We start from the raw sequence: 254,160 nt of genomic DNA on the forward strand, positions 1-254,160 counted from the left end.
CATAACTTAATACAATTTAATTAAGTGTCCCCTTAGCCTTCACTGTTCTAAAACAAAACAACCTTGAAGTAGCCTTTTGTCATAGCTAGTTGGGCTGAATTACATTTTCCACTTTTCTACTCACCTGACCGTTTATATTTTCCTGCGGTCTGGACAGTAAGCTATTGTATTTGTACAAGTTGTACAAGTTTATTAATCCTGAACCATACATTTACAAATCTAACCTCGTTCTAATTATTTGCATTCTGACCTTTGAATTACATCTGTTTTTTTTTGAGATAAGTCACATACTGCTGTATCTTGGACACCTTAAAGCAAGATTTATATTCACTACTATATTTATGCAGTCATTAATTTTCTTATCCACTTTCACACATCCACCTTTGGTGTCCTTGTTGCCATTAAATCTTTTATACCCTTCCATTCTCGTTGTCTGGTATATTCTAATCTTTGCTCTCTCAAATCCAAGGAGCAGAGACTTAACCATATCAACTCTCAAATAGATAGATGCCATCAAATATGTCTTGACCACATCAAGTACTATCGCACTCTTTCACCTCTACCAATTTGTTCACCTTCTTGGAAGCCAAAATAACCTTGAGCTTATTTTCTCTGATCATCTCCATAAACTTCTGTCTCTTTTGACATCCACCCTCTCTTCCAATAACAAATTCTGCCCATTGACCACATATTCTCCATCCTTGAAGCTGGACTTCTGTCTCCAGCTCACTGTTTTGTCATGGTTTGTAGTCTGATATCCAGCTGGGAAGAGCCACAATTTGTTCCATTTAAACTTTGAAGATTGATGCTATCTCCTTGTCTCTCATGTCCATCACAATCTTATAACATTGTGACTGATTCCTTCCCTTTTCCAGGACATTGAGACATTGTCTCAGGCTCGACCTCTTTATACTGTTTGATCCCAGAGCTCCGCTTCCAGCCTGATCTTCTCTCCATAACAAAGATCAGTCTTGTCCATCTCCAGAACATGGCCCACCTGCTCCAGCCCATCTCCCACTCGAAACCCGTGTTGCTCCCAGTCTCAAATGTTAGTATGCCCTGCAGGCTGGTCTCCTATTCACCACCTTCCATACCCATGATTAGTGGCTCTTGAGCCGCATTTTCCAGACTGATCCCCTCTACATTTTTTGAGCTATCCCATATGTACTCTGTTTGCATTCTGCTTCTGACCAAAACTTTTGACTCATAGTAGGTTCTGATTTATGGAACCGACCCTAACCAAGATCTGGTTATTGGATTCAGAAGTAAAAGTCCCTCAGCTCCATATAATCCAGTTATTTTTAGCACTGCAGAAAATGGCAGTTTGGAAGATTTTCAGACACTGTCAGGATGAACAATGCTGTCTCCATACTTGAGCGCCAGATGCTATGCAGGATCCATTCTCTGATGTTAACAAAGGTGCTCATCAAAATCAGGCAAAAAGTGCCATTTAACACTACACAGATGGTGAGCTGGAGACAAGTAAAATGATGTCATCTGGCCCAGTTTAGGATTTTTTCTTAATGGTGACGTGATCTTCTCAACTGCAAACATAAATGTTTATACTATCATACAGAGCTTACTTTTCAGAACAAGAGGGACTCACAATTTTTTGGATTTTCTCAGGGAAGAAATAAACTCAATAACGCCTTGTGCTTTTGAGACGTTTAAATCTGATCAAAAACCACAGTATTTTAAAAAAATCTGGCATATTATAACTTGGAATAAATATGAAACTTACTTTTTTTGGTATTTCAAAGAAACACAGCAAATGTATTTGTAATAAGTGAAAAACTGCATTTTAAAATCTTCTTATAAAGAAATTGCTATGTGTATGTTTATTGAGCAAAGTCCAGTGGGTATAATTTAATAAAGACCAGTAGAGGGAGTACTGCATCATTATGAAGCCAGTGAAAAATAGGCTGTAAAACTGAGCTGTGTAACCCCTTTTCCTTTTGGAGTCATATGCCAATTTCTTGGTGAATTGTAAGTGCAACTTGTACTATTCACCAAATCGATTAACATGCCAGGAATATGCGGAATTAGTGGTTGGTGAGCACGTGGAACTGACATGTGATTCTGAAAGGACTGAAATGACCAGGACAACTCTAATGAATCAAGACAGTGGTTCACCATCACCTTCTCAAGGGCAGTTAGGGATGGGCAATAAATGCTGGCAGATGATCCTAATTTCTTAGCCATGGTCTCTTAAGCAATGTGTTTATAAGCTATCCACTACTGTATGTTATCAGTGGAAAAATGGAAACCTGGTTTATGCCAGGAAATTAAATAATATACATAAGTTACGTTTGTTCAACTGTTTTCAGTCAGCTTAAATTTAATTTCCTTTAGGTTCAGAGCAAATAACAAATAGTGTATCTGTAAGCTTTTTATACACATCCTACATACAACCAGGATTCAGTTCTGGCACTATTAAAATAATTTCTGAAAGGATAGTCGGAAGGCGATTGGTTATTACTTTCATTGCACAATCAGAACACAATTCACTGTTGGTTGATGTGCTTAAGCTCAACTGTTTCTACCAGTACAAATTTAAATTGAATAAAATATGTGCATCCCATTAATTAAAAGTACTCATGAAATGTGTGATCATTTTATTTGAGGTCATCTTCAATATTTGCTGGGCAAGTTTATGGATGTCATCTGTTTCCGACAGAAACTATCAAGATATCAATGATTACGATGTGTGCAAGACCACCTTAAATAATACCAAATGAAGTAATTTGCACACTCAGTTTGATATGATCTGTGTAGATGGCAGCTATATGTGGTACATGGAACAGAAGACATTGTCTAAGTGTGAATTATTATGTATTATTCATATTGACAAACATCGTGGCACCTGGCATCAGGGTAAGTCAGAATATTGTGCTTGGATCTTGGGGGGTTGGGTGAGGTGGGGAACGGAAATTGAATAAAGTAGACCTGTAAGAACAGAAAGACTCAGTACTTGACTGAAGTTGGACCTCCTGTCTCATTCCAATTTGGAAATGAGCTGATGATCTGTGCCTTCAGGAAACTCGTTGGTGAAGATTGATTGTAGGAATTGTGTAGATACTGGAAGGATATCTACATGAAGGTTGATGACTGGGGACTAATAATGCTCTTTAAGATTGTTGCAGAGCCAGAAGGGTCCAAATTGAGCTGTTCCTCTTGATAGCACTCCCTTCAAATAATATTTCCTGTAAGGACCATTGACTGGATTATTGCTTTCCTAAATGCAGTAAGCTTGATGCTAACTACATTCAGGCTAGTCCAATTTTGGCATGGCTTCCTATATCCATATGAAAAGTTCCAAATAGCTCTTTCACGCACAGTCCCTGGACCTGAGTGATGAAGCCTTTGACAACATGGTGGGTGCCCACATTTCTGGTGCTGAACATGTGCACACATGTACCCTGCCACATCGCTTGTAAATTTTTGCAAAAAAGTGATGTCTGTAAAAAAGATGTTGGACCACTGTATTTTCAAGTCCAGTGGGTTTACCCTAAACTGTAGGTGGATAACTTTATGTCAGCTGCAGCAATGAATCTTCTGCTGAGCCGCATTAGGCTTCATGGTGCAGGCAGTGATCACACTGGAGGAAATTAGGCTGTTCTCAGAAAATGTGTTAGGGTCACATATTTTACTATGGAGATTGTGGGGAGCAGGGGTGTCACATATATTCAATGCAACTACATTTAGGAAAACTCTGGATCATTTAGTCAATGAAAGCTTTTGGACTGGCTGAAAGGGTGATTGAAAGAGATCAAGAACCGATACTGGGCTCAATATATAACATGTAAAACTATTACAGAGCAGTGATGCTAATGGCAGGCTATAAATATAGCCAGTATTGTTATTGATACAGTTCCTTCCTGCAGATCAATTAGCACCTGGAATGATTTCTTTGTGTCATCCTGGAGTAAAACCCTTGAAGTCACTGAAGAGAAATATGATGAGGAGACTTGGGTTTCTATCAAAGGATGAGCCAAATTGGATGCAATACACAAAAAGTGCTGAAGGAACACAGCAGGTCAGACAGCAACCATGGAGGGAAATAAACAGTCAGGCCAAGACCCTTCATCAGGACTGGAAAGGAAGAGGGCAGAAGCCAGAATAAGAAGGTGGGGGAGGGGAAGGAGCACACGCAGGCAGGGGAGAGGTGAGTCCAGGTGATAGGCGAGGCCAGGTGACAGGGGGAAGGTAGGTGGGTGGGGGAGGGGGACAAGATGTAATAAGCTGAGAGGTGATAGATAGAAGAGGCAAAGGTGCTGAAGAAGAAAAAATCCGGTAGGAGAAGGCAGTGGACCATGGAATAAAGGAAGTGGGAGGGGAGGAGAGGAGATGGGCAGGTCATCAAGGTGGGGGGACGGAGCCATAAGAATAAGGGAAGAAAAAGGAGTGGGGGGGGGAAGAAAAATAAGGGGAGGGGATACCGGAAGTTCAAGAAATTGATGTTGAGACCATCAGGTTGGATACTTCCAAGGCAGAATATGAGGTGTTGTTACTCTCACCTGCGTCTGGCCTCAACGTGGCAGTAGAGGAGGCTGTGGATAGACATGTCAGTATGGGAGTGGGATGTGGAATTGAAGTGGGTGTCTACCGGGAGGCCCTGGCTGTTGTGAGGAATGGAGTGAAGGTGCTCGACGAAGCAGTCACCCAATCTGCGTTGGGTCTCACCGATGTACAGGAGGCCACACCAGGAGCACCGGATGCAATAAATGACACCATCGGACTCACAGGTGAAGCGCTGCCTCACCTAGAAGGATTGTCTGGGACCCTGAATGGTGGTGAGGGAGGAGGTGTCGGGACAGGTGTAGCACTTGGTGTGGTTGCAGGCATAAGTGCCGGGGGTGGGGGTGGTGTTTATCAGTGGGGAGGGACGAGTGAATTGCAGAGAGAGAGGTCCCTTCAGAAAGCAGAGAGAGGGGGTTAGGGGAAGATGTGCCTGGTGGTAGGATCCTGTTGGAAGTGGCAGAAGTTGTGGAAAATGATGTGTTGGATACGGAGGCTCATAGGGTAGTAGGTGAGGACAAGGGGAACCCTGTCCCTGTTATGTCGGCGGGAGGAGTGGGTGAGGGCAGATGTGCGGGAAGTGGAGGAGATACGGGTAAGGGCAGCATTGATGGTGATGGAAAGGAAACTCCGGTCACTGAAAGAGGAGGACATCTCTGATGTCCTAGAATGGAAAGTCTCACCATGGGAACAGATGTGGCGGAGGCAGAGGAACTGGGAAAAGGGGATGGTGTCGTTAGAAGTGACAGGGTGGGAAGAGGTGTAGTCAAGGTAACTGTGAGAGTCAGTGGGTTTGCGGAAGATGTCTGTGGTTAATCTGTCTCCGGAGATGGAGACAGAGAGATCCAGAAATGGGAGAGAGGTGTCAGAGATGGACCGAATGAATCTGAGGGCAGGGTGGAAGTTGGAGGCAAAGTTGATGAAATTGACGAGCCCAGCACGGGTGCAGGAAGCAACCCCAATGCAGTCATCAATGTAGCGGAGAAAGAGTTGGGGGGGCGTTACCAGTGTAGGCTTGGAACCTGGACTGTTCCACATAGCCGACAAAGAGGCAGGCACAGCTGGGGCCCATGCGAGTGCCCATGGCTACACCTTTGGTTTGGAGAAAGTAGGAGGAGCTGAATGAGTTGTTGAGGGTGAGTACCGGTTCTGGCAGATGGAGGAGGGTGGTGGTGGAGGGGAACTGGTTGTGTCTGTCGTCGAGAAAAAAACGGAGAGCCTTATGACCTTCCTGATGGGGGAGGGAAGTGTACAGAGATTCAACGTCCATGATGAAAATGAGTTGGTCAGGGCCAGGGAACTGGAAGTCGTTAAAGTGATGGAGAGCATGCGAAGTGTCACGGACATAGGTAGGAAGGGACTGAACCAAGGGGGCAAAGCCTACACTGGTAACACCCCCCAACTCTTTCTCCGCTACATTGACGACTGCATTGGGGCTGCTTCCTGCACCCGTGCTGGGCTCATCAATTTCATCAACTTTGCCTCCAACTTCCACCCTGCCCTCAGATTCACTTGGTCCATCTCCGACACCGCTCTCCCCTTTCTGGATTTCTCTGTCTCCATCTCCGGAGACAGATTAACCACTGACATCTTCCACAAACCCACTGACTCCCACAGTTACCTTGACTACACCTCTTCCCACCCTGTCACTTGTAAGGATGCCATCTCCTTCTCCCAGTTGCTCTGCCTCTGCCGCATCTGTTCCTATAATGAGGCTTTCCATTCTAGGACATCAGAGATGTCCTCCTTTTTCAGTGACTGGGGTTTCCCTTCCATCACCATCAATGCTGCCCTTACCCGTATCTCCGCCACTTCCCGCATGTCAGCCCTCACCCCCTCTCCCACCAGCATAACAGAGACAGGGTTCCCCTTGTCCTCACCTACCACCCCAAGAGCCTCCATATCCAACACATCATTCTTCGTGACTTCTGCCACCTCCAATGTGATCCTATCACCAGGCACATCTTACCCTCACCCCCTCTCTCCGCTTTCCAGAAGGACCTCTTTCTCCACTACTCCCTTGTCCACATGTCCCTCCCCACTGATAAACCCCCTGGCACTTATGCCTGCAACCGCACCAAGTGCTACACCTGTTCCTACACCTCCTCCCTCACCACCATTCAGGGTCCCAGACAATCCTTCCAGGTGAGGCAGTGCTTCACCTTTGGGTCTGAGGGTGTCATTTATTACATCCAGTGCTCCCGGTGCGGCCTCCTGTACATCAGTGAGACCCGACGCAGATTGGGTAACTGCTTCGTCGAGCACCTTCGCTCCATTCCCCACAACAGGCAGGAGATCCAGGTGGCCACCCACTTCAATTCCACATCCTACTCCCATACTGACAGGTCTATCCACGGCCTTCTCTACTGCCACGTTGAGGTCAGGTGCAGGTTAGAGGAAAAACACCTCATCTTCTGCCTTGGGAGTCTCCAACCTGATGGTCTCAACATCAATTTCTTGAACTTCCGGTAACCCCTCCCCTTATTTTTCTTCTCCCCCCCCACTCCTTTGTCTTCCCTTATTCCTATGACACCCTTCCCCCACCTTGATGACCTGCCCATCTCCTCTCCTCCCCTCCTCCATCCTTTATTTCATGGTCCACTGCCCTCTCCTACCAGATTCCTTCTTCTTCAGCAACTTTGCCTCTTCTACCTATCACCTCTCAGCTTATTACATCTTCTACCTTTCCCCACCCACCTACCTTCCCCCTCTCACCTGGACTCACCTATCACCTGAACTCACCTATCCCCTGCCTGCGAGTGCTCCTCCCTCTTCCCCCACCTTCTTATTCTGGCTTCTGCCCTCTTCCTTTCCAGTCCTGATGAAGGGTCTCATCCTGAAACGTCGACTGTTTATTTCCCTCCATGGATGCTGCCTGACCTGCTGAGTTCCTCCAGCAGTTTTTGTGTATTGCTCCAGATTCCAGCATCTGCAGAATCTCTTGTGTCTCAGCTAAATTGGCTGAATGTTGTCCCTCATCATTTGTAATATTTGTTAATAACTATGATGAGGTTATAGCTATTTATTTTCCTATTATAGCATAAAAATGTACATAGCTTTCAGTTAATAATTCCAATTTTATTGAGAATTTTTACTGATTGAACACAACTAAATAAATAAGCCACATTTTTTCCTGGAACTGTATTATTAAACAGCTTTAGAAAGATTCTAGGCTTTAATCATGATACATGCTTTCTTCCAGTGGTGGATTATACCATTATGGATAAGACTGAAGAAGCTGAATGCTGCCATGAATACATTAGTATTGTCTGTTGGGACCTCAGATATCATGGCAGGAAGTTGACTCATCATGAATGTTATGGGGGTGTTGCACAGCTTTGTTTCAGCTACCTTTGGGGCAGAGATAAATTTTCTAAATAGTTAAAGAGATTGGACTCCAGGAGTAGCCTTTCCTCCTGTTTTAATTTTATGTTCTTATATCCATTAAATTTATTGATATTAGTTTATTACATTTAAAGAGGAGGAAATTGTTGTAACCCTAAGTGTCAGGCACTCTTCAGATAGAGCAAACCTACCCCTTAATTACAGCAGGAGCATGTGCAAAATATTAAATATGCAGATTTTTGGAGGGGTGTGCACACTCATCCCTAATGATATATTGGATGAGCGTGTGTGTGTGTGTGTGTGTGTGTGTGTGTGTGTGTGTGTGTGTGTGTCCATACCTTATGAGATAATAGGGGGAGCTTGTGCCTCTTCTTGACCTTCCACACATGCCCCTAGATTCCAGTGGGCTTCAAATGCAATCACAAAAGACTTCTATTTATTGCAGATGTGGCCGTGGCCAACTGCACCATTGTTGGTGAAATACTATCTAATAGTGATGATTCAAAGCACATATTGTTTGATGGATTTCAGTCTAACTCCCAAAGAAATATCAGGAGTTTACCATCATTGCACTCCTCATCTTAGTTTAGACTCTGGCGAAGGCATTGAACAAACAGCTGGATATGAAGAAGTTACCCACTTTCCATGCAAATTAACAAATGCCAACCAAACAGGTAAGGGGGCAGACATTTCACGCATATATATGTAAGATATAAACCTGATCTTTTCTGGAAGCAAGTGTAAGGAAGACGTGAGTGGATTTGTTGAATTGTTAGTAAGTCATCACAAACTTGCTTAATGAACACGGAGAGGATCATTGTTCTGATCTCTCAGTGGTTTTGACCTTTGTTATCTTACTGCCCATGTTGCACTTTCAAAGCACATTGTTTGTTGCTCTGATCCTTATAGTATCCACTGGTCAAAACTGCCAACCCAATAAAGATCCACTTACTCCCAAACTTTGCTATCTGTCCAATAACCAGTTCTCAACCCATGTCAATATGTTACTCCCAATTCGGTGTGCTCTAACCTTCTTGACCAAGCTTCTGTGTCTCTTCTTTCAGACAATCCCTTGGGATTGATGATGATTTGCTTCCACTCTGATCTTGCGTGTTCTGAGACCAAAATGGAAACCACAGACACTTCCACACTTGGTATAGGAGATGGCTGACAGGGTGGGCAAGGGGGCAGTTTGTGAGCTGGTTTGCTCCTTCTTCCACTTACACAGGACTTCTGTGTGCTCTGATTGCATGGCCATCTATCTCCACTATTACACCTGGCGATGCATTTGGACACTAACCACTCGTTGTGTAAAAAAAATCCTTTAAATACCTCAGGATACACAAGAGACTGCAGATACTGGAATCTGGAGCAACACACAAAACACTGGAGGAACTCAATGGGTCAGGCAACATGCATGGAGGGAAATGGACAGTCAACATTTTGGGTCGAGACTCTTCATCTGGACTTCACCTGGAGCATTTATTTCATCTGCCACCTATCCAGTCCTTCCTTCACCATGTTTATTTCTCCTTGAAGTCTCATAGCATCCTCCCCAATGGTTCACTTCACCTGCTAATCTGTGTCATCTGCAAATTTAACAAATGTACACTGTACACGAGTCCAAGTCATCAAGAAAAGCAGAAGTCCTAATGCTGACCACTGGGGAACTCAACTGTACACTTTCCTCTAATATGAAGAACAACCTTTCCTGCTACTTGCCTAATTTTCTAACTGCTGTTGCTGCTCTTTTTATTCCTTCATCAGCATCATATTCAATGCCTTGTAGGAGTCCATATATACATTAACCCAATTTCCCTCATCGACTCTGTCTCTTATATCATCAAAAAGCCCTATCTAGTTAGTTAGGCACAATTTGCCCTTAATAAATCTATGCTGCCTTCCTCTAATCAATATTTATTTTCCAAGTGGCTGCGAATTCTTTCTGACTATTATTTATAGAGCAGAAAAAGTTGAGAGCTGATACAACAGGAAAAGTAAATAAGAGCTATTTCCATTGCCAAAGCTGTCAGTAACCAGGGAAGAAAGATGTAAAGTAATCCACAAAAAAAAAGAGGAAAAACTTCTATACAGTGAGTTTCTATGTTCTTGGTTAATGCTGTCTGAACAACTGCTGAAAGAAGATTTAATAGAATTTTCTGAAGGGAATTGGAGAAATCATTGAAGATGGAAAATGGTAGAATAGGGGGGAAAGAGAGGAATGGTGAACTATTTGAATGACTCTTTCAATCAATGCACAAATGGTCTCCTGTTCTTTAGGATTCTATAATTATACTATTTTCTGTGGCCCTTCCATGCAAATGACCATAAAGCAATTTTTTAGAGACCTGCTACTTTGAGCTTCCATCCTTTTACAATGAAACTTTCAGGACTTACAAGACAGGGCGCTCTGGCCAGGGTAGTCCTGGCGATGAGTCAGGAGGAGTTGTTTTCTCTTATTTTCCTGCAGTTTCACCAAAATGGAAAGATGACCATTTTAATGTACACATGAAGAAACTACCGTTAATCCTGGTGTCTGTGACTGCTTTGGTGTGTAAGATAGGAAGAAGCCAGGCAACAAAATAAGGGAAGCTTTTTTTTCTAGATTTTTCTTCTTTTTTCTTCTAGTTAGTCAACACACTTGGGCTGGGAGGTTAATGTACATTATACAATCAGTGGTCAAATGCATGCGTGCTACCAAATCATTTCGCAAGATCAATTCAATTGGGTGGCAGTATAACATTCTAACATCACTTTAATTGGCTGTTGGCATTGCAGTCAATACCAGCAACCAATTAATCAGAGGCATACATTCTTGGAGGCACATCATTGTCCCATTGTGAAGATGGAATCTCATTTAAGGGACACTGCAATCAAAATATGTCTGGTGATGTTTGTTATGCTAACTTCGTGGACTATCTGTTCAGCAGAGTAGATGTTAGCACATCTTTCAGATTTGAGAGTAAAATCTGACTTCACACTTTCATATCTGTATATTTCATATTAAAAGCCAGTAATCTGTAATATTAGAAATAGTCACTGGGATAATGAAGGCAATCGTTGTGTGATATGACAAGATATGAATGTGGCAAGCTGACAGCAACGTGCAATGGTGCTCCATAACAGATTTTTATATATTAAATGTGAAAACAGTGCTCAGACGATAAAGCCCAGAACATAATTTTTGAATAATTTTATTCACCTTTGAGTTATTAATAAAATTTATCATAAATGTTATGTATCTACTTGAATGGGATATTCTCATCAGTGCATGGGTTTTGACTAAAAATACCACATAGACTCTTACATTTTGTACATACCCTTAATTTACTTTTGGAACAGTATGCAGTGGGGAACATTGCTTTAAAATCCTCTGACGCTTTGACATAGTTTATCAGACAAGAACAGTATTGTGGTTCCACACAGATATCACAGTTCCATACCACTACATGCATACGAAGACATTGATTTTCACAGAAACAGTTATTAAATCATAAAACACAACAATTAAAAGACTTATGTAATAAAATTTACAACCAAAGTAAAACTTTAGGAGATACAAGTAACAGTGTCTGATTCAGAAATTATCTCATCATTCAACCCTGAATAGGACAGCAACTATTACCCAATGTGGTAGTATACCCACTGTGTGTTTAATGAAATACAAGAATGCAATGTTGAGACAACCACTGACCTCTGCTGAAAATGACATCCCTCCATAGTTTTGGAATGTTATAATAATAGTCAAACCTAAATGTTTGATAGTGAAACAAATAGAATGACAAAGGTTGTTTTGATTGAATAATTACCAATGCATTTGAATGGGTGATTTACCACCCAGATAAATGAATAATTCATGCAATTCTGTTTAAACTGGTGTCAGGAGATCTGATCTCAGTGTCCATGTGTACCAAATGATAAAGTAGACAGAACAAATTGGATTCATTCACTGAGAAAAATATTTTTGTGGCATTTGTGTATAGAAACATAACCAGCAGAACAGTCATTTTTTTCCTCATGGATACTGAAGAACTACTGACAATATCAACAAGGACAGAATAACCTTATAACACTATGACAGATAGTTTTTTATATATAGATTGAAACTCAACATCTAGACTGATGTGTTAGTGAAAAAGATGAAGAAACTCTCTCCTGCTTAAAACTGCAGAATTGCATATAACCATAGATACCAAGTGCCCCCAAAATAGTAGTATTGCTAGTTTGTAAATTTGAAACCTTTTTGATTTTCAAATGACTTCAGGACAGATTAGTGTTTCAGAACCGTTGCATTGAAAATTGTCTAATCATTTAAATAAAACACACTTTTTAACAGTTTAACTCAATCTCACTCTCATCCTGCCTGCTTTGCCATCTATGTAATTGAGTGCTGGAACTGTTATGTGTGGATTACCCACACTCATTAGAGAGCTTTAAAATAAATACAGGAATAGCATGTGAAACAAGTTTTCTCATACTCCCTCAAATTGGGTAGCATTGGTACAGGTTCAGACTAGCATTTAATGATAATACAGCTATAACCACAGGTGACAGCTGAGAGGCCAATGATTTGATTGCAATTAATAAATAAAATTGAAGTTAAAACTTGCCTTCTGCTCATTGCTATGTTCTGTTTGTGGTGACTTAGCATGGATTGTGAGCTGTTGGACAAATGCAAGGAATCTTTAAAGGAAAACTTGATTCACTTCAAAGCACTTGAGAGCTGCTGTGAACATAAATTTTGGTGCCACAGATCAAGTGATCAATAATGTCATTTTTAAAATGCATATTTAATTGTTGCGAGTATTCGCCATATATTTTCTCATTGAAAATCAGCAGATTTGTGAAAAAAAGGAGCTTGGTATTTATGGAAGTATGCTATGCAGTGCAGCTCAAGGGATCCTGTATATTTCAGCCATTAAACTTGCTATCTTTAGACATCTTCATTTTCATGCCTTGCAGTCTTTTTGCTAGCATGCTGGCAGAAGAGCTGTTTTGTGTTTCGTTTACTCCTGCCGCATCCATAGAAACCAGGTTATTTTGTATTAACATTAATTACATGACATCAAATAGATTTGGTGACCTTTAGCAGACAGGCAGTCAGCTGTGAAAGTCAATTAACAATCCTCTCTGAAACAGTATTCTCAGAAATTAAGTTACTTACATAATTTAACAAAATTGTTTTTTTGCTTCTAACTCAGCAATTCATGATACAAAACATAATTTTGTTTTACTTAATTGCCCTTATACAAATTTTGCTAAAATACAGATTATGTGTATTTGAACAGAAAAATAGACTATTCTGCAACACATGCAGGTCATGTGACCACTCCATATGTGATATTCATAGAGCCAAGAAGATGGCAAATGAAAAATAATACAGATGTAATCAAATCATCTGCACTTAAAAAGTAAAATACTTAATTACTCTTTCTTGCAATGTGTCCAACTGCCTTGGTTGTGAGCTATAATGCAAGCTGTGTCAATTTATGACAATTATCCTGGAAAATCACAGCTATGTGATAGCATTTTAACAAACTAAGGACTTGTTGCTGGGAATATGACTTACGAATTATGATATGTCAGGTTTGAACATACAGATTAAACTAGCAAAAGTTACTTTGAATGCATTGAGAACTCAATCCATCTGTATGCATTAAGATGTAGCCTGTATTACATGTATTCCTTACACTTGGAACAAGAATTCTTTCAGAATCTTGTTCTACCTTCACCTGAGCCAGTGCATATTTGATCTGGAGCTTCCGTATTTAAATCAAATTGATAGAAGAGGTTTTATTATGTACAAGTGGCTTCCAAGACAAGGCACAGAGAGACCAACTAAGTCTTAAAGTCATCATTTTGGATATATTTTCCAGTAATGACAATCTTTCAGAGGACTTATTCATTTCTAGCTGCATGCTATCCATCAGTTCCATACTAGTATTTGTCTTCAATTGTGCTTTCACACAGGAATTCATGGAAGCATAACAAACATTTTAAAAAATGTGAGTAATAGGAAGTTCAGTGCATGCTTTCTAGCTCCTTGATACTGTTGGGTCTTTGAATTAGATCAAGGCTGATCTGTACCTTCCTGTCATCTACCCATCTTGGCTCTGCATATCTAACTAAAATCTATTGTTTTTTAGCTTTCAAATGTTTCTGTTGCACAATAGGTGAAGTGATTTAACTGGAAGTATATTTCAGGGGTTTGCTTAGCATTGAGTAACATCTTATAATCATTCCGTCTTTTGAATTACACGTTTCAAATGGTCGACTTCACACAGAGTACTTGGACCTGTCTTTTAGTTATTTTCATTGTTCTCTTGGTAAGTACATTTTTTAGTCAACTGCATTTGAGTAAATGAATGGTTGAACATGTTGAATTCCTGCCAAAAGTTGGTGAATTGTAGAATTTGATTAAATAGATAGGAATGAATTATTTGTATGGGCATAAGGCATACATTTTTTTGTTCTCTGCATTGTGTTCACTTCCATTAAATGAAGAAAATAGTTTGGCTGTTACAGGTATAACAATTTTTAAAACGTTTTTGTCAGCAATAGGTTTTGGTAATAGTAGAATATAAATTGTTTTGTTATAAGGTTAATGTATAAAATACAAAATAAATTTATTGGAAGAAAGGAAGTTGATTTTGTGCCAGAGTAGATAAATCCAACTGTGCAATCTTAAGCAAAGAAAATTGCAGCAAGAGCAGTTTTCCAAGTGAGTGTTTGGCATGAAAATGTCATTTTCATTGCTGTGGGCGGCAGTGAACTGCCTGTGGACTCAAGGGCGAGTTGCACCAGTAGGACCCATGATCCGCATAATTTGGATCTTTTGACAATTTGCACGGGAATATGCCATTCATAACTCCCACATATAGTTCTATGTTTCCTTAGCTGCAACCTTACACCTGTCTCTTACATTTAGATACTATCTGTCTGCAGAATTGTTATTGGTACAACTGATATCTGATGCCCATGTCTAAATTCCATGTGTGGAATAGCGAGGCAAAGATTTAGGGTGAATGATCTGACTGAATCTCAGCAATGATGACCTGTTGGCTGATAAGATAAACTATTTCATATTGATATGCTGGTAACTTAAAAACAAATAGTGAAAAATTGAGAAATAACATTACCCAAAACAAGTTTAAATTTACTATTAACTTTCTAAAACAGTTTCTATAAATAATTACATACCACAGTGCAAAACAGGAGTTTTATACAATGCGTAAACAGTCACTTGTGTGTTTATATAGCATATGTGTGTGTGAATATAACATGTCTCTTCTATGCACACAGACATATTTGGGAAAGGGAAATCAGAAATGTATATATGTTTTGGTTTCCATACTGATTTTGCCTTTTATCGGGGATTCACAGAACTAGCATATACATAATCTAGCTTGACGTCCTCAGAAACCAACATTAAATGTCACATGAGTTTAGACTGAAGATACATGGTTTTGTTACAGAGGTGCCTTTCATACCATTACATTCAAAGGACACTTCAGTTCTATCATTCTTACTGATAGAACTGAAGACAGTATTTATAACAAGATTACTATACCAAAAATAAAACTTTAACATTTTCAAAGTGCTAGTTTTTAATCATTTAGATCTATACCTTCTTGACAGCCTGAATGAAAAAATAAGCATTATTCCATTGTTAAAAATAAATCTATTATTTAGAACTGTAAACGTCAAATCTGGTAAACACACTGAGCTTGGTTTGATAATGCATTCTGAAAATAAAATCTGCGAGCATACTCTTCACCATGGAATTTTTAAAGAAATTTTATGTGATATTTTTCTTTTTCAAAAAGGAACGCTGGCCTTGTTTACAATAAAGTTATGTCAAAGCTGTGGAGGAATTTCTACATGGATTTATATGCTTAGATATTTAGAACAAAAAAATGTTTTGTTTCCACTCTAGAAAATCACCTAGCAGCAATATTAACATTAACAGAAATGGTGAAGTTAAATTTTGAAGTCTTAACACAGGTAGTTAGAGTTTTCATATCAATTTCCTTTTTCATTTGCTAAATACATTCACCTTTTCTTTGTATGAAGACAGTTCTAACCACTGTACTAAATATAGGCCTAAAGTAATAGTGAAGCTTCACAATGATAAAGGCGGTTTTATATTTGTCATTTAACTGGTGCAACTCACCCCTCCCCCCCCATTTCTTTTTTATTTGTCTAACCAAGAATTCAGGGCCCAAGTTCAGATCAGTGAATGTTGAAAGAAATTTCCAGCTTCAAAAATACATCTTTTTTTTCTTTACATGACATCTACAATATTTACTTCGCAGTTTTTTTAAAAGAGTTATCTAGAAATCATGATTAAACAAATACACAGAACCAAAGAATATTTCTTGATATTCACTATTTTTGGAATAAACTACAATTAAAAAAATCTTATTACATTTTTAATTTTGGTGCAGAAATGTTAATGCATTCCTCGAAGGTTTAATTAAGGAAGTTGAGCAAATACTGCAATTCTACAAACAAAAGAGCCTAATCTGAACTAAAATAAGCAAATCCTCAGGGCAAGCATTTTCTTTCTTTGCTGCAAGGATTATTTGTATCCACTAGACAAATCACATGATACATTAATGGGATCCAATGTGGTTCAATTATGTAACCAGAGTCCGTAAGTGAAATCCGGGCAGCACCCTTCAAATGACATATTTATGTTCCAAAATATTTTAAAACATTGTCTTTCTGGCTTTTTGGGAACAAATACTTCCTGCATTTCTCTGAGAGCACACCATGATTTCTACATTCAGACTGTATTCCACTGTCATCACTGGATTGGCAGAAGGGGCTTAGTACTGAAAAATAATTGTGATAAAATTTTAATGGTATGAGTTAGCAGAAGTTTGCAGAAAGTTTGGTATAATTTTCCCTTCTTCAGTGCTAATATTCCATGGTCAGGACCTTCACATTTTGATCAATGTTCTCAGGTTCCCTTCCATTAAACACTCCTTTATATTGTAAAGGTAACACTGGCTTGCTTGAAATAGTTTTTCATGCCATGCAAAATACAAAGCTCTGTTCTTTTGAGGATATGTACTTTAATTTCACAATTCCAGCTCAGATAGTAGCCTGGTAGACCTTAAAGTCAGATGTCATCATCATATGCTGTGGAACAGCCACTTTCCCCTGATGTCACGTGAATCTCTGGAGAGATATGGTTGTCCAACTTGATTCCTTCTTGGTTGCCACTTTTCTTAACTCTACCGGTTACACTTTCCATATTGTACAAGCAATTTTGTCCAAAGTGCTTTGCTGAAGAAGCTACAGCATATTCTTCTAAATAATTCCCATCTTTCCGGTAGACACCTTCCTTCTGACCTGGATAGTCACTATTTGTGATGCGGTATTTGAGACTTGTTGGTCCAGAAGGGTTCCTTCCACTTGGAGGCTGTTCTTCCTCATCGCTGTCTGCATCAATATACTTCTTTACTCCGTCATCATGGAAAGTAAAAACATCTGGCGTAATGTCTTCTGGAGATTTTGTTCCAGAGGATGAGCATGTTATTGATGCCTCTATGCTAGCGAGATGTCTCTCTGTATGCAATGGACCATCGAGGGGACTTGTGATGCTTTTAGAGCCAATCACGTTGGGGTCCACAATTGATGAGAGTGCTGTTATGCTTGTGTTTTGAACAGTATTGATATCACCTTCCATGAAGTTTACTTTGAGCGGTCTAGATTTTATGGGGTTTCCTTGTCTGCTTGAGCCTTCAGGATTTTCAGAGAAGTTGGGGCCATGCTTGTCCACTGCACAGATAAAAGCTGCATTATTAGTGTTGATGCCCAAGAGACTCTTATAATAGCTGCCATCTAGTGTCGTGGCAGCTGGCCTGCTCGGTGCATTATTGGATGGCAAGACTGGTGAATCTTGATCCTGAATTTTTTCAAGACCGGGGTTCACAGAAGCCTTATTGAGCACAGATACTGCAGGACTGTGAGTGAATTTCCCTGCATCAGGAAAATCTGTAGCACAGCTGATGAAACTGTCTATGCTCGACAGGCTTCTCATATCCACAATTCCATCTGGTGTGCTTAATAGTGGGTCAGAGGGTACAGAAATTTTCTCCATCTCTATTTGATTTTGTTTCTTAACCTTAAATGTCTGATCCATTTGACTTACATTCATGTTGGGCTGAGATTGTGTTTTTGCCATTTTGCTGTACATCTCCTCTAATTTCTGTACATTTAGATGTTGTGGGCTAGCATTTGGGTTGCGCACATTTTCTGGAGAGTTTTGTTCTTGGTATTTAGTTTCAAAAGATTTATTGGAACTGGTCTCAGATGCAGTACGCTTTCCCCACTTCCACTTGCTGGGAGAAAGACTATTATCTCGCAATTTTTCATTTTTGTCCATATTTTCTCCATTTTTTTCAACAACGATATCCATAAGTTCCATACTGCGAGCAAAAGCATCTTTCATGTTCATTGAGACAATGCTTCCATTTCTCTTAGCTCTCTCAAGTGCTTCTCTTCTTTTTATTGCTTTCTCCTGCCTCTTTTGCTCCTTGTAGAACTCTGAGAAGTTATTCACAATAATTGGTATAGGAAGAGCAATCACCAGCACCCCTGCGATACAGCACAGTCCACCAACAATCTTACCCAAAAGGGTTTTAGGATAGATGTCACCATATCCAACAGTAGTCATAGTGATGGTGGCCCACCAGAAGGAGGCAGGAATGCTTTTGAACTTTGTGTCATCTTCATCCTTTTCAGCAAAGAACACCAAACTTGAAAATATCATTATGCCCATGGCCAGGAACAAAATCAACAATCCAAGTTCATTATAACTTCGTCTGAGTGTGAAACCCAGAGATTGCAAGCCTGTAGAATGTCTGGCCAATTTGAGAATTCGTAGAATCCTCATTATACGGAAAATCTGGACCACTCGCCTGACGTTCTGGAACTGAAGCACACTTTTGTTGGATTCCGTGAGAAAAATTGTGACATAATATGGCAAAATGGCTAACAAATCAATGACATTCAGTGGACCTTTGAAGAACTTCCATTTGTTTGGTGATGACAAGAATCGCAGCAGATATTCCATGGTAAACCAAGCAATGCACACAGCTTCCACGTGAGCCAACTGTGGGTTGTCTGTGACCTGTCCAAATTCATCCATGTCTTGTAGTTCAGGAAGTGTGTTGAGTGACAAGGCAATTGTTGATAATACTATGAAAAGGATAGATATTATTGCCAAAATCTGCAAAAAAAAGAGAAAATATTTTCCCATTAGTGAGTTCAGAATAAATCATTTCCAGTTACTTCTTTCCTTCTTAATTACAATATACTTGAAAACAACTGATATTTCTTGTCAATTTGTACTGAATATCATTTGCTCCTCCAGCTTATCATTAACACTTAAGGTACTTGTTGTCAGATTTAAGATTTTCTGCTATGAATGGCAGATATAAAAAAGAGAAGGGCCTGCATTTTGCAGTTGTTACAAGTGCAAAACTATTAGTGCTTGCAGTAACTGGGACACTTCTGTACAATCATAGTTTTAGAGAGAAATCTCAAAGTTGCTGTTCATGATTCAATGCTCCTGCAAGGCAACATTACTTTTTCCTTCACCACAGTCAAGGGTAATCAGTAAAATATTCAGGTATTTATGAACTAGTGCCATTGTAAAATACCCTGAAGAAGTTATGGTTTGTTGCATGAGGACTGTGAAATTTTAATAGTGCACTAATCCACAATTACTGCTTGGAAACTGGTGCTAAAAAATATACAGTACATGAATTGTAGGACTCTAATTCCCACACTTAAATATTTTAAAACATAATTGGATTAAATTTGTCTTTGATTACTGAATGTGTGTTGGAATATCTGCTCCTGGTTGTACTCAGCTCTACAAATTGATTCTGTTGTGATGAGGTGGCTGCAATCAATGGTTAATTCTTTGATTGAGCTACCTTCTACACTTGCAGTTCAAAGAGGCTGCTCACTACACCTCATCGAAAGCTCTTGTCATGACCTTGGGTTGACATTTAATATGTTACATTGAAAAGAGATATGTAAATAGTATAGTGCTAATATTGCAACAAAACTCCATTAAGCACTGCAGACTTTGACTTCCCTTGGACTTTAACTGACAGTAGTAGCAATTTTAGTAATTATTGTAATTAGTCATTTGATGTATGTTACATTATTTTCTTACCTATGACAGCTCTTTTATCTTTTTTATCTGAATTGCTTGCTACTTTCTCCAAACAACTTAAAATCTACCTCCCAAGTTAAGTGCATATTTTCCTTTGAGACACTTCAGTTGACTTTCCATCTCCAGCCTTGTGAGACAATGAATTCTGCATTCCCATGATGCTTTACGTGAACATTTATTTCTCTGTTCTCTTTTAACAAACTTAGCTCAAAATAAGAAAGACTCAATTGTCCACTGATTTTAAAATTTAGCAGCGCTGTATGTGGATTCTTTTAATATGCCGTAATTTTGCTGGAAACTCTAGAGCTACTTTCCTACTTTACTTCCAATGTTTTTGATATCTAAATCTGAATTGTTTTAAGATGGGTTACTGCTGTTGTTTCAGTGACATAAAATTGAACTACATGGAATCTTTTCTCACTTTTTCGAGTCACAAAAATTCTGGAGTTATTATGGATTTTAGAATCTTTGCAGCTAATTGTTATCATTAAGAACTAATTTGGAAATTTTGCAGCATGAAGGATACTTTGAAAGGGAAAATATATGGACAGACCAGCCTCTTTCGCAAAATATCAGTTTGGTATAATTTTCCCTTCTTCAGTTTCATTCAGTAAGATCTTATGGACACTAAGATGACCTCCAAATACAGGGGAAGAAACTATTATGGCAAAACTGGGGCAAAGTCTTGCTTCCTGATGGTGCTAAGAGGCTTATTTTTTAAAAGATGTTAAATGCCTCTATTATTCAAAACAATTAAAATACTACAGGTTATTAACATGCGTAAATAATAAAAGTAACTAAATCGTTAAAACATAAATAAATGATATATCTATAACTCTCAGGCACCAGGCTGGGAATCCCCATTCAAATGAATGGGAACTCCAATCTAACACCAGAACTGATTGGCATAGAATAGAATCTTAATGTTGGTGCATCCCAGCAAGACAAAGCTCCACTGTTAGACTCCACATGAGTCTTGTGATTTAGTAGAGAGACAGATGTGCAGGCATCTGTCACTCAGCACGTACCCGACAGTGCATAATTCCAGAACTTGCTTACCTGACAACAGCTGAAGACAAGCAATTCTCTTCAGAACTTCCAGTCACATCTAGTATGCTTCCACACATGACTCCTGAGAGGATCCTGCACCACCCATTGCTGCTTATGGGGTTATCACCTCAGCACAAGTCTCAGTTTTATGAGCAGCTAGCCTGCACTGCTTAATGACAGCCTGGACCTCCTTAAAATACATGATTTTCACGGTAGTGTAGCGGTTAGTGTAACACTATTACAGCGCCAGCGACCTGGGTTCAATTTCCACCACTGACTATAAGGAGTTTGTATGTTATCCCCGTGTCTGCGTGGGTTTCCTCAGGGTTCTCCGATTTCCTCCCACATTCCAAAATGAGGTACAGGTTAGGAGCTGTGGGCATGCTATGTTGGTGCCGGAAGAGTGGCGACACTTGCGGGCTGCCCCCAGCACATTCTCGGTAACACAGAAAGATGCATTTCATTGTGTGTTTCGATGTACATGTAACTAATAAATAACTATCTTAATATTTTATTTGTGACCATAGTAGTAGGTGGAAGGTATTCTGGGAATTATTTTCACTTTGGAGATATTCAAAAGGGAAAGGGCGCCGTGGTTTTCAAACTGCATGGTAGGCCTTGATGGAGAAGGTTCAGTGTTGGTTACCATGTTATAGGAAAGGTGTCAATAAGCTGGAAAAAATGCAAAGAAGATTTATGAGAATGTCACCAGAACTTGAGGGAGAGGTTGAGCAGGCTAGGACTTTATTCCTTAGAACATAGGAGATTGAGGAGTGACCTTACAGAGTATATAAAATGATGAGGGGCAGTGATAGGGAAAGGGAATCAAGAATTAGAGGGCAAGGTTTAAAGTGAGAGGGGAAAGATTTAAAAGGGACCTAAGAGGCAACTTCTTCACGTAGAGGATCATGTGTATATGGAATGAGCTGCCAGAGGAAATGTTTGAGGCAGGTAGAATAACAACACTTAAAAGACACTTGGTCAGGTTCATGGATAGGAAAGGTTTAGAGGGATATGGGCCAAATGCGGGTAAATGGGACAAGGTTAGATGGGTATCTTGGCCGACATGGACAAATTGGGCTGAAGGGCCTGTTTCCCTGCTGTATTACTCTCTGACTTTATGACTCCAATGGTGAGGGAAAGGAAGAGATGCAGGAGGGTTTTCTGACTATGATGAGATGAATAGCATGGAATGAGATGAGTGTAGTCCCACCCAGCTGGGTGACAGTGGAGAGATGTTTGAGGAGAGTGGTGTGGCTATCCATGTCGAAAGGGACAGAAAAATTGAAGCAAATGAGGAAGGATAGGTAACTACATTCCAATCTCATTGGATGTCATTTGTGAATTTGATGAGTATGAGGCAGTGCCAGAAGGAGCATTTTCTTAAGTAATTAGACTAGGTTCTGAGATCAATACTTTAGGCGCTCTTTTGTCTGTCCCTCTTTGGTCCTTCTCTTCAATGCTGCTCCATTGCTGTCACTCAGGCAAACATCCTTTTACTTCTACATTTTTAACTTCTTTGATCCTTTTAATTCTTATCTCAATCAATGTGAATTGGTCCTGAATATGTCCAAAGCTATCATCTATCTCTCTCTTGCTATTCTCGGAAGGGTTTCTCAGCACATCCATCGTGGGCAAGGATCCCAAATGTCTTATTCTCTTCCCTTGCTAAACTTCCCATCCGCACTGGTGGAAGAAAATCTTTTAACAACATTCCTCATCTCCTATTCCTTTCCAACCAAAGCTCTTCCTGTAGCTATTTCCAGGATAACGAATCCTCCAAGACATTTAAAATATCACTTTCAAACTCCAAGTTTGCTAGACTCTGGTGTTCTATTCATCCACTTACACAACTATTGATTAGCTCAACAGTTCCCTCATTTCAACCTTTAACATTTGTTACTGTGGCTTCAAGAGTTATAAATAACTATTTATCATGAATGACTTGCTGCCATACATACAAAACACAAATCATGTAGCCAATGTCCACTTGAAAATAGCTCAGCCACTTCTCCAACTTTTGGAGAGACCTGAAGCTTTTGTACTGAATTAAACTTGGGGCAAGATTTTGCCTACAGGTGGCTTATACTTGTGTAATGTGACTGTATTTAAACAGAGAGTCACAAAGTCAAAACTAGAGGGGACATTGCCTTCACATAGTATGTAATAATCTGGTCATTAATGTCATGTAATCAGTGAATCTATATCATAGTAACAAAGGAGCTGTAACTGTATTTATGTTGTAATAGGGTGACAATGTCAAAAATTTCCCTCCAACTCCCTGCCTATTCCTCAGCAACACTGTGGTAGATTTAATGAGGTGTAAGTAACATGGAGTCCAGTCCCATGAGCAAAGTACAAAACTTGGGATTTTGGTGAAGTGGAGGAAAGAGATGTTGTGTTTGTATTTTAAAGAAACATTGGGGTCAAGTTAATTAGAAGTACCTGCAGTCACTCAAAACAAGTGTTTGAGAAATAGGAGAAAACAATCCAATTGTGACTTTGTAGGAAGGCAGGGAAATAATTGGCTGGTGAATCTTCCAGTTTTTTCCTTCTTTATATTTTAAAGACATTTAAACTAAGGTTTAATCCAGCACTACATCCAATTCAAACTGGTATCTTACAACTAGCTAATTAATGAGGCTAATTAAAAATTATACGTAGCCATTTGAAAAATTTATTTACCAATTAAGTTGAGGACATGATGGGGCAGGTGTTCTGTTTGGTGTCTGCAGCATCTGGATGCTGCTGGAGACCACTGTGATCCATAATGGCCACATCTGCAGTAAGCTCGAGAAACTTTAGCTCAGAGTTGATGAGTTTCAGGAGTCCGAGCTTCAAACACTATGATGTGTGAGGGAGATACAAAATTACATTGACACTTTGTTCCAGGAAGCAGTCACGTCTCTTACATTAAGTATTGTGGATTCAGTCAGTGGACAGGGTTAGGAGGGCAGGCCTATGAATGATAAAGGTATAGGGATTCAGAAAGTAGCCTTGGAGGAGCCACCATCCTTGCAATTGTTCCACAGGTATGATGTTCTTGCAACCTTTGTGAACAGGGTAGAGGTTGCAGGAAGGATGAGCAAACAGACTCAAGCAGTATGGTGCAGTTGGAATTAAAGTTGAAGAAGTGAAAAAAATGTGCTTGTGTTTAGTTAGGGAACAGATATAGTTCTCTGCAGCCTTGAATGTAAGTCCCAAATGCTTCTTTGCCTGGTACCAAGGTCAAGCACACGTCCTCGAGGCTGGAGAGGAACTTAGATTGGAAAGGGAATGTGAAAGGTGATGCATTTCTTCCATAATTTACACTGGACTTGCTCCTGACGGAAGGACTCAAGGTTCCCGGTGTCATCTAAAATGTTTCTTTTCGAGTGGTCACGTGAAAACACTGTGAGATCTTTATTAGTCACATGTACGTCGAAACACACAGTGAAATGCATCTTTTTGCGTAGAATGTTCTGGGGCAGCCCGCAAGTCTCGCCATGCTTCTGGCACCGACATAGCATTCCCACAACTTCCTAACCCGTACGCCTTTGGAATGTGGGAGGAAACCCACACAGACACAGGGAGAATGTACAAACTCCTTACAGACAGCGGCCGGAATTCCAATGAGACAGTGGGGAGGTTACACTTTAAAAACATTATTTCCTCCTTCCTCCAGTAATTTCTTGCCATGATAGTGCTTGGAATGGGGTGCCTGTTTCATGAGTCTTTGCTGGGCAAGCACAGGGTATTGCCTGTGCATTGGAGCTGGATGACTGTAATTAAAGCGAAGTTGCTGGGGATGATGACCTGCAAGAGAACACTGACATTGCTTTGTGGCTTTGAACAATTTTGTGGACAGTGTTGGTGGTACCTCTCTCGTGCCTTGAGGTGTTTGTTATATGTAGTTCATGTGTCAGAAGCAGTTAGGAGGGCAGGGATTATTGCTGGCTAGTAGACAATGAGGTTTTTGCCATGTCTGAGGTCTTGATCTTCAAACACTCTTTTCCTCAGAGACCAAAGATGCAGTGGAGGTGGTAGTTAATTTTACCATCAAATGATTAGTCCCAGAACTTGATGGAAGCTGTAATCCTGACTATTGTCAAGAATGAAGACAACCCCAGTCATGGTAGCAACAGAGGAACCTCCCTGTTGTGTTCTACAGGGAAAGGATCCTCCTCAACAGTCACCCCCACCTCCCCATCAGCCGAAAAGCTGCTCCCTGACACATAGAGTGGATTCCATCTATCTAGAGGGACAATTGACATGATCTTAATTGTGTGACAACTCCAAGAGAGCTGCACAGAGCAACATCAGATCTCATATGTGGCTAATTTTAATCACAAAAAAATGTTGGCCCTTCCAAAGTTGGAAGTCTGTGAAGAATCCTTCTCAAATTTGGCTAAGTTCACCTTTACTTATGTCTGCTTTGAGAGCATGAATGACATGATTCTAACCAATGGGTACGCAATAGTCTGAATCACAGCATAGACTGGGGTCAAGCAAGTTTAGAATATCACCTCCCCACTTTGCTCAATCTTTCTACAAGTACATAAAAAGGAACAACAGCAAACATAAATGTTGATCTCATTGAGGATGAGACTGGGGCATTAATAGTGGTAAATAAGGAAATGATGGAGATTTGGAAGACATTCTAATGATGGTAGAAAATCCAAAGGAGAAGGGAACTTAAGACAATCACTATCATTACTTAGGAGGTACTAGGCAAATTGATAGAAGTGAAGGCTGGAAAATCTCCTGGAATTCATGATCCACATCTGAGGATCTTTAAAGGTGGTTGCAGAGATGCATCCAAAGTTTCCTGGATTCTGGAAAGATCTCAACATACAGAAATATTGCAAGTTCATCATTCTTTTTCAAGAAAGGATGTTGACAGAAAGAGAAAACCATGGGCCAATTAGACTGACTCTTTGGGAACATGCTGGATTTCATTAGGAAGGAGGTAGCAGCAGGATATTTATGAAAGTATACCACAATGATGCAGAGTCAATATGGTTTTATGTAAGGCAAATGTATTAGAGTTCTTTGAGGATGTAATGAGTAGGGTAGATGAAGAGAAAGTTGTAGATGTAGTGTATTTGGATTTCCAGGAGATAATTGATAAGGTGCCACTTAAAAAATTGTGGCACAAGGTATTAATTTGTGTCATTGAGGGTAACCATTAGCATAGATAAAGAATTGGCTAATTAAATGTCAGGAAAAATTGGTCCTTTTCAGGTTGGCAAGCTGTAATTAGTGGCATGCCACAGAAACTCAACTATGGACAATCGATATGAATGATTTAGATGAAAGGACTGAACGTATCATAGCCACATTTGATGATAATACAAAGATAGAAGGGAAAGCAAGTTGTGAGGAGGACAGAAAGGGACGTAGGTAGGCTTAGCAAGTGGGCAAATACTTGACAGGCAAAGTATAATGTGGGGAAATGTAAAGTTATCTACCTTGGTAGGAAGAGTAGATAAGCAGAATTTTGTTTAACTAGAGAGGGTTGAGACTTTATATTTTTAATTGGCTGTTGGTATGAGATAAGATCAATGGTCCATGACAATCTGGGTGAAAGGCACCCTAGAATCTATGCACCAACTATGTGCAAGGCTCCAGTCTAATATAGATGTGCGGCTCCTCTTAATATTATCACCAGTATGAGGAAATAAACATTACAATTCAGGTCTATTATCCTGGTCCTTTTAATTGGTCTCTCACTAGGGGCTCTTATGCATAAAATCCATGAGGCATAGGTGTCAACCTTAACCACATAATTTACTTGATCATCTCCCAAGCAACCTAAGATCGCAGTGGTATTTTGTATACAACCTAAAGGAAAATCATAATTTGCAATATGAATGCATGAATGGTTTTGCCATTCTTGTGAGGTTCCTCAGTTTGCTGGATTAATGGAGGAATTAACCAGCTAACAGCTTCAGTAAAATAGCTTGCAGTGTAACATCATGACAAACATGGTGAGAATTCACATGAAAACTGGAAAGAGCATTTTCTGGGCTAAGGAAATGGAAATAATGCCAGAGTGTGAGAAAGAGATGGACTCCTTCCTTCCTGAGTTGGACGAGTGCAGAGTTGGAGAGTTAATATATTGCTTTTACAAAAAAGATGATGAAGCTGTTTATTGCTATTTTATTAATTCCATTCTGAATCTACTTTGCTCAGTGCTGCCAACAAAGGATTGTATTAATTTATGGTTCACTTGACAGGCCACAAAGGTTTAATGGTTCTTCATAACAGTTCACAAATGGGAAATCATTTGGCAGGATCTCATTTATAGTTCAAATGCTTTACAATCTAAAGATTGTGTTCCCACTTGAGCAGAATATTTCAATGTGGCCAGAAAGAGACAGAAATGTTATTATGTATGATGTTGCAAGAGAAACATTCAGTTTTTATGAATACGTTGCCTCCAACTCGTTTGGGTGTGTTGATCCTTTCAGTACAATTCCACTGAAGAGAAAGGCAGTCTTTCTAACTATGGTTTCCCCAAGGACATTCAGTAGTGGAAAATTTTAGGCTGTGGTTCGACTACATTTGCTGGTCAATGACAGAAACATGATACTGCTAACTATTCCTGTAGGTTCACTGACCTAGGTAAGATATGTTACAATCTTGCTCACTTTTGGCCTGTTCACTCTGATTGCATACATTCTTGACAACACATGACCTTCACTTGCAACTGTCTTGCCCCTGCACTCTTGCAATTGGTTGACCATCTTGTACACATTAGAGAGGCACTACCTTCCCACTACAATCGGACAACAAATGAACTCCAATGATCTTTTTAAACATTTATTCATGCACAGATCATTGGAGTTTATTTATTGATACTGACTTTTTATTCCAAATTTACTTAATTATTAATATTTAAATTCCCGAAACTGTTATAGTGGGATCTGAGCTCTTGTTTCCAGATCAATAATAGTCACTTCAGGATACCAGTCCAGTAACGTAACCACGAGGTTGCTGTATTCCTTCTTCAGCATCATTAAGCATGATTTTCTGTCAGCCTCCACCCCAAACCAAGAAAATTCAAAACAAAACAATAATACAACTCAATTCTTTGAACTTTTGTTTTATCATTCTGGGCTGCTCAGAGCTGTGTCCTGGAAATTATTCTTTCATTCTTGAGTCTTTAAAGCGATCCTGAAATATTCCAATCCAAGCTTGGGTGTATTTGCAGATCACATTCGCCAGATTACTAAATGGAATCAGCTGGATTCATTTATCTTCAGTGGCCATTGAAATAAAATAAAGTAATTTGAACAGCTATCTTCAGTGGCCATTTTTTTGCAGAGGGTGACTAATCCCATTCAGCACTGATGTGTGGAGAGAGGAGCCGAATGTGGTTAGTCACCCTGTGCAAAAAATGGCCACTGAAGATAAGTGTTCAAATTACTTAATTTTATTTCAATGTTTTTATTTTTTAGAGTTTTATGGTGTTTTAATCAATTAGTAATTTTTAATTTTTATTAATATTATTTATGTCAATTTAATACATGACATGACTGATTTCCCTTTGCAAACCTCTAATGCAAAGCCCATCAGTTTGACTGAATCCATGCAGATCTCTACATTGCTTTTTTATGCATACACAGATTTGGGTGTCATTGCTGAGGTTAACCATTATTGCCCATCCTTATAGATGGCACTTAGTTGCCTTCCTGAATCTCCTAGTGAAGGCGTTCTTGAGTATTATCAGAGTGTTCGGGAGTTTTGACCCATCAATGATGAAGGCATGACAAAATATTTCATCCCTAATTTTTAAACATTAGGTACATTCCACCATTAAGAAGAAACCACAAGCCACCCATTAATGATGGATACTTGGGTGTTTAGACCTTTAAAGTGAAAATGTAAATTTGATTTATTCAACATCTAGTAAGAGCCAACCATCAACAAACTGTCATTAGATGGTATTCTAGAAGGTAAAGAATAGATAAAGGAAGGTCTCAGGAAAATAAACTCTCACATAACAAGGAATGACTTCAGTAATATTTCTCAGTGAATGAATTTTCATTTGTTTTTTCTCCCTTATCTGGATAGTTATGATGGAATAGATTAAATGAATAAGTTTCTTCAATTATTGTGCTGAAGCTGTGACAGGAGAATCCCTGCAGAAAATTACTCCATCGAGTCAATACACCCAAGCAAACTGGCAAAAGCTAATGACACATACATCTTCAACAATATAGTCAGATAATCATACTTACAGCATAACAACACCTTCCCTAATCCATTTAACATTGGTACTTTCTCTTCTCATCACTCCTTGGTTATACTCCCACATTGTCCCTGATTCCTCCCAAAGCAACCATTTCAGAATTTGCTTCTTCCCACTTGCTTTCTTACCATATAGTCCTCTCTTCCCGTTATTGCCACTATTTGCTTACCCCTCACAATCAACCATTTTTCTCTTCTGTTCATTTTTCGATCAACTGTAATTCTTTCCCCCCTTGAATTGCCTTCTGCTCCATAGCTCACTTAGTCCCATCTACCATTTCACCAGTCCATGATTTTATTGCCTTTCAGCACCACTGCTGGTGCTTTGGATTCCAGCTACTCCATGCTTTTTAGATTATAGTGATGGCTTTTTCTGCAAGAACTCCTGAACATGATGTACAAGAGCTGCAGTTCCTGCTTAAAAGTGAACTGAGAGCCTCAGTCCAGTTCACTGGTAGCCAGAACAGGATGGTAATGCATCTGGATTTGCACATTCTACCTGTGGTGACAAAGGATTTCCTACGGGTGTTCTGCTTTTCCTCCAATGTCCCAAAGGAGTGTGAGTTGATAGGTTAATTGCCTCTAGCATGTAGGTGAATGGTAGAATGTGAAGGGAGTTGATGGGAATGTGAATAAAATGGAATTAATGTTAACAGGAATACCTTTCCTCTCCAAACATTGTCCATACGATTGATGTTGATGCAAACATATGGTGTCCTGGGGGTCTGGCTATTGTTTATCAACAAACGCAAAGGATGTTTGATGGTTGGAACAGATTTAATGGGCTAAAGGGCCTGTTTTCCTGCTGTATGAATTTATGACTCTAAATGTGTGTTATGTTTGACTGTGATCCTTGAGATACCATAGTGTTCTGTGGTTTGTAAAACTGTGTTCTTCACTGGCAACATGATTCTTTGGTTTAGTTTTGTTCTGTTCTAAACATCCTTTACTTTCTATTTTACCTTCACGTTTTACCTGTATTGAGGGTAAATTTCCATTTTCAGTTGGACAATTGTTATAAAGATGAAGATACACCAGTCATTAGAAGTTTGGTGCAAAATATGTGTATTTCATATCTGTAATAGCACTGACATACACAAAAAAACAATTCCAATTACTTAGAGCAATGCAAGGCAATGTTTATTTAAATGCAGTGAAGCTTTAACAACTATTTATTGGTAGAATATTCCATCATTTCATATGAATAGATCAGAATAAAACTGAACTGTTTTTTGATTGCTTTGGAAGCAATGTCTCTGGGACATCAGGAAGGAAATGTCCTTAGACTGGCATTGAAATGAATGTCACAGAAGGAAGCCAAAAAAAAAAGTTTTTGAGCAAACAGAGCTGGGGAGCTGTAATTAAATAGTGAATCAATAAAATTATTTTTAATTTTGTGTCTGGGTCCATTTTGCTTTACATTGAAAATGGAAAAAAAACAATAATGAAATCCCAAAAGAAATTTCTCAATCATAAAAATATGAAAGCTGCAGGAAACATGTTTAATACAAATCTGAGTAATGATAATAAAACATATGCTGTTGCTAAGTTGCATCATTCAATTCAAGTTGCAGAGAACAACAGATAAACTGTTGCTTGGCATCGTACTGTAGATTGCTGTTGTTTTCAATGGATGCTATTTCATGGTTCATCAGCTGAGCTATTAACATAGACTATATCAGAGCTGTATGGCTTTCAGTCATGATCCATACTCCTGACAGATCTATTCAAACTAGTATCATCCACATTGTCTGAAAAAGGTATGTTCTATCTTTCACAAAGGTTAGAGAGAAAGAATTAATTACGTTAATGTAATTCTCTTTCTTTATCCTCATATTTCTGGTTGTCCATTTTAAATGTTCTCTTGATTGGAAGAAATATTGAATGCAGGGATATCTCAACTGTCAAGTAGGTGATGAATGCATCCTCAAACAATTGGTGTGCACACATGCATGAAGTTGCAGTGATCAGTGTAGCGTCAGGGGATTGCAATCTTCTAAAACAAAGGTTTGCATTTATGGAGCACTTGCACAACTTCAGTATGTCATAAAGTTCTTTCCAGCTAGTGAGGTACTTCTGAGATTGTTGTGATGTAGAAAACAATGCCAGTTTATGCATTGCAAAGTCCCATGAATAGCACTTGGATCATAACATATTTATTTTTAACTAGAGCAACAAACGATCTGTTGGAAGAACTCAGCAGGTCGAACAGTATCTATTGGGAGGAAAGGAATTGTCGATGTTTTGGATCAAAATCCAGTATCAAGACCCTGCATCAGGTATTTTTAATGATAGTGCCTGACCACCAGGGGGACCTCTCTTGCTCTTTGTCAGAATAACAATATGGAATCTTTTATGTTCACCTGAGCTAAGGTCAAGAACAGAATGAATGCTGTACAGAATCTGACGAGCATCACCTGGGAAAACAGAGCCGGGACTTTACACACTGTTTCACTTGCCCTGGTTTACTCAATAGCAGAATACTGCTGCTTAACCTGCTTCAGGAGCCCTCACAAAAACATGAGAGATATGTCTCTGTGGGAATCCTGAGAATCAATGCTGGAGCACAGAGACCAACAGAGCTCAAGTGGCTTCCTGTGCCAGCCTGAATTAAACATAACGCAGCAGAGTGGTGTGACTGGTGAAGCTGCGGCCTCACAGCTCCAGAGATCCAGGTCTAATCCTGATATCCAGTGCTGTCTGTGTGCAATTTGCTCTTTCTCCCTGTAACCACGTGGGTTTCCTCTGGGTGCTTCCTGCCACCTTCCAAAATCATGTGACTGGTAGATTAATTGGCCCTCTGTAAATGCTCCAAATATGTTGCCAAGTGATAGAATCTACAGAGTGGGGGTGGGGGGAGTTGGGGGGGGAGTGAATAAGAATGTGAGGAGAATAAAATGGATTAGGGTAGCATTAGTGAAAAAATGGGTGGTTGTTGATCAGCATGGACGGTGGGCCGAAGGGCCTGTTTCTGTCCTGTTTCTCTCTATCTTAATGTCTGTAGAGAAAATGTCCTTAAAGAAAAAACAACCAGCTGACATCCACCAAAGTACTTGCACTGTAAAAGAACCCTTGAACCCTTCTGTGCACCTGCTTGAAATTGAAAGCTCTTTCTGGAACACACTCCAAATCCAACATACTAATTAAAGACCCAGCTCCTGATGGCACATCTTTTGGCTGACTATAGAAATTATCAAGCACAACCTGGTAAATGACCCGATGAGGCTACAGCTGCCCAGGGAAAACTTCGGCAACCATGAAGTACTGGAGTACAGCCCAGGGAAAATGTGGTCACATGCACCACAAATGAAACACAAGGAACAACCTGGATTGTGATCATGGCCACCCAAGTTAGACCACTGCTCACACACCTGAAAGGTCCATTTCTGGTGGTGTCACAGTCATTCACACTGCCTCATCTGAATTTGTATAGATTACTAACCTTGAAATTAAACAATGACTGCTTCCACAGCCATATATATATATGAAAGGCAGCACTGTGACTGAGTAATGATCCTCAATATTGCACAAGACGTTATGTGCCCTATTCTCTGGAGACAATTATGAGAGCAATGTTGATATAAAGATAGTTACTGGTTGGCTCATGAAGTAAAGTTAGTCAACAATATTGATTTTAATCACTCACATGTGATATAAGGGAACATTATTTAGTTTGTTAGGAAAAGCTTGAAATGGATGGTATCATTTTTCCCTGAATTATATTGACCTGAGGCAAATAAGTTGCACCACCATTCTTTGTGTTGCCAGTTACAATCTTTTCATGGGATCCTGTACCCGAACTCCCAGTAATTAGAGAACTAAACCAATGCAGCATATTCCACAGGGGCTCTGGGGTCTGTCTGAACAGGAATGGCAACTTGGTGTTCATTTAACTAATGAGAGTTATGTATTATTAATGCACAGTATGGAATCAGAAGTTTTAATTAAATTTCAGACTCTGGTCAGAAAGCAAAACAAAATGAGACAAAGATCTAATTAAGTAAGAGTAATAGAAAAAGGTTTTTTTTAAATGTTTCATTTGATACTAAAATATGACAAATGAGAATCTGGATCATATACATCATATTTTAGTATCAAATAGGTTGCTTGTAATTAAGACCAAGTATCTTGTGTGTTTACGCTGGAATGGTGAAGTCCTACCATGAATATATGTACACCAGACCTATCTTATAAATATTCTAAATGCCCTCTTTCAATGCTGCACCTCTTGGTGGAATAATATCATTGTGTAGCTTGTGGTGGAGAAGGACAAACTGAACAATAGCCTTTGAATTTCTGCATTTAACTGTATTTGGAATTTGCTATCTGACATACACTTTTATGATAGTGAATGCCATTAGCTTCAATACATAATTTCTCTGCAAATTCTCTTGATTTTTCATGTTATAAAAGGAATTTTCACTTTCTCATGCTTTCAGCCATACTGATGTGTTTGAAACTTGCTGCTGCTTCAGCCGCTTTATGCTGACATAGACCATTAACAATAATCTTCTATTCATATAGTTCTTTAATGTACTAAAACATTTCAAACCCTATTTAAATCTGACACTGGCTAATTAGTTTGATATAACCAGGTACTTCACAACATCGGTGTCATACTTACCCCAAGGTGATCATCTGACTTCATATTCATGTCATCTTATGGACTGCCTATTCGCATCCCTGTAACACTGTTCATTTCTATCCCTCTCTCAACTCATCCGGTAGTGAAACCCCTATCTATGTCATTGTTACCTCAGATGACCATTTGTATACACTTCTGCCTGGCCGCCATAGTCTTGAGATCATCCAAGACTTTGCTGCCTGTATCTGAACTTGCACCAGACCCTTTTCACCTTTCACCCCTATGCTCACTGACCTGCACTGGTCCTGATTAAATGAAATTTCCATTTTAAAATTCCCATTATTGTTTCCAAATTTTTGCATAGTCTTGCATCTTAATCCACCAACCGTCAGTGATAGATACACCTCACCAATTTCACCCTCTTGAATATCATTGATTTGAATTGGACCACCATTGGTAGCCAGGCCTTCAGCTTCCAAGACCCTAACCTTTGGGGTCCTCTCTGTAAACTTCTCCATTGCACTCCCTCTGTTTAAACCTGCTTCTCTTTGGTTATTTGTCCTAACATCAACTTATGTGAATGTCAAATTTATGAATGTTCATATAGTTTAGGACATTTTTACTATGTTCAATGCATTATAAAAATCCAACTTCTTGTTGCGGAGGGTATGAAGTCAATAAGGTTCTCTTCTCCAAGGAGTTGTGTGGTTATACTTAGAGTATAAATGTAGCTAAAAGATTAATGTAGCTAAACAAAGTTCATACTTATTTTTGATTCTCAGTTAGATACACCATATATCATTTCAGATACACAATATGTCAATTGCTTTTTGCTTCGATAAAGAAATAGGGCTTCAAGTGAAGTGATAATTGATGTGAAAGAAAGGATGTTCACCTCACAAGGTAAGGTAATTTTATAAATTACATGAAAATATGGGTGGCTAAAAATCATGCTTAAACCACAGTCTTGGAGCGTTTCCTGTTTAATCATGTGATTGCTCACATGATACTATTTTGCATAAGTTGTTAAAAGTAATTTTTGGTTACATGAAGAATATTTTATTTGTCTATTTGAGTTGCTCTCTAGCATTTATGTTTCAATCACAAATTTTAAGAATTTCATTGAGGAAAGTAGGTGTTGAATTAACTTTAATTATCTTGGTCTTTAATTATGCAAGTTACTTTATCTTTTTAGTACTTTTGAACTTTACAGCTCCATAATTTTCCTATCAGTACTTTCGGCTTTAATTTAGGATAGGATATTCTGTAAAGGATATTTCCTTTCCTAAAAATAATCACCTGCAGGTTGTAGGAATTACTGCCCATCTCTAATTTCCCTTGAGAAAGTGGCACTGAGCTGTGGCCTTGAACCATTGCAGTCCTTATGGTGAAGGTACTTGCACAAAATACAACAGTTTTGATACATTAGGATAGCTTGCAAGACTACTTCAATGGCACTTAATTACATTACCCTGGGAATGGAGTCACATTTGGGCCAAACTGTATAAGGAGGATAGATTTCATTCCCTAAAAGGTATAGATGATCTGGATTACACAAATCTGGAAATATTACGTTCACTATTACTAATTTTAGCTTTTTATTTTAAATCATTTTATGACCTGAAATAAATAAATAAATAAATATCTTAATTTGTTTTCAAAAGTATCTTTTTACATTGGTATAGAATAGGAGAATGGAACTAATCAGATATATCAACAGAAGACTGGAAGAACACTTGAAGAGGCAAAGAGTCCTTGCTGCAAGTATTGTGTCCTGAGTTTCTGAATAATTTTTGCCCCAAAATTCAATTGCAAAGTGCTGTACTTTTTGTTCAGCATTTCAAAATCCATTTATTGCAGGGTAAATTACATTGCGACTGTCTTCAGATCAAATTGCAACAATTGTGGAATTTGACCGCACTCCCTTGGGTCCCTGATGTGATTTTTCTGTCAGGCATGCAGTACTTGTTCTGGAATACTTGGTCCGGGATGTTTCAGATCGTGTCCAAGATATCCTGAAGGGGGAGGGAGAACAGCCAGAGGTCGTGGTACATATTGGTACCAATGACATAGGTAGGGAAAGGAATGAGGTCCTGAAAAAAGACTATAGAGAATTAGGAAGGAAGTTGAGAAGCAGGATCTCAAAGGTAGTAATTTCCAGATTACTGCCTGTGCTAACTGACAGTGGGTATAAGAACAGAATGAGGAGGAGGTTAAATGCGTGGCTGAGGGATTGGAGTAAGGAGCAGGGATTCAGATTTCTAGATCATTGGGGCCTCTTTTGGGGCAGGTATGACCTGTTCAAAGAGGACGGGTTGCACTTGAGTCCCGGGGGACCAATATCCTGGTGGGGAGGTTTGCTAAAGCTACTGGGGAGAGCTTAAACTAGAATTGTTGGGGGGCGGGATCCGAACTGGAGAGACTGGGGAAGAGGTGTTTGGCTCCCAAATAGAGAAAGCTAGTAGTAGGTATGACAGGCAGGCGATAGAGAAGGGACATGCTCAGACAGGTTTGAGATGTGTCTATTTTAATGCAAGAAGTACAGTGAACAAGGCGGATGAGCTTAGAGCTTGGATCAATACTTGGAGCTATGATGTGGTGGCCATTACGGAGACTTGGGTGGCTCAGGGACTGGAATGGTTGCTTCAAGTGCCGGGTTTTAGATGTTTCAGAAAGGACAAGGAGGGAGGCAAAAGAGGTGGGGGAGTGGCACTGTTGATCAGAGATAGTGTCACGGCTGCGGAAAAGGTGGACGTCGTGGAGGGTCTGTCTATGGAGTCTCTGTGGGTGGAGGTTAGGAACAGGAAGGGGTCAATAACTTTACTGGGTGTTTTTTATTGGCCACCCAATAGTAACAGGGATATTGAGGAGCAGATAGGGAAGCAGGTCCTAGGAAAGTGTGAAAATAACAGATTTGTTGTGATGGGGGATTTTCATTTCCCAAACATCGATTGGCATCTCCAGACAGTGAAGGGTTTAGATGGGGAGGAGTTTGTTAAGTGTGTTCAGGAAGGATTCTTGACACAATAGGCCTACAAGAGGAGAGGCTGTGCTTGATTTGGCATTGCGAAATGAACCTGGTCAGGTGTCAGATCTCTCAGTGGGTGAACATTTTGGTGACAGTGATCATAATTCTATCTCCTTTACGTTAGCACTGGAGAGAGATAGGAACAGACAGACTAGAAAGGCGTTTACTTGGAGTAAAGGGAATTATGAGGCTCTCAGGCAGGAAATTGGAAGATTAAATTGGGAACAGATGTTCTCAGGGAAAAGTACGGAAGAAATGTGGCAGATATTCAGGGGATATTTGTGGAGTTCTGCATAGGCATGTTCCACTGAGACAGGGGAGTCATGAGAGGATATAGGAACCGTGGTGTACAAAGGCTATAATAAATCTAGTCAAAAGGAAAAGAAAAGCTTACAAAAGGTACAAAGAGCTAGGTAATGTTAGAGATCTGGAAGAGTATAAGGCTAATAGGAAGGAGCTTAAGAAGGAGATTAGGAGAGCCAGAAGGGGGCATGAGAAGGCCTTGGTGGGCAGGATTAAGGAAAACCCCAAGGCTTTCTACAAGTATGTGAAGAGAAAGAGGATAAGATGCAAAAGAATAGGGCCTATCAAGTGAAGCAGTGGGAATGTATGTATGGATCTGGAAGAAATAGCAGAGGAACTTAATGAATACTTTACATCAGTATTCACTATGGAAAAAGATCTGGGGGATTGTAGTGGGGACTTGCAGTGGGCTGAAAAGCTTGAGCATGTAGATATTAGGAAAGAGGAGATGCTGAAACTTTTGGAAAGCATCAAGTTGGATAAGTCGCTGGGACCAGATGAGATGTACCCCAGGCTGCTGTGGGAGGTGAGGGAAGAGATTGCGGAGTCTCTGACGATGTGCTTTGATCCAGAAGATTGGAGGGTTGCGGATGTTGTTCCCTTATGCAAGATAGGGATAGCCCAGGGAATTATAGACCAGTGAGTCTTACCTCAGAGGTTGGTAAGCTAATGGAGAAGATCCTGAAGAGGGAGGATTTATGAACATTTGGAGAGGTGTAGTATGATTAGGAATAGTCAGCATGGCTTTGTCAAGGGCAGGTCCTGCCTTACGAGCCTGATTGAATTTTTTGAGGATGTGACTAAACACATCGAAGAAGGGAGAGCACTAGATGTAGTGTATATGGATTTCAGCAAAGCGTTTGATAAGGTACCCCATGCAAGGCTTATTGAGAAAGTAAGGAGGCATGGGATCCAAGGGGACATTGCAGTGTGGATCCAGAACTGGCTGGACCACAGAAGGCAAAGAGTGGTTGTTGAAGGGTCATATTCTGCGTGGAGGTCGGTGACCAGTGGTGTACCTCAGGGATCTGTACTGGGACCCTTACTATTTGTGATTTTTATAAATGACCTGGATGAGGAAGTGGAGGGGTGGGTTAGTAAGTTTGCGGATGACACAAAGGTTGGGGGTGCTGTGGATAGTTTGGAGGGCTGTCAGAGGTTACAGAGGGACATAGATAGGATGCAAAGTTGGGCTGAGAAGTGGCAGATGCAGTTCAACCCAGGTAAGTGTGAAGTGGTTCATTTTGGTAGGTCAAATATGATGGCAGAATATAGTCTTAATGGTAGGACTCTTGGCAGTGTGGAGGATCAGAGGGATCTGGGGGTCTGAGTCCATAGGACGCTCAAAGCGGATGCGCGGGTTGAATCTATGGTGTATTGTCTTCATCAATTGGGGAGTTGAATTTAGCAGCCGAGAGGTATTGTTGCAGCTATATAGGTCCCTGGTCAGACCCCACCTGGAGTACTGTGCTCAGTTCTGGTCAGCTCACTACAGGAAGGATGTGGAAGCCATAGAAAGGGTGCAGAGGAGATTTACTAGGATACTGCCTGGAATGCGGAGCATGCCTTATGAAAGCAGGTTGAGGGAACTCGGCCTTTTCTCCTTGGAGTGACGGAGGATGAGGGGGGACCTGATAGAGGTATATAAGATGATGAGAGGTATTGATTGGGTAGATAGTCAGAGGCTTTTCCTCAGGGCTGAAATGGTGGCCACAAGAGGACACAGGTTTAAGGTGCTGGGGAGTAGGTATAGAGGAGATGTCAAGGGTAAGTTTTTTACTCAGAGAGTGGTGAGTGCGTGGAATGGGCTGCTGGCAAAGGTGGTGGAGGCAGATACAATAGGGCCTCTTAAGAGACTGTTGGATAGGTACATGGAGCTGAGAAAAATAGAGGGCTATGGGTAAGCCTAGTAATTTCTAGGGTAGGGACGTGTTCGGCACAGCTTTGAGGGCTGAAGGGCCTGAATTGTGCTGTAGTTTTTCTAGGTTTCTATGTTTCTAATATTGCAGGGAAATTTGGACCACACTGTCCCTGGGGTTCCCATTGTCCAGAGATCCCAGGAGAACATGATTTTAATCTGGCAGCACCGATCTAGCTGGGCTAAATGAAATATTTACCTGAATTATCAGTAACCATGTTCCTCCCTCCTCTTCCCCCCCCCCCCCCAACCCCAACAAACACCCTCAATCATCTACTCTCCCCCAGTGTCTAGATGTCAACTTCCCCAGTTCTTTCCTCTTGTTGGTTGGTCTGCAGGGGTGGACCAACAATGTATGATTTTGTTTAGTTCATGTGATAATAAGGCTTTCAAGGATTCAGGCATGTCCTCTGATGGGCCCACAGTGGAAACCAATTTAATATGCCAGTTGGTGCACTTTCACTATGGAATGAGTGGCTGCAGTATTTTCCCACTAGATTTTGGCAAAGCATGCAAGAGGGTAGAACTGAACTAGGTTTACTGGCTGGGAACTGCTAAAACAGAATCTGAATTATCTGCCGGGAAAGCTATTTTGATTCTATCCTTGTGTATTTTTGCTGATGAATCTAAGGATATGGAGACACAGGACAGTGCAGATGCTGGAATCTGGAACATAAAGCAAATTGCTGGAGGAACTCAGTGAGTCAAGCAGCATTTGTGGAGGCAAAGGGATGGACGATGCTTTGGGTGGCGACCCTGCATCAGGACGGAGAGTGTAGAAGGAAGATAGCCAGAATAGAGAAGGAAGGGTGAGAGAGATGATAGGTGGAATCAACCGAGGTGGGGGATGATGACAGACGGAACCAAATGGGGCGAGTGGAGGGGGCCGTTTAGAGACAGAGGCTGATGGGTGGAAAGAGGTAAGGAAAAAAAGAGACAGATGGTGCCAGGTGGGGTGGGTTGGAGAGGGATGGTAAAGATAGAGATTTGAAGGTGTTAAATGGAACTGGATAAGGGAGGGATGATTGGCAGGTGGAACCATATGGGGGAGGGGATAGGAAGGGTCAGACATAGGAGAAGGAACCCAGGTAGATGGGTGTGTAGATGATGGGCTGATGTAAATGGGAACGGTGAACAAAGAGAGAGAGAACCGAGGTGGAGTGGTAGGAGTGGGATGGAACATGTGGGGTGTGGGTTACCTGAAATTAGAAAATTCAATCTTCATACCGTTGGGTTGTAGGCTACTCAAGCAGAATATGAGGTGTCGTTCTTTGAGTTTGTGTTTGGCCTCACCCTGGTAGTGGAGAAGGTTGAGGACAGACAGGTCGGTATGGGAATGGGAAAGGGAGTTGGTGTGACATGCAGCCAGAAGCTCAAGATGGCCATTGCGGACAGAGCACAGGGGCTCTGCAAAATGGTGCCTGTTCTAGGCTTGGTTTTGAAAATGTAGAAGAGGCCACATCGTAAGCACCAAATGTAATAGACCAAGCTTGAGGAGGTGCACGTGAAGCTCTGCCTCACCAGGAAGGGCTGTTTAGGTCCCTGGATGGTGGTGACAGAGGTGGTGTAGGGACAAGTGTTGCACCTCGTATGGTTGCAGGGGAAGGTGCCGGGAATGGGGGACGGTTGGATGAGGAGGGATGAGCAGACCAGAGAATAATGGTGAGTGTGGTCCCTGAGGAAAGGGAGGGGGTGGGGAAGATGTCATTGCATGTGGGATCCTTATGCAGCAGGTGGAAATGGCAAAGGATGATATGCTGCATCTGAAGGCTAGTAGGGTGAAAGGTGAGGGAATTCTATCTGTGTTCTGTGTTGGGGGGAAGGTGGCGTGAGAGCAGACATCTGGGAAATGCAAGTGAGGACTGCATCAACTATAGCAGAAGGGAAGCCACGTTTCCTGAAAAAGAAGAACATTACAGAAGTCCTGGAGTGGAAAGTCTCACCTTGAGAACAGATGCGGTGGTGACAGAGAAACTGAGAGAAAGGGATGGCATCTTTATAAGAGATGGGGGGGGGGGTGGGGTGGAAGAGGAGGTGTACTCAAGGTAGCTGTAGGAGTCAGTGGGCTTATATTGGTGGACAGTTTGTCTCCTGAGATGGTGACAGGAAGATTTAGAAAAGGGATAGAAATGTCAGAAATGGCCCAAGTGAATTTGAGGGCAGGGTGGAAGTCAGTAGCAAAGGTGATAAAATTGATGAGTTCCTCATAGGTAACCATATTTGGAAGTAACCACTATCTAAGGTACAAGGACTTAAAGTAAACAGAGATACTCATGTTAAATGTGTGTAAATGTTAGTCTATTTTCTTGCAGCATGAATCTTGGATTTATGAACTTTGTATTTATGTCCCTGCCACCTCATCAGCTTGATGGCTGCTAATGTTTTATTCTGCTTGCACTAATTTATTTATCATTAATAGAAAATATGCAAGGCATCAGTTGTTCAATTACAGAATAGGATTTAATTTTTCTGCAGAAACATTGTTAAATGATGAGAATCTTTGGAAATTTAGTGTTTTAAGGAAATAATTAGACGAACTTTAGGAAATTGGAAAGACCACCCTCCTAGTGACACATCCTCATCTGTGACTTTATGCCTGATGGATTTCCATTCAGATAGACTTTTACTTATATATTTTTCTCTCACCAAGCATTTATCCACACATATACATTCTTGGCCCATCTGGAACATTGCTATGCATCACAAAATTAAGTAGTAATGCTGCATGACAAAGGCTTTATCTTCAGACTTGAAATTCCTTTTAAATGACCATTCTATGTTCCACCATAACACCTGCTAAGTTATCACAAGATCACAAGACAAGGGAGCAGAAGTAGGCCATTCGGCCGATATTCCTATCCAGCCTCAATTTCCAGCCTTTTCCCCATATCCCTTGATACCTTGACTAATTAGATACCTGTCAATCTCCTCCTTAAACACCCCCAATGATCAGGCCTCCACAGCTGTATGTGGCAAAGAATTCCATAAATCCACGACCCTCTGGCTAAAGAAATTTCTCCTCATTTCTGTTCTAAACGGGAACCCTCTAATTCTAAGACTGTGCCCTCTAGTCCTGGATTCACCCATCAAGGAAAACAGCTTAGCCACATCTACTCTGTCCAGTCCTTTCAACATTTGGAATGTTTCTATGAGGTCCCCTCTCGTTCTCTTTACTCCAGTGAGTACAGTCCAAGAGCCGACAAATGCTCATTATATGTAAGCCCTTTCATTCCAGGAATCATCCTTGTAAATCTTCTCTCCAACATCAGTACATCCTTCCGAAGATAAGGAGCCCAAAACTGCACACAGTATTCCAAATGAGGTCTCACCAGTGCCCCATGGAGCCTCATCGACACTTCCTTACTTTTATACGTTATACCTCTTGAAATGAATGCCAACATAGCATTCGCTTTTTTTTAATGCCGATCCAACCTGGTGGTTAACCTTTAGGGTATCCTGCATGAGGACCCCCAAGTGCCTTTGCACTTGTGTACTTTGAATTTTCTCCCCATCTAGATAATAATCTGCCCATTTATTTCTTCTACCAAAGTGTACAACTGCACATTTCTCAACATTGAATCTCATCTGCCATTTCTTTGCCCATGCTCCTAAACTATCTAAGTCTCTCTGTAACCTTCCTGTTTCTTCAATACTCCCTACTCCTCCACCTATCTTGGTGTCGTCTGCAAACTTAGCCACAAAACCATTTACTCCATAGTCTAAATCATCGATATACAATGTGCTGTTGTTTTACTTTGAAACAATGTTCTCAATTTAAGTTACAATGTATAGGATCTGATTAGAGAATCTGACTGAAGTGGGTTTTTAATATGAAAGCATGAACATGTGTTGAGAAGGCTAAGTGTTTATCACTAACAGTAACAGCAATAATTTCTAAGCTTAAATAGCTGGGCTGGATAGGATATACCCTTGAATCTTCAAGAGAATTAGATGAGGTCTTGTTAACATTTTTATGATCTCTATAAAGGGGCTGAATGATGGGTAATAAAACCACAACCTTTAAAGTATGTGAGACAAGAATTGTAGATCAATTAGTTTAACATCAATAGTGAGGAAAAGTGCTCACTAGAATTATACTGGGATGCTGTTAGTCTCCTCTGACCAGATAGGGCATGGCTGATCAGCAATATTTTACAATAGCTCAGATCTTATGAAACTGTTGTTTATTTTTATGAAGCAATTAAGTTATTTGCACAGGAATGAGCAAAGGAAAGAATGTACTTAAGATTGTCAGAAGATTTACAGATATTTGGGACAGGGATCAATCTAGTAAATCTGAGCTGCATTGAGTTTAAGTGTTTCTTTATACAGATACAGAAAGCAAAACCACTTGCTTCAGGATGGGGTCTTACAAAGCACTGTCCAATTTCAGCTCGACTTCCTCAGTTTTGTACTCACTGCCCCTCCCCGTGCAATAAAAGTCATCACTTTCATTTGCTTTCCTGATTGTGAGCTGTATCTAGCAGTTTTCTTTGTATGCCTTATGAACCAGCACATCAAGATTCTCCTGCACAGCAAGAATAATAAGATAAGATTTCTTTATTAGTCACATGCACATCGAAACACAGTGAAATGCAACTTTTGAGTAGAATGTTCTGGGGGCAGCCCACAAGTGTCACCACGCTTCCAGTACCAACATAGCATGCCCGCAACTTCCTAACCTGTACGTCTTTGAAATGTGGGAGGAAACTGGAGCACCCAGAGGAAACCCACGCAGTCACGGGCAGAACGTACAAACTCCTTACCATCAGCTGCCGGAATTGTACCCTGGTCACTGGCGTTGTAACAGTGTTATGCTAACCGCTACACTACTCTACTCTTCACTACCATTCACAAAATATTCTTCAGTTAGTGCTACTTAACCTCAAATTTTCTGACATTATATTCCACTTGTGACCTTCTCGTACACTTGCTAACCTGTCTCGATCCCTCTTGTAGACTCTTTGTGTCCTGATGTTTCACTTCCCTACCTAGCTTTGGATGATCAGAAAAGCTGGAAATGATACCCTCTGTCTTTTCATCTTAATAATTATTATAATTCATGAATAGCTGAGAGCATAGGTCTTTTCCCAGGAGTTTCCTTCTAATAACACAATGCTAGCCTGGAAGTGGCCTGTTTACCCTCAGCTATCTGTCCTTTAGCCTGTCATTCTAAGATATTACCCTATCTGGGCAAAGCCCTTATTTGATGAACTTTTCTACATCAAGATAATCTAATAAGAACAAGAGGAAGCATTTGGCCCTTTGAGGCTGCTACCCCCAATCATTAAGATCAAGGCTGATCTTCTACCTCAGTGTTATTTTCCTGCACTATCCCTTATCCCTTGATTCCCTAAATGTCCAAAAATCTATTAATCTGTTTTTTAATCAAATGCCAAATAAACTTCATTCAATCCACACCCCACCCCTCTTCTTGTTACAGCCTCAAACCAGGATGTAAGCATGATGATAGAAAATAGAGATCAATAATTATTGTTCAATGGGAGTTAAAATGGCTGCAGTTGCTGTCCTCTCACTGCCTGCCGCATTCAAACTCATGCCTAGGGATAATTAAAGCAATTGCAATGTTGCAGCACCACTCAGACTCGGATTGACGAGCCCAGCACATGCCTGCAATTGCAATCATCATCTAGGTCAATACCTACCTCTATAACAGTGTGTACAAGTTTGTTGCAAAGATGGCTAGATTTATCACAAAACGTTTCTGAGGGCCACACAGGAAAAGCACATTTTATTTTGACTGTACATAAGCAGATACTGAAAAGTTTAGTCAGACTTCAACACATAAATATCATAGTTCTTGTTGCTACATTTACTGCCTCCTCATTACTTGCTTACTGTTTCCTCACTGTTCTACACACTGGTGACCATTTGCCTCCTTGTACCTTCATGACTGCCTTTCCCCTGCTGCCTTAGTGCCTCTGTGTTGTTGCTCTGTTGCCTCCTCATATCATCCATTTTACCTCAATACAATGTGATTGAGTTTTTTTTGGCAAAACCATTCAGTCCATTCTCTCATCCTTTCACTTTGAGGAATAAAGTATTAACAGATGTGCATTTATTAAAAAGGCTATTATAAATTCTGGCTTTATCTCAGATTCTGGGAGATCATTCCTTGTGTAGGTGATCTATGTAAAACTAAATTCACTGAGCCCCACAATCTTCTTTCTTTAGATGGTGGCAAAACAATGCGTCAGTTTCTTTCCTAAACTTCTTCACCTCCTACTGATCAAATCAAGAATGACACTGTTGATGAGCATGATAAATGTTTTCATTTTCAGTATATATTTTTTATTTGAAATTCAGAGTTTCTAGTTCATTTAAATTGGAGTACGATAAGCAAAAACAAAAATCCTTTCTGAATGTTCTTAGTGTTCAGAATGTGATAAAAACTACCAGGGATAGTCAGGAGACACAAACAATAGAGCAATGTATTTTTAACAACCATGGATGCTTTCCCAGTGGTTGGCTGTGCTCATTAGTGGGTGGTTCAAGACCAAAGTGGAAGTTAAAAGGGCAATGTGATGAGAGTGTTTTTTTTTAATGAAAGATGTAGTGATGATCTGGAACTTACTTCCATGTAGGGATGGTGAAAAGAAAATCAATGATAGGCACTTGTGAGAGAGTAATTTGCAGGGTCATGAAGAAATACTAGGGGAAAACTACTTACAGGATTGCACTAATGGGAGGCAGCATTAACTCGATGGGCCAAATGATTTTCTTCTGTGCTATAATAATTTTGTGCTTCCAAGTTTTTTGATTCTGAAGGAAGCTACATGTCCTTTATGCTGAGAAACCTTTGTCTGATGTTAGCATCGCAGGCTGTGCAATTTGTGAGGAGCCTGTTGGGAATCTACTCGATTCGAGCAGTTAAATTTAGGCCTCAGGAAGTCCTGAGATTTGTTCAGACTGTGAGATTAATCGTATTAGATGACTGATCAATTTACTTCAGCAGTTTGAAAGCAATACCAACAGGTACTGCACAAGAGCCATTTGGCCAACCCCTTCCTGCCGACTCTTCACTAGATAAAAAATTATGAACAGAGCCTGTTAGGAGCTCAACAGTTATGACATCATTCAAAATGATGAGCTAACTGCCTTAGAATGCAGCTGCCTGCAAATTCTTTAATGCTGTTAAGAACACATTAGTTTCAGAGGCCTGTCAAGCCGTGTTATCTAATAAATGCTCTTGACTTCTCCTGTAGGGCAAAGTCTTAAATCCCAGCGGGAAATTGTCTACAGAGCAGGAAGGCCAGGATAAAAATAGTAGAAATATAATCTACGGGATCCCTGCAGCTGTAAGATGGATGATTCTGATGCCTAATATAGCTGCTCCACAAGGTGAAACATTATGGGACAAAGGGAGAATGATGGAAATAAATAGCATTTAAAATGTTCAGAGTAGGTTATTAACTGATGTGGACTGAGTGGGGAATGAATAACCCCATGAACAGTTTAGAAGTATGTATATTATAGCCTGTAAGTATAAAAATAATAAAAGTGTAATAAGTAATATTACAAAGGGTTTAAAATAATACTTAAAAGTCTTATTTTATCCTCATTTTGCACAAAAGAGAGATAAAATCTGAACTCCTTTAGGATCAAATTTTATGTTATGCAAATATGCTGTGAACAAGTTCCCTTTTCGTTTACTGGTTATTACCCCATTCCAGAACCTTCCTCCCAACCACTACCCCCCCCCCCCCATTTATTTCTTCTACTTCAGTTAAATAAAATTTTAAAAATATGCTAGAAATACTTAACAGGTAAGTCAGCAGCACTGGAGAAAGGAACAGAGATGATGGGGGTATAAGGATTCTGGGTGTAGGGCAGGAATGAGTAAAGGACAAAAGGCTTGATGTGAGCCAGGTCAAGGAAGGTGGGAAAGTGAATGACAAAATAAGAACAGAAAATACTGGAAACACTCAGCAGGTCACACAGTATCTGTGGAGAGGGAAACAGAATTGATCTTTCAGGTTGATGAATGATGAATAATTAAAGGCAGATCTCAAGATGTAAATGGGAGATGACGACTATATGAGTGTTTGGTCCCCTCTTTGGTAGCCTGGATCATTCACCAAACAAGTGTGGGCAAATAACTCGATCTGAGGAAATGACCTACATTAGTGGGTTGTCAGTAACAAGTCACCAGTTTTACAAAATTCCCTTTAGAAATTTTAACCTTTCCTTGGTGGTTCTCCCATTGTGGTTCTTCTCTTGATAAAATGCTTGGAGCAAGCAAGGCCAAGCATAAAACATCATGGCGACATCCTTGAACCAAGCACTGGCATGTGTCTGATGATAGTAAAGTATTTCCTGAGTAGCTGGTTGTGATTTTCAAGAACTAAATGTTGCTGAACTGACTATTTTGTTTTCATCTGCAATAAATGTTAGTGCATCCCGCATTGTTCTTTGCATATTCACCCCTTTTCAAGGGCTGTTAGAAACAGACATTAAATTCTGGTCATGTCAATTTCATGTTCCTTATGGGAGATTTTCAATAAAGTGCTCACTACAAGCTTACCTAAAGTAAGCATTAGAAAATGTATTCAAAAATCTCTCAAGTAAGGCAATATTGTATAATTAATGACCAGAAGCCAGGGGCAACATTTTAATTAGTCGTTAACAAATAACAACGGACCTGGATCGGCTGACTACTAATATATTAATTGGATGTACTTTGTAAACAATCTTTTTGATAAACTAACTTAATAACTGTGGTAATCAATACATTAACATGATGAAACATTCCAGCTGCTGAAATGTCACACCGGATCTATGGCCTCCAAAGCTAATCAACTGGAAAACCTCTCCCATGAATATCACATAATTTATTAATTTTAAAAAATATTCCAGTCTGCATATATGACAACAGAAGCACAAGCAATGTTAAAATGCTGGAAATTTTGGAATTTGACTTGTAAGTCAATAGAACCTTACAGCATGGAAATAGTCCATTCAGTCCACAGTACTTGTGCTGGCCCTTTCAAAGGGATTTCTGACACTGGCATCCTTCAGCACTCATTCATTGTAATGCTCTTGGTCATCCTTGTCTGAACACTCACATTTATGTACCCCTTGCACTTTAAAAGGTCATCTGCTCAGGCTACACTCTGCTCTGCTGGGAACCAGGTGGAAGCCCTTGCCCTCTCTGCTATTGCACGTAGTGTTGTAGGAAGCTGTGTGCTGAGAATCTGGTGCAAGCCCCTGTCCTCTGCTGACACTCCTGCAGCAACGAATTGCCCAGCACTTCGTGTGGAAAGTCTTCCTGTAGGGACATGTGTTGGGCAGCCCTAGGACATCACTGCAGGAGTTCCTCAGGGCAGAGTCTTAGGCCCGTCTACCTTCAGTTGCAACATCAATGTCTTTCCTTCCATCATAAATCCAGAACTGAGGATGTTTGCTGATGATTGCAAATGTTCAATTCCATTTGCAACTCCTCAGCAAATGAAGCAAGACCTAAACAACATTCAGGCATGGATTGATAATAGGAAATAACATGTGCCCCACAAAAGCACAAGGCAATGACCATCAGAAAGAATTTAACCACCTACTCTCGATATGTCCCATACCATCCTGGGGATCACCGTTGCCCAGAAACTCAACTGGACTAGTCACATAAATACCATGGCAACAAATGCAGGTCAGAGCCTGGGTATCCTGCAGTAAGCGACTTGCCACCCAACACCTCAAGGTTTTCCCACCATCTACAAGGTAAAAATCAGCAGTGCAATGGACAACTCTTCACCTGTCTGGATGAGTTCAATGCCAACAATTGTTAAGGATTTTGATACTATTCAGGACAAAAAAATGGCCTGCATAAATGGCACCCTATCAACCATCGTAAACAGTTAATTCCTGCACCAATGACACACAGTGGCATCAATGTGTACCTTTTTGAAAATGCACTGCAGTTCCTCACCGGGGCTACTCTGACAGCATCTTCAAAACAGGTGGCCTTTACCAACAAGAAGGACAAGGACAGTAAGTGCATTTGAGCACCATGACCTGCAAGTTTCCCTCCAGGCTGTGCACAAGCTTGAGTTGGAAATATATCACGGATCCAGGGTTGGACCTAAATCTTAGAAGTCCCCACCTGACAGCACAGTGGGAGTACCTTCAGCAATTGAAGAAGTTTGCACATCACCACCTTCTCAAGGGTAATTAGGGAGATCAATAAATATTGGCCTTGACAGTGACACCTACTTCCCAAGAGTGAATATATAAAAAAGGCTGTCTGGATCCTGTCATGCCTCTCATTGCCTCTACTTGGATATGATGGAAGCTGCTATCTGTATCTCACTTTGTTTGGCTGGACATTTCCCAGGAGAGACTGGATAGACTGGTACTATTTTCCCTGAAGTGAAGGAGGCTGAGAGTTGACCTTATAGAGGTTTATAACGTCATAAATGGCATAGATAAGATGGTTAGTCACAGTTTTGTCTCAGGGTAGTGGAGTCTAAAGCTAGAGGGCATAGGTTTAAGGTGAGCGGGGAAAGATTTAAAGGAGTTCTGAGAAGAAAGTTTTTCACACAGAGGGTGTTGGGTATATGGGATGAGCTGCCAGAGGAAATGGTTGAGGCAGGTACAATTACAACATTTAAAAGACATTTGGACAGCTACATGGATAGGAAAGATTTAGAGGGATATGGGCTAAAAGCAGGAAAATGGGACTAGCTCAGGAAGACACCTTGGTGTGCATGGATGAGTTAGGCTGAAGGGCCGGTATTCATGCTGTATAACTCTATAACTCTATAGGGCAAGGGTTCCCAGTATTGAAGCACCTTGTCTTTCTCTCTCTCTGATACGCTATAATGGTCCCATTAGGGCAACCTTTCCTGGGAACACTTGCTGAGTGCTAAGTGAGGTACCATTGCATTCCTTTGCTCTTTGCCCAAAGCCCTGCAATTTTTTCCCCTCCTTGAAGTACTTATCCAATTTTATTTTCAAAATTAGTCTGTATCTGCTTTCAAACAGCACCTTCCAGATCATAACAGCTTGTTGCATAGAAAATGTCCTCCTCACTTTGCCATCCTGCCAGTAGAAAAGACTTTATCCTATTTTGTCAAAGTTCCTTGCAACTTTGAACACATCCATTAAGTCTTTTGTATGATGGATTAAAGTGAGATCTTGTTTGCTCTCTTAGTTGGACTCAGAAGATTCCAAGATGCTATTTGTAAGAAGAGCAGATAAGGCACCACATTATCATCAATTTATCCCTCAAAACAGATTATCTAGTTTCAACACACATATTGTTTGTAGGAACTTTCTGTGTGCAAATAGGTTGCTAGGTTTCTTAAACTACACCAGTGGCTACATTTCAAAAAGTACTTGAGCAGCTGGAAGGCTCTTTGGGAAGCTCTGAATTAATGAAAGCCAAATTAAATGCAATTCTTTCTCTGTTAGCTTTTTGGGACAAAGGTTTCTGTGATTGTGGGAGGTCTCAGGAGGAAGGTAAAATAAATCATCAGTTCAGCAGCATTTATGTCCTTGTCTCAAACATTTGCTTGCTGGACTCTGCCATCATGCAGATGTTTTTGTAGCCCCTGCTCTTGTTGGAAGTTTAACTGCCCATCACCATTCACAACTGGATATAGCAGGGCTGCAGTATCATAGAATCATACGGCATGTAAACAGGCCCTTTGGCCCAAATGGTCCATATCGTCTAAGACGCCCATCTAAGCAAGTCCCGCCTGCCTGCGCTTGCCCCATATTCCTTTAAGCCTTTCCTATCCATGTATCTGTTCAAGTGCCTTTTAAATGTTGTGAATGTACCTGCTTCAACCATTTCCTCTGGCAGCTCATTCCATATAAGGACTGCCATCTGAGTGAAAACGTTGCCCCTCAGGTTCCTGTCAGATCTCTCTCCTCTCACCTTTAAACCTGTGCTCTCTAGTCTTGATTCCCCAGCCCTGGGAAAAAGACTATGTGCTTTGATCTGATCCATTGGCTGTGGGATAGCTCTGTCCATGGAATTCTATTTTTGCTGTTTAGCACACATATTGTCCTGTATTTCAGCTTCAATACATTTTGTTTTGGTGTGCCTGGTGCTATTTCTAGAATGTCTTTTGCACTTTACATTGAACCAGAGTTGATCTCCCGTTTGACTGTAATGGTAGAGTCAGGGATATGCCAGGCCATTAGGTCACATACTGAGGTGTTGTACACTTTTGCTGCTGCTGATGGTCCATAATGCCTCATGTATGCCCAGTTTTGAACTGCAGATCTATTCTGGGTCTATCCCATTTAACGTGACTTTACCATGGCACATCAGGATAGAGGATGTCTTCCGTGTGAAGAATGGGACTTTACCTCCATACAGACTGTGCAATGGTCACTTTTACAAATCTACAACAGATAGAGTGGTGAGTTTGAGTTTGAGTCATTTTATTCTTCATGTTGGTTTGCTCCCTACCTGCTAATAGTCAGTTTAGCAGCTATGTCCACCAGTATTTAGCCGATTCAGTCAGTGGTGGTACAAAGACACCATTGGTGAAATATATGGAAATCTTTCATGTGGAGTACATTCTGTGTAAGTACTTACCTCTTCTAATAGCAACTAATTGCATGCACAACCTTCAAATCCCTCCCTCTCACTGTCCTTGCCCTCATTATAACAAATGTTAATGAGGTCATTTGGACCCAGGTGGCCAGATTGCAAGAAGGATAAAAAAATTATGAAAGAATGCTTTTATGAATGGAACCTCTTCCACCATAAGGTATCTATTTCTAATAAATATTTTAAGAGGAATATTTCTCTTGTAGTAATTTTAATTGTTAACTGATGTTTGTAATATATTAGCAACATTATTAATGACCTTCATAATGTTTGAACTGGATAATTCTGAATGTTAAAGTGCATCACAATCTGTGTGTTCATGTTGTCACTTTCTGCAGTTAAAGTATTCAAACTGTATGATTCAGATAGTTGCTTTTCAATGGTAAGCAGAAATCTGAAACACATTTTATTTTGAAACAATCATGTTCTAATTCTAAGGCATTTACATTAATGAATCCAGTTTCTTTTGATGTGTGTTATGCTTCTAAAGGCTTTGGCAAATAAATCATCAATTTATCATGGATTATACGTCTTATTCTTTTATCAATTTAGCCTGCGACTCTCACAAAGTTGCAACTATCAAAATTTCAAATTTCACTACTGACTTAAACTGAAAATTAGATGATTCATTTTAGAGTTGCTGTATTCCTGAGGAAGATTCTGTCTGAGGAAATAAAAAAAGATAACAGGTTTCTATTAATTGGATGAGCATTGTTCCTAAAATTCCACAGTTCAACATGAATTTAACCCTCGAGGTATTCCTATACCACAGGTGATTTAGCCTAAATTGAAGGCAGCTTGATATAATTGAACACATTCTTGGCTCAATTTATTTCTTGTCAGAGTGAATTAAATTAATTAAATTCTTTTCCAAGTAAATGACTGACATTTCATAGAGTTTGAGCAGACTTAAACTGGGACTGACTTTTTAAACTTACTTTTTAGGGGGAATCCTGAGTCATATTTAAATCTGCAGTTTGGGGAATACCCACCATTTTAAATGCACTGCAAATCACATGCATCAGTATTTAATAGGGGATTGTGCAGGGTGGTGAAGATCCTTTTGCTTAATCTGGTAGTTCCAACTGTGCAATATTGGATTCACAATCAGAAAGTTGAAAACTTAAATACTAATTTCAATTTCAATTAACAATTGAATTAGTTTGTTTGCATTAAGTGACTCCTGTTGGTTTATGCCATGGTTGTTTTGTAGACTGTGATGACAAACTGAACAATGTTCCTCTTTTTTTTGTATGCGAGGGGTCTGGGAGAACAGAGTCGAATTTTCATCACATAATAGAATCTGTCTCACTGCGTAATATTACAAGTATTTGTAGATTAATTTTCTATCACCTGACTGAATGGCAAAATAGAGCAAAAGTATAAATAACATGCAAATAAAAGGACATAACTGAAGAATAAACAGGAAGGAACATAAAGCTCTTGTGACAGTTCTGCATATGCTCACTACAGTTGGGCTCATTTGTGTACCTTTCCTTTTTTAAATGGATTCAGAATCCTCCGGATAAAGAGGAATTTTATCTGTAAAACTGTGTTACTGGTCAATAAAAACCTTAGAAAATGGCTTCATCAAATTTATGTAAAATAATTTTTATTTTGTGCTTAAGGATCCTATGATCTAAGTAAATATTTAGACTGTTGGAAACCTCCCGGCTTGTCTTCAAATCTAAGGGAACCTGCAATCTGCAGTTGCTTTACAGCAGACAGATGTGAAATACTAACCTTCACTACAGGGTGATGGGAATCATTGTTGAGTATACGCCTCCGCATTGAATAGAAAATGAAGTATAAGAGCAGCAGCTCACAGGCACTGCCACATCCGATGGATACAGTAATGTTGACCTCAAGCATTCAAAGCTGTTTCTATGGTACCCAAAGCAGACCTGACTAAACTAGGTCACGTTCTTTTTTGACTCAGCAAATGATGTATGTTTGAATGACAACAATCATTTATTTAAAAAGGAAATTAAAAACAGAATGTTTAAAAATAGAAAAAAGACCCCAATTTTCTTCCAGGTTAGTGAAATTGATAATTAGCAGATTGCTAACTGCAGGTCAGAGCCAATTCTCCCCCGAGAGATGGTGCAATCCACAACAAGGTCAAACAAAAGCCACACTGACAGTTCATTTATACAGCGGATTATGCTCTGTCGACAATTGTGTAGAATTAGCTGTAATTAAAGCTGTCAGATACTTTAAAGATATACTAGTCAATGAAGACAAAGCATCTTGTCTAGCCTCCTAATGTCACAAAATCGAGGGCTTTATAACAATTACTGATGGGAGTAATGCAGACGAATGAAATGGAAGCAAAGAAAGGGCCCCCTTTGATAAATAAGTAGATGAATGTTGCTTTATAGTTCCATATGAAACTTTTCAACCAAAGTAACAAAACAAACACTCCACTCGGTTGTTACTTGATATTGTTTACTTCTATGTATTAATGTTTAAACTGTATAGAACAGAGAAATACACTCAGAGATATCTATGAACATTCTTATTTGGTATAGTTACAGTACATGTATATATTCACTGTACAAAATTGCATTGCCTCAACTGTGCTGCACAGCTGTTTATCTTCTGTAGTCCCATTCCAGTCATTTTGTTTTGGCAAATGACCAGGCTGTTCTTTATCGTTTCAAGCATATTCATAAATTGCCAAGTGGTATATTGTCTCATTTTCTTTTTCTCTGCACTTCAAAATGACATCTGATGCACAGCCTATCGTCAAGCTGATATTTCATTTAAGTTACCAGAATAACACCAGACTCGCACTCAAGCTTCTCCACTCATGGACTCTAAATCGGGACACCAAAACAAATTGGCACATTTCTTAATTTAGTTAATAAATTCTGAATTCTTCGGGCTTTCCTGAGTGATCCAGTGTGTGCACGTGTGATATTTCCTACAAGTGAAAAGCTGGCATTAGGTCTTTTAGAAGTTGTACCGATTTCCTGTGCTGTTTTGACTGGTGGCAGGGGCTGAGGACAGGTGGATGTGATGGGGTGGGTGATTTGGATCAGTACCTAGCTGTATTTTTTATTTTGAGTGGCGATCTGGCAAATCTCAATCATGTTCAAGCAGTTCTTGGGCTTCCAGAGAAGGTAAATGAAGGAATAATTTCCAAGATTTGGGCAGACTGTAAATTTACCACCAGGGGTCTCCACACTTTCTCACACAAGAATTACAAAGGCACAAACTGTTGCCCTGCCAAAGAAAAATGACATAAATTTGTTTTTGATCAATAAATTAAAAATTTTGCAGACTGTACTATAAATCAGGAACATAAATTAAAACAACACTTGAATGTAAAAGGTTTGAAAAAGAATAGAAATGGCTTAAAATCCTGAGCAAGCGCAAAGGGAGAAGGAGAGAGAGAGAGTGTGGAGGGAGGGAATTGGTGGTGGTGGGGTGTGTAATTTTCACCCTGGAGAATGGGTGGAGTTGGGGTGAGTGGGTAGCAAAAGGTAGCTGAGTGACTGATTTTTCCTTTTAACTGATGTCAGTTAGGTTTCTTAGGGTTCAGGAATCCCAGCAGGTAAAAGGAGCTGAAGGGCCAAATCCATTGAAAAAGTTCATTTACTGTACTGCTTGTGGAAGCAGGAATGCACCTCCCAGATCCCACGTGCATTTGGAATCCTATATCTCTCCACTCACTCAATCCAGTCTTCCCCGCCACTGTCCTCTATGACACCCACAGATCTTCATGACCTCTCATGTTTTCCCTCAATTGCCACAATCTCCCCTATCTCCTCTCTATAACATCCTCTCCCAGACACAATGTTTCCCTTGACCTCCACAATCTGTTTCCAGCCTCCATTTCCTTCTTTGGCAGTGCCATTTTGTTTGAGGTTTTACCTTCTGACAGGCAGCTGTAGTGTGGGAGACTATCAATTTCAGCAAAATGCTTGCCCAGAAATCCTCCTGTAACCTGGACCTCTGTCCATCATTGCACCAAGTATATACTGGGGTCATCAAGCTGGAAATATTCAGGTGGATTTATACAACACCTAAATAAAAGGAGTTAATTATTTTTATTTATAATCTGATTGAAGCATATGTTGTGCAAGTGCTTCAAATTTTGACTCAGACAACGAAATTATATTTTCCAACTCTTTTAAATTAACACATTTTCAAGACAGAATGTTTGATAAGTGCCTTTTTGCAACAGAAGCAGATCCATTTGCACCTTTGTCATAAAATGTTGGAGCACAGAAACCTGTCTTTTGACCCATTAAATCTATGCCACTCTTATCTTCCCATCAGATTCCAAGTCTAAACTCATTTTTCTGCTTTGCCCCTTATCCTAATTTTCAAGTAACAATATGACTTAATTTTAAAAGAATTAATGCACTTTGGTTGAACAGTGGACACAAAATTCCAATTTCTCATCAATCCCTTGTTTTCTGGTTGCACCTGAGATCATTTTTTTATATAAATCATATTAATACTCTTTTCATTTGTGTTTACTCAAACAGTTGAACTAAACTACTGCTTTCACAGATTTTATACTCTTGAAGGTGACTGATGTCATCTCAGCTATTGTGAGAAATGTTCCTAACATTTTGTCTCCCTTCATAAATGTTGGCGCTGATTCTAATCAATCTGTGCGGTATATTTCCTATTGCCTCCTATGTGATTCCTTTTCAATGAAAAATCAGTTGTGGGTTAAACTCAGGGATTTATTAGAAGTTGCATGATGTTCTCGATTTACCTCCTGGATCCTCTGTGTGTCTGATAGGATAGTACATGGAGGCAACTTGTTCCTGGATGCCACATCCAGGAATTTGGATCATGCATCCATGTCTGCTGAAGCGGAAGCAGACCATCATATATCATAGAATAAGAGAATAGTTACAGCATGAAAGTTGGCCATTCAGTCCATTATATCCATATGGGTGCTACGTAAGAACAATCTATCTGGTCCCACTCTCCACCCTTTCTTGAAAGCCCTGTAAAATTCTATTCTTTCAGATACACTTGCTAGCTACAATTAAATTTGTCCCCACTGCTATTCCAGACCTTAAACACTCGCTGCATCAGAAAGTTTTTCCTCATATTGTCTTACTTTTACCAATAACCTTCATCCTATGTCCTGTAGTTCTTGACTCTTCTGCCAATAGGTATAGTTTCTCTCTATCCACTTAAAGTATTACCTAAAAGAAGCTGCATGAGCAGGCTGTGCATTGCTTCATAGGAAACCTGTCTAGTAATATACTGACCCATTGTGATAACTCTTTTTTTTGAGCTCTTTAATCTTACCCTCCTTTACCCTGTTGTGACCATGTGATCATACCACTCCCACAAATGATACAAGCTGCGTGTCTCCAACTTCCATTTGGCTTTTCTTCCATTAAAACATCTTTAAAAATGGATTGTATAGCAAATTATGCAATTTAATTTCTTGGCGTTTGGCTTAAACTTTTATTAATCATTTCTTTTTTAAATTTAAGACTCTCTCAAAGGACCAGAGAAGAACCAGAATATAGAACATTTTGTTACTTTGATGAAAACAATGTGATGCTACCATAGAACAATATATCTCCTTATCTCCAAAATGTTTGCATGTAATGTGAAGATAATATTTCCAGATAACATCACTGCATCTGCACAAAATGGTATTCTGTGTCAGTGAAAGCAATTAAATTTCACCACTCCTGACCACACGACTTTACACTTATCAAATCTTGCATAAATAAAGATATGATAAATTGGGAACAGCCTTTGATTGTAATTTGAGCCTGAGCATTACACTGTGACTACCCTATTTTGTAGTACACTTAATATCTTCTTGTAGTTTAATTTGACAAAAGGTTTTAAGAAGTCTGCTTCAAATTAGATTTGTTTATGAAATTAACACTTTCAAACAAGAATTCCATTGTCCAATTAGAAATCTGATTCTTACGAGAGAGGTTCTCTTCATCAGACCAAACATTTGCAGTGAACTCTTGCTTTATCTGTTGGTGCTGCACTTTGGTTTTAGTTACCGGCTGGGTGAAACTGGAATTTGTGCAAAGTTCAGGTAGGTTTGTGAGGCATTTCATCCTATGTATTTAATTCCAAATATCATCTCAGTAGCAATTCCTACTTGTATTTAATTAAATTCAATTCCAGTGATTGATCCACTGAGAGTGTTAACAATTGGGTTAATTTGGATGTTAAAATTACATTGCACTCTGTTTTCCCAAACTGTATAGTGTACCATCAAAAAAAATTTATGTACTGACTGCATAAATTCTTCCACAACTCAATTAGTCTAAGTTCTGGGTAGGTTATCATACACAAAATAAGATATCAAATAAGAATTCCCTCCAGCCACTGTGAGCTTTGTGACGATATCATTACTATTACAGTAGCATGGTGCTTGTCCAATAAGAATACAGGGAAGAATGATTTCATATGCTTTCACAACAGCATTCTTTAAATATTTTATCATGGTATTTTTCTAACCACACCATCAGCAGGTCTCGCACAAGCTCTGCACGTGGGAATGAACTGCACCTAAACTTTGCCAATGCTTCTCTACTTGGACTCAGGAAGTGCAAGATACTACTTCAGGGATAAGTTTTTCTCTTTGTTTCCTTTTAGCTTTCCCACCCCTCACCCCCCAGGTCCCCCAAAGGAGAGCCATTTATCCTCTGCATCACCAAGGATAAAATCTGTGTTGCCTCATATTTTAGGCTTAGTAATGTATATTTTATGTGTTGCATCAGGCTACTGTCTTCAACATTTTGCACTCAATATCCAATCAAGGTTGGAACAAAATTTCAAACTTGCCAATTAAATCTCCTCGCTTGAGCTGAATTTCTAATGCACTTTAGCTCACTTCAGTTGATTCAAGGATCTATTTATTAAGAATAACTATTTGAATATTCATTATGCAAATCTTCTGCTCCATTCGCATTCATCTTGGTCCCTGTATAAAGATTTTTCAATCATGCCAATAATTCCTTCATCGCTCTGTATGTCAACAGTAGCTGTCAGCCTTTTTGTACATTATTAATCATGCATTTCAAAATCTTTAAAACCGCTTTGCATTACTGACTTCTCATTGGCTTCCCATGTGACCAAATCCCATCGAGTCTTCCAAAGTTGACTTACTCAATCTTGTTCAAAATGAGCTTTGTTGGCCAAATGAGAACACTTACTAACAATATCCTACTAATAATAGTCTCCCTTTTGTTCTCTGTCTGACTCTCTATCTGTCTCTCTCCTTTCTCCTTATTACTGTGGGTAATACTATCACATCACTACTGCATTGTAATCAATGAGTAGTTCATATTGTATCTGCACAGGCTGTTCACATTTGCTTCAAAAGTGGGACTTAACCTTCCGAAGACTTCACAGGATCACTTATTGTCCTTACTTTTCTGCATTGCTGATGCTATGAATATTCTCATCTTGTTACAACAAACACAGAACAAGGTATTTCTTGTTGCACAACATGACAAAAATTGAATGGGTTCTTCTATAAGTCAAATCAGATCATTGCCAGTCAGTGAAACAGAAAACTAACCATACCATTTAATTAACCATGAGTAGGGTGCATACATTCATAATTTCTTTTATAGGTATTCAAACTTTAATTTCTTGTGGCAAAACTGAACTTTACAACATACATAGCTAATTTCAATCAATTTAATTCTAGCTAATTGGGTTGCCAGTCAATTGAAATAATGATGCCAAAGTTTCTTGATCATGACTTCATGAAATCACCTGATTTTCTTCTCACTTCTCTTCAGATTATTTCATCACATCAGTACATTGAAGCAGTACAAGGGAAAACAATAACAGAATGGAAAATAAAGTGTTACAGTTGCAGAGAAAGTGCAGTGCAGGAAGACAATAAGGTGCAAGGCCATAACAAGGTAGACTGTGATGTCAAGAGTCCATCTTATTGGACTAGGGGGCTGTTTCATAGTCTTATAATAGCAGGATAGAAGCTGTCCTTGAGCCTGGTAGTATGGGCTTTCAGGCTTTTGTATCTTCTGCCCAATGGGAGGGGGTAGAAGAGAGAATATCCAGGGAGGGTGGAGTCTTTGATTATTTTGGCTGCATTACCAAGTCAGCGAGAAGTGTAGACAGAGTCCATGGAGGGGAAGCTGGTTTCTGTGATGTGCTGAACTGTATCCTCAACTCTCTGCAGTTTCTTGTGGTCCTGGGCAGAGCAGTTGCCACATCAATCTGTGATGCATCTGGATAGGATGCTTTCTACGGTGAATCTATAAAAATTGGTGAGGGTCAAAGGGGACATACCAAATTTCTTTAGCCTCCTGATGAAGAAGAGACGCTGGTGCGTTTTCTTGGCCGTGGCATCTACATGGTTGGACCAGGACAGTCTATTGGTGATGTTCACTCCTAGGAACTTGACATATTTTCAATGTCTTCCAATACCTTGCACTTTTTTCCAACCATCAACCCAAAATCCTTGATTCCCAAAATGCATATCCCAAACACTCACTGGAAAAAAACTGTCCATATGTTTACTTCTCAACTAATACCCTTTTCTGCAACCTGCTTGACAACCTACCCTTTCCTTGCAATGGGAAATCACTGTTATTAATTACTCCTCAAAATCTTTAATAATTTTCTTACTAATATGTAGGGAATTTTGTTGGAACTCATATGGCCAACCCACTAAATTCTTCTCTCTTATAGTATTGAGACATTGACATGGTACATTTCTATGCTGTGAATCAATGAGTTTAATCGAAAGACATAAGGAAGCTTATAGGGCTAGTTGTCTTGAGGATTGATTGCTCTAACTAAAATATTCAATATATTTCTTTACGATTTTGTTACATCATCTTGAAATTATCAGAAGAGATTGTGAAGGAATGTGATATGAAAGTCCCATGTGATCCCAGTTCAGTTAAACCCTGTAGAGTGTGATCTCTTATCCCTCTAGTGACATCAAGACCAAAATTGTCCTGCAGAATCATGTATATCCCTTGTGATGGTTTCATATAACTTGGGTGGTGCTTTCCTGCTTGACTTTTTGAAGGCCCATGTAATCTTCTGCTCAGGTGGACATGCCTCTACCAACTGTCTCACCCATAAAATAGAAGACAGTTTCTTTGTTTTGGTTGTTACCAAATGGAGCATAGCTTCTGTGCTCTGGCCAATGGGGTTTAAAAAATTCCTAAGGATTCGCATGGATCACCTAAGCCCTTTCTAAGTCAACCTGCTTAGAACTTAAAACTCCATCCTCTTGCAGCGGAGTCTCTTGTGTGAGACTAACCACATTTTGCCATGTAATTCAGAGTGCTGCTCAGCAGGAGCCTTGTAATATAAACAGGGAACTGCTGGTCATAATTGGTCTGAGTCTAGAATGTGTTGTTTAAATGCACCTTAAAATAATCTTTCGATCTATATTTAGCACATAGTACATCTCTATTTGTGGTATCTCATAAAGAAGAATGTAATATAGCAAAGATATTTCAACCAAGTATCTTGACCCAAATCATAAAGCTTAACTTGAAATTTTATTCAATTTGCAAATTGATTCTTTTTGTTGCATGTGTTCAGAGAAAACTGGGAGTGTCATTTACATCATGCAGTTTAAATGACGTACTTTTCTTGAAGAGAAGCCCCATTAGGACTTCCTGACTTATGCAGCTTAGTTTAGAAAGTAAAGCCTATTACAGTTATCTTTTGTTGTCCTCCTAAGAGCACAGCACATCTCCACAAGCAGCTCAACCGACATCTTGCGTAAGATTTTGTTCTACGTAGGCTCATATTTGCCATATTACTCGACACATCACACTGGATACAGTCTTCTGATGCTTTTTTCACCTTAGGAATTATCATCAAAAACTAAATGATGAAAGATTCTTCAGTTTTAAACTATATATATTCAATGTGTTTTTTTGTTTTTGGCCTATGGAGATTTCCTGTGCTTGAATCCATTCTGGTTGGTGATCAATAATACATTTGCACTAGATGTACATCTAAATGACTAAAGGTCACTTTTCTCTTGGTCTGTCTTCTGCTTCACAGACATCTGAAACAGTGGCTTCCATTTTCCTTCACTTCAAGTCTAATTTTCCTCCATTTACACAACAGCAGATTGGGAATGTTGGAACTCAAATTAAACTTCCAATGTATATAGGGATATATTACTTCACTGGAAAGTATCCAGCAGGAGTCTCAAGATGCAATTTATTTTCCATCATATGTTGCTATGAATGTCATCCTTCAACAAACCTGCCAACTGGTAGGGAAGCTTTAGCTGTGAATGGTGGGTGAGGGCCAAAATAATTCACTCAGCCCAGCTCTGCTTTTAGGATTGTGTAAGTTCCTAATTGGCCAGTAATAAGTTCAGGAGCTGTTGGGAGACAACATAACCCAGTACTAGCCAGTATGTTACTAACTTAATTTTTATGTCTCTCAATGATTCTTTCTCTATTTTTGTTGTTCCTTTCATCTTTCATTCTCTCATTTGCATGTCATTATCTCTCTTTTTGTTAAGAACTCAGATAACTATTTACATGTCTCCTGTATGCATTAACGTATCTATTACAGTACTGGCAGTTCTGAGATTTATATTGAAACCTAATACATCAGGGTTTTATTAATGCAAATCATCCTCTTTCTACATCTTTATCACTGCATGAATTGGTCGTTCTGCTGGAAAATGACTGGAATCCTGTTACATAAACGGTGCTCTTACACTCACAACATCGACCTTACCCTTCTTGGTTATCAAAGGTTGAATATCATTTTAATTGATGCTGCCAACCATTAGGAAGGACAGTTCCCTTTCAATCCTGAATTTCCTCCTCTCCTCCAAAATGTCTCTGTTTAAAAACAAATGAGATTTGGGAATCCCAAAAGTTTCTAATTTCACTAGCATACATTATACGACCAGGATTACCCAGTTTTGTGTTCATGTAAAACAGGCATCACAAAGATCAAAAATGGCTCATGCATTGAGCTTTAGACTATAGGAATGCTGGGTGATATGAAAGTTGGGCAAAAGGCCTAAACAACTGACCAGACTGTTGAAATTGGTTAACAATTAAATTTATGAGTATTACAAATGCAGATAATCTTCTGGGAAGAGAGGTGTCCACGATTCATCAGATCAAAGGTCCAGCCAATGTTTATATGTCCATTGCTTCAGGCTAAAATACAGAGGTCAATCATATTGGTAGAATTACCATTTATCTTAGGTGCAGGTTGACCTTCTCAGTTTTTTTGAAAGTAGATTTCATTAATGAAATTTGTGTAAAATCTTTGGTAAACTAGAGCTCCTGCTGTATAGGTTGCAACCAACATTGACTTTTTTTTCTTGAACGTTTGCATGCTTTTATGTTACTGTTCTGCTGAATGACATAAAAGAGTTACTATTTTTCCTATTGCTTTGGGTAATGGGCACCATTATCCAAAAATGTCTTTGTGAATAAAAACTGCATTTGTGTCACTTGGCACTTAGCCTGATTTTAAAGAATTGGAAAATTGCTGTTAAACCTTTATGTGGTCTCAGCTTTCATTTTTGACAAATGTAAATCTTTGTTTGCAATATGAATAGAGTTCAAGACTGTATTTTCTTCTATGACATCCATGTCTTCAGAGTCAATAGGTAACTGACAATTACTTCTTTCCCCTTGACAGGTTAATACAATTATTTCATGTCTTCCATGAAAATTACAACGCAGAAACAAGCCATTCACATTAACATTAGGAAATGGAGTAGTAAAGGAAATAAGAACAGAGAATGCTAGAAGTACACAGCAGGTCAGTCACCATCTGTGAAGAGTGAAACAGCTAATGGCTCAAGTCAATGATCTTTTATCAGAAAGGTCAATGTTTTATGGAAAAGTTCATTCCATTCCTCTCTCCACAGATGCTGCTGACCTGCCAAGGATTTCCAGAATTCTTTGGTTATTTTTAGTTTCAGACTTCCAGAATTTTTTTTTGCTTTTTGAACTTACTGCGTGGTGTTCCATATTCCTCAATTTCCTTAGCAACCAAAAATCTTCCAGTCTGGAAAATACTCATTCATTAACTGAGCATCTGGGTAGAGAGTTCCTAAGATTCAGATCCCTCTCTTGTCCTGAAATTATAGACCATAATTTTATACCTTCCAGCCAGAAAAGTAATCTCTCGGTATTTACATTGTCAAGGCTGCTAAGAACTTTATTCATGTCAAAGATCTCATCCATCAAATTTCTTAATCAGACAAACATGGGCGTATTCTCTTCTCCCACAGTGACATACCCCTTATCCAAGAAATACTGTAACATCACTATAAAGCAAGCAGATATCTTGTTAGGTAAGAAGACAAAACTATTTATCATACTCCAAGTATGACCCAATTAAAGTTCAATATAATTGCATTAAAACTTCCTTACTCTTGTACTCCAAACTCTTTCCAACAAAGGATAACAAAGTGAAAAATGCAGCAAATTCTGAAAATCTGAATGAAAAAAAGAGAAAATGTTTGAAATACTCAGCAGTCAGGCAGTATCTGAGGAGAAAGGATTAAAGTTTCAGGACAACAACATTCCACCTCTGTTTTTCTCTCCTAAGGTCTTGCCTGACCTGCTGTGAATGCCCAACGATTTCTGTTTCATTTAAGAACAGCTTAGCACTTGACTTAATTACGTGGGACCTGCATGTTAACTTCCTATAATTCTTGTACTATACCCTAAGGGCCCTCTGAATACCAACATTGTCTAGTCTGTTGCCTTCAGGCCAACAGGTTACACCTGCTTATGGCTCCTCCTACTTGACTTCATATTTCTCTATCAGTGGATCTTCTATTCTCTTCTCTCTCTTGTAGTTTTCTTGCCTTGCCTTAAGTTGATCCATAGTGTTTACCTCAATCTTTCTGTGTACTGTGCACTCCATGTTCATCATACCACTCACTAGGTAAAGAAGATTTTTCTGACTACATTTATTGCATTTATCAATGACCATTTTATTTGAAGGAGCCTCAGTTTTTGATTCCTCTGTATGTAAACACCTTTTCTCCACATCTACCTTACTGAAATGCTTCATAATTTGGAAAGCACTCATCAGATAATCTTTCAAACTTTTTTTTAGAGAAAAGAGGCCCAGACTGTTTAGTAATTTTTGATAGTTGTACTCCGTCACTTCTGATATTATATATAGCTTTTACTTTGCAATTTCTTCTATGCTTTTATATCTCTTTCACCCAATGGAGACAGAACTGCATACAGTATCTCAGGCATGTTCTAATAAAGATTCTTTTAAACTTAAAGAAATTTCCCTGCTTTTAATTCTATTTCATGATAGAATTAACCCATGTGATTTATTTAAACATGTTCAGGCTATTTAAGCTGCATTGGTGGTTTTAATAATTTTATATTCTTTATGCATCTACATAATTCAGACTCTTAGTTTCCAAGGAGTAGTCTTATTTCTCCTACAAAAACAATTTTTTTACAGAAATTCATTCTCTGTTGTATGCGCCGATCATTCACTGAATTAAGATATGCACGCTGAGATTCATTTCTAAAATCTGGGTGTCATTGGTTTCAATGGAATTCAATTTTAGGAGCAGAGTTCAATGCATATCCATTACTGAACTGTGCTTCCCATTTACATCCATGTATGAATTTCTACCTCAACATCCTTGTCTACAATTAAATATATTTGTCATTTATACATCCATTAGTTAATACTTCCTTGTATTTTGTTAAGGATATCATTATTGACTAGACCCTTATGCATCTGTGATGAATTCTTGAGAATAAAGGAGAAAATGAATGCACTGGACATAAAAAACTTAGGTGCACTAAATTTTAAGCACTATCAACATAATTTCAAGATGGTGGATGCTAAAATTTTATTTGGTAATTTGTTGAATTGAGATTGAACTATGTATGGAAAGTACCGTATGGACACCAATTTGAAGCAGATTAAGCAGTCAAAATTAGATGAGTGCAGATATGTTGGAGTGCTGTAGGGCTGAAGGAGATTATAGAAACAGGAATGGACAAAGTCTTCGAGGGATTTGGAAAAAAGAACAATCCTCTATTGGAATTAAATTTACAGAAATCTAGCGGAGGAAATATTAAAATGGAACACATTCAGGCCTTTCTGGAAGAATTGTCATTCCACCAGATTTTCAATACTACTTTGGGTCAATTTTCTGATCTCGTCATTGAAGAGATTTTTTTATCCAATGTCAATACACAGGACTGATTTCTGGAAACTTCCCAAAGCTGGGTGTTATTTAAGTTGCATTCTCCTGATACAGATTGAGTGTGCTGGTGGGAGTTCTCAGTAGGGACAGGAGATACCATACAGTTCTTAAGAATAGCAGTTGCTGTTTAAAAGGGCTGTGTGATTTATTGCTGTGAGGAAAACTCAATACTATCTCCATCAGATGCTGCATTGTAGACGTGTAATCAGTGGGCATGTGCAAGAGAGAATAAGTTGCAAAGGTACAGTGAAAAAAGGGAGAGGGGAATGGGACAAATAGAATTGCTGCCTGGGAGCTGGCATGGACCACCTAATGGGCTGAATGGCTTCTTTTTGTGCTGATGTAAGTATAAGGAAAGTGCAGCAGATAAACAGCTCTACTTTTCTGGATGACTCAATGCAGCCTATTCATAGAGGAATAAGATACTTTGCCTGGCAGGAGATGGCAGACACAGGCAATACTATGTGAAGGAGCAAAAGATATGTGTGCAGATGTAAAGAAAGATCAATGGCCTCAGGAAATCTGAAAAAAACATCAGACTTGTCTGTCTATTAAGCTGAGGGGTAAATTATGCATGCTACAAAAAAAACATGCTATACTATGACTAAGGATGATATTTAGAATTTTAAAAAAAGTTTTTTTTCAGGTCTTACTTTTATTTCCACTGTGCAGCACTTACTGTTGTTCTTCAAACTAGATTAGTTGCTGCACTACTGCTTGGAAAGTTGTGCCTATATAGAAAACTACTTTCCTATTTCCAAAAGGCTTTTGACCAATGCCACATAAGAGGCTGGTGCATAAATTAAGAACCCAAGTATCGGAGTAAGTGTGTTAGCATGGATTGAAAACAGGCTGTCACATAGAAAACAAAGGGTTGGAAATAACCAGGTCCTCTTCAGCCTCAAGGATGTAACTAGTGGAGTACTCCAGTAATTGGTTCTTAGCACTGAATTGTGCTTACCTTATCACAAAATTGGAACAATTTTCTTTTAAATGCAAACAGAAACAAGCCGTCATTCAGAGCACATACTTCTTTTCAAAATGTTTGCAAAGTATCTTGAAAAATCTTCAAAACCACCAGGGTGCTTCACTTGCCTTCACCAGGATTTCACCATGTTAAATCACATGGATCTACTTAATGTCAGATCCAGGAGCAGAGAAACATAAATAATTGTGTCAATGGGTGAAGGTGCTATAAGTGTTTTAAATGGTGGGCTTCCTTATGTAGTGCCATTGTAACTGGTGCCCATGGTAATGGCAAACGGGTAATGGCAAATTTTTCTGATATAAGTGACAGTCCTGGATGACAGGGACTGTGCAGCAATATCATACCTATTTTTCAAACATTTCAAGATGCTATTTTAAGTTATTAATAATAATTGGGAATTAACACTTCACTGCATTTAAGAAGAGTGGATTTTTTTGACAGATTAATGCTATTTTTAACTTTATTCTACACAGTGCTGCTTGGGGTTTCCTTTGCAATAGCTGATGTTTCCCTGTTTCGTGTCAAATTATAAAGTTCTCTCTCTATGCAAACACTTCATTGGCAGAATTCCTCCAAGTGATTTACAATGATCTTTTTTCTCTTGTTGCAGTCAGAATTTCAAATACATTAGATTTACTGATCTAATTGAAGAAACAAATGTTGGTAAAAGGGAAACAAGGCAAATTTGTAACTTCATTATATTTAGTATATCTGATTTATGTTCTGATGGTCTATATTTCGTTCAGTTGAATTTAACAGTCCATCACCTTCTTCCTGTTGCCATGTTTGAGTTTTAAAAAAGTGTATTTTAATCCTTAAGAAATACTTCACTGCTCTGCTGTTAGGATCTTTAAACTTTGGCTCTGTGAAATTAGTTTATTTGAGAAAACAGCAGCTCTCATATCCCCAAAGCAAAATCTTGCTGTGCAGTCAGAAAAGAATGTACATTTTAATTCTGAGTAGAGGAATAAATGAATGCCTAGAAATTAGATCACAGAGCCCCAAGTAACCAATTATTATTCCAGGTACCTTTGTTGTGCAGTGAATATTTGATGAGCCTCAGCAGGTGCCTAAGCAATCCGAGGTAGTATAATTTACGGAAAAAGAATGAATCAATGTTTTGGCAATTTTACAAAGAAATTAAAAACAGTGGGATAATTTTAGTGAGGGTGCTGATATGAAACATAACTAAAGCAAAGATAAGATTGGAGAGGAGGTTACATCATTACCACATCAATTTCTTACCTAGCACACCCCACATCATTATCATTTATCCTGGGAGAGATTGCCTCTGGTAAATGTTAATTATAAGGGCCATGAGCTAAGTCAGGACCAATATGCCTATTTGTTTGTTATATCCTTCCATTTAGTGCCTTCAGTACCTGAATCCAACAGAAATTTACCCATGAGGAAGTCTAAAATGACAATTACTTAAAAGTAAGTTTTATCTGTTTTTTTTTAGATTTTATTGTGATTTACCTAAACACACATTTTAATTGTATTATAATGCCAAATGTCGCCATTATGTCCACAGTATTCTTTGAAATGTAAACAAAATATGTCCACTGGGGAAAAAAAACAAGGCATTTTATTGTCAGGAGAAAAAAAATGACAGTGATATAAAATTGGTGTAAATGTCCTTGCACAGTGACTGAGAAATTGATCTTCGATTCCTATTTGACTAAAATAGACTCTTTTTCCCTATTGAACAGTTCTTGTTATTTTGGGCTCTGCCAGGAATGATAATCTGGAAATCTGCTGCTGAATTAAACAAAGAATTGTGTAGATTCTTCCCATCTGTTTGGTCACTGTGCATTTCGAAGCATGCTTACCCTGGGACATGGTAGCATGGTGGTTAATCTATTGGACCAGCAATCTTGAAGCCTGGACTGATGATCTGGAATCATGAGAACAAATTCCACAGGGGAAGCTGGAGTATTAAAACTAATTTATGGAATAAAAATCTGATATCAGGAATCTTCACACCAAGAAACTAGTGAATTGTAAAAAACCCATGGTTCACAAATATCCAATTAGGGGATGAAAGATGAAGCAACAAACAACAAGCTGGAGGATCTCAGTGGGTCAGGTAGGCACGGTAGTGTAGTGGTTAGCGTAATGCTATTACAGCGCCAGCAACCCACGTTCAATTCCAGCCGCTGTCTGTAAGGAGTTTGTACGTTCTCCCTGTGTCTGCATGAGTTTCCTCCGGGTGCTCCGGTTTCCTCCCACATTCCAAAGATGTATGGGTTAGGAAGCATGGTGACACATGCTGGCTGCCCTCAGAATATTCTATGCAAAAAATGCATTTTACTGTGTATTTTGATGTACATGTGACTAATAAAGATATCTAATAATCTAATAAAGATCTGTGGAGGGAAATGTACAGTCGGTGTTGCAGGTCGAGACCCTTCATCTGGGTTGCTTCAGCTTCTTGTTTGTTGCTGAGTTCCTTCAGCTTCTTGTTTGTTCTAGAATAGACGAAGGGTCTCGACCCACAACGTCGATTTTTCATTTCCCTCCACAGATGCTGCCTGACCCACTGAGTTCCTCCAGCTTCTTGTTTGTTGTTCCAGATTCCAGCATCTACAGTCCCTTGTGTCTCCAGGGGATGAAAGATGTTGTCCTTTCTCAGTCTGGACAAATGTGACTCCTGAGCTACAGCAAAGTGGGTGCCTCTTAACTGCTTTCTGAAGTTGCCTAGCAAGCCACTCAATGGTAATTAGGGACAGGACACATAAAATGTTGGCCTTCTGAGTGATGCCCACATCCTGTGAAGGAATAAAAGAAAATCAAGGTGTGTGATTATTTAGCATTTCAGTGCTGTCATACATGTGGCCTTTGATATTCTGACTTGCACTGATGTTCTTTAATAGATCATATTGCACAAGAAAAACAGCTTTCTCCTGCTGTGTCATAGAGTGTTATGATGTGTGTTCAGGTCCATGAGTCAGCAGATGTTTTAGTTTCTGATCTCATTTGTGCTATTAAGAGGGGTTCTGAGAGGATCTCACAGGTAATACCCCAAAAGCACACTGTTTGCTTGGCTGAGTAATGACCAGGGAAACAATATAGCCAACGTTCAATAAGGAGAAAAATTAACAAAGATATTTTGTCACTGAATAGGCAAAATAACAAGAGATCAGTTTTAGAATATGAAAACATTCTGGTTCTGTCTCAATACTTCAACAGCTTTGATACTGCACCATTTTTTGTCTCTTAGAGATGGGTTAATGAAATGTGACTGTACAATCTTTACATAAGAACGTACTTTGCAAGGTACTGGTGGTGATAGATTAATAACAGGACTTAGTTTTCCTTCTGACGCTCAGTAGTAAGAGCAAATTTGCATATTGGAAAGTTGACAAAAATTAATTTTGTCCCTTATTTGTTTGTAATTGTAATTGTTTTGTTCAGTATTTGCATAAAGCCAAATTTATTGTCCATTCCTAGTTACCCTGACCTTTGCACTTAGCAACTTTCTCAATCTATTCAGAGGGTGTCAATGCTGAGAACTTCCCAAGGGACTCTCCTGCCCTGTTACTATAGTTTGGCAGATACCCCATTTAAGTGTTTAAAGGGATATTTCAAAAGACCCTCTGCTAGGCTGCAGCAGAAGAGGAGTTCCTCAGAAATCCTGTGTGTAGGATCCAATCAAATAGTGTGCACTTGGAGTCACACTGGAGTAGGAGGTGGGATAACATTAATTAATCAATTGGGATCTGCAATAATCCACTTGCTTTCCTGAACCTTGTTTATCGGGAGTGCTTCTGTTTGGAAATGGCCAAATTTATGTAGTTCACTTTTATGGTTTGGCATAGTAGATTTGAATTCCCTTGGGTAATTCTGACTTTGAATGAAAGTATAAATTTTATGATAGCCCAAGGCCCATTCAATATTGGGTCTTTGACCTCATTTACCTGAGACCAACAAGCTGTGTACAGTACTGACAAAGAGAGTTACAGCTGTTACCATCAAGTCCTGGGAAGAAAAGACCAGAACCAGTGGTATTCAATTTTTCTGAGTGGCTGCACAATTGACATTAAGCCTCTCCTATGTGAATGACTTGAGTCAATACTCATCCCCAATAAGGGATGCCATAAAAATGTGTCCTGCAGGCCCACTTTAGGTATGGGATGTTGTTTCATGGAAATAGCCTGAACTGAGACTACCTTAAATCTACTAAATGGGAGTGGGGTCCAGCTTCAATCTCTGGATATATCTGCTAAAGTTTTTAATTGAATTAACTTTAGCATTTTAATGCAAGAGATTAACACCTCTGAATTCAGCATTCCCCTTCAGCCAAAGACATAGGTGAATCAATTAGGGAGCAGCAAACTGCTGTATCAGATACAATTTCTCTTTGCTAACAATGAAAAATTAAAATATACAAGAATGAAAAATATTTTCTTTCATTTTTAAAGAAAGTAAGGAGAGTACAACGTACTGCAGTCATTTTTGCTTTTTTGAAATATCTTGCTTCATACTTTGTGATGATGCAAAGCTCCTGGTATTTTTGGTAAGTTTATTTATATATTAGGAGTGCCTGGACTCAAGTATATGAGGAAAATAACAAAATATGTGACTTCATCATGGTGCCTTTGGGATAAACTGCCAACAAACGTTGCTGTTCTATTAGCCAGCTACCAAGTTGAAGATAAAGGTGTGCTTTGTCTCCATAGTAACCATATGTGCCCTGAATTTAATTGATTCCCAACTGCGTTGCTGAAGGGGTATTCTCTTCTTCCAAGAGAGTGAATGACAGGCATGGATCCAACCAAATATGCAGATCCTAACAATGGAACCATAAAAAGCTAAACATAAACATTGGAGCAAATAAAAGATCTAACTGTTTTCTCTTAACTCCCTGTCTCTGCTTTCCTGGATTACACTCGTATGTGTGAAGCAAATTACTTCATAAAGAAGATTGAGAGACATAACAGAATAAATTGGTCCTGGCTGTTTGCTGCTCAGAGGTAGCAGAACTGAAGTGCTGTTGGCTCTGAGCAGAATCAGAGTCGTTTAGCTGTTTAAATGGCAGTCAGTTTAGGATTTCCACATTGTGGTGTAAAACAGGGAAGTCCTGGACTTAATAACAGGTTCAGAATGGCAAACTAAACACTTTAGTTTATTGTTTTTAATTATTTATGTTTTTGGAGTTTTTTTGTTCAATTCATTTCATTTATTTTTTTAATTAGTTATTTCAATTTTAATGGTTTTTTAAAACAATTCCGATTGCATTATGCATTTAAAATATATTATATTGCCCTTTCCAAGATGGTCACTGGCAAAACTAGGATGAGGTGGGGCTTTGACTGCTGTCAATACTTTCAGGGTGTTTCAGAGGCAGGACTTCCATGCTGCACCACCAGAGGCATGGTTGTTGCATTAAAACATACTATTGGAGTCTAGGATGGTTTTGGCCACTGGGATTAGCTCTCTATATCCAGAGCAGTGGAGCACTGGTATGGGCTACTGTAGGCAGAGGGTTTGGGCCACCAATGTAAATTTCAGATATATCTTTGAATGAAGTCGGGCTGTAATTCTTGTTGATTCTTATATTGAAACAAAAGCTGAAGGGTGGAGAAAAATTGATACAGGTGAAAGAAATATAGGAGCTCAGAAGCCACAGTGATCCCAAAACCATTTGGGCAGTAAAACACTGAATTCTGCCCATTGCTGATATTCTGCTCAGCACTGGATGTGCTGTTACAGTCTGCACAAATACAATCAAAACCGAATTAGTGGTTTGATGCAAACTTCAGCTTCTCACATGTTATTCTTTTTTGTCATGAGCCATGGGACTATGGAGTAATATTACTAACATTAGAGCAAAACTCAAAACAAAATATTGTGTTGGGAATCAAAGCGGGATTCTAGTTCCTCTGGTGTTTAGTGGCTGAGGAAGGCCTTTGGTATATTGGTGGAGGACTTGCATACTCAATGTGGACACCCAGGTCCAAATGTAGCCCTGAAAGAAGGGCAGGCCATTTTACACTTTAACGTTCCAAGAAAACGCTGGAAATATTAAAACTTGTCGAATGAGGTTTAATTGAGTTTTCAGCAATACATGATCACTGCAGTCTGACCTCTTAGACTGTGCAGTTGTAATTCCCTCAGAGTAAAATCTGAGAACTCCATGTTTGTTTGTTTTTGATAGGATGGTTTGTACATTAATCCCATGTATATATCAAAATCTTTATATCACTTTCTGAATAGTTTAAAGTTATATAAATAAATATGTTTTACGACTTAATGTGTTAGCATTCTTCCCTCATTTTGTCTGCTCAGCCAGCTTGATGACATCATGTTACCAGATGCCACATATCCCCAACAGAAGGCACCTGATTACAAATCAGATTAGGGGAATGGGAGGTCCACACCACAATGCCCAGTTAATCGGTGTGGGATGACACTTCCACTGCTTTTTCAGAACTCAACAGAAAATTTGGGCCATAATTTTAATCTTATCCCATGCTACCCGGTGTTATCTGCAATTCATTTTTCAAATGTCCTTCTGGTACTTCATGATTTGAAATATACTTCATAAATTACATGATGTTTCCAACTAATAATGCTGAGAGAGTAATGATAAATTAAAAAGAAACAGACAATTATCCGAAATATTGCTCTGTGTAGCTGTGTGGAATGCAAGCTGAGAAAATAGACATCAGTCTCATGTCCATTTTGAGAAGTATCCATGTCCAATCAAACACACACTCATATTCCCATCGCCTGCTCAGTACTTAAAAAAATCCAACATCTCCCTTAGGGCAATGAATTCCCATGCATTCTTTAATCCAGGTTTATAGGCTGGATTAATCACTGCTCTTAGATTTGTGAAAACATGACTGCAGCTCACCATTATGGGCTAACTGCCCATGATTGAGCTTGCATTTGTGATCAGGGAAGCAACATTTAACTACAAACTTTTGTAATGTAACTGGGTGTAGAGTTAACATTACTACATTACAGCTATAAACATTGTTGACTCTTGGCTTTGAGGGGGAAGGGGTGGCAGCTGGTCATTGCGTTCTTTAACCCAAGCCACATTTTTTCTTTGTTCCACCTCTGCTCTGTCTCAGTGACAAAGTCTCCACCCATTTTGGTTGTACAATATATCAACTCCTGGCTCACATGACCACCCCCCAACTAAATTACTCCATCTTGCTTAAAACTACCCCTTCAACAATAACACAAACAATATTTTGCCACTACTGTTTGCTACATATTCTCAAGTTTATGCATTTGTAATGTTTTTACAATATTAAAGGCTGCCAGCAAAAAATTCGCCAGTTTACTGGTACATCACTACTGTAAATCTGTAAGGAGAGCGACTAGTATGAGCAGGACTAAGTCCTGACCTTGCACTGGAGAGTTCCTGCTTAGCCCTGTGGGGAGAAAAAAACATACTTACACTTATATGAGGCTTTTCAGAATGCCCCAAAACTATTTACAGTCAATGACGTGTAGTTACTACTTCAATACAGGAAACAAAGCAATCAATCTGTGCACAGAAAGCTCCAAAAACAGCAATATGATAATAACCATACAGTTTGTTTGGTGAACTTATTTGATGGTTAAGTATTGATCAGGGCACAAAATATAACTCCCCTAATTCTATTTAAAATATTTCCTTGGGATCTTTTATATCAACCCATGAGAGCTGATCAGAGATTTTCCAAATGTCTCATCCAGACAATAGTCCGGTGCTCCCTCAGTACTGCATTGGGAACAGAGGCTTCATCTGAGACTTGTGCACTTTTTTTCTCTGGACTTGGACTTGAATCGAGAAACTTAATGACTCCCTGGCAGGACTACCACAAACTAAGCTGAAAATGTAGTTCCAAAGAGCAAATCTCTAACCAAGGAGAGCAGTAGGAGAAGTAGGAAAGAGTCAGAGAACAAGGAACTCCTTTGAAGAACTCAGCTTATAGTCAGCAGATGTAAACTAGGTGGGGCCAGGTGTAGTTGAAAGTTAAAAGATAGAGATATGTCTGAACTTCCAAGATGAGATCATGGTGCGGTTTTCCAAAAGGAGGGCTATTTTAAGAATATTAGTGTAAGGTGACCAAGATGGTGGGCTGTGGTACCACTGAAGTTTTCTCAACCCTCTGCAAGAATGTGATATCCTGTGGCACAAGTGGTCATCCATCAGTGGTTTTATAATCAGAAGGTTCTTCCTTAATTCAAATGTTGATAAATTCATTGAAAAAAATCTTGGCTAGTCACTTGGCCTGCAGCTTGGTGGATGTTTGCATCCGACTGCTATCAATTAATAAACTTTACGATTTTCAGACGTATGATCGATAAACAAAATAATTTACTTAGGAGCATGCAATACTAGAAAATAATTTCATTCAGTAATTCACCTTTGTAACTCGGGTTGTTAAATATTGATAGCAAGTAACATTTCCTTGTCTTTGATCAGCTTGGTTGAATTCCAAGCAGTCATTAGGAGTAAGATTCTGGAATTTTACTGCAATCATTTTGTTCCAATTACTTCAAGTAATCAACAATCACCGTCTCAGCCATGACCTTTAAGTTTGGTTGTAAAGTGAGAGTGAGAATTTTCTGCAATACTGGGCCAGTTTCTATATACTTACACACTGTAAAATGTTGTCCTTGGAACTCTTCAATGACTAGCCTGAGCCTGTGGGATTACATTGGCAGTGACAGCATGGTTATAAAACTGGATGAGAGACAAAGCAGAGAAGAAAGGTGATTTTGTTTACAGACTTGGGGGAAGATGTCCTCAGGTGTCCCCCAGCTGTCAGTATTAGAACAACTGCTTTTTATGATCTATATTATTACCCAGATGAACAAAAAGCTACAATTCTAAGGCATGCAGAAAAACCAAATTTTGGAATGTAACAGGCAATGAGGAGCATAGTTAGGGTTGTGACGACATGGACAGAATACTGAAATTAACTGTTGCAGGAGATGATGCATTTAAGGAGAATGAGAGTCAGCATGAACAAAACAGTAAAGGAGTGCCAGAACAGAGTCTTTGGGGTAGCGGTGTAGAGTGTGCACAAATTTTTAGAAGGATAGGTTTATTTAAGATCTTAGGCTTTGTAAATGGAGGAATAAATCTCTAAATGATTGATCAGGACTCATTGTGCACAATACACTTGAATGGGTGTGAAGGGGGCAGAGGAGTGATTATCTTGTTTCATACCAGGAATAACAGTTTTCAGTTATGCGGAGAAGCTGGTATATCTCACTGGGGCAGAAAATGTTAAGGGGAGATTTAACAGAGGTATTCAAACTCATGAGGATTTTGATGGGTTTAAGAAGGAGAAAGTGTTTCCAGGTGACAGCTGTGTTGGTAACTAGGTTTTAATATGATAATGGAAGAAACAGAGAAGTAAGACTTGTTTTTAGGCTGTAAATCATTACGACTTGTAAGCATTGAAAGGGTGATGGAAGCAGATCCAACGTTAGGGAAACTACATATAAATATTTGGTAAATAAAAAAATCTGGTCTTTGAGGACCAAGTTGGTGAGTGGGAATAATGGATAGCTCTTTCAAAAAACTGGTACCAGCAGAACGGAATGAATGGTTTCATTTCTGGCTGTTAGATTCCATGTTCAGGACAAGCAATCTATGGAAGTCCAAGATCAAAGGCATCCTATCTTCAAGAGGGAGCATATTTGAGCATAAAATAATACTCGTGCAGATACATATTGGGAGTGATTAAAAATCTAATGGATTCATTGAATTAGAATCATCTTGAGAAGTGAGCAATCTTGTTTGCTAACAACAGATAATGAGAAGTTGGCTGTGGATATGCATTTTTATATCATTTATATAAATTTGTCTTGTGTATTCTTATTAATATTTATGATGAGTTTTGAAATTTTGTTTTAGTCAATTTTTGATGGTGACATTGTCAGTTTCAATTACCACACAAATTTACAAGTTACTGGTTAGCTACAGTATGGTTTGGTTCATCTCTATTCCATACACAATATATATTATAGTCAATTGTTGCAATAATAATCACATTTTGACAGTTTTAAATAAAAAGTGATAACAGATTTTGCTTAATTTTCCAGCAACTTTCTCACTCATTGTAGATTCTATACTAAATTATTAAACTGATAACTTAAATCCTAATTTCCCCTGCATTTATAATATATTTACCTTCTCTAATATAAAGTGACTTTCCTTCAGTTCATACAGCAAGTGGCATTAAATGATCGGTGCGAACGTGAATGTTCTACCCTTGGCATTGATGTTTATATGAATATTCATCTTGAGATAATTACTGCACATGCTCACCTTTCAAACTGGTATTATATTGTTAGGAACATGCTGACAGTTTGCCAGTGGGTCCACTGGCAGAGCATGTGGCAGTGCCTCTAGACTTCTATGCCTGCATCAGATCTCTCATTTTGCCCCTGTACTTGTCATCAAGCCCAGGGGTGTTCCATAACATGCTGAGCCAAGAGGCTGGACTTCACATATGGCCCCTCAGCTTTGTGCCAACCATGGTTATCAAATCTAGTCTGGGGCTTATTCATTTGAATGAGGGTCACTTCCATTCATTAGGTAGGATTTTGTTTAATTCTCTTTATTTCAATGTATATTTCTAATTAATTAAAAGTAATAAAGTGACAGTAGTTTTGAGTGTCTTCAAATATAGAACTTATTACACTTTTTATTAATTTTTCATTTTAATTTTTTAAAGCTGTTTTAAAATGTCCCTGATCAACAGAAATATTTGAAAAGCCTTTTGACAGCACGAGAAGTCTATGAGGAGATGGCTGGTCTGTGGACAAGGCCTTTGTTCCCGCTGTCAGCAGTCTCATCACTATTCAGGGCCACTTGTGCTTTGTGGAAGGGCCTTGGTGGGGATGCTGACAGGAGCTTAGGAGGTATATGGCTGCAAAAATTTAATTTGGGTGTGAGGCAATCAGAAAACATGGGCTGGGATCAACACAATCTAGCCCATTGTGTACTGGTAGCTCAAGCAGACATGATAACCTAGGGACTGAAGAAAATCTATTTTGAAAGATACAATGTAAAATGTTGAAATCAATGCTTTCTATTTCTGTAAATTGAGCTATTTTACTGGGAAGCAATGGACACAGCAGGTAATCGTGAGATAAACTTTGATAACAATTAAACAAATAACTAATCTATAGCTTTGTATCTTCCACTGCTTCACATGCTATATCATTCCTTAAAAAAATTTCTAACATTTCTGCCTTCTGTGGTAACATGTTCCATATTCTTGCAACTCCATAATGTTTATAAAACTTGTCTATTGTTAAGTGAATGCCATTCCCTGTTTGTAGCACTGTTGAATTGTACCAAAATCTCTCTACTATTCATTTTGTTATTATTTAGTGGATTATTCCAGAAACTCTAAAAGGACCACACCAATCTGAGTGTTTGTTTGAGTGTACCAGTGGTGATGAGAGTAAAGAATAGCTAAATGTTAAAATATTTGTTTTTTAGATAAAGGTCTGCTTGTCACTGATACTTTAATATAAAAAGCAAGATTTTTATATGATACCCTTTGTGCCCTCAGAATGTCTGAAAGCACTTTGCAGCTAATGAGGCACTTTTGAAGCAAAGCCACTATTGTAACTTTAGAAACACTTCAGCCAGCTTCCACAAATGGTAATGTGATAACGACCAGATAAACTGTTTTACTGGTCTTGATTGAGGGATAAATATTAGTGTAATGTATGTATGGGTTTTCATTCTAACTGCATGTAGTGTCAAGACTATAATGAATCACTAAGAGCCACAGAGAACTGCTAAAACCTGTGTATCTTGTCTCTTTCCATTCTTTTCAACAATTGTGTAAATCTGCACATGTCATAATATACATTGCACATGTCCATACACTACATGACTTGAAAAGAAAGAGCAATTTGTGTATTCGCATTCTTTGCAGATTTGACCTTTCCATGTTTCATGAGTCTCTTTGTGTTATTGGCATTGGATTTACTTGATTGGGGAAAGGTATCACTTCTTAACGTCAGTAGAATCTTGGGACATTTCTTCCAGTCTATTAATATTTTAAGACAGAGGTAGACAGATACTTAATAAGCAAGGAGGTGATGGGAATGCAGATTTGAAGTTCAGATCAGCTGTGAACATTAAATAGCAGAGCAGGCATGAGGGATGAAGTAGCCTACTCCTGCTCCTAATTTGTATTTTCATTATTTTGTAAACTTTCTTCTGATGTTATTGATAGAGGTATTGAAACCTTGCAACTATGTTATACAAACCTAAATTTAAAATTGGACCAGGCAAGCACCTATCAGCATATTAATTGCCAATTGAATGCATGAAACTTGATGGTTACATAGTCTGCATACTCAATACCAGACTCTCAAAATAGTCACTCAACTCTGTCACAGTAAGAGACTATCAGGAAATGGGAAAAGAGCGTGAACCCCCCCCCCATTGAAAAAATGTAACACTTTCATTAACTCATGGAAGCCCTGGATATGACCGCTCAAAATGGAAAACGAGCATCCAGAAAGGCACAAATAACCTCCAGAATCTTCCTTGGGAACATGCGGAATGCCAGTCCCATTTCCCATACTATTCATTCAATCTCCCCATCAGGCACCTACTCCTCTGCCGCCCCCTGCCACTGCATCTCCCCCCACCCCCGGTGGCAGATTGTGTGTGTGTGTGTGTGTGTGTGTGTGTGTGTGTGTGTGTGTGTGTCCCTCATTGACTTCATCAGCCACCTCAGAACCCATAAAACCTAGTTGAAACTAGTCATTATTTATCGCTGAGGAACTGCCTAGGAAGAAAAGCTTTCTTTTCATTAAAATAGAATTCAGTATTAATGCTCCTCTTAGACTGACCCAAAGCTTTCCCCCAGTGCTAATTGAACCATTCATTTTAAACAATGGCATCTCTAGCCCTGGGTAAAGTGAGTAGAATTCCAGCCCTTTTTGCCTTTGACTTCCACTCATTATTTATTGTTTGGCAGGATAACAGAAATCAGGCATGCTACCTGAAATGGATCTGACCTCTCCTGGGATTTTGGGTTAGTGATACAAACAAACTCCTTTTCCCATAATCCTGAAATAGGTAATTTCTGTTATTTTACATGTCTCCACTTTCTACCCATTTGCTTGAGGTTTTCCCTAACAACTATTCCCTGGGTATCGGAATCTGACTCAATCAGTGGTCTTTTCCTTTATGTACCATTCCATCCTATTAGCTAATTTGATATACAACCTTACATTCAGCTCCATTATTTTTAAACTGCCTTCCATTCTGTATCATTCTTTTCTGTCTTTTCCAGCATTTTACCCAGGCTGAGTAGTTGGTTTGCACTAATGTTAATGGCATACAATATTCATTGTGCCAAATTTGAAATGTGAGAGGAAAGTTAATATGAATGTTTCTGCCTTTTTGGGTCAATAGCTGTAAATAATGGCTCTAGTATATGATCAGATTCCAATTACTGGCCACATCTGCCTGTCATTAATATCCATTATGCTGATAATGGATGCTCACCTGAGAAACATTTTGCATTTCGAATTCCAATACAGTATCACAGCACATGTTGTTACATTCAATATTTTAAAGTGTATCTCATGTTTCTACCAGATCTATAAAGTTGTTTGCACACTTGGAATTACTTAGAATTTATAACTCAGAAACAGGCCACTCATCCCAAATAGTTTATAGGAGCATTTATACTTCACTGGAGCCAGGTCAGTTTATATTTCAGATACATATGAAAATGGGAGAGAAAAATGGAGGGAAATCTCACATGATGGAAAATGCCAGCCATGATAATGGAGGAAGCTATAGCTTCTGTAATTCAAGCTCAATTACCGGGGAGCAAGGCTCAGATGATTTCTGTATAATCTAATACATCTGTGGCTTCAATTCTCCATGTTCTGTACAATAGTGATTGTTATATGACTTGCTAAATATTTTCTGTCCATCACCCACATCTTTAGTGATATCTGGTTCCTGAACTTCCAAAGCACTGAATTTAACAACCTTGTCTATGTTTTCTGAATCTAGCTCTGCTCCAACCTGACACTCCACAGATCCCTGTTGAGTCTTTGCTACTGTACTTCACAACCTCCCTCACCAAACTGCCCTACACTTGGTGTGGAGATTTCACCCATTTTTGTTTCACCTGCTGGAACTCCTTTTCTAAACCTCTTTATTTTGTTACTTTCCCAAACACCTTTAAGAAGCTCCTCAGCACCCTACTTTCTTGATTACATCATTAGTCACCTCCTAAAAGCTTCTACATTCTCTATCTTTCCTTTATCATTTGTAGTATCTCTCATCGATGCACTGTACAGCTGGTTTGACTACCATTTACCACTCAGCCAGGTTACATCTCCTTTGAAGTGCCTTCTGAACATTGAAGGGACCGTAGAAATGCAATTAGCTGTCTGAGATTAGGAAATAAAGTGCATTAGCTGAGGGGAGAATTATATCTCACACTCATGGTATCAAATCATTTTTGTCTTGCTTGCATTATGAGAAGTTATCATAGATGCATCAAACCTGGACACAGGGTATTCTATTCTATAGGACAACAGAGTATAACACCAGGGAATTTTCACCGAGCTAACCTATGTCATATTTTGGTAACTCTGCTGATAAGGCAAAAAGAAATATTGCCTCCATACATAATGCACTTCAGTTCAGTAATTGGAAAAGTCCCTGTAGGATGACATATTGCTAATTTGATCTGCTTTGCTGGCAATAGTACCGTGAAATGAGGACATAATGCTTCAACTGGTAAACATTGTTGGCCAACCTGCAAATCCATCTACAGCTATTTTGTTGATGTCATAGCTACCTATAATTGTGTGATTACTTTAGTGAATTATAGCTTCTATGCCAACCCCTTTCAGCTGGGGCTGTGTAATTTTCCCAGAACAATAGATAAGTAAGTGCTGACATCAGTGATATTTCCAATTAGAGATGCCAGTATTAATATGTGAAACCATAGATTTCAATTAATTGCATCTGGATAGTTTCAGGTTTCAGTCTTTTTATCACCTGATATGAGATGAGCTAAAATTAAATCAAATCGTGATTGTAATGATTTTGGTGTGTTGTGACCCTGACACTCTATAACTCAGCTACTGATGAAAGGACTGTTTCAAGGTTGTAGATTTAGGATATGATCCTGGCAAACTTAAATGTGTTGAACATTATGTTCTAAAAAGACTGGAGATACCCCGTGTTGCTACTGAACTTCTGGAAATGTTAGCTAATGTAGAGTTGACATATTTACAATGTTTTTGTTTCATATTTTGCTAAAACAAAGCACAGAAAAGAGTAAAATCTATTTTGTTTGGTCATAGTCTTTATTCTAATGCATGCTGAAACAAAAGTTACATTTGTCTTTTAGTATAATACAATTGGACAATGTTTAGCAACAAACGCAAAATACTGGAGGAACTCAACAGGTCAGGCAGCATCCATAGAGAGAAATAAACAGTAAACATTACGAGTTGAGACCCTTCATCAGGACTGGAAAGGAAGAGGGCAGAAGCTGAAATAAGAAGGTCGGGGGAGGGGAAGTATGAGGATTCTCCAATATTCCAGGATAAAGATACCAGAAGAAGGTTTCTGTGGGCGACAAAAATCAATTAGGTGTCATAGAACTGCATCTACATTGTCATTTATGATTGAACTATTGCCCATGGAAACTCACTCAATCAATAAGTAGAATGTAGTTTGGAATCATGCAGTAAAAGGCCATCTGGCCATTCAACCGCTACTGGCTTTTTGAAGGAGCTATCCAATTAGTTCTACTGCTCTTATCTTCCCAGTAGCCCTACTGATTTTTCTTCTGGATATACCTCTCAAAATACATTGTGATACAAGTTTACAGGTCAGGTGTACAGCATACCTTTTAAAACAGGACTTTTTGCCCAATGTGGAACCAAGTATAATTGCCCATAGCCTGATGTAACGAGAACAGTAAGTGATCTGGAAATGGCACCTAGTCACTCACTGCACCTTTTATGCTAGTGACAGGAGAGATTGGAGGATGAAGCAGTCACCTATTTTCTGATGCAAATATGCTGGACTACATGAAAAAACTTCTATTTTCAAACACAAATTAATGAATCACATGCAGGTGCTAGGATTTTCATTACTATTTTTGAGTAGCCTAACCTTTGGCCTTTAGAGGCCCCTCAGGGTGCACCTCTGGGACTTGGTCAGCCTAAACAGGCACTATCCAACCCTGACTCAGACATTCCTGACCTGACTTTGATTGAGTTTATGCTGCATTATTCTTTCCAGTGGATGAGATAGATTGGAGTACCAGTTTGGTGCCTGCTACTGTGTGCAAATGAGAATAAGTTCTTAGAATGGCTCAGGACCCTTGCTTGTAACACCAGCTGGTTGGCAACATAGTCTGTGCACCATTCATCCTTCACGTGCCTCTTGTTAAAATCAATCCCCATTTGTTCTTCACTGAAGCAAAATATCTGTTTCTAAATAAAATATAAAATCAGGCTCACTATTTGACTGAAGAAATTTGTAACTGACTGGAAGTGATATTGTATTTTACAGGACACATATACATTCCTGCTTGCTTATATTGTGTGCTCTTTTTGCACAGCTTGCTGAAGCATGAGTAACACATTTCAATGGTATCCAAGCAATAATAGAAATGGCTGTGGCTTATACTCCAATCAGAACTCCAATCCATTGAAGTCAATAGGATTAAACAGCTGAATACAGCGCATATACATCCCTATGTTATGCACTTAGCACATGTAACCAAGGTCAAATTTCTATCCTTATGTTTACTTCTACTGCTGACAATATAAATGTCTGTGTATTTGAAACAGTGAGTATCCCTTGGCAAATCAACCAATAAATGAATACAGAAAGGCCAACTAGTCAAATTTATTTGATTTTGTTTCTTAAGCACCATTGCAAATGTAGCATATACTGAGAGTAAATTGATAGTAAATTGTTGAAGAAATCCAGTGTGGGGGCCCAGCTTGGAGATCAGGCCTTCCAAGCCCCACTTTACTCCACATTATAGAATCATAGCATCATAGAGACACAGCATGGAATCAGGCCTTTGGCCCACGGATTCCACACCGACCTTCAATCACCCATTTTTACACCAATCCTACTCTAACCAATTCTATTCCCCTTACATTCCCAGCAACTCCCTGCCCCAAGATTCTTCCTCCACCTACACACTAGGGGCAATTTACAGTAACCAATTAACCTAGTAACGGGAGTTCAGGAGATGTGAGGCAGCAGCTCCTCTCACTGCACCACAGTGCCGCTCCACTTACCTTCTTATAAGTGGTGTAAAACATAACTGTGTTGGTCTAACATTGCAGTTATCCCTCCTTTTGCTGAGTGGGCATTCTGTCCATCTACTTTTCTATGCAGTTGAGGGATAAAATTTCAGCCCAAGTCACCCATACTCCACTGGCACCATCTCTAGTCTTGCCTATCTAAATTTATCAGCCTAAGCTTGTATTTCCTTCTCCCTCATATGATTGTCCAGTATTCCCTTAAATGTATCTATACTTGCCTCAGCCACTTCATGTGGCAGCGAGCTCCATATTCTCACCACTGTTTCAATTATGAACTTGCTTCTGAATTTTCCATTGGATTTGTTGGTAACTGTCTTATATTAATGGTTTCCAGTTTTGTTCTTCCCCATAAGTAGAAACATTGTCTTTATATCGACTCTGTCAAACCCTCTTGTAATTTACTAGGTCACCCCTCGGATTTCTCAAGAGAAAGAGCGCCAGTCTGTTCAAATTTTCCTGATACATAGCCTTGCATTTCTGGTATCATCTTTGTAAATCGTCTCTGCACCCTCTCTAGTACTCTCATGTCATTTTTATTAAATGACGCCAGAATCTACGCAGTGTGAAATAATTAAGGTTTGATTGAGATTTAGCATAACTTTCCCACTTTCCAATTCTGTTCCATTGAAAGTAAAACTAACTGCATTGTTTGTTTTTTTAATGGTATTCCTAACCTGTGGTGCAATTTATAGTGATTGGTAAATTCATACTCCAAGGTCCCTTTGTTTCTCTACCTCACCTATAACTCACACCTTCTAAATAATAAGGGACCTTTTTATTCTTCCTACCAAAATGTACTGTCTTTATTTGCCAATTATTTGTCCATCAGGTAAATTTATTAATCTCCTTCTGTAATTTGTCAAATCCCTCCTCATTGTCCCCAAGCTTGGTCTCATCTGCAAATTTAGACATTGTGTTTTTGCTTCAAAGGTCTTTGATGTAAATCATGAACAGCAGTGGTCCCAGTACTGATCCTTGCGGAACTTTATTACCCAGTTTCTTCCATCTGTTAATAGCTACTGTTCCACATTCTGCTTTCTGTCTTCAAGCCAGCAAGCAATCCATTTTGCTGTCTGTGATTCCCAAAATGAGTCTTTTTAACTGATAGCAACAGAGTTCCCTCCTTCAAGGCTTGCTGATTTGTGAACCATAAACAACTTTAGTCTTAGTCTGAATTTTTTCCAATGTTCCTTTGCTTTGCAATTAGTCAATAAACAGCATCAGTGTACTTCAGAAGCCTAAAGCCTGAAGTTACACAAATGGATCTATTCTGCATCCAACACTTCCTCAGGAACTTTGGTTGCCAAGAATGCACTAACACGGGCATTCAACTATAAAGCCCAGCAGCACTGGATGAATGATATACATTGGTAAAGCACATTTAAACCATTATTGTGGATGCTATAATAATATAATTGTGCAAGTCATCACATTCTTTTCTTTCCCTAACCCTCACTAATGTTTGTGGTAGAAAGCTCTCAATGTTGCTGAGTTAAATTGACGTTTTCAATCATGCAATTACTTTTTTCTTTAGCATTGCTTAAAAAAAGGAAATTGCATTTACAAAAGATACCAACAAACAATGGGTGTCATGCAGGTGCAAGATAAATATTCAGAAGCTGCATGAAGTTGGTGTTTTGCTGCTGGATTCCACGACTAGTCCACCATCAGCAGGCAGTCAGAACAGTGGACAGTGTGCAGCTGGAATGGTGGTCAGCGTGCAGTCAGAACGGTGGTCAGTGTGCAGTCAGAACAGCGGTCAGTGTGCAGTCAGAACAGCAGTCAGTGTGCAGTCAGAATTGTGACAGTGTGCAGTCAGAATTGTGACAGTGTGCAGTGGAATGGTGGTCAGTGTACAGTCAGAATGGTGGTCAGTGTACAGTCAGAATGATAGCAGCAAGGACTTGGCCGAGAAACTTGCAACTTCTGTGTTCATGCGAGTAGCCCCCTGAGATGATTCACATTACAAAAATGCTGTATATCATTGCCATAAGCTATATATCAGATGTTTACATGGTGTAAACATTTTTTTCAATCTTACCTTTTAACTCAAGCCTCTAATATTAAGGAGGAGCATTAACGTTTACTTTTGCAAAGCCCCAGGTTCTTGCATGTTTCCCTTATGTCTCTATCATTAGAAATGGGCATGGTGTTCATGGGATAGTTCGAGCAAAATGCTGTGCAGTTTGAATATGAACTCCTCTGACTGTAACTGAATGTTTTGTGCATATTGTTCAACATGGCTGCCAAAATATTATCTCTGGTTGTAAGCACTGAACATGCTATAATGGAGTGGAGCACATTGCATTCTGTCTCCAGAATTCATTATGTTGACTTTAGAGTGATGTCATCATGTGGTATATTCATTGCTTTATAAGACATTTACAGGATGGATGACACTGACAACCCCAATACTTACAGCATATGATAATTCCTGTTCTGACCAACAACTTGTTGATAGCTGCTTTGAGCTGACTGAGTTTGAACAGGGAGTCTGTTAAAATTTCAGGGAGTAGAAGTGCAACTTTGGTTGCTCAAACTAAATGTGCGATGTAATAGCTTATGTGTGTTGGATTCACTTCTGGAATTAAGTTCCATTGACTTCAAAGCTACATTATTAGTATTCATTTGAGTGTGTGTTTCCCATTTTAACTTCCTATGTGCAATATTTTATACTCTACATTAAATTTCATCTTCTATTGTTCTGCCATGTGCATGATTTGTCAAAATTTGTAATTGTCAAGAAGCCTGGATCAAGTCCATTGTTTAATGTGATCTGGCCACTTTTCATTGTATATCTAAAACCAAGCCATTGATGTAATTTCCAAATATTGTTGGTGTAAACCTCAAACCCTGGTACATCAAAGTCTCTTTCCCATCTTCTCATCTTGATGGAACTCCAATAACTAATACTTCTTACTTTTTCATCCTTCAGCTAATTTATCACTTCTAAAAATACTCTGAAACCTAATTAATATCTTTTCATTTTAAACATTGTCAAGTGTTTTTGGAATTTGATATAAAAAATATCATTAATTTTCCACAGGTTATTTGGCATGTTACGAACTCAACATGTCAAAAAGTTTGAGGCAGGATATTTCCATTTTAAATACAAATTAACTGAAGTTTATTAGATTATCCTCATGTTTATCTCAATGATTATTTCCATTAATTTAAAATATTATTGTAGTAAGAGTAAGACGAACAGATCTTTCAGTGCCTTTGCCTTTTTGTTTTTTTTCTTTGTGAACATGGGCATCATATTTGCTTGCTAATAATCAACTAGAACTGTGCTAGCATCTTGTGATTCCCCTTCAATGATTATCAATGATTCAGAAGTCATAATTAATATGTTGGGATAAGTATCTTTTGAATTTATTTATTTCATGCATTTTTAGCTTCATTGGAAATTCTAAATCTAATGCAGTCATTAATTTCATCTGGACTATCTGTATGGGGTGGACAATGTGAAAAGCTGGAAGAAATAATTATTCAAAACATAACTTACGCTTATCCTCTGTTTCTAGTTCATTTGCATTCTTCAAAATCTCCACCAGTGGTCTTACCAAGCCCTAACAGTTGACTACTGAAGGCATTCATTTTAAATTCTGGCAGTTCTTACATGGCAGAAGGTTTACTTCTGTTTTCCCAAATACTTCCAGTCACACCCATGTTGTCAGACTGTTTGTCCAATATGAAATCTCGCATAAACCCTAAGTTCCCACGGTTAACATCTATAAGATCAAAACAATTTTATTTGACCTCTACACCTCTATTATTATTTCCAATTTTTCTCTAGCCACTGTCCTGGCAGAATTAGGCTGAACAATACAATGATAACCTTTATTTATCTTATGTCTTTAATATGGAAATCTAATCTAAGGTGCTTCACAGAAGTGTAAAAGTTAATAGTGAATCAAGGAAAAAGTTAGCAGGAGTTTCCTCAGCATACAATCCGTACTGGCCTCATCATGTGTAGTACTTCTCCACTGAAATATCATAAACCTCTGTACATGATTCAGCGGTCCTTCTGATAAAACCTTCATCCATCCTCAGAATTGCTTAATTTTCCCCTCTTGACTTTCAATCTTCCACTCTTCATTAACATCAGCTCATCCAAATCTCTGCTATTTCATACCAAATTTTATTCACCCATTACCTCTACCTTGCTGTCTTCATAATCTATCTCCCAATGTTTCAAGATTGAAAATGTTCATTCTTTTATTACAATGCTTACAGCTTCATCTAGCCATACTATCTGCCCCAAAATTTCCTTTTACAATTCTGATTTTCCCCCATCCCATTGTGTCCTAGGTGGCTATGACTTCAGCTACCTAGACACCATGCTCTGGAGGTCTATAGGTATATTCATCCCATTTCACCACCATCCATTTTCTTCTCAAAATAATTCTTAAAGTGCATCTCTTCAATCAAGCTTTTGTTTACTTCTCCTGCTATCTCCTTCTTTAGCTCATCAAAATATTTTTAGTACCCTTACACCTCTGAACTAGCTAAAGGCTTTCTTTTTCCACATTACCAATACAACATAAACTCAAGTTGTTCTTCTCCACTGCATCCTCCTATTTGTTATTCTCAGAATGTCTAGGATAAGCCAGGGAATATGTTACTTGACAAGTTAAATGACAATATATTTTTGTATGCTGTAGCAGTAAGGGGGAGAAAATGATTTAGTGCATAAGTTCAAATTTACATCCAAGTTTTAGTGACAGTACTGTTAGTGACAAAGATGAAAATAAGTCTCATTCAATTTTCAGATAAAATGAGAAATGTATTAGATATATGGAAAGCTGAAAATATTTTACAGGTTACATTCTGAGGTGTAAATGCGCTTAATCTTATATCATCCTAGCAGAATAGCTTTGTTAAAATAGAAATTCAGTTTGTGTTTAGCCTTTTATCTCATGACAATTATGCCAAAGATAAAATACAATAAGAACTTAGGCTTATTGTATATGGTCATTTTAAAACAAATATGTTATTTAGGAGGAAAGATAATTTACAGTTAAAAATCTACTGCTTGAGTAAATCAATATGTTGCGTAAAGTGGTAGAACAATGCTCAAACAAAATAGAAGCCTCCCAATCGATCCACATTTAAAATGTTATACTTCAAATCTACCCAAGAAAATCAATTTGGTCTGGTGTTGAATGTACCAAGAATGCCTGCTCCTGTCAAGGACAATGCAGCAGGTTGGCGTGTTGAATGAATAAGGAGACAATGTCCTTCAGCTCTGGTTTAATATTAAGCTCCGCATAAACCCAATCAAGAGCATAGCATTGAAATGATGGGCAAAAATAAGAATTGGTAGCACCTTCTGTTGGGGTGTTGTGAGCGCCATTTGGGGACATAGCATTCAATGAACACGTCCATATTGTGGTCACTGATTGCATTGGATCATGAAGACATCAGTACATGTACATCTTATGGTCATTTCTTCAACTGACAAGGCTTCTGAATTTCTCCCCCTAATTCTCTCCTCCTCTAAGGCACTTAAATGTGCTACTGGCAGGAAGTTAAATACACCTTATATGATCAGGGAACAATTCTCCAACCTGAAATAATTTGAAATAATGTATGTGATGCCTGCACTTCCAAAAGGATGCCTTTCTGTAGCCACAAGTGCTACCTCAGAACAGGGTTAGTTCTGAACACTGCTTAGTCAGTAGTTCTCAAGGTTATCACATTGATGTATGCCATGAGTCAATAACATAGTTAGCATGGGTTGCATGTAGAAATCATTGGGATAGACTTTCCACTGTTCTTCATTCAGGTAGTTGACCATCCTGAACCAAGCAGTTTCTTCCAGCATGGTCTGGAGTGCAGTCACCATATGGATCCTGGTAGTCTAAGGCTTGATCTTCCATTGCCTAGGTTATGAATAAATGCTAGGCCAGAATTTCACTGGTCGCTTCTTTTGTGGATTTGTTCGCAATTGGAAGCTCCCTGAGCAATATTGATCAAACACAGGTGATAGGTAACCTGAATGAATGGAATCACAGTTCATGTTTTCTTTAAACTTCCTAAATTTATCATTGCCTTTCTCTTGTTCCAGCAGCCTTTGTCATCAACCTCATTTGGAAACTGACTTCAGAGTCTGTATGCATGGGTCTGTTTCATTGTCTTGTCTCCCTGCCTGCAAACCATATGGGGACTAACATCTCTGAAGGTCTTTACCATGTTGCAGGACTTGCACTCTTGTGCAGTGTGCCCTATCCCAAGGCAACTACAACATTGGACCATCTTGAGTGGACATTCTAAGGTCAGATGCCACCCACAGCAGGTGTGGCAAAGTCTTCTGCCTGTTCCACCGACCTGACACTTAGCACTCCATACTTAGTACTTAAGTGACATACTGCAGTCCCGGTGAATCTGCTTGAAGCATCCATGCACGTTAGCCTTGAAGAAGATCCCACTGCCACTGCTGATTCTGTGCCTTGTTCCCAGTTTATACTTCAGAATCAAGCTCTCATTTGCCTCACATTCTCCATACCACTGGCAGTCCTGCATGCTTTCTCAACCATTGGGTTTTCCATATTAAACTGCTTCAGCTGAACCCCTGAAATATCCCTTCAAGATCAGCATTGTGCTTGTTTGATACTTTAAGGTGTCAACAATGTTTGATATATCTCTGACCTCATTATCAGCAATAATATTGCTTCTTTCTTCTCATGAATTCTCACATTTCTCTATTCGTTGTACTGTCCTGAGATGTCAACAATGTTATTCACCTTAAGAAACAACTCGGTAAATTCCCTTCTGTATCCAACATGTCCACTGCCTGACGACATTAAACAATTCTCTATTTTCTTCATACTGCATCACTGTCACTCCCTCAAACAGCAGTATACCAACCTTTAACCAAGGCAGTAATTCTCAACTAAACTGTAGTACCTAGGGATAAAAAATATTTCAAGAGCTATGTCTTTGATACAAGCCAGTTCTTAAAGGTACACTTCATGTATGTGGGTACATTATTGACACAATCTTGAACAGCGCATTTTAGAGGCCAGGAAAGAAGGAAAATGCAAGTCTTGAAAAGCATTTATATTAAGCAATGTTGCTTACTTCATGTGATGAAACTGTAAAGAACTTTGCCGTTCATACACCTGTCACTTGTCACCTCACTCAGAATGGTACTTACAGTATATAGATTCCTTTATGCAGCAGACAAGCTGACTCCAATGAGAGCTATGTTAAAGTTGTAGTCTTGACCCAAGAATATTTGTGTATTCTTATGGTATGATCCACCTGTTGTAACTAATGCCCAAGATAATTAAATTTTAAGATTAATGAAAAAAACTCCAGTGGGCATGGAGAAGCAGTCTGCCATTACATATGGACTCTGGATTTTACTGTTAACTGCAATCAATAGGAGGGAAAATCAGGCGGAGTGTGTAACTGGTGGCTGATACACAATGATATGTATAACTTTGTAACAACCTGAATTGGGAGACTGTTGAAGTATACTGGTTCATATTCTTGAAAGAAAATAAAAAAAAGATCTCTATTAAAATAGTGGGACATTCATTTCACTCAGTTACTACCTGAATAACCTCCTCTCACTCAGCAAAGTTATGAAAAGGGTCATCAAGAGTGCTATAAATAGGCACCAATTCATCAATACCTTGTTCAATGATGCTCAATTTAGTTTCCGGCAGAGCTACTTGGCTCAAGCCATTGTTACAACATTAGTCTAAACGTGGACAGTGCAGAATTCCAGAGCTGAGGTGAAATTAACTGCCCTTGACAACACGGCAACATTTGACTGACTGTGATATCAAGAAGCCTGAGTAAAACCTAAGTCAAAGGGGATCTGTAGGAAAATGGCTGTACAGGAATGGTACCTGCTTGGTCAATGAGCTACCTTCAATCAAAAGATCAGAAATGAATCTGTTTACTGAATGCCGGGTTTTCAGCTCTGTTTACAATTCCCATCACTGAAGTGGTCTATGTCCAGATAGAGTCATAGAGTCATACAGCATGGAAACAGGCCCTTCGGCCCAACTGGTCCATGCTGGCCAAGATACCCATCCAAGCTAGTCTCATTTGCCCACATTTGGTCCATATCCTTTTAAACCTTTCCTATTCATGTACATGTCCAACTGTATTTCAGGAAGGCCTGGAGGGTAGGGTTGAGTTTAGAAAAGAGAAGAACTTTCATAACACACAAGTAACAGGTAATGCTCACCTTCAGCAAGGGATATAATCACCCTCCCTTAACAATCAATGTCATTAGCATGACTGAATTCCCACAACATCAACATCCCAGGTCATCAATAACCAGACATTCAACAAGACCAGCCATATTAATGAATTATCTACTGCTGCAGGTCAGAGGATGCTTCCTCTGTGCTGAATGGCTCAGTTCTTGACTTTGCAATGTCTTTTCAGTCCTCACAAAGTACAAATGTGATAGCCTATCCCTCTGCTCATTTGGTGTCATTGTGACAAGTGGCTTTATACTATCCAGGACAAAGCAATTTGTCCAAATGGTATCTCTTCCAACCCTCTCCCACTGGTATATGCAGGTGCAGTCTACATTATCTATAGGTGTGAAGGATCTTTTTAGCACCTGGAATAGTTTGGCGAGATGCTAATTCTAGAATGTAAGTCTTTAGCACTACTGCCGGGAGACTGGCAGGGCCTATAGCCTCTGCTACATTCAGCTATTTCTGGACATCAAATGGAGTGAACTGATTTGGGTGAGGACTTGCTTCTGGCTTTAGCTGTAGTGTAAATCTTAGAAGAAGGTTGAAATGCGTCATCCATTCTGCATCTGACTGAAGCTAGATGTAAAGGTTTTAGTCCAGGTTGACCTGAACTATCATTAAGGATGAAGATACTGTTGAAGTCTTCTCCTTCCATCAGTTCCACATTGCTGACTGGATGGGGAAGAATTCCAGGGCCTTGGTCTGATCTGTTTGTTGTGGGGATAGTTTATCTGTAGAATGCTGCTTCGCAATCATGTAGCTCATGGTGTGGCTTCACCAGCTTGACACCTAATGTGTAGATGTGCTGATGTGCTCCTGGCAATTGTACACTTCCCATTAACCCAGGGTTAATCACCCTGGCTTGAAGATCAGATTTCAGATTGTGGTGGAACACAATTTTGCTGCTGCATATCTGACGTGTCCACAGTGTGAAGATGGGGCTTTTCTCTGCAAATAGCATATGGTTATCATTCTGACCATACAATCATGCAGAGGCAAATATGTGATAGGTTGATTGGTAAATAAGCAGCTTTTCCTTTGTGTCGGTTCTTCTGCCAGCAGCTACATGTACTGTCTGACAGCTGTGACCTTTAGTTGGCTCGCTTTGCAGTAACAGTTGAATGAGTCTTAATGATGGGCATTGAAATTCCTTATCTGGGGTATGTTCTGTACTGTTGAGTCACTTAGTACTACTTCCAACTTTTGTTTCAAATGAAGAAATAATGATTCAACCATTGAATGAGATTGGTAGTAAGCAATCACCAGGAGGTTGCCTTTCCTATGTTTGCCCTGCTGCCTTAAGACTTCAAGAGTCATTATTGAAGAATCCTGACCATATTTCACTGAGCTACTATCTCTGGTAGGTCTGTCCTGGCAGTGAGAAAGGACACACTCAAGGATGATAGTGTCGGGGAGTTGCCAGAAAGCTATAATTATGAGCAGATGCATGACAGGCTGTTACCTTTTCAGAGACACAAGGGACTGCAGATACTGTAGTCTGGAATGAAAAACAAATTGATGGAGGAACTAAGTGCAGGCTGTTGCCTTTTCAGTCTATTGGGCAATTCCCCGAATCTTGGCATGTCCCCAGATATTAGTGAGATGGACCTTAAAACACTAACTGAGCTGGATGGTCCTTTATTGCATCTAATTTTGATGCCCAGATCAATACCAGGTTCTCCATCCAGTTTTATTTGTTGTCATTGTGGTTTGGTAGAGCTGCTTGATTTTCCAGGCCAATTCAGAGCTATGGGTCTGGAGTTATAGAAATGCCAGACCTGAAAAGAACTGTAGATTCTCTATCCTGAAAGATATGAGAGAACCAGATTGTTTTTAATGACAACGCAGCAGGTTTATGTATTTATCATTGTTACATTCTCCAGCGGTTCCATTTGGATGTGTCTCCAGATTATTAGTCTGGGACTCTGGATTAGTGGTCCAGCAACAATTCCACTTTTCCATCCTATCATCCTTGACTTCTACCACATAGGTAGAAGGTGCATGGGACGAATACTGTCAATTTCCTCTCCAAATCACACACCATCTTGACTTAGATATGTATTGCAGTTTGCTCCTCAATACTATGAGTTGAAAGATAGGAACACCTTGCCTAACAACAATGTGGGAAGAACTTCATAGTAGTACAAAAAAGAAAGGCTATTTTCTCAGGAGGCAATTAGGTAGAGTCAATAAATCCTCATATTCATCTCATAGTGATTAAAAATCAGCTTTACAAACTGAGTTATACTGTAGCTTATACAAGTTAGAACTGTTATGTTTGGGTGTGAAGATTAAATGAAAGATTAAAAGATTATAGATTTATGTGATCAAAAATAATGATAATAGTACCACTGTGAACAGTTATAGCCCCAGCAGAAAGTATCAAGTGTGGCATATCCAGGTAGCTGATGATACAAAGCTGGGTGGCAGGGTGGTTTGTGAGGAGAATAGAGAAGGCACCAGAGAGATATAGACAAGCTAAGTGAATGGCAAGGATCTAATAGATGGAATATAATGTGGAAAAATGTGAGGTCATCCGCTTCAGTAGAAAAAAATAGAAAGGCAGAATATTTTTTAAACAACAGTGAGAGATTGAATGGTGTTGGTGTCCAGAGGGACCTTGGGACCCTGGCATCTGTAAACATGAATCATTGAAAATAAATGAGTAGTTTCAGCAAGCAATTAGAAAGACAAACAATATGTTGGTATTTATTGCAAGAGGATTAAGTACAGGAGCAGAGAGGTCTTTCTCCTGTCATGCAGAGTTCTGATGATATTGCATCTGGAATATTATGTGCAGGTCTGGTCTTTCTTGCTGAGGAAGATGCAGGAGTGGTAGTGAAGGTTCACCAGACTGATTCCTGGGATGATGGGCTTGTTGTGAAAGGAGAGATTAAGCAAAGTGCTTCTACACTCTCTGGAGTTTCGAAGAATGGGGGGGGGGGGGTGATCCCACTGAAACCTATAAAATTCTAACAGGGCTTGACAGGTTGATGTAGAATGGATGTTTTTCTGGCTGGGGTGTCAAGAACCCAGGATCACGGTCCAAAATAAGAGGCCGACCATTCAGGACATGCATGAGAAGAAATTTCTTCACCTAAAAAATATCTTTGGAATTTTCTGCTAATGAGAGCTGTGGAGACTCAGTTAGTTCAAGATAGAGATCAATAGATGTTTAGATATTAAGGGATTGAAGGGAAATGGGAAGACTTGCAGGGAAGTAATGATGAGATAAAAGATCAGCCAAGATCTCATTGAATGATGGAGCAGGCATGCAGGGTTGAATAGCACACTTCTGCTTTTATTTCTTATGTTCTTAATCTTGCATCATAGTTTGGAAAAGCAATATGATCAATGGTTCAAAGATTTCTGTGACAGGCCAGCAGAAAGTGTTCTGTAGGTTAGATAAGGCCTTGTATGTTTTAATGTTGATGATATTTTGCCCTGCAAGTTGCTGTAAGCATGACTGAGAAGCATTAGATGCATCTTCTTAACCATCGAAATGGAGGATTGAGAAATACTCAGCACAAAGTCTGAACAACAAGGTGCGAGTTAGAATTGTGAATTCAAGGTCGAATTAGGAACAGAAGTTGCCATGAACAGAGGGAGGGAAAGACTGGATTAAAAGATTAGAGATAAAATAATTAAGAGATAAAATAGACAGAATATAGAAAATAGAAAAGTACCACATTGGAACAGATGCTTTGGCCCACCTTGTTTGTGCCAAATTAAACTATAAAATTTGACTGCACACAATCCATACCCCTCCATTCCCTGCCTATTCACATGTCTATCTAAATGCCTTTTAAACATTGCTATCATATCTGCTTCTACCACTTCCCTTAAGAGCACGTTCCAGGTGCCTACCACTGTCTGCGTAAAAAAATTATCTCACTACTCTCCTTTAAACTTTCCCCTCTTACCCTAAAGCTATGACTTCCAGTATTTCACATTTCTACCCTGGGAAAAATACTCTATCTACCCTATCTATGCCTCTCATAACTTTATATATTTTTACCAGGTCGCCCCTCTGCTTCCGACACTCCAGAGAAAACAATCTGAGTTTGTCCATTCTCTCCTTATAGCTAATATATTCCAATGCAGGCAACATTCTGGTGAACCACTTCTGCACCCTCTCTAAAGCCTCTACATCCTTCCCATCGTGTAGTGACTAGAATTGCACACAATATTCCAAATATGGCCTAACCAAAGTTTTATACATTGGAAAGAAAAGGGTTAAAACTTCTCTCCTTTAAGTAACTAGATGCTCTACAGAGCTGATTACTTAAAATGAAAAAATTTTAACCCTGAACAGATGGTATAAGGGTGTGGAAATTAGTTTGGGTAGTTTACTGTATACATGATGGCTCTCAAATTTCCCTGTGTGCTGAGAAGTGTATGATCCATTCTCTCTCTTTTTCTGGTTCAGGTATTCACCTGTGTGGCCGCCAAAGTAGCGCAGTGGTTAATACTTCTGCATCGCAGTTCCAGAAACCCAGGTTCGATCCTGACCTTGTGTGCTGACTGGTTTGAGTTTGCACATTCTCCCTGTATGGGTTTCTATTGTGTGCTCATGTCTCCCATGTGAAAGATGTGCTGGTTGGTAGATAAATTGGCCAGTGTTAATAACCCCTATTGTAGGTGGATGGCACGAGCATTGGTGGGAGGATGGGAGTTGGGGATGCAGTAGAAAAAATGGAATTGGTGCAGATGGGTGCTTGATGGTCAGTGTGGATATGGGGACTGAAGGGTCTGTTTCTGTGCCCTGTGACCCTGTGACCTAGTTTTGTGCCCTCTCCCTTTCACTATGCTTGACCCACCTGCATGTATGACTTTTCCTTCAGGGTTGAATATTCTGTTTAAAACTTCTTCCCCATGCTTTCCATTGAAAGGTGTCAGGGTCACCAGGGTAATTAAGATCTGCTGCCAACTTTGGAGTACCCATCATCATGTTGTACGTTCAAACAATGATGTTTAGTGAGCAATCTTGAAACTTGATTCCTTGATCCAGTAACAGAAGTGTTGGAACATGACAGTTAAAGTTTCCCATGAGGATGGCAAAGTTCTGTATTGCCCAAAAGGATGATAATAGGTGTCACTTGCCAACAGGCCAACCATTCTTTACTTCAGATAGCATTTGGGAACTTAATGTGCTTTTAGCATTAAGACAGCACTTAAGCTAATGCTTGTGGCTGCTATTTCCAGCCCAAACTTTGGGTAGAAGCGATGGCTGTAAATGCCTGTGCAGTTTGCAGATTTTTTTTATTGGAGAGAAGCTTCTTTGCATTTCCTACCACCCCTCACTTTCTCCTACTCTATTCTCTCCGCAACAGTCTTAAGATAAGTTGCCACATAGCTCCCTCCAATAGCCTATTAAATTTAGCCCTGGCCTTGGTAATTCATGAATGGGTTTTCTTCTTACCTCATCAATAGCTCAATCTCCTGTGTGGAGTGTTAGTTCCAATATTCTTTCTTTTTTCCTTAGGGTTCACTTTGAATCTAATATTTCTGACAGCTCTAACAGATCTTAGTCTTTTGAGAACAGAAATTGTATGATGGGTTAACAGCCAATCTGATGCTAATACTCAGAGCCCAGAATGATCCCATTGCATTAAAATACATGTTCCATTAGTTTGTTTAAATGTTTTGTCACCACTTCTGATATAGGATTGCCCATGAAGCCCCCATGAAACATAAAGTACTCTACTTGACCTTGCTAGGGAGGGAGAGTAAATTCCTGTATTGGACACTCCAGCATCCATTAAATACTTTCACTTCTCTTCCTCCCTGACAATATCTACATGTGGTTGCCTCCAGTCAACCTGAGGGGACAAAGATATTCCAACTGAGTGTGGTCCCCTTTGTGTGTTGTGTCCACGTTAACCTTTTCTGCCTCAGCAGTGTAAGCCTTCCCTTGAATCTGCTGTTTTATTATTTTCATGGTTTTCAGGCATGCCGCTCATAATTATGTCTTGCACAAATTCTCTCAGGTCAACTAAATGGAGGGTCATTCAGTTAGAGTACACTTGATCCTGAACAAAATCACCCTTTATGGCTCCTTTTAGGGGCACTGCAGTTCTGTGTGATGTGTCCAATCTTGTCACAATTAAAGCATTCAGATGCCAAGAGAACATATTATTTATGACCCTTTGTTGGCATTTATGTGTGGGATTTGAGTCAGAATTCTCTTTTATAGGATTTGCCTATATTGCCCCATTGCCCCATTATAAGTTGGGCACAGGCAAACAGCATTGGCTTTAGGGTGTTTACAGGAACCTTGTGTAACTTTAGACAGGACTTTTAAAGGATCTCCCATTTCATCGTCTCTAATATGGGGTATTTTATTTTCTGTGGTTTCCTCATTTCCTTCACCTCTCTTTGTCTCCTTCCATGATCCCACAAACACAAAAGGCCAAGAGTGAAGAGTAACAGCTTCATTTAAGTGATTTAGTTGGCCTTGGTTTTCTACTTTTTGGAAATTACCCTGGGATTAACCCTTGTTCCAACCTTTCTAGTGATCAGTGATTTTTCTGACATCTTCAGTGGTGTAAGGAAATGAATTTTATTTCTTCAGCCAATTGAAGGTCATTGCTTATGTATCTCATACATATATAAAACATTGGTTAAGCCACAGGTGGAGTACTGTGTACTGTTGTGGTCACTACATTATAGGAAGGAAGTCATGCATTGGAGAGGGTGCAGAGGAGATTCACCAGGATGTTGCCTGGGATGGAATGTTTCAGTTATGAGGAAAGACTATATCGGCTGTGTTTGGGGGGGGGGGGGGGAGCGGGGGGAGACCTGATTGAAGTATACAAAGTTATGAGGACAATGGAGAGGTAGGAAACTCTTCCCCATTGGACTGGTTTCCAAAACTCAGTGTAAGGGTTTAGAGGGGATCTGAGAGTGGGTGGTCAGAAGCTGGAATGTACTGCCTAAGTGGGTGGTGAAGGCAGGCATGCCCATGACATTTAAAAAGTATCTAGACAAGCACTTGAGTCGTCAAGGCATGGAAGGTTTTGGACCAAGTGCTGGTAAGCGAGATGAGTACAGATAGGTCATTGACAGTTGGCATGGATATGGTGGGTTGAAGGGCCTGGTTTGGAACTGTGACTCTATATCTGCTTCACTATACAGGTTCTAGAGGCAGGGTCATCCTTTTGAATCAGGAGGATCATCTTCATCTGGTTACCCAAAATCTTTCAACTCATATCGTGGCTTTCTCTGCAAGGGAATTCCAATTTATGTCTCTCCTACTCCTCATCCTCCCCCTCTGGGTACTATTACATATATCCTACCCCTCAACACTTGCAATTTATCCTCTAGTGCCTTAATTCTCTTTCCATACTGAGTGTGATCACACTTCAACTCAGTTCTCTCCTCTAGCAGTTGATGAAAATCAGAAAAACTGAGCTGTTGTTCCTCAAGATTGCACTGGGCTCAATGTAACATTTCAAGAGGCCACCAACAGAGATGTCAGAGTGTGAGTGAGATGGGGATTTAAAGCGACAGGAAACTGGAAGCTCAGAGTTGCTCCTGTGGATTGAACGCAGGTGCTCTGCAGAAGTGACCCTGACTTCCACCTGACATGTTGCAACTTGTAGGACTCAATATTGAATTCTCTAGCTTTAGATAACTCACTCTTTTTTTCTGTTTGAATGAGAATAGGCTATGTTTTTTTTCACTTTGTTTCTGCTTACAATATTACACAGACTATACAACATTAGCAGCACATTACACAAAGAAATTTAATCTGATATTAATTGCTTCATAATTTCATTTGATCAGAGAAATTCCCTTTGTTCCACCCATCCCCTTTCTTCACCTACTCTGCTACCCAGACTAACTGATTTCTCTCTCAGTTCTGATGAAGGGTCCTGAATCTGAAACATTGACTGCCTCTCTTTTCACAGAGGCTCTCTAACTTGCTTAGGTTTCCAGCATTTTCTGTTATCTCTTCTGTAGTCTTCTACACTAACTTAAAGGTAGCTTTCAAATCTTCATTCACCCATTTTGCCTCCTTAGCTCTCAAGTGCTGCTCTTTAGCTTTGTGAATTAGCTTTGTGAATTAGCTTTGTGAATCAGAGTGACACACAGTTAGTTTCTGAAAACTGACTTTCAGAACATTTCTCACTATACATCCACATCCTTCTCTTTCTCAAATTATTCCTTAATTTTGTTTTGGCTTTCCAGCTCTTCCAGTTCATTCAGCAATGAATTAATGACCATCCTTCTCTTTTGCCTTTTTGGCCTGTAAGTGTTACATCTTTGCTTGGTACACCATCAGCCTTGTGCACCAGCACCATCAGCCTTGTGCACCAGCACCATCAGCCTTGTGTACCAGCACCATCAGCCTTGTGCACCAGCACCATCAACCTTGTGCACCAGAACCAGCACCAGCACCATCAGCCTTGTGCACCAGCACCAGCACCATCAGCCTTGTGCACTAGCACCAGCACCAGCACCATCAGCCTTGTGCACCAGCACCATCAGCCTTGTGTACCAGCACCAGCACCATCAGCCTTGTGCACCAGCACCAGCACCATCAGCCTTATGCACCATCACCAGCACCAGCACCATCAGCTTTGTGCACCAGCACCATCAGCCTTATGCACCAGCACCAGCACCATCAGCCTTGCACCAGCACCAGCACCATCAGCCTTCTACGCATAAACCAGCCAGGACTCACTCCATCCAACATCACTTTCATCCAGACTGTATTCCTGCCACAGAGTGTTGTATCGCCAAAGTTAAATACAACGATTGTTGTTCATTGATACCTAGCCAAGTGAGCACAGTACATAGCATGGACTATGATATTATCAGGGTGTTGAGTTGTGTTGGTCATTACAGTCATATTAGTTAGGGAGGTGGAGAAAAGGGACGATGCATTTGGGGGAATTTTCTTTGTACTCTTGAATACACTTGTCAAAATGACAATTAACATAAAGAAGACATATTGGTCCTTGTCACCTGATGTTTGCAAACAAATTTATTTTCTCTTTGTAATTATTGAATAGTGATTAGAAGCAGGCAATCTAATTGATTTTCCTTTCCCTGGATTGGGGCATAACACTACTTGCTCACCAGTTGAGATCTAATGATTCATTACAGACCTGCAAATGAATCTGGAGCTCACCAGAACAAACAATTTTATTGCAATAAGAGCAGAAGTCTTTAGATGCAAAACCACCAAAGGAGTAGAGTCCATAATCAGGAAAGTCTATTTATAAATGGTTCCAGTCCCTCTAAAGTAATGAATGCCATTACAAGCCTTCCTACTTGTAAATTAGTTTTAAGGTAATCTCTCCATTCAAGCAACAGAACAAAATGTGCATAAATTAGGGTCATTTTTATTATTTTGCAGTCCTAGTTAAAAGAATGGATGGATGGAAACCCATATGGAGATATGTTAATATTCCCTGCCTAAATTCCCAAGAGCTCTTTCTGTCCCATAAATCTCTGAGCTCGGTAGTCTAATTTATATGCCTGTGTAAAGTAGCTGATCAGTTAATGGTTTTCATTTGAAGTGTGAGCTTTCCAATTAAAATCAGTCCTCACTGAAATTAGATTGGGTTACATATGTGGTTTATTTTCCAGTTTCTGGATTAGTTACAGGTATTTTAACTCTGCAATTTACCCACAGTAAATTTATCTACAGGTATTTTAACTCTTTGGTTTTCCTTTCCAAAAATCTATACATAAAACCAAATATCACACTGAAACTATTCTTGCAGAGTTACCCCGATAAACTTCATTTCACTGATATTTTACTTTGTACAGATCAGCTTCCTTCTCGCTAACAAGTTTAAGAGTATTCAAACATCTGTTTATGGATTGCCAAAAATTTTTAAATTAAATGCCATTTTAAATGAAATTACAATTTGTAAGTAACATTTCTAAAAGACCTTAAACAAGAGAAAGGATTGTGATCTGTTAATTCCCTTGTACTAATTTTGTGATTTGTTATATTTATTCAAATGAATGCCAACTATACTGTTTTAGATTTTACAGTCATGCTACAAATTACTCAGCTGCAACCTATTTTGTTTAGAATTAATATTACCATACACTTTATTAATACACGAGTTCATATTGTAAGAGTCACTTACAAAAGCAGCCTTGGGATTCTGTGTATGTTGATTGTGTTTAGTGAGTCTTCAGTTAATTCAAAGCTGAAATTCAAAGTGATTCATGGAACTTTCAAATCACTTTCAAATGAAATGAAAATGAATATTTCTGCAATTATCTTTGAAGTTAGATATTATGTTTAGTCACAAATAGTGAGATTTGCTTTACTATAGCAGAATCTGGCTACTACTACACAGTAGTTGTTGACTGATGACTCATTCTGATTTTCTTGCCATTAATTTCCCAAGGTTCCAATCTGTTTAACCTCTTTTCCTTTAGGTCTGCATCTGTTTCTTTTTCCCTGATGTTTTCACATTCAGTTTCTTCCTTCAGGTTTTATACTACCAGTGTCCAAAATGGTTTGACGACAATAGCCAATCATCCTGTCATGATCTTCTTCATTACCCTCAATGCAGCAGTAGAAATCTTATATGACCAAAGAAAGTCTGCCTCCTGGACTCCAGCCTTTCTCCCATGACATTTAACTTAAAAGATCATCAAAAAGAAAAGAATTCCAGAAAATCTACTGAGAGAGATATGGTATGAAACATGAAATTCTCAAAGTAGTTAACAGCATCTACAGAGAGAGAAATTGAGTTGACATTTTAGGTTGATGACCTTTCATCAGAACTGAAAAAGTTATAAATCAACCAGGTTCCAAAGGGGATGTCTGCGATTGGATAAAGACCAAGATACACAGAATTACACAAGTTGTGCTGGTACCAACTGAGAGGATGGAGGCTTATTAATTGAACTGATCTGTGTAGAGGAGATGTAAGGAGAAGGAATGAATGATTGGAGAGGAGAGAGAAAAAGAACAATGTGGACCCATGAGATATAAAAACTACAGTTGCTGGAAATCTGAAATAAAAATACCAGAAAGACTCAACAGGTCAGGCAGTATCTATTGGGGGTAGACAAATGGAATTAATGTTGCAGGTTGACGACCTTTCATCAGAACTGGCCAGTTCTGATACAAGCTGGAGAGGCTAGTTAATTGATATTGTTGAATTCACTGTTGAGTCTGAGGGCTTTAACATGCCCAGTTAAAGATGATGATATGAGATGCTGATCTTTGAATTTACATTGGGTTTTGCTGGAGCAGTGTGAGAGACCAAAGACAGAGGCCAGACTGAGAGTGGGATGGAGAATTAGTGTGAAGCTCAGAGTCACCATTGTGGACTGAATGGAGCTGTTCTGCAATGCTGACAGCCAATCTGCATTTGGTTTCTCCAGTGTAGAGGGGATCAAATTGTGTGCACTAAATGCAGTACACTAAATTAGTAGAAGTACAGTGAGTGGCTCCTTCACATGGAAGAACCATTTAGGTCCCTGGATGGTAGGAAGAGGTAAAACTGTATTTGTTGCATTACTTGTGGTTGCATGGGAAGACGCTGTGAGGAGGAGAGTGGTTGGTAGAGGTGGAAGAGTAAATTGCATAATCCTTGTGGATTATATTATATTTATTAACTACAAGTGATTTCACTATTGTTTGTGGCAAAACACAGTGCATAAATCTCTTAATATGAAATGGAGATGCACTTCCATTAAATCATTAGATTGACAGGACTTGGAATGAAATGTTCACTCAAGCATTTTTCAGTTGGAGGCAGCAAGGTCGAGTTCATAATGATATGTATATTGTGTGCTTCCAAAAAGAATGAGTGGTTTACCAAACCTTAACTTCTGAGTGTCAAAGTGGGGGGAGGGGGCAGGGTGATACCTTCACTTGGTTGAGGCCTTCAGCTTGTGGGCTATATTGAGATGGCTCCAGGTTCTTGGCCTCTAAAATGGGCAGATGGCCAAGCAACAGAGCACACTGGCTGGCCAAATATTAAAATCTACCTCTGAGGTTACAGCAAAAAAATTAGATGTTAATGACTGGGAATCAGCATCCGATGAGTGATGGAAGGCAGTATGAAAGGCACACAAATGAAAGTGGGAAAAAAAGATATCTTCACTATTGCCACATCTATTTTGATTTCACTGTGGTTAGTATTTTGACCAGTGGCTTCAGTCCATTGGGAATTTATCAATTGTAGAAATCTACCTAATCTTTTCATGTCAGTACTCATTGAGAAGGGTGTGACATCCTCTCTGCCTCCACTCAGATGGAAAAACCCAAATCTCCATATACTTAATAGAGGAACTCCATGGAAAAACTGATGTACTGGCACAACAGTGAGACAGTTGAGAGCAGATTTTCTTTTTGAGACACTGTAAGTTTTCAATGGAAACTTGGGTGGGAATTGGTAGAAAATTTGACACGGAAACATTCTGTAGATGCCTGGTGATTACCACCATTACCTTGAGTATCAGTTTGATATGACTATGTATCACATAACCCCACAAAATATATGCATATTGTTCAAAGTAAACAGGACAAGATAACATCACATTCTAGTTCTAGTTATTACTGCCATAATAATACATGCATTAGACCAACAGATTCAATTTTATGCTCATTTCCATTATATATTCCCCCCCAGCTTCATTCCAATCTTGAGGCCAGAGCACGTTGAAGGAGAATTCACATCCAGGCACATGACCGAACACCAAAATTAGTTTAATACTGGGGTCTGCGCAGTCAATGTCAACGATTCAGGAAAAATAAGGCTTACTGAGGTTTGAGCTTTGTTGGCTGAATGGTACTCTTTCCAATAAATGTTAGGCCTAGGCATCCAACTGTATTGCTCATTTTTTTTGCTGCATTACTTGATTGATATGAAATGAAATGCAATCAGCACTGTGAAACTGAATTGCAGACCTCTAAGCATGTGACATGTCAATGCATGGAGGTCACTGACACACATCATTGTTAAAATTACATTGCATGTTGCCACTGCTAGAAGGACCAAACAGTGTGCTGAAGAAGCTGCCTGATCCTTGAAAGAAGAAGGTGTCCTGCTTGGCCAGGTGTCTCTGTATGCACCAAGGTCATCATCCTCTTTCTGCAGGCATTTGGTGCAGTGGGTCTGATCATTCTAGTGCATCCCCCACTGGCCATATCCAACACCACACTGCCTGATCATCTGTCAGAGATGCCTGATGTCCGCTCCCATTTCTGACTTGTCTTTGCTGTTTTTGGCATTCCACTTGAGGCTCATTATTGAAGTAGCCGGTTTCATTAAGATCTGATGCTTTATAAACTGCTGGCATGGAGGGAGATGATGCTGATGTTTGTGCTTATCATGTGACACTTTAAACTGTTGGTATAAGTTACCACAAAGAAGGCCTTGGACTCCTCATGCTTGTGGGCACATCATCAAATCATCCCCCCCATGCCCTTGAAAGAAATTGGCATGGGCCCTCTGCACGACAGCATGCTTTGTACACATTAGAATTTCTAGTGCTTAATTTATTGGAGGGTAAGTTGCAATGGAAATATTTTGTGTTATTAAGATAACTTTGTTGCAGATTTTGTATGTTGATGGAATGAGCAATGGGAAATTTTATATTCTGACGAGTTATTGTCTTTTTAGGAACATAATTTTTATGTTCTGACCAGACAAATTGTTTGAGCAATGCTAGTTATTATTAGTGTATCTTTTTTAAAAAAATCATGAAATTATTACATTTTATTGGAAGCAGTATTATACCATGAGCATTCCACAGATATATTTTACATATTTACAAAAACATAAATATGTAACATGGCAAATATGATAAAATACTGTTGACATCTTGAGATGGTAGGTAAGTTCAAAAACACAAGATCAGAACAGCAGCGTGTAGTCTGAGCTTATGTTTAAATAGTATAAAGATTCTGATGAGCAGTGACTTGTGAAGTTGGTGAAAATCCACCAGACCACTTATAAAGTTTTCAATAATAGATGGACAGTTCTCAATATAGAAAGCAGCCCGCTGCATTATATAAGGATGTTATCCATCACATTCAGTAAAAATCTGACAAAGCATTTTTACTTTCATGATGATGTGGCTTGAGTTCTTTTATTCTACATTATATGTGAGCCTACATTCAAAAGAAAAGAAAGATCTCAGTAAGGGAAAAGTGATTGTCGAGTACAATACTATAAAAACCTCAAATCATTATAAAATTTGAGAATTAAAAATCCTACAAATAGCAAAAGTTTACTGTTTGTGATGAACATATGAATATTCAGCATGCTTATATGATATTCCTCCATCTCCTATTTTAATGGAGATGAGATGGATTGAGATCTTAATTAAAACATGGTGAAAGCAGAAGTTATTTGAGAGCAGGAATTTCTAAATCTCCCTGAAATAGTCCTATTAACAGTCGCGGGGGTGTTGCATTTTTATTCTTGTCTTCGGGACTCCATTATTTAACTCCTACAGTAGTAAGTTTTTGTTTTGTTTCTGTGCTTCTCATAGAAAGATGCATAAAACGTTATTTACAGGGTGTGCAATCAAGAGACGAAGGGGTAAAATAAGAGAGAAAACAGAAGAGAATGGGATGAGTAAAGGGAAAGAACTTTAAGACAAATGACTCCACAGAGGAGAGGAAGCATTGAATTAAGAATGAATCAGAATTAAGACTGCTTCTAAGAATGTAGAGCTGTTAGATATCATTGAGGTCAGGGAAACTAAGACCTTAAAGGGAATTTAATAGATGGCATGACAATCTTGAAATCAACTCCTGGGGATTGGAAAGTACAGGGCTCATGAGAGCCAATGCTGGCAGGTGTCCCAATTTCTGGGGTTAATGCATGTATTTTTTAAAATAATGAAATCAATGTTTAAAGTTACGGTTGTTTAGTTAACAGCAGAAGTACTAACATGATTAATTTAGCTCCAAAAAAACCGGTAAATATTGAAGTTATACTGCTGAGCTAAAGGCAAGGACTTATTATTATAGCCGTGCATCAAACTTGGTTTGTATTGGTATTGGTATTGGTATTAGTTTATTATTGTCACTTGTACCGAGGTACAATGAAAAGCTTGTCTTATAAACTGATCGTACAGGTCAATTCACTACACAGTGCAGTTACATTGAGTTAGTACAGAGTGCATTGATGTAGTACAGGTAAAAATAACAGTACAGAGTAAATTGTCACAGCTACGGAGAAAGTGCAGTGCGATAAGGTGCAAGGTCACAACAAGATCGTGAGGTCATAGTCCATTTCATTGTATAAGGGAACCGTTCAATAGTCTTATCACAGTGGGGTAGAAGCTGTCCTTAAGTCTGGTGGTACGTGCCCTCAGGCTCCTGTATCTTCTACCCGATGGAAGAGGAGAGAAGAGAGAAAATCCCGGGTGGGTGGGGTCTTTGATTATGCTGGCTGCTTCACCAAGACAACAAGAGGTAAAGACAGAGTCCAAGGAGGGGAGGCTGGTGTCCGTGATGCGCTGGGCTGTGTCCACAACTCTCCGCAGTTTCTTGCGGTCTTGGGCAGAGCAGTTGCCATACCAAGACATGATACATCCAGATAGGATGCTTTCTATGGTGCATCGGTAAAAGTTGGTGATTAGATAACTGTGATTAGAGATGAAGTGCTTTGAGCTTCAAGCTTTACAGTGACTGAGCTTTAACTAATGATCAGTAAGCACAACTTGATTAAATGAAAATGGATGAGGCATATCTATAGTTAATAAACATAATATTGCAGCCTTGAGTCAGGGAATACGCCAGGGAAGAATCAAATTGGATAAATAGCTTTGGAATTTGAAGTAGGTCATTCAACATATCAAATGTCCTCGAGCATTTTCTTAGCTTTATAAACAGCTGGTTTTAACTTCGGACTTATAGTTAAAACAGAAATTATTGTACGAAGCAACTTTATTTACACCAGTACACTTCTGATGCTTTATGTTTAACTAAGGTGGAACATACAAATTCTCTGCACTCACTTCCAATTATTTTTAAATACGAATCTATAACTGCTTGTGGAAACAATCTCATACCCTTAAAACCTTTCATAACTTTAAAAAAAACTCTTCATTAGATATTCCTTGAACCCTACTGTTCCATTGGAGAAAAGTCTCAATTATACTTCCTCCCTAACTTTCACTGACTCTTTGATTCCAGTGAATCTTCACATTACAATTTTAGCACTCTACATAATAATGTAGAGGAAGCCTAACCAATACATGGTAAAGGTCAACCATCATTGTGGTTCTGAACTTTCCGCTTTAAAATTCCCACCAACATTTTCTATTACCCATAGAACAAATTAACCCTGGATGAATGCACAGATTGCACAAGAATCCAAATTCTTGTGCATGCAATCATCAGATGTGTATTGCAATCATTCCATAAGTGATTAAATATGGAAGCTGGAAGCAAAATACTTTACATGTTAGACAGCATTTGTAGAGAGGGAAACAAAGTTTACAGGCTGAAACATACTTTGCTTTTGCCCACAAATTGGAAGAGAAATGCCAATGACGTCAGCACGTTCCTGACTTCCATGCCTATGCACTGCAGCATGAAAATATAGAGTGCATTGGAGCATCTGCTCTGCCACTGGATTCAGTATTCCTCCAGGGATTGGGCACAAAAATCCTCACCAGAGGAGCTTCATACATTTCATATCTGGCCCCTTGGCTTTACCTCAGGCATAACTGATCTACCTTATTTGGTCCCTTACATTTAAATGGGGTTGCTGACCTGAAAAGATAAGTAAGTAGTCTACTTGTTTCTTTCTTTATTTTAATTAACGTTAGTTTTGACTAATCTACACCAGTTAAATACATTTCAAGTTAATGCATTATTCATTAACTTTTAACATTTAAAACAAAATTCTTTAGTTTTATTTTAACTATTCTTAAATGTTCCCAATTATAGAGACATTTGAAAAGGCCTTTAACAATAGTAATCAGGTGAGCCAAGGCAGTACGTCTGGATTCACTGGCTGAAGCCCAGTCACCACTCACGGACTGCTGCACTTCATGGGATGGTCATAGTAGCGAGGTCTTCACAGCTATTTGATGGGGCTACGGCAAAGGTTAGAGTGGCTACAGCAATCTGCTGGGGGTTAGATGTGGTAGGCAGGCTGGGCCATGCATACTCTGGCTCAATGTTTCACTTTGATGACTGTTCATCAATTCTGGTCTTTCATCTGCCTATTTCTCTCTCCTCTGATGGCACCTGACCTGCTGACTATTTCCAGCAGTTTCTGTTTCATTTCAAATCTGGAAGCTGCTTGAGTATTGACCAGAAGTTAACTCAGGATTAGAATTAGTTATACTATTTCTTGATTTTTTTTGAATGCAATTCATTGTCTGCACCAGCTCCTCTAAAGAACTGCCTGCCCCTTGCTACTGCCCTGCAGAGCAATGCTCAGGCATGGTTTTACCATCTAGTTGATATCTATGAGGAATCAGCTGTCATCTTTCCTATCTTCTCCAAAGACTTCCCATGTTTGATTGTGCTGGGAAACCGGCACTGACCTGGATTATTTTTGCTGTTTGGTTTCACGTCTAGAATCTATCCAGAATGATAGGAGTTGGGAGGGGTTGCCATTAATGGGCGGAAAACTGCTGCCCGCAAGTTCCTGATTAATGCTGCCTGACAGTCTCAATCTGCATTCTTTAGGTATACTGCCAGATTGTTGGTGGGCGTCCAAATTGCTATACACATTCAGTCAGTGGCATCCTGTAACTTGAGACAAACGCACAGACTCTGCCTACTTTTACCACCATTAGTCTCTGCCAAAGTTAATTTAGCTAGAACCAATAGCAAATTAGGGCTGCATTTAACACCTTCAGTAGACCAGTAAGAAGCCTTGAAATTAAATTCTCCTGAATGCCTGGTAGCAACCTGTAGTACAAACAGCAACATTGACTCTCTGTGGTAACTACACTGTGGATAATTGGCTGCTCCTGCAGGTCACTGCAGACCAGATGATGCACCTAAAGGTTTCTCACTGAGCCTGAGAACATTTATTCACTGATCCTATGCAAAGTTCAAGTGGGTGTGTCTGTTTTGGAAAATCTGCTGCCTAAAGTGGGTTACTTCTGTGTTGAGACAGCACAGTATGCTGTCTGCTCCTCGAGCAGTGCACTATTGTCTCGGACAGCCACTGCACCCATGATGTGAGGGTGAAAATGCCAGAAATTGCAACATAGGCCTATGCAACTAGCTCAAAATCTTTGAATGTGAGCAGTAAATTTTAAATGCAACACACAAAAAATGCTGGTGAAGATTCCTATCCTTCCTGATTCCTGTCGAGAGGTCCTGGTGAAGGGTCTCAACCCGAAACATCGACTGTTTATTTCGCTCCATAGATGCTGCCTGACCTGATGAGTTCTTCCAGCATCTTGTGTGTGTTGCTCCATATTCCAGCATCTGCAGAATCTCTTGTGTCTCAATCAATGCTTTGGGCTGAGGTCCCCTGACCTGCTGAGTTCCTCCAGCGTTTTTTGTTTGTCGCTCCAGATTTCCAGCATCTGCAGTCTTTCTTCCGTCTCCAGTAAATTTTAAATTTCAGTTTTATCTTAGCTTACACCATTCTCTTGATTCACTTATAACAAACCACTAATGAACATACTTTGTGAATGTGAGCACGGGAGCAAAAGACTGATTCAGTACATATGAGAAATCTGTGAAGAATGTTATGTGAGCCCAAAGTTCACATCACTTGAGCTCTGGACAAGAAAAATAAGTAAGTTCCCCAGTTAGAACTTTTCTATCAGGGCTTCTTTTTAGAATTGTAGAGTTGCAATCACTTGTAAATGACCAGCACAATATATGAAGCAAACTGAAGCAACTAACCCAAATAATTTGCAGATACCATTGTCTACTGATATCTGCTGATCAATTTTGCATACATTTTTCATCTTCCATCACCACTGACAGAATATTTTCTTGGTTTCTTTCAATACAAACCTAATTTGAGCATAAAATAGAAAATGGTTTCCACAATTTTTGATGGGAAGCTTAACGTTTAAGTCAAATATTTACCATCTAACAAATGTTTCATAAATAAACATTTAAAATATGCTTGTTTATCCATTCTAAAATGGTAGCATGATCTAATATAAAGCAATAGAGCAAAAATTATTATTGGTGTCAGCTTTAGTTTAATGAGTGAAGCTACATCTCCTGCATTCAAGACCCAGTCTTGAAACCTGTGCGCATAATCTATATGGACGCTTCGATGTGATTTTGAAAGAATGCTGCACTGTCAAATCTGCTTTCTTTTGGAAGATCAAAGCCACCTCATGAAAGGTTTTATATCACTACATAAAGAGGAGCAAATGAGTTTTTTTGGTTCCTTCTCTAAAATGTATCCCTCAATTAACATCACTAAAACAAATTATTTGGTATTTTGATGAATATTATGATTGCAAATACACTTCTAAAGTACTTAATGGACCATGAAGTACCAGAATATCCTAAGATTTTAAAATATACCATATTTTCCTACAATTCATTTAAAATAATATTACATCAAGTTTGGAGATTTATTGAGAGTTGCAGATGAAATGGAAACAGACAGATCAGCACTTTAAAATTTTGGTCCAAAAACAATTGTTTGGTCTCCTAATTTAGTTCTCTCTCTGTCCTCTTGCTCTCTGCCAATTATGCAAAAGCTTTTCTAGTGCACAGGATCATTGCACTGGCCTTCTTACTTTCATGTGGCAGTAAAAATGTAGAAAACTCTTTCTCCTGGTCTTGGTCCCACTTTAATTGAATCTAATAAGATCCATACACAGAGGATTTAATGCACCTTCCCAGGGACATACTATTTCTAAACTATTGCACTTTTAAGAGCTTAATGTTATTAAGTACAGCTTGGCACACCTGTTTAAATTTCCCTCTAAAATTCTGAAAAATTAAGATTTTTTATTTAAATAATTTTATAACTATTTAAATGCATAGTTATAATTATGTTTCATTAAATGAAGCATAATTTTCAGCAATTGTCTAGATTCATAACAAAAACAATTGAACATGGATATTTTCAGAGTTTATAGTAGAACGATAACTATTATGATCAATTATTCAGTTAATTTCAACCTAAGTGGTCAGAACTAAATGATATGTAAATGACTAACTTAGATATAACAGCGGATATTGCTTTAGAGATAGAAATAGTAGCAGAAGTAGGCCATTTGGCCCCTTGTGCTTGCTTCACTATTCAATAAGAAAATGGCTGAATAAGAAGTGGTTCAGTGCCACTTTTTGACACTAATCCACATCTAAAAATCTAACAAATTCTCTTAGAAATATCCTGTTTATCTAGGATCAATACAGGCAGTTCCCACAAAGGCCGGGGGGGGGGGGGGGGGTTGCATCCGTAGAAGGCAGTCTGTATCATGATTTACCATAAAGTGAGGACGCACCTTCTGAGCATATATCAAGAAACATGAGTTGATGTAAATTTAGTGTTAGAACATAGAACAGGACAGCACAGGAACAGGCCCTTCAGCTCACAATGTCTGTGCCAAACATGATGCCAATTTAAATTGCACCATCTGCCTGCACATTGTCTATATCCCTCCATTCCCTGCCTGTTCACGTGTCTGTCTAAATGCCTCATAAATGTTGCTAATGTATCTGCTTCCAACAATTCCTCTGGCAGTGCATCCCAGGCACCTACCATTCTCTGTGTAAAAAAACTTGCCTCACAAATTTCCTTTAAATTTTCCCTTTCTCACCTTAAAGCTATGCCCTCTAGTATTTGACATTTCCATCCCGGAAAAAAAGACTCTGACTATCTACCCTGTCTATACCTCTCATCATTTTATGCACTTCTACCAGGTTGCTCCTCAGCCTCTGACACTTCAGAGAAAACAATCCAAGTTTATCCAACCTCTCCTTATAGTTAATATTCTGACATCCTGGTGAAAATCTCTTGCATCCTCTCCAAAGCTTCCACATCCTTCCTGTAATGCGGTGAGCAGAACTGCACACAATATTCCAAATGTGGTCTAACCAACGTTTTGTACAGGTGCAACGTGACTTCCTGACTTTTGAACTCAACACCCTGACTGTTGAAGGCAAGCATGCTGTATGCCTTCTTTACCAACTTATCTACCTGTGTTGCCACTTTCAGGGCTCTATGTATTTGCACCCCATGATTCCTCTGTACATCATTGTTCCTAAGGATCCTGTCATTTACTGTATACCCTCCTCTTACATTTGACCTCCCAAACTGCAACACCTCACACTTGCCTGGGTGAAACTCCTTCTGCCATTTTTCTGCCCATATTTCCAAAAGGTCTAAATCCTGCTCTGAATCCTTTGACAACCTTCCTCACTATCCATTATTCCACCCAATTTTGTGTTATCTGCAGACATTAATTAGCCCACTTATATTTTCATCCAAGCCATTTATATATATCACAAACAACGGAGGTCCTGGCACTAATCCTCGTGGATCATCACTGGTCACAGACCTCCAGTCAGAATTACACCCTTCTACCACTACCCTCTGTCTCCTAAGGCCAAGCCAATTTTGAATCCATTCTACCAAGTCTCCATGGATCCCATGTGCCTTAATCTTTTGGATCAGCTTACCATGAGGGACTTTGTTGAAAGCTTTACTAAAGTCCATGTATACAACATCCACTGCCCTGCCCTCATCAGTCACCTTCATCATCTACTCCAAAAATTCAATGAAGTTTGTAAGACATGACCTTTCCCACACAGAGCCATGCTGACTATCCCTAATAAGTCTATGCTTTTCCAGATGTTGAGATGTTGATTTATTTACTTTTTTTCCCCCACACAGATTCTGTGAAAGCAAATTTTATTCTGTATCTCAGATTTTTGGGCAGTGATTCGTGCGTTCTGTAAGGGTGAATTCCTGTTATCTGAACAGCTGTAACATTGGGGGGTGGGGAGCGGTCACCTGTAATTGGTTCATTCTTGAATGTATGAATTCAGCAGACAATTAATTCGTAGGAAAAATTGAGAAGATTTTCTCTGAACAAAATCAAATAATGTGCATATTAGCATTATACAGTGAATATTTCAGAATTAAATTCATTCAGTCTGCATGTTTTGCTTCTGCAATGAAGCTTTTCCAATTTTTTTCAAAATTGTCCTCTTCTAATCTTTTTCCCTTCTCTAAGGTGGTTATTCACGTTGGGAAAAGATCCCACAGGCATGTCCATTAGATTTCTTGGATTACTGGTTCAATTTTTATTTAAGTATTATTTTTTTGGATCTGGGCCAGCACTTATTGCCTGCCCCTGTTTCTCCTTGAGGATGTGATGCTGAGCAGCCTGTTAAAGCATTGCTATCAGGTAGGAAATTCCAGGATTTAGACCCAGTGATGATGAAGGATTGGCTATACATTTCCAAGTCAGGATGCTGTGTGACTTCAGAATCAGATTCAGGTTTATTATCACTGACACATGTCGTGAAATTTGTTGTTTTGCAGCAGCAGTACAGTGCAAGACATGAAAATTACTGTAAGTTACAAAAGTAAATAAATAGTGCAGAAGAGGAATAACAAGGCAGTTTTCACGGGTTCATGGACCATTCAGAAATCTGATGGCAGAGGGGAAGAAGGTTTTCCTAAAACGTTGAGTGGAGCTTGGAGGGGAACATACACATTCACCCAATATTGTAAATGTCTTTGCCTCTGATCCACAGATAATAATGAAGCTCTTTGTTGTGGTCAGATAATCACACTGTAGCAATTGGTTTCCAGAAGTTTCTACAAAAATAAAATCTTAATCATTGGTCCCACTGGGCTGAAATTAAATAACAGAAGAGTCAAGTTTGGAAGGAATCAATTAAAGAAAGATGATTTAAAAAAAACACACTGACCCAAATACAAATGGGTTGTTAATATAATAAGACATTTGAGAGATGAAGTGCCCAGAGCTATGTAGAAGAAACGGAGACAAAAGCAATATATTCTGGATACTGGAAATGTGAAATAAAAACAGAAAATACTGGAAATTCTCTGGAGATCAGGAATCATCTGTGGGGAAGGAGAAAGGACTAACATTTGAGATTGATAAGCTTTCATCAGAACTAATCATAGGGCTTCTGATGAAAGGTCATTGGCTTAAAATGTCTGTTTCTTTCTCCATTGATACTGTCTGCACTGCTGAGTATTTCTAACATTTAGTACATTATGTATGAAACAGAGGTTAACGTTAGAGATAAGATTATTATGCAAATAAAAAGACAAAAAAAAGTGAGGAAATGTTTATGTCAACCTTTCATTCTATTTTATACACTCACTATTTATTTACAATAGGAAAAAAGAATTTGACAACCTCTCTTAAGTAAAATGCAAAACTACTTGCATCAGGAGAATTGGATCATTGTTCTGAAACATATTAATCACTTTGCTTCACTAAACTACCACACGGAAAAATCTTCAAGTGAGGTCACTTGTATTAAAATTTGCAAGCCTTCCTTTAACTATCAATGGTTGATGGATATGTTCAGCTAAATTGTTTTCTTCAATTAATAACTGTACAGCACATGCATATAGCTATCCAAATGAGGGCTGAAGTTTTTCATCCCTATCAGTTATGACAAACTATCAATCCTTGGATAAATCACAAAGAAAATATCGACACTTTCTTGCCCACAAGCATGCAAATTCCATTAAGGTGCATTAGGTGCCAACATATTCATCTGATGCACTAGACTTCAAACAGTTTGCATTACTTCAGTCAAACTCAGTGAAAAATATCCTTAAACAGAAGAATAAATTAGAAATTCTTACAGTGAATATTATGAGCCAATCTAAATTTCGTTGCATTATCTCTTCTGATGATTGTTATTCCTCTCATTAAGCTAATTATTTTCTGAATATTTATTTTTTGAAAATAATGATTTAGTTAGTTGTCAGTAAACCCAATAACTAAACTTACATAATTGGTGTAAATCATGCAGCATTTTAAAGAATGACACCAATAATATTTTCTCACAAAACAGGCAATGAAGATCTATTTCTATTGGTCGGGAAATTTATAACAAGAGGTTATGGATTCAAGAATTATCACTGCAAAAATATAGTTCTTTACAGATGCCTAACACAACATGGAACACTTTAAAGCAGGTAGCTATTAAGCTGAGCAATATGGTATCATTTTAAAGTAAATTGGATAAAATAAAGAAAATGCATTTATGTAATGCAGTTTACAACCCAAGGACATCCCAAAGTGCTTTATAGTAAATGAGATAATTCTGAAATGTAACTGTAGTGTAGGGAAATAACACAATCCAGCAAGGCTCCACAAACTACAATGACAACTGCTAAATATTTTAGACTTCTAGCAATTGCATTAAGAAAAATAACAGAAAATATTCAAATTCTCAATGGGTCAGGTAGGATTTATGAAGAGAAAATTGCCTTTAATGTCAGAGAAACAAACAGGCATTGACCGCCTGCTTTCCTCCACAGATGCTGCCTGGTCTGCTGAGTTCCTCCAGCATCATCGTGCTTTTCATCTTGCTTTTAGTGTTTCCAGTTATTGACCTCTCAGGAGAATTAGTGATAGAAGAAATTTTGAGACGCAGAGAAAGGGAAAGGAGAAGAAAGGACAAAAGGGAAGATCTGTGAGAGGGAAGAGAGGGGAGATTAGATGACAAGACGGATGATGGTGCAAACCACCAGGGGATGGTAAAGAAATAAAAGATGGGTGGAAAGGAGGAAAAATGGGATTGGCAGAATTATTAACATCAGTTTCTGTTCAAAACTATGGGGTCGTTTTCATGATCTGAAATTGTTGAATTCATTGTTGAGTCTGAAAGATTGTAAAGTGCTGAATCCAAAAGTTGAGTTTCAGCATAGGAAGAATGAAGGCAGAGCGGGAGAGCCGTAGAGAATTAATATGAAAGCCAACCAGAAACTTGGGCTCATGACTGCAGTCTGATGGAGTGTTCCACATTCAGGTCTCTATATAGACTCCCGAATACAGGGGAAACTGTATTGTGAACAGTTAACACAGTATACCAAATTGAAACAAGTACAAGAAAATTGTGGGGACCTGGACAGAGTGCTTCAACACTGCAGATCAACAATTTCAAATCGTCACTAATTGTTTGTAAAACGCTGTTATCAATGGTAGTGATTCTGTTATTTCCAATTCCATTTTCTAGTTCTGCTTATTGAAATGTTAACTTTGTTTCTCCTTCCGTAGATGCTGCTTCACCTGCAAAGTGTTTCCAGTCTTTCTTATTTTTATTTCAGATACTTGTAATATTTTCCTTTTGTATTACCAACATTATATTCAAATCATAATATAAATAATGGAGCAAATATTCATTTCTCTGAAGCCAAGCAGCGATCAGATTTTCTAATGATCATGTTTCTTAATAAAAGCAATGTGAATAACCACCTCTGGAATAGTGACCCTAAAATGATTAGGTTTACAGCCCAAAGCAAAAGTGTAAGTACAAAAAAAATGTGACATTTCCAAATGGAAGTTGATTAGTTACAGAATAATATATTACTGAAAAAGAGATAATTTTAAACTTCAATTTGTCATGGATAAACAAAAAATTCTTCTGTGGAAAAGAAATAAAGAACATGTATTTCATATTCTCTGGATTGGATAGTTATTGGGAGACGTGCATAAATTGGCAGTGATACCTATAAATTACTTCACTAGTGCTTTGAAATGAGCAAATTACTTGCCAAAGATACTAAAAGTACAGTAAATAATTTTGAGTACCAAAGGGAAATGGAAAGGGGTTTTGATGTGATGATGTGTGAAAAAAAATGTAAGGCGTTTGTTACGGACTCAGTGAATGTCCCTTTAAGATAGAGAGTGTGTGTGTATGTGTGTGTGGGGCGTGCTTACGTCAATAGAAGATAAAGGATGTAATGACGTTGTTGAAGAAGAAGAAGAAGAAGAAGAAGAAGAAGAAGAAGAAGAAGAAGAAGAAGAGAGAGAGAGAAGGGAGAGAGACACCAGCCTGCTAGTTTTCTCTATCGATGGATGGGAAACAATAACTGTGTCTGCCACTGAAATCCATGCATGGAAGTTGGAAGTAATCCGGTGGAGTTCACTTTGTTGCTGACCTGTAGAAGGAAACAGGTATTTGTGTGTGGACGACCATGATTCGGATGCTTTTCGGGGTGAGGAAGTCACTACCGAGTAAACACTGGAGTGTCATTTGGGTTCCATCGTGGAACATTCGGATTTCGTATTTACTCTCTCTCTGTTTCTCTACATCTACGTCTTATCTTCTGACAACGGTGGTTGTTGAAGAAGCCCTTGCTCATGTTTCACCTTATGGCTTGCGGAACTGAACTTTAAGAACCATTCCTGAACTGGGAGTTTTGGACTTTGCCACACACACACACGACGAGTTTAGTTTTTGGGGTTAACGTTCAAGGTTTAACATTTTTGAATTCTAACATACTAACATTTTTACTTTTATTTTACGTATTATCATAAGTAGTGATTAATAAAATAGTTTTTAACACTGAATCATGCTCAGTGTGTTTCTTTTGTTGCTGGTTCGTGACACGTTCCACATTATTGTGATTCAGTTTGAGATGTCACTTCATGTTTGCAAATAAAAATGAATAGTACTTTGTAAAGGGAAGTATCTGGGAGATATGGTACCAGCAGAAGTATACAGAGGTTCAATGTCAGAATACATTTGAAACAGTACTGCAAGTGGATAGACCATATTACAGTAATGAAACATTGGATTTTAATGCAAAATATATGGAATGTGTTCCTTAAGATGCAATGAGAATCTGTATAAGATGACCAAGACACCACATGTAGAATCTTGTGTGCAATTTTAGGCTCCACACCAGACAGAGAATATTACAGCAAGAGGTAATGTACGCCTCCGTTTCACAATGATGTAAAGAAATACAAATATGCTGAAAGAGTAGTGAAGAAATAGGGCTGCTTTTTCTAATGACAAAGGAGATTACTGAGTGATTTGATAGCAGGGTTTAAATTCTGGGAAGATAAGACGAAGCAGAATGTAACAAATGATTTAAGATTCAATCACAATACACTGTTTTAGTCAACACTGTGCAACTGAAGATCAATTTTTGTCCAGAGTGAAATGTGATAATGACCACTTTCAGATCATCTCATGCTTCTCCAGAGATATGACTGGGCACTTCTGGGTATGATTTACTCTTGAACCACTGATGCAATTTGGAAGACAGCAGGAGAACTTAGGCCAAATTCTTTTAGAAACAATCATTGTTGGGCACTCCCAGGCCAATTAAGTGTTCCTTAGCACAACTCCGTCAAATAAGTCCCATACTTTACTCATTCTGAAGTTCCTGCCCCTACCTCAATGTACCAACCCAGGTGTACTTTTTGTCATTCTATCTTATCGCAAATTTCTTCTGATAGTTGAAGAGATTTGGCTTTTATAAGCGGCTGCTGATTTACAGATGAAAACTCCAAGCAAACAAAAGCTTACATCTAAATTAGCTCAGGAACTTCCCAGGAGCAATTTCCTTCAAATAATGTCTAACTTTAAATAGTAGTCTCTGCTGATGTCCATTCACAGCAAGCTATCTTAAATGGACAGATTGCCTTACATACACACAGAGCAGCACTGTACTATGTTATATTGCTCCAGTCCTTACAAATGAATGCATTCTCACATGTATAGGCAATAAGGCCACAGATGATCAGTTCTTTTATAAAACTGTCACAACACATTCAAACAATGTCTACATAATGAGCACAAAAACTCAAATTCAATACATTGACCAGTGGCAGGGAAGAAAGTGTTAAACTGATTCTGATGGGATAATGGGAAGAAAGTGTTAAAGTGATTCCGATGGGATAAATTCAGTTTCAAAAACCAAAACTAATCAACTGCTGATCTTCTGAGCTGGGTTTTACTTAGTTTCTGAGTTGATTATAAGTAGACCACAGCAGTTAACAACTTAGAAAGTAGGACAATACTATTGCAAATTAAATGAGGTGCAGCTGCAAACTAATTAATTTACCTTCAAGCTTCCGGACACACTGAAATAAGCCTCATACCTTAAAATGAATGAATGGAATAAAAAATATTTTATGGGAAATTTTTCAAGATAAAAATCCTGAAACAGCTCAAATGAGTTGAATGTTGAATGGAGAAATCACTTTTTTGTTGTCATGCTTGAAATGATGATAATTTAGAAAAGAAAATAATCGTATTGACTACAGAAGAACAGTACCCTCCACGGTCACACCAGTTGAACTCTAATGTATCTCATTGAAAGTAAGAAGATTAATACATGAATTTGGATTTTTGTTTGTCTAAGCAGCTTTAAGGTATTAACAAGGCCACTTCAATCACCATCACATGCCTCCATCTCAAGAAATGCTATTTTCAGAACAAACAGCTTTGAAATAACGAACAGCAACTTCAGAAGACTTTGCTGAACTGGTGACTGATGTAATGTGTGCTGTTTCAATAAAGTAAACAATTTTTTTCATCATTACAGAACGTAACAGGTCTGTGGAAACGTATTTTGACAAGAAGCTATCATTTTCCCTTGAATTTCTATGTTATGCTATTTGAATTGTGGTTTTAGGGTACATTTTGCAATTTAGTGGTCCTTGGTGTATAATATTGTGCAATGTAAGTTTGCACAGTCGGTCCAGGTACAAAGCTCAATTTATTCTGATCGTGATCTACAGAATTATAAACTTGCTGTGTTCCCAACGTTCAAATATTCTTGCTGAAAGAGGTTATTCTTGAGTTACCTATAAAAATAGTTTAGTTAAAATAATTAAGTTAATAATCTTTTAAGTAAAGTATAAGAGATTTCATTGGTATAGGTTTATTATTGTCACATGTACAGAGATACAATGAAAGCAAAAGTAAGGATTTTTTTTTATCTGCAGTAATTCAGCTTGATAGAAAATCTTCTGCCACTTACATAGATGGCAAGCATAATTATCTGAGTTGCCTTGATCCAACCCCTATCAATACAAACATATATCTGCCCACCATTCTAGTCCTAATTGATACTACCATTGAGAAAGGCCATGCAAGTAATGACAATATCTTGGGTATAATGGAACTGCTGTACTGATGTGAATATTGATAGGGTCCTGCAGAGATAAGTAAGTGTGACTTTTTTAAAAAAATCAGTTTTCTATCATCAACCCATTTCACCCTGAGATTAAATACACTAGGGTCTGTAGGGTGTGATTATAGAGGTCCACTATTCTCCAGTTGTCACAAATACCATATTTTTTTTCCAATTTATGACTTGCATTTTATATGGAGTCTGGTAAAATCATCAGTTTCAAAACCTTGCTATTACTTCTATTTCAGATGCCCAAATATTACATTTTTTTTGGTAATTCATATGGCTTGTTGAAAAATTAATTTTCCACCTCGGTGAAAAATGTTCAGATACTGTTTTGTGAAAAATCGGTGTTTATATGAGGAGTGACTGATATCTGATTCTGCATTTATAAGTTGAAAAACATTTCTTGCAGTGATTACCAAACAAGCTTCTCAGAATTTATAAACTGTGATTGGGACTCTCCTCTGCAACCCTGCTCGAAATTTGTTGGGAAAGTTGAGGGAATGCGTGGGCATTTGTACCTTCTGCTGCTTTGCTGTCTAAACCAGAGACTTGTGATGCCCTTTCCTTCCTTCTACATATACGGAAATAGCAGTAAGAGACATGAGCAATGAGGATGTTCCTTCCATTACATCCCAGGACATCGATGCCAAGATAGGTGGAGGGACAGATAGTGTGGCAGATGCAGCAATTCTGCAGAATGACTTTGACAGGTTGGGAGAATGGGCAAAGAAGTGGCAGATGGAATACAGTGTAGAGTACAGTGCACTTTGGAAGGAGGAATAAAGGTGTAGACTGTTTTCTAAATGGGGAAAGTATTCAGAAATCAGAGGTGCAAGTGACTTGGGAGTCCTTATTCAAGATTCCCTTAAGGTTAACTTGCCGGTTGAGTTGGTAATAAAGAAGGCAAATGCAATGTTAGCATTCATTTGGAGAGGACTAGAACATAAAAGCAACGATGTACTGCTGAGGCTTTATAAGGTGTTGGTCAGACCGCGTTTAGAATATTGTGAACTATTTTGCACCCCATATCTAAGGAAAGATGTACTGGCCCTGGAGAGGGTCCAGAGGAGATTCACAAGAATGATCCCAGGAATAAAAGACAATGTATGAGGAATATTTGATGTCTCTGGGCCTGTACTCGACGGATCTCAGAAGAATAAGGAAGGATCTCATTGAAACCTACCAAATACTGAAAGGCCTGGATAGACTCTAGGATCCGAGGGCACAGCCTCAGAATAAAGGGACATGCCTTTAACGCTGAGATGAGGAGGAATTTCTTCAGCCAGAGGGTGGTGAAACTGTGGAATTTGTGCCACAGAGGGCTGTGCAGGCCAAGTCCTTGGGTGTATTTAAGGCAGAGATTGAAAGGTTCTTGATTGGATTAAGTGTTACGGTTAGAAGGGGGGAGAATGCAGTTGAAAAAAAAATCAGCTATGATGGATTGGCAGAGCAGTGTCGATGGGCTGAATGGCTTAATTCTGTTTCTATGTCTTATGGTCTAATTGTAGTAGATGTGATAGATCCATCCATGGATTAAAGGACCTTCAAGCAACTTCTTCAGCTCCATTCACAGTTCTACTTATCTTGTTCACCAAGGCCTAGAGGATGCTGGTCTTTCCATCTTCTGATGATACAACTATTTTATGGATCTCTTCCTTTTTGCTGAAGCACTGCTACCTTCTTCAGGAAGGCAATGGTAGCATCTGTCAGGGAATCCGATAAATGAGGTTGCTGCATGGGAGTCCTGCTGGAGTCAGAGCTGTGGGCAGAAGTTCCACCTTGTTTGGACACTGTCATTAATAGAAGTTCCACCTTGTTTGGACACTGTCATTAATAGCAAATCCTGGCTTTTGTATTTATGAATCATATGCTGTGAGTTTTGAGTGTCGTGGCCTCCCTTGAAGAGTAATTTTTTGCAGAACATCAATCAGTTACATGAGGTCCAATGTTGGATTGTTCTCAGAGACCACGTCCTTATTTGGTTTAAATTTGACAATGTTGCACTTATTTTATGGACCTAAAACTAGCTCAACAATAACCAATTGGGACGGTTGCAATTGATCTGCATGAGCAATCACGTTACTGCTAAATAGGCCTAGACATTTTTTTTAGATGTCTCTGGAGTGCACTTGAAATAAATGCCAGTCTCAGTTCAATATTGAGGTGAGGCTCCTGCACTCATTTCAGACTCAGATTGGTAAATTGCTTTGCCCAAGTCAGGGCTTGCATCCCAGTAGTATTGGACTTATCCAGCACTGTGTCATTAAAATCTAATTGTCCATGGAGTGCTCATCATTGGTTGCTCCTGGGGCGATATGGTCTAATTTTCTTCACAATGTTCCAAACTGCAGAGCGAATGATGCCATCATGTCCGCGTGTGATGCGGAAATCCAGTCGGGTGTGCAAGAGTGAATCACTCTTAAAAGTGATTTTTAAAATGGCTGAATTTCAGGAGTGATGCAAAACAACCAATAAATGGTGGTTATCACATTTCATTCTGGTTAGTGTCAAATTTCAATTGTGTAACAATGGAAAATAAAGCCATCAAATTTCAAGCCTGTAAATATATATATTTGTATGAAAATCATGATGATGCTGGAGGAATTCACCAGGCCAGGCAGCATCTGTGGAGAAAAGCAGGTGGTCAACGTTTCGGGTCAGGACCCTTCTTCAGGACTTGTGTGGTTGGAAACAGCAGGGGTTTCCTCCTGCCTGCACATAAACTTGGGGTTATTATTGCCCCACATCCTCACCCCTTTCAAACTTCCTTAGTCGCTCTTTCATTCATTGCTAGGTCTCTGTGCGAGGTGACTGGTGACCAGAATCCTTGTGCTTGTCTGGGACTTGCAGCAGATGGGGAGCTCAAAATCGACACCATTATACACAAACTTTAAAACTGTTACTCGGTAATCATGTACATACTAGGCTGCTACCACATTACAGTGGATGCATTTACTAATATTGCACTTTAAAACTGTATTTGGTACAGTTCAATCCCTCCCCCTTCCCCATTTCCCTCCCAATTTTTGATAAGAAATATCACTCATTGGGAATGTGGATTGAATATTTGCCAAGGAAATGATAAAAGGTAACATTTCATTGGGTGCTCTGGAAAGTTCCTCAGCGACAGATCATGGAATTGGTCTTTTGACAAGTGCTTGGTAAGGAACACAAGTACAACTGCAGATGCTGGAATCTGAAACAAAAACGGAAAATGCTGGAAGAACTCAGTCAATCAAGAAGCAACCATGACCTGAATGTTAGCTCGTTCCCCTTTCCACAGATGCTGCTTGACTGGCTGTGTTCTTCCAGCATTTTCTGTTTTTGCTTAGTGTGGAACTGTGGAATTGGGGAAATTCAAAAGTGGAGAATAAATGAAAATAATCCTCTCTAATTTTAAAAATAATTAGCAGATTCAAACAGTTCTAAATTATTACTATCCAGAATTGTATCCCATAAATAACCCATGGAGGTCAAGTTGTGACTAAATGTACGAGATGATAAGTGTACAAGATGATAAGAAGCATAGATTGAGTGGACAGTCAGAGACTTTTTCCCAGAGTGACAATGGCTAACATGAGGGGACATAATTTTAAGGTGATTGGAGGAAGATATAAGGGGAAAGTTTTTTACACAGTGAGTGGTGGGTGCATGGAACACACTGCTGGCAGAGATTGTGGGGGCAAATACATTAGAGACATTTAAGAGCCTCTTAGATAGCCCCCCATTTCTCTATAATTCATGTGTCTATGTGGGAGGGAAGGGCTAGATAGATCTTAAAGCAGGATAAAATGTCGGCACAACATTGTGGGCTGAAGGGCCTGTACTGTGCTGTAATGTTCTGTGTTAAATTGCTTTGGCCTTGAGGACTGAAATAATTGCAGGTTATTCTTTCAATCAGATCTGAGGGTTCTGAACAAATCCTAGAAGAACTCTTGTCCTACCACCCCACAATGTTGCAATGCTCATGTTGTATTTTGAACCAACAGGCAATCCTTGCTCCTCTGGGATAAAACTTTATGTGTTAAATGTCACCCTCTGTAATTATGGAATAAAACCAGAAAACGCAGGAGAACCTGCAGGTCAGGAAGCATCTGTGGAAAGAAGAGCAGACTTTACGTTACAGGTTGAAGACCCTTCATCAGAACTTGAAGAGAAAGGATGCTACCTGATCTGCTAAGTGTCTCCATCATTTTCTGTTTCTATTTCATATTTCCAGCATCTGAGTTTTGTTTTGATTTTGATAATGATATAAAAATTCATTGTCGGCTTCTATGAGTGAAAACTACACCAGCAATTCCATGAATGTTTGCTGTTCACCACGGAAATGACCTGCGATCTCAGGGCTTGGTGAAGTTACTCCATGCTCAGGGGGGTAGTTCCCTGAGTGAGCTAAGTGGTGTTACCCCCTATCTCTCCTGTATTTAACTCTGTTTTTTTGTGATTTCACCACCACTGTCATCTCTGCACTAACCCTTCAAGTCTCCAGGCTGCCAAGGGGATATAACTTGGGGACAATAGCACTTCCTATGGGTCAGCTCGTGAATGAGGTTACTGCTGCCTGAAACAAGTAAACCACAGTAATGATTTCTTACTGCAAGGATGTCTCAATTTCACAACGTTTTTGGTGACTTCCAATTTGACATTCACATAGCACCTGTTAAGTACATTAAAAATAGGGAAAGTCCAATATCTGGACCACAGTTCTTTTACAATAATCAATAAAATATATATGGAGTTCCTGTCACACTACAAAAAATGTTACTTCTAAAATTTACAAGAGCTAAATCCCACAAGTTACTTGAACTGTTAACAGCTGTACTCAGGAGTCTCACTAAACATTTGCACACCAAATGTTGATGAAAGAAGCAAAATCTGAAAAGCTTTTGCGTTGCTCTGAACCTAAGAATGCTGATTTTTTCTCTAAGCGTTTGCAATGTTACCAACACATTTGTGTTACAAACTGCCAGTGCAATGAAAGATTACCAAAAATAGCTTTATTTGCTAGCTGTGTGAAAAATAGGTGTATATATTTCATTCATTCTCTGAGTTTTTCTGGGAAATCAGTTGCAAATCTTGTTCCATGTGCCACAGTTTACAAAGAAAAAGAACTAGCTGTTCAAGCAACATCCAAAAACTCTGAATGAATAAATGAAAAAGTGCATCTATAAGTGAAAAAAATGGTCTTTGTTGGTGAGCTGAAAGATTATTTTTCCTTGATACTGTCATGTCATATGATTAAGAATACTCAGTAGATGGTTGTACATTAGCATGGCAGATGACCAATTTAATTTAGATTCAACCATCACTGGCAGACAGATAGTCATCTCTTGCCTGAGTAGATATAATAAATTATATCAAAAATGGGCCACAAAGTGCTCGATCTGGTCCGCTGCCAGTGCTCTCTGCCCACTCCGCACTTTTCACGCAATCGCATTCCCTTTTTGGGCTTTGTGGTAGTGATTGACCTTGAAGACTGGATGTTGTGGCCATCCCATAGGGCGGAGTGGGCTGCAAGCAGCAACTAGGTATCAGGTAATGTTTACCATGGCTCCACCACTGGAATGCCCTGATCACTTTTTGACAGATTGTTGCTGTCAACGGCCTGCAATTATTCTTAAATGTTTCTGATAGTCAGAGACAGTTAAAAACAATTTAAATAATTAAATGAACAATAGCAGCTAGTACTGTTGCTTCAAAGTTCCAGCAATGCAGGTTCAATCCCATCCTCAGGTGCTGATTGTGTTGGAGTTTGCCCATTATCCCTTGATCATATGGGTTTCTCTTGGTTGTCTGGTGTCCTCCCGTGTCCCCAAGACCTGTAATGAATTACCCCAAGTGTAGGTAAGTGGCAAAAAAAAATCAAAGGAGAGTTGATCGGCATGTGTGAGGAAGAATAAATCGCAGAGGTACAGGGAACTAAGAAGAGGGGGAATGAAATTGGTGGGATTGCTCTGCTGGGAGCTGGCATGAACCTGATGAGCTGAAAGACCGCCTAAGCTGTTGTAGTAAGTAGCATCATGAAGTCATAGAGTCATACAGCATGGAAACAGGCTCTTTGGCCCAACTCATCCATGCTGACTGTGGTGCCCACCCAAGCTAGTCCCAATTACCCGCATTTGACCCACATCCCTCTAAACCCTTCCTACCCATGTATTTATCCAAATGCCTTCGAAATGCTCTTGATGCAAGTAACTAAATTAGCTTAATTAAAAATTAAGCTCTTTGAATTCAAAACATAATATTATGATTAAAAAAACCTGAATAAACCATAACCTGCATTTACCCTTTTAATCAAAACATATGACCTACTTCAAATCAGTGGGGTGGCAGTACTTATGCCAGCAATAGCTGGTGCAAAGTTGAAGGGCTGGATGAGGAGTGCTTTGGTCCCTCAGTTGTGTACATTTATGTTCTACCTCACATTTAGTGATGAGGTCAACAGTGGAGCAGGAGGTCAGATGAATCAGTGTCTGGCCTCCAATTTGTCTCTGACTTTTGTAGTGCAGTACGCTGGCACTGGAAGTCTGAGACCAGCTGACTTGCATAAAGGACATAGCCATCGGTTCCCTCTGGAACTGCTGGCTACAGATAAGCACCACCCAGTTCAAAACATAGTGACTTAATTATAATTGCATAATTACATTCATTACATTTCAAGTCTCTCCTGTTTTCTTCCATTTTCTCCATCTATCAGACTTGGACTTTTGGTCGTCTGAATTATGTTTCTCAGGCCCCAGTTTTTCACATTATGATTCCTGTCTGTATTCAGCTCAGTGGTAAGAAATACAGCTGAAAGTTATATTTGTCATGGATTAATGGTAGATCTTGGGAAATTCCATCCCTTCAAATCACTTTTTTTAATAGTTCCATACTACAGATTCCTATTCTGAAGTAAATGTTGATATTACTTAAATAAATAAATTCTGTGGCATTGAGTGCAAATATACACTTAATTCTAGACTGAGTATGGAAAATAGTCACACAGTCATATGACTTTATTTGAAACTGAGAAATATTTACTTGAAAACCTCAATATGGAATAATCAGCGTTAACACTGAGATCCTTTACTCCCAGCAATCAAGTTGAGGGAGCAAGGGTTATATTGTCATAGCACTGCTCTCTGATCTATATTCTTTAGGGATAGCATAATTGTCCAATTTGACGTAACCTGGTGGTGGTTATCCCAATAAGCTAAAAAACCTTCATTTTCTTTTTAATTTTAGTCTCTGTCTTTTCCACCATCTTCTTGACATATATGCAAGTTCTTCAAAAAATGTCAATTTCTTTGATCGGTTAACTTGTTTTTCCAATAGTTTTCCAAATTAATAAAATTAAAATTAATAAAAGATCTAGATCTTGCCTCAGAACAGAGTTGCAAAAGCTTTTAATTTGTCCAGCCTCATCTGTCAAGAAATGTGATTTTGAAAGATTGGGTCTGGTTTTCATTACTTTTGACTTCCTGATTCTTTTATTACTAAAAAAATCTAAAGGCAAAGTTGTTTAGGAAAATTCTTAAAACTTGAATGATCAGTTGCATTTCTAAGGTAATAATGAAAGTAAGTTGGGCAGCTATGTAAATTAATCATTATCAGATATTCCAGCAATGCAGAAATCTAAGTGTTATAAGATGGTATAATGCTTCTCACTATAACAACAATTCTTTCACTGCTGAAAGGAATGGTAAAAATTTTAATTGAATACAATTTGTTCAGGAACTAAAATTAAGTAAATTTAACATTTGCCCCTCTATTATGATCCAAAAAGTAGTACAAAATATTAAGAGAGTTTTCTGGGACTAGGCAATACAGAATGTTTGCATATTATCCATTTTTTGTCCTTCAGACTTGAGTATGAATCCATTTGTGGTTGCTTTGACAGAAGTAATCTCTTTCTGCTGGCTGTGGGCGTCACTCATTAAATAAAAATCACCAGTTTCAAGCTTGTTTATATACTTGACCGCTGTGTCAATTCACTAATTTGTCCTATTAGCCATGATACAGATGGGAATTAATATCTATTGTCTACATTTTTAATTGAATTGCCAATGTCAATTGCTGTCCTTTTTTTTGTAAGTCTTTACAAAATCTTTCATGAATTAAGAAAATTAGTACTCAAGGCTCTTCCCATGCAAAATCACAAGTGTTAATAGTCTTCCCCGAGACAATCCACAGACCCTTCCCCTGATTCTCAACCTCATTTTCAAGTATCTCCAATCTCCTATCTCCTTCTTCATCCATCAGACTTAATTCTCACTTTTGGTCTTCTGAATTATTGTTTCTTAGACGCCAGTTTTCCACTCCCACATCTGATGTCATTGCCTCAAACTTCATCCCTGATGCATAATGCGTCAATGGTATTTAATTCATTTTAATGGAAAATAATTTTGAAAGTGGTGAAAAACAAACAGCTACCACTATATTACACTTGTATCACAACAGATCTGTGATGAATTTCAGGGCAATAAGTATCCCAGATACTAGTACCAAAGCTATGTGTCCAAGCCAGTCTTTTAACTTTTATCTTAAACTTTCACAGCTCTTTGATCTTCCATCTCTCTCTCTCTTTTGCATCAAAACCCTCATTTTCTTTATCTTTCCTGCTAATCTTAGCACCCCTCTTTTCAGCCTAAAATGTTTGAAAGTAGGCTTCTGAATGAGGGGTACTATGATAATGGAAGTCTTAAGTCATTATAATATTGAAATCAACCAAAAATTGGACCAGTCAATGCAAAGGCTGACAACTCAGGAGCAGAATAACATTACTTTGGCAATAAATGTTAAGGAGTTGATTACACTTCAATTAAATTTTAATGAGGGACCCATTAGATGATAGGATTTAAAATGTCTGACCATTATATTGGGAATTTATTTTAAGCAATAAGACCAGCTGCAGTTAGGGACTAATGTGATGTAATTTACTGTTATGTTTTGGGTTTAGTTCTGCTTTACTGGACAAACGCATCTAGAACAAACTGGACGTTTTTGTCCAGTAAATAGTTGCAACAAGATTGAAAGCTACAGAAAGTGGCTGCATTCTGGGTTTTGTGTTCAATTAAAACTGCTGTTGATGATGCTATATGTTTACCGATATAAGCAGAGCCCCAAACAGATTCCTGGGGGTGAAATATACCATTAATGTTAGGCTAAGTTTGTCTGCATTTTCCCAATGTTAAATGATGAAAATATCTTAATTGTATTATTGAAATAGATTTGGATAAACTAACAAATTGTATTACAGTAATAAAATCAGGAGAAAGACTAAACACACTACAGACTTCATATCAATCAATGCTTCTATACCGGCAAGCTATAACAACAGACTTTACAAAATATCTGTACGCTCTGCATTTTACAATACATAACATGCATTTATGTAATTTACTTCAATGGAACCATATCTCATAAATGGATTAGAATGCCCAGGGTCAGAACGTCTAACTCCACACCAAGAGATTACAGTTTAATCCTTAATTCAGTGGAAATACCAAGAAAGTAAGATGACAAAAAACATTTTCTTTTTGCGCAAAGTTGCCTAATTTCAAGGAAATAACAGCATGTTATTATGTTCCTGGACTACTAATTGAGAAGTCCATGCTAAGGATCCAGAGACGTGAGTTCAAATCCCAAATCAGCACCTGGTGAACATAAATTTGGTTAATTAATTAAATTATATACATTAAAATGAAATTAAAAATCTAGTATCAGTAATTGTGACCATGAAACTACCAGATTGTTATAAAAAAGCCATCTGGTGTTAACAATGTGATTTAGAAATTTGTCCTTGGTCACATAAGCTAAACAAATGGAGACACAGGAGACTGCAGATGCTGGAATCTGGAGCACAAACAATCTGCTGGAGAAACTCAGCAGGTAGAGCAGCATCAGTGGGGGGAAAGATATTATTAATGATTCGGGTCAAAACCCTGCATCAGGACCACAAATGAAACACATGGTGGAGTAGTGACAAGGCTTGCACTCTATTTCTGGAATTCAGTTTAAGTATCTGAAAAACAAAATTGGGCAAACCACTCTGCCTTGAACCAGATGTTGCTTTTGGGCACATTAAACACAATCTCAATCAAGTTCGATGTGTGTTCATTATATTAAAAAAATCTGTCGATGCTGGAAATCTAAAAAAAACTGAAAATGCGAGGAATACTCAGCAGGTCAGGCCACATCCGTGGGAGGAGAAACAGAACTAATGCTTCAGGTCAAAGACCCTTCATCAGACCACTCTAAAGTAATGCACTCCTTGACTAATGCTGCAATGCCACCTCCTCTCTTTTATATCCCTTCCCCGTGATGTACCTAAAGATTCTATTTCCTTGAATGCTGAGTTGCAAGTTCTGCCCATCTTTCAACTATGTCTCTTTGAAAGCAACATTATCATAGCTCCATATGTTAATCAACACCTTCAGTTAGTCTACTTTAGTTGTCAGACTCCTTGCATTAAAATAGATGTAATTCCGCCTTGCATTCCTCTCGTGTGCCTTTTCAAATCTATGCATGCTCTGTGTACTAGACTGACTTGTTTGCCTTCTATATTTTTCTGTTCCTTACTCCTCCTGTTCTGCATCCTACTCCCTTGCCAAATTAGTTAGAAGCTACCTGACAGCACTGGCAAGAACGTTGAATCCATTCTAGTTCAGATGCAACCTGTCCAGTACGTGGCTGTCCCACTTTCCCCAGAAACAGATCCAGAAACTCAAATCTACTTACCCCTCCCACCTCAGAATGCTTCATCTCTTCAGCTGTATCTGATCTATCCTCCTTTTCCTACATTCGATAACACTTGGCACCAGAAGTAATCCAGAGATTACAACCTTAGAGGTCCTGCTTTTTAATCTACTGCCTAGCTCTCTAAATTCAAATAGGACCCCATCCCTCATTTTACCAAGTCATTAGTACCTATGTGAACCACGTGCTCTGTTTACCCTCTTAATTTCAAGTGTCTTGCAACTATTCCCATAAGAAATAGCAGCAGAAGTAGTTGTTTTAGCCCTTTGAACCTTCTTCGGCATTCAGGAAGATCATGGCTGATCTTCTGTCTCATTAGTCTTCCTACACTCTCTAGTATACCACAATTATATATCCAGAAATCCATCAGTCTATTTTGATTGCCTGGAACTCTATAGCGCTCTGGGGTGCAGAATTCCAAAGATACACCAGCCTCTGAGTGAAGAAATTTCACCTTATCTCCATCCCAAATGGCCTACTCCCTAGCCAGGAGAAACTTCCACCTTCCCCACTCTGTTTCTACCCTGTCAAGTCTGCTAAGAATTCTTCTAAAGTTAGAGAATAGAGGCCTAGCCTACTGTCGTCATAGGACCGACCCAGCATTCCACAAACTAGTCAGGAGAATCTCTGCTGCACTCCTCCTATAGCAAGTGTATTTTTTTTAGGTAAAGAGACAAAAACTGTACACAATACTTGAAGTGTAATCTCACCACGGGCCAGTATAACTGTAGTTAGTCATCTGTACTTGTACTCAAATCCTTTACCAATAAAGACCGATATACTATTTGCCTTCCTAATTGCCATCCGTATCTCTATTTTAACTTTAAATGGCTTATGTGCAAGAATAACTAGATCCCTTTGAGTACCAACAATTTCCAAACTCTAACTGTTTGAAAATTACTCAGCATTTCTGTTTTCTCGACCAAAGTGGATCACCTCAATTTTTACACATTGTACTCTTTCTTCCATGTGGTTGTCCAATCACTCAGCTTATCTGTGTCCATGTAAAATTTCTTTGTATCCTCACTGTTACTTACATTCCAACTTTAGTGTCAACAGCAAACTTTGAAATATAATGTTTGGTCTCTTCAGCCAAATTGTTGATGTTGATTGTGAATGGTCAGGGCTGAAGCAGCTATCCCTTTGACATCACATTGTCAAGGATTCTTTTACCTCAACTGTTTGTTTTTTTTTCTGTTAACCAACACATGGTTCATGGAAGTATATTACCCCCAGTTCCATGTATTCTATGTTCAATCTCTTTGTGGGACATTGTCAAAAGCCTTTTGAATATCCAAATACACCATAAGTTTCAGTTCCCCTTTATTTACTCCATGAGATATATTCTCAAAGAATTCCAATGGAATAGACAAACATGGATTTATGAAAGTGTTTAGCTCCACTTGAACACGTTATTATTTTCTAAGAGTTTTGGTATCACATTTTTACTATGAATTTTCCCAAGTACCAATGTCAGGCTAACAGGTTGATAGTTGTCTGTCTTCTCTCTCCCTCCTTCCTTAAATTGTGAAGTCCCATTTGCTACCCTTTAATCTACTGGATGGGATGCTGGTAACTAGCGCATCCACTGTTTTCATAGCCACCTTCCTCACCTGGGATGCAGCTCATCAGGTGCCTGGGATTTATCAGTTTTCAGGTCTTTTAACTTCTTCTTAAGGCTAAATAAGGGCAGGGCAACCTCTGACTGATTACCATTCACTAGCTTTGACCCAGCTGGTGAATCAGTGCTTCTCAATTCTGAATACCTTTCGAAAGGAGCACCGAGGATACTAAAATCCATGGAATGCACTCTAGTTGGGTCACTTCGATGTCCAATGCTCAGTGGGGCCACTACTTGATTTGTCAAGATGAGTCCTGAAGAAGATAGTTACCAAATTAAAGGTTTAGCTGGTGCTTGGCAAACCAACATGAGGGCAAGACCACATTCTTGCTAACTTATTTATTGTAGGTGCATCTACCAATGGCACAACTGGCAGGAGTAACCACCGTGCAGTTTTTGAGACAAGCGCCTCGAAATTCAGTTGCGCAGTACCTTTTATTTCAGCGCTACCCATCTAAAAGTATTTAGTTTCCAGAGACACTGAGTTCTCCTAGATTGTTCAAATATAATCAGTAGCCTTGTGACCTATCATATCTCTTATTCTGCCATTACCAGTGCACAAGGGGTCCAAACTTTGCACAATGAGTGCAGAGAACAGGAATGAGCATTGGAACAGGACCAGGAATATCTAAAAGTAAAGTATCAACTGGTGAAGCTACAATACAGGACTACAGGCATTCTAAACAGTGAAATCAGCATGTTGCAGACAAGTTTAATGGATCAAATGAAAGCTTTGCAGTTCTGCCACTCCACTTGTGAATGCAGGTGACAAATTCAACAATTATGGAGAAAGAAAGATCCACAAATATCCCCATCCTCAGTGTTGGTGGTGCTCAGCACATGAGCTTTGGACACATGTGCTACACATCTTCAAAAAACTGTGCAAATTGGATAATCCACTTTAGCTTGCTCCTGAGGTCCTCTTCAGAAGTCAGTCAGGATTCGATTCACTCCACATGATATGACAAAATGAATTAGCACACTGGTTTCAGGAAAAGCCCTGACAACATTTCAGTCCAGCCTCTTTGTGCCTAGTTAACTTTCTGTCATGTGAAGCAGAAATTGTGTATGCATTGTATTGCCAATTTCACTAAGTGTGTGAGTTGGATTCAAATGAGCTCAGAGTGTGTCAGGACTGTGCACCTGTCAGGACCACTTAACAAAGTCAGAGGTAGGAAAGCTAATTGCTGTTTTCTGATCATGCTGTTAATAACATTTTCTATTGCAAGAAAAAGTGACTTGTATATCTTGGATTTGAGATCAGATTGAGCATGATAATATTTGGTATCATAATCTATGAAAATGTAGAGTCTAAAACAGAACCTTTACACGCTGCTCCTGGAAACTATGGTCAATAAAGATTCACATCCATCACATCAGTTACTGGGCAGCAATGTGCCCAGTCTTGTTTTGGTCAAAATAATGCGAGAATATGTAGCAAAAAGATTGAGTTCTGCTGTTAGCCCAGTAAATAGTTGCAATGAGAATGAGCTCTGCCTGAACTAAAATTCAGGATCAGTTATGAGCTAACGTAAGATTATGGCAACAGTATTCATTGTTGAATCTCAGTTCCAATAAGTTTGCCTGAAGGGAAATATTAACTAAAGTTTAGACACCTCAAAACACTGATTTTAGAGTTAGTTAATGAACGTTTGAGGGACGGGATCTCTTTTGCTTGTGATCCATGTGCTGCAAAAGGCCAAATACTAGAAAGTCGGAATGCTCTGCCTCATAAACTCATTCCATATTTAATTAAAACAATTTAAATTTTGGCTGAAGTTTGAGAATTTAAGTTTGGTAAGTTTGCCATTTTAAATACAATCGTTGTTTATATGAAACAAAGCCTATTGTTGACGTGCAATAAACTACTGGAGGAACTGAGCAAGTCAATCAGCATCTATGGAGGCAGAGGGATGCTTGATTTTTTGGGTCAAGATCTGCATCAGAGAATCTGGCAGATTAATCTTACTGTACGCATGTAGAATAATTTTTATGGCTGTAATTTGTTCACTTCTGTCTTTCTGCATTAGTTCCAGGCAGTAACTAGCTGAAAGAGAATGATAGGAAGGTGCTTATTAATGGCACTGCTGTTGCTCTTTGATCTGATCATTCTACAGTGGCCAGTGGAGACATTTCCAAGGCCTCCAGGTACTTGTCACTGATAATTGATGATGGGGTATCTAGAGTAGGGAAACATTGTTCAGGATACTCTAGGGCTTCCAATGAATCTAACGATGATACTATATTTATTTAAGTAAGCACCATTACAAAAATATATGAGAAAGAAACTCCAATCTGCATTTCTTTGAGGGCACTCTTATTAGTAACACTCTTATTACAGCATCTCATGGAGGAGAAGTTCATCTGATGATAGATAAGAATGAGTTGTGTTTTACTATAAAAATGACGATTAGATTATCAGTGCACAATATTACTTAGGTGTTAACTGGAGAGCAACATTAGCCAACCAAACATGTGGAAGACTGTAACTGCTGGTACTGATGGATCAGAGAGACAACTCCAGCTGCCTGTAGAGGGTGCTGTGCTTTTTTGGATGGTTGCTGCTGTGCTAAGTCCCACAGAAATTTTATGGGCATGTGCATGTAAAACAAACAACTGGTGCCAATAGTTAGTTCATTACTCAGAAAAAAGCTACCCCACTGTTCATTGCTTTGGCAGAAGCACAGATGTTATCAATATATTTCACTTGGGTTTAAAATAATTTAATATATTCACAACAAAATCTTCAGCTCTCAATTTTCACAAGTGAATTACTTTAGGGATCTGTAGCTATCAGCAATGGAAGCCAATTAGCACTGTGACATTTTCAAAAGGAACAACTCATCAGAAGCCAAGTCACGCAATTTAGAATGCTTCACGATTAAATTTGTTCAAAGCTGAGCCCTATAACAAGCAGCCAATATTAGTGGAGGAGCAAAGGCAGATTGCAACATGCATGAAACAGATGAAACAAATGGACTGAAGAGTGAATGAAGAATGCTAGGGTAAAATACAACAAGTAGCAGTCATAAAATGTTATTAATAATACATTTTTTTTGCTTTTGTACAAAACTATGCCAAGGTTTATTTTCTATTCCAGCTAGTCTAAGTGGCTTTAATGGTAGGATAATTGGCACTAATGGCACATGCAACTGGCCCATCTCTCCTACCAAGTTAATAATGTGTTGCAAGAGGTTATGTCACTTAGATGGGGCAATTAACAAGTCTTCTTTGTGTGGCACCTAATCGTATTGCTCCATCACTGGTATGTAAACTTTGACCAAAGACACAACCTATAGACAGAGATGCTGGCAAACATTAATATTACACCTTTTGCCTGTTAATTTGACACAATATGATGGCCCTGTTAAATCCCATCAGAGTTTTCAATGACTTTAAATTGATACCCTCTCATTTTTACTGTATTGGTGAAGGTACCAGAATTCTATTTAAATGAATTTTAAATATTTATCCAATGAAGTAGAATCTCACTTTCAACAAATATTGATTTATTTCTATGGAAAACCATCACAATTTTAACTCATTCCAGCAGCTATAAAATACTGCCCAAGTCAATAGAAAAATGTATGATATGGAATTTCATGAAGCATTTCAGTAAATAATGGAAACACATCACATCACGCAGGATTTTGTGATGCGCTGTGCTTTCTCAGTATCATTTCTTGTTAATGAAGGACATATTTTACTTGCTTAAAATCAACCAGCTTGTTTTTGAAGCACTGGTTCACTGGCAACTGGCTGGAACCAAAGTAAACAAAAATAAATCATTCTCATATTTCATGCAGAAGCAAAGCATTTCTATTTATTTTATTTCTTTAATGTTAGAGTCATAGAGTCATAAAGCACAGAAACAGACCCTTCAGCCCAGCCAGTCCAAACTGACCATCAAGCATGATTTACAATAACCCTACATTTTTAATTTATCCCATTTTTTATTCTCTCCACACTCTCATCAACTTCCCCTAGATTCTACCACTCACTTACACATTAGGGGGCAATTTACAGAGACCAATTAACCTCCTACCTACATGTTTTTGGGATATGGGAGGAAACCCATGGAAGAATGTGCAAACTCGACACAGACAACACCCAAGGTCGTGATTGAACCCGGGTTTCTGGTGCTATGGGGGCAGTGGCTCTATGAGCTGCTCTACTACCCACCCCCCAATCCCATTTTGCGTTTGTTAAATTTATAAATAAATAAGGTATATTTCTTCATTAGGCAAAACTCATAGCCTCATTCTATTAACATTTTAATCATTTGATTTCAGGCTGAAGGAGATTAATATTTTCCTTAATGTTTCATAATTATTGTTGTTATATCCTGTCCTTTGGCTGTATGCCCTGGAGTTTAAGATTTATGTTGTGATTGAGTTAATGGAACAAATTCTGATTTTGCTGGTAGTGATATAAATCTCAGTGCTCCCAATTTTATGACTGTAATGATGGTAAAACTTTTGTTCTTCACCACCTTATACCATGAAACCTACAGCAACGTCAGGAATATGCTCAGCTGCAATAAAACATGGAAATTCAGAAGTGGCTGTCATGTTTTGCTGTGTTCCACCTTTTTGTAGTCTTCTCCAGTGTGATCTTAAGAAAACAGTGAGATAAAGGAAACGTCAGGAATTTAAAGTACAGTAATTTTCCTTCCCTAAACCAGATGGATTTCGAATGACAATCCAGTTGTTTCAAGGCTATAGCAGTAGTGTGATGAGCTACTCAACCTTTCTGATGAGCTGGTCAAATACCCCTCCAAAACTGACACCTGACAGGTACCTTTTAAAAAAGGGAAACCCATATTGTAGAGCATATGTGTTAGTGCATTCCCTGTAACTTTGCTGCTGATTGCACAATCCAAGCCAGGAAATTTTTAGTTAAAAAACATCAATTGAATGACTGAATGTAGCCTTAATATTGCTGATGCCCCTGTATCCTGTCCACTGGTACCATTTTGATACAGGCACCTTTGCCTTTTCTGAGATGCACTTCACCTTTGCTATGCTGTCATTAATGATATCCTAGAGTGCATTCTAATATGAAGAAAATAGATGATTGAATCAAAAAATTATTTCAGTGATAAAAGGAATCAAACTGCATTGGAATTCTTCTTCATTCTACTAATTAAAAACTAGTTTGAAATGCAAATGAACGTGCAAACAACTTGCATTTATAAACCACCTTTAACAAAGCAAAACTTCCCCAGGCACTTCACAGGAACATGTCAAACAAAACATTATTGCACTGAAATTATCCCCAATCAGTAGCACTAAACACAATCTATAGTAGCGTTAGATCATTATACTCTGCCTCTGAAATTTTGGAGCTAGAGCACCATGGGTGCTGCTACTATGCAGTGCATTTAGAACCATGGAGTAGGGATGAACTTCCAGGCAGAAAATGTTATCATCAAGCAGCTACACCAACATATTTATTGAACCATAGCCTAATGAAAGGTTTCAGGCAAGAAGCGGTGAGGGTAAGCAAAAATCTGGGAAGAAAACGACTTAATGAGAGAAACTACTTTTTTCTGATGCTCAGTGCTTCATCTTGGTTTGTGTGTGATCTGACAAATGACTTACTGTAGTTTTTTAGCACAATTTTCTGTGCAGTTGCTAGGGTTAAGACAGAGTATAAACATTGATTGGGGCAGAATAGGAGTACTGAAGAGAGGCCTATATTAGTTGTTGATGGTGGGTGATGGGGCCTATAACAGCAAGAGATCAAGGGTTAATTTTAGGACCAAGGACACTGGGCTGGCTGAGATATCCTCAGTTATGGTTCAAGCCTTCAAAAAAGATCTAAGCTTACAATGATGCAATGAACAGAACCTCTGATATTGAACAGGTTGTTAAATGTTTGTCCACATAAAGCTTTGGAGCAATTTTGAAGGTGGGCTACCAGGTTTGCGGGGAGAGAACTTGAGACTGGAGGTACAGAATATTTATTCAACTTTTGACTGTTGAAGTTGTAAATTATGGCTAATTCAGAAACTGTAGAGAAAACAATTTTGAAAAAGTTTAAAAATTAAAGAGAAATTAGTCATGAAGGATATTATTGAATATAAATTAAGAATGAAATAACTTTTGTGCTAAAACAGGTAGCAAGTCAGATAGAGAAACAGACAAAAGCTATTTTGATGCTTGAGAAATGATTCAATCATAACGGAATGCATAAAAGACAAAGAGATGATAAAAACATAATTGTCAGAAAGAGAAACAAGCAGTGGTGGTATAGATTCAGGTTTTGATTTTTAAGATACAAACCAACATTTCGCTGGTGAAAGGGGCTCAGGACATAAAACTGGTAGAATTGAGAAGTGGAAGTATAAGATGACAAAAGTAATCGGGGAACATGAGAAATGCTCTAAAGGGAACGATAATCTGCTTGAGCTAGGAGGTGTACTGTACTAGATATATTTCAAAAATTTGAGGTACCAGATAGGTTGGATGTGTGGAATGCTCTAATGTGCTGTCTCTGCAGGTTTAGCTGATGAAATTACAAAGACAAAGTTGTCTTTGATCATCCTCTGGCGAGGGGAGACAAATCAAAATGTGATGGAAATGATGAATTCCAGATGGAAGCTGAAGATTAGAGATTCTGTATTGAAAAAGATGAAGCACAAAATTGTGTGGATGAAACTAATCATATGGACAATGGGAATTACAGTTTTGGGGAAATTGTACTTGAATGTTTGACGATAAATAATAAGAACTTAAAACATTCCTTTTTCAAAGCCTGCCTTTGTGGACTGCTCTTTCTGGTTGGAACAGTAGCTTTGAGATACATGAATCATGTTTTTGGATTTGAATTCAATTGAAATGTATAAATATTGGGAAATGATTCCTGGAATATGATTTAAAATTTAGAAAACATTTTAACTCCAAGCCAATTCCTGGGATCAACATTTTTAATATGCATAAATATGGTTGTGAAGTTTGTACATACAAAAAAAGCTAAGTTAATTGAGCATCATATACAATATACTGCAGGCACCAGGGTTGACATTGGCAGATTCCAGGTTCAGTGTGCCATCAAAAAGCTGCTAACATTTTTTAACAGAATGGGGTTAACTGTGACAAAGGCCGCAGTGTAGAAGGGGAAGCAAGCTGCCTAGACCTAGAAACAATGAGGCCCACACAGGCAAAATTTCTTCTTATCCTTTCAGCATGATTGAAAGTGGGTTGTTGGCAATCAGAGCTCTGCTGAGTCTCCCCCACTATGTACTGGATATTTTTAATGTTATTCATGATCTATCCAGTGATGTAGTTTCAGGATTCAGGCTCACAGGCAATAAAAGAACAGTGGCATATCTTTAAAGACTGGGCTACGTATGACTTACAGAGGAACCTGCAGAGGCTGGTGTTCCTATTTGCCTGAAGCCCTTGGCTTGCTTGGTGGTAGAGGTCATGGGTTTGGGAGATGGTATCAGAATATCCCAGGTGGGTAACAGTGGTGCATCCTGGAGATGGTACATATTTCAGCCATGTGCATTGATGGTGGATGAGGTGCCAATCAACAGGCTGTTTTGGTCTGGATGGTATTGCATATCTTGGATTGCACTCATCCGGGCAAGTGTGTTCCATCATGGTTCATATCCTATAGATTGTGGAAAGGTTGGGTTATTCGAAGGTGATTTGCTTGCCAAAAGATCCCTAAATTCTGATTTGCCCTTGGAGTCACATTAACTACATGGCTGGTGTAGTTAAATTTCTGGTCAATCGTGACCAACAGGATGGGATGGCAGAGGAACGTAACAATGCTAATGCCACCAATTGTCAAAGGTAGGTGTTTAGAATCTCTCCTGTTAGAAAATAGTCATTGATTTGCACTTCTCTGGCATGAATCTCACTTGCCAAACATCAGCCCTTGCCATAGCTGTTGCCTGGGTCTTGCTGCATGCAGGCATGGGCTGCTTCATTTCCTATTGAGTAGCAATTGAAATTTAACATTGTTCAGTCATCAGTCTACATACCACTTCTATCCTTATGATGGAGAGCTGAACATGACTGAGCAAAGGACACTGGTCTGAGGAACTCTGCAGTGATATTCTGGGACAGTGATGATTGACCTCTGAAAAGCAAACCATCTTTCTGACTGTACAAGGTCATCAGGCTGCATTAATAAATGCCAACCTTCTATTAGTGGTGGCAGTCTTCTCAGTGAGCCAGGAAGTGATGAGTTCCAGTATCCCTTGAATACAAACTGAATAAACTTCAGTACAAAACCTGGAGAGTGCTACTTTATGTGAGGAGCCATCTCTTGGTGAATTTCTGGAACTGTCCTGTCTGCTTTGTTAAACACATAAACACATTTTCTGCCTTATTTCTCTTATTCATGGTTATCATCTCTAATTTATTTATGCTGGATGTTAAAAGTCCCACACCTCCACACTGGAGGAGAATAGGGTCCTAGTCAACACCTATCCTGCAAATGTCACCACTAAAACAAAGCCAGAAAATGCTGGAAAAACTCATCAGGCTGGAATTGCGGGAAGAGAAACAGAGTCAACATTTAAGATCAAAAACCATTCTTCAGAACTGAAAAGGAGACAAAAGGAGCTGCAGGGAGGATGGTGGAGGTGGATGTCACTGATAGGGTAAAACAAAAGTGACCATTGGGATAAGTTTTATATATATCTGGTCAATGAGTGAATGGAAGCAGATAAAGGGCAAGAGGTTTTGTTTTAGATTTCCAGCATCTGTCATTTTGTTTTTGATTTCAATGTCACCATGAAAACAGATAATTAGTCACTGATTTGTAAGGTCTTGTTGCATGTCATTTGCTAAATTGTAACAGGAGTTACACGTCTTTATTAGTTGACATCCCACCCATGCAGGGTACTATATAAATACACTTTGTTCTTTGTTCAAATGGATTGCTTGATTATTGACCGAAGCTTTTAAACACATTTTCTGCCTTTTAAAAAAAATTATGCTTTCCATCAATATTTTCAGATTGGGAACAATTCATAAACATCTGTTGTTTTGATAAAATTCAAACTGGTTCCATGATTTAGTCCTTCAAAAGCTCAGACACATAGAAATTCATCCCTAGTATGTAACACCAAACTCTGCTCCCAAAAGTTATTCCATATACTTGAATAAAGTGAATTTCAGAGACAGAGTACAATGTGCTGACATGACTATATAATATGTTTAGTGCTATTGGCAGAGGAAGAATTTCTAGACATAAGTGCAAACTGGCATTTATCAGTATGACTAAAATCATTCCTGAAAGTGACTTATTCAAATCAACAAATGTGGAACTTATGGACACAGGAGTTATTTTGTCTAAGGTACCCCCAGGTTAATACTGTATCACATCAGATTACAATCACTGCCAATAAAATGAACCAAGAGTTACCTTGTAACCTCAATGGAGATTGAACTGTATTTATAATAAACAGTCAGTGTGACCTTATTCGTTACTTAAGGCGCATCAATGGATCCAAAATTGCAAGGCAGCGTACATGGTTTAGAACAGAATTCAATGAACAAAAAAAACCTCTCAGAGTACGTTTATCAGACCCTGAAAAAGAGGACCAGAAATTCAGCCACATCATATTTTTTTCTTTCCAGCATGATACAGGTTAATATGTTATAGGTAGAAAATGACTGCAGCTGTTTATGGGTCAAGTTGCATCACTCCAGGAATTTGAAGGGGCAATTCCAGCCACAAATAGCACCTGTGCAAACAATGCAATTTCCACAACAGTCACTCTGCCAGGTCCAGATCATACTTAGGACACTTCTCCTCTCCCCTCTCCTAACTTACCTCCTGAATTCCAACTATTCCCTTGTTCATTCTGCATTGATCAGAGATCTAACTCCCCTTCCACCAGGTGCCAAATGGACATCTGATTCTCCCACCTCTCCAGATTCCCAAAAATCCTTCTATCATCCCCTCCCTGCCCTAGGTGGCTTCCACACCACCGATCCTTTTCTGTGACCCCAAGAGCCACTGACCCACTCCTAAACTTACTGGCTATTTTCCTTTGTGTGGTCCACAATAGTGCTATGCACCTGGCATCTTAGGTCTCAGGTACCACCACTAACAAATCCTTTGGTGTGTGGTACAATATTGTCAACACTGCGTCAGCCAATGAATTAGACATGGAGAGGGCAAATGGCTCGGAGAAAATGGTTTATTGCACAGCAAACTCAAAAATCATTATCTAAGGAGAAGAGGAAATGGAAATGACAGCAGGTTTCTCTCAATAAATGCATAATAATTTCTCCAGTAAATTGCTATAAGGGAGGATAGTTACCCATAATTATGTCACAAAATCAATTGCGTGGTATCAGGCTTGATTGACAAAGGATTTCCACTCTGGGTGCTTATTATTGCATTGTCACTAATATGCAACCTTCTTGAAATGTACTCCCACTATAGGAAGCTCTGCACATGGGGTTTGACTTTGTAGTATCCAGCCTTACATTTGGAAATAGCTGGCAAGTGAAACTCACAAACTTAATCTCTTCTTTGATAGTATTAGAGAACATTTGTTTACAAACCCATTTGCTTCCCATTATTCTTTTCTGAATGATGAGAAAATTGAAGTTTATTCGTATCATAAATGGTGAAGCATGCTTAATAATCAATTAATACCTTTAATATTTTAGTCTTCAGTTTCCAAGATTGGTCTGCTTTTCTGAATTATTTGAATATGACTAGAACGATATTAAATTTCAATTTCCAAAAACGATTTGGATTGATGTATTATTGGATTTATCAATCATTTGCAACGTTCTTCTTACAGACAACAGAAAAATGGAAAGCAAGTATATCTGAATCTTCTGTAAAGTTGATGGAAACATCATCATAGGTAACCTCTGATCAAAGGACAGTACTTAACATGGGATATTAAGGAAAAAGGAAGAATGAAAAGCAACCAATATGTATAATGTTGCTCCTTATTAAACTATTCTAATGCACATTTTAACTGACTTAATACCATTTCTCCTCTTATTAATGACATTGTGTGGTGTCCTTTCATCCCTTTTGCACCTAATACAGTAACAGAATGCTTCTCCTTTCTCCTCTGGTCTAATGGTCATATATCGACACTTCACATTAAATTATTTCAACACTGTGGTTCCTTATTTATCCAAATGAATGGATGTGCCAATCTGTAAAGGACCAATCTATTTCACACACACAGTTTCTTTTTATTGAATTAGTGTAGCAGGAAAATTGAGGGCTGGTAGGTCAGCCACAGGCTGCTAACAGCACTGATTCCCAAGAATGAATATGGCACTTTTCAAAAAAGTTAACTTTTAAGAGTGATTAACTATCTTTCTTTCCCAGTTCTGTCAAAGGGTCTTGTACTTGAAATGTTGAGTCTGTCTCCCTCTCTACAATTACTCCTGACTTGCTGAGTGCTTCCAGCATTTTCAGTTTTTACAACATATACATGATTGCTTATTATTAAATAAACCTAATACACATGCCTCTTGTCATATAGAAGCCTGTTACAATTTTTAACTGATTTCTTCCCAGTTTTCTGCATTAATGATTTCTATACCCCAGAACCCTTTGTTTGTGCACCCCATTAAAACTTTAGTTTTCCACATATTACTTATTCCAATTCTTAAAATACACCTCCCATTTATGAACACTGATATTAATATACCATTTAAACATTTATTTAGTAACTTTCTTGTTGTCTTCTTGTACTTATTGAAGGAATCCTTTAGCATTGATTTTACGATTAATGATATCAGTAAATGTTAAGATTTTTCTTCTAATTCCTGTGCAAATCACAAATTGTCGAATCTTTCTTGTTTGATGAGGACAGAGGTGTTGTTCTGGGAGGGATAAGAGTTTCTGGATCAAGCTAATACATGGGACAAACAAGGTATAAACACATAGAAAATCTCTTCTACATGGTAACATCTTATTCATTGGTCAAAACTTGCTGCCATAGATCAACTGTCTGCATATGCTGGTACCATACAGAGTACATCTGAAATCACCTGTCTTGAATGTATCAATCAAGTCATTGTCCTCAGTTGTAAAACACTATGATGCTGGAGGAACTCAGCAGGCCAGGCAGCATCTGTGGAGAACTCAGTTGTACTGATCCAATTTATATACATAGATCTATGTCTTCGAGCATGTTGTGATTCCATCATGGGGTGGGGGTGGTGGGGAGTGGAGGAGGACGGAAAAGAGTGGGGCAGGGCAGAATTAGCCCTGCCCACAAAATAGTTAAATAAACATGGAAAGCTTGTTTAAGCTTAGCCAATCTCCACAAGGATATCAAATGTTCCTGAATTTCACTGTCAATTCAGAAACATTCTGACATTATTATTAATGAAGGAAACATATAAAATATTATTAAAATGTGAAAGAATTTAAAAGATACTTAAATTCCTGACAAACAATTTAAAAATGTAAATTACCTTATACTTACTCCAGTGTCCCTTGGCCAGGAGGAACTCAGTTCCTGCAGTAGGCCTAACCTGGTACAGGTTCAGCAGGCAGATTCAACAGTGTAAATGCTGCAGAATTGCAACAGGTTCATTCCCGACCATGAGTTTCCATGTGGAGGTAAATGTCGGATAGCACTTTTCAAATCACTGCCAAAGATAGACCAATCAACCTGGCACTTCCACATTCATGAGAGAATCCCAAATTTGTTGCCACTTACACTGAGGCATGCTGGCACTTCAGTGTGGACCTGTTGGCATTTCCCAATCAGTTATGCAATCTAATTACCAAATCAATACCACTGCTTTATTGGTGTAAATGAATCAGCCAAGAGCACAGATGTAAATGAAAGCTGCTGCACAGTGCTTTTATTCTACTGTTATCCCTGCCTGTCATCAACTGATGTGTGGCTAGTGTAAAATTCAACTTGTTTTAAGTACCTCTGTCATATACACGAAGCACAGTTGAACACTTACGACAGTTTATTGATAGTAGGACTGCTTTCTGCCAACTGAATAAAGCATGGAATAATGATTTGAAGCAATAAGGATTACTGCTCAATACATCATCACAGGCTAGCATTGCATAGCTCTTTTTTGTATGGAACTCATGCTTTTCATGACAATGTAATGATGCTAAATGTTTAAATAATGTATCATGGGATGAATTCCAAGCCAAACCTGTAATTCAAATCAAACTCAAAATTCAGCAATCTGCATGAATTTTTCTTTACAAATTCTTTATGCAAATATGGCTGCATCCATGTGCTAACCCATGTTACCATTGTATGTGTCTATAGAAGTTGTAAATTAAAGTACTCTGAAATTCCCTCTTGATGTGTCAAATGTTGATTATCCAAATATAAACCACATTAACATGGGTCATCTTTCCGATACAACAAAAAAATAAATCACCGTTTATCTAATGCCTTTAATAGATGAATGTCATGAGAATGTTTCATAGAGGGGGAAACTGAAATATTTACACTATATTCACAAGTACTTTACCTGACATTTCATCTTTAAGTTTGAAAGAGTTCTTTACTTGAGAAGCTTGAAAGACATGAACTCCTTAGCCAGAGGCTATAATTGAGGCAAGGGACCATTTCATCTTTTTTTGAGAAGGTGGCACAGATATGCTGATTAATCAGCCTGTTTCTGTGCTTATTTCTTTATGACTCTGTGACTCAAATCATCCCCTGCTTTTCTAAGGTTTTTTAATAAGGATGTATTGTTATTTGATCCACAACCATAAAACATTGGAAGTACTCAGCAAGTCAAGCTGCATTTAGACTCAACATTTCACATTGATTATGTGTATCATGTACTATTGATGCATTAGCTTGCAATATAGATCTGGATAAAGCCAACCAGATGAACAGTGCTGCTCAACGATTATCAAATATTATCTGAATTTTAGCCATATATACACCAACACTATTATGGTTTTCTAAACACAAAATACAGCAGTTTCTGGAATTTAAAATAAAATGCTGGAAACATTCACAGTTACTGCCTAAGCTGCTGTGTGTTTTAGAGAAGGTGCCATGAACATGATTGACTCCATCGATGCATCAGCAACACACTTGTAGTATGTATCACTGTGCATCTGTTGTAAAACACTTGGCTTCTCCACAATTTGAGGTACATTGGAACAATTGCCCCACTCTGGAAACTATAGTGGCTGATTCAAGAGAAAGGGTTTATTACCCTGATTTTCATTCTTCTTTTCGTTTTTCTGATGAACTTAATCTCAGTTGTCCCACTGGCCTCATCTGGGCTCGTTATGGCCTGCAGACATTGGAATTCCCTGTGTAGATTGGGAGACTATTGGGAAACCCCTCAAAAAAAAAGACAACCCTTTTGACAAACCTTGTAAACTGTGGGTCAATGTTTCCTCCCCTACAAGGCTAATTGTCTCTTCCCCTACTATATTGGGTTGCAATCTACTTCTCTGTTGTTGGTGCAAGATTGATGGAGTAAGGTGAAAGTATGATGAAATTGCTGAGGCAGTTAAGCATGTCTGCTGTTGCTCACACACTTGCATTCTTAATTAGCCAGGGATGTTGGTATTTATGATACATCAAGGCCAATAAGGCACTGCTAACAGTCTGAAAGTTTCTAAGTGATTTGTGATGTTTCCACTGCTTTCAAACATTAGCAAAAAGATAGTTGGAGATAATTTAAAAATGTTGATGCCAACTATATACTGCTGGCACTCTAAATAAGATAAGAACTCTTTTATTAGTCACATGTACATCGAAACACACAGTGAAATGCATCTTTTGCACAGAGTGTTCTGGGGGCAGCCCGCAAGTGGTCGACTACACTTCCGGCACAGCATTGAATGCCCACAACTTCCTAACCCGTACGTCTTTGGAATGTGGGAGGAAAACAGGAGCACTGGAGGAAATTCACACAGACATGGGGAGAAGGTAAAAACTCCTACAGACAGTGGCCGGAATTGAACCCAGGTCACTGGCGCTGTAAAGTGTATGCTAACCGCTACACTACCATACTGCTAAATGATGTGACAGGTAATCTACATCATTATAGTCAGAAATCAAGTTTATTATTGGATACAAGCAAGTACTAATTTGTATCTTCACCTATGGTTGGAAAGAATGAAGAAAGTAACAGACATTTGATCCCTCCCCATTAAGATATTAGGACATTGCACTTCCAGCACTTGTATAATTAATGCTAACATTTTTGACCTGTACATTCTGAAGATACATTACTTCTTTAGAAGAATGCTGAGTAACTCTCAGATGTCCTGGGGGTATGTCAGGCAATAATATTTCATAAATACTCCACCATTCATGTTAATTTTTTGACAGAAACTAATAGTTAAGTATCTAATAAAAGGATATCCAGAGCTATCCAGTTCTGACAAAGGGTCTCTGACCTGCAACATTCACTCTGGTTCATTTCTCAGAGATGTAGTCTGACCTGCTGAGTATTTTCCAGAATTTTTCTGTTTTTGTTTTAGATTTTCAGTAGCTATCAGTTTTTTGATTTTCACTATCCAGAAAGTTCTCACATTATATATGAATATTAGATTTGGTATATATTTATTTTATAGATTGATATATCTTATGGATAATAATGTTGCAATAAATGTTGAAGAAAGACTGCAAATACTAGTGTTGTGTGGCTTTTTCCTTTACCCCCAATGGTAACAGAGATACTAATTTATATGTTCTTTAAGTTACTACTTTTATTGTAAGAGTAAGTGGCGTGAATTTTATGAAAAATTATGCTATTGAGCTAATAATACAAAACCAAATTCTACTTGTTGTTGATATTGAATGTTAAGAATTCCCATACTTAAGTGACATTCAGTTCACACAATGTGATGTTTAGTTCTTTCATCTTTATTGGGTTATACTGTAATGTTGGGAAGGTCTGGAACAAGAGGATAACCATAGTCAAACAGCACCACAAGATCACCAAGTTCTCCTTCTTTTGCCTGCATATTAATTGTTAGAGATATAATTAAATTAAATAGAGATAAATACTAATCTGCTCTTCTATAAGGTATCGAATGAACTTGCACTCCATCCAACATGCCATTAGGAGGTTAATTTATGACCTCCTGAGTGTCACTTCTCAATTTGTCCTTCTCAATGATTAACGACAGTTATGTACATAGGGCAACTCTTCCATCTGTAACTCCATGCATGTTTATCCTTTGTAAGGTGCAGTTAACAATATGTTTTTGAATTTGATTAAATCATTCTCCAGCAATAAAACCTTCACGAAAGACTAATGTTAATTTCAGTTAATTGTCATTATATTAACTGAGGTTGCAGCTGTCTTTGACCTTTGACCTGTTCATCACAGGTAGAAAGTAATGAAGAAGTTAGAAATTGATATATCATTTGCTCTATTGCTCCAGTGAGGTGATTCCTTAGTGGGCTCAGTGAAGCTTGGTGGGAAGCTATGATTGTTCATATACATTCCACTTTTGAGATAGTAGAGATTGTTGTATACTTGAGTTAGTGAGGGGTTGGTTGCAGATTGCCTGGATATTGGTCTAAGGAGGACAAGATGCCTTGCTCCCATTTCGTCTTACTGTGTCTGCCTCATTCCTTGCAGTACAGACTGCGAATAACTCACTGTATCAGTTCATCAGTCCCAAATCAGTTCATCAAACTGTCCAGTTGCTTCTCCAAGGTGGAACCTTGACTTTGAATGGTGGCTGGTTCGAACTTCCAAACTTGCAAAGACTGGTGGGCTAGTTGGAACATACCTAGAGATACCATAATTTGAAAGACAGACTGCTTAGCATTGACATCAGGTGAGTTGACAACTTGTTAGCTCTGCTACATTGGTAGTCCTTGTCAATACCTAATTTAACTGCATTTGTGAGATAAAAGGTTCCTTTACATCTCATATGCTCCATGCTAAACTTTGATTCTCTTTTTGTGAAGCATCCTGCAATGTTTTGCTATCTTTAACATGGTGTTTAAAGAAGTTGTTGGGAAGACAGCAGAGAAAGTGGTCTGTGAGAAAAAGAGACATTGTGAGTGTCTGCTGGTAGATAAAACAGAGGCGCATTGAGAGGCACATTAAAGATGTATTGGTAATTACCATGTAAGATGAACAGCCTTACTTACTCTCGCTGCTCTTGTGAGGTCACTAAATGCCTTGGTACTGAATTCAGGTCTGTATCTTTTCAGTCAACTCTCTACAGGCCTGCTGAATGCTTATCTTGAATGTATTCTTGCTGCTGAATTTTACCTACCTCTTTGCTCAGACCTTTCTTCAAGGATGGCAACTAAAAATCTTAGGCTGTGCCACTAACACAGCTCAACCCTGTAGAATTCATTTAATACTATTCAGTAAAGTATTAAATGTAACCTCATTTTAAGAAGTGCATTCCAACTTAGGCCTGACAGAAATTGGATAGAGAAAACCATATCATCTGGTCTGGCTGTTAAATTTTTTGTGCATTGTACTGGGAATGTTCGCTGAGGTGGAGGAGGGCAGGAGTGCAGGAGGGCAAGGGAGGTTGTTCCCACACGCTGACTTCCTCCAAGTTAAAGTGAAGCCTCTGGTGTCTTTCAGCACTGTGCAAGTATCAAATCGTAAATTCTGCCACCACATCATCTTTTCTAATGTTAAATAGTTTACTGGTTCTTGATAGGATGAGCTTAATGGACCATACAATTGGATAACCAATCCAGGATTGGACTAATATGCAACTTTCAAAGCAAAACTGAGCTATTATTAATTTACTTAACATGCACAACCATTGTGGGCAGCAATAATTCTGATGGTTCAGTGCTGGATAGGCATCAATTGTAAGAATAGAATTTTCTTCCTTTCACTGTTCTAACTGGAACTTTTAATTTACTTTTTAATCATATTGCACATAATCATATCATCAACAGTAACCTCAGATTACCTACCTAATGCAACCACAAATGGTTATGAACTTGGTTAGCCAGCGATGAGTCATTCACACTCACATTGACCTATGAGGTGAGCACAAACTTTCCAGACCTGCAATCTGGCTTGCTGTCTGAAGTCATCTGAACCCCTAAATAGTGAGGGTCTGCACAAGACGTGGGCTGGGGTAAGTTCCACCCAGAAAGTGTCTTAAAGCACTTTAGCTGTGAACTAAGCCACGCCCCTAGGCCTTACCAGTTGACAAACCAGCTAAGGATACCCCTGAATGTGCCTGACACTAGGAAATGTTGACAGTTCAAGAATTATTAAAAATCAATTAATTAATTCAATTATTAAAACAAAACTTAAAAGGCAGCAATGTAGCATGGCTGGTAGAGCTGCTGCCTCATAACTCCTGCAACCAATGCTTCCTCCTGGCCTCGGGTATAATATGTAAAGTTGGCACATTCACCCTGTGATTATGTGGGTTTCCTCCAAGTGCTCCGGTTTCCTCCCAAAGACACACAGGTTGGTAGGTCAGTCAGCTGCTGTAAACTACTCCTAACAGATGGGTGAGATGAGAATCAGAAAGCAGAGAATAGGTTATAGGGAAATTAGTGGGGGAATGGGATTAATGGGATTGCTCTGAGTGCCGGCATGAACTCAATGAACCATATGGCCTGCTTCTATGTGGTTTGAAAATGTGAAACATAAAAATTAAAAATGTGGAGTTAAAAAATTCAAACAGTTGAAAGCTATTAACTAGTATCTACCTGAACTCAATTAATTAAAAAAGCATATATTAGCTAATATCTGCACCTTCTCACATGCAGCCATTCTTCCCTATTGAAATATATAGATCAGTTACAGTTATTGGCACAGAAATGGCAGATGGAGTTTAATCTGGGCAAGTATGAGGTGTTACACTTTGGGAGGTCAAATGTAAGGGTAAAGTATACAGTTAATGACAGGAACCTTAACAGCATTGATCTACAGAGATCAATGGCCATATCTCTTGAAAGTGGTGACGCAAGTAGACAGAGTGGTAATGAAGGCATATGGCATGCTTGCCTTCATCACTAGGGGTGTAGAGTATAAGAGTCAGGAAGTCATGATGCAGTTGTATAAAACTTTGGTTAGGCTGTACTATGAATATTGTGTGCAGTTCTGATCGCCCCATTACAGGAAGTATGTGGAAGCTTTGGAGAGGGTGCAAAAGAAGTTTATCAAGATGTTGCCAGGATTAGAGAGTTTCAGCTATAAGTAGAGGTTAGACAAACTTGGATTGTTTTCTCTGGAGTGTCAGAGGTTGAGGGGAGAACTGACAGTATATTATAAAATAATGAGAGGCATAGAAAGGGTAGATAGACAGAACCTGTAGAATACTAGAGGGCACAGCTTTAAGGTGAGTGGGGGAAAGTTTAAAGGAGACGTACAGGGCAAGTCTTTTACACAGAGTGTGGCAGGTACATGGAATGCATTGCCAGGGGTGGTAGTGGAAGCAGGTATTACAGTGGTGTTTGAGGCTTTTAGACAGGCACACGAACATGCAGGGAGTGGAAGGATATGAATCATATGCAGGCAGAAGGGATTAATTTAATTTGACATCATATTTGGCACAGACATCGTGGGCCAAGCAGCCTGTTCCTGTGCTGTACTGTTCTATTTTCCATGTTCAATCAGTTTGCTGCTCCTGCGCCCGTTCCTACCTGCCACAGGTTTAATGGGAAAATTCCCCAGGGTAATTGCTGGGGGTATACAGCAAATTGATGCTCTATCACTGGACTCCATAAGAGCTACAATTCTGAAATGCAATTGGAAAACTGAAATGTAGAGCAAACAGCAATTTTGGGACTTCTGTGTATGTGGAACTGATTGCATTTTTCAACAAACTCCATTGGTCTTTTCTGAAAAATTATTGACCTGAGTTGTGCTGAACTGTTATAGCAGTTCTGTGGAGAACCACTGGCTTGCTGCAACGTGCAGGTCAGTGTGTTCCTGCCTTTCATGTTTGTACATTACAATGTTCACGTTAGGAACTTGCTGGAGGTCAGATGCTTGCACAGCTGACAATCTGTTCTGCCACTGGGCTTGTGCACTTATGTCCAGCCCCTCAGTTTTATGGCAGCCATGTGGTGTGAGTTGATCACCAACCTTGATTGAAAAGTTGTGCAGATAAGTGTTTTGTTTCCAATCTTTATGTTACTTAATATTACTGTTTCTAACTAATTTATATTTGTTAAATATGATCTTATGTAAATGCATTTGTTTTTATTTTGTTTTTGTTATAAAATTATTTTTTTAATTTTTAAATCACTTAAATAGTGTTGAAATCTCTAATTATTGGGGATATTTAGCAACAGCTGAAAAAGCCTCTGGCACTATGTCCTGTGAGATTGGCAGGAACTTACCTTCTCGGGACCTGGGAACAGCACTCGTTGCTTGAAGCTACACCAATCCTAAATAGTGAGACACTGCCCAGAGAGTAGGCTCAGTGACGAGGCCTCAGGATCCATTGTCTGAGGCCTAGCTTCTGCTTGAGAATTCCTCTGCTCCATGGAACAACCATGGCAGCAAGAGCTGGAACTTGATTTTAAACTGTGTGACGCAAGAGGTTAGTGCAGCTGTGGAGATAGTGCAGTAGCTGAGTGCAAGGATCGGGCTGCATCGAGCATGATCCAACTCAATATCAATTTGTCAAAACAGATTAGATGTTCCAGTTCAAAAAAGAAAAAGAAATCATAGAATATGAACTGTGAACAATCAAGAGTTTCTTTGCAAGTGATATAATTTTATATTTTTTCACTTAGGTTGTTAAAACTAACTCCTTGTATAATGTAATGCAATAAACGTCACTGTACAAACAGTGAAGTGACCTGCTGCTGCATGGAAGCCTAAGGATAAGCTGAGAAAGACACTCTGAGGAATGACCTTGCTGTTGTTCAGTTAGGATTGAGACTGAGATGGCTGTCATGTAAGAATATAAATGCTGGTGTGAGCTGATTAAGATGGCCATGTCCTAAGTTTGGATAGGTTAATTATAGAAATTTAAACCAAAATGCTATTAAAATGTCTCACTTGTTATTCTTTTTGCAGCTTTTCTCATTGAAGTGATGAATGGAAAATTTTCATAGAAATTCCTGAGAAGATTTCTCTTGTTACTGTTTTTAGTCACTTCAGACTGCTAGTAAATATTATAGCAGGATCTGGAATTGATTTCAATTTTGATTCAAACATTTTATGTAAACATCAGAACACTACACTACTTGAAGCAAAATGCTGCAGTTGCTGGAAATTTGAAATATAATATCTGCAGTAGATTGTTTTTGTTTTATTGCTTCATATTGAATGTTTGTTTAATTCACAAATAATTCTCTTCTAAGCATCAGTCACCCACCAACACCCGGCTTCCCCCATCCAAAACAGAAAATAGTTCTATTCTTTTGTTCATTGAAATTATTATGTGCCACTTTTATCCTGTTTATCTTCATTGCTTCAGCTGACATTTCCCCATCTGCTCACTTGCGTTCTAATGAAAGTTCATTGACCTGAAACATAAATCTTCGCATCCTCCACAAGTGTCAGATTACCTGTCCAATATTTCCAAGATGTCCTTGTTTTATTTTGCATTGGCATCTCAACTGATTAAATACTGGACTGAATTTGATGATCCAGACACTACAATGTATAACCCGTTATGCTTCTATGCAGGAAGGTGCGATGAAGTCATTACCCATATGAACATTGTGGTTGCCACTTGCCTTACACAATGTGCATTGTAGGTTGCTCAATTAAGTGAATACTTTCTGGAATGGCTTGAAATTATATGACATCATAAAAGCCTCAGATGGATATAATTGACACTTTTACAGTTGATGCTGCTCCACATGTGGTGCACAGATTATTGTACAGCTAAAGGCACTATTCTTTCTTGAGTATCATCAACAGAAAATACAGGTGTCTCTTGACAAGTTCAGTTACCAGGCCAGGAACTCAATGTGGCTTATTGGCTCAGATATTACTGCGCCTACATTTGCTGACTCTTTGTTAACTCCTCATTCTCATTTCAATTACAGCAGCTTCATGAACCCAAGATGACCCTTCACCTCTTCCTAAGATCAATTTCAACTCCCAAACCTTCAAAAACCAAGAAAAATGTAGAAAGGCAGCACTAATCAACAACTCCATGGAATATAATGGGAGAAAGTGAGGCATGCCAAAGCAGAAACAAATGTTAAACAATTACCTTGCACATTTAAGAAGCAACTTCCCCAGTTGCTCATCTATTAAGAGCAAGCCTGTAGGTGAAACCTTTTTTTGCAGGCATAAAAATTCAGTACAGGATCAGAAATAAAGGTATAAAAATCCTTGCATATCAAATCATCCAAACCAATAGCCAGAATGTTGGGCATCCCAGAATATAGATTCTTATCTGGGTACCCATGCTTTCAGTTGGTTCCCAAAAGGATAGTATCACTACCGCTTCCATCTGCAGTCACTATGAGAGGCTCTGCTTCACTGTAATGTGTGATAGAAAACAATTTCTTGTACTTCCATTGTCTATAGAGTTCTATCCATATCAGGGTATCACCTAGACCTCTGTCTGCTGACATTTAAATACAAAGTTCACTGTCAATGAGCCAGGGTTGCTGCAGCATGTATTAAGCTTTAGGAAATCTGTGCTTGCTCACTGATACAACACTATAATTAGGACTATTGGATCATCTGGCTATACTGTCTATACTTATTCCTATAATCTTCAATCACATGTCTAATCAAATATTAATCCAGGTCTTATCTTTTTTAAAGGTATTAATCAACAGAGTATTAAATACTTTTGGATATTCACATCTCAGTCAAAAAGTGGACGATTGAAGTCTGAGTATAGAACTTGGGCACATCATTTATGTGATTTTATTTTTGTACTGAGTGTTTGCTGCATTGCCATTAAATAAGTTGTGGTGGGACTTCCTTGTATTGACCTACTTTGGGACACGATGTATGGGAAACTCTTGGTGGGTGTTGTACAATGAGGACACCTGCACTGAAAAAGGAAAATACAGCAGTGGTTCATCAAGTATTCTTAAAAGATTAAAACAGAGGTTTACAACTACCAAGTCATGCAAGATAGAATAAAGGTGGAAAAGATTGATGATAAGGCTCTTTTGCTTCACAGAGAGACATCAAACCAGTTATTACCACCTTCCCCACAGTGACCCTGAAAATAAATGGTAATACAGGTGAAAAGGATTCAGACCCTGTGCCCTTCAGATTTTTGCAAGCAAGTGATGGAAAGGCAGACCTTAGTAGTAATTTTGCCAGGAGCAGGAATACTGAGGCAACACCGGGCCTTGGAAACGTGCTTCCATCATCATCTCACCTGATTCCAAATGGGATTGAGGAGGAAATTCTTTTCAAATACACTTGCTTGCTTCAGTGGTGACAAAAAAAAGACTTTGGTGGTGTAATGATTGCTGCAACTTTGAAAGCTCAGGGTCCCCCATGCTTTTTAAACCAATTTCTCAACTTATTCTATCACTTTCAACAATGGACAAAAACCCTGCTGCTATTGTGTTATCTCGTACCATGCCCTGTTTTGTCACCTGACACTTCCTTGCTGGGTACATTGTCTACATTCCCCAAAAGCCCAAATTTAAAATTTGTATTCTTTTGCTTAAATGCTTTCCTGACCCTTTCCCCTCATGTATGCAATCTCCTCCAGTACTACACCCCTTCCCCTGGAATTACCCATTCTGGCCACAGTGATTCTCCTATGACTTCACTGAAAAGCTTATTAGAATGAAGAATCCTCATACATGCTTTCTTGGTCCTTGTAGTAGAACTCATTGCCCTATCCTTGGATTGCCCGTAAACAATAACTGGAGTCCTCCCTGATAAATTCTCATCCTATTTCTCATGTGAGCAACAGGATCTGAGAGGATCAGGCAAGTCCTGGAAGGGATGAAGACAAATAGAAGAATAATTTTCATGATGCTAAGGTATCTGATGACCATGTATGATGTAAATTGGATATATAAAGCAATAGCCTTTTCATTATTCAGAGTTAGCCATGAGAGGTGAGGTGGGGGGGGGGGGGTGGTGGAGAAAGCGGGGGAGAGAGCTTACTCAATGCCTATTTGAGCCAAGATGTTTACAAGGCTTATCTTTGGCTGTTGGGTAAACTGATTTGTATTAAGGTAGCAGTGGAGGACTGTAGTTCTCTTTTGCACCATGTGTTAGGAAGGGGGAATGTTTCCTCTCCTGATTCCCATTCATGAACTCCGAAGAAAGTGAGCCAGTCTGAGATGTAATATTTTGCTGACACTTGCTGTCAAAGCTGACCAATGATTAATGGATAATTCTCATCGTGACAAACAAGATTCTGAAAGGGTGTTTCCTCTCAGTTGAGAGCCAGAACCAGACTCAGGATTAGGAGTCAACCACTTACATATGACAAAAATTCTTTATGCACAGAGTGGCAAATCTTCAGAATTCCCTACCTCAGAGAGCTGTAGATGCTCAGTTGTTGTGTATATTCAAGGTTGAGAGCAATACATTTTTGGACAGTAAAGATATGGAAATAGGACAAGAAAATGAATTTGAGATCAACCATGACCTCAATGAATATCAGCTCGAAGGGAAGAGTGGCTTCTATTTTTTATGTTCTCAGATGGATAACACTTGAGCATTATGAAATGAACCATCCCCCTGTTCAAGAGGGGAAGGTAGGAGAAAAAAAGGAAATGAAAAGCCAGTCCAACTTCTGTCTTTCATATTCAAATGACATCATCTGTACAACTGTTTCATCTTGAAAAGAAAGATATGTGGCAAAAAGATGTCAACGGATGTTTCGAACGATAAGGAGATAAATCTGTCTTCAGGCTTTGTGCTTAATGTGCTTGCATGGTAATGGTTATGCATTGCGGTTTGCATTTTGCTTCCATGTTAGGTTTCTTTTCCTCACATTTCAACTTGAAAACAGTTTGTTCCACAAATAACACACGTGTGATTGATAAAGTTGTGAGATGCAGGATTTAATCAATGACAGGACCAACTGTCTACCTCCACAGAGATTTAAGAATAAAGAAATAAACAAAGGAACAATGAGAAAGGAAATAGGTTCTGATAAAATACTGGTCGAGAAGTAAAGGGAGGAAAAGAAAATTCTGGTTCAGAAAGCAAAAAGAGATGGAAGAAAAAAGTTAAGAATTATTAAAATGATTTGAAATTTTAATTAAACTGCACTAGAAATGAAACTCCAATTTCAATTGTTCCTTTTCTGGCTCAAGAAACAAACTGCTGGAGAAACTCCGTGGGTCGGGCAGCATTTTTGGAGGCAGAGGTCGACGTTTTGGGTTGAGACCCTGCATCAGGACTGAGATTGTAGAGGAGAGATAGCCAGTATAAAGAGGTGAGAGGGAGTTGTGAGGCAGGGGCTGGCAGTGATAGGTAGAACCAGGTGAGGTGGGCATGATGGACAGATGGAGTCAGGTGGGGGAGGGGAGATGTGAGATTGGGAGACAGCGGCTGATGGGGAGAGGTAGAAACAGATAATAGAGAAAACAAAAGGGGGCAGATGAAGCTGGGTGGGGTGAGGGGAGGGTGGGGGGAAAGACAGAGGCTGGAAGGTGATAAGTAGAGGCACAAGAGGTTGCAATTGCTGAAATCTGATGAGGAAGTTGATAAGTAGAACCAGATAAGGGAGGGACGATGGACAGATGGAAACAGGTGGAGACCAAAACTGATAATGAGGGGCTGGGCGGGGTGGTGGTTTGTTAAAGGTGAGTGAGAGAACCTTAGTGGATTGGAAGGAGAGAGAAAGGAACACGGGGGGTGCAGGTTACCTGAAATTGGATATTCAATGTTCATACTATTGTGTTTGTAGACTTCACAGGCAGAATATGAGGTGTTGTTCTACCATTTTGCATTTGGCTTCACCGTGGCAGGGGAGAAGGTTGAAGACAGACAGGTTGGTGTGGGAATGGGAAGGGTAGTTGAAATGGCAACCGAAAGCACAAGATGGCCCTTGTGGACAGAGCACAGGTGCTCTGCAAAATAGTCGCCTGGTCTACGTTTGGTCTCACTGATGTAGAGGAGGCCACATTGAGAGTAGTTAATGCAGTAGACAAAATTGGAGGAGGTGCATGTGAACCTTTGCCTGACCTGGAAGGGCTGTTAGATCCCTAGATGGATTGAGGGAGGAGGGGGTAGAGACAATTTTTGCACCTACCAGTTGCAGGGGAAAGTGGACGGGGTGGGGGGGGTGGGGTGGGTGGGAATGGATTCACGGACCAGGGAGTCACGAAGCGAGTGGTCCCTGAAGAAAGCAGAAAAGGGTGTGGTGGGAAGATGTGACAGATAGTGGGATCCCGTTGCAGCTGTCGGATGTGACAAAAGATGATGTGTTGGATGTGGAGGCTGGTTGGGTGAAAGATGAAAGCATGAAATCTTCCTTCTACATTCTTAGTGCTGATGCTGGGTCACAACCTGAAAAGTTGACCATGCTTCTACCTCCACAGGTGGTACCTGGCTCACTGAGTCCAGCAATTTGTTTTTTGCTCCAGATTACAGCATCTGCAGTCTCTTGTGTCACTGTGTTCCCTTGCTGGGCTGGAGACATTGAAAGCTGTTCCACAAACACAAATCTTGTCTTTGAAAGGGTCTTTTACATCATTAAGCTTGTGGCAGAGAGTTAGGGACCTGATTCTTAAGGGCCCTTTACATAATTAAGAATCGGCTCTCTAGCTTTTCACACTGGAATTACAAAAGTTCTTGAAATTTGTAGGAATGTTGATAGCAAGTTCTCATTTTCACAAAGTTTCAAAGAATCAGGCAAATTGTTCTCCAAATCATGGTGTACCTCTTCCTCATCATAAATTACCAGGCTACTTTTTCTTCTTGGCCAGTAAGGTCAAGAATGAATTGACTCCACTCTGGTTTTGTGGATTCTGGGGTGGCTAGTGAAGTCAGAGTGGGAACAATAAACTCTTCCACAAATGGGTCAGGAGGTGGCTGATTGGGCAGGTGGGTGGACAGTTAGTGAGGTGATGTGCTCATGCAGGACTCCTTCATGCTTCTCAATGTTTGGTCTGGAATTATTTACAGATTAGCAATGACACGTTCATTTAGCTTGCTGTTATTTTCCCAGCAACTTCTGCATCATTATTCTAAACAATAAAATTTTAATCTCTGCACAGAGCCAGCAAATGCTGTACTTAATCATTCTGCTGGAGTGTGAATTGGCTCTTTGACCCACAGGTGTTACAACCAATTTAAAATTGGCTTTCATGCAGCAATTTACATACCACTTGCCTGAATGCTATCCTGTCTCTATCTAAGACAATAGTATTGAACATTGTGATTTCTGCATTCCCATTTCCTGTCAGTTTACCACAATCAATATCATTAATATTGCTTCTTGTACAAAACTTTTATACAGCATAATCTATTATTTGTTGGCCTAAAGGGTAAATAACTGATGTGCTCAGAAGAAATATAGAATCAGTTTATCATAAATCCACACCAGAAGATGGAGTCATTTTCTTTACATTTGTAAGCTTTCATTTGTTATTGCAGTGACTGACTAAAATAATGGCTGCCTGTTAAGGGTAGTGTAAACATCAGGTCCTGGAAACTCATTCCCAGTTGGTAGCATCAATGTGCTATATAGTATGTTTCATTCTGCCTCCATGACATATATTGTACATTCATGTCTGTATAGCATGTTCAGTGCTACTGGATGGGATTGAATTACCGGGTACTGTTCTTACTTAAATAATCAGGTTTATTCTGAGTGTCACTGAGAAAGATAAATAATTCTGAACAAATTACAGTTTGACCTTGAGCCAGCCAAATTTCCAAAATTCCCAGCTGTATATTTGTTCATATAACAACACATCAAAAAGTAATTCTTGGGGCATGAAGCAATTTGGGATTTCCTGAGAGATGTGATAACGTGCAATATAAATGCACGGGAATAAAAAGAATAAAGAATTTTCATTTATATGGTGTTTTATCACATCTTCCAGAAGATCCCAAAGCGCTTCACGTTCATCAGATTACTCTTTGAAGTGCAGTCACTGTTATGCGGTTAAACATGCTACAATGAATTTTAAATGTACATTAAGAGGTTTATGACTATTAATCACTTATCTTTTACTATTCAGTATTTTCTTGTTGTTCTCTCCAAATATAAACAAAGTAGCTTTATTACAAAGTGCATTGCAAATTATATACACCAATCAAAGCATTAGATAAAGCTGCAGTTGGAAGGAAACGTAACATCGAAGACAAATATCCCTGAAGACTCCCTCTTCGTGCAGCTTGAATGTTTAATTTACATATATGGAGCAGTCACTTTCACCTTCAGAACTGATTGTAATTATTATGTTTCTTTAGCTCTTGAATCCTCAACTAATCTTCATGCCTTTGACATTTTCTGTGGAAAATTCATTGTTTCACATTGGTTCAGTTTTGGCAAAGCTTCTGAATATTAATTATTATGTGTGTGACTGAATTAAAATCAGGGGCCTCAAAGTGAATTACTTTTTGAATGCAGCATCAAAGTAAAGCACTCTTAGGTCTAGGAGAGCCCATGCTAGACAGCAGATGGTTCTTTCTACTCTTCCCTAATGGTGTATTTTAATGTCAGCTGCAAAAATAGCACCTGCTACAGCATCAAATTTAATGCTTTTGTTTTTCCATTCAAGCCATTCTTATGGCCTAAATGAGATTGTAGATTATCCTGTAGATATTTTGGTGATTAGGAACTAAAATAAAGCTGCCAAAACCCATTTTGATTCAGAGATTTATGCTCTTATGGGCAGATTTGAGTTCAAGTTACAGAATTGAAAGGACAATATTCTAAATCAATTGCTGTTTGATGCCATGCACTACCCAAGTCACAAAATTATGTATGTATTTTATCCACTTCCTACAGTGCAAGGTGAACATCTCTGTTATAACTGATTGGTCCCTTTCTGGTAGGGTTTGTTTCTAGATAGTGAAACTGTAACTAGTACCTTGCACAGAATAAACAACAGCCTAGAAAATGGATCCACTTATGTATGTTTTCATACTGCGCTACACTACACTGCGCTAACAATCATTTTGCGGTGTTCTTATATACATTGGGAAATAGGCTTGGGCATTTGTGTGTGTGATCCACCTTAGTGATGCCACTGTTTCCCAGTACTGGCTGAATACTTTATCTTGTCATAGGGGTACATCCCACATTTTCTCCATTGTCAATGTACATTAGGATTTAGAGTGCAACTCATCATTTTCATTAAACATTAGGAGCACATCATGCAAGGATCAGCAATGAGATGATGCTTAAAAAGTCTGCACTGTGACATTGATGACTTGCAAACAGCTGACATGCATACGTCAATGACTTGCACCTTCAAACCTCACTTTTTAATCGTCAGAATAATGTAAACTGAATCACTAATTGTTCCTTTACTATTTGAAGCCTTTTTTGTAGCAATTACTTCAGAGCTACATGTTGTGATCATTGATCTCTTGATCATCCTACACCCTGCAATGATGAGGGACTCTTGAGGCACAAAAGTCAATTAGGACAGACCATTGTGCAAGGGACCTAGTGTCCCAGGAGATGCATGTCTCCTCCCTACCTCATGTTTTCCCATACCTCCAAAGCAGCCTTTTATACAGCCTTTTCACTAAAGGAACTGCATGGGTCATATTTTAGTGCATAATTCTGTGTACAAAATGTCATGTGGTGTCTTTCAACACACTTTAGTGCATTTCCACAAACTTATGTCTGGGATTCTAGTGATGTGTTTCTCCCAACATGTTTAGTGCAAAAAAGGGGCCAATCATAATTCCTAGTTTCTTGTCGAGGAATCAGAAGGGAGGAGGACCTTTATGCTCCAGGATTAGCCTCTGCCATTGACTAAACACTCAAGTGCAGTGGAGTCAAACTGCACTATTTATTGGTACTCACCAAGTAACTTAATGAATCCTGGTGTACTTACTGTATGTCAACTTATGCGATGTACAGCTCTGTTGTCCAGAGGATCACAATGTGCTACACCTGCTGCAGTGTTGCTCAGCCAGCTTGGGTGAGTTTTTGAAGCCTAATGCAATGCATGCATCATTCCCTTCTTTGTCTAACAAACACATTAATCATTTTGCAGATTAGTGAGCCTGCCATTCAATTCCTGCCATGTATATGAATCTTTTTTCCACAGACTGTAGCTGAGTATATCTTACCTGTGTGTTGGTAATTTAAGTGGAGCGTCATTGACATTTTGAAAAGGGAAGTCTTGGGACCTACAACAATAATGCTATGCATAAGCATTTCATTATCTGCATCAGTTCACTGTATGATTGTATTGGCTCTTAAAACCAGGCAAATTTACAGATACGATCCAGAAAACATGGTACTACATGAACCTATCTTGATTTTTGGTCCTGAAAGTATTATGTAAGTTTGGAACTGTGGAAGGAGGCTTTTCACAAATCCTGGTGTTCTAAATCAGAGAACTGTAAAGAATTTAATCTGTGATGGGAAAATGGTAAGATCAGCAAATTTTTGGCCATCAGCTGTGGCTGATGAGCGCTAGATGATCACCTACATTATGTTTGTTCAGAGCAAAATTCAGAACATCATTGTCCTGTGGGCACCAAGGATGGAGAACCAAAGGTAGCCTACTGGAGAGAGAAAGAAAGTAAAAGTACATTTGAATCATTATTTGCACCCTTCACTTGAACCCTATGCAACAAACAGAAGCCTCATTCATTTTCCTGAAATTGGCATTAGTTTGCTTCCTGCTATTTTGCCTTCTCCAAAGAAAGAGCAGTTCCAGAAACTAAGGAGGCAGAGCATGAGATGAGGTCACATTATGACTATAGTAAGTATTGCTAGACATTGTGGTCTTCCATCACACTTCTTGTCTTTTGCTAGATTTTTCTTTGCTTCTGTGATTTAACTCAGAGTTTTACCGAAGTTCATTTTGATAATCTTCAGTGATATCACCCATTTTAATTTAATCAAGAGAAAAATAGAAAGACTGACATAACCTATGGATGGAACTGCTATCTATACTTTACAAATATTTAAGCAGCAATTTTTGAAAGCTATTGAATGAGTAGGAAAGAATAGTAAAATTATGTTGGTGAACTCTAATGTCACTAGCAAGATAAATCTGTTGCTATGAATTTATTAATTATAAAGAACAATAACTTTCCACCAATCCTTAAACTATATTTTCTGTGAACTTAGCTGCCTTTTAAAAAATACTGAAAACCACGTAAGATTGAAATTAAATCCAATACATAGCTTTTATATTCATTAAATTCTTACAAAAAACCCAAGGGAGCTAAATTTGAAAACCCATGTAATTGTGCGCAAGGGTTGCAGCACATGATTAGCCAGCAGCTGTTTAGTGGAATGCCTACTTATTGAACTAATTACAGTGGCTAGCCAGTACTAACTGTGATGTTCGGTAGCTTTAAACCTCAGCAAGGAGTGTCCAGTACCACTTAAAGTTAACCTGTATTGCTTAAAATTATCTACTGCACTTGTTAAAGGCCAAAAGTATTGATGGCTATAGCAAACACTGGCAGACACTCCACAACTTACTCTGACACAGGAGATTGTGAAGTATGGCATAATATGGGAGATACTGAGTGTCTATGTTTACAGACTGTACTGAAGATCTTTGTGGAGAAGGTGGAAAAATGGAGAGATGTCTTGTGTTGCAGTATGGTGTTTATTGTGTACATAATGTTCACCGTTATATAGGTTATGTACCAAAGGCATGACTTATGTGGTCAACAGATTGTCCTTATGATGGCTTTTGGTTTACTGAGTTGACTCCACTGCTGCTAGCACAATGGACTGCCACAGAATGAAAGCAAGATGACAATGCCAGAACAATAGCCATTGACCCGATAGTTCGCTTTTAGTCATGTAATACCTCCATGTTGTGTAGAATCCCTTTCAGTTGTGGTTTACGGCAGAGTTGACATTTGGTGTCTGCAATGTGACATGCATGTATTGAATGGCACTCTGATGGATCATGAAGAAATGTGCAATCCTTGCACAGCTGCATGCACTCATTGCCTGCTGGTCTCTGAGACAGAATGAAATGTAGTCAGCTCTTTTGAACATAAAGCATCAGTGACCTCCCTAATGAAACAATGGATAGACAATTGTGAGATGTTGCAATATCATCCGCTTCAGCCTAGAAGAAACTATGAATGAAACATCGAATATTAGTCGCATTTTTAGTCACTGTCAATACAATCCCTGCCCAGCTCTAATATTGCAAATGTGACTGCAGCAGATTTGTAGATTTCAGCAAGCCAAATTCCAGGCTGAGATTCAGGTTGGAGCAATGCGACCTGAACAACCGAAGCTGATATGGCCTCCTATTGAGATCCTCCTCCCTCTCCTTGTATTCCTTCCTTCAACAGCTTGCCTTGGTGAATGCATACTTCTTTAGGAGAAAATTCAAAATAGGCTAAAAGTCCTCAGCGGCTGCCACACTGCTCATTGTGGACCTATCGACTAAAATACAGAAATAAACCAGCAACTAACCCCTAAACTGTTGAAGACTCCTTTAAATAGCCATGGTGAGTGTTTGTTCTATTCTATTTAAGGGAAGCCATTAGCGTAAGCATTGAGCCTCAAAATCACAGTGCTGTATTCAGGATGCGCTGACTCTGCATAATTAACTAAGCACATGTCAATATCTTCACTAAAAATGTCATCTAGTTTAATTTAGCCCTCTCAGGGATCTCAAACAAAATGTGATTCTGAGTAAAACCTCAGCCCCTTTATGATATAGAAACAAGATTCCACAGCAAAACTTACACAGAGTCATAGAGTAATACAGCACAGAAACAGGCCCTTTGGCCCAACTTGTCCATGCCAACCAATGTGCCCATCTAAGCTAGTCCCATCCACCTACATTTGGCCCATATCCCTCTAAACCTTTCCTGTCCATAAAAATTGCAGTTATGGGTATGTTAGAGAGTCATTGTCCTACAGCATAAGAATCGGCCCTTCAGTCTATCAAGTCCTCACCAACCATCAACCACCTATTTACATTAATCGTACGTTAATCCCAATTTTTATTCTCCCCACATTCCCATCAACTCCTCCCAGGTTCTACCATTCACCTACACATCAGGGGCAATTTACAGTGGCCAATTAACCTACCATCCTGCATGTCTTTGGGATGTGGGAGGAAGCCAGAGCACCTGGAGGAAACCCACCTGGTAACAGAACGTGCAGAGACAACACAGACAGCACCCAAGGTGGGGATGAAACCTGGGTCTCCTCACGGTGAGGCAGCAGCTCTACTAGCTGTGCCACTGTGCTGTTAAACTGCAGATGTGTAATATAAATATTGTTACATTCTATAATCTGCTATGCTTCCAAGTCAGTCAATGCCATTCATCTGGATGGTCTTCTGGTGTCAAGTGATAGATGATACAGTAATACTTTATTCACTCGGAGGCAAATAAAATAATGCAGCAAGTAAAGTTGAATCAAAGACCTTCAATGTTGGACTCTTTCCTTCCTCTTTGTTGCGGTTCTTAAAATAGTAGAAGTGTTTGGCCTGTTACCAACTTAACTTGAAAGCTGAATTTTGGTTTATGGACCTGCAGCCACTAAGAACTCGTTCAGACTAGAACTCTCATTTCATGTCGGCCTGAGAAACTGGCAAAAGGACATTTTTAACTATGATCTGGGAGGAAAGTGAGATTTGTGACCTATTCTGGCAGAGGCAGACACGTGTAACAGGATAAATCTTTACTTTATGCAATTAAAATGGATGATAACAAATCAGCAGCCCATTTTCCACTTCTTTAAATTCACTGAGTATGAAATCTTGAGATAGTGATCTGGCAACCTATTTAATCTCACTCATTTTACACCATTGCACAAAGTTAATGTTAGTAAATGTTTTGGATAACCTTGAGCTCTTTTATTTTGCTATGAAGTAATTGTCCCATGGATACTAATTCCAAAGTGGCCACAGCAGCAACAGGTTAGTTATTGTCTCTAGAACATAGTACAGTACAGAACAGGAACAGGCCCTTTGGTCCATGATGTTGTGCCGAACTAATTAAACTAGTAATTAAATACCTTGCTAAACTAACCGCTTCTGCCTACACAATGTCCATATTGCTCCATTTCCTGTGCATCCATGTGCCTGTCTAAAAGCCTCTTGAACTCCTCCATCACATTTGCCTCCACCACCACCCCTGGCAGCGCATACCAGGCACCCACCACTCTCCGTGTAAAAAACTTGCCCCGCACATCGCCTTTGAACTTAGCCCCTCTCACCTTAAATGCATACCCTCTAGACACTTTGACCCGAGGAGAAAGATACCGGTTGTCTGTTCAATGAACTTTAATACCTGGACCAGTTACGCCATTTGCCTGTTCCTGTCATGTAAATTCTGTGTAATTTAGAAAGTATAAAAAAACACTTTTTCTAGTTATCAAATTTCCATGTCCCCCAGAAAAGTGTATGTTTTGTTTTGCATATAATTAATTAATTACTTTTGAACTTATATGTGCACTTAAGGAGCTGTGACCTGCAGGGCTACAGCTCAAGAGCTGGAAGCTCAAGACCTGATGAGGCTGGGTAGATCCTTTATGGTCCAGGCCAAATGGACTCCTTTTATGTTGTAAATTTTCCATGAATCTATGAAGTGAAGCACGTTCCGTACCTGGCATGATTATAAGATTGATCAGTTAAACTCTTTTTCTTGCTTCAAGTTCAGAAAGGAACCATAATCAGAATTATCATATGTTTTCTTTAGATTGATATTAAACCTTTCATTGGACACAAAGACAGTTTACTATTGTAATAACAGACAGCAGACCTCACAATATACCACCAAGACCACATTTTGCACCAGAGTTTCATCTTAAGTTAAATGGTTAAGTTATAGAAAGGGGCTTGATTCCTCTACCTCCACTGAGATGCAACTGAGTCAAACTAACATTTTTTGTTTGAACAAAGAAAATATGGCAGATAAAACTCCAAAACATTTAAATCGCTGATTTGCTACAAGTTTATTCCGATGCCCAATCTAAGACAGTCTTGGCAAGGTGAGGATAATTAATAATTCACCTAAATTGATTTACCATATGATTCTAAATCAGTTTTGCAAACCAATAATTTTCAACTGAATTTCCACTTGATATGTATCCAGGATGAGATTTATCCTTTATCATGGACTAAGAATTCAAAAGAGGAATTTTACGAAACAAAACCTACACCACAATGGAATCGTTTCTTAAAATGATTCATCACTGATGACCCATGCACTATTTATTTGGAATAAGAAGACTAGATCAACCTTTTCTTTTTATTGATTTCTTAGCTGTGATTTTGATTACCAAGTGGCAAATGGGAAAATTAAACAATGCAGTAATGATTTCAATGACATTTTATATACAGTTATTGAAAAAATCTATTTGTAATTATGTTTTGCTCCTCCCCATAACTAACAACCATTAGGCTTCAGAACCTTAATGACTTTTAAATACCCACATATGAAAAAACTATGCTGTTTAAAGTAGAATCCCAAAATACAGTTGTATTTGAAATATAAACATGTCCAGAGGATTGATGCTAACCTGATTCTAATTGTAAACAATCTTCAGTGTGTGGTTACAGCTAATGGGAACAGGCACTATTCTGGCCTTGAAAACTCCTAAATCTGTATACATCTAGAGTATCTTCTTTTATGACTATAGTAAGCTTGAAACAAGTTAAAGACACAAGTTTTATAAACCACATTACATCTTTTCAGTATAACTAGCTTGCTTTTTCTATAATAGAACAAAGTATTTATTTATGGTATAATGTACATTTTTCATTCTTTGGGTATTCAGCCTACAAAGTTTTGTGTAATCTTTAAATGAATCAAATTATCTATTCTTTATCTAATACTTTTACTGGGATAATTATGACGATAAAATGTACAAAGTTCTTTCTGAATAAAAGGGGCATTCTACTGCTGTAATTAGTACATTATCTGTGACAACTCACTTTTCAAATTGTTCATCTTTGTAGGTAAGGGAAACTCTTGGAGGTGTTTGTCATTCTTGAAGTGGGAGTGATCTTATACACACCCCTACACCAAATAAGGACAAGGCTGAGAAATGTCAACAATGTATTCCATTACAATTATCTGGTATATTTAAAAAATGTAAAGAGATTAATCTTGCAGTTTGCTTTACCTTCTTTTAAAATGCATAAATATCCCACCTCTCCATGGAGTCCAAACTTCAGCTTTGTATTCCTTCCCTGACAACAACACCAGCAACTTCCACCCGAGCAGATCCTACTCCCATTCTAGATCACTCACCCCAGATTTCCCTCTGTCCCACCACACCACTGGGAACTTAATCTCATTCTTGGCAATGTACAGGTCAAGAGATTTATCAATGGGTCAACAATGGACCTGATTTGCATGTGAGCAGGAGGTTGGAAGTTCAGTGGGTCAGTGGTTAGACAATCACCAAGAGGCTCGCCTGTGCCCCATTCTGACCAGAAATGAAGGTGAGTACCAACAATTACTATGCATCTGCCGGTCTGCAGGTTGTATGATCAGGTGTCTGCAACAGTGCTCCATGTCAGGAGAAGGGAATTAATGTCAGCAACTTCTAGATTTCTTTGCACTACACAAGTTGCTGTCAGATTTTCCTTATTGCAACAGTGAGCACACTTAGTCACACATTATTTTTACTGCATTTGTTGCTGATGATTACTAATTTTATGGCAGCTTTTGCAAATAAAAATGCAATATAAAATCTCAGTACGTAAAGCTAGATTTAGTTTTATTTTCAGATTTGGGCCTGGTTAACCTTTCAGACTGAATTGTAAATTTAATTTAATACAGCAGTTAATACAGCAGATTGTGTGTAGATTATCAGAAGATTTATTTGCTATTCCAGCAACTTAACCTTCCTGAGACTTTCCTCAAAGACCATATTCCTAATCTTTTAATAAACATAAACAAAATCAGTGGATAGCTCTCCAAAATATTCTGTGGACTGTCCTACTGACTGGTGTACCATTAAATTATGGCATTCAGATTAGTCAAAGTTTGATGTCAACCAAAGTGCAAAGTTGTACAAAGGCATGGACTTCACTAAAAAAATGAATTAGGCTTAGGTGAGTAATTCAGTTGTATGTTGAAGCAAAGTTGAACCATGGGCTAAGGAACAGGCTTCCATCTTGAATTAACACCATTTATACTTCTTCAATGTGCCCAGCTCATGAAAAATCTTTCATTTACATACCTTGGATATTTTCTTGTTTATACTGTATAATCTTATGGACATCATTATACCATGTGATTGTTGAAAAGGGCTTTCCTTAAAACTGCTTACCATATATAGTAGTGATCTCAGTGAGAGTTGTATTATTCTTAAAGTTGTAAAACCTATTATGGTATTGTTTTGACACTAGCAATGAGAGAGTTTTCCACAGTCAAACAGTTGCAAGGGAAATTGAAATGATATTCAATTCAATTAATAACTGTGTTGTTCCTTTCGGTATGTATGCTCTTCAGTATTAACGTGAAACTTATTTTACATTCCTACTTGTAATATTTATCATGGGGCAATGAAACTGAACAGTCACTATACATTTACAAGCTATAATTAAAATCTGTTCAATTGAAGTTTGCCAGAGTTGAATACTGGAATAATAGATAACTCATTTTCATCCGCAGCATGTAATTATTAATTATTCAACAATTATTCTAATTTTGCAAAGGAAAGTCAAATCTTTGATAAAATATAGGGTGCCATGAACACTTGAGATAAGTTTTTTGGGGCAGAATCTTAACATGAGGGTACATTTTCACCTCTTCTGTGATATTGTAAAGAAAGCAAAAGGAGAGTCCTATTTCACTATTTCAATTGAAATTTTAATTTTATTCTAAAATAACTTATTTTCAATTATCTTAAATAAAAGGGCCAGAAAAAATATTCTTCACGAAATCCAGATTTCATGGTTAACACAATAACTCATTGTTTGTACATTATGTTTGCAGTGTTATGATCTAAATTTATCAAACTTGATCTACTGATGGTTACAGTTCAAATTAAGTTCTATATACTATATCAAAAGAATACTTCTGACTTGATAGTTCTTGGCATGGATGTGCAGGGTCGTTATTACCCTCACCTAGCACAGCATTGGCATTAGAATAAAACAGGTGCAGCACCATTCAATTACCAGCCAGAAGTTTAAAATATAAAGGGACTGGATTCTTCTACAGAAATTTCTGGTCAGTCATATGACTGAGAAAACAATGGTTTAAAGAGCTTGTAAGAACCGTTCATTCAGATGTGCTAATCGCAAGAGAATGGCACAACTGACAAGATCAAGCAGAATTACCAACTGGAAATCCTCGTTTGGTGCTTTTTTAAACTGTGATCTATGGATGATATGGAGCCCTCCTTGTACGATTTGTTGACTATGATAATACTTTATCCCTCCCGCATAAATTTAGCCCATCTGTCATCAAAGATCCCCACCATCCAGTCCATGCCATCTTTACGCAACTACCATTGGGCAGGAGGTACAGAAGCCTGAAGTCCCACACCACCAGGCAAAATCCTAACCACTACAGTTTAGCAACACTATGACCACTTTGGTCACCTTGCACTAAAATGGATGTTTTTTTTGTTCTAATTGTGTTCTTTCTTGTAAAAACTGTGTTAGTTTATGTTTAATTTATGTTTTTCTTCTGAATGCTGCTTATCTGATGATCTGTGCCTGTGATGCTGCTGCAAGTAAGTTTTTCATTGCACCTGTGCATACATGTACTTGTGCATCTGACAATAAGCTCGATTTTGACTTTGTCCAATGAGTTTCTGTAGCAAATGAAATAACACTTGATAATTTCATCCCCAAATATCAGCACTAGCTAAGGAATTGAGGTTGAGTAAGTGTTATAGTGTTTCCCCTTTGTGAATGCCAAAACTCTCAGCCAGATATTACAGAAATTTGTTTGCTTAAGTACAATAGAGTGCAAATTTTCCTTTTAGTTTATCATACCTTCCTATTTTCATTCATTATCTGTTAATTATACTTTGAACTCTAGTCAGAATATTATATCTTAATCTCGTTGCTTTATATAATCCTGATGCACCTTTTTACTGTAAATGTCAGATCGAACTTTTCCAGATAAATTCATTTTTTTATTCCAGCATATTTTATATGTAATCCTTTTAACTGTCTACACTGAGGAGTGCATAAGGAATTGTGGAAAATTAGTTATGCACTTAATTAGAGTACACTGATCAAGACTCCGAGAAATCTTGTCATCCCCTTCACCGCTTTTCCAAGTGATTGGTTAACTAATGGTGGGTTGTGCAATAAACCATTATTCATGCGTTTTTTTAGTACATGAAATTTGGAAAGGTTTTTTTTAACATAAAATAGATTTTCTGGATATTGGAAATCTGAAATTTAAAAAAAGATGGGGAACAGCAGATCAGGCAAAATCTGTAGAGAGACACAGAGCTCAACATTGACCATAACATTTCAAGTTATGGTCATTTTATCAGAGCATTTCTGATGAATGGTCACTCATCTGAGATGTCAGCTCTATTTTCCTCACTGCTGCCTGACCTGCTATGTATTTCCAACATTTTTGGCACTCATCTCATTGTTTCTATTTATTTCTATTTAAAAGAATGATGCAGCAGGCAATGAACATCTTGTTGACAAAATACTAAAACAATCTCTGTGTAACTTATCATAGGATATTTGATTCTAACCCATTGTGAACAAATACTTTTGTTCAGGATATATAACCTATTGTACTAAAGTTTGATAAGAGAAACAACACATAGCTTAGCTATAGACTAGCTCAAATGGGCATCTTGGTCAGCATGGACGAGTTGGGCGAGGGACCTGTTTCCGTGCTGTATAACACCAAAAGACTCATCCTTTCTCTGGTACTCCAGTTAGTTTCCCACTTGACAAAGTCCTGAATCTGCTGGCAGCACTTCACCAGCCTTTTCCTGACTGTAGTCTGATGTTGGACTGCACATGGATGCTTGTGGTAGAGTTTGAGATTATGGCAATTGCAGAATCACTTGCAGAACCTGCAGCAGGTTAGACCTGGCAGGAGAAGAACAGCTCTATTAATTTTCTTGAAAGGAATTTCTGCTTGGCACGAAGGAAGGTATTTGCTTTTTTTTAATTAATTGAGGTTAATTAAGTTAATCTGATTGTTATTGTGTTCTTGTGTTATCACGATTTTATTTTTTTCTCTAAGTGTTTTATTCATTGACCTTTAATTGTTTTCAAATGTGTCTGAACATCAGAAACATACAGAAACGTTCAAAGATTGACAGGTTTGACACTAGACTAAGTCAGATTACAGATAGTAGTCAATAACTTTCCTCAGTTATTTTGTGGGGGGCAGGGGTTATGCTCTGCTCTCTCCTCCATACCTACCACCCCTCCCTCCACCCACCTCACCACTCCCCAACACGACGGTATTACCACTGATACTGGAATTGTTTCTAATGACTGTCACAATGAGATTCCTGCTGACGCTACTTTGAAAATGAGAAAATTACAGCTACTGTCCTATGGTTTATTATAAATTTTACTGTTTATTCAACTTTAGATAGTAGAAATGATGTTAGTGCTGATGAGCTGTAGAGCTTTCAATTGTGGCAATTGGACAGTACAGGATTATACACGCAGCCAACATTGTATAAACAAAGGAGTACATAATGGATGGCTGTTCTGATATTGTTTGTATGATATTCTTAGCTTTTTCTGTGGTAAGGTAATACTGCTTAATGCTTTCAATTTATTTCATTCTCAGGATTGAGCAATACCACATTCCAAATGGCTCCAAACAAATTTGCTTTTGAGGCCACTTTAGAGGTCAGTTAAGAGGTAACTATGTTCATATGGGAGTGGGGCTGGATTGGCCAAGGACAGCAGATTTTCCTCCCTCAAGGACATGAGTGGACCAGATGGATTTTTATGACATTATAAATAAAAAAATTACATTGAATTGAATGGAGGAACCTAAGCCTATCACCATATTTCATTGTGTTTTTGATCCCAGGGACTTAATATTATTGACTATGTTCTCACCAAGTTCCTAGTTCTCCTCCTTCCCAATCCCTTCTGCACCTTGGCTCAACAAACTCTGGCTGTGGACTACCTGCCTTATTATTGCAACATGGAGGAAGGTGAGATAAGAGAAGAATCTGTGAAAAAGAAAGTGGATAGAACAGAGTCCTGGCCTTCATTGGTTAGTGCTATAACTTCCAAATGTCAGACAAGAGCACAAGATATGGGATACATTCGATAACCACTTATGAAAATCAATACATGTGAGGTGCCATCAATTAGCAACTTCAGGTTTAATTTATTAAGTAGGGAGGAATCAAACTAAATTATCCAAAATGAGGCCTAGCTAGACCTCCAGGACTTCATTATTAACTTAAAGGTGATCTGATAATTCTGTACTCAAAATTCAGTAGCCACTCTCCCATGGTCTAATTTAGAGATGAGATCATCACATTGGCAAAACAGGTAGCAAAGAAATAAATCGGAATTGCTGAACAGAGAGGGTTGTTAATTGCTGAAAATATGTTAGAATCAGATTCAATAGGTAGCTTCAAAATGCAATTGGTCATCTGGCTTAGAAGGATAAACTTGCAGTGTTGTAGGGAAAAAGTTAGAGTGTGGGTCTATATCGAACACCTCTTCCAAAGAGTCACCATGACCAAAGCAGTCTGAAAGGCCCAATTTTACGGTGTAGGATGTTATGAACACTGTTGTCCACATTTGATGGCTTAGATTGCCTGAGCATGCGATGAACTTGTAAGGGTGCTGGATGTGGGAATCTCCCATTTGGTGTGTGAAATCTTTCTTTGAACATCTCCAAGGTGACCTTGGTATAAAAATAAAATACATTCATGATTTATTTCTGCTTACATTGTACGCTGCCATCTTCTTCAAAGCTGGCAGTTGTTGTCAAACAAAAACTAGCCAAGCAGGGAGTCATTCCTTCTTCAAAAATGCAATTACATTCAGCCTCCTGAACACTCAGACACAGTCAGTGATGAAAACCCTGAATGATAAAGTACTAATTGTGACTTTTAATCTGACCAGAAATTCCCTATTTGAACATGATCATGTGTAGGCTTGAAATCAATCAAGTATTTTATATAGGACTCCCATTAAATGAACAACTGGGCAATCACGGTAATATAAAAATTAAATAAATCTAATTGCAATAAATATTGAAATCGGCTGCAGCTTGAAAGTATCACAGGAGCCCCACCACTTATTTTTAGACTGGTTACTCTTACCTTTTCTAACAATGGTAATGTTGCCAGAACAATATATTCTGGCAAAAAATAATAAATAAAAACCTGAAGTTTGATTACAACTAGAATAGGAGCCCAACTGGTTCATTGGATTCACTATGATGGGGACTATGATTTCATTATTCTAATTAGATTTAATTTATTTTTTATATTACATGATTCCCTTGTACTTCCTATGTAAAACAGTTGCTTGAGTTCAAGTCTGAGCATGATTATGTTCAAGTAAGGAATATTTCGGTCAGATTAAAAATCACAGCAAGGGTCTTCATTACTTTGGTCACTCAGTCTAATCTCAAGATGGGTGCAGGATGAAGGAACTAGCTTGGTAAGTATAGTCATTCTATAAACATTTAAAAAATTGTCAAAAACTAATAATACCTTTCACAGGAATGAATCATGAAAAATTACTCTTTAATTCATTATCAGTCTATGGCCAGCACTGTTGCCAATCTTAAAATGTTCAGTAAAATAAAGACTATACATTAGATTTTTACGTTTTAGTAAAAACATCCAATATGACCCTCATTGCTGAAGTGATATGCCAAGAAATGTGCCTATTTACAATTAAGTGGTGCTAATACATCAACCCTAACAACGAGTCCTAGACTATTGCGGAATCTTTGAAAACAGTGCCTGTTAGAATGCATATTGTGTGATAAGATTCATGGTGTTGCATTGCAGATCACATGTGCAGTTACAGCTGAAAGGCATAAATTGCTGGTGTACGTGTTTTGTGTAGATAGATAAACATTAGCAAGCAGCAGGTGTTGAAATGGATGGATATTAGGAGTTGCTTCTTAATTCAGAAAACAACCATTCATATCAAAAATTGCATTGTCATTCAAGATAATTAATCAGTTTTTGTTCCTATGAAATATTATTTAGATCTTTAAAAATCTGAAGAGATGAGATTCCTTTTTTCATAGATGCCTCATTTCAGTACATGCTTTCTATTGTGAAGTTTAGGACTTTTAAGCAAGTGCAGACTGAGGGAATGTTAATTTCACATTTAAGAGACTACACGTTCAGTCATAACTTCTTAAAAACATGCATATTGAATCCATGTGCATTCATTGACCCAACAGTATGTAAAGTTTAAATTTTAAACAGTTTCAGGAACATAATTTGTAAGCAAGAAGAACATGCAGGTACTAGCCTAATGTACTTCATTAAGCAGACATTCTAAAGATGTCAGTATCACTAAATATTACATTGGGAGATCTTTAGGCATGAGTTGTGTTGAGGAATGACACCTTAATTTTGTATTCTCCTATCTCACCTACAGGACACATTGTTGACTTTCTAGATATTCATGATGACTGTGACCTAGAACTACAGGTTGGGAGCAATGGCCGAATGCATAAGTGCAGCTTAAAATACTCCAAAAATAAAGGGGTTCCAGCTTTGAAGTAGAGGTTCTATTTGAATTTTACATTTAGACTGAGTAAGTGAATTTTGAAAAGTTATTTTTTTCTTCTTCAGCATTAGCTTTCAGGTATAGTTCATTCTACTGGAATGAATGGAACAAAACCATTATTCAGGCTTCATCTGTAGGGGGATTTCTAGCATCTAGCAATCATGAGGTCAAAAACAAGCCAAGTAGCTCATCAGATCTAAGACTTCTCACTGGTGACAAACCAGCAAGTGGCTGAGCTTTCAAACATTTTACAGCAGTGAAATAAAGAATATGACAGGCATATAGGATTAACATAAGATATTAAGTATCATAAACAAACTTTAAAATAAAAAATAATTTTAATTAAGGCATCAGATTTCAAAACAATTTACACAGATATATTTTCTTTTAGGGCTAGTGTGCTTGTTAGGTAGCATTTCTGCCTTGGTACCCATTAAAAACTCAGTCACACCTCATTCCACTGGCTGTATGTTTTTCACTGATTTACTGTGAGAATCGTTTGTTAACATTTGAAATTCTCATCAATTCACCAATTACATCAAAGAAGGCTGTATGCACAACCTGTGGAAGAGAAAGGAATTAATGGCAGCAGTTTCTGGATTTCTACATTTAACCTTTCATATATTTTCCACAGGTTGCTTTCAAGGTTCCTTCAGTGAGCCCTTAATCTTCATCATTATTCTGATTGTAAAGTCAAATCCATACAGCTTCTACTAGTCGGTACTGGCTTTAGCAGCTCAAATTACATGGACTCAGGCTAACCTGCATGAAAGATTGAAGAATTTTAAATGCAAGTTATTTTGACATTACATTAAGTTTTTGTAATCTTTATCTTGTAAGAAACTTGCCCCTCTCACAAAATTGGCAATCTCCAAATCTGAACAATGTACATGCGAGTTTCTGTTAATTTAGCAGTCAGAGGAGGTTCTTCAAATTGAGCTCATTTTTATAATTTGGCAAGCAGCTTTTGACAGACACCACTAGATCAAATGAAAGGACACCTGATTTAGTATAATTTAAAAAGCCCATCCATACCTGGATCAAAGCTGTGTCTTGACCTTTTCCATCATCCTGATACAAATCTTTAAGTTCTTTATTGCTAAAGAGAACCATTCATTTAATATCTCTGCCCAAGGTGCCCACCTCTGATGGTAGCTTGTTCCATTGGCTGTGTTGCCTGTCTGCTTTACCCAGCTCCCACCCAAAAGCAAATCTCTCCCAGAGCAGCCTCCATAATTGAAGCAACATTGAAAACTGCTGCTTAAAAGTTCCTGCCCTGGTAGTAGATCACTGAGCAAAATTTGCACTCCATGCATGATTTATAGATGATTAGACCCTAAAGCCTCAGGACTCATGTTTTAGCACATAAGATGCATTACGTGTCATATATTTTAGAATATAATTCGCTTTGGCCTTGACCTAAATTAGTTTTCAGTTAAAGTTGCAGAAGAGTAATGTCCTAATGTGCTGGAGAATTTCTACCCCTTTTGGTCTCCACTTGTTAAATGAAAAAAGAGAGATAATGCAATTAAAAGTTTAAAGTTCTGAAATTAATGTATATTCAACCTTTTAATTGCCTCAATATACCAATGTGATGTAAATTTGTTTTTGAAGCTTCTTTATTATATGCCTGCTTTCTGTTATAATTCACTGCACTGGAATAAAGAGAAAATGAAAAAAAAATTACAGCATTAACTTTTGTTATTTTATATTCAGTTTGATAATTCTGCTCCAATCTCAGAAACATTGACCTGTGCCGTCATTGTGATGTTTCTCAGTCACCATAACTGGTTAAATGAAATTGTGCTCAGTGCAGTACGGAAACTTGCACCAGTATTTCCTTTTCTCCTGTCATTGAAGCTGCCACTCAGACTGTTTTCACATCTTCAAGTTTTAATAAAAATGAATGACATTTTTATATCATGTTTCACATAATAATTCTTTCTGAAAAATTATTAAGTTATCATGGGAACTTCTGACGCACAGACCAAACCACCAGTATTCCTGACTTGATGACACTTAGCTTTCAAAACTTGGAATAAATATCGAATTTTGGCACCAAACAAAAAAAAACATTTTATTAACTAATGTTCAAAGGCTGTTAAGTAAACTTACAGAAAGTTGACAGTTATGCTGTAGAAATCAAACAGTATATTTATCTTGAGGCGCCCAGAATTTGTTACAGATTCAAGCCTCTTTTACTCAAAGATCCAATGTGTTTTTTTATTAAAACAAGCTGCGACTCACTTTCTGTTCTTGTTCATTAAATCCTTTTAAAGAGTTTTAAATACCAGGCAAAAGATGTTAATATTGAGGTTGCAGTATTTTCTATTTCAGCCTCCCACTGTTAGCATTACCTGCTTCTAGGCCACACGCAGCATGGCCAACAGCACAATGTATGTCAATGTAACATTTTAACATTTCCTACCATGGCACTCATTGTGGCTTCAGATTAAAATTGTTTGTGAGTGATGAATTAAAATTAGATCTATGCTGTGACACCTAGAAAGAACTGGTTTAGAATAACCATTTCACGTAGGGTTCTCGCAAGCATTATGGAGAGATTTTTGCCTCACTATTCAATTGCTTGTGTTTCTTTCAGCATTATCCAATTGAAATTAGATTTTTACAGAGTGAAACATAACCACGACTGTTTCCAGGTTGTTTCACATCCCTGTGGAAATTCGACTGGGCGCTTCCTGGCACCCTTGATTTGATTTCCATATCAGGGTGCATGTAATGACATCATTCCCTGTGCAACACTCTTTTTGAAGTACTACAGGGCAAGTTGGTCTATATTGCCAGGATTCCTAACATTGGGTAACATCGTCTTCTAATGCTCTCTACCTATTCTGGGTTTACAAAAAAAGCTTTAGAGAAATGCTAAGAATAAAATTTATAATGAGGTCAGTGAAGTGGATTACAAGCTCTTAATGGAAATCTATTTGTTTAAGGAGCTGGATTCTTTTTACTGCTATCTTTCCAAAATCAGAATCTGCAGATGAATTGTGTCTGGTTATTCATGTTGCAGGAGTGAAATGACAGTTAGGGTAAAAATTCAATACTGGTCACAAGTGGTAAATGCACAATATAGTTATATATATCCATGGAATAATCTGCACATGAAACTCAGTTCCAGTGATTTCGATGGTACTGAATTTAAAGTGGAGTACAATTTGCATATACTGCTACATTACAGTTTTGGCCTTTTTGGCTGAGGATGTCTGAACTAACTCTACCATTCAGTTTCCTAAGACAAAATTTTATATTCATTGAAATGCACTTCAAGCAGAATAATAGCAATGAATTATTTCTAAAGGCAAACTTCTGTTCCATCATTACACCCCACCAGTGAATACACACGTAGATCAGATGAGCTCGTCAGGTTTGCATGCAGTACACTGCTATGATATTTCATGATGTCAAGACTGTTATCCTTTGTCTCGGCCAAAACTGTATCCATCTTTTCCCAGTGCACAGAACGAATTAGCGGAGCATGGTACGGTTTGATGGATTTTACAGCCTGCCATCAGAAGAAATGTCTCAGATGGGCAGGAAAGTAAATCTGCCTTCTCTTTTGCATTATCCATGATGAGTTTGAGGATGCATGATGCTGTATATGGTAGCATTGTTATGGCATTTAAGATACAATGTTATGGGGTTGCTGAATAAGTTTCATTTGAATTTTATTGGTATTTTTCAAGTGGTCCCGTAAGATTCAAAATTCTCGACTTGTTCCTCTTCCATAAAAACAGAGGCCTTGCTCATTAATATATCATTGTGTGCTTTCATCTCTTAATGTTTTTAAAGTCTATGATAGAAGCAATATCTTAAGAAGTAGATTTAGGCAAGAAGCTTCAAGACTGGTGGATACATAAAAGGCTGAAAACTGCAGCTCTGGCGTAAGTACAACCTGACAAGAGTTAACATGGATACAGGTGGGAGTATTATGAACTTTCATGACCTGGGTGTTGGTGGCTGGGAACCTTGAATGTAACAAAACTCACAAATTAGATATTGAACTTGGGGACTACAAGGATCTTGAATACAGTAGTTGACTGGTAGCATCCAACATCAATTGAATGGAGGACGCTGAGATTTCAAGTAAGTGAAAATGAAAAAAACAGCTTCAGATGCTGGACATCTGAAATAAATTGAAATTACTGGAAATATTCAGCGTGCCAGTTTTGGTTCTGACGGAGCGTCTTCGATCTGAACCATCAGCTCTTTCTCTTTTCACAGATTCTGTCTAATCTGCTGAGTGTTTCCAACATTTTCTGTCTTTATTTATGATGTTACAAGTCTACTCTGACTCTGTGGGGTGAGTTTCAAATCACTGGGACATGCTGTGGGTTAAGAAACTCTGGGAACATTAAGGGAATATAAGAAGATTGAGGAGACCCTCATGTTTTGAAGCATGGCAGCAGTGTTCACTGGGGGAAAAGACAATGGGGTTTGGAAACTTTGAAAGAGGAAATTCTTGGGACTGGTAGCACTTTTATTGTGCTTCTTCAGGTTTTCAGATTTGTAGCTCATTGGGTCCTGGGTTTGCAACATGATGGAGAATTATACTGTAGTCTGACATCGGATGTGAATGCAAGGAACCTTAGGCTTGGCAATGTTCACAATTTTTTAAAAAAAGGCCTCAATTTATTTGCTAAGATGAGTTTGAAACAGGATAAACCTCAATGGACCAATATTAAACATAAAAAAAGAACATCCTTGAAAAATCCAGTTACTATGGGAACCACTATTCTCTCTGCAACCACAGTGAATGTTTAAAATATGTTGTATCACGGAAAGAATGAAATTTTCCAGAACTTTTTAAAAGCAAGTTCTTTTTGGAAAACTGGCCAACAGTTGGAAATCACAAGTAGACACATGATAGAGTTTTAAGTAATGAAAAGCAAACTTGGATCTGCTTTCTAATACATTATAGTGCCATGATGGAAAGTCAAATGAATTTTGACTAAGCCTTTTGTATGAACGTACTGACATATTTAACAGCCCCAAATATCATAGTCAGCATTTGTGATCACTAATCCCTTAGTGTGAGCATCTGTGCCATCAACTTTTACTATCTTAGGATGTAAGATTCTGGCAAGAGCAGCATTTATTGTGCATTTCCAACAAGAAATTATATTCTCTGTAGCAATTTAATAAAACTAAGTGATTTACTAGGTCACATCAGAGGTTAAAGTCAACCATGCTGATTTAGTAATAGGAAGCAAATGAGAAAAAAATCATTATGCCACCTGATGTACCTTTGAAGCCCCAAATTACAAAACTCACATGTCATAGCTTATTCTTGTGCTCCTATAGGCTTAACAACAATCAACACCCAAAACTCAACCACCCTCAACCCAGAGACACAAGAAATTCTGCAGATGCTGGAATCTGGAGCAATACACAAAAGGTGCTGGAGGAACTCAGCAGGTCAGGCAGCATCTATGGAGGGAAATAAATAGTCGACATTTCAAGCCGAGACATTTCATCAGGACTGGAAAGGAAGAGGGCGGAAGCCAGAATAAGAAAGTGGAGGGAAGGGGAAGGAGTACACGCAGACAGGTGATAGGCGAGTCCAGGTGATAGGCGAGTCTTGGTGAGAGGGGGAAGGTAGTGGGTGGGGAAGGGGAGAAGATGTAATAAGCTGAGAGGTGATAGGTGGAAGAGGCAAAGGGCTGAAGAAGAAGGAATCCAGTAGGAGAAGGCAGTGGACCATGGAATAAAGGATGGGGAAGGGGAGGAGAGGAAATGGGCAGGTCATTAAGGTGGGGGAAGGGAGCCATAGGAATAAGGGAAGACAAAGAAGTGGGGGGGGGGGGGGTAAAGAAAAAGAAGGGGTAGGATTACCAGAAGTTACAGAAACCAATGTTAGGGCCATCAGGTTGAGACTCCCAAGGCGGACTATGAGGTGTTGTTCCTCCAACCTGTGCTTGGCCTCAACATGGCAGTAGAGGAGGCCATGGATAGACATGTCAGTATGGGAATGGGATGTGGAATTGAAGTGGGTGGCCACCAGGAGGTCCTGGCTGTTGCGGCGGATGGAGCGAAGGTGCTTGACATCCTCAACTCATTCTTGCAACCTAGCAGTGACAATTGATGGATTTGGCCCTAACTCAGAAAGAACACTTATTCCAAGCTGTTTTATATAGTTATGTAAGTATAGGAGGAGAATAATAAAACAAAACACTGCAGATCTTGGAAATCTTCAATAAAAACAGAACGCAAAGCAAAAATGCACGGCAATGGGACAAGTAAAGGAACAAAGTAAAGGTCTGGAAATATTATTCAAACATTTCTCATTTTGGTCTCCTAGTTTAATTATTATAAATCATTTAGGTTTCCCTTTTCTTGTCACGTCTAAAGCAGAATTTGTGATTATTATTCCACTCTCTTCATTTTTATTTGTTTTAAAACTGTTGGAGAAAATCTTTCCACTGTGGATTTGTCAGTGGAAATATCCATGACCAGATATTAACTGTGCACAGGCTGTAGTGCAGCCTTCCAATGAGCAGACAGCCAGCTGCAAGACACCAATGCGTCCCAGGACTCTGGAAAATCTGCAGAAGTTCATGATACCCTATTGGATTTCTCTTGAGCTCCAATGAGTCAGCAGGAACTTCTACAGATTTTCCTGCTCTCTGAGTGTGAAATCCATCTGCTAAATCTGTACCAGGAACAAGTACAGCAAGCCCATTCAGATGAATAGCTGCTGGGAGAAAGATAAGCAAACTTTGTTATTTGATTTAACTGAGCTGGTTTAAATGTTTTGATTATTTTAAGTGTATTTTTTTTTAACTTCATATTTTAAGTAGTTCAATTTTTTAATGTTATCCTTATTTTTAGACAGATCCCAAATAATTGTCTTGTTTGTAGATGTCAAAGGGATTTACTAACATTCAGTTGAAACCATTTAACAGGAAGGTTGATAACTGGGCTCCCAGAGGAAGATTGCATCCTGGGCCAGGCAGGAAGAAACAGTCCTGCATAGGGTACAGATGACTGCTGACCTTGGGTTAACAGAAGGTCTGCCCATTAATAACACTATCTCTACCCTTCCATCATCCATAACAACCCCAAGGGAACACTTTACAAATGGATTCAACCCTAAAAGTCCAGTACCATCCTGTTCCAGTGCTGATGCCTCATGTACTGTACTGCTGCCACAGAAAAAAAGCAAATTTCACGACATATGTCAGTGATGATAAACCTAATTCTGATTCTGAATTAGACCCTTCAATCTCTTTCCCATCTTTCAACCCCATATTTGGATCCCTAATTTAGTCACTCCTGTGTCCAATTGTGCGAGGTTTGGTAAGAATCTAAAGGTGTTCTTTTCAACTCCCAGCAGAACTTTTTGGCTAATGCTCCTTTATTGTTGGTCCCAACATGGGACATCACAACAGGGTTTGCCCCACCACTCTGTCAAATCTTTTCACCCTGGTTCAAGTTGAATCTCATCCTAGTAAGCAACATATCATATGATATCCTGTATTCTCCTTACAAGAGATGCTATATCTTGCTTCCAAATTACTTAATCCTCTAGAACTACCACCTTATGCTTCTTCACCTGCTCCCACTGTGAACAGCTTCCTGCTTCAAGGTACCATCATCAGAATTCCATCTATTTAAATGAGAGTTTTAATTCATCCTCACTGTTTGCAAATACATTGCACGTGTTAGATAGGATGCGTTTCTGATGATCCTCATTCTCTATCCCTTGGATTGTGTACTGTTAGTTATACAAACCAAATCTGACCATACATCTCCCTTTGAGTTGTGGCCAACTGGAATAAACTGTCTGGGCTTATGCATCAAAATGTCACCAACAAGCACCAACTCAACGATTCTCGGTTGGACAGATCCAAGCCAGAAATGCCTTCCACAGATGTATTCACTGGGATACCTTTACTGTCCACAAGCTCACATGCATTGCAATCCAGACAAGGAACCTATTCCTCTATTAGTTTCATCCAGAGTTCACCTTATCACAGAAATTCTTTTCAGTTCTCTCCACCCTTCTACCTTCTCTGCATTTTGAAACTTGTTTGACTTCTATTTTTTTCTCAGTTTTGATGAAGGGTCATTGACTTAATACATCAACTGTAGTTCTCTTTCCATAGGTGCTGTTTGACCAATTGAGAACTTCCAGCATTCTGTGTTTATATTTCTACTATATTTTAGACTATATTACTTATCACTAATTTCATCCGTTGAATCTTTCTTTTGATGTCACTCACAGCTTGACATTTCTAATAGGGAATTCAGGATGTGATAATATCAGTGAACGATGATAGGACTGGACAGTGTTAACACGGATTTATGAAAGAGAAATCTTGTTGTTAGATCTGTTTGAGGATATAAGGGTGAATCATAAGAGCTTATTGCAGAAAATCAGAGTGTACAATATTAGCAATAACATACTGGCATGAACTGATGAATAGTTAATGGTCAGAATTGGGATAAATATGTTGGTTTTCAGTTGGGAGTCTGTGACAGAGGAATTGCTGCTGGGGCTCCACCTTTTCACAATCTATATCGATGGCTCGGATGAAGAAATCAATTGTAATATATCAAAGTTTGCTGATGATACAAAGCTGAGTGACACTGTGGCCCTAAAGAATTTGGAGACTTCGGGGGGATATGGATAGATTAAGTAAATGGGCAAGGATGTGGCAAATGGAAATGTGAAAAAATGTGAGGTCATCCACTTTGGTGGAAAAGTAGAAGAACAGAGTATTTTTTTCAATGGTTTGAGTTTCAAGGTGTCTGGGGTTCTAATTAGGAAGGCAACGAGTATGTTTGCCTTTATTGTAAGAGCATTTGAATACAAAATCTACCTCAAATTACACGGGGCCCTGGTAAGATCACATCTGTATGTGGGTCTGGTCCCTGACCCAAGGAAGGTTATACGTGGGCTGGAGGGAATGCAATAAGGGTTTGCTAGATTGATTTCTGGAATTTGCCTTATGTGAACTGAATATGTAGAGTAGACCCATGCTCCCTTGAATCAATGAAGAATGCAAGGTGATTTCATTGAAACATACATATTCTTTCAGGTCTTGATGGGTAAATGGCATGTTTATATTTCCCCCTCACTTGGGTATCTAGAACCAAGGATCACAGTCTCACAATAAAGGACTGTTCACTCAGGACAGAGATGAGAAGAAATTTCTTCATACAGAGGGCTGTGAATCTTTGGAATTCTCTGCCCTGAAGGCTGTGGAGAATCAAAGGTTGATAGAATTTTAGATATTAAGGGAATTAAGGGTTATTGTGTTAGTAAAGAAAGGTGTTGCTGAGATAAATGTCAGCTATGATGTTATTGAATGGCAATGCAGGCAAAAGGTGCTACATGGCCTACTTCTGCTTCTTTTCCTTTTTATATTTTGCTTTTGCACAAAGAACTAAAACAGTGTCAAGATTTTAAATATTTACTTCCTTAAGTTTCTTGCAACAACTACAATTATTGGAAGCAAACATCCTCACCTCCTTCCCCCTCTCCACTGTACAAAGTAATTAAAGTTGAGTTCCAAAACTTTAATGATATTGGCTTGTCAGAAACCTGCCAGAGGAGAAAGCCATGCGAAGTCAATTAAGTGAGATCTGCTATTCCGATCATTTGGTCACCTCTGCAATCGACTCTCTATGCAGCACCGGGGGGAGAAAACATAAAACTTTCCATGTATATTTACATAGAAACACTGTTTAATGTACATAACTGCTAAACCTTTCTATCAGTCATGAATCACCCTATAGCATTAGTGCTTTTCACATGCCTCAGTGTCGTTTGCCATTTTTGGTAGTTTAAGAAAGAAATATGCACGAGACGTAAATAATTCCATTTTAGAACTTGGTCAAAAGGACACAGCATAAGATGCTGCCAGTGAATTGCATAACATGTGCTTGAACTAATAACTCTATGAATTAGACAGAGCTGCTCAAATGAATACAGAATGATAAAAACAACTACTAACTAAAGATGAACTATATTCCTTGACTAACAAAACATAGCCACAAATTCTTTGGGCAAGATGATAATTAAGTGAAAACAAACACAAGTTGTAAGAATTGAAAGGTAGATGTTGTATCTTCTGTGAGGGTAAATGAGGGGGAATGGTTTGGTTTCATGTAACTAAATTCAAATTTGTAGAAACAGTTATTAAAAATGCAAAATAAAATATTTGATTACAGCCAAATTAAGATAAGTGACAAGATGTCAGCAGACTTTAAATAAAACTAGGGCCAAGAAATCTTATCAGGTAGCATTGCCTTTTCCAAAGCTATGCACATGATAAACAAATATTTCTGCAGTACGATGCTATAACTGTGGTTTTCAGGTTGAATTAGAACAATCTTGAAATGTGCTTAGGTACTTTCAGTCTTGGGCTGTGGCCTGGTTTCCATATTAGATGCTCAAGAAATGTTGGACTTCTCCATGCAAAGCTCATTTAGATTACTGTCACACAAAATTAGCCCATTTGGTCTTGAAGCACACTTGCTGTTGGGCACTCCAACCCAACCTGCTTTCAATAATTATCCAGGCTGCTTTGCAGTTTAAAGGGATCTTTCCTGAGCAGGCCCTAGCCTGATTCATGTATGCCCTCTTTAATTTGTTTACCTACCTGCTTTTCTTTTGGGCCTCAACACCACCTGCATGGTACTGATCCCCACCACTCCCAACCTCCAACTCCATGCTCACAAACATCCTGAAACCTGCACATAGATCTTCTGAATTCTAGGCTCTATTCCCTTGGTCTCTGGACTCTCTCCTCTCCATCCTAGGCTGCAATTACTGATGACCCCTGACCCACTGATCTCCAAGTGACCAATTAGACTGTAAATCAGTGACCATCCTTCTGATTAAGTGAACACCCATCTGCCTTTGTCTGCTGATTGGTCTCAAGTTCCCTGTACGTTTCACCTCACCTTTGTTAATTGTAGTCATCGGCCCCACCACTATGGATCACCAGGCCTCTCTCCTTCATGCTCTCTCCCAGACGTCAAACCAGCTCTCTAACAGCTTTGTGGGCAAAGAGATACCTCTAAGTCTAATTTAGTAGAACCTGTCACCTTCTGCTACTGAATTTACATGCCACACATCACCATACAATTTCTATGATCTGGTACTTTTAAAAATCTTCACATTTATAATTGCAAACCCACAGCAGCAGTTTTGAAATGATGTTGAGGTTCATTGACTGAAGATAATTAAACTTCATATTTAGACACTGGGTCTCCAAAGAGGCACCAAGAAACCATTACTTTGTGCCATAGCAGAGAATGGTAGTTCAACTGTATTCACCTGATGAAGATTGAATAAAGCATGCATTGTCATATCTGTTGTGCAAACTCTCAATGGTCTAAATGCCTACAGGAATCCCCACCCCCACAACTGAAAACACATCTTATACTGAAAGCAGTTGCAAAGCTGATCATTTTCTTATCATCAAATGGACCTGCCACAACATTATGTATTGGAAATTTTCTCCCTCACTTGTATTCATTAATGAATGTAATCCAGATATGATCGTATTAACTACGAATGGGGGTAAAAATTGCTGTAAAACTCTCACATTAAAATTGTATAAACCTTAAAACTCTTCTCCTGCTGCAACATAATTTAAGTGCTTAAACTAATACAGATAGGATCAAGATACAAAAAAGTCAGACTCCAAAAATATGTTCAGGATTTCCACAAATTTCAGATACAGGAGCATATATTCAAGCCAGGAAGGTTAGGTGCATGGATAATTCCTATTTAATTCCTTCACACAGGGAATTGCAAATGCATACAATAAACTGAACAGAGTGAAAGTGGAGACAAAAGCCTAAAAATTGGAGTTCACCCACCTTTGGTGTGTTAAATAGGGACTGAATGTTGGCTTAATGCTAAATCAGAGATTATTAAAAAGATTTAGGGCATCCTTATTGAGAAATTGCTACTGCAATGTTCTCTCATTTAAAAATATTAGAAGCCAACTTCTGCATTCACAGATTCCAGCTGTTTCCTGAGCAACTGCTATCTCTGTGTAAAGCAGGTCAGTATGTTAAAGTGAACTCTCCATGACATTCATGTAAGGAAAATGGAGATGTGAGATATTGGGTGGTGAGGGACAGGGAAAATAGTAATGGGGAATTGAGGATGGGGGGAGGTGAGATTAAGATGAGGGAAGGGTTAAATGGCACAGTTTTAGGCAATGAGGTCTCCTATGCTATGGAGCCACCCAGTTGGGACATGTGCCACAACCAAGCCACTGTCACAGCAAACCTTGGGCCACCGATCACAGCATCTAGTGAACATACATTGTAGCCTTTGTCAGTACTGCCTACCTGTTAAAGGACAGCATATGGAAACCAATGTTGGAGAATTAAGAAAAATATTAATCCCTCAACAGGGACCCATTCATGCATGATTCTTGACTTTCTGCATAACAGATTGCATTTTACTGGGAGTGAACAACGAGGTCCTTGGTCATGACCTTTTGATTAAGTTTCTGTCATTAAGTCAGAAATGCGTGCCACAGGTGAAAATGAAGTAATCACATGTGTAAACTATGACATTGGAATGACACCGTCATTAGGGTAAATCATAAGAAGTGCCTGATCAACATACTTCTAGCAGAAGTTAGTGTGACCATGCACAGATCATTTTTATGTGCAATTCGTGAAACAAACAGGCATATTTTGTTTTCTAAATTGATTTCTTATGATCTATAAACGGACTGAATAGATTTTCAAGGCCAAAGCTCTAGTGAGATAGAAAGTGCCAGTGATATAGAAAGCAAGTGAGGAACTTGCTTTCTATATCACTGGCACTTTCTATCTCACTAGAGGATAGTGAGGAACTTGAAATTAACAGCAGAACCTCAGTCATTCCTGCTGCTTGTCAATGGAAATTGAGTTGTGAGTTACTCAGGATTACTGGAAATCGTGTTGTGAGTTACTCAGGATTACTCAAACCCTCAGGATTAAAAATAGTGCACCTCTAATAGGGATTTTAGCACAACCATGTTACATAAGATTACCATCCAACATTTTTTGGTTTATGGTCTTCACGATTGAAAATATTGCAGCTCCTTAGTTAGACCAAATGCAGGGAGTTATTTTGTGCACAAATGCATATGTTATGGAATTTCACAAATGGATATTGTAATACTTATTTACACTGTTGCCATGTGGCAGATGCAAAATCAGATGCATTCCAAGAAAAGACTAGCCTATTCCTGAAGTGCCACTTCTTGATGTAGGGGATAATTTAAACTGTGTGGAAGATAAGACAAGGCTACAACACTACATTTAAAGAGTGGTGTTCTGGATGAAGCATACTTCACCATGAATTCTGTTCATGGGAAGAAAATTAGTCCTGACTAAGGTAATCAACCATTTATACTGGCAGAAGTATAAACAGAGAATGCTGGAAATATTCAGCAGGTCAGGCAGCATCTGTGGAGAGAGAAACATTTTATCAGAGCTAGTTCTGGCAGGTAGCTCCCCTTAAATGACTATATTTTTTGTTATTAATGAGCTGAAGGTGATTGAATATAGAGACATCAAAGTTGAACCTGATCTTGGCCCCAGCTGAAGTCTGAGTGCATGAATCTTCCAACAGTGCCTACTCATTAGAGATACGAAATGGGGATTCCAGCTAATTTACATCTCATTAACAGAACAATACTGAATTAAAGCACTGTAGTTATTGTTCTGCCTGAGATCAATTAATGTATCAATGACTGTTAATGGCATATGCAAAATAAATCTCAGTGTTTTATACCAGACATACACTGCATGCAGTTACCCACCAAATCAACAGGAGAATTAAGTGGCCAAATATTGAATCAGTGCCACAAAACATATATTGCAAAATGCTAATTCTGTCTGTCTAATCAACAACAATAGGAACGATCTCTGGGTGTACTGTGCATCTGTTAAGAATTTTGCTGAATTGCTAAGTTATTCACCACAAGTATACTTAAGATGAGTGGATACTTAAGTACACGGCATTAAAATGACTGATTCATTTGGAGGCATACTGATCTTGTGTTCAAATAGCACCGTTTTGAGGTGCTTAAGGAATTTGAGCATTGTCTCTGTTAGTCTGTTATGAATTCGTTCACACCTGCAGACTAACACTTATGAGAATGGGAATTTAAAATGATAATGAAACACTACAAAAACAAAAAGAAACCTAATTTTTAACAGAATCTTATTTTGGAAAATGAGGAGACATTTTTAAAATAAACCTAACCATTTCTGATTTATGTACCTTCGGTAAATAACTCATATCTCCTTTTTCCAGAAGACAATTAATTATTTTGAAATAATTCCAAAGTCAGGGTACCAAGCTGTTGAAGTGACACCAGATGTAGCTCAGTCATATCTATTTTATTGTCTCTCCCTCTCCATTATCCAGAATGTGCTGAAATATGATATCCGTCACATGATGTTACTGGCAAAATAATCACTGTGACAATTAGTCTTTGTTCTTCACTACAGATCAGTACATGGACATTTAAGGCTTTTCTTCCTGTGAGACAATACTTGTTGGTATTCAGTTCATAAATAAAAAAAAGTAAAGATGCTTGAATGAACCTCATAGTTCACTGCTTTTGATGCCTGGATAATGTCACCTTCAATCTGTTCCACTGGCTTTTTCTTTACCTGTCTCCTTCCCTTTTATTTCCTTTGCCCCTGCCAGATGAAAAGGAAAACTTAGCTTCTTAATTAATTATTTATCACTAATTAGGCAAACATGATGTGATCTACATTAAAACATGAGGATATCCTTTGCCCTGAGGTCTTTAAGTGGACTGCTGTGTAATTCCCATGTATAAGTCTGGTAGCTGTGTTTATAAAAGAACAACGTTATAGCTGATCCATATGCACAATTTAACACTGCTCACTCAGTATAAAGGGTTTTGAAAAATAGTTGGCAACGCATGAGTATAGGGTGGTATAGAAGGCATAGAGCATGCTTGCCTTCATCAGTTGGAGTACCTGATGACCACCTTCGTCTGTGGCTGCATCAGGCTGTGTGTGGAACCCAAGTACGTGGGCACCAAGTGTCACTATGTACCGAGGTTCTACCTGTCCCTACTGTTGCGAAGGATGGGCCTGGCCCTATGGCCACAGGCATCCCAGTCAGCTGGACGCTGCTGTGCTACCTGTCCTTCGTGGAAAAGTTCTTCCAGACCAATACCTTTGACTACAAGTCCATCGGGCAGTGGTCAGCACGGAACATCCTGCAGGCACTACAGGAGAAGGACTCAATGGATACTGTGGGGTGGTTCCCTGAGCAGACTGTCCAGACATCTGGCAGAATGTCTCATCGCCAGAACTCACAAACAAGCACCAAGACCTCGCTTGGCTGGCGGTGAGAGGGGCCCTCCCAGTCCGATCCTTCCTGTATGGTTGGAACCTCACTCCCAGCGCGTGCTGCCCCCGGGAGGACTGCGCTGGGGACGAGACGGTCGCCCACCTCTTTGCGGGCTGTAGGTTTGCGAGGAGGGTGTGGCGAAAGATGCAAGGGTCCTTGTCACGGTTCATCCCTAGCAGCAGCGTAACAGAGGATTCTCTGATCTACGGGCTGTTCCCGGGGACACACACACAGACGGACATAAACTGCTGCTGGAAAGTGATCAACTCGGTGAAAGATGCTCTTTGGTCTGCCCGAAACTTGTTGGTCTTCCAGCACTGCGAGATGTCCGTAGGGGAATGCTGCCGGCTGGCACATTCCAGGCTGCAGGAGTACGTGCTGAGGGACGCACTGAACCTGGGTGCAGCCAATGCAAAGGCTCGGTGGGGAAGGACTACAGTTTAGGGTTCTTCTGCCACTGGAGAGGGAGGGGCATGGACAGGCGAGAAAGCCCCTAAATATTGTAAATACGTGACTGGGTAGTTTCCAGGGAGCCACACATGTGGCATTGGTGCTGTTTTCTATACAAAAAGGTAACACTAATGAATGATCTGTACAAGAATGTAAAGGTTTTCACTGTTTTGTAATTGTATATAGTTTGTCTTTTATTATGAATAAAGTTTATTTTGTATAAAAAATAACTGAGTATAAAAGTCGGGAAGTCAAGTTGTAGCTGTATATTTTCGAGACCATATTTGGAGTTTCTTGTGCAGTTCTGGTTGCCACATTACAGGAAGGACATAGAAGCTTTGGGGAGAGTACAAGGGAGGCTCTCCGGGATGCATTGGTATTGGTATTGGTTTATTATTGTCACTTGTACCAAGGTACAGTGAAAAACTTGTCTTGCGTACCATTCATACAGGTCAATTTGTTACACAGTGCTGTTACATTGAGTTAGTACAGAGTGCATTGAGGTAGTGCAGGTAAAAACCATAACAGTACAGAGTAAAGTGTCACAACTACAGAGAAAGTGCAGTGCAATAAGGTGCAAGGTCACAACAAGGTAGACTGTGAGGTCAGAGTCCATCTCATTGTATAAGGGAACTGTTCAATAGTCTTATCCCAGTGGGTTAGAAGATGTCCTTAAGCCTGGTGGTACGTGACCTCAGGCTCCTGCATCTTCTACCTGATGGAAGAGGAATGTTGCCTGGATTGTAGAGTATTAGCTATAAGGAGAGGCTGGACAAACTTGGATTGTTTCCACTGAAGTGTCGGGAGCCGAGGGGCGACGTAAGATTTTGAGAGGCATAGATAGGGTAGATAGTCATGAGTCTTTTTCCCCAGGGCAGAAATGTCAAATACTAGAGGGCACAGCTTTAAAGTGGGGGGGCGGGGGGCTAGTTTGGGAGAGATGTGCGAGGTGAGTTTTTTTGACACAGAGAGAGGTGGGTGCTTGGATCGTGCTGCCAGGGCAGGCGGTGGAGATACAATGGCAACACTTGGGAGGCATTTAGACAGACACTTGAATAGGAAGGCAACACAGGAATACAGACCACATGCAAGCAAATGGGATTAGTTAGATTGGCATCATGGACAGCAAGACATAATGGGCTGACGGGCCTGTTCTGTGCTGTACTATGTTCTATGTTCTATTTTTGATTTTGCTGAACCTCCATTGATTATACTATTAGACATGCGTCTTCTATAGCCATAAAACAAAAACATCAGTCACAGCTCAGTTGATAGCACTGAACCAAAGGCTTTGGGTTCAAGCTTCACTCTAATGATGTGAGACTGAAACTCCAATGTGGTACCAAAGACGGGTGCTGCATGTTGGATTTACCAGTTTTTAGTTGAGACAGTGAACTAAACCTAGCCAATGTTTGTTTTTTCAGGTGGTCATTGAAGATTCCATGGCACAATTTCAAAAGAAGAATTGTGGAATTATACATGATGTCCAGGCTAATATCTATCCCATAGCTAATTTACCTGAAAAAAAAATCACTCTGTAATCTTGATCATATTGATGTTTTTATGAGCTTGCTGTGCATAAATTGTAGAGTACAAGCGACTTTTGTAAAGACCTTTAGGCATCCTGAGGTCATCCTGTGATATAACTGTGGATCTTTCTTTTTCATTTAACTGTATAATCTTACTGGTGATTGCCAACTAACTATTCCTGTTAGAAGATGTGGACAATCTGAACCTAACCTCACCCAATCCCTGCACACATTTTAGCAGGCAGCTTTGATTACAAATCAGGAGCGACAATTCACAACAAAGGTCATAGTCAGAATTTGATATCAAGTAACCACATGCAAGATAGTGAAGAAAAACAAGGAACAGAAGGTTGAAGTTAATGTAAGCTTCTTAGTGGTGGAAAGTGAGGAATAGTGCACTTCAAGGATCTCTCCTGGTGCTTTAGTTTTTTGCTATTAACATCAATTATTTGGAATCAGAAATTGAAGGCTTGGGCCTGGAAATTGGGCAACAAACATTTTTAAGTGGGCAGGGACAATTTACATTTTTTTAAAATCTCTAATTCTCAGCAACTTGTAAATTAACAAAAATAGTACCTGTTGCAATTATTTAAAGAAAAAGAGAGCAATATAAAGAATAACGATCTGTGGTGACCCTCAAGTATTCACGAATTTTAATACTAACTTAGGAAGCCATGTATCCAAGTTGTCTGATGACACAAAATAGGTGGCACAGTAAGAGATGTATATGGGAGCATAATATTACAAATAGATATTAATGGATAACTGTGAGAACAAAACTGATGAATATCAATCCACGTGAAGTGATAGAAGATGCACATAATTACATTTTCTTTAAAATGGGGAAATGCCAGGAAGAAAGTAGGTCCAAAGAAACTCATTGATCTATGTAGCCAGATCATCAAGATGTGGTAGTAAAGTATAAATAAATAATCAAACTGCTTCAATGAAATGTTAGCTTTTATATGTGAACAGTTACAAATGTGTCTTTCATTAATATCTCAGAATGCTCTGCATGCGTTAAGTGCAGTTGTATTTGTGACATGGACAAATACAGCAGCTATTTTATGTATAGGAAGGCCCCACAAACAGTGAATAACAAAGGAATAATTATTTCTATTTGTTGATTATAGTTATATTGAATATGTTGAATAGTTATGTTGATTGAGAGATGAATATTACTAAGTATACTGGGAAAACCTCTTCTTTGAAAAGCAAAAATATGTAGATGCTGGAAATCTGAAATAAATCAACAACTGTGGAGAGAGAAACAGAGTTAACATTTCAGGACCTGATAAAGAGTCCTTGACTTCTAGCAGAGTATCTTCTGATTTTATTTCACCTCTTTTTGTAGTGGTTCTATAGTACCTGAGTTAACAGAACAGAGCATTGTCTTCATGTCTCATCCATCCATTGCCTCCTGTAATGCAACTCAACACCTATACTGGTGTGTTGTCTTTAATCAAGTGCTTATCTCACTGAGTATAGTTTAATCCAACACTTTAACATTGATTTCCTGAGATCTAGGCACCCATAAAGTCATCCTAACATCATGCTTGACAACTATGTTATTTATGTCTCCCTTGTGATTGCAAGTATTTCCTATGAAGCAATTTGTTCAAACTAAACACCAATGATCCTTGATTTTGCTTTAGTATTTAATCAATATAGTGGGGTATATGTTGAGATCAAAGCCTTAGAGATTAATTGAGTAATTGACTATTAAATACACCTGTCAGGGTCCAAGTATTTGTGATATCAAAGCGATGCTTGTTCATCTTTAAACGTGCTTAGAATTTTCTCATAAACTATCCATTTTTCCCTTGACTGACAGATTTGCTTTACACCTCTGACTCTGAATTAGCAACAACATCTACCTCTGACTGACACTTAGCTGAATGGGACTTTGATGCAGTTGATACTTTCTTTGCAAAACTGGACAATTACTTAATCCTCAAAGCACCATTTGTATTGATATATTTTTTTCAAACTCTCTTGCAGTTCCATTTTGCTTTGCATTGCACTGTTGCCCATTTTTTGAACCATTTAAGATAAATGATCATACAAAAGCCAACACTGCAGTTAAAATCTTTCAGAGCTCACTCCATTTTATCCACCACCTTTATAGTGTTATTGAAAGTATTCAAAAGCTGCAGACAATGTTACCTTATTTAAGTACCTAACCTGAGTCACCCATCTAAAATTTATGGAACTATGGCTTTATTGATGCAACATATATTTGTGGATAAGAAAATAAACTGATGTTCTTGGGTGGATCTGAATGCATAAGGTTTCTTCCCTAATATCTTGCTTTCTTTGTGATTTTTGTCCCAGCAAAGAAACTCTTAGGTGGACCCAGCAACAATGCCATTCTATAATTGCAAAAGTGTTTGCCTCAGCCCCTCACCCCTCCACCCAGACGCCCACTTTATTCCCATCCTTGGCTTCACTGCTCAAAATATCAATGCCTATTAACTTTGACTGAGCCATGGGCTTCTTTCACAAGCGGATTTTTCATCTTGAGATATTAACTAAAATAGTTGCACCCTATAGGGCGTAATGGAATTTCAGGGCACTTATAGGTAATAACTTTACTATTATTTTGTTATGTGGAAGATTTCTTCTACAAGGCGAAATAAGTTGATTTGCCATATGCTAGTGGCAATCTCAGCCTGCATTTTGACCTGGAAGTGATGTGAATCCGATTGTAGGGAATCTGTGAATGGAAGGGCCATCTCCTCTTTGTCTCACCACCATCAAAGCAATGTGAATGTTTAAGAGGTGGATTTAATTCCTTTTGCAGGTGTTTTGCAAATCTCTGTTGCAATCCTCATCCACCTGGTTTTGGAGTTGAATTGACCCTTTATGTCATGGGTAATAATTTCTCTGTTCCTGAAAAATGCTGAGCCTACACTGTTTTGCCTTTTTTTCTGATAAATGTATTATACTTCCAAAAGATATGCTTACTCTGACATCAACATTTCAGAAGAGGATTGAGAGGCTGCAGAGTAAAGTATCCTAAAAGGAGCACTCTTTCTGCTTGTAATTGTTTTAAATTAGATTTGCAACTCTGCACTGGATTTTACCTAGAGAAGATAATTTTTCTCAATCCCATTAACAAGCTGTGTCTGTCATTCTTCACATGGCAGTATTTGCATAGAAAGAGAGGTTTAATGTGGTGGCATTTACTTGGATAAATTAATAATGCTAACAAATGCAAGCAAAGAGGAAAGGCGATGTGGAATTCAATGTCAGCAGGGTATAAAATGAATGGTAATGGAGCAGCCACCCACTTAACATTCACTGTTATTTTTCCATAAAAAGCAAAATCGGTCATGCCAGATGATGATCAGCCAATTCACTGCTATCCATTTTACACCGCACCGAAGTTGAATTTCACCCAAATGGATTAATGCATCTAAACGCTTAAATGCATCCAAATATCTATTTTTGAAAGTCATTGATATAAAGTCATTGAGTCATATAGAGTCGTAGAGTCATACAGCACGGAAACAGGCCCTTTAGTCCAACTCATCCATGTCGACCAAGATGCCCATATATGCTAGTCCTATTTGCCTGCATTTGGCCCATATCCCTCTAAACCTTTCCTATCCATGTGCCTATCCAAGTACCTTCTAAATGTTGTTAATGTACCTGCCTCAACCACTTCCTCTGGCAGCTCATTCCATATGTGCACAACCCTCTGCATGAAGAAGTTTCCCCTCAGGTTCCTTTCAAATCTTTTCCTTCTCACCTTAAACCAATGCCCTCTCACTTTTGATTCTCTTTCCTTGGGAAAAGAACTGTGTGCATTCACCCTTTGTATGCCCCGCATGATCTTATACAGCTCTAAAAGGTCACCTCTCAGTCTCCTACACTCCAAGACATAAAGTCCTAGCCTGCCCAACTTCTCCCTATAGCTCAGGCAATGTTCTTGTAGTATGGAGGAATTTAAAATATGGGGGATATGTGGGAGGAAGGGGATAGATAGTCATAGGTGTGGGTTAAAGGTCGGCACAACATGGTGGGCCGAAGGGCCTGTATTGTGCTGTATTGTTCTATGGTCCTTAAGTCTTCTTTGCAGTCTTTCCAGCTTAACGACATCTTTCCTATAACAGGGTAACCAGAGCTATACACAATACTCCAAGGGTGGCCTCACCAACATCTTGTACAACTGTAACATAACATCCCAATTCCTATACTTAATGCCCTGACTGATGAAGGCCAGCATGCTAAATGCCTTCTTCACCACCCTGTCTACCTGTGATGCCACTTGCAGGGAACTATGTACTTGTATTTCTAGGTCCCTCTGTTCTACAACACTCCCCAGGACCCTAATGTTCACTGTGAAAGTTCTACCCTGGTTTGACTTCCCAAAGTGCTACACCTTGAACTTATCTGAATTGAATGCCATTTGCCATTCTTTGGCACAGCTGATCAAGATCCCCCTGTAGTTTTTGATAATTTTCTTCACTGTCTACAATATCACCTATTTTAGTGCCATCTGCAAACTTACTAACCATGCCTTGTACATTTTCATCCAAATCATTTATATTCCAATGTGATTTATACTGATGTCCAACGCCAACACTGTTCAATGGGTAAATTATTAATAATACTGTAAAATATGGGATTGTGCATGCTTATGGAGAGGGGTTATTTATAAACTGGATTTTATAGATCTTTCAGAAGTGAATCTTCAAAGATAAATCATGTTGTTTAAAACTTAAAATAAAACCTTACAAGTAAGCAAGTACTCCACTTTCTGCTAGGATTGCTTCTGTAGTCCTTTGGTTATACTTTCCATTTAAAAGGAATTGAAACCATTGTTGCTGTGGCAATAAAATGGAGATTCCTAGACAGGATGGATGGAGAGACGGTGCATCCCCCAATGCAGAATCTAGAACTAAGGGTTACTGTTTAAAAACTAGGTGTCGACAAAGAGATGAATTTTTTTCTCCCACAGAGTTATGACTCTTTGAAACTCTCTTCCACAAAGGGACATTTTTAAAGCAGAGGAAGATAAATAATGGATAAGAAAGGGGTTGAAAGGTTACTGGGAGTAGGCAGTAATGCAGAATTGAAATTACAGTCAGATGCCATGATCTTATAGAATAATGCAAGGAATAGGGGCTGAGTAGTCTCATCCTACTCCTGATTCATTTGTTTGTGTGTTCATGAAGAAAGAATATATATGCATGGAAATCAAGATATATAAATAAAGGTCTACCAAAAAAAGTATTGTGAGTTTAGAAGAATGACAGTACTCAATACTAACACAATCACAAACAAACTCAGTGGTGGTGTAGCAATTAAGCTGGTAGGCTAATATCCAGAAACTTGGACCAACAATTCAGAGACCTGAGTTCAAATCTTACCATGGCAGCTGTGGAATTTAAATTTTTGTAACCTGTAATTTTAAAGAAACTGGTCACAAAGCTATCAGATTACCCTATTCACTATAGCCCTTCAGGGAAGAAAGGTGCTATTCTTTTTCAGTTTGACCCATACGTGACTCCAGAACCACCAAAGTGATTGATTCTTAAATGCACCTGAAATAGCTCAGCAAGCCACTCAGTTTAAGGGTAACTAAGGAAGCTCAAATTTCCCCATTCCCTCCCTCACAAAAATGGATAAATAATTATAAAAGTAAAACTCACTTTGCTGCTTTCAAAAACTAATTACTTTTTGAAATTTTTTTGCAGCCTATGCCATTTTCAGATGTCACAGTTTTCTGTTCAGTTCCATGAAGGTTAATATATATATAGTTTAAGTAATCTAGAATGTAGCCAGATGCCAAGATTTTTATGCAAATTGGCTTAAGCTGATTCCCTAATGGAGTAAGAGTGATCAGACTTTTCAATGTGCACATTAAAATAAAGTGCAGCTTCTATCAGGCAAGACTTGTAAAAGTAAAAGGAAATTGGTTCTGGATAACTATAGATTTTACTCTCAAGGCATCTAGTTCAATTATAAAACAACAATATGAGTTTTTGTGAGCCAGCTACACAACTTGTACATTAAAGGACTGTAGAAAAGAACTTATCACATGTGAATCTGCCTTCAAGGGTCATTTTTAAATTCCACTTCTTAATCTTTTGGACAGATAGTGATGTTGATTGTTTTTTGGTATTTAAAAACATACGTAACATATTTTATAACTTTCTTGGCTCACAGGATCCATAGAAACCCACAAATTTCCAACACACATCAAATAGGCAAGTGGTTTGTAATTACAAGAATAAATTAATATTATTTACACTCTTCAATTTGGACAACAAAAAAAAAAACAAAATACCTAACCAAATTCAAAAATTGATGATTCTAAGTAATGGAACCTGTAGAAAATAAGTTTCTGCTTCAGGCAGTGAATAGGATTTCCAAAATTTCAACCATTCAAAATAGCATTGTTTAATTCCTGTTGTGCAAATAGCATCCTTATGCTAAAACAAGTTAAATATTTTTCTGGTTTGGCCTCTTTTATAGTGCAATAACATGTTGCAGCATAGTAGCTGCCTTGGCAGGCACGGTAGTGTAGTGGGAAGCATAACACTTTTACAGCGTTAGCGACCTGGGTTCGATTCCGGCCGCTGTCTGTACGGAGTTTGTACGTTCTCCCCATCTGTATGGGTTTCCTCTGGCTCCGGTTTCCTCCCACATTCCAAAGACATACGGGTTAGGAAGTTGTAGGCATGCTATGTTGGCGCCGGAAGCGTAGCGACACTTGCGGGCTGCCCCCAGATCAGTCTATCCAAAAAGATGTATCTCACTGTGTATTTCGATGTACATGTGACTAATAAAGATATCTTATCTTATCTTATCTCTTGTCTCGCTAATCCTATGCCAATATTTTTTTCTTTTATGCAACACTGCCTGATCTCATCCTTCAGTTCAATCCCCAATACATATTCCTTTTTATCCAGCAGCTTTCTAATTCTCATTCAAAAGAACTAATGGAATATTGTGGCCAAATTTAGTTTGATTCAGTGCACCATCAAGGTGCACCATATGCCGACTCTTAACTGGGAGGGCCAAGTACGCAGACTCTGAATCCTACAGAATTGGATAGCAAGGTAAAGTCTTAATGGTGAATAGGTCTTAGGTAGTGTTTTCCTGACACCATGACCCTTGAATTCCCCAACAGGTTTTGACAACAGACAAAATTTGAGATGAAGCTTTGCATTCTGTCAGAACTGTGAGTCATTATAAGCAGTCTTCAAATATCTCCATTATTCAGAGCCATTTACAAACTATTAAAATTCTTGTAAAGAATGAAAACTCTAAAATTATTTTAAAAAACTTTTCAAAATGAAATTGTAATTGAAACACATCTTTTAAGAAAATGATTAAAACATCAAATTAAAAATAGAATATGTAAAAGATAAATAATTTACCATTTGCCTCCTAATCTCCAGGTCTGGAATCTATTCAAATGAATGGGAACTCTGACCCTCTGCCTTATTTGACTGTCATGGGATGGGAAAGGCTGTTGAAGTCCAGAAACAGACAGAATAACACAAGTGCTGGCATCTGTCATTTAGCTTCCACTGGACCTACAGTGAGTCCTGTGAGTCCAGGGCTTAGATACCTGGGAACAGCTGATCTCCAGCAGTATCCTTTAGAACTGATATTGACAGCCAGCATAATTCACCCAATGATGTGGACATCAATACATTTCCTTTTTTGTACTATTTAATCAAATAGTGGAAGTCTTTTTTATCTGCCTTGTCTGATGATAGTATCATTCTTGAAGCATGCTCATGCTTTTTTATTGTCAATCATTGACTGCTTATGGAATATTATCTTGCAAACTAGAGATAATCATTGACAAACTACAAGGTAAAAGTCAACATTTTAAATGGATGAAATGGGAGAATTCTGCTAACTATGGCCAGTAATATTCAAATAATTGTATCTTATTTAAAGGCACATAATGATTTTTTTGTGTCAGCAACTTGAGATTGGAATCATATGCATGAGAAATCCAATGAATGTTACTCTATATTTCTCAGTAACTTTGCAAATATTAGATCTCAGTGTGTAAACAGAATTATCTATATCTGATTTCTTTATTTTGAATGCACTAATATGGTGGAAGTATGACTAATAGTGAACCTATATAACCAGGAAGATTCCAACTTTATCCTTGGTCTCAACCTAGTTGACCTCTATGACGTCTGAGGTAAAGGGTACTGCAGTTTGCTTCAGCATTTCAGTGTGAGAGGGAGAAGACCGGTCAGGGCCTCCACTTCTGGCCACAATCTGGCAAGCACAACTCAGAATGAACTAATGGAACTGAGGAACTAATGTAATGAAATACCAACAATGATTATCAAAACTCATTCCTAAACCATATCACTTACAGGAAGTTCCAGAAGGCATGATGGCACGGTAGTGTAGCAGTTAGCATAAGGCTTTACAGCGCCAGCAACCCGGGTTCAATTCTGGCCACTGTCTGTACGGATTTTGTACATTCTCCCTGTGTCCGCGTGGATTTGCTCTGGGTGCTCCGGTTTCCTCCCACATTCCAAAGACATAGGGTTAGGAAGTTGTGGGCATGCTATGTTGGCACCGGAAACGTGGCAACACTTGAGGCCTGCCCCAGAACACTTTACGCAATAGATGCATTTCATTGTGTTTCGATGTACATGTGACTAATAAAGATATCTTATCTGTGTAAACATATCTCAGCAGGTAGTCAAAATATTCATAAAAGAGGAAACTGATTGGAAAATAATATGAATATACTACCATAAAGCCAGGGGACTAAGCATGCTTTAATAAATGAGATCAAAGCTCCACAGTCCTGTCATGTCCAATGAGGGAGAGAGCTTTGTGAACATTCCCATCCTCAACTATGCAATGAGTGAAAAGGCTGAAGCATTTTGCCATCATCACCAGCCAAAAGAGCCAAGTGGATGATCCAGCTCCTGAGGTCCCCACCTTCAGAGGACTGACTTCATTTAATACATTTTACACCATGTGATATCAAGAAATAGCTAGGTTTACTGAATAGAGCAAACAATATAAGCACCTTCAACAACCTAGCTGTGGTGTTGGAGATCTGTGCTACACATGGCTGTGCCTTTAAACATTAACTTGCTTCACTAATGACTGCGGTGTGAACCATCTGCGAGATGTACTGCAACAACTCACCAAGGCTTTTCCAACAGCTTCTAAAAGCATGCCTTCTATACCCTGAAAGTCAAGGACAGCAGGTGCAATGGAACACTACCTGCAAGTTCCTTTCCAGCTTATAGAGTGTATTTGTAGCTGCATCTTGGCAAGTAGAGCAAAAGAAGTGTGGTGATTTGTAGAGAACGGAATGTGTTTGGGCATCGGGAAGTGAATCACATAGTAACCTGACCAGAAATATAATGCTGCTTCATCATCATCACCATGACAGAATTCTGGAACTCACTCTCTAACAACACTATTGGAATAACTTTAACATGAAGGCTACAACAGTTCAAGAATGCACCTCACTACCAACATCTCAAAGGAAGTCAGACAGAGGCAATAAGCTCTGGCCTTTCCAGGAACACTCATATTTCATAAATGGATGACGTGAATCTGCTCTTTAAAGGTCAGAAAATAAACATGTCTATTTTCAACATCAGTTCGTCCAGCATTTTAGCATGCAGCTCTGGCAATCATTGAGATTAATGTGTCCTAACCTGGTCAATTCAATTTTTTTTCCCTGAGAATGGGATCCTCCATCAGTTTAGCAATCCAGTTGTAGAATGATGTCATACCTTCATTGTATGTAACTGAGACACAGGTTGAAATGGTAGTTGCTCCTGAAAACCAGAGCCAGTGCAATGTAAGGGGAATGCCTCATTTACTGCACTGCTCACCAGCTGCCAACTACAACCAATCAGGCATTAAAAATACATGAGATAAAATGTTCCAAATTTTATTCGAGCATTTAAACAAAATGGCAAAACTTTTTTGTTTTATTGTTTAACATTGCTACCATCATGAGGGCAGACAAAATTCATATTTTTCTTATTTATGGTCTGGATGAAATTAATTGTCCTTACAGCATAATGCCATTTTACAGAGGCACTGGACAAAGACTATCAAGATCAAGAAGGCATAAGGAGCACACATCAATTTTTTTCTGGCATTATGCACGGGTGATAAAATTATGTTTTTCAATGCAATGATGCATTTCAATTTGACTCGAATCAGCACACTGCAGTGTTTTATCAAACAATTTTCTGCAGCATATGATGGTTGACACTGAGCCAGAAAAGCTTGTGTTGCCTGCTGCCAAATTAGATTCCATAAGAACAAAAAGTAACTTTCTTTTTAAATGCTGGGGGAAGAAATGTATATCCACCGACAGTACTAAGTACTTGCATGGTACTGGCTGCTGGTTGTACTTGACTTTGCACATTTGACTCCATTGATTTCAATGGAACTGAATATATGGGAGGCAGGTATAACAGGCGGCCAACAACCACACATACTGTCTGTTTAGCGCTGAAAACCAAAGATGAAGAGGGTAATCTAGGCAACAAAATTCCCAGTGGTTCAGTTATTGCAAGAGACATTGAAGGAACATTTTAAAATCACAAAGTTAAATGTGGATATTTAAAATAATGCATGCATGACTGTAATAAGAACCCAAGCTTTTCTCATTTATTTCTGTAAATGTCAGGAAGTTTGGTATTTCCCTACAGAATCCCTGAAGCTCCTCACAGCTTAATGTTGTACTTCTGACTGCACTCTGATGTTGGACTCCTCATGGAATCCAACAGTGAATTGTAAACTTTCTGTAGTTTCCCAACACTTAAAAATCAGGTTCAGTGACTCCATTCATTTCAATGGAAAGGAACAGCTGCAAAGGAGGTAGGTAAGTTTCAAGTAACTTGAATATTTTATATTTAAATTAATTAAATTGAATTTAAGCAAACACAGTTATTGTATGTCTTACATAGAACATAGAACAATACAGCACAGGAACAGGCCCTTCGGCTCACAATGTTGTGCTGAACTAATTAAGCTAATGATGTCCACTTAAATGCAATACTCCAGATGCAGCCTAACCAGAGTTTTATAAAGCTCTAAAATAACTTCCTGATTCTTGAACTCAATGCCTCAACTAATAAAGGCAAGCATGCCTTATACCTGCTATCAATGGTATTTTCAGGGAGCAATGGACTTGGACCCAAAGATTCCTGTGTTAAGAGTCCTGCCATTAACTGTGTACTTTCCTTTTACATTAGATCTCCCAAAGTGTGACACCTCACACTTGCCTGGATTAAACTCCATCTGCTATTTCTCTGCCCATATCTGCAACTGATCTATATCCAACTGAATCCTTTGGCAATCTTGTACACTATCCACAACACCACCAATCCTTGTGTCATCTGCAAACTTACTAACCCACCCATCCGCATTTTCATCCAAATCATTTATGTATATCACAAACAACAGAGGTTCCAGAATGGATCCTTGTGGAACACAACTAGTCATGGGCCTCCAGCTAGAATAAGACCCATTGACCACCATCTTCTGTCTTCTATGGGCATGCCAATTCTGTATCCAAATGGCCAATTCCCTGTGATCCCATGCATCTTAATCTTCTGGACGAGCCTCCCATGAGGGGCATTGTCGAATGCCTTACTAGTCTTCCAGTGTTACATGTTTTTTTCTATTGTGTGAAGAAATAGTATGTTCAGTTTTTAATCATTTTTATATGTTCGTGATTATAAAAGATATTTACAAACTTGCAATCTCTTTGACATTTAGTTCAGCCTGGGGAAATGGCTTAACCTGCTTTTGAAACATTTCTGCAGGATTTAGGATTGAAAGAGCTGTGCAGAGAATCACCAGTCAGGTTGGAGCCAAGTTTATGGACTAAATTCTTACCAGGGATCCATTCAAGATAAGAGTAGTTTTAGCAAAGGGATGTGCAACAAGTGCTGGGAGCTCAATGCTTCAAGGAAACTACAAGCTTACATTTTTACAGATAAGAGAGCATTTATTGGACACCAATTCTGAACTGACTATTTTAAATTAGAAAATTGATTAATTAGAAACATTGTTTTTTCAGTTTTTTGTTCAACAGTCTTAATCAAGAAGTGCATCATAAATATCAGAAACTTAACAACAATTGACAATACAGATGTAACCTTATAGCCTTATGAAATTAAAGGAGTAGGTGAAATTAAAAATTATATCAATCATAATGGAAATGCATTAATAAATATCAATCATGGGAAATATATTTGCCATTTGCTATTACTTTGCATAAAACTGTAAGAAAATCTTTACGGCAACTGTAGTGTGACATTCCTCTATCAGTTACAATGAAAACTCTTTATATATTAAACAGTGCTTCAACAGATTTAGCTAAGACGGAGTTGGTAGACTGTTTAAATTGCATGGTGAAGCCTGTGAAGATCTAACCGACCCTCAATTATTTATAGGGCCAAGTCAAGTATCAGAGATGTGGAAGGCAATCGCAAGAGAATTGATTAGGACAGGATCCCCATCTCTGATTTGGAGCTTATTGGTCTGAGCACCATCCTGGAACCCTGGCTATGTAAAGAGCAGGCCTTTAAATCCTGGGCTGCTGTCCTGCACCATATTTTATTGGCTCTTCTGTTAGGCAGTTGTCAGGCTGAAGATTTGTCCACAAAAGAAGCTAATTATTTTGGAAAACAGGCTGAGTGTGATGGAGACACAAGAGACTGCAGATGCTGGAACCTGAAGTAAAATACAAACTTCTAGAGGAACAACAGGTCAGACAGGACCCAGGCAAAGTATCCGAGGCAGAGCATGATCTTCTGGATGCAAAGCAAGAGAGGAAATGGTAAACAGAACCGAGCACCTCATCACACTCCTGGGTCATAGGTGGAGTTTAACTGAATCTTACATACCTGAATGATTAGGTATCAACTCCTTTGGAAGGTCTGCCATCAACTTTCTGCCAATTCTTTAACAAGAATGATTAATATTTTCATTTAGAGAACACATCAACAAAGAAAAGAAAAATAAAATTCTCAAAATACTCAGCAGGTCAAATAGCAGCTGTGGAGAGAAAAAGAGTGATAATGTTTCAAACTGATGATCTTTTATCAGAACTGCGAATAGTTAGAGGTAAGCACGGGCTACCAAACAGACAGAACAAAAGGGAAGGTCAGTGATAAGGTGGGATGCAGGAGTGATTAAACAAGACGTGACAGTTCAAGGCAGTGGTGGTCTGAAGGAGATAGAAATGGTAAAATGGTTATTTGGAATTACCAAAACTGGAAGGAATGCTGGAAATCTAAAAGTGAAAATGTTGAACTGAATGTTAAATTGTGAAAAGCTGTAATGTGTATTGTCGGAAGATAATATACTGTTCCTTGAGGTTATGTTGATCTTCAGTGGAACAGTGTATTAGCCAAGGAGCCAAGGACAGGGAGGTCAGAGTGGGAGTGAATTGGAAACAAAGTGACAGGCATCGGGGCCATGCTTGTTCTCACCTCCTTGTTTTCTGTTTTAATTTCAAACTTCATGCAGCTGCAGTATTTTGATTTTTGTAGAAGAAAGAAACTTCAGTAGTGTTGCATATTGATTCCTGCTGAGGTCAAATTTCTTTGCATTCCAGTTAATGAGTTGTAACTACCTTGTAAAAGTCTCTGGAAGTTTCAGAATCTCAAAAGTCTCAGAATCAACATAGCAACAGTCATTTCCCAATGGTGTTTTGAACAACTCAATCTTACACTTTAAGCCAACAGAGTTAATTCTGATGCAGTTTTGTGGATGTTCTTAGCACAAAATGCAACAGTACCCAAAAAGTCAAAATGAGAAGGAAAAGGCTGTTGAGAATTGGCATACTCAGAGACTAAAGAATTTTCAATTGTTGGCAGATGCACCTTCATTTCCTTCAACTGCAGGACCTATAACTCCCTCCCAAACCTCTTCCTCTTTCTATCAGTGTCTGCATTTTGAATTCTTTTTAATACCTACCTACCTCTTTGACCTGTTCTAATATTTCCCTTTGTGGCTTGGCGCCAAATTTTGTTCAATATCAGTTACGCTTTCAGAATTAGTAGCTGCAAATAATGCAAAACTTTAAAAGAAAGAAAATCTGTAAATGAAAAATTGTCAACACTTGTCATAAATGACTCAACAGAAATACTGATATTTTTATAGTCAAAGGTCCTATGTAAATGCAAAGCACTGTTGTAGCCCTGATTCTCAAATGTGAGCATTCTCCAACTGCACAGCTTGGCTGGTTCAGGGGGGTTGGGGGAGTTTCACTATAACATAAATGCAAAAAACGTCTTGTAAAATTTTGTGCATTCTGACAAGATCAGAAGAATAAAAACACCAAGAAATTTTGTAGCAAATATCCAACAATGCTTAATGAGATGGTTATCAAAGTTGATGCTGAGCCACATAAGGAGATAAGACAAAATACATTGGCCAAAGAGGTTGGTTTTACGAAGCATCTTAAAGGAGGGCAAACAAATGTAGTGAGGTGGGGCATTCAGGGGGATTCTCAAAGTCTGCGATCATATGAGCTAAAGGTATGGCTGCTAATGACGGAACAACTAAATTGGAGAATGAGACCAGAATTAGAGATGTGCAGGTACTTGGAAGGCTGTAGTTGCAGCTTTATAGAAAACAGGATGTTTAAGTGGATCATGTACATGGCAAAATAAATGCAACATTGAGGGCAGGTTCTGGCCTAACTTCAGGACTGTTTCTTTGGAGGAAAGTCCAGGCCAAAGTGAAGATTAGAGAAAAAAAAGTCAACTTTCTAAGCTATTCTTATTTCTTAATAACATGGAATGCAATACATTCCTGACTTTTTTAAATGGCTTAAACAATGAGGTTATTCAAAAAGTACCAGATGGTTCATATAAACTTGGCATTCTTGGCTGAGAACATTCTTGGATCAAACTTGTAAAAATCTACATCAAATGTATTTGTAACTATCTGCATCAAAGTCACTGTCTTCATTCATAAAAATATTTTCAGTTAAATTGTTCTTGTCAGAATGGAAGTCAGCCTTTACTGGACAATGGGGGCTCTGTCATCCATCACTTTCACAGTGAGGTTATGATGTTAAGTCACACAACAATAAATCTGTCCATTTTCCACAAAAGACCTTTCTGTGATTTACATTGTGCTTTTTCTCAGCAGCTTTAGGACAAAACTGCAAGTACAAAGGCAGGCTTGCTTGACCAAACTTTGTGTAAATATAGCAGTTACAATACAAAATACAAAGCTGACAACCTCACTGAATAAACATTAGGTGCTGAGTGACTGCTAATCATGCAAAAAAATACAATTGACATAAATGAAGAACATTGTAATTTGTGACACCTTTGATCTAGCCCCCTGTTTCCTTATTGTTTATTGCAAATAGCTTTGAAACTATCCAGTTCAATTTAGCTTGATCAATTGAAGGGAATTTGCAATTATTAATTGAGTTCACAATGGGCCAGAACTTGCTGGGAAATGTTGGCAGTTCTGCCATTATTTACTTATGAGACAAGGTCCATGAGGAGGGACTACTGAGGCAGATGGCAAATTGCAAATGAGCAGCAGAGCTGGTGCGATCAGCAAGGACAGAATCAAACATCGGCACCGGCAAGAAGCGAAGGAATACTGAAAGAAGATGTAGCACGGGAGACGGTAAGAAGGGAAGGAGCATCAGGAACAGCAAGGTGGGTGAGACGCAGTAAGGCTGATGTGGAGTGAATAAAGTGCTGGTGTCAATGCAATCAGCAGGGAGAAAGGGAATGTTGCAGACAGTGAGCAAGGGAGCACTGGAGAAATTGAGATCTGCAACGAATGTGAGGAGAATATGTACGGGATAGAATGACGGAGTGATAAAGGTGCCAAAATTTGATATTGAGTGTCAAAAGGTCCTGGTGGTTGGATCCAAAAACACTGCTATGTGGAAGAGAGTAGCATTTAAGGGATCAGTTGTCGTACCAAAGGACTTGAAGACGTAATACAATGCAAAACATTCTAATTTCAGAGTTCACAGAAGAACTGCGTAAATGGGTTTTACACAACTGTTACCTGCCCAGCAAAACATCTTCTGGGAAGTAGAGAAGGAAGCTGAAACTGCCACAAAGAAAATCTACAAAATTATTTCATTAATTGTCAAGGTACCTTGGTCTTCTGCTGATGAAGGTTTTGCAAAAGACTGCTTGTTAACAGCATGCAGAAATTTGTATCTGATGAAGGCGTTTATTTTGGAAATAATTAGTATAAATTATTTGAATGCCATTTCTGGAAAGTGATGGTTTGGAGTATCTTGGTCTTGGCCTGCAGCCCAGACTTGCCACAGTTCCTACCCATCTAGACTTACCCTCTGCACCTGACAGGGTTTCTGTGAGGCAGAGCCGGCATCACACAGTGAATAGACTTCAGATGAAGTGTCCTGAGGTCCTATCCCACTTTGCCTGACAGCCTTTGACAGCTTCAGTATTATTTTTAAATTTCTCTGAGAGTCAGAGACATTTAAGATCTATTCAAATAGGTATCAATTACTGAATAAGATAAAAAAGTTACAAAATATAAAACTAATTTAAAACATTAAAATGAAGTAAAATAAGTCCAACACTTACCTGAAGCTACCTTTCTCCACAGAATCAGAGGCCTCCTTCAAAAGAACAGGGTGGGAATTTGCAGACTGAACAACTTGTCCTTCAACTCTGCTCACTTTCTCCAGAATGGGAATACACATTTCTTTGTTGGATATGTGGATGTCTTTGTTTTTGACCTACTTGGGCTTTCCCTCAGCTCTTTTTATGGCACGTTGATGACTGTATTGCTGCATTAATTTTGCTGCCAATTTCTACCCTGCTCTCACCTACACATCATCCAACTCTGATTCTTTCTTTCCCTTTCCGGATCACTCTGTCTCGATCTCAGGGGATAGGTCAGGGCCAAACATCAATTACCAGTCTACAGACTCTCGCAGCTACCCTAACCATACTTCCTCCCATCCTATCTCCTGTAAAGACTCCATTCTATTCCCCCCAGTTTCTCCAGCTGCTTCATACTTGCTCCAATGTAGAGACTTTCCACACAGGTGCCTCTGAGATATCTTCCTTCTTCCTGAACAATGGCTCCCCCTTGATCATAGTTGACAGAGTCCTTGACTGCATCTCATCTGGTTCTTGCACGTCTGCTTTCAGCCCCTTTCCTGAAAAGAGCAAGTATACAGTATTCCTGATCCACTCTTTCCACCTCACCAACGCCAGCATTCAACAGATCATCCCGAGCAATTTCTGTCACCTTCAATGAGATAGGGCGTCATAGCAGGACAGAGAAAAGAGCTGCCGCCTCACAGCTTCAGCAACCTGGGTTCAATCCCAACCTTCAATGTTGTCTGTGGGGAGTATGCATGTTCTCCCTATGACTGCATGTGTTTCCCTTTGGTGTTTTGGCTTTCTCCCATGTATAAAAGATGTAGTAGATTAATAGGTCATTGTAAATTGTCACTAGTGTGTAGATGAATGGTAGAACGCGAGGAATGTTAATGGGATTGCGGGGTGGATTAAATAGGATTACTATAAATGGGTGCTTGAAGAATGATGTAGACTCGGAGGGCCAAAAGGCCTGTCTCTTTGCTGTATGACTCTATGATTCTATTCCACCATCAGAGATATCTTTCCCTTCCCCTCCCCTTCCAGCATTCTGAAGGGATCATTCCCTTAATAACTCAATGCTCTGCTCTTCCCTCTCCACCAACAACTCCCCTTCTCACAGTACTTTGCAGGAGTTGCCACACTTGCCCCTTCGCCTCTTCCCTTTCCATCATCCAGTTTAGTGTCCTGCATTCAGTGCCCACAATGTAGTAAGCTGCACATTGGAAAAATCAAATGTGGATTGGGGGACCACTTTACAGAGTATCTGTGTCCAGCCCACAGGAATGACCCTGAGTTGCCTGCCACTTTATTTTCCCACATTCCACTCTCACTCTGACCTCTGTGCCTCCTGCGCTGTCATAACAAGGTCCAAAGAAAGCTTGAGGAACTGTACCTCAATTTTCATCTGGGCACATAGTGGACTCAATATCAAATTCAACAACTTTGGATAACAAAGAATTCATGGTTACTGTCTGCCTGTCTTCTTGTGGAGCCAAGTGGCTGGATGCAAAGTGTGTCCAGAGCTTTTCCTTTGCATGTAAGTACATCATTGCTCAGCTCAATGGTGAGGCCAACACCAGTATGTGACCTCAGGCTCCCCTGGGACTTCTGCCTCGCGCCATGAATATGCGGCAGTCTGAGACACGCTGAGCTACGATGGGCTGTTGGGCACTAGTTCCCTGTGGAACTGACAGCTATCAATCGGCATGAATTAGTGCAACATTTTAAGTTAGTTTAAAGATGTAATGTTAAGTTTATGGATTTTCCCCTGGCAGCTGACTAAACTACTGGGAGTTCCAACATTGTTCAGGTGGCAGTATTTTTCTGGTCTGTGACAAATGAACTTGACATTTACAATGAATTAGAGGGAATGGAATCACATCATGGAGAATGACAGGCATGGACTTGCTAATCAATGTTTGGGATAAAAATGGGACTTTGGATTTTTAATGGAAAATGCTGTTTGGCATTTCGACAGTGCTCAATCAGAACATGATAAAACAATAACACATCTCAGGCTGCATCTGGGTGATTTAGAGCTGCAGCTCATCCAGAATCAGGAAGGGCAGGTCCTGTTTGACAAACTTACTGGAGTTCTTTGAGGATATAATCAGCGCAGTGGATAGAGGGGAACAGTTGGATATTGTATACCTGGATTTCCGGAAGCCATTTGATAAGGTGCTGCATTAAAGACTTATCCATAAGATAAGGACGCATGGAGTTGGGGGTAATGTATTAGCATGGATAGAGGATTGGTTAACCAACAGAAGGCAGAGAGTTGGGATAAATAGGTGTTTCTCTGGTTGGTGATCAGTGGTGAGTGGGGTGCCGCAGGGGTCGGTGCTGGGCCCACAAATGTTCATGATATACATTAACGATTTGGAAGAGGGGACAGAGTGTAGTGTATCTACGTTTGCTGATGACACTAAATTGAGTGGAAAAGCAAATTGTGCTGAGGATGCAGAGAATCTGCAGAGAGATACAGATAGGTTAAGTGAGTGGGCAAGGGTCTGGCAGATGGAGTACAATGTTGGTAAATGTGAGGCCATCCATTTTGGAAGGAAAAATAGAAGATCAGATTATTATTTAAAAGGTGAAAGATTGCAGCATGCTGTTGTGCAGAGGGACTTGGGAGCGCTCGTGCATGAATCACAAGAGGTTGGTTTGTAGGTGCAACAGTTTATCAGGAAGGCAAATGGAATGTTGGCCTTCACTGCTACAGGGATTGAATTCAAGAGCAGGGAGGTTATGCTGCAACTGTACAGGGTTCTAGTGAGGCTGCACCTGGAGTACTGCGTGCAGTTCTGGTCTCCTTACTTGAGAAAAGATATACTGGCTTTGGAGGCAGTGCAGAGGAGGTTCACCAGGTTGATTCCGGAGATGAGCAGGTTAGCCTGTGAGGAGAGATTGAGTCACCTGGGACTATGTTCTCTGGAATTCAGAAGAATGTGAGGGAATCTTATAGAAATATATAAAATTATGAAAGGGATAGATAAGATAGAGGCAGGAAGGTTGTTTCCACTGGTAGGTGAGACTAGAACTAGGGGACATAGCCTCAAGATTTGGGGGAATAGACTTAGGATGGAGATGAGGAGGAACTGCTTTTCCTAGAGAGTAGCGAATATGTGGAATTCTTTGCCCAGGGAAGCAGTAGAGGCTACTTCATTAAATATATTTAAGACACAGTTGGATAGATTTTTGCAAAGTAGGGCAATTAAGGTTTATGGGGAAAAGGCAGGTAGGTGGATCTGAGTCCACGGCCAGATCAGCCATGATCTTATTGAATGGTGGAGCAGGCTCAACGGGCTAGATGGCTTACACCTGCTCCTATTTCTTATGTTCTTATGTTAATCACTTTATTATACAGCAGTAAAATTCATGCTGAAAGATCTGTGTTTTAAACACATGATGAATGTTATCTCCACAGTCAGCATCATAAAATCTTGCAAACAACAATGATTAATTTTAAAAATATTACTAAAAATTTGGTAGGGAGTGTGGTGATATAATTTATCATTCAGAGCTGAAATGGTTCAGCAGGGTTAAAATGGTTTATGGTCATATTGCGGGAGGAAGTGGCTTTCCCCTCCCACAAGACTCCCTTGGAGGATGCTCAGTGCCTTTGCAATCTTTCCTAATGTCCTGCTTGTTCAGGTTCAGGGAAAAGGATCAACATGTCTGACATTGTCAGCTAAATCACATGATTTCAGACTAAACTGAAGCAGTTCTGCACAGAGCTGCAGAAAGATGACCTTTCCCACTTTCCTACCAGCCAGCTGGGGTTCCCACCCATGGTGATGATCCAGAGTCCTATGCAAAGATGTCAGTACTCAGGGTAATCAGGGCTGAGTTGCTATTCTCAAAATTTTGAAGCGAGAAAGGTAAACTGAAGTTTTTCATAAGCCCACTTTTAGTTTTCGCAGAACTGAACTTGAGTTTAACAACCTGCAATTTTCCAACTCAATTGCTTCAGGCATTGTAAGAGAAGCCTTCTCAATCTCTTCTATTGCCTTGATTCTGAAGTTTCCAAGACTACAAAAAGCACCCATGAAATTATCTTGTCTTGTTAGCTGCATATTCATTTACAAGCATGCCTTTTCTCTTCTTGGTCTCAACAAATTTTATAAAGCACAATGAGATTACAGATGATAAATTGGAAGTAGTGATGCCTCTGACTACGGCCCCTGGGAAATGACCATCAGCAATGAGCCAGGCCAAGGATAACCTGGCCCACTGGGATGCTGGTTGGATCATAAAATCAGTCTGTTATTGTGTCTTCAGGCCTGGGAGGGGACAGTCAAATTCTGCTGCCCAACATCTGTAACACCTGCATTTTAAATAAGGAAATAATTAGCAGTTGTTCTTGCTTCATTAAAATGTTAACAGAAATTAGGGTGTTAATAAAATTTGGTGGTTATATCTTCATACATTTTACTAAATATATCAAGATATGGTTATAGGTGGTTTTAAACAAATGTGCTTCATTCATGACCCTGAAGAAGTGATTCAGATTGGCAACCTGGCCCTTCCTGAAAAAAGATGGTGTACTACTGGTGCATCCTGCAACATTTGCGGGACTGGGAATGAAATAAGAATTAAGTCCTCTTGTTAAATGACTGCAATGGAAGTAAGGTAATTATGGTTTCACATTATTGTCTCATAAGTTATCAATGATCATCAGTTGATGAATGGCTAACTAATAAATGCAAGTTATTTCCATGTATTCCCTTATTTAATGCAGTTTGAGATCTGCAAGTCAAAGTTGTTTTCAAGAAAGGAGTGATTACTCCAGGAGGGCTTTGCTGCTGTCTGGCACAGGGAAAGTTATTGCAAAGGTCCTCCTCAAAGACCTCCTAATAGTGACTGAAGAGCTGCTCCCAAATCACAGTGTGGATTCTGTCTATCTGGAGGCACAATGGACAGGGAGCAACACCAGCCACCTTACCTGGCCTTTTTTGACTTCATAAAGGCCTTTTGATAATGTCATTCAAGAGGAATGGTAAAGCATCCTACTTAAATTGCATGTCATCTCCATCTCATGTCTGTTACATGATGCTATGTAAAGCATGATCCTAACCAACTGGTCCACAACAGACCCAATCTCAGTGCAAGACTGCATCAAAGCCACAACACTTCTCTCAAATTTTCTTACTGCAATGTTGCACCTCATCTCCAATGAGTTTCTCGCTGGAGTAAAATAAAGCCATGGGATAAGTTGGAAATTGTTCACTCTTGCATACTCTTGCAAGGCCAAGGCCATCCCAACTTTATATTGAGCTGCAGTTACAAACAATGCTAGTGTATGCACACATTTGGAGACCAAGCTCCAAGTCATCATTGACTCATTCACTGAGACATTCCAGAGAATGGGCCTTACACTTAGCATCTGTAAAATATGGTCCCTGCTGTACAACACCACCTTCAACAACAATGGTCCATGACAAAATCTGAAAATATGAATTGTCTCCCTGTCTCAGGAGCCATCTTTCAGTGAAGTCAAACATCAATGCTGCAACAACACAACTTTTTACTGTCTCAGGAAAATGGTATTTGGAAGTCAAAATTTCAAACATGGCACAAAGATCATGCCCTCATGTACACTCTTGAATCATGAACTACCTACAGCAGGTTCTTCAAAGCATTGGAGAGATAGTACTATCTCCCTCTCTGCAAAACAACTAACATCAGCATCCTCCACTGCCAAACCCACGCTCTAAGGCCCTAATTACACGCAGTCAGCTTTGATAGGCAGGTCACTTTGTTTGCGTGTCCCACATTAGATCCCTGAAATAGACACTTTTGTTCCAAGCTCTATCATAGCAAGAGATTAACACGCAGATTAAATGATTGAGGTATATTCTCAAGGCTGTATGAAAAAAGGGAATATACTCACTGACTCAAAGCTCATGACTGTACAAAATGGAGAAGAGCATTTGGGATGGCACTGAGCACCTAGAGTCCATCCACCAGGAGCACACAATTGCCCACCATAATGAGTGGAAGGGCGACACCGCTTCCTGAAGCTACCATTTGCCTGCCCCATTAAGCACTACCTGCCCCACTTGTGGCTGTCTGTGGAGTCCACACTGGTCTCATCACCTCAGAACCCACAGTACTGCAGTGGAAGCAAGTCACCTTCAACCTTGCTGAAGCGAGAAAAAGTAGCCATCATTTTCCATGAACTACTAATTCTAAACCATTGGCTTACTTTGTGTTGAATATCCAAATCATATTATTTAAAAATTGTAAACAAAAGATTAACTGATTTAATTTTCCACATATGTTTTTATGATTGTGTGAACTGATATTTAAAGGTGTTCCCAAGAAATTGTGATCTTAGTGTTCAATAAAAAATCTTTAATATGACATTTACTATAAAACTAGATGCATGTTTTATGGTGGGGGCAACAAAGAGGATTTAATAATTTGCAGGTGACAAGCAAAGGAAACAAAATAAACACTCGTCCTCACTCAATCCCAAGAAAACAAACCAAAACCAAATATTGGAGATGTAATTCAACCAAAAAGTAATTGAAAGATTTATAATAATATTTGAACACAGTGATAATGTAATTTCAAATGAAATCATTTACATCTGGAAAGGGTCCATTTTTAAATCAATTTCTTGGAATGATGGTAAGGAAGTAAGAAGCAGATAACGTTTATAGATTCTTAATTTGCACAATAAAGAATATTCATCATAAATCCTGTCAGAAAATGAGCTACACATTTAAAAATCTGACAACTGAGCAATATCCAAATATTGGCAGCACAAAAAAAATCAGTCAGCATCTCAACAAGACTGTGCTCAGAACCACCACCACCATGACCACTTAGTGTTCTTAGTGTTGGTCTGAAGAGACTACAGACCCTGAGGTTTCAAAAGTAGCTTTAAGGATCTCCGATTTGTTTGTCATTAAATGTTTGATTCATCTTGTGCTGTTAATTTACCAGCATTTGATTCTGTTGCTGGATCCCAAAAAGATATATTTTCTGTAATAAAAATGCTGCATTTCTTTGGGTGATTGACATAGTCCTTCAAAAATGAGGACAGAGGCGCCTTTGGGTATTGCATCAGATGCTGGCAGACATTTAATACAGCTTCAAGACATGCTGCCTGCTGGACTTAATGGCTAATCTTTGACAACCGAGATGCTTTTGACAGATGTTCTCTGTATTTTGTAACCCATGAGAGTCCTGCCATAGAATGTTCCATCTGTACCTGGTTAGACACAACCTCCTACAGCAGGGCATCAGGCAGTGCAGGTTCTGACTGGAGTAGTAGGTAGTAATGCGCAATAAGTGCAAGCACTATGATCAGAGACCCAGTTCCCATTTCATTGTCACCATTGGGCCTTTCATCCCACTTGCTTGTCCCTGTGATCAATGAGCTGCTGAACACTTTGCTGCCAATCAGTAGTGCATTGAACAGCCAAGTCTAGGATAACTGCCAGACTATTAAAGGTGGCATTCAGCAGATGCAAATCATAGTTATGGGCCTGTGCTTGTGTGATTGCACCATTTAAAGCTTTGTACAATGGATGTATACATTATCACAGAGGCTTAAGACATCATATCTCTCATGTTCCAAACACAGCGTGACTGGGACATCACATATATTTTGCTGGAGACACAAGAGACTGCAAATGCTGGAAATCTGGAGCAATGCACAAAAAGCTGGAGGAACTCAACGGGTCAGGCAGAATCTATGGAGGGAAGGGAACAGTCGATGTTTTGGGCTGAGGACCAAAAGTGCTACTGTAGTATGTTGCTTGTTGACCACCCTCAAAATGTGTTTGTTAACCCCCTCACAATTTGCATCTAGCTGAGCAGAGCTTGGATGGCCTTAAGTCCTCTGACAGCCCACTGCCAACTCCGTCTCCACCTACTTTTGCCACTTTCAGCTTGCTGGGAAGTTAAAATTCAGTCTCGCTCCAGTTACTGTATATCAGTGCATATAATACAGTACATCACTGCATATACAGTACATCACTGCATGTAATTGCTTTCCTAACAATGAAGCTGGTGGATATCTGACAGCCACAACTGCAGAGATGAACATGAAGTTTAGAGTTAAGATTAGTATTTAAATAATAATTATTTTTTCCAAATATCCATATAAAAACAGGCATGGTAGTGTAGTGGTTAGTCTAACGCTATTACAGTGCCAGCAACCCAGGTTCAATTCCGGCTGCTGTCTGTAAGCAGTTTGTATGTTCTCCCTGTGTATGCATGGGTTTCCTCTGGGTGCTCCGGTTTCCTCCCACACTCCAAAGACATACGGGTTAGGAAGTTGTGAGCATGCTATGTTGGCGCCGGAAGCATGGCGACACTTGCGGGCTGCCCCCAGAACACTCTTTGCAAAAGATGTATTTCACCGTGTGTTTTGATTTACATGTGACTAATAAAGGTATCTTATCTTATCAAAAGTATCTTGTATGTGATCTATTGATTAAGTAGCACTACTCTGAAGGACAACATAAATACCACAAATATATACGTGGTCATTATATGTTCATACAGGTAAATAAACCCTTCAGTAACTTATCATGGAATCATACAGCACAGAAATTGGCCCATTCCGACTGTGATGCTTATCTATGCTAATCACATTTTCTTATATTGGGCCTGCATCTCTCTGCGCCTTTCCTAAGTACCAGTCCGAATGCCTTTTAAGCGTTGTAATTATATCTGCCTCTGCCACCTCCTCCGACAGCTCGTTTCAGATAACCACCACTTTCTGTGTGAAAAATGTGCCCCTCAAATTTCCTTTAAATTTCTCCCCTCTCACCTTAAACCTGTTCCCTTTAGTTCAGGACTTCCCTGCCCAGGAAAAAAAAGACTCTGACTATCTATACTATCCATGCCACTCATAACTTTATAAACCTCTATTAGGCCACCCCTCAGCCTCCTACTTTCAAGTGAGAATAATTCCAGACTCCTCATAACTATAGCCCTCCATTCCAGGCAACAGTCTGGTGAATTTATTCCGTACTCTCTTTATTCCTGCCATATCTTTCTTGTAGTGTAGTGACCAGGACTATACTCAATACTCCAAGTGCAGTCTCATCAGTGCTTTGTACAGCTGCAACATGACATCCCAACTCTTGAACTCAGTGCCTCAGCATATGAAGGCAAACATCCCAAATGCCATTTTCACCATTTTCAGGAAGCTATAAATTCGCACCCAAGATCCAATCCTAAAGTCCCTGCCAATTACCAGAATTTGACTTCCCAGAGTGCATTACCTCACACTTGTCCAGATTAAATCCCATCTGCTGCTGCTCCACCCAAATTTCCAGCTGATCTATGTCCTGCTCTATCCTGAGACAACCTTCTTCACAACTCCACCAATTTTCATGTCATCTGTAATCTTACTAATCAGACTACCTACATTTTCATCCAAGTCATTTACAAACCCTGCACCGATCCCTGCGGTACATCATTTACCACGGACTTCCAGTCAGATAAGTACCCATCCACCACTACCCTTTGCTTTCTCTCACAAGCCAATTTTTGATCCAGTTTGCCAACATGCCTTGGATCATTCTGGACCTTGTCAAAAGCCTTACTAAAGTCTATGTAAGTAATGTTTACTACTCTGCCTTCATCAATTTTCTTAGTTACCTTCTCAAAAAAATGCAAACAGATTTGTGAGACAAGATGTCCCTGCACAAAGCAATGATGACTCTTTCTAATCAGTTCCTGCCTTTCCACATGAACATAAATCCTGCTCCTCAGAATTTTCTCCAACAACTTCCCTACGCTTGGTTTAAGGCTTATAGGTCTGCAGTTTCCAGGCTTATCCTTACTGCCTTATTTGAACATGGGGTCAACATTCACTATCCTCCAGTTTTCTGGTCCCTCACTTGTGGCTAACACAGATGCAAACATTTCTGTCAGAACCCAAGCAATCTCCTCCATCCTGGGATAGGACCTATTGGGCCCTGGGGATTTATCCACCCTGATGTGCACCAATATTTCTAACTTGTCCTCCTGCATGATAAAGGCATGCTTCTGAAACCAGTGTATCCTTCCCTTAACTCTACCATATCAATATCCTTCCCCTTGGTGAACACTATTTAGGACCCTGCTCATATACCCTGGCTCCAAACATAGATTACCCCTTTGGTTCATGAGGGGACCTAATCTTTCCTTGGTTACCTTCTTGCTTCTAATATACTTATAATAGGTTTTAGGATTGTCCTTAATCCTACTTGATAAGGTCATTTTGTGGCCCCTTTCTGCCCTCCTCATTTCATAAATTCTTACCTACATACCCTATAAACCTTAATGCCAATTTCCTACACCTGACATAGCTTCTTTCTTTTCCCTTATCAAACGTTCAATATCCTCTGTTAACTAGGGTTCCCTAAAATTACTATCTTTGCCTCTTACCCTTACGGGAGATTCTGTGGATATCATGGCTAGGAATATCATGACTAAGGATTAGGAATAAACTAGTCTTGACATAGTTAGGAGAAATATTTATATCATGTTTCTAAAATTTTGAGACTAATTTCCATCCATTAAAAATAGCTTTTGTTAGTGGCAGATGGAATTGTTTACATGCCAAGCTATATAACTATATACACAACTCTAATTTGTTTCACTGCTTAATGGCCACACTGCATGAATAACATTATACGCACTCCAATGAGCAGCCTAATCTGAACAGAAGTTGCCAGATGCGTACCTGGTATGAGATAGGTGTTATATTTTGTCACTTGGATTTATTAAGAGCAGCCAAATTTGGGCAGCTTGCCTGGTAATGCTTGTGACGATTAATTATACTTAGAATATATGGGCTTGGATTTAGCTAAAGGTCTTCAGTCACAAACACAACCATCTAACTGTAAACAGAATGATCTTGTATGGAGCAAGAGAAAGAAAGTGTGCAAGCGCAGAATAAACAAAAATCATATAATATGGTTTGCCTTAATTTTGTTCAATTAATCTTAAAAGTGATGTTTATTAATTTGATCCATGGTTTTATATGTATACTTTTTCAACATCATTTTCCAACATCAAGGATCTTCTCACTAGAACCAATTAACAATATAGATAATAATAAGCCATTCTTAGGGTCAGTACTTATGTGTAACAATTTCCAAGAGCCAAACAAAACAGAATACAAAAAACGACAAATGAATAAGACTGCTATCAACTCGATAAATGTTTCCAGGTATTGTCACTTGGCTAAAATTAGCCATAAAGTGGAAATGCAGTATTTAGGAAAATCACTTGATTCAATAGCTGAATATACCGTGACTTGAAAACCACCAGCTGTGTTCAATTGGGAAAGGCAGCATGGGTCTTATCTAGAGAGTTTAGATAGCTCTACTTTTGATTCCTAATCTGTGCAGGACAAAGTAAATCAACTGGAAAGGATAATAAACAGTACTAATTGACTTTTTTTTGAATTAGAGATGGGTGAATGATTTGGGATTGCCATTTGAAAGGTTAGTTAATACCATAACTGGGAAACACATGATCGTGGACAGGATTCATTCATTTAAATCCTAACAGTCAATTTTCTGTTTAGGTCATTCACTAAGAATGACCATTTGGATTAGATATTTGATAGCATCAGGCACCCAGGGAATAATTCCCCAATATAACTTGTACCTTCAAAAGTGATACATCCATTCCTTTGCTTTCTTCATCCATTGAAGTCAAAGGTTGTAGTAAATCAAATATAGTCTCAGATCTTAAGTACATTTAAGTGAAGGGGCTAACAAACTGCCAGATCCTGTGGTACATTGCACTTAACAACATTAATAGTTCTAATAAAAGGCTCTGCTGAATATAAGACAATGCAAAAAATTATAATCACGACATGCAAAGCTGACCGTTGCTTATTTTAAATTCTGTTATGTTACCTTAAGTAAATGACAAAAATAACTAGTTAAATGATCATCAAAGACATGATAGAAGGAAAATTACTTTTGAAGCATTTGTATATAGCTGTTAATTACTCTCAATAATGTTATTATAGTATCATAATGTTAGCATGCTACAAACAAATTGAAAAGTATGTAACATATCTTGGTCTGTCCAGGCGATAAAGTTGTTAGTTCTATTCCCTTGATAGTTGCCTCCATCATCTCACACAACGTCCCAATAATAGAGATCCCAGAATATCAATGGAAATGGGAAGTTTCGCCAAAATTCTAATACATACTAAATTTACATATACTGTTACTATGTACACTGAATTCCACAAAGTCACACAGAATACAAACAATATATGCACTCTTAAGAAGTATGATGGACTAATCATTGAAGTTACAAAGGAGTGTTTACTGAGGATGCACCTATAATTTGTACTATTAATAATCAATATCACTGTAAAGGTGGTGTCACATAGTATTGCGTGAATGATATGTTATCAAAGAAAACCTATGATATTGCATATATCGAAAAGAACCAAATCGATGATTAAACAGTGGTTCTTTTCAATATATATCTTGCAGTATCAGAGGATTTCTTCAATAATATGTCATATACTCAATACCATGTCACCCAGTGATTTCATTTTCTCCCTGCACTAAAAAAACACATGCTTCTTGTTACCAAATAACCAGCTGTAACAAACTATTAAATAAATCAGCCTAATGCACAGAATGTATTAGGTTGTTGCTTTGGGAACACATGGCAACTTCAAATAGGATGGCCATAATGCTGGTGAAAGTGTGCGCTTTGTTGATAACTTGCTGGTGATCTATCATACAGAAGAGCAATTCAATTCACATAATTGCAAGAACCATTCCACTTTGGTCAAATTTGCTTTGAACTTTTGGGAAACCTGTCAGCAAGCACAAGTAATTTATTATTCGATTATGTTAGGAATGATCAATCACATATTTCAGGAAACATCAATATGAAGTGCAGCCTGATAAATTATCTGGTTGCTCCCAGAATAAAGAAAAAATATTATATTGTCACATGATTTTTTTGACATCACTGAAGTAAATTCTGATGAATATAATGCAGATTGAATGGTTTTAGTCTCTAATCAACACAAGTGAATCCCATATACTTATTTTTTTTATAAAAGTCTGTAAGTTTTACAATACCATTTCATTTTTATTAGATCATGGCTATAGTAGAAAAACAATTCCTAAAATGATAATAACTAGGTATGCCAAATATTTACATATATTATGAATGTACATGATCCATTATTTAGCAATTTGTTAAATCCAACTGAGCTATGTCTCTTCCTCAAGTTGTCCATTATTTCATTGTGACAATATTAGTAACCTAACTGGGTGTGATGGCAAACCTAATAGAATTGCGTGCAGTTGTTACATACAAAACACATAGAATAGGGAAAGCCTTCAGAACTCTATGGAACATTAATCAAATCAGAAATAATAAATAAGTTGAAAGAAAAGTAAATCTATTTATAAGCTGTCTCATTATATTTCTAAGAAACATTTTCATGCCTGCCCTTTTGTTGCAGGATCATCACTGTTGTGTGAGACCCTCTGACGGATAATTTGAGCAAAAGAATGTCACAAGGAGAAATGAAATGAACGGTCAATGAATCTATTTTGTGTGATACTGGTTGAAGGATAAATATTGTCCAAGGAAGACAACTGAAGCACTGGAAATTAGTTTTATACTACTGTTTGACAAAACCTTCCAACTAAAGGCTAAGGTGTATTCTATTGATTTAGATAGTCTGCCAGATATATTCAAGAACAAGAAATAAAGATAGAATATTATCAACAAAAATGAAAATTGCTAATATATATTCACTGCTTTTGAACATTTATTTTTGTTTCCACTTAAACAATGCATCTCTCATATTCGTAATCACTGAATGCAAATAAAAATCTTGGCAGGTTATAGGGAATTCATCAGTGGTCACTCACACTAGACATGTATAGAAGTGTTAGCTGATACCATAACTATCACTACACTTCAATTCCATTAAAGTATTTAACACAAGGCAAATTTTCTCCCTTGATAACAGCATGAACTAAATCTTCCATGCTTTTCAACTGCTAATTTCCCTGTCTCTAGATTTCATGGTTAGAACAAATCTGCTGCCAAAGAAATGGGGGCAGGCCATGTTTCAGAGTACCATCAGGATCCCCATAGTTAGACACTAAAGGAATCACATGGTGCTTCTGCTGCCATGATTATCGCTTTCATTTCTCCTTCCTCCCTGTAATTATCAAGCCATCACTGAGAAACAATATTCAGCATTGCTCAGTATGAACAGAGTGGGGACTGAACCACACCACAAACAGTACACTCTGCAAAATGTTGATATTGTGTTAACATCCCAAAATTTCCTTTGCAACACTTCCTACACTTTAGAAGCTCTGGTGGCCTATTTCTTTTGCCACTGTTCTCTGAACATCAACTCATTTAACTCCACCGAGGATTACTCTCAATATTGACCATGATGCTAATAGATTTCAAATTTACATTATCTCATGTTGAAGGTATTTTTAACCTTTAAACTTGACACTTAGGATGGCACTGATATATCATACCAACTTTTCAGAGGTTAAAACTTAATTTGAAATGTTTAATCAATTCCCAGTTATAAATAGTTATTTATTTTCTATATCTATATTTTAATTGTTATTATTAATTTATTTTGTGATTATTTTCTGTTAAAATCTTATTAGATAAACTAGCAGAAAAATAAGCAGAGCATTACTCTAAACAGCCGGAAGGTCTGAACAAGAGCATCTCCAGGCAAAGCTGTGTACTGGCTGTGAAATTACAGAGAATTCACATCAATCTACATCAAGGATAAATTAGAGATAGACATTTGTTTAGCAAACATGACCTTTGATACATGTGTAATAGGTCATAAAAACATTCAACCTCTCCTACCCAAGTGCAAAATCTCTGTGATTAAAAAAAAAGCCCACTTTGCTCCTGACATTTTGTGCCATTTTCTTTGAAATTACATAATGTTGATGCCCTTTACTATGTTATGACCATGCTCACACAAAGTTTTATTTCCAAAGGAAATACATTTCCTCAAAGGTGCAACAAAGCCTTCAGTTCCATTTTACCAAGTGAACTTGTACAATATTAGGTGAACTGGAGCTAAATATGATACCCTGAAGTATTCAAAGTAAAGTTAGAAAAAAATCAATAAAGAAGATGTTGTGTATATGTATAAACAAGGAAAATGATAAACATACAGAAAGATATGCCTCTACATCCACATGCAGACCTGCAACAAACTTGCTGATAGGTATGAAGGGATTAGGGTACTAACTAAAATGTCAAAGCTATTTACATGCTAATATATTCATAAAATTGTTCACAGGATTAATCAAAGAACTCAGAAGAGGAGTAAATGCATTTTCAAGCATTTCCATAAAGCTGTTCCATTTATCTTTTGTAGTAAATTATAAAACAAACTTAATCTTTCACACCAGTCAGTACATATAATTTAATACTGCTTCACACTAATCAAGGTCTATGATAAGTGCCTACTGAATGGACTGAATTAAAACTCTGGGTTCTCTGTTCAATTTTACTTTGTTTAAACATATCCTTTCCTGGTTTTGTATGCATTGGGGTAACCTATTGTTATAAGTAGTTATTAAATGCAAGAGGGAATAACGTCAACTTCATTTATTAATTACTGTTACCACTGGCTTAATTTATAATCATTATAAATTAATGATCACTGAAATGAATTGTCTATTGATTTATTTGAAAAGATGTTGGGCTTTACCTGCACACATATTATGTTGCAACTCAATCTATGATTTACCAATGGCTACATACTCTAGGTATTTCAAAGTCATTAGAAAGTTTGGGTAGCACCTAATCCAGAGATGTACTTAATGCTCATGATGGATTAATATATGCAAATATATTTATTTGCTCGAACAAGTCACTGAATAAATTTATGACTTAATTTAAATATTTTATTCCTTTTCATTTTTTCATGAGGTTTGGGCATCACTGACATGATCAGTATTATTGCCCATCAGTAATTGTTCTACAGAAGGTAGTGGTGACCTAACTTCTTGGAGTTCTGCAATGCATGTGATGAAGGTTCTCCCAAAGGGTTGTTGGATATGGATTTTCAGGATTTTGACCCCTGACCGGTGAATGAAGAGTGATGTATTTCCAAGCTGGCATGGTTTATGACTGGGAAGGAAAGCTGCAGGAGATGGCATCCCCTTGCACCTTCTGCTGCTCATGACTTTCGAGGAGCACAATGCTCTTCACAACAAACTGCAAAGAATTAGTGTTAAAGTTACAAATAAAGGACATGATTAACATGCATATTGAATCACCTATTTTCTCAGTTTACTTTACCATTTCTATTGCCAATTTAACCAGTTTATAGCTAATCTCACTAAAACATCTTTGACATTTATTATCAAAAATGTAAACGTCCAAGGCCAAAGATAAGCTTTGACACGTTGGATTAGACACTTCTGTTTCTTCCCAGCAATAAGACGCTTCTCTGAACAATATCATCAGCAATTATGTAACACTTCTTTGTAGACATGAGTTACCAAAGAAGCTTTGGACCAATCCAAACAAGGTCCTTTCATCCAAGACAGTGAAAACAATCTGATTAAAATGCACAGCTACTTGTGCTACAAAACATTTATATAAAGTCATTATATGCATGATTTGGTTTCCCACAGAAAATAATTTAACAAAACATTTAAAATGCAAAATTAACTTTTATATTATATTTCAGCTGCATAAACACTCCTTTACCACTCGTCAACTTTCTGTTCTCTGGAGTGGTGAACACGGAGAAGACAGGTGTTTGATAACCAAGCAAGGGTAGTCCAGAAATTTCACAGAGTTCTGCTAATAAGCAGTTACCTGGATTAAAAATAGTGCTGCGTAATTTTAAAATTGAGCCGAATGTCATACCTACCGTGACTTTTGTGCGTCAGGAAACAGAATTTGTATCTCAACTACCCACTTTCTTTTATTTATAAGATTATACTGGAAGAACTGTCCGTTAAACTAGAGTTAATATAATCCTAATGTTATCCTCGTCCAGTCCCATATACCTCCCGCTTTAGAAGATTTGAATTGTGTTTATAACTTGTATTACAATATACATTTTGGAATTACCTTGGCGGCCACCGAGGAGCTAGGCTTCTCTAAAAGGTCCCAAAGTTTCTTCCTTTTCTCTGCACAGAAGGTGTTATCAAACTCTTCTCCCTCTCTATCCCTCATGGTTTCAGCTTCTCGCTTCAGTTCCTCGTTCATTTGTTCCTTTTTCTGATGATACCTGGCTTGGCAACAGGACTCCAGATAGATTTCGTCTATCCCCCAGTAGTCAAGTTCCTGACTGAAGGACAAAGCGCACATCTCTTCCATCATATGCAACTTGCCCGTGCGGTAAAAATTCAAAATAGATGTAAAAGCTCCTGGGTGACGATCAAAAAAGTACTCGTTCTCATCCAAGTTATAATCATCACAGCTCTCCATAAGGGACTCGTGAGTATTGCAATCCCGGAGTTTGCCCAGCCGTGTCCGGGGTAACCGGTCTAAGGTTCTCCACAGTACTTCGTGTGCAAGTCCCCCAACGTTGAGTTTTACCCTTCTGGAACAAGCCTTGCTCCTGATGATCTCCACCGGATCTGGAGGAAGGGAGCTGGTGGACCGAGATCCCCCTCTATTCATCCCCGTGGGCATTTTTCCAGTTTTCTTCTGCTAGATTGGATTTTATCTCACATTAACTACCCGACCGTTAGATCTCAGTGCAAGATTTTCATCTGGCCGCTTTTACACCCATTCTCGAAGCTGGAAAATAAAGAAAAACAAAAAGGTATTTGGTGACAGGATCCAAATTGTTCCTCAGATTCAATTGACCTACAAAAGGAGCAAGTGCATCTCTAACGCAGTGTCAGTAGGTGCGGGCGCTGCGCCTTATCCAGTCATCAGTAATAGCTGATTAATCTGCTCAGGGGACAGATTTCATTGTGAGGAGGCGAGCTCGCAGTGACCAGAGGCGCGCTGGTGCAGAAGGCCAGTGAGCGCTGTCCACATGCCGGAGCTGAACTGCAGCGCAGTGACTGACAGCTCGAGGAGAACGACACTCACCTCTCAGCTCTCACAACTCTTAAACTTATCTCCATCAACAAATGGCAACATCCTAATCCACTACCATATCACGAAAGTTGCAGGCTGATTTTCCCAGTAATCAAAATTCTGTTTGTGCATTTACCTTGTATGGTGTTTTAATTACAATGAAAAAAAACATTCGAGCTTTCGTTGTGCATTTCCCAACAGGAAATCTAGAATCAACCCGAAATTCTGCCGGACCTAGGCATACTGGTTGCAATTTGGTTTCCATTCACAAACCACCCACTTGCTGTATTGTGTTTCAAGTCATCCAGCGGCGTTCTGTGTCTATAACGTGTGAAATGGAATAATCAGCGGCGGCATGCTACACTGCACGATGTTCCCCGATCGTGACCATTCTAACCGCCAACGGGCGGGGGCTGCAGTTTTATTTAATTTCACACAATATATATTTGTTTCCGAATGTGACCACATTTAAGATGAATTGGCCATTCTTGTTTATGCAATAAACACTGACGGTAAGCGGTCAAAGTTCTCTTTAGACTCTAGCAGCTGAAATATTAAACGCCAATATTTGCACACATTTTAAATAATTCCTAACTCTAACCACGTATGTCAAGAAGTAAAGGACAGCCAGCTCTTTAAAGGAGCCGCAATGTTTTCACCTTCTTTTGCCCCTGCAGGGAATGGAAATCATTTCTGCAGAACGTTCACCACAGCGAGGGGTCAGCTTCACCGTCAATAGCCAATGTGAAGTTCGTATCTGCTCCCGGATGGCAAATGTAACCAATGAGTTTTTACGCTAAAGCAGCAGATGCCTGTTTCTCCACATTCCCTAATCGACCTCCCTGCCATTTTACATTTCCCCCTGCTTAACAACCATCGTTTTATACTCCATTCGTCTAGTGCCCAGAAGCCGAGTGGGATGTAGTACAAGTTTAAGGAGATGTGACCTTCCCTCTTCAACTGTGCGACAGACTGAACATTTCCTTCAGTGCACCCTCTATGCCCGGCTTCGGATGTGATTGTAATCAGTCCAGCCTTGTGAGAGATGCACTGTTATGCAAAATTGCCGGAGTATAACGAGCCAAAGAACGCCAACAACAAAAAAAACAAATGGAACGTTTGTTTGCCAAGCACCGTTAGAGTGAAGAGGTTTTCACGCTATTTGTCTTGCAAAGTGTTCTGGTGCTCGCCCAGGTTGGGCCACCAGATCCCCGACTGTGCAAACTGAATATGGCTCATTGGTGAAAGAAAAGAGGACCTGTCAGAATAAATTTCACTTCCAGCGAGTCACATTGCCAGCACTCGCTGTTCAGCATGGTGGTTGATTGTGCTGTTAAGTGTGGAAGTAATTTTTAAATGATCAATTTGCGTTTAAATATAGCATTGCAGACGAATACTTTGAAACCCAGAATAATGTACACAAAGCTTAACCTGAATACTAATTTATTCTCAATCCGAGTCGAAGAGAACGTCACCGAGTGTGTCCCTTCACATCCTTTAAGTTTATATCCTATATTCTGCTTATTCGTCAACATTAACAAAGTATTCATACCAGTGAAGTTTCAAAGAGATCATTTAAAGATATATATTTGATCTGTTTTAACCAGTTCCTTTATTATTCGGCGATTTCCTCGTGGTGAATCTACATGCGTGGGACAAAGCTTCCTGGTGCTCCCCGGCGCCCTGTAAATGTTCCCTTGATGACAACAAATCTCCGCCATCCCCTTTGATGGAGCCTCCGGTAGTTACCGCTTGATTGCTGAGTGCAACAGACAATTTGGCGCAATTTGCTAAAAAGGTATACCCACCCCCACTCCCAAACCTCCACGCAAAATCATTTTCAGAAATTTCTCCTGATTGAAAATTAAATAAAAGTAGCATCTGTTCAATTTACGTTCAACTATATTCACCAATACACTGATCATCTTTACAACTGGGTCGCAACTGGACTTACGACGGTATGTGACACGGAGTTCATATAAATAAAACAAATGTCAGCTCTGTGAGTCCTCTGTTAATACAAGTGCGATCATTAAAAAAAAGCGTTTTAACCGCAGTGGATATAGACAACATCTTCAACATGCGCATCTGCTACTTACCCTAATGATTACAGTAATATTTTCTAAACCCATCACGCGCTGAGATTATGTCCATAACCTAAAATTAGCCGGAGATGATGTAAGAATCATTTGTTTTACGAACCTTATATAAAACCTATTGCTGTATTGGAGTAAAATCCTATTGGATTAACATGGGCTGCTTAGAGATGAAAACGGCTCCGCAACACCGAGCAAAAATGGGCATCAATCAGCTCCGCAGCTACACGTTTTATCATCCAGTTAGATTTTTTTTTGCCAGGATCCAAACAATTTCGTTGTCCGCGAAAGGCTCTCCTAATTTATTTCCGCTGTCTGTTAATGGAGATCAACAAGTCTAGTCTGGCTCTGCAAAAGGCTCCTTCATCCTTATATTCTTCCTGAGTTAAAAAGCTTGAAATCTATACATAATGGGGGAGAAATGGCGGCACCTAGTGGTTGGGTTTATTTTGCAACTATCTTCACAAGAATGCTTTCTGGGTTCATTGTTTTCGTTTGTGCTTTTGGTAACATACATGATTCTATGAGTTGTAGCTTTGCTTCAATACGTTTGATGAACTTGAATTTTGTTTCCCATTACAATTTCTATCATTAATATTAACCCGAGTTCTAAAATTCATAATACAGAAGGAGGTATTGGGAAGATTCCTCCTTATCTTTTAAGAAAACAGTGTCATTTTCATGAAAGCTCTCAGCTTATTTTTCAAATAAGAAGTGACCTTATAACACCAAGACCCAATTTTCGAGAGAGCAGCAAATTAAGATCTGTCAAGAACGACATCACCTTGAGTGTGATGCCTATGGTCCAGCCTGGTGTCAAACCTCTGGAGGGCACATTGTAAACTAAATGGCTTTAAAAAAGGAAATATTTTAAGTCCTTATTTTCACAGAATTTGGAGCTCTGCACATGGGTAAGCACATATCAAGACAGATATCAGGCAGTAATGACACTGAAAATCACAAACAATTTGCAATATTGATAGGGTGTCCCTGGAATGCATGATTTACGCTAGGCATTGTTCACAGACAGGTGCTGTAGATAATACCCTCAATAATTAAAAACACAAGTGACAGTATTTGTGAATGTGACTTAATAATTCATTACCCCTTTCTGTCTCCCTTGATGTCCTTTGTTAAAATTGACCATTCAGTGCTTTTTTAATGACTTTACTCAATGGCTCAACTCAGTGGGACTCCCTTCTTTGGTTTTGCTTACTCTTGCCTGTGCAATCATAGAACATTTTCATAAATGGCTTTCTGTACATCATCAGCATTGTTGACGTTGTCTGGTGAGGATTAGTCTTCTCCATTATCCTCTCTTGGCTATACCATCCATAGGCATGGGGTAAGTTCTATTTATGTAGAATACCTCTCTCTCCACTCTCTGGCTCTCTCTGTCTCTGTCTCTCTCCCTCTCTCTCAACTACTGCCTCTTAGTTGTCAGATGGTTGGTCCACTGTCAGGTCCAGATGAGCTACAGTTTCCTCCAGTGAAATGTTGTTAAGTCTGAAACTATAATTTTTGGTCCCCCAGTAAATATACTTCCCAATCCAAGGATTTTATCCCACTCACTTATTTCAGTCACTGAGATACAGATAGCAGTCTTAACATCCTATCTGACTTCAAATGCTCTCCATTGGTAAGGTCATCAACTATGCTCCACCTCAGGCCATTTGAAGTTTGAACTCTCAACTGTGTCTTTATCACCACTGGCATTATTCCAATGCTTTGCAGTTTGGTCTCTAACTTTCTACCATCTAGACATTGCCTCATTCAAAGCTCTGCTGCTCAGACCCTATCTCACCAGATTCTGCTTATCAGCACTCCTTAGCACTGTTTTTGTTTTCTGATTGTACTTTTATGAAACATCTTGGAACGTATTCATGCAATAAAAGACATTTATACATTAAAATTGGATTAAATACTATGGAATTGAGATTACTATTAGGGATGTCATTTTATGAATAATATCCACTATTTTTTATCTATAAAATTCGACAATATGAAGTGAAACTAAATGCACCAGAGCAAGACAATTAAGTTAATCTACTACAGGCAAAACTATACAGAAATAAAATTATCTTGTAGTGACAACCTGTTCATCTTCCAAACCTTCATGTACTTTGTTCATGTAAAGTTTTTATTTAAACTGATCAATTAGCAATGACATATGTCCCAAAAGGCTCTTGTGAACAAGATAATGAAAGGCACAGAAGGCCACTAAATGCAATTATTTATAAGAATTTTAAGACATGGACTATTATTTGGATGATTGACTAGAATTCACTTTCTGGGTCTGACCAATCTCTGTTCTCCTACCACTGAACAACCTCACTACCAATTGTTAACTAGTGTAGGCATGATCTCAGTGTTCGGTTCAAATCCATTATCAAGACAGCTAACTTCCACCTTCACATTATGATCAACTTCTGCTCTTGCATTATCCCTGCCATTAGAACTCTTATCTATACATCTGGACATTGATTTCTCTAACATTTTACTTACTCCTCTTAATCTCAAGAATCCAAATTGTCCAGAATACAGCTTCCTAGCTGAGAACCAACATTATTTCCTGCTTATTTATCACAATGTCTTCACCATTTTATGTTGGTTTTCTGTTCAATACATTTACTTAAAATCATCATACTTGTCATCTATGTACCCGTTGATGACACCTCTCAGGTACTTTGATATGTGTTTAATGAAAATATTATATTATTCTACCAGAAGCAAACACAGAGAAGATCCATAGCTGAGTAGATTTATTTTGTGGGTTAGAGTTATATGGAGTAATACAGGACAGAAACGGGCCCTTTGGCCTTCCATGTCCATGCCAACCTCTTTGCTCTTCTACTTTAACCTACAGTAATGGGGCTTCATAGGCTGGGCAAAGTAACTGAACATAGGAACAGGAATAGGACATTTAATTCCTCGGGCTTGTCCTGCCACTCATTGAGATCCTAATTGACCTAAACTCCATTCACCTGACTTTGTCCCATATCCTCTTATAGACTTGCTAGGGAAAAATCTATTGGTTTCAGATATAAAGTTATTCATTGAGCTGGCACCTCATGTGCTTTTGTGTGTGGGAATTCTACATTGCTATGCCCCTTGTACGAAGAAGTGCTTTCTAACTTCGTTACTCAAAGGCTTGCATCTTATTTTCAGGTTATCTCCACTTGTTAAAAACTTCCCAGAGATATAAATGTTCTTTTCCATCTATCACCTTAATTCCTGTCAAGGTCTTAAAAACCTCAACTGAACCACACCATGACCTTCAATATTCCAGGGAATACAAACTTAGTTCATATAGTCTTTCTTCATCATTTAAATCTTTAATCCCCACAGCATTCTATTGAGCCTGTGGTGCATTTCTTGCAAAGACAATTTTTTCTTTCTAAGGCTTGAGGCCATGAACTGGACATAGTTCTCTAGATGCTGGTTAGCATGGAATCTAATCACTCCATCATTGGTGACTGTACCTTCAACTGCCAAAACCCAAATCACTGAGGAATCCTCTTATCTTCTCGACCTCTCCTTCTGCCTTTTGAGTACTCTTTAAAAGCTATCAAAAAACTTGCTATGATTTGGTGATCTGGCATCACCTTCTTATATGTATGGCTTGGTATCATATTTTGTTTGATTATATCCCTGTGCAGTACGTTGGGATATCTTGGTAAATCAAGGATGAAATACAAATGAAAATTGTTGACTTGTTCACTGAAGCAAAGGGAGAAGTTGTAAGACACAGACCTTCACAAACAGTTCCAGCTGTACAACACTGCCCCCTAATAATAAAGATCCACAATGAGATATCAGAAAACATGGATCCCCTTCCACATTTTGAGAGCAGCACTCAGCAAAGGCAAACAGTGAAGTTTAATGCACTAGCATTGTATTTGAGCATCTGAGGAAAGGAGTGAAGACCTCAAACTCAACAATAAACTCATGGTGCTCCAGGAACCCATCTTCAGATGTGCCTCAGAGACATAGACTACTTATAGTAGTCATTTCAAAGCAGGGAAGGGATACCAGAAAAACTGTTTTCATAAATTTCTCCAAATCCATTGTCTGAATAGAGAGAACCTCTCCCAGACTAACGACTGCAGTATCTCTAATTACTCTTGGCCAACTCTGAAAGGTGTGTCATGTCTTATCTGTGGCTGACACTAGATTCCCAAGGCAGGAACTCTACTCTGAGATCTATCATGGGAAGAAAACATCAAAAAACAGCAGGAACATCAAAAAATCATTCAAGGATTTTCTCAAAGCCTCCTTGAAAATAGTATAACATCCTTATTCACTTAGGTAAATCTGGCTTGCATTCAAAATAGAGACAGAGCACCTATCTCCGAGGAGGATACTAAGCACTGCAAATCTCTTGGCATGCATAGGCCAAGTGGAAATGATGGAAGCAGTGTAGAAGCTCCCAAACAACCTGCCGACCCCATCAATCACCTCCTGCCCAACTTGTGGCAGAGTTTGCAGGTCCCACATTGGCCTCATCACATTGGCCTCAGAACCCACTGAACTGGTGTGGAAGCAAGTTACCCTCGACTTTGGGTAACTGCCTAAGAAGAATAAGAAATATAAATGGAACTTCTTTTGTTGATATAATTAACAAGGCAACATTCTATTTCTTTTCTTGATTATTTTGGACATATCAATTAGCATGATGTTAGGATTCTTGTATCTTAATGCAAATTATGTTACAAATAAGTTTAACTAGCTAGATGTACAAGTTTCCACATGGGATTATGAAATGGTGGATATAATGGAGACATTAATGGATAGAGAAAGGAAAGAATCAGGAGGGTCAGTATTGATCGAGGATAATATTACAGTCCTTCAGTGGAAGGATATACCAAAGGGTTCAAAAACTAAATGTATTTCATTAAAGTTGAGGAACAGGAAAGGAGCTTTAATGTCATTGGATTTTATGATAAACTCCTCACTGTTGAGAAATAGGAGGAGAAAATCTACATTAAAATTTCTGAAAACAAGCAAGAAAACTAATTGTTGTGGGAAATGCCAATTAGCATAATATAGTCAGGGGAAGGGGGGGGGGGGGGAATAAAGCAAAAGGCAAGGAGGTCAAAGGATTACCAAAATGTAGTACTTCCCTAACCAGTATGTTCCTGCTCCAATGAGTAATGAAGCAGATCTATGCCACAGAATGAAACACTGCAGATAACATGTGTTTTGATAGGAACTTGTGAATAATATTGATCATAATAGTTTTAAAGAGTAATGGAAATAGGTAAAGATGGAAGACTAAACTGGAAAGGAGCCAGTTTCAGTGGTTTGAGAAGTGAATCCAGCACAGGTGGATTGGAAATAAAATTAGTCCAGAAAAAGTAGTAAATAAGTAGTGTCAGATCATAAGGTAGTGATAACTCAGTTACAAACCAGACATAAATCCACAAGGAGGAGAGAGAGGGCATCCAAAGCTGGAGTTCTCTGGATGATAAATGAAATGAAGGTTAAGATAAGAATTGTTTATGACACATGGAGAATTCAATTGAGTTCAACAGAATTCAGTTGAAAACCAAGCAGAATCCAAGGACCCCAAGGGGAAACAGAAAAAGGATGTAAGTAGTATGGGAAAAGATTAAACTCTGAATGAAAGGGAACACAAAAATTATTCATATTTCCTATTAAAAGTGAAAGGATGGCTAAAGTAGAAAGAATGGTTAATCTCATCAAAGGTAATAAGGGAAATCTTGTGAAGACAGGGGGCATGAATAAGTTATAGATTACGCTTCCCAAGCCAGGAGGATGAGGTTACCATTACGGTGCATAGAAAAACTATGGATAAAAAGGCTGTTCTAAATATGTTATCATCATTCAAAGTTAACTTCACTCAGTGTAGATGGGATACATCTGAGCTTGCTGGGGGAAGCTGGGGAATGATGGAATCTGATCGCAACTTTTCAAACTTCTTTGGACATGAGAGTGATTCAAAATTCCCACTTGAAGAAGGCATCAATAATGGATGACTAGGACAATTACCACATCTGAATAACTTGTCTGAGTTTCTTAATGAAATAAAGCTGAATCTTTATGAAGAGATTGCAGTAGATTTTGTTTCTCATTTGCATTTGACTTGGCCTTTGTGAAGAAGGCAAGCATTTCCCCCCCATCCTTAAATGCATTTGAGAAAGTGGTGTCAACCATCTTCTTTAAGGTACTCCTGCAGTGTTAATAGGGGAAAGTTCCAGAATTTAGCACAGTGGTAATAAAGGAACATTGGTATATTTATAAGGCAGGATGGTGTATGATTTAGGGAATTTTCACCCGATGTCATTCCAGCTCACTAAGTGCGTATACATTACACAGTTCAGGAAGAGGTTCTAGAAGGTACTGTCAAATAAGCCTTGTCAGTTGCATATTGTAGACGGTACATGGTAATGGAGAGAATGAATGTTTAGGCTGGAGCTCATCAGACAGTTTGCCTTATCCTGGATGGCATCACATGGTTCTCTTACATCTTGAAACTGGTTTCATCTGGCTAAGTGGAAAGAATTCTATTGCACATCTGGATTGTGCCTTGTAGAAGATAGAAAGGTTTTGGTGAGTGAGTTACTGGCTTCAGGATTCATGGTGTCTGATCTGATCTTAAACTGCAGTGTTTATAAACTGGCCCATTTTACGCTTCTGGTACATGGTGATGAACAGAATGTTGATGACAATCTATGACAGTGACGGCAGTCCTGTTGAATTGCAGAAGGTGGTGGTGGTTCGACGCTCTTTGAGATCACTACCTGATACTGATGCTTCTTCTATATTTCCTTATGAAATAGAAGAAGTTTATTTTGGCCCATCAAGTCTATGCAGGTCCATCAGAGCAATCCCATTCACTCACTAATTTTGCCTGTAACCTATTCTGTCCACATTCACAATCCCTACATTCCACCACTCATCTGCACACCAGGGGTGAGTAAAATGGCCAATTAACCCACAAACCTGCACATGTTTAGGATGTGAGAAGAAATCTAAGTGATCACAAGAAGAATGTGCAAACTCCACACTGACAGCACTGGAGGTCAGGATTGAACGTAAGCCACCAGAGCTGTGAGGCAGCATCTCTATTAGCTGCACCACTGTATGGCACGAATGTCACTCACTATCTATCATCCATCCCCACCTCTTGCAAGGTCTTGCTGTATGTGGGCGTGAATTGTCCAATTATTTAAGGATTTTGAAATGGAACTGAACATTGCACTCACTAGTGAGCGTATCGACCTTTTACGTTATGATGGAGAAACGGTCAGTTATGAAGCAGTTGAAATGTTTGGGTGCAATGCATTGCACTAAGGAACTCATACAGCCGCATCCTGGGCTGAGATAACCAGTATCCAATTACTATGATCATTGACCTTTGCCTGGGTACAATTCAAGTCAGTGGAGAGCTCTCTTCCTGAATTTACAAAGGTTTTTTTGAAGCCATATTTAGTCAAATGCTCCTCTGGTGTTAAGAATAGTCTATAATTCTCATTTCAGCAATGAAATCCAGTTCATTTGCCCAGGTCTGGAACAAGTAGCAATGAGGTCCAAACCAAAATGGGTCTGGCACAACCTAAAATCGGATCATTGCCTAAGTCCATAATGAATAAGTGACATTGATAGTACTGTCAATGACACCTCTCCTCACTTTGCTGATAACTGCAGCAGGCAGACAGGTTGGTTACTGGCTGGACTGGATTTGTTCTGCTTCCTGTAAAAGATATCTGGACCATTTTCTATAGTCTCAGGAGGACTTCATTAGATTGTTTCGGCTAAAGGCTCTAGTAGAACATATGTTGTAGAGTCATGGAGAGATACAGTATGGATAGAGGCCCTTCGGTCTACCACCCATGCTGATCATCAAACACCCACTCAAACTAATCCTAAATCAATCCCATTTTTTTATTCCCCTGCATTCTTATCAACTCCCCCAGATTCCATCATGAGGGGTTATTTATAGTGGCCAATTAAGCTACCAACCTGGGATATGGGAGGGAACAAGATCACCCAGAGGAAATCCACATGGTCACAGGAGAATGTGCAAACTCCACGCAGTCAGCATTGGAGGTAAGGATTGAAATCCTGCCTCTGGCACTGCAACCTGTCTGCCTGCTGCAGCTCTGCACTTTGCCACCCCAAGTTTTCAAAGTGTAGGTAGAATATTGGCTATAGAACATGACTTTGTTTTATCAATCAATAGCCTTTCCTTGATATTGTATTGAGTGAATTGAGTTAGCTGAAGACTAGCTTCTGTATTGGTTGGAATCTCAGGAGGAGATAGAGATGAATTAGCCACTTGGTAATTTTGGCTGAAGTTGACTCCAAGTGCTTCAGCTGCATCTTTGCACTTATGCTGGGCTTTGCCTGACTGAGGATTGGGTTGTTCTTGGCACTCCCCCTCCTATTAGCTGTTTAATCTTTGAACAACAATCATGAATGGATGGTGCCATGATTTTACATCATTTAGTTTTTAGTGAAATGAAAGGGAAATCTTGGACTTACTGTGAATTATTAAGTCCATGATTTTCCTTCCTTATCCTCCATGAGTCTGTCAGGCTACATACAAGATCTTGGCATGTGACGTGTGTAATAGAATACAATGCACACCTGGAGATTACCTCTGGAGTTTTCATTCATGCATATGTGGCCTGCTGATGGAACCAACACAATGCTTGAGATGTCTACTTCAACCTCAGGTAAAGGATCTACCCAAGAGTACGTCCAAGCCAGTGATATCTGGCACAGGTAACCTGATTGAGGAAAGTACCTTTTACATAATTTACTGACCTAGGTTTTTCAACCACCCCAACCCCCAACAGTCAGTCTGACCCAACCCTGAGTATCACTCTGACTCCACCAACTCTATCTGCCAACTTCCTACCTCTGACTACCAGTCCTCCTCCAGTCTGATCCATGGCAGCCAGTCCTCAGCCCTATTCTGCTGACAAACTACTGACCTGGCTCCGTTAACCTGCTGGTCAATCCCTCTACCCATTTTCCTGGTCAATCTTCAGTTTCAATCATAACTTGATGACAATTCCTTTCTGCCACCTTATTTTAAACCCCAATCTTTTTCCAACTCCTGAAAAAACTCTCATTCATCCTTGGATTCACTCTAACCTGCCACCACTTCATGATCTGGCCTTACACCTACCAGATTTCCTTTGTGTGGCACTGAAATGGCAAAGTGTAAGGCCTCTTCCACAGCACAGCACACCTTGAGCCATGAGCATCACTGAATTTTGCAGTGGTAAGCTCTTGAATAAAACACCTGTGGGGTTCAAGCACACTGACACCACAATGCTCTTATACAGGTTCCATTCAGTGTTGGCCATTTGCTGAATTTTGTTTGATCAGTTTTCAACTCTGGTGTTTGGCAATAGGTTTGAACCATTCTAAATGTGAAGCTATAAATATAGGAAGCAATTTTCAAACATCATCAGAAGCACGACAATTCATGGAGAGCAATTGATATGGAAGGAACTTGAGATAACATTTTAGAAGCAAAGCTAGTTTCAAACACAAATGACAGCAATTGCAGTGCCCTTAAGTTGAGCTTTCCTTTCTTAGAGTCATTGAGTCATATATAGCATGGAAAGCATTTCTTGTAACAATGCTTCCTCTGCGTCAAGGTTGAGGATTTCAAGAGGCTTCCTTACATCCAGTTTGGCCTTGGATAATTTACAACAACTGCCTGCCATAGTATCTGTGCTTTCCTATGTACTTTATAGCAAGTTGACTGGGAAAAAGTCTGAGCAATATGCATATGAGCAAAGGAAGATCAAAGAAATGTGGTCCATATTCTTCTCAGATGGAGCTGCAACAGCGTAGAATGGAAGATGTTTTTACATAGCACACTAAGACAGTTTTGATATCCTTCAATAATTAGGATATCAAATGCACTATTTCAATGATTGGTATTGGTTTATTACTGTCACTTGTACCAAGGTAGAGTGAAAAAATTGTCTTGTTCTCAGAACTTGTACTCATCAAGATAATACAAAATAGATGAATAACTATTTGAACTGCTTTTGGTAGTGTTGATGAAGGGATCACCTTAACCATTTGGCTAGGTCATTTGGAAAAATGTCCATTTTCTTTCAATAGTATCAAAGAATATTTTCCATTCATCCATGTAAGCAGAGGGGCCTGGGGTTTAACATCTCATCTTTAAAATGACATATACAGCAGTATTTCAGTGTCACAGTGAATTAACATCCTTAAATAAGTAATAACAGTATATGTAATAAGGTAGATGAGCTTATAGCACAGATAGAAATTGGCAGGTGTGACATTGTGGGCATCACAGAATCGTGGTTGAAAGAAGATCACAGCTGGGAGCTAAACATCCAAGGATACACATCCTATTGAAAAGACAGGCAGGTGGGTAAAGGGGGTAGGGTGGCTCTGTTGGTAAAAAATGAAATCACATCCTTAGAAAGAAGTGACATCAGATCAGAAGATGTAGAATCCTTGTGGGTAGAGTTAAGAAACTGCAAGTGTACAAAGACCCTGATGGGAGTTATATACAGGCTTCTGAATAGTAGCCAAGATGTGGGGTACAAATTACAACAGGAAATAGAAAAAGCATGTAAAAAAGGCAATGTTATGGTTGTCATGGGGGATTTCAATATGTCGGTAGATTGGGAAAATCAGGTTGGTACTGGATCCCAAGAGAAGGGATTTGTAGAGTGTCTATGAGATGGCTTTTTAGAGCACCTTGTGGTTCAGCCCACTAGGGAAAAGGCAATTCTGGATTTGATATTGTGTAATGAACCAGATTTGTTGAGGGAACTTAAGGTAAATGAACCCTTAGGAGACAATGATCATAATATGATAGAATTTACTCTGCAATTTGAGACAGAGAAGCTAAAATTGGATGTATCGGTATTACAGTTGAGTAAAGGTAACTACAGAGGCATGAGAGAGGAGCTGGCCAAAGTTGTTTGGAAGGGGACCCTAGCAGGGATGATGGTAGAGCAGCACTGGCAGGAGCTTCTGGGAGTAATTCGGAAGATGCAGGATCAGTTCATCCCAAAGAAGAAGCAGTATTCTAAAGGGAGGATGAGGCAACCATGGCTGACAAGGGAAGTCAAAGACAGCACAGAAGCAAGAGAGGCAGACAATATTGCAAAAATTAGTGGGAAGCTAGAGGATTGGGAAGCTTTTAAAACCAACAGAAGGCAATTAAAAAAGCAATAAGGGGAGAAAAGATGAAATATGAAGGTAAGCTAGCCTATATTATAAAAGAGGATACCAAAAGTTTTTCAGATATATAAAGAGTAAAAGAGAGGTAAGAGTGGACATTGGATTGCTAGAAAATGACACTGGAGAGGTGGTAATAGGGAACAAAGAAATGGCGGACAAACTGAGTAAGAATTTTGAGTCAGTCTTCACTGTGGAAGACACCAGCAACATGTCAGAAATTTGAGAGAGTCAGTGGGCAGAAGTGAATGTAGCTGTTATTACTAAGGAGAAGGTGCTTGGGAAGCTGAAAGGTCTGAAGGTGGATAAATCACCTGGACTTGATGGACTACACCCCAGAGTTCTGAAAGAGGTAATTAAAGAGATTGTCAAGCCATTAGTAGTAATCTTTCAAGAATCACTAGATTCAGGAATGGACCTGGAGGACTGGAAAATCGCAGATGTCACTCCACTCTTTAAGAAGGAAGGGAGGCAAAAGACAGGAAATTATAGGCCAGTTAGCCTGACTTCAGTGGTTGGTAAGATGTTCATTATTAAGGATGACGTTTCAGGGTACTTGGAAGCACATGATAAAATAGGCAGAAGTCAGCATGGTTTCCTTAAGGGGAAATCTTGCCTGACAAATTTGGAGATGGGAGGAGGTATGCATGGAAAGATGTGAAATCTGAACCTTCAAAATTTAGGTACTACCTACTGAGCAAGCTTGACACCAAAGCAATTGAGGGAGGAACAGAACCAATGCAAAAGTAATCGATGTTTAATCCCATTGCTTTTTCAGTTAGATGCAGAAAATGGTGTTGTTAACTTATATTGGTTGAATGTTAGCAATGTAATTATATTTTAAACAGTTTTAATATTCCAAAGGCAATTTTAATAATCAATTGAAGACAATGAAAAGAAAATGTTATTGTAATGTGCTGTAAGAGAAAAGCCTTTATTTTGACTTGCCTTGTCTGCCCTTTCCTCCCTTTTCCAATTTCCTTGTCAGCTAAACCTCATCACTCAGATCGTCATCTGGTAACATCTGTTATTACTTCTGCCCTCTGAGCATATGGAACCCTTGTCAGCAGACGAAAGTTATATCCATGGATACACAGCACAGTTCTGTCAATGAATAATTCTAAGATAAATATTTTCTTAATGTCTGTCTTCACTCTGCTTATGTCTCATCAGTTGTAAAAGCACACACAAGTAGGCAAATAAAAGCTATAAGCTTGAAATCATTCTGTGAGATTGTGGTGTGTTGTATTCCCTACATTGTCCCATATTTAGAATGCAACTAAATCACAGTTATGAAATTGATTTGCTTTCTAGAGTTTACTAATTTGTAATAAGTACATTCTTGATGGTCAATATATGATAAATTCAGTAAAAGTGGTTCAATCAAAATGAAAAACCATGACATTATTTTGTAAATTATTATTCACAGACGAGGTCATATCAAATGAGCACCATTCTTTAAATAAAATCATTGTCCCAGCTGCCAAAAATGGACCTGCTTATCCGGGGCTAATCATGCCACCTCCTCAACCCCTTCTATTCACTGTTCCAATTCTTACACTTTGAAATCTATAATTGCGTCATAACCTCTACCCTACTTCAAGACTCACTTCAGAATCACTCACTTGCAGACAATGGCCTTATCTTCCATGAACATTATGGATACCTACATTGGCGTGTTAGCCTTGACAGAGACGTAAATAAGGCACGATAATACATTCCTCATTAATGAAGCCTGAAATCTACATTTCCCAGTATTTATCCCCCTCAGTCTGCTGTGCAAGTCGATACTTAAGTCTTCTTTGGCAACTTCTGTAACGAGCTACACACCTTGTTCCACCTCATAAACGTCCTACTCAATTTTCACCCCTGCTTGTCACCACCACCTTCACAAAGGTAATTATGAATGGCAATAAATGTTGACCTTACCAGTGATATCCAGAGAATAAAAAGAAAACTTGGCAAGGTAGGAAATTAATGTGAAAATTTAATTGGGATTTTTCACATTGCAACAGATCACATAAAAAATTAGTTCAATTCATGTCACCGTGAGCCTTTTTTATAATATTTTTAAAGCTGATCGAAACAACAACACATTTCTCACAATATAGAAGACTGATGCAGGAGCATGTAAAAGCAAAATATTTCTCTAGAGAACTTTGCCAAGTTTTCTTTTTATTCTCTCTGGACATCACAGGTAAGGTATTTCCAGCAAGTTGTATTTTCATATTGAATTTATTGGCTTGGTCCCACCAACTTCTCCAATGCCTTCGTTTAAACTAATACTAATTTCTGCAAGTTCCTCAGTCATGCCAGACCTTTGGAGAATCAAAGGTCCAGCATGACTGAAGAACTTATAGGAATTAGTTCCTCAGTCAAGCTAGACTGACAATTTTCCTTCAACAGAGGATTCAGCAGGATTTTTCCTTCTAGAAACACAGGGAAAGTATCTGTTTAATTTCCCTGTCATTTCCTTATTCGGCCTCATACATTTTCCTGAGTTTGACTGCAAGAGGCCCACATTTGCACTCAATAGTCTTCCTTTTTATATACCTATAGAAGTGCTATCATCTGCTTTTTTGTTTCTTGCCAGAATACCCTCGTATTCTGTCTTCTCATTCTTTATCAATTTCTTTGTCCTCCATTTTCAAATTCCAAAAAGCTCCTCATCCTCAGGCTTACTGCTAGTTCTGGAAACATTATAAACCTTTTCCTTTGATTTAAGACTATATTCAGTTTCTCCCAGTAGTCACAGACAGACCACTTTTACTTTTTGGGCTTTAAGAGACATTTTCTTTTGCAAATCTTGTATTTTTTTTAAATGCTAGTATTGTTTGTCCACTTTCATCGCTCTGATGTAATTTTCCAATCAATGCCAGCCAACTTAAAATAGCCTTTTGCCTAATTGGTTCCTACTTCATTTCTCTCCTTCCTGAATCTCCATAAGTGTTCAAATCCTCCTGCTAAACCAGTTTAAACCCTTCCCAAACATCCCCATGAGGATGCTGGTCCTGGTCCTGCTGAGGAATGACCTGTCCAATCTGTACGCCTCCCAATGCCTCAAGGAGATAATACATCTGGTCACATCCCCTGCCACACAAGCATCTGCCTGTCCCCTAATTGGAAGCCCCATTACCCCTCTTGCACAGCTAAGCCACTTACAATGCCACAATCCTGGCTCTGGCTGCTCTCCCCAGAGAAACCATTCCCAGTATTCAAAAGGAAAAGTATCTGTGAGCAGGATAAACCCAGGGGACTCCTGCACAAGCCACCTGCATTTTCTGCCTGGACACTCTTTAGCTGCAATCGGGCCACCTTCCCAAAAAGGTTATCCACAATGTTCTCAGCCTCACAGATGCAGCACAGTGACTCCAACCCCTGCTTCAACTACAAAACACTGAGTTCAAGCCACAGCAGCCCAAGACACTCCCAGCCTGTGGTTGTCTAGGACACCAAAAGCAACCACAGCTTTCCACATGGCACAGGATCCACATTCTGCTCAGTTGCTCTGGCATGCTTCACTCTTACTGATAACTTACAAAATGGAAATTTGTCAGAAAATACTCACAAATCAGCAACCTGACTTGAATCAACATTACAACTTCTAACCAATGGGTAATGCTTAGTTGCTTCCACTGGTTCCCCTCAGCATCACCCATAGCACACTGAAACTCCTTTACACACCAAAGTCTACACTTCCAGGATCACTGTGTTTCAGGACTTTCACTTTTAAACACCTAACGCAGAACTAGCTGAGTCATCTGACTTCAGTTCGATTGATATCCAATAGTTATGAGTTTCCCAATTAAAATGGTCATGTAAATATGGTATAATTTGGAAGAATTATATTGCTTAAGACACATTTCAGCCATTTTTGAGATAGAATATTATAGCTTTGTTCATTCATGCACAATTTAAAAAGTTTTCACTTTTCACAGTTTCCTTTTCTTTGAAAGCATGTCACATTTATCACTTGTGGCTTTAGAAATATGATGTTTTTCATACCATAAGCTGACCAATATCCTTTTTTAGTGTGTGCATTTCACTTTGGTAACTTTATTTGGCCAGAGTTTCTTCCAGGACATTAATTACATGTTAGATAAAGAACACCCCACTGACTTGATAATGTACCATTCCCCATGCAAGGGTTCAGAGGTTGCAAAGTTTACTGAGCCAAAGATTGACAATCATATCAATTAACTCTGCGGCACATGCAGTACACAAAGAAGAGAAATGAGTTTGATTTATCGTTTGTGAAAAATGCATAAATCCTTTATTAAGTTACAAATGCCTTGTTGGCATCATTGAGTTGTATCTGGAGTACCAGGAAACATTCCCATGTGAAGTGGTGTGCTATATATTTTAGGGCACTAGTAAATCAGGTTAGTGATAGATTTACAGCTATTAATTGTTTCTGAAGAATTCTTTTGTACTCCAACTCTAATAGATTATTTAACTTCTTTCAAACAAAACTAGTAATATGTAATAGTTTTATGGCAGTAATGAATTTGAAGGACAATTATTATTTTTGCATTAGTATTTCTGCAAAGTGATGCAAGGTCCTGATGCAGGGTCTCTACCCGAAATGCCAACCAACCCTTTGCCTCCACAGATGCTGCTTGACCCGCTGAGTTCTTCCAGAAGTTTATTTTCTTCAAAGTTAGTTTGAGAATTACATTTTCTTCAGAATTTAGCTTTTAAAGTGATTTAAGCTTACCAGCTCTGGCATCTGTCCTACTGCCTGTGCTGCTCCATTGAATTCATGGAGCCCATGACAGCAGCATGTTGTTGCACATAATTCCCAGCTCTCAGCCCAGGGAACTTTCCCCCTGAGACTGCACTAGGTTTAATCTTGCACAAGCACAGCCGTTCCTATTCAAATAAATGGATGTTGACTGTTATTATCCAGATGAAGTCTTTTTGAAAAAAGTACAAGATTGATAATGATGTGAAAAACATATTGCAGACAGATATAGCTGTGAACCTACAACTGGCAGATATAATTTAGCATTGGTAAAAATAGTCCTCTGCATGTGTAGGCTTTACCCAGCCTATGAACATTATAATGATGATGATGATGATGATGACTATCTTCATGAAAAATACAAACCATGGAAGTTGAAAACTTCAGTCTGTTGAGCAGAAGGTTGTACAGTTAAAGGTCCTTGATTCTTGCCACCAAGGAATTCCAGAGGCAAATGGGATGCAAGGACATATTGCCTGGAAAATTAAAAGCAAAATAAAAATGACCACACTGTACCCATAAAGCACCTTGGTTGGCCTCTCTTAGAATATTGAGGCTAAATTTTAACCACAGCACTTGGGTGGTAAAATGGCAGTGGATGATTTGCCTGGCATAGAACTCACGTCCTGTATCCACTTTCTCCATACTGTTCAACACCTTCCATAAAAATCCTAGGATATACATTTTAGGGAAACCCAATGCCTTCCATCTATAGTAACAAACAATCTTCTGGAGGATCTCAATGGGTCGAGCAGCATCTGTGGGGGAAAGGAATTGTCGATGTTTTGAGTTGAAACTGCTCAGCTCCTCCAACAGATTGTTTGTTGATCCAGATTGCAGCATCTGCAGTCTCTTGTGTCTTCCATCTCCAGTACTTGGCCATAACAAGGAATATGTTTCAAGTCATTAAATGTGTTTTTTAAACTTTCATAGTTAAAGCAAAGAAAGAGCTCAAATCACTCAAGAGCTTGGATTTGGATGGGAATGCAGTTCTTGCAGTATGGAAGTTCAAGATTGCTTCAGGCCAGGACAAAAAACAGAAGGGTACTAACCACCTGAGGAAACAGGAGAAGGGAAAATCTGCTGAGCAATGGGAATCCAGTCATTACACATTGTCAGAATTCCTTTGTAGGAAAACTATCAGGGTATATTATTCCCGGCTGGCAAAAGTTAAAGGAAGACAATACCAAGTCTGCAAGGTTATGTTTCAAGTCATTAAACGTGTTTTTTAAAATTTCATAGTTAAAGCAAAGAAAGAGCTCAAGTCACTTTAAGGTTATGGCCAGAGGATAACTAGACTGACCCACACTGATGCCTCCATTTTGACCTCATACAACAGTCATTTTTAATGTTTCTTTCATATATTACTGTATCGACATTTATCAGATCTCTATATGAAAATATCACACTTCCCTAGATGATGCCACAAAACTTCCACTGAGAAAGGTTTTACCTACAGAGAGACAAGCTCACATAGGTAATCGCCATTGTAAATTAGAACATATTAATTTATAATGGAAAATTTTCATAGAAAATGCCCATGAACAAGTTTTTATATATGTACAATATTTACAGGGATGGGAATTTCATTAAAAGCAGTTGGAAATGCAAGAGAAAGAGAAAGATCACACCTACAGAGTCACGAACAAGATAGTTAGAAGGTAAAGAGCCAGTCATTTAAAAGTGAGGTGAATGGAAATTTCTTGTCTCAGGGTAGTGAAACTCTGGAATTCTCTGCCCCAAAGGGTGGTGGAGGCCAGATCATTGCTAATATATCAGGTGGAGATAGATGCATTAGAGTCACGAACTTACACAGAAGAGGAGTTGAGACCCACGTAGGTCAGCCATGATCATATTAAATGGTGAGGCAGGCCTGAGGTGCCTGGTGGCCCACTCCTGCTCCTATTTCCTTGTGCTCTTGTGTATCTGTGCCATGGCTTGCCCATTAGAAGTGTGTATCATTTCATGAATAACAACCAAAGCTTCTCACAATGAATGCAAATATTATGGGAATGTGACAAAGATTCCTGATACACACCAAGGCAGGGAAAGGTTCTCTGCCAGCAGTGAAATTTCCTGAAACTAGCTCCATGGCATACCCATGCATGCACTTTTCTCCTTGCAGCATACAGGCTAGGTCACAGCCGAGATTTTGCCTTCCAGATTACTTGCTTTTGCAGGGTGTTAAAACATGCATCTTACCATGGAAATCTGGTTTAAGGTCTTTAAAAGTAGCTCAAGGCTAATGAAGAAAATTTATTATATTTCTTTTAAAATCTTGAAAGCATTGGCACAGCCCAATTGTGTGGGAGGATTTTTTATGCTGACAGGTTAGTGTTGGCAAAGGACTAGATATAGCTCAGTTCTCTATTGCCTTTTATTATCGGTTACTAGTACCCAGCAGACAGGAGAATATAACATTAATTCCTTGCAAAGGATAATCTCATGACATTATTTATGATGATTTGTCATGGGATTGAAACTGATTGTGAGCTCTCTCCTTCCTTTCCTTTCTGGCACAGAGATACAGTTGGTTTTAATAGCTGGAAGTGTGATTAGTAAAAACATCCATTTTACTTACCTGTAGTCTTAATATGACAGCTGACTCTAAGATCCCTTTCAGACCTGTTGAAGAGTCCTCAACCAGAAATATTAACTGTTTCTCTTTCCACAGATACTTCCTGACCTGCTATGTTTATCCAGCTTTTCCTGTTTTTATCTCAGATTTTCAGCATCTGCATTTTTAAAAATTTATATCCAGGATACCTTTCCTTTTCTCTCTACGACACCACCTTATTCGTTAAACCTTGCATATCTCCACAACACTTCTAAGGGTTAATCCACCAATGATCCGATGCAACACAGCTTCCAGTGACACACCGGTATCTTTGTAGCTGTCAGGTCTTAATTGTAAGGTAAGATGTCACAGCCAGCAGCAAAATAAATTGCAGCTCTCCCTCTGATATAAGATTAAGTTTTGAAATATCCCTTCCCTGCTTCAACATTTTTCTCTCCCTCATGTCCAGTTTGATATAACTTGTAATATTACAAAGCCATAACTCTGAATACATTCTTGGTTATTAAGGACAATTTCAGTGCTTACAATCTGGTAGACTTTACTTCGGTAAGATTTCAGGTGACAAGGCAGTTTAATGAAATTACACATTTACGGAAGATGGGGAACTAAAACTTTAATATTTTCCCAGCACATGCTTCTTTGTTGTTGAACCAAGCTAAACCCATATTGACATGAAATGCCACGTGCAGACAGTTGACCTTTGCATGTTAGTATTTCTAAAAGCTTCTTATGACATCAGGAGCCTATTTTCTGTCAGTATTGTAAATGTTATGGTTCTGTGAACAATCAAAAGCCACAGGAGGTCAGACCACATCACTCTTTCTCTCACTGGCACACGCTGTATACATTCACAGAGCTTAGTTTTTCACAAGACATACTAAGCTGCTACACCTTTGGAAATGTGGAGCACAAAATTTCTCTTACTACACAGCTGCTTAAGCCTTTTAATGTAGGTACTGTTAGCCAGTCTCCCTGCAGGTATTATAGTTTAATTATTCAGTCTATTTCTAGAAAGATTTCTGGTCCCACAATATAGCTCCAAAACATGGGTCACATGCAAATTGGGCAGAAAGTCAGCAACAAGAATCATCAGCCCTATTTTACTTCCCTGTTTCCTGGTACATATAGGTTAGAAAGAGAAAATCTGGCCTTTCTTAACATCCCCCTTAAACAAGAATAATCAAAGCATTTTCCAAAGCCTTTTATGAGTTATAAAGCTTCTGATAGACCAAGAAGGTTCCAGATTTTCTGGATTATACTAATTAGCTGAATTCAGCTATATTTATGGTTTGCTCTTACAATTGTCCTTAGTATCCTCAAGTAGGAAAGGAATCATAGGTTCCTAGTCAATATCACTATCCAGTGACTCTTGATGGAATGCATAAATTGACATCAGTGAGGCAGAATTGTCTTTAGGTTTATGTAATGGGTCAATATTAACGTGAAAAATGGAGAAGCAGCAGAAAGTTATTGGCGCTGATAGGATAGATGTTAAATGTGTGTGATAAAGACTGATAAGTGGCAGTGAGTTGGCAATCAGTTTTACTTTTGATTCTTATTTCCATTGCCGACAACAAAAGTAAAAATTAAGGAAGATGATAAGCAGTCTGCTTACACATGACCTGTATTATTGAACAAATATTGATGTTAATGCAATTTAATATGGTAGTAGCATATCAAATGCAGATAAATTCCTCTGAATGAACAAGGCAGTTGGCTTTGTGTTTTGTGGGATGTAGTCAGCCATTTTTAAAGGTAAATTCTTTGCTCAAAGTGTTGTATGTAATTTAAGTCAGTGAGTTAACTGAAAGGCCACCGCCAAACTTACATGAGATCCTATTTAATCTTCTTTATCTTTTTTTCCATTGTTGTGCAGCAGAAGATTAGAGGATTTAGAGGTTTAGTACAAATTTGTACAGCTCTAATCCAATGAGGTCAACATTAACCATGATAAATTTTCCTAAGAAATCTGAGTACAATTATTTCCAATTTGTATACATGGAAAGACAGGGAGTAATGTATCTAAGTTTGTTTGCTGATGACAGACAGCTAGGTGGGAATGTGAGCTGCAGGAATGATACAAGATATCTGAAGTGAATACAGTCAGGTTGAGCAAGTAGAAATAAATGTAGAAGTCAAAGACCAACTTATTTCTCTCTCTTTCCTAGTTCTGACAAAGGGTCTTTGACTTGAAATGTTGACTCTGTTTTTTGTTCCTCACATGCTACCTGATGTGCTGAATATTTCCAGTGTTTTTTTTGTCGCAATGTGCAGGAAAATTAGGTAGGTAGGAATAGTAAAAAAGGATATTTTTTTTAAATGCCAAAAGACTAACAAATCTTGTTGCTCAGGAAAATTTGCTTGTGCAAAAAACATTGTGCATAGAACAGGTGCCTACAAAATGGATGGCATAATAGTGGAATTTTCAGTACTATGCATTTAAAAATCTATTTAACCTGAGGTAAATTGTGTTTGTGACCATTTCTGAGTCAAATGACATTAACTGTGAAATTCAATCATTCTCTTCCAATCCCTGAGTCACCCATACAATCCCAGTATAATTTTGCTATCAGGCATGCACTTGATTATATCAGTACCACTCTAAGATACTGAAGGATAGTTGGTAAGTTAAACTAACAAGGTTCCTTATTGAACAGAAGAACATACAGATAGACATGTATCCTTTATCTGCTTGATGGCTGGTTTATAAATTCAAGCATGAACCTACCCTATGAAGAGAGAGTTTCTGGAAAGAGCTCCCTGAACACTTGCAGAAATACAGAGAGCAATTGGTCATGTTACAATCCTTAAAGGTATACTCACCCAACATTACATGAGCTGCATGTGTTGTATTCCTTCTTTATATAAGTTAACGTCCAAAACTGTTTATCTCTTTCTGGTTTATCTTGTTTTGCTAGCTCAATAAAGTGTAAACTATTTCCTCCACTGTGTCTCGTCTTTAGACAGGTACGTAACTTGCACAGAAATCCAGCTGCCCGGCTACGTTCATTTGTTCCACTGTAATATTCGCTTAAACCACACAGCTCACTGGCTCTCAGTGCATATCTACATGTTATTTTAATTGTTTAGACAGGTAGTCAAAATTTCACAGCTTCATTAACCAGCTTTTCTGACACCATGTATCGATCTGGCTCTCTAAGAAACTGGAGGATTATCAGTAAATTAAACTAACAAAATGCTTTATTAAACAAAAGGGCTAACAAAGGGACAGACATTCTTTCTCTGCTATGTGTCTGCTCCACAAAGACAAACAGAGAGACTTTGTGGAAGCTTCTCTCTTGTTGCAATATACACAGAGAGAAATTATGACAATCTTTAAAGGGCTAAACTCTCAATATTACATGAGCCACATGTTACAATGATGATTTACTTCAATGTGCAAGCTTTCTTTTGTGCTGTAGGGAAATGGACCACAGTGTCCTGGGGAATACCCATCATAGGGAACTCCCAGGAGAGATGGTCACCTTGCCCTGCTGACCTGAGAAGCTGCAAGGTCAGTAAGTTAATTGTAAATCCTTAGCCCTCCAACTCTTCAATTATACTGACCTTCTTCCTCCCACTTCTGCTCCCACCCCCTCACCAAAGCTTTGATCTTTCTTACCCCACAGCCTGGTTCCCCCACCTTGACCTCATTCCTTCCTAATCTCCCCCTTCCAGACTCCTGAAGTACTGGGTGCCAGATGTTACAGATGACACAAGGTAATACTCTAAGGTTGCCTCACCTATTCCACCTCCCTCAACCCTGGCCACAAGCCCAAACCCAATCTTGAGTAAAGTGTACCAGCAACATATTTTTTTACTACGAATATGTATAAAGTCTGGCTGGTTCCAAGCAAGACCTCAGGCCTCAGTCATGTATTGGTGTAGAGGGACTGTAACCAAAATCGTCACTGTTTCACCACGATAAC

General features: G+C 38.8%; 1 protein-coding gene across 1 annotated transcript; it reads right to left on the bottom strand.

Moving 5' to 3' along the window:
* Positions 1 to 15,159: 15,159 nt before the first annotated feature.
* Positions 15,160 to 232,022, bottom strand: kcnb1 (potassium voltage-gated channel, Shab-related subfamily, member 1). The gene is made up of 4 exons (XM_052031670.1): positions 231,805 to 232,022; positions 228,640 to 229,314; positions 17,797 to 19,105; positions 15,160 to 17,715 (listed from the first exon to the last, which is right to left on the bottom strand). The coding sequence occupies exons 2-4, from the start codon at positions 229,204 to 229,206 to the stop codon at positions 16,991 to 16,993; spliced, it is 2,601 nt and encodes an 866-aa protein (XP_051887630.1). The 5' UTR covers positions 229,207 to 229,314; positions 231,805 to 232,022; the 3' UTR covers positions 15,160 to 16,990.
* Between the last annotated feature and the right edge of the window lie 22,138 nt (positions 232,023 to 254,160).

This window comes from Pristis pectinata, chromosome 16, assembly GCF_009764475.1.
Source record: "Pristis pectinata isolate sPriPec2 chromosome 16, sPriPec2.1.pri, whole genome shotgun sequence".
Lineage (NCBI taxonomy): Eukaryota > Metazoa > Chordata > Chondrichthyes > Rhinopristiformes > Pristidae > Pristis > Pristis pectinata.

Excerpts from the sequence above, each read along its gene's own strand:
- kcnb1 (XM_052031670.1), bottom strand. The coding sequence starts at position 229,206 with ATGCCCACGGGGATGAATAGAGGGGGATCTCGGTCCACCAGCTCCCTT. Across the intron at positions 19,106-228,639 it reads GCTCCTCGGTGGCCGCCAAG|ATTTTGGCAATAATATCTAT; the intron begins GTAATTCCAAAA and ends TTTTTTTTGCAG. Across the intron at positions 17,716-17,796 it reads TAAGGCTTCTGTGAACCCCG|ATGGCAGCTATTATAAGAGT; the intron begins GTCTTGAAAAAA and ends CCACGACACTAG.